General features: G+C 39.0%; 2 protein-coding genes across 4 annotated transcripts in view; one reads left to right on the top strand and one right to left on the bottom strand.

The window, feature by feature from the left end:
- The first annotated feature begins 15,938 nt into the window (after nucleotides 1–15,938).
- On the top strand, nucleotides 15,939–133,676 carry GAP43 (growth associated protein 43). Its single transcript, XM_066347135.1, has 3 exons — nucleotides 15,939–16,076; nucleotides 89,963–90,584; nucleotides 133,450–133,676. The coding sequence occupies exons 1-3, from the start codon at nucleotides 16,047–16,049 to the stop codon at nucleotides 133,536–133,538; spliced, it is 741 nt and encodes a 246-aa protein (XP_066203232.1). The 5' UTR covers nucleotides 15,939–16,046; the 3' UTR covers nucleotides 133,539–133,676.
- A 44,984-nt stretch (nucleotides 133,677–178,660) lies between these two features.
- LSAMP (limbic system associated membrane protein) overlaps nucleotides 178,661–288,358 on the bottom strand; it is an 820,035-nt gene continuing 710,337 nt past the window's right edge. Inside the window, exons 4-9 of one of the 3 annotated variants that reach the window (XM_066346889.1) lie at nucleotides 226,795–226,929; nucleotides 216,513–216,633; nucleotides 215,878–216,026; nucleotides 207,247–207,282; nucleotides 187,668–187,700; nucleotides 178,661–181,666 (exon numbers count right to left, since the gene is read on the bottom strand). In XM_066346889.1, the coding sequence (XP_066202986.1) occupies nucleotides 181,569–181,666; nucleotides 187,668–187,700; nucleotides 207,247–207,282; nucleotides 215,878–216,026; nucleotides 216,513–216,633; nucleotides 226,795–226,929 (572 nt within the window). In that variant the 3' untranslated portion in view covers nucleotides 178,661–181,568. The remainder of the gene's footprint in view (nucleotides 181,667–187,667; nucleotides 187,701–207,246; nucleotides 207,283–215,877; nucleotides 216,027–216,512; nucleotides 216,634–226,794; nucleotides 226,930–288,358) is intronic. The other 2 variants (XM_066346890.1, XM_066346892.1) reach the window with 2 other exon arrangements.

The raw sequence follows: 288,358 nt of genomic DNA on the forward strand, positions 1-288,358 counted from the left end.
ATGAGATCAAAAAAAGAAATAAAAAATTTCCTTGAAACAAATGAAAATGAACATACAACAACTCAAAATTTATGGGACACTGCAAAAGTCATCCTGAGAGGGAACTTCAGAGCATTACAGGCATACCTTAAGAAGCAAAATAAAGCTCAAATAAATAACCTAACCCTACACCTAAAAGAACTAGCAAAATAAAAACAAGTAAAGCACAGAGGAAGTAGAAGGAAGGAAATAATAAAGATCAGAGTGGAAATAATAACATAGAGGCTAAAAAAACAATACAAAAAAATCAATGAAACCAAGAGCTGGTTCTTTGAAAAGGTAAATAAGATTGAGGAATCGTCAACTAGATTCATCAAGAAAAAAAGAGAAAAGCCCCAAATAAATAAAATTAGAAATGAAAGTGGAGAAGAAACAACTGACATCACAGAAATACAAAGAAATGTAAGAAAATACTATAAAGATCCAAAAAATTGAATAAATTTCTAGAAAAATACACTCTTCTAAAATTGAATCTGGAAGAATCAAAAAACATAAGCAGACCAATTACAACAAATGAAATTGAAACAGTATTTAAAATAATCCCAGCAAACAAAAGTCCTAGACTAGTTCACTTCACAGGTGAATTTTACCAAACATTCAAAGAAGAACTAACACCTATCCTGCTCAAGCTATTTCAAAATGTTTAAGAGGAGGGTAGGTTTTCAAGCACATTTTATGAGTAAAACATTATCCTAATTCCAAAACCAGGTAAAGACACTACAAAGAAAGAAAACTATAGGCCAATGTCCCTAATGAACATAGATATTAAAATTCTCAACAAAATATTAGCAAACTGGATCCAGCACATCATTAAAAAGATCATATATCATGATCAGTTGGATTTATTCTCTGGAGGCAAGGCTCATAAAATATTTGCAAATCAATAAACATGATTCATCACATAAATAAAATGAAGAATTAAAATCACATGATCTTGCTCTGGCTGGTGGGCTCAGTGGTAGAAAGTTGGCCCAGCGTGTGGAAGTCCTGGGTTTGATTCCTGGCCAGGGCACACAGGAGAAGCGCCCATCTGCTTCTCTACCCTTCCCCCTCTCCTTCCAGTCTATCTCTTTCCCTTCTGCAGCCAGGGCTCCATTGGAGCAAACTTGGCCTGGGCACTGAGGACGGCTCTGTGTCCTCTGCCTCAGGTGCTAGAATGGCTCTGGCTGCAACGGAGCAAGGCCCCAGATGGGCAGAGCATCGCCCCCTGGTGGGCATGCTGGGTTGTTCCTGGTTGGGCACATGCGGGAGTTTGTCTAACTGCCTCCCCACTTCTAACTTCGGAAAAATACAAAAAAAAAAAAAAAATTACATGATCTTATCAATAGATACAGAAAAAGCATTTGATAAAATCCAGCACATGTTTATGATGAAAACTCTGAGCCAGGTGGGAATACAGGGAACATACCTCAACATGATAAAGGCCATATATGGCAAACCAACAGCCAACATCATACTCAATGGGCAAAAATTGAAAGCAATCCCCTTAACATCAGGAACAAGATGGGATGCCCCCTTTCACCAATCTTATTCAACATAGTTCTGAAAGTCTTAGTCACAGCAATCATACGAGAAGAAGAAATAAGAACATCCAAATTGGAAAAGAAGAAATAAAACTGCATTATTTGCTAATGTCATGATACTATACATATAAAACCCTGAAGTCTCAGTCAAGAAACTACTAGACATGATAAATAAATTTGGCAAGGTGGCAGGCTATAAAATTAATATTCAGAAATCAGTAGCATTTTTATATACCAACAATAAACTGTTAGAAAGAGAAATTAAGGAAACAATCCTCTTCAGTATTACAACAACAAAAATAAAATACCTAGGGAATAAATTTAACCAAGGAGGTCAAAGATTTGTACTTGGAATATTATAAGATATTGATAAAAGAAATTGAGGAAGATACAAACAAGAGAAAGCATATACCATGAAGGATAAGAAGAATTAACATCATTAAAATGTTCATACTACCCATAGCAATCTATAGATTCAATGCAACTCCTATTGAAATGCCAATGGCATACTTCACAGATATAGAACAAATATTTCAAAAATTTATATGCAACCAAAAAAGAACCCGAAAAGCCTCAGCAATCTTAAAAATGAAGAACACAGTGGGAGGTATCACACTTCCTTATATCAAGTTATACTACAAGGCCATTGTACACAAAACGTCTTGGTACTAGCATAAGAACAGTAAAAGAAATCAATAGAACAGAACAGAGAACCCAGAAAATAAACCCATGCCTTTATTGTCAATTGATATTTGTTTGATAAAGAAGGCAAGAGAATACAATAAAGTAAGATAGTCTGTTTAATAAATGGTGTTGGGAAAATTGGACAGGTACATGCAAAAATAAATAAAACTAGACTACCAACTTATACCATTCACAAAAACAAATTCGATATGGATAAAATACTTAAATGGAAGTCACAAAACCATAAAAATCTTGCAAGAAAACATAGGCAGTAAACTCTCCAATATCTCTGTTGGGCAGATAAAATATATTTTTCTCACTTTGTTAAAGATGGTGCTGCCCACGTGGAAGCCCGTCCCCCAGGTGATGATATTAGTTGCCCTTCCTGCTTGGGATGGGCGTGATTATATTAATGTGTGTTGGGGGAGGGCTTTTGCACCAAAAGGTTTTAAAAGGAGAACAGAGAAAGGCCACGTGGAGGAGAGGAGAAGCAGCCAAGATGGCAAAGTGCTGAAGGAGAAGCCAGTTAGTGCAGAGTTTGTGCAGAGAGAAGGAGATGAGAACAGTGGTGAATAAGTCTGGTGAGCTAGAAACCTTTAATTCTAGGAAACTCAGATAAGTCAGTGGCTTTGGGAGCCCTGAATGGAAAGGGAAGTGTTTTCCCACTGTGTGTATTTCTTGCCTGCCAGGTGCAAGCTAGGATTAAAGATGATGGTCCACCAGTTCTTGGCTCTGTTGTTTCTTTACCAACTGTCCGAATTCAATGTAAACCTGCATGAGCCAGGCGGCTCTGATGGTGGCTACTGGCTTTACAATCTCTCATAGCAATATTTGTGCAATATATCTCCACAGGCAAGTGAAATGAAGGACAAAAGAAACAAATGGGACTGTATCAAACTAAAAAGCTTTTGCGCAGCAAAAGACACCATTAACAAAATGAAAAGCCAGCTGTATGGCCAGTAGTAGCCACTGTCGTGGCCATTCACTTGCAGGTTCCCATTAGATTCGGGCAGATGGTAAAGAAACAGTCGAAGCAAAAAATGGTGGGCCATTCCTTTATTAAAGTTTCGCACCAGCTGACAAGCAAACAAACAAACGGGGCTCCCAAAGCCACGGACACACTCTCCGGTTCCACAACCAAGAGAATCTTCTCTGGTTTCTCCTAGAAGAAAAGATCCCACCAGATTCAGCAGAGCTTGCAAAAGCCCCTCACTTCTGGTTCCCCCTCTGCACACCTCCCTTCTCCAGCATGGCTTCTTCTTCAGCACTCTGCATTCTCTCTGTTTTTCCTGCAAAACCTGGCTTCCTCTTCTCTCTCTTCATCTTCTCTCTCTTTTCAAAATGTTCTGATGCAGAAACCTCTCCTCCAGCAAACATTAGCAAAACAATGGCCCTTCCCAAGCAGGAAGGTAATTTGCAATTTCACAGACCACATACTTGGTGATGCCCAGCACCCAATGCAAACTATAAATGAGCAAACATAAAAAATCACAATTTATAAACTTATTTGACCAACACTGGTATTGAGTTTTAGAAGTTCTTTATAAATTTTGGTTATTAATCCCTTGTCAGAGGTATCAGCAAATATTTTCTCTCATTGAGTGGGTTGGTGTTGGTCACAGAAGTTTGTAAAATATATATAACACATAGATACAGATAACAGGACAGCAAGTCCCAGAGGGAAGGGGGAGGGCAATGGGGGGACAAAGGGAGCCTGACCACAACACGTTGTTGGGGGTTGAGGGTGTTATACTGAGTGGGACGCTTGAATTCATGTTAACACAATAAATTTAAAATTTTTTTAAAATAAAAGAACGAAAAAAGAAAAGAAAAGAAAGATGACTGGCTGTGGGTAGAGGATAGATTAAGGAAATGAGAAACTACAGGCAGAAAAATAATTAGAAACATATATCACACACACACACACACACACGTACACACATCAGACAAGAAATGCAAACCTAAAGTATTGACATCCTAAAGGATTTCATAACTTACTGACTGGGTAAGAGAAAAAACGAGATTTCCAGCACATTTTTCACCTAGATAAGTGAATGAATGGCAGAATAGAGATTACAGAAGGAGCTACATATTTGGGTAAGAAGATGCAAGAGGAAGATAAGATGTTCATTTTGGGAGGATGAATCATGCATATAAAGATTTGTATTTGAAACAATTCCAACAAGGTCTAGGCTGTTGATAATACAGAATTGAGAATCATACAGAATAATGTTGTGGTGGTAGAAGCTGTGGGAAGTGTTGAGAATGCCCATGCAAGTGGTGACTGAGAAAGATAAATCTGACAGTAAGAAAGAGAAGGCATCCAGAGATGAAGAAGGAAAATTAGGAGAATGAAGTATCATTGTAACAAAGATAAAAGGATTTCTTTTTTCAGTGAGAGAAGGCAAGGCAGGGAAAGACTCCCACATGCGCCCTGACTGGGATCCACTGGCCAGCCCAGTAGGGGCCAGTGCTCTGCCCATTAGGGGCATTGCTCCATTGTTCTGCAATGGAGCTCTGCTTAGTGTCGACACAGAGGCCATGGAACCATCCTCAGCGCCGGGAGCCAACTTGCTCCAATCAAGCCATGGCTGCAGGAGGGGAAGAGAGAGAGAGAGAAGCAAGATGGGAGGGGTGGAAAAGCAGATAGGCACTTATTCTGTGTGCCATGACCGGGAATCTACCACTGAGCCAACCAACCAGGCTGATAAAAGGAAATTTAAAAAAAGAAGTGGTTAGTCATGAAGCAGCAGAGAAGCTTTGTAAGGTAAAAAATAAAAAGGTATGTGTGTGGTGTGTTTAGAAAGGGGTGGCTTACACTGACAACTATAAGGTTTCTGGTGACCTAATTAAAGCCAATGGATTGATGAACACAAAAGGCAAATTGCCAAGAACTGAGTATTGAAGAGGAGGTGAAGAAGTAAAGATGGTGGGCAGAGGAATACAATGAGATGCAAAGCTAGGTTTGAAGTAGAATATCTTATTTATGAAAAAATGAAAGTTAGAGTCTTTTAAAGTTGAAGCTAAAGATTCAGTTGAGAGGAAGACGGTAATGGTATAAAATAAAGAGTAGGAGGAACAAGGTTTCTGGTGAACCTTAAAAAATATGTTATTCCAAATATGCAGGGGAACTGTCCACCTCCAAGTGCAGATAAGTTTGAAGGTGGCAAAGCAGCAAATAAGTGAAGCCTCTGCCTAAATGCATTTGCTTTCTAAGCGAGAACAGGTCATAATATTGGCCTCTCTGAGAATAAGGAGAAAGACGTAATAGTAAGCCCAAGGAAAGTGGAAAAAAATTCAAATATGCAACATTTCAAATAGGAAGAAAAGCAGAGAGAGAAATAAAGATTTTCGGGCGCTGTTTATATGCAGTTTTATACTAGGTGGGCAGAGGTGGGAGAAGAGGCAGATTGAAAAGTCAAAAGAGAGGAGGCATAACTGAATAATCTTGAAGAAAGTGATCAGCCCCGCAAAGGGAGAAGTATAACCTTTTTTCTGACATGAGAAGGAAGAAAGTGAGTGTTTCTCGACTTCAGTCATGCACTTCATAAATAATCTCTCGAGAGTCTTATGGACAAGGTGGAGAAATTTGACTGGATGTAAAGGCAATTCAGTAGACAAATAAATATCTCTTGAATCAATGCTGATTAATGGTTTGGTGCTTGTGTGCAGGAAGTATTCAATTTGCATGACCAAGGATTCTGTCCTTGGACCTGTCCTGTCAGGCATTTTTTAAAAATTCAATGCCTTGGATAGAGATATATAAGGTTTGCTCATCAAATGTGTGAATGACATGAAGCCAGAAGGGATAAAGATGACAGAAATGTGGGATGACAGAATTAGGATCTAAAGAGTTATTGACAAGGTGAAATGAATGGTTGAATTTAACAAGGGGAAAATAAATAAGAAATCATACACAATATTTTACCTAGATGAATAAAGGAAAGAAAAATTAATCATAGAATTAGATGACTTTAGGAAAGGTGGGTAGGGTACTTAATTTTGCAGGTTCACCTATAAATAAATGTTTCAAATTTTAGTGGGAGTAAATAAATGGATGCTAGACAGTATGAACCTTGGCAAACTAATTGTTAAATTTTCAGGAGTTTCACAAGCTGTTGTTAAACACAGCCATTGTCAAAAATATAAACAATAGAAACTTAAAATTATATAAATTATACTTAAAACAAAGATAAATACTCAAAACATATCACTTTCTACTTTTTTTATTTTTTATTATTATCTATACTCTTGGAAAGAATATCTTAACTGTTGCCAAAAGTTAAAAATGAAAAGCTTTGGAAGTAACATGCTTTCCCTTCAAGCACAGGATATTTTAACATTTGTTAACATCAAATGGGGAGCTGGGCTTGATGACCTGAGAAGCATCATCTAAACTCCTGGAACCTGTGAAGTTCAGGTGTATACAATGCAAATAACTGAAGTCCAATTTTCATGAGACTGATAATTTGAAGACTTATTAAGAGGGAGCTCATATTCTCATTGTCCTTCAGACTATTAAGCACATCCACTCTGCTGATGGCCAAGAAGATGACAATTTGCTTATATGAGAGAAGAAGAATCATAATAGATTAGATATTAGAAATGAAGATGACAAAATTTAATGAGAGATTCCCTCAATTTAAAAAAAGTAACCAAAACTTTGAAGTCATTTGTTAGTGGCAAGGAGATAGACAAAATAGCATTTTTGAGCTCCTGTTTCATAGTCTAAGGTATAGTCCAGGGGTCCCCAAACTTTTTACACAGGGGGCCAGTTCACTGTCCCTCAAACCGTTGGAGAGCCGCCACATACAGTGCTCCTCTCACTGACCGCCAATGAAAGAAGTACCCCTTCCATAAGTGTGGTGGGCCAGATAAATGGCCTCAGGGGGCTGCATGCGACCCCCAGGCCGTAGTTTGGGGACGTCTGGTATAGTCTAAAGTAATGGGTTAAAAATATACAAACTATTATCACCTTCTAGTATTCAACATTTATATGTAGAATTAGAGAGAATATGGTGTAAATTATTACATGCTAGTAGAATTATTACATGCTAATTTTACCTGAGAAATTCAGAGGGTTATTCTAATCAACAAAGACTCTTGAGAAATCTGAATGGTAGGATTGTTTGTTGAATTTTAGAGAACTTTGACATTTTAAGATGAAGAAAGAAATAGAGTTCTTGGAAGCAGAAAATTAAATAACCAGCAGAGGAATTCTCGAGGATCTAAAATTTATTTTATTATCCAACCATAAATTGTATAATATGCAAAACCTCCCAACACTGAGCAGTCTATGGAAAATAATATAAGTGGTGTCATAGGACATGGGAGAAGATAAAATATTATAAACTTAGGGAAATTGTCTTTGGAGAAGAACACCTCCCTAATTCCCCATGTGATGTCAGTTAATATTTAATGGAACTCAGGTGGGAGCTTCATGTTTAGAGCCTAATAGGAAGGCTACGATTTTTCATTTCTCCAACTCACGTGCATTCCAGAAAGAAGTTTAGAATGGGTCAAATTGATGTGAGTGAGGTTGGTGAGAAACACAGCCATGTCTTTGTAGAACAAAATAACAATGACAGACTGACAAATGGGAATCTTGAAAGTCAATGTTTGTAATTTAGTTCAGTCTTTTTCTTCCCTTTTTCCCTTCTCTCTCTTTCTCCCACACTGCTATTGTTCTTCAACATGTATTTGTTCAAGACTTAATGGCCCTAAACTCAATACTAAACCAGAAACAAATTTACCAAGAAGCTAATTCAACTTAAACATCAGGGCTCCTAACTTGCATGGGCCATATGCCGTATGTTTGTATAAAATTTGAAATACTAAGATATTTTGCTAGTAACCCTTTAAGACTCTTATCTCTTTCCAAACATACTTCCTTCTGCAACACTGTCCCTTGTGTCAGTTTGTATTGAATGGCTATAGGAAGTTTAGGGAACCAAGTTAAGATGAGGTTGTACAGGTCTTACATTTAGGGTGGGCTTATGAGATATATTTATGTTGCTTCTTGAAGCTTTTATGTAGAGCTAAGTTATTGGTAGCTATCATAGCTTAAAGGGAATACAATGTGCCAACTCACTGGGCTTGGCAATCTGAAGTGTAGGACCAGCAGTTAAATTACAATATAAACCTTACCTAGCCTATATGATGTGGCATTTGAGTCATGTAGTAAAAATGAGAAACAAGGCTTGAAATGTATGAAGCCAGAAGCTAGTATGAAATTCTTTCAATCATCAGCTGTATAAAATTATAAGTGGGAGATTCAGTTCCCAGTAAAACCTGATCAAAATCAAAGTTCTTTCCTATCAGGAAAACATTTTAAAATACCACATAATTTAATTATAAATATATAATACCTATTTACCTTTCAATAGCAATTGTTTAAAATAGAATTTTCCAGAATTCTGTAGTTTGTATTCCTGGATGCCCTACAGCAAAAATATATCACTATGTAAAGTATCATATTTTAAGCCTCCCAACTATCAATAATAAAAACAAATCCGGTTGCTTGTGTTAGTAGAAAGACTAGATTATCTGTCCATTCTCCTTTAGAATATTATATTACAAAGTTATTGCCATACAAAGAGATGATGAAAAAACATGTAGCAAACAAACAAACAAACAAACAAAAAACGTAGAATTATAGAGACATGTCAGGCAGTTATTTTAAAATATTGCTCTTATTTTTTTGAATGTTGTGATATATATCAAATTTTGTGGTATATATTATTTTTTAAACTAATTAATTAATTATTTTTAAGTGAGAGGAGAGGAGATAGAGAGACAGACTCCACATGTGCCCTGACCGAGATTCATCCGGCAATCCCTGTCTGGGGCCTGTGCTCGATGCTCAATCAACCAAGCTATCTTTAGTGCCTGAAGCTGACACTTGAACCAACCGAGCCACTAGTTGCAAGAGGGAAAGAAAGAGAAAGAGGAGAGGGAGGGAAAGAGAAGCAGACTGTCACTTTCATGTGTGCCCTGACTGGGAATTGAACCTGGGACATCTGCATGCTGGGTCGATTCATTGAGCCAAACTTCCAGGGCGGTATATATATTATTTAAAATATATATACTGACTTCTTTTTCCAAATAAATATTCACATTTGTACTTCACTTGTATTATTTTTATTAGAAGTATCCCCCAAATTATATAAGCTTTAGGTCCCATAAAACCCATACATGACCCTGCTAGAAACACCAGAAACAGAAAAATATAAGACATGGTGCTTGCCATTCAGATATATGGCTCCCGGGGAAGAGACAGGCTGATAAATAAATGGTTACAACTCAAGAAGAATAGAAAAGAGGCGTGTGAAAATTTCTGTGGTTCCTTCAGTGACCAAATCAAATGAAATACTCAAATTTCAGGCCCTGATGTTGTGTGGATGGTAGAGGTTTGTGGGATCTGATGGAATTTTTCACATCAGCAGCTTAATAGTGATGCGAGTTACTGAGACCTGTTCCCTTGGCAATCGTAAACTTTCTTGAGAGCTGATGGCAAGTTGAGTCTTAGTTTGTAGGGTGCCTGCTTTCATCTTCTCTTCCTGTGCCACCAGCACCTGGTCCCCTCCCTGAGACTTTCTTGTTCTGGTATATTGGCTATTCAGCATTTCAGATGGCCTCCAGTATGTGCTGGAAGGAGAAACTCTCAAAGGATCTGAGGCAAGTCTGGAAAGATGAATGGAGATTTAGAAGGTCCTAAAAATCATCAAGGCCCTGGCTTCAGACTCCTGTCTTTCTGCGGGAAGCAGGATGAATTCTGGCAATAAGACCACACTGAAATGCTATCAGCCTAATTAATATGGTGACATCATACCATAGAGGCTTGCCTTTCCCTGGAGCCAGATGCAGCCATGTCTGCCTGGAAGACTTTGGCAGGCTCAGACACTTTCTGAGTCTTCTCTCTTACAGTCTGATCTTGTGTTGTGCTTGAACATTTAAACACATCCATAAAATGAATACTATCCAAATTGACTCATCACTTTGCTCGCAAGATCAAGTCCCTTTCTTGGACCTCCTCACATCTGAATTTTGTAATCTCATTCTCCAAGCATCCCAAGTTAAATCTTCAAAACATTTTTGGTTCTTCCCTTTTTTATTTCCCCCCTGAGTATTCTCCTATGAGATAAATGAGACCAAATATGTATAGGATAAAACATGCCATACCCGCTACATGCTAGGCACTCAACAAGTGACAGTTCACTTTCTCTTCTACCTTCTCTTCCTGATCTAGGCACCCTGTTCCTCTCAGTGGCCCCCATTATATCTTTCTCTCCATTCCATATTATACATCATCTAATAGGCATTTTCTAAAATGTTTAACTTCACAAACCTTTTTCTGATCCCCTATTGTGGGTTGACTTGAGTACCTTAAAAGGCTGGATCCAAGCCTTAACTTCCAGTACCTGTATATGTGATCTTACTTGGGAAAACGAGTCTTTGCAGATACATTTAAATTAAGGATCTGAAGATAATACCCTGGATTTAGAGTGGACCTTAGATTCAATGTCCTTATAAAAAGAGGAGAAGGCCATCTGAGATGTATGCAGATTGAAGTGATGCATCTTCAAACCAAAGAATGGCAAGGACTGTCCATAAGCACTAGAAGCTAGGAGAAAGTATGGAGTGGATTTCCCCTCAAAGCCTCCAGAAGGAACAAACCTTGCCAACAATTAGAATTCAGGTTAGGGAAATATGAAAGAATAAGTTTCTGCTCTTTTAAGCCCTCAAGTTTGTAAAAATTTTTATGGCGGCCCTAGGACATTAATATACTCCTTTATCCTGAGCCTTCAGGTCCTTCTTAACATTGGTGTATAATCCACCTTTCCAAGGTTCTCTCTTACTCCTCTTCTTTACAACTTCTTTCTTCTGTATATCAACAGCCCCTTGGTCATGCAGTGATTATTTGTGCCCTTTGCCTTTCTAATATGATGCCTTTCTCTTCTCCAAAACTCACTGTGCAAATCCTAATCATGAAATAAAAGACCTACCCTGGTCCACAGTGATTTCTTTCCTATTCTGAATTTTTACAACACACATTTGGCATCGAATCTTATTTTGTTAAAACAGCATTTGTTTTGTTTTTCATATATGTGTGTATCTCCTTGAGGGCAGGATGTTTTTGCAACATAGAAAATGTTGAATAAATGAATAGTCAGAAAGTACTGATAGAATATGCAGATTTTCTGGGCTGAATTGTGTCCTCCCTCAAAATTTGTACATTGATGCCTTAACCCTTGCACCTCAGGATGTGACTGTATTTGGTCAAGGCCCCTAAAGAGATAGCTGAGGTTCAGTGAGGTCATATGGATGGGCTTTAATCCAATCGAACTAATGTCCTTCAATAGGAGAAAACTGGGCCACAGAGAGACATCGAGGTGCACATGCACAGAGGGACTCCAATGTGTAGAGGCAGTGGGAAGGCGGCCCTCAGTGAGCCAAGAAGAGAGGTCTGGAATAGCCCTCAGAAGAAACCAACCCTGCCAGCACCTTGATTTTGGTCAGCCTCCAGAACTGTGAGAAAATAAGTTTCTGCCGTTTCAACCCCACAGCCTGTGGTATTTTGTTATGGCAATCCTAGCACACTTATATAGCAAGTAAAAGATTAAGACTCAAAGTTAAAAAGGTAACTACTGGAAGGGAGAGTAAAAAGAGAAATGTGTTTCTACCCAAATTGATGATACTCCTCTCTCCGGTGCCAGTAATAAAACAACAGACTATCTGACAGAGTCCTTAGTAAAGCCCAGAGACTTCTGGGTTTATTGTGAAAACAATATCATTTTAGTATGAAATTCAAAGAGATATGAGAATAGAACTAGGATCTGGTCTATCCCACTCTTCACCTACTTTTAGAATGATGTTATTGCCTAACCTATAGTCAGGAAATTACCTGGTAGTCTCATGAGTTAATCTGATAATCTAAAATTAATAAGGTCCAATTATGGGGTTTAAGCCTAAGCATTTTCTGAGATTGGCTATAAACGTATATAAATTAGTTGACTTGTTGGGGGAGGGGTCAAAACAATACTGGTTCTTTTATTTTTATGTTATATACATATTTTTGCCAAGATCACATCAGTGTGTGCTTTTCTCTTTCTCATTCCTCTGCTACCCCATATTTTCCATTGCATAAAGGTAAAAAACGGTATTGGAATTGATTACATATTACTCAAATTAAATTTGAAATCTTTAGTTCCCTTCTGGGAAGGAATTTTCAGAGGCTCCTTGACAGAATGTAGTATGTCCAGAGGGAGGCATCTGAGATGGGCAGGGCTCTAAACACTGAGGCATTGGAAGGTGGGTGAAGCAGCTGATATTTGGGCAGAAATATATGGAGGTCTTGCTACTGGATGCAGGTATCAGCTTGCTCTCCATGGCCCTTGAGGTAAAGGATAGGTCTAATAGTTGGACTTTTCAGAATGCTAATTTTATTTCAATGTGAAAATTTCACTACATAGTCTAATTTCCTAAGCACCAGAAATAATGAGGTGTAGAGGCCCGTTGAGTGACAATGTATTTTAGTAGCTCACTAAAGTTGTAACTTTACCTGTTATTATCTGTGTGACCTAGTCTAGGTATTAAATTTAGTTAGCTTTAGTATCTCCAGCAAAATGGGATTAATGATTGAAACCACCTCACTTAGAGTATTAGATGAAATAATGCATGTGAACTAGTGAGGAAATTGATACTAAGAGGGATGGCATAACATACTTAGTCACAAAGTTCATGCAGGCCCATGCCAAGTTTTGAGCTCTAAACTGTTTGACTTCATTATGCCACTTAGGTTCCAAATTTTCTTCCAATAAATAAAGAGGAAAAGGAGGTATAAATGGGAGGGCTGACAGGAGTGCATTGGAAGGGAAAGGAGTTGTCCTCTTTCTTCGGCCTACTATGTGGGCTTATGTAAGATGTCTTATGTTGGGTCACATGGCTGACAAGATGATTGTATCTATGAGTCTGTTTAAACATCAGAAAAAACAAGGCTTCTCCCTTGCCCTCAGTTCCCACCCACTCTGCTTCCTTCCTTTATCACTCTCCAGCCTCTAGCAGCTTAGGCCAGGTGACCCTAATCCACAACTAGAATGTCTCTGATGAAACCATTTCTTAACCATCCTTTACCCCAGTGGTAGTCAACCTGGTCCCTACTGCCCACTAGTGGGCGTTCCAACTTTCATGGTGGGTGGTAGTAGAGCAACCAAAGAATAAATAAAAAGATAGATTTAACTATAGTAAGTTGTTTATAAAGATTTATTCTGCCAAACTTAGTGAAAATCCGATATAAAGTACTTGGTAAGTAATTATTATTATATGCTTTAACTTGCTGTAATTTGCTTTATAAATTTTATAAAGTTACTTCCCTACTTTATAAATCACCATTACCATGAAACCAGTGGGCGGTTAGAAAATTTTACTACTGACAGAGATATAAAAGTGAGCAGTAGGTATAAAAAAGTTGACTACCCCTGCTTTATTTTACCCTATTCTATCACTTCAATCTACAAATGGCTGTTTTTGAAAGCTTGGTCCTGAATGTGTGCATTACAACATGAAAAAATATTAAATTCAGAACCTAATTTTGTATTTTAATTCTAAAATATAAAAATTAAGAAGCAAAGTGAGAGGAGTGAAAGACCAAGTAAGGTCAGGCTTGGGAAGGTCTCTAGATATAATTCATAACCACCACTCCTTGGTATCTGTCTCTCCAAGAGAGTCCATTCTGAGATGGGTATACCTCAAATTTTGTTAAAATGTATTAAGCACACATTAAGCTCAGTGATCCTGATAATATACATAATAATAAGCTGTCTTCTTGACACTTATTAACTAGGCTCATGTCTAGAAGAGAACAGAAAAAATATGAGCTGTTTAATTGGGAATTCTTAGCATCACTAGTGAACAAAAGGAAATAGTTCAAAAGTTCTTGGAGATAGTCTCTGGAAAATGTCACCTTAGGCTCTGGCCCATTGGCTCAGTGGTAGAGTGTCAGCCTGGTGTGTGGATGTCATAGGTTCAATTCACAGTCAGGCACGTAGGAGAAACTACTATCTGCTTCTCCACTCCTCCCCCTTCTCTCTCTTCTCCTCCCACAGCCATGGCTCAAATTGGCTCCAGCAAGTTGGCTTTGGGCACTGAGGATGGCTCCATGGCCTCTTCCTCAGGTGCTAAAAATGGCTCTGGTTGCAATGCTGCAAGGGCCCGGATGGGCAGAGCATCATCTCCTCGTGGGTTTGCTAGGTGGATCCTGGTTGGAGAGCATGCGGGAGTCTGTCTCTCTGCCTCCCCTCCTCTCAGTAAAATAAAATACATACATAAATAAATAAATATAAAGAAAATGTCACCATAATTTCAGAAAAGTAGTCTCTGAGTTAAATGTACTATGGATTGAAAATGGCTTTGTTGTGCTTTGCATACACTTTAATATTTGTTCTTCTCCAATAATAGGTTGGCATTATTATCCCTGTTTTGGAGATTAGAAAATTAAGTGCAGAGAGGTTCAGTAACATCCCCAAATCACACAGCACAATATATCAAAAAATTATTTTATTTTAAAAGTCAGATTTTTCTCCACCTGATTTTCAAGACCATAGAAGAAATGAAAAGAGTAGGCTTCATGACACATTTTCCTTTTTCATAACAGATGAGTTTACTTTTATTCTTCTTGACCACACTCTAAAATATCATTTGAGACACCATTAATATTACACAGACTTACTGTTCAAATGTGCTCAGTTTTTTTTTTTCAGTAAAATTAGAAGAAATTCTAATTTTCAAACAGGTGTATGTGCATTAAGAAAAAAACTGCTATGAGATTTCAGAGATGGATGCTAACTCCTAAACATCAGTTATTATTTCTGAACTTAAGTGCTTAGAGTGTTTAAAATGTACATATTCATGTAGATTTTTTGAGGACATTGGAGTGTATATGAGATAAGTTTGTGCATATCTGAGCTTATATATATGTATTTATTTTAGGTTATATAAATACTGAGTACAGTATATATATAATATATAATATTTATGTTATTTCATTTTGGAGGGGGGATAGAACTTAAGCCTCATAGTTATTAACCCTGCTTAAAACCTAAATAGCAGATATATTGTATAGGCCTGACTACTCATTCAGAATAGCTGTCCTTTGCTTTTATGATATTGGAAAAAGAGTTAGAAAAGAAATGCATGCATTCCTCAAGCCCCTCTTCCATAAAAACACATTCCATCCAATCTCCTGAACCGGCTGGAATATCCTGCTCTGTCCCCACCCTACCACCCACTCAATGCAGCAAGGAAAGTCGGTGGGTAATTGGGTCCAGATTGGAGATGTTTAAATATTCATGAGGCTGGCAGTGAACTGGGAGGGGGCGTCTGTCTAGAATGGGGGTGGGGGCTGGGGAAGTGATTAGTCATTGAAATCTAGTGAACAATTCTGAGAAAGAGAGGAGAGCCAGGGAAGAAAAAGAAAGACAGAGAGTAGGAGGGGAGGGAAAGAGAGAAGAGAAGAGAGGAGAGAGAGAAAGAGAGAGAGAGAGAAAGAGAGAGAGAGAGAGGAGGAGGAGGAGGAGGAGAGAGGAGAGAGCATGTGCGATGAGCAATAGCTGTGGACCTTACAGTTGCAGCTAACTGCCCTGGTGTGTGTGAGGGAGAGAGAGAGGGAGGGAGGGAGAGAGAGCGCGCTAGCGCGAGAGAGCGAGTGAGCAAGCGAGCAGAAAAGAGGTGGAGAGGGGGGGAATAAGAAAGAGAGAGGAGGAAAGGAGAGAAAGCAGGAAGAAGGCAAGGGACGACACAACCATGCTGTGCTGTATGAGAAGAACCAAACAGGTAGAGCTAAAAAGATTTTTACTTCTTGCTGTTGTGAAATTACCAGAGTGCAGTATCTCCCTGTAAAGGCAGAAAAATATTTTAACTGCTTCTGCTCTGGCCATGGTGCTCGCCTTTCCTTAGCATATGGTAACTGATGGTTGCATCTCAGCTTTTATTCTATTCTGTCTCTTACGCTCTGGTTTTGCATTTCTACTACCAATTAAGATAAGGTTAGAAAAAAATATGCCTGTTTGGCTAGAAATAAGATTTTTATTTTATTTTGTTTGGCTATTAGTAAATGTTCAGCATTTCGGTCTGCTTTTGCGGGTGTGGATGTAAAACGGGTGTGTGGGGGGAAAATGTGGGGTCTACATCTCCGAGATGGGGAGGCAACCCTTATATTACTTGCAAAAAGCAGGTTGAAAGAATATTCAGTAATAAGTATTGCTTGTTCTGTCGTACAATTTTCTCACATGTGCTGCAGGAGAAACCTTATTTTTTACACACCTAAATCTCAAATGGGCCCAGGTATTAATGGAAGACCATACGAAGGCTTTATTTATTTATTTATTTTTCAATGAATGAAACTATGATTTGGGAGATGCTCTCCCCCACCCCACCCCCAACACCCCCCCCCCAAAAAAAAAGAAAGAAAGAGTGAGAGAGAATCTGAAGGTAACTGGGGCTAGGGGAGACATTGGCCGTGTGGAAGGGGAAAATCCCCGTAGCGATTGTGCACCAGTTGGTCCGAGGAGAGGGTGGACCACGCCCCTAGGATCCTTCAGCTCCGACGGGATGGGAAAGACGAGCCGAGTATTACCTGTTGGAAATCAGGTCTTTCCTCCCCTTCTGTACATCTTTCCTGGGCTTGTCAATGACTAGAGCAAGGCTACATTCTGTATAATAAGCATGGTGACTCATTTTCGTTAGGAAGAGAGACATATACAGGATTAACAAGAATCCGGGTCCCCGCCCTCCCTCCCCCACTGCCCAGGTTTTTCTTCCATTTCAAATTGCTCACTTGTTTCTTGAAAGACATTTTAGAAACTTGATTAGAGTGAGGGTGGGGAGCAATGACGAGTATGGTATTCCGCAGAAACCGACAGTGACCTCGCACTCGCCAAATGAAGCTTTCAAATATTCACTGGAACGTATTTGAGAGATTTTAGCGAAGGTTAAAGAGAAAAATGGGTGTGGGATATGGGTGAGGATGTGCTTGTGCGTCTGTGTGTGCGCGCGTGCCCGTGGGAAGGGATGACAGTCTTGGTCAAAGGAGCCTTTTGCAGATTGATTGCCTCAGGGGTGGGGTGCAAGAGATAAGAATTGGGCACTATTCCTGTGCAGGTATTGGATATCGGGCAATTTGTAATACACTCGCTGAATCCGAAGGGGGTGGAGGGCGGGAGTAGAGAAGAAACAGCCTGCCGATCTGAACATTTAGCCAGCGCCCTGCAAGGAGGGGTGGGGAGTGAGGATGAAGGAGAAGGAAGGGGAAGGGGAAGGGGAAGGGGAAGGGAGACAGAAGCAGAATATCGGAGCAGTAGGTAAAGAGGCATGGCAAAAATAGATGGATGGATGGATGGATGGATGGATGGATGGATGGATAGATAGATAGATAGATAGATAGATAGATAGATAGATAGATAGATAGATAGATGTAGATGGATAAAGTAGCAGGCACCTGGGGTTTTGTGTGTGGTTTGTGCTGGAGTGTTTGGGGAAGAGCATGAGAGTCTGACATGCCATACTTCTCTGAACTGCTCTATGGTTCTAGAGATTGAGGTTTCCCTTGGCTCATTTTTCAAACCAGGACACTTTTTCTCGTCTTCATTCTAATACATAAATGCAGTAGATACAGGTGGCTGGGTTAAGCACACTGTCCAGGAAACGTCCTGAGGTTGCCCCATTGGTGAACTAGGGAAATAAAATTTAAGAAGGCGGAGCCCTGAGGAAGCCAATGCTATTCATTAAAAAAAAAAAAAAAAGCTTTGATTTTTAGAAAGAAAAATATGCCGCTTTACAACTTTTTGCCATTCTCTGTACACACACAAGTGTATGCAACCCCCCTTTCACAAAGGAAACCAAGCATGATTTTTTAGAAAGAGAATTGAGGCTAAAGGAATTCCCTTCCCCAAAAGGGGACTGCTGCCTCCCCACTAGGATTCTATTTCAGTGACAGCCCCAAATGTTCAATAGAATGTGCAGTGATGAGCTGAAATTTGGTGTTTGGAAGCTGTAGAAAATTGTACTAAATGTGTATAGCACCTGCACACTTTATGTACGATAGTCATGCATGCACTCTGTATGACTTCCACATGCCTGCCTATGTTTTAGCATGATTTATACTCGAGAGATAATGAAAGGTATAGAAACTGTCCTATTTTGTCCATGCATTTTATAAATGTATGCTTCTGTGTGAAATGGTCCTGTTCCCTATTTACCACTGTTGTCTATCACTCACATAAGTCAGTATGTAGGATAGTATGAAATCAGATGGAAGGAAATGATGTATTCAGGGTGTGGACTCCATAGTACACTGACTGGCATTTATATAGTGTGAGTACTTAAGTCTCACACAGGTTTCCTGCTTGTGGGTGAAATGATCTTACATCATCTGATTGTGTTTATCTTTCTTCTGACATCCATTCATCATCCCAGTATTTAATAGGGAATAAAACAAGGGCAAAAATCTGCAAAGGTCTAAACTCTGCCACACCCATAAAATCCAGCAGAAATGTGGGAGGGGGCTAAAGAGATTGCACTTCCTTCCTCTTCCACTTGAGCAGCGTAAAGAAGCAATCTTGGATTTCTGAGTTGTAATACATTGCCAGTGGGTGAGAAGAAAACATAAATAATCTTTATTTGCCATTAATTACCTACTACTATAGATTATTACAGCAGGAAGAAGAGAGTGGCACTGGGGTGGGGATGAGAAGATAATAAATGAGTGGGAAAAGGAAGAATAAAATAAAAGAATCCCTGAAATTTTATTGGCTTATGATTTTCAAATATCTTGGGGCTAACTTTAAATAGCTTAATTACCATGCATATTGCAGATGATGAAAAACTTGCAAGACAGGATCTGAATTCACAAAGCAAGATAACTGTGCAGTGTTTCCTTTGTTTAAAATTAGAGACTTTAAGTGTAAAGAATACCAATGCAAGCAGATAGTCCCTCTACCCCTACCCTTCCAACCCCACCAACATCTTCCTTTATCTTCATTCAACAAATAATCCTTATCCAAGAGAATGTGATCTGTGATTTAGAATTCCAACCTCACCTTTCCCTTGCAGTGTTGGAAAGGTGTGGAAGGACGCCTTGTTGCTGCTTGGTGCTGACCATTCCTCCTAGTTACAAATTGGATGCTTCCTAAATCTGGCTGAGCCACACCCAATGTCACCTAGGGACCAAGTGAATTAATTAAATGGAGACATTCTACTTAATATAATTGAAACTCTTCATTTTTTAAATGCTGCTTTCTACCACACATTTCCAAATTTAAACAGAAGAGGAAATATTTTAAAGGGATTTTTTTTTCTGCCAAATTATCTGGACTTGCAGAGAACCTTAGAAAAATCCATGGTGAATCCAGAAATGTGTTCATATCCGGTGACTCTGTAATTCCTTCTAACTCATGTATGATGAGCCCTATTATGTTGTGCTGGCAGTCTGTATCTATTATCACTCCCTTTCCACTCATGCTGAGGCAACTGGGATAAAAACTTAATAGAGTTAATTTTTTTCTCTTGCTGAGCTGGCAAAACTATAGAAAACTTCTTTTATGTTTTATGCTAAAAGGTAGTGGTCCTGTTCACTGAGAGGGAGAGGGACAAGGGATCTCTTTTGCTTCTTTCCTAGTGAAATTCTCAGTGATATATCTCAGATGATAATTCCACATTCTTCAGTTTACCTGGCCCCATAAGAAAGGGGGCGGGATCCTTTATGGGAGTAGTAGAGTACGTGTGTTAACCAAATATTTCCTTGTTCATACCGATACAGTCTAAAATCTTCCTCTAATATTAAAAGAACATTTCAAAGGGTGCACATACTTAGGTCATCTCAAGAGGAGATACAGCATTCACTTTCCTATTAGCTGTCATAGAGACATTTAGGCAACCAAGAATGTCTGTTGTCAATCAGAGAAGTGATTTTGGGCAGGAATTCTCCCTTCTGAATTTCAGAAGAGTGGTCAGGATACCTCTGCACCATTGCACTGAAATCTTCATGACGTCCTCTGAGGTATTGAGAAGAGCACTGTGCTGAGTGTCCTTAGTTTATGACACACACTGATTCTATGGTCTTGAATGAATCACATAATCTTGGGCTTTGGTTTCCTCCTATAAGATGGAGACTAAAAAACCAAAATCAAAACAAACAACAAAAATCTCCCTCTGCTTGACTAAGAAGATTTTAGTAGGAATTGCACAAATTGATATAAATACAAAGATCAATACAAATGTAAAATAAAAAAATCTTAGTTTTGTAATGTGAGGTTTGTTTTGAAACTTCCAGTTTTTCAAGACTGTCCAGTGCCCTCACGACTGCCATTTTCTGTTAGAGAGTAGTTGTTTTTGGTCACAGTTGATCCCTCTGCTTGGGTACTTACTCTTTCCATTTTTCCTACAGAGTTTCATTCCATTATGTCCTACTCTCTCTTGAAATTTTAACTTCTCCTACTGTATTAACTCCTTTCCCCACAGCCTATGAGAGTATGCTCTATCTCTTCTATCTTAAAGGACCATCCTCTGACTCTCCTGTCCCCCTGTCTACAGTGCTCTGTCTCACCCCTCCCTATTAGAACAAAGTCCCTAAAAGTTCTCCCCACGTTCACTTCCTCCTCTTTATGACTTCCCACTCATTATTATATCTACTTTAATAAGGCTTCTGTTTCCATAATTCCATTGAAAGCATATTTTGAAAAAGATCACACTCACCACATCCACTGACTCTTCAGTTTATGTCTTATTTGATATCTTTTTGATATTTTGTATTATTGTCTATCCTTCTTCCTGAAACCCTCTCCCCATTTGACTGCCATAATAACTTTTCTTATTGTCCTGTCTCTATGATAGGTCCATTTCAGTCTTCTTTGCGGGCTTTTTTTCATCCTTTTCTCTCCAAAATATCAATTATCTCCTAGTTCATGATCTTGGTCCATATCTCTTCTTACTTTACACACCAATTCTAGGGGATTTCATTCATGTCAAGAGTTTTGACCACCTGTGTGAATTCCAAATCTGTATGCCGGATATCTCTCCTGAGTTCCTGAACTATCAGGCATCTCTAAGTATTTAAGACATGACTGCATCTATTGTGCACAAAACCAGTCTCCACTTAGTCTTCCCCCAAATTCCCACTGTCTAGTCACCTTCCAAACTCTAGGGACCTGGGAGTAATCCTGAACATAGTCCTTTTTTAAATCCCCACATCCCACTACTAGTAAAAAGATTTTGAATCCATCCTCTGTTTTTTAACTCCACCACAAACAAGTCTGTTCAGACTTTCATTACCTCTTATCTGGACAAAGGCTATAGATTGTTTCATAAACTCCCTACCTCCATCTTGCTCTCCTTCAATTCTTCTTGCAAATAACACTGTACTTACCTTTCCTAACACAAACCTAGTCAAATGATTTTCCTCCTTAAAGTCCTTTAATGTCCCCTCTTAACAGGGAGCAAAAGTACAAACTGCTCAGCATGGGTGACACAACCTACTATTGTTTACCTTTCCAGTGCCATTTTTAACTGCTCTCCTCTTAACTTACAACACAATATAAATTTTTCAGGCCGGGGTGCCTTTGCTCATACTGTACTTTCTGACCACATTACACTCCCTCTCAACCTGGAAAATTCCCATTTTCTCTCTATGAGTAAGCTCTTTGAAGCCATTCTTGGCCTCCCTAAATTAAGTTTCTTTTACCTTGTTTATGACTATGCTATATTTTATAATATCACTATTATATCACTTGTTGCATTACATAACATTTTTAATAGCATTTGTGTTTTTTGTTGTTTTTTTTTACATACTGGTATTCATACTGTGAGCTGTTTAAGGGAAAGATGGAATCTTAATTATTCTTCTATCTCCAGTGCCTACTACAATACTTGCCAAATATAACAACTGGTTTTAATTGTGGATAATCTGTTTGCTATATAGATATGGATCCAGGTTTATAGACTTTGCATAAGTTTTGGCATGTGGGTGGAACCACTAGTATTTTTTCTTAAATTTATTGGCATTAAATTTTGAAGTGGAGCTGATTATCACTGATTTTTGTTACTGACCTGTAGGATGATAAACATCACTTTTTAGTGAAGATAGGCACAAAACAAACCCATTAATACTGTGTTTCTCCAAACTACCATAATTGTTACTACTTGGAAATTTCCCTTTGATATTATCCTCCCTACAAACCAGCACACAGCCCCACCCTCTAAGATGAGTAGAGACCCAAGAAAGACACTTGGTTACTATAGTCTTGGGTCTTCTCAGACCCTTTCTTTTGGTTGGCCCCAAGTGTTTACTCTATTGCTTTGTTCCACAACTTTTCAAATAAAGGGAGGTTGAATGGTAAGTAGTTCTTCAAACGCCATGTAAAATGAAGGAGAATCATATCAATTTGAATAGACTGAATGGATCTGGATTCTGAAGCAGGCCTATTGTAGCCAATATAAAGCAAATTGCAACCACAGCTTTCCATGAAAGTACTTCCTGCCAGACTCCAGGTAGTATATTTTCCTCTGACTAGATTGGCATGGCTTTGAGAAGGGCAGAAAACAAAATGATTTATAGGTGAAATTTGTCTTTAACTGCTAAAGTTGAGTAGTGTTTCCTAATCTCTACACTCTTATTCTATATCTGGTTCATGGCTCTCAATCTCTTTTAATCTCTTTTTTGGAGTTTTTCTATTTTCTTTTTCTTTTCCTCTCAGATCTAAGGGGAGTTTTTCTGATTCATTATTACTATTTTAGGCTGGTGTTAGTGGTGAGGCTATGAAAGAAAAACTTTCAGAATAAGGGTGTCCCTTTCAACCTTCCAAATGGGTATTTTAGACAAAACAGATATTTTAAGCTATGTCTGGCACATATTAACTTCTCAATAAAAAATGTTTGCTAAGTGAATAAAAGTAAGAAAGGAAGAGTCACCATGATGGGCCATTAGGAGAGATGTTTGGGACAGAAGACCATTCTCATGTACCTATTCAGAGCTGACTTTGGGTAAATGCACATTCAACTTTATTGTTTCTCCTCACAGGGTGGTTGTGGTCAAAGTTACACTTTCTCCCATCTGCTTAGATCAGAGTTGCACACTTGCTGTGAATTGTACTATGAAGTCTCTTCTGACCCTCCAGATTTCCTATCCTTAACTATTTACAGATCTTATTTTCATAGATGTTGTTTATTTAATGTCCTGTTTCATGTCTTTGTAGTGCAATAAACCCTTCTCCTGGGTTCTAGACCCGGCTCTGCCAATTGCTTGTCATGTGACCTTAGGTAAGTAACTTAATCTTTCTGGGCCTCAGTTTATTCATCTATGTAGTGGACACATAAAAAGAACACTCTAGATCTTGAGTTGTCTTTTCTGCTAGGTTGGTTTGAAGTGCAAATGAAGTTATAAAAATAAAAGTGTTTTGCCAACAATGTGTTTTGCAAGTGTAAGGTATTATTTATTTATTTATTTATTTTTGTATTTTTCTATAGCTGGAAACAGGAAGAGACAGTCAGACTCCCGCTTGCGCCCGACCGGGATCCACCTGGCACGCCCACCAGGGGGCGACGCTCTGCCCACCAGGGGGTGATGCTCTGCCCCTCCGGGGCGTTGCTCTGCCACGACCAGAGCCACTCTAGCGCCTGGGGCAGAGGCCAAGGAGCCATCCCCAGTGCCCAGGCCATCTTTGCTCCAATGGAGCCTTGGCTGCGGTAGGGGAAGAGAGAGACAGAGAGGAAGGAGGGGGGGGGGTGGAGAAGCAAATGGGCGCTTCTCCTATGTGCCCTAGCCGAGAATCGAACCCGGGTCCCCTGCACGCCAGGCCGACGCTCTACCGCTAAGCCAACCGGCCAGGGCATAAGGTATTATTAATTGAAGAATTCCACATACTGGAACCTAAAGTATTCATGGTTCTAAGCAAAGTAGCACCCTTGCTCTCTGTATAGAAGATGATTGATAGATGATAGATAGATGATAGATAGATAGATAGATAGATAGATAGATAGATAGATAGATAGATAATAGATAAATGATAGATTTTTCATTTTCATCCCTTCTCTCCTATTTTTTACAGGGCAAATATTAACAATGCTAATGAATAGAAGTATAGTATATCTTTGTCATGAGTCCTCAGAGATCAGTTCAAATGCATTAGAAAAAGTCACTATATTTCCTTATATCTTTTACTGCTTTAGTCTTTTCTTCACATCTATATTTTTCTTCTCCATTTGCTAAATTGGCTGCTTCTCTTTCATTGCCTTCCCCACCCCCAACTCAATTCTAAATTGGGTTTTCTGCACTAATATTACCAGGCATGCTGTGCTCACATCCATCACATAAGGGCCCAGTCAGGCAGAAGAGTCGAGAGGTTGTATGGGACTGGTTAGAAGGTGGAAAATGGTTGAGGGAAGTTCAAAGATTATCACTTCAACACAATTTTGATGCAACTTTAGGGTTCCTCCATGCATTAGGAATTAATTATCACATATCAGAAGTGATATAAGATCCTGAACTTTTTACAACTCAACTCTAAATGCCAAAAATAATTTTATAAGTTCTCAGGATCTCTACAAAGCATATTTCAGTTCTCCTGTGTCCTTGGGTGATTGGGATAAGTCAGCAATTTAATAAAACAAAATTTATCAAAGTCTCATATAAGCTACGAAGTTTTGTAAACTAAAGAATCTTATTCCTTGATATATGGATAATATCTGAAAATATTTTTAAGTATAATAATTGAACCAAGTTTGTCTAAGAGATTTTGTTTCTTCTATAAATGAAAAGTCTAAAAAAGAGGAATTAATATTATGCATATTTTAAAAAATACTTTTATATAGGGAGCTTATATAGATTTTAATAGAAATGTAAGTTAACTAGAAATTTGGAAGTAAACTGATATCCAGAAAGGTACAGTTATTTCTTTGATTATGTTTGTAGTTGGTTAATGGTCAGTATCTCATTTAATTCTTCATTCTAGTCACCTGCCTATTTCTGTCTTTACACACACACACCCCTACACTTCTATTATTTATATGTCCTTTGATAGAGTACAAGTAACAGAAACTAACCTTATGAGTCTATAATCTATTGAGTGAAAACTAGGTGTATCAGAAATTAGGAAGTTGAACAGCCAAATTTAGAAGAACCAGAGTACACCTGGGAACCTCAACAACAGGAATTCATAGACTTTCTTTCCAGAGCCCTAAATTAAAAGGACTCAGTTACTAATAACCCCAACTTTTCTGTCTCTCCATTCAAATTCTTCAAAATTCTAAATGACCAAAGAGAGAGAGAGAATGAGAAAAAGAATAAAAAGAGTGAATCTGATTGATCTTTCTTCAGTCAGCTAGTTACCAACAGATCAATTAGCTCTGAATAGAGAAAGGACTAGGTCACATGGTTTTGACAAATTTTCTGAAAGGCTACATCTATGAATCTAGTGCAAGAGTGATTTTGGCTGACAAAGTGTCTCCTGAATATATGCCTATATATCCATAATAGGGTAGCCACCCAGATCAAGAAGGACTTAGCTCAAATGTGATGGCCCACTAATTTTCCCTTTTGGTTCTTTTTATTTGGCCTGTATTGCATATATTATTGGTAGGGCTATCATCACTAATGATTCTGAAAAGAAGTAGTAACCACATTGATAAATGACCTCATGTGCTTTTATACCTAAAAAAAAAAAATAGGTTAGGGCAAATCTACGCATCTGGAATTGACAGGTACAGGTTTTATACTGTCTTTGAGAAACTGAACTCTGGCAGGTACCACCTATCTAAGAGGAACACTAGCTACCATGTATTCTTGCTAACTTGGCATAGTGAGCATTGTTCTTTTTCTAGTGTGTGAGATCTGTTTCTGCAAAAAATATTGAGCAATAATGGGTGTAAAACTTCACCCTTGGATTTATGTCAGAGAAGTGCTACTCTTTGATATTAGTAACCTCATTTTAAATGTAATTTAACTAATTCCATCAATAATCATCATATTTATCTATTTTTTTCAAATTGGCACTTTCTAAAATATGGAGCTATTGTCTCCATATACACCAGCTTGCTCTAAATGTTGAATTTTGATAATTAGTCTTTCATCTTTTATTTGTAATCCTAGTTCAAATAACTACTCAAAATTTTTATTTTTAAATTAAAATTTGAAATATTCTAATATCTTTCTATTAATGACTATATAAAGGAGCTAGATGAGGCAAAGAAAAAAAATAAACAAAATGATCTCCAAAGGTTAAGCAAACTCAAGAACTGGCTGCTTTTCTAATGGCTTCAGAATCTCTTAGCACAACTAGCCTAGAAATTAGCCTAGACTAGGAGCTGTTAGACAGCATATGCCCTTCCCATTCCTACTTTACTTTAGTTTAGAAACCAATTTATCTGCTTAGAGTATAAACTGAGAAGCAAAATTAATTGCCAGATTAGTTCCTAAACAGTTATTCCAAAGGATGCATTCCACAGTTGTACTCAAACTCCAGTAGAGACAACTGTCTCTAGTATTTATCAGAAAACAAACAAACAAAACCAAGGCAGAATTTCTTTAAAGAGAAAATCCTTTGGTTAGTTACTTTCTGACAGGATTCTAATAGGGGATGGGAAGTAGTATTGAGTATATTTGGAGTGGACATTGCATTTCAAAATCCTTTCTCTTTAAATCAATGGGAGAAAAAATATTTTATTTGAGAGATGTAAGGGGATAGTGAGACTTCATAAGTGATACATCATAAACTTCCTTCACTTCATCTTCACTTAGACAGTTGGAGAATTTTTCCCCCTAAATTTTAGTAGATTAACATTTCTTAAGATTTCTGAAATTTTCAAAAGGAAGGAAAAAATGGTATTTTCTCATTTAAAAAGTATTGGTCCTGCCTGACCTGTGGTGGCACAGTGGATAAAGCGTCGACCTGGAAATGCTGAGGTCGCCGGTTCGAAACCCTGGGCTTGCCTGGTCAAGGCACATATGGGAGTTGATGCTTCCAGCTCTTCCCCCCCCTTCTCTCTCTCTGTCTCTCCTCTCTCTGTCTCTCTCTCTCTCTTTCTCTCCCTCTCCTCTCTAAAATGAATAAATAAAAAATTTTAAAATAAATAAATAAAAAGTATTGGTCCTTTCTTTAGTCAAATCTCAGTTGAGGGTTTGGTTTATTCAGAAAAATTTTTTTTCTTTTCTAAAGAGTAAGATCTTCTGAATCTTACCTTTAACCCACATTTGTTTGCTCTAATGAAAGAGAAAGCAATTCTATTGATATTTTCTTTATCATCTGGGAAAGCTACTCTGGAGAAATCAGGTTCGTATTTAGTATTTATTTGAACATCTTCCATGCTAACCTAAATTCAGTGTTCCTATGGCTTTAATTGCCTTCCATTGAAAGACATGGGGTGATTACTTTTGATAACTCAGCCACATTTATACTCCATAATGATGGGCAGTTAAGGCTCTACAGAACATATCAATAATACCTACTTTCTTGCATATTCTTTCTTCCATCTTCAACTTCATACTTTAAATTTTGGGGGTAAAACCAGTATATAGGAGGAAATGAAGCTTGTAATTGAAAAGGAAGAAGGAGTTATAAAATAGAATCACTCAATTTGGAACTGGGCCATAACCCTACAGTGAAAACTGTCATAGGAATATTAATGACCATAAATGGCTCAGACTTCACTTCTAAACATCATCTGGAAGACACAATAAGCCCAAGAACAAGACTATTCAGGGAAGAATCCAAGAAGCTTAGAAAAGTAATGTATTAAAGTATATTTATAAACATACTTAGGACCAGTTTATATCCTCACTTAAGTAGGGAAATGCTAAAAAAAAAAAAGTGCCAATTTTGTTATCACAGATATTATCTTATTTTATGCTAGACTATATTTTAGTGGTTAAAGGTTTTCCTCCAGACCACTACAATTCTCCTATATTATCATTCAAGCATTATGGAAACTGATTGGCTTATGTACAAACTAAAGTTTATTTTAGTCAATGTCTCATAAAAATGGTTAATTTTACTGAATGTGGGTATGTTTTAAAAATCCATCTATAAAGAACCAAATGAGAAGAACCATAGGAAAGCCAATAGACAAAATTAACTCTCATAATTTGAGATTTACAAATATTAAAAATATTATTTTTCCTTCTATTCTTTGTTATCACCATGGAAGATACCATGTTAAAATAATTATTTTCTCCATAGATTAGACACCTGACTGACTCCCTTACTTTTCACAATATCTTTTGCAGATACCAGTATATTCGCAGTTACCGAGATCATTAACTTAGAATAACAGATCACTCTTCTTTCCTACATGAAAGCTGTACATACTATCTTATCAGTTACCAAATTTTCTTTGCAATGTTTTTCACATCTGTCCTTTCCCTCTTCTGCCAGCCTTTCTCAGTTAGCTTTTTAGAAGAGAACCAAGCCCTAACACTGTAAGGCCCTAAAGCCAGTGAAATACCATCTCTCCCATGTATCTAAACTCTACTGGGAGTAGTTACATACCATCCTTGTGAAAGTGGAAAGAAACTGTCACTCAAATCCTCTGTTGTTTTGTGTTTCAGTTGAGAAAGGTGAAAAAGACTAGATATTCACCCAAATTTCCTGCTCTAGATATCACCTTTGCTCACTCCCTACATTTCACTTCTCTTTTCCTCAAAATGTCAATGGCTTTTCTTTTTTATTTTTTTACAGGGTTAATGAATTTATTCATGATTGTTTTTCAAGGCTTCTTGGAATCTGATGCCAATTTCCTATTCTTGCCTTACCTTCTACTGGATCTGCCATTGACTAAGCTTGTGAATTTAAATAAATTTAATTTCTCTGGCTTATCATTTATATGTAAACAAAAGTATTGAACTAAGTTCTCTTTAAGGCTTTTCAGTTTATAAAATAGCATGTTCTAGGGCAAAGCTCCTATATTTGGCATTCTTTCCAAACAAACAATATAAGTTTAAGGATCAGTTTTCTTGTAGTTTTCTTCATTGTCATTTCTACTACTTGCAAAAGCTCCTTTCTGACTTACTCAATCTCATCCAACTCCTAAGGCCTGAATCAAGAGTTACCTCCTTTGTCAAGGCTTTCCTGACTACCACGATTCTCTGGGACTTCTCCTTCTACTTGTTCTTCAGTAGCACCTATCACCTGTTCTGTTTCTTTGGCACTCATTAAACAAAGACTGACTTGATTATTCATTTGTACTTGTATGTACCTAATTTCCCCCAACTAGTTTGCAAACCCTTTGAAGGTAAGGTATTGGGTTCAGTGTTTGGTTCAAGAAAAACCTGTTAATTGATATATTGATATCTAATCTGTGATAGCTCTGTATTAGACTCTGTTGAGGTATACGAGATGATACAAGTTGAAGGCTCTGTAAACTCAGAAAGACAGGTAAAAGCTATGCCATTTCTGAGGCATTTGAAAATATGAAACCTGCCTTCTTTCTTAAATTGCTTTACTTTCTTGACATCCATAAACATCGATTTTTGCTGTTTTTGCTCTCCTCCATCTTTGGCTGAACATGTACTTTTTTCTTGGCTCCTTTTTCTTTACCAGTCTCCTAAAAATTAGTGTTACCTAGACTTTTGTATTTATTCTTGTATGTTCTTACTTAACTGAATCTCCATGGATAATCCAATCCATGCCATAACTCTCGCATGGACTAGTAGATCTCAAATTCTCTAGGCTTTTTAGCTACTGGGTTTTAAGATTTATATTAGTCTACTAGAAATCTTGTTCTGATGACCCTTAGGAGTCCCAGTCTCGGCATATCTTAAAAATAAGTCATCATCTCTTGTCTTCCCTTTTCTCATCTAGTCCTCTAAATGGAAATGCAACCTTAATTCATTCTCCAGGATCTTCCTTTTATCATTAGATTCTACTACTTTTTCTAGTTTCTATAAGTAAAAATAAATAAACAAACCAACCAACCTACCTTCATTTCTCCTTTTCCTTTACTCTTTAGCTCATTTATGTCTTGGCTCTGTTCACTTTTCTTCATTTCCACTGTCATCTTTAACTAATTTGTCTCTCATGGAGACTAATGCAATAGCTGTTTCTCTAACCTCCATTTTTTTACCCTCACCCCTTAAATTATTCTTCCCACAGTAGCCAGAATGAGGCTGTGTGTATGTCTATCAGATCAGGTATCTTCCTCACTTTAAAAATTTAAGTAGCTTCCCACTTCACTTATAACCAAAACCAAACTCATTATAAGATGGCCTGTAAAATCGTACATGACCCAAGCCTTGCCTCTTTGTCAAACTCCTGATAACCCTATCTGTCTTGATCACCAAGTCTGCTGACCTCCTTTCAGTTTTTAAAACACACCACACACTTCCTTTCTTCAAATATTTTGCCTGTGTTGCTCCCTGTTTATCCAGAATGCTCTTTCTCTGACTCCTTGGGAGGTCTGTTGTGACTAATCCATTTGTGTGGTGTCCGGATTGCTACCTAACACACCACCCCATTTCTTTTCTTTTCCTTTCGGATTGCTCTCAATCTGACTTTTTAAAAAAGAATATTTACTTGTTAATTTTCTGGTCCCTGCCTATATTCTTAAAACTTCTGAATCTACCCCTCTTTACAACACACACACCATTGAAATTGTATAATTTCATGGAATAACACATTTTTTAAATATTTTCTCTCTTTCCAAACACTGTTCCTTTTGCCTGGAGTGTTTTCCTTCATCTCCTTTTCTATGGAGAGAACACATTTCCTATTTATTTTTACAATGTGGCTGAAGTTTCCTTTTTGGTAGAGACTCCCTGACTCTCCAGGCATTCTTTCCTTTGTGTCATCCTTTTGTCTAGTACATACCTCTACTACAACATTCAACAGACTGTTACAGAAATTAAGTTACATGCCTGTCTTTTTTGCTATACTGGGAGCACTGTTAAGGAAGAAATCATGTTTCATTTATTGCCAATGTATAGCTCTAGTTCAATGCTTTGTACATAATAGGTTCCTATTAAATAGGAGCTGAGTAAACAGAGCCTAAACAAATGAACAAATTATCAGTGTCTGGTGAGTAGTATGCGATGACAAAATTTGTGTAGGTCTGAGGCAAAGGTTTCTCAGTTTCCACTGGTCAGTCGTGAAACATTCCCACTCTGGCACAGTTTATAGCTCGGCACCCAGTAGATATAGCGTGCATAGCTAAGGCCACACAGTCTTGGATTCTACTGAAGTGGTTCCAGGTGATTGCTCAACAAATAGCAGTCCCCATCTTGTAAAAGGATACATTAACATGAACAAAAACAGAGCCAGACTTAACATAGACCCTTTTTGTGATTTGGGCTAAAGATGAGTAGCAGTTTAAAATATATAGCTATTGTCTTCTTAAACCAGTAATTTGCCGCCCTTACCTGGTGCTAAACATTTAGCTCTTTCCAAACATCTAAAACTGTGTCTTCTGGAACTGATCCCACAGGAATACTGATGAGGCTTTATATCCTTCCTCTTTATTAATTATATGACTTGTAGCTGCATGTACACATTCTTTTCTTTCACTCTCTTTACTGTCTAGTTTAAAAAATTATATCATTATGATGTTTAATTGTTGTTGTTTTTTCCGGTTCCTATATATGTGCTATAAAAGCATCCATCTGTCTGGTGTTGTTATATTTATTTCCAAATAATAAAGAAAAGAAATTATACTAGTGGATTTACCTTCAGGGGGATGAAGAAACAAATGTGCATCTCTCATACACAAAAATATAAATATGATTCCTTCTGAGGAGTGTAGCTGTGAAGGAATAGGGAATTCTGAAGAAAGAGAAACATTCTTCAATGTAGTCTGTTTTCTTTATTTAAGAATATGTATGAGAATCAAGGAAGAAGAATGGTTCATGGTCATTAGGTAGCTAGGTTTTTTTGAAGTTAAGCTAAAAAACACAGAGATTAAGTATACCTTTTTAGTTTGAATGGGAAGCTTAAACACTTCCTTAGATTTATTTCTTTAGGAAATTATATTCTAAGTTTTAAACTGCTAACTTGCAAAGCAAACTTTGGAAACAAATCTCATTTATAGGTGGGGGTCATGTTCACTCCAAAACCAAATTTGGGAAGAACCTAAGGAATATGACTTTCCTGTTTAGGAAATGGATGAGCATAAGGAAGGCAAAATAAAGCAGATTTCAGCTAGAAAAAAATGAGTCACTTTTCTCAGTTGTACATGATTTCATTTCAGTAATTATGTAGGAGGTGGAAAAGATGCATGAGTAGTTTGGGTTGCTGAGAAAATACATGAGAGAAACAAGGACTAAACATTGGAGAGGGCAGTTTGGTGGTCTATAGTGGCCCTTTAAAAGATCCACCAGACATGCTGGTTCTAGAAAAGAATTATTTCTAGAAAATAATTAATTTTCCTTGCCACTGATCTAGCTATACACTCCTTTGCTTCCACTTTCCACAGACTTTTCTCAACAAAGCCAATTAAGAGTGGAAAAACATTTTGACATCAAGGCTCTTAATTGATGTATACCCAGAGACACTTCAGTGTCGGACTACTGTATATTTTAAGTTGCCAGTAATCTTATCATACTCCAGGAATAACCAACAAATATGGGCTGTTTCGATTAAACCAAATTTCAGCAAAATTCTCTGGAACTGAAAAGGGAGTTTTCTTGCCTGATCAGGTGTTGACACAGTGGATAGAGGGTCGACTTGGGAGGCTGAGAACCTAGGTTCGAAGCCTCAAGGTTGCTGGCTTGAGCGGGGGTGGGGAGGTTGCTGGCTTGAGCATGGGATCATAGACATGACTCCATGGTTGCTGCTGTGAGCCCAAAGGTCGCTGGCTTGAGCCCAAAGGTCGCTGGCTTGAGGCCCAAGGTCACTTGCATGAGCCCAAGATTGCTGGCTTGAGTAAGGGACCACTCACTCTTCTGGAGCCCCTTGGTCAAGGCACATATGAGAGAGCAATCAATGAACAACTAAGGTGCTGCAATGAAGAATTGATGCTTCTCTTCTCTCTCCCTTCCTGTCTGTCTGTCCCTCTCTTGCTCACTGCTAAAAAAGGGGGGGCATTTTCTTTGGATTCTAGTAGGGGGACAACAGGTCAGGCGTATGTTGGTACAATATTAGAGAATAGACTAGGCTATGCAAAATCTTCTTAGAACTCTCTATACATACAAAATTGTATTATCTCTTATCATTAAGTGGTGCTGTTATCTCTAACTAATATTATATTTTTCCTTTATTCTGCCAAATCATGTTCTGCCTTCAGAAATTCTGTTGATGTAGCATTATTTACAATAGCCAGGATTTGGAAGCAGCCCAGTGCCCATCAATAGATGAGTGGATAAAAAAGTTATGGTACATTTACACAATGGAATACTATTTGGGTATAAAAGAAAGAAAATCTTATCTTTTGCAACAACATGGATGGACCAGGAGAGTATTATGCTAAATAAAATAAACCAGTCAGAGTAAGGCAAGTACTATATGATTTCACTTATATATGTGGAATCTAATGAACAAAATCAACTAACAGACAAAATGGAAACAGACTCGTAGATATAGAGAACAGACTGACAATTGAGGGGATGGGGCTTGGGGTGCTGGATGAAAACAGTAAAAGAATTAAGGGGAATAAAAAGAAAACATCATAGACACAGACAACGGTGTAGTGACTACTAGAAGGAAGGGGTTGGGAGGTAGAAGAGGGTAAAGAGGAAGGTAAATGGTGATGGAAGGAGACTTGACTTGGGTGTAGTAAACACACAATACAATATACGGATAATGTATTATAGAATTGTACACCTAAAACCTACATAATTTTGCTAACCAATGTCACCCAATAAATTTAATTTTAAAATCTTATGCAATTTGTCTTCCTAAATTCTCCCCAAATAAGAAAACCTATACTTTTAACATTTTAAATATTCTCGACTTAAAATATTTTCTTTTCAAAACTAACACAGAAACATTTTATGGATTTAAGTTCACCTAATTAAGTTCACCTTTGGTAAATAGATCTAGTTAAATGACTTTGGTTTAATGTAAAACAGCTACATCTTTTTTGGATTTATCAGTATTAAGTATAATGCAACCATACATTTTGTTCTATTTTTGTTTGCTTTTTCTAAACTTATACAGGTTTCCTGATCAAATGTACTATCATTAATATTCTATAATACTTAAGATTTTTTAAAAATAGAAATTTGTGTTCAAATAAATTGAATCATTCTGACAAACTTAAAAAAAAGTAATCCTTATAGATACAGACAACTGCATGGTGATTACCAGAGGGAAAAGGGAGTAGGGGGAAGTAGAAAAGTAAAGGGGAATAAATGATAGAGATTAGACTTTGGGTGGTGAACAAACAATACTATATACAGATGATGTATTATAGATTTGTACACTTGAAATGTATATAATTTTATTAACATAACACCAATAAATTCAATAAATTTTTTAATTCTGATGAAAAATCATCTCCTTTATAGGATCACTCTAGACATTTTCTTATTGCCCATCTGAATTCATATTGTGATCACTATAGTAACCTCCTAGTAATTCCTTCTCCCTCATATTTTGTGTGTGTGTGTGTGTGTTGCATATATATGTTTTAAACTTACATACTGTTCATTGTCCTATCCTATTTCCTAGCCACTGCTTAATTTTCATTCCTAAGTTCTCCTCTTTTTAGATTTCACAAAGCACCATACAGTGCTTTCACATAGTCAGTCTATAGTTTAAGCTACCTTTTTATTTAGTATCCCAGAGGAAAGTTGTTCTCGTCTACTATATGCCTGAGGGTGATAATTATCACTGATTAGTAGAGCTAAGTTGATCTTAAAGATCACCTAGTGTTTTTTTGTTATTTTTTAAACTTTCTTTAGCCATGAAAATTTTGTCCCAGATATTTCTCAAAATCCAGATACACAAAACAGACAAAATGTGTTGTTGCGGTCAAAGCAGAGTTTGGTGGCCCAGAGTCTGGTAAGTACTGTCCTTTCTTCCTTGAAGGCCCTCTGATGAAGCCCAGGGAGCAGAGTTTTGGAAACATTTATTGCAGTTCTTCCTGGTGCAGACGTTGGCAAGTTTGGTGCTCAAGATCATTCCCTTCAGAAGGGATGAACTGGATGTCCCTGTATCAGTGCTACATCTTTCGGAGGAGTAAAAGAAGATCGTGTACTTAATTTCTGAATATATGGTACATATTCCTAAATATTCTAACTTTGTGAAACCAGTATTTATATGGTTCATCAGTGGAAAAGGTCCTTTTACAAATAAAGACAAAAAATTATTTTTCTGTTTCACCTCTTGACTCATTTTTCAATTATCTTTTTCATCTGGAGACAATATTTTCCTTAAATGTTATATAAAGGTCATTCATTCATTCAACAAACATTCATTCATTCACTTACTGAGTCAAGAACTATGCCAAATACTGAAAATATTAAAATATATATATAAAAAAAAGAACAGTCTTTACCCTCAACTAGCTCACAGGATAGATAGTGTGGTTGCCCTATGTGTATGTATTTAAAAGTCTATTTTAGTATGTGCTCCTAGATAATTATGTCAGTCTCAGGTATATTTCCTAAATATTCAAGGATGTTTCCCATTATAGGAATATACTTGTGGTGTTCTTTTAAAATTTTTTTAAATTTATTCATTTTAGAGAGGTGGGCAGAGAGAGAGAAGAGAGGGAGGAACAGGAAGCATCAATCCTCATATATGCCTTGACCAGGCAAGTCCGGGGTTTAGAACAGGTGACTTCAGAGTTCCAGGTAGAAGCTTATTCACTGCACCACCACAGGTCAGCTATACTTGTCATTTTTTCTTCTTGTTGATATGACTATTCCACCTGCCTTGGAAGCTTGGAGGGTAAGTTATGTGAATAAGAGAATATTCATAGGTATCAAGATTTAACTACCACAACTCCAAGAAATTTTTAAGGATTAAATGTGTTAGTGCATGGCAAGTATTTAGAACTGTACCTGGATGGTAGTAAGGCACTTAATGTTAGCTGTTGCTTACTTTTGTTGATGCTGACGATGGACAAATTTCTAGACTTTGGGTAGTGTGTGTGTGACCTATTTAAGGCTTAATAACATTAAATGCTCCTTAGGACTAATATCCATTCTTGAAGTCTGGAACTGAGATATAATTTAGCCTGTCTTATAAATGGGGCCAATAAAGTAGAAATAGAAATCTGAGCCTGCCTTGTACTTAGAAGCTGGAGAGGTCCATCACTTCCAGGCAACTGGAATGTGAGCCTCTTAAGGTCTAGACTCGGCTACATTTTTTTAAAATTTTTAAATTTTATTTTATAAATAAATTTTTATTTTAATGGGGTGACATCAATAAATCAGTGTACATATATTCAAAGAAAACATGTCCAGGTTATCTTGTCATTCAATTCTGTTGCATACCCATCACCCAAAGTCAGATTGTCCTCCGTCACCTTCTATCTAGTTCTTTGCACCCCTCCCCCTCCCCCTCTCCCTCCTTCCCTCCCCCCACCCCCCATAACCACCAAACTCTTGTCCATGTCTCTTAGTCTCATTTTTATGTCCCACCAATGTATGGAATCCTGTGGTTTTTGTTTTTTTCTGATTTACTTATTTCACTCCGTATAACGTTATCAAGATCCTACCATTTTGTTGTAAGTGATCCGATGCCATCATTTCTTATGGCTGATTAGTATACCGTGGTGTATATGTGTGACATCTTCTTTATCCAGTCTTCTATTTTTTTTTACAGTGATTAAAGCCTTTAAGCAGACTCTTGGCCAATACAGCAAAAATCCATAAAAGAGTAGTGTCCTTAACATGTTCACCAAGTCCAAGTTGGCCCCAACACCATGCCAAATCCCTGAAAAATGCAACCCCAACCCCAGTTCAGTCTGTTAGGAGCTATCACAAGGAGCAGGAGTCCAGGAAAAGCCCACATCCAGGAAAAGTCAGCATGGCACTGGAATTGTTGTCACAATTCTATACTTTGCAGCTCATGTCCAAGTCCCAATGACTGCTGCTTCTAGCTGGTAATGACTCAGGTAGACTGGAAATGCCATCTGCAGCATGTGTGGATATGGAGCTTCTGTTCTCCTCTGCCTGGAGAAATGAGACCAGGTTGCTTTTCCCTGGAGCTCTGCGACTGTAGCATAGTAAAGAGAACCTTGGGATATACTAAGTTCCCACCACGCAAGTCTCTCCCGGCTGCCGTTCACTCCGGGGAGCTAGGCAGCCCTCTTCGCATTTCCACTTTTCCTACCAGTCTTGGTGTGGCTTCTTCAGTGTTCCTTGGTTGAAGAGTCCTCTTAGTTTAGTCCAAAGTTGGTTTTTCCAGCTGATAGTTCTTAAAATTAGTTTGTAATCCACTTTGGTTCTGGGAGGTGGATGTTGGTATGTCCACCTACTCCAGCGCCATCTTGTCTTCCCTAGACTCGGTTACTTTGAACCTTCAGAGAATGATGCCAAGATATTTTAAATTGTCTGAAGTGGTGGTGGCATCTGGGGTTGGTGGCTGTGGCATCCACAGACTGATGTCCTAATAAGTCAGTGGTCTCATCATGGCTGTGTTTCCTGGGACTAGCTTGCTTTCCTTGGTTCCAGCCTTATTTTCTGAGCCCGATTGTCTGGCCTTCCCATCAATAACGTGAGTTCTGATGTTACCCTAATCCAGTCCAGTTTCAATTGTTTGCACCTAAGAATCCAACTGATACAACCCTATATCCAAGTAATCAGGCCCAAACTACTAAGGTTTCTCACCTGGCTTATTGTAACAGCCTCAGGGCTCTTTGCAATTTACTGTTCCTTCCGCCTGAAATTCTTTATTCACACCTATTCTCATGACTTGCTTTCTTACTTCCTCAGGGCTCTGCTCAAATCTCACTGTTGTAGATGTCATGAGGAGGCTTTCTCTCATCACCTTACATAAAGCAGCACCACACCCCTACATTCCCTTTCTGTCACCTTTTATTCTCTTTCATTTTCCTATCCGGTTGTCATTTATATCCACCCAAGATAATTTATTTATTATTATCTGCTCATACTAGTGGCACACAAACTTCATGAGGACTCCCTGACTCTTAGTTACTGATGTTTTCTGGCACAGTAAAGTGCACATGTTGGATGCTCAATAAGTATTTCTTGAATGAATGAATTTAAATTCTGCTCAGATGCAATAATAGCAGTAAGCTAAAAATGTGCTGTAGCTAATAGATCCGTTCCACCTTCCTATGCATCATTCTTACTTTCTGTCCTAATACATCATTCCACCTTCCTAAACATCAGTCTAGCTTTCCGTCCCTTTATCTTGATCAGTAATATCCCATATATTTCTCTCCACCTCTGTCAGTCTAAGATAGGTGATACGGTGGATTTCCTAAGATTAATAAAAGAGAAATTTGGTCCTGTCTACCACTATAACATGCTTATTTATTTCTCCTTTTACATTTTAATAGTTCAAATATTTGGGGAGGAATGTCCTACTGTGGTAAATTTATGTTCATTAAATTGTCAACTGTGACTGTATTATTTATTTATCTATTGCAGGTACCATGAGGGTAAAGGCTTGCTTTTGCTACTGGCACCATCTGGCTTTGACTGATGGTTTTATTTTACCTGATAGTCTTTGGACAGGACTATCAGGGTGATGAATGAGTGAGAGTGGGAGGGATTCAAACACTGGTTGAGAAAGGATAACAAACCTGTAGCAATAAGTCACACGCCATGCGGAATTTTAAACACTGAATAAAATAGAACATCCATCGCACATCCTATTTGCATTCCAGGTTAATCTTCAGAGAGTCAACATGGCAAAAACATTCCAAGATAAAAATAGCAAGATCTTTTGGAGGAGATTATACTGGCAAGAAAAAAGAAAAACCTTTTATAGTTACTGAGCATGTCATGATCCCACATGGTTGTGGTTGCAGCTGGAATTCTGTGTATATAACTTTTCTCAGCATTAGTGCATTACAAATGGAGGTTTACAAATTTTTTTAATTTATTGATTTTTAGAGAGAAAAAGAAACATCAATTTGTTCTACTTATTAACGCATTCATTGGTTGATTCTTTTATGTGCTCTGACTGGGATCGAACTGGCAACCTTGGAATATCAGGATGACAGTCTAACCAACTGAGCTATCTAACCAGAGCAATATTTTTTTTAATTAACCTTTAAAAGACATTCTGAGACATTATAAAAGAAAAATTGATACATGAGAATTGAAAATTAAAATGTGTAATAGCACAACATTAGAGACACTAGGCTTTGTGACTATAACCTGATCTCAAAACAAAACCTAATCCCCTTGGCCTTCTTAAAACCTAATTTTCATTAGAATCTTTGTTCCAGACAGAAGCAAGATGATAGCTCTACTAACATAGGGCATTTTCAATATGTCTGGATTTATCTGGAAGTCTTGTTGAGGCAGAGAACCTAAAGAAGAAACTATTATTTAGTCTTTCATCTTTCTCCAAAAACATATTTGAGGTATATGTATGGCTGGCCCATGTATTAGAGTCATGTGCCATTTAATGGTGGAGAAACATTTTAAGAAATGTGTTGTTAGGTGATTTTGACCTTGTGAGAACATCATAGAGTGTACTTATACAAACCTTGATGGGATAGCCTACTATATACCTAGGCTACAGGCCTATCTAGCATGTTACTGTACAAAGTAACACAAGATGAAATCAAGCAAAAGGGAAAATGATGCAATCAAAAGACAAGATAAACAGCATAACACAGCATAATGTTTTACAGCACACTTCATTTTTTATATGTAAAAAAATACACTCTAAAACAGGGGTCTCAAACTCAACTCAGCATGTGGGCCGCAGAGCAAGATCACAGCCGATCAGCGGGCCGCACTAGGTCTACAAAAGGCAACTGTTACGCAACACTTTTCTCACTGCAGTTGAAAACAAAAAAAAAATCAGTACAACATTGTTCGGCAGGCCGCATGCAGCCCGCGGGCCGCGAGTTTGAGACCCCTGCTCTAAAATAATGATTAAAAGTATAGTATAGTAACTAAATAAACCAGTAACATAGTTGCTTGCTATCACTATCAAGTATTATGAGCTGTACATAATTGTATGTGCTGTACTTTTTTGTGTGTGTTTGACAGAGACAGATAGACAGACAGGAAAGGAGAGAGATGAGAAGCATCAATTCTTCATTGCAGCAACGTAGTTGTTCATTTATTGCTTTCTCATATGTGTCTTGACCTGGGGGCTACAGCAGACCAAGTGACTCCTTGCTGAAGCCAGTGACCTTGGGCTCAAGCTGGTGAGCCTTGCTCAAACCAGATGAGCCCACACTCAAGCCGGCGACCTCAGGATTTCGAACCTGGGTCCTCCGTGTCCCAGTCCCGTGCTCTATCCACTGCGCTACCGCCCAGTCAGGCATGTTGTACTTTTATATGACTGGTTTGTTCATACCTGCAAATCTACTGCACTGTCAGTGTTACATCCCCACAAACACGTGAGCAATGTGTTGTGCTGTGATGTCATGGCAGCTATGACACTAGCAAGTGATAGAAATTTTTCAGCTTCATTATAATCTTATGGAACCACCATCATATATGTGGTTAGTCTTTGACTAAAACATCGTTATGTGGCACATGACTGTATTTTATTTACTAGTTGATCACCTTTTGCTCTCATAGTATCTCAGAGTTAGAGGAGATTTTAGAACTCACCTTGTCTAAGAGTCGTTCACTTATTCATCACAAAATATTTACTGAATGCCTAATATAACCTAAAGGATATAGACCAATTATGTGACTCAGATCAGGTTGTCTTCATTGTAGGATTTATTCATTCCTCTTGATGATATCCTTTCTAAGGTGGACTTCAGTCTTTGCTGGATTATCTTCAACATGTTGTATGTTGCTGCTATTTATTTACACACTCTTCAAATGAGAAAAAGCAGGTGAGCCTCACCTAAAAGGGAAGAGAAGCCCAACGAAGAGTTTGCTTATCCCTTATCATTCAAAACAGCAGATGCAGGAATCAAAGTAGAATCCTTGAACAGTTAATTTACTGAACTCTTTCACCTTTGTCTTCTTGTCTTGATCTTGTCAAACTTCACTGTACCTAACAATTCTCCACGTTCATCCAGAAATGGGAGCTCAATATTAAATTAGGATATTTGTAACCCAAAGAGTATTAGTCTCTTGTTGCCACAAGATAAAAAAAAAAAAAAATGTACCAAAACCTCTTAACATATTTCAGAACACTTTTCCTTCTTACTGAATGAAGCTTTATTGATTCAGTTTAGTTTTATTTGCACAGAATAATCAAGCTTTGGAATAAATCTAAAGCGTTGAAGTGAAATTCCTACATTTGTAAAATGCTAAAAAATATCCCAAGGAAAACATTTCTTGAGGCTTGTCAGCATTGAACTTGGCCAGAATTAAGGAATCAAAAATTCCCACAAGATAAATAATTTAGCATGCAAATATTTATGTATATATGCACACAAAATCTAAAGTATGGGATTTTAGATTTTTGAGATTTCTAGTTTGAGCCTAAGGTAGTGGTAAATTGTCATTTATTAGAACTTTGGTTTCATAATAATTTATAAAAATTAAACATTGAATTAACTTTTAAAATTAAAAAAAAAAAACCCAAAGCATATTAGATTATGCCTCCTAATAAGATTATTCTTAAATCATGATCTCAGATTCACTGTCAGGGTCCAGAAACTCAGGGCCAAGGGTAAGTCAACCTTAGATAAACAGATTGTCTGGCCTGGGCCACCAATCTGTCCAACATTTGTGACCTATAAAGATTTTTTCCTGCAAGCATCTCTGTTTATGCCAACTGTTTATGTATGCACAGTGGAATCTTCCAAAGCTGTCATTTCCCAGGTTTGCTTTGCTTATACAACCAATTACTAGTATGCTGGGCCTTTCCTTCCTCCCTCCCTTCCTTCCTTCCTTCATTCCTTCCATCTTCTCCCTCCCTCCCTCCCTCCCTCCCTCCCTCCCTCCCTCCCTCCCTCCCTCCCTCTGTCCCTCCCTCCTTCCCTTTCCCTCCCTTCTTTCCTTTTTTCCTCTGTTTCCTATTTTTTTAGAGCCAAGAAAGGCTTAATTAACCCATACCTTTTGGTCAAGGATAGAAGTCAAAGGAGATTTCATGATTATAGTGTTCAAGCTTTTGCACAATGTGCCTTTATGATGTAAGAAGGATGCAGTTAGCTATAGGTGTAGATTCAGAAGGGTATAATGAAAGAGAGAGAGAGACAGAGAGAGAACTTCAAATCATTCTGAAGAAATAGAAAAAAGTAGAAATGATCCAATATAAGGGAGGAGAAGCTCAACAAGTATCCTGAATCAAACATTAAAAGCCTTTGGAAATACCTGTAGTGCCCTAAATGAGTAGGTTGCCATTTCTTATAGAGAATACACAACAAGGTAAGATCCCAACTACAAGACATCTCTCCATTGAAACTCACTTGCAAGTTGATGCCATATTATGTCAGAAACTCCCTTCTCACCCTGTTTTATATATGTATTAAGAATCTCTTGTCTGACCTGTGGTGGCGCAGTGGATAAAGCATCGACCTGGAAATGCTGAGGTCGCCGGTTCAAAACCCTGGGCTTGCTTGGTCAAGGCACATATGGGAGTTGATGCTTCCTGCTCCTCCCCCCTTCTCTCTCTCTCTCTTCTTTCTAAAATGAATAAAAAATTAAAAAAAAAAAAAAAAAAGAATTTCTTTCCAGGAAACTAAACAACCACCTTGTATTTCCTGAACCCATGTATGGACCTGTGTTAGGTACTATAGGACATTTCATGATGGGGCAAGGGAATGCAAACCTCACCATCCAGGAGACAAAAGAAGACTGATGTTTAAGAAATATGAACAACCTGAGTAATGACACTCATGAAAATGACAAAACAAAGTAATCTGTAATTAATGTAGACAGGTGCTGTGAGAGATCAGTGAGGGCTCATTGGAAGAGGCAGGTGAACATGAAGGCTTTAAGGGTGTAAAAAGTAGGAGAGTGTTCAGAATGAGGAGAAGAGATGGTATTCCAGCTAAGTGGATGCTCATGGAGCCCATCCTGAGTGTTCGATGGTAAAAGTTGGTGGGGGTGGGGGGAAGGTGTGTAAATAAAGCCTAGCCAAATACTTTGGCCTGCTTTGTTAAGAAATTTGTGTTATTAGCTTTCAGCGGAAAGTATTATATATATTTAGGGTACATATACATGCAAGATTGCATGGGGGAGACTGGAGACAAGAGGGCAAGTTAAGAGGTTATTATTTTTTGAAAAGAATGAATGAGTAAAAGGAACCTTGGACTAGAGTATTCACAACTGAAATTGGAGTGTAAAGCTAATTTACAAAACTTTTGAGAAAAATTAACCATTTTCAGTGCTTAGGGGACACCCACCAAAAAAATCTCTGCCAATACATGTCATCTGTGTCCCTTCCGATTTGTCTGCCCAAGTGACATGAGGTATAGGCAGTGTGGCAAGGCAAGTCACAGAAGGCATGCCTGTTTTTGATAGTTACTCTGGCCCTTCTGCAGACCTGCTTGCCTTTCATTTTCATTTCCTCAGTTCTTGGATTGCTAGCTCTGCATCCCACCCTTATTTCTGACACCTTCAAATTGGCTCTATCAAGCATTTTTTTCTTGGGCTCTGAGGTCTGGATCCCCTGACCACTGGGCTGTCAGTCCTGCTCTTCTCCACCCTCAAGCACTCTTTATGCCATTGAACTCCATCAACTCATTTCAAATTCACTGAACCTTACAAGGCATGCCAACCCTTCTAAGTTCCCCTGTGATGAGTAGAGAAGTGAAATATAATGATAAGATTTCCAGCTTAGCTAGTGGAGTGGAAATACTATTGGAAGAATTTGATAAACTTCAAATGAAAAGCTGGTTTTGTAAGAAAGGCAATGTTTTGATTTACAGTGTGATCAGCATGAGTGAGGCATCAAGAAACAAATGCCTAACTGAAGATTCAGAAGTTGAGGGAAAGGAGACAGATGCAAGTGACTCAAAGGTCTGGTTGAAGGCTTATTCGTCTTCAAGGTCTTCAGCTGAGAAAGAGTTAGAACGAGAAGAGCTGAGGAATGGACTTACTTTCCCTTTAATGGTGGAAGATATTTCATTAAAGAAACAGAAAGATCAGTGAGCAAAGAACCAGCATATAGATTAGAAGTCTGTAAAGAGAAAGCTCCAAAGGTAGAATGGACGACACTATTGAATCAGAATGCTCAAGAAGGATGCGAATGGAGAATAGACCATTGAATATTGGAGTACCGTTATAGTCTCCAAGTGGGCAACTTAGTAGAGTGGTAAGAACGAAAACTAGATTTTAGAGGCTTAGAAGGGGACCGAGGTGGAAGAAATACAATTGGCAGAGACCACACCTTCAAGAAATTTGGCACCGAACAAAGGAATGGAAATGAGATTCTAGTATAAGGGTGCTACCTTTCAAACTAGAGAGAGAACTTTTTCAAAGCAAAGTGAAGACTACAGAAGGGGAGACTGGCAGGCTAACGGAGGAAATAAATGTGACATCAATGAAGGGGCGGGTTCAAATGCTTAGCTTTCAACAGGGTTCCTTGTGAAGAAATTATATAACTTGAAATAGAAAGGAAAAAGAAGAGGATGAGAGATTTGTCAGATTTAGATGGAGAGTCTGTCAAAATTCTGACCACTCCACCTCTTTTTTTTCCCCCTTCAGTGACACAGTGTGATTAGTTTCTCAGAGTAGAAAGGAGGTAACAAAAATATTCAGGGGAGTTTACCAAACAAGAAGGGTGAGTTAAGAAACATCATCCCAAGTGGTTAGGGGTCACCTGACATCATATTACCTGGAAAAGCTTTGTAAAATGAAGGTTTCTGGAGGCCAGACTTCACTGACAAACTCCTCAGATAATTCTTGTGCGTGAAAAATCAAAGCTTGAGCTTTATTGGAAAGCGAAGCTGTCTTGGAAACACGGATTGCGGGATTTTGGAATCTAACCAAAAGCTACCATGTCTCTCATCCTGTGTTCATTTAAATCTTTACAGCCCTGCCCTGGCCAGATAGCTCCATCGTTTAGCATTGCCTAAAAACACAGAGGTTGCCAGTTCGACCCCTGGTCAGGGCACATACAGGGACAGATTGATGTTCCTCTCTCTTTTTTCTCTCTCTCTCTCCCTTACTCTCTGGCTAAAATCAATAAATAAAAATAAAATAAATTAAAATCTTTACAGCACTCACAGTGTTCCTTTCTCCAGGTATATCCCCATGGGATAGAATGAAACTCACCCAGCCTACTGTGGCACGAGCTTCTGGTTAGGCTCATGATATCCAGGAAAGCATTAAGTTATGAAAACCTCAATACTGGTCATATACACACAGGTAGTTAGAGGATGATATAAACCACTTATTTTTTTCCACTGAATTTCCTTTTACTCCATTAAGAGTTTACTTCAATCAGAGGCATCTAGGAGTCCCCTGCTTTCTCGGGCTCCCTTTATTTTTTCTTTCCCTATATCCCATTTTCTATCCCTTTGTCTTTCCTCCCCCCCTTCCAGTTCCACCCAAGACCTGAGATGGGACATTAGATCTTTACAGTTCTATGCATTGCCCCACGTTTTATCCTAGAGCGTCACCATTAGCAGCTTCAGACATTTGGTCTATAAAGCTTTCAAAGCTGTACATGTAGAAGATAAAAGATATTTACTTGCTAACCTTGACCTCTTCTCTAGCATAACTTTGATATATTTTTGCATGTTAAAAGGTCACTGTTTGTTAATCCAATCTTATTCCTCATAAAGAATAAAAGGGAAAGAAAAAAATGTGTGAAAAAATGTACAGTCCAATTTTTCCATTTTATTATTTGGAACCCATTTTCCAGGAGGCCTACCACAGGGAAGCAGAGGCACTGGTGGGGGAGGTCTTTGAGTCGTAGCATTATGTCTCCACACGCCCACCCCCACCCCACACATGAACACAGACAAGACTCAAGAGCTGTTGTTATATTTTGTTTAAAAATTTGGGGCTGGAGTTTGAAAAATTATCTGTTTTTAGTTTGTTTAATTGGTTGATTAGGGTATTTTGTTTGGAAAAGACAATTCGCTACCTGTTATATAGGGTGAGAAGGAGTCAACACTGAATGCCACAACATTGAATTGGACCCTGTCATCATGAGTAAACATATCCTAAACTCATTTCATATGTAAATTCTATATTTTTCTTTCCTCTCTCTGTACTTCATTTTATTTACCAATGCAGAAATGGAAGGTTTTAGTGTCTCAATTTCTTTCTGCTATTTGCCAATGTAGTCAAAATAGTATGGTGATTTTCTCCATTTTTATCTGGCCTATGCTTTTCTTAAACACATGTAATCTGTCCTCCCCTCCTTCCCCTACTGTTCTAAAACTGATCCTTCCGAGGTCCCTGGTGGCCTCTCCATTTTCATTTCCAAAGGCCTTTTCTCAGTCTTCACTTAACATCTTCACTACATTGGACTCTGCTGGACACCCCTTCTTGGGATTGACTCTCTCTTCTCTTGGCTTCTATTTTGGCCCTTTTCGATTCTCACTCTCCTTGTCTAAGCTAGATTTCACTAGATTAGCTTTCTCTGTTTGGCTTCTAAATACAGACATCCTCTAGAACAAGACCTTTTATCTCTCATTTTCTCCATCAAAAATCTCATTTACCTTTATAGCTTCAGCTGTCACCTTTCCAGAAATGACTCCAGTTTATATTTCCTATACTAACATGCTTCTTACTAGATATCTCATTGGAGTCCCCTTCCAACCATTTATAATTAAAACTGAGCCCATTGGTTTTCTCCAAAAATACATCTTCCCTTCGAATTTCCTCCTTTCTATTGATGTTTGCAGTCTCAGAGACAATTTTCTCATCTGAATTTTTAAGCACAGATGAACTGTACCACCCATTTCATTCCAAATGTATGCTACTTGATGTTATTTCTTTCATTTTATTACTTACCATATCTAAGTAATAAATATTTTGGGTGCAAAAATTGCATTTTCTGCATCTCTACATTCCTGATTCCTATTCTGGTTCACTAAAGGATTTTTATTGTTAAGATATTTCAATTAAGTTGTTAATATTTTGTATACATTGCTTTATTTGTGGTCATTTTTGAAAGAGTTAGCAGTTGTGATGAAAATGAATAGCTATGAAGATTTAATTGAGGTTCAGATTATCATTGTGAGACAAAATAGCAGCTAAAAAATCTAATAGAATTTCTATAGCATTACACTATATTCTGTACAATTTTATAAATGTTTGCACTGAATGTGTCTTGCTACTTAGAACTACTGATGGAGCAAGCTACCACTCAAAAACCTTAGGAGGAAAGTTGAAGGATCTAGAGTTAGCCTACATTAAAGAGACACCCTAATGAGAGGCAAGGCTGAGCTAAAAATTGGAGATTGGACTTCTATACCTTATTTGGGAGAATATCAGGTGATATGCATTTGCTTATCTTTTCCTTGACCAAAATATGACACAGATTTTCCAGAATCAAAAGTAGAAAAAGGTTTAGGAATGGTTTCTGCTTACTTTGTGTTTTATAAAGCAGAGAGAAAGAGAGAGAGAAGGAGGGGGAGCAGGAAGCATCAACTCCCATATGTGTCTTGACCAGGCAAACCCAGGGTTTTGAACTGGAGACCTTGGTGTTCCAAGCTGACACTTGATTCACTGCGCCACCACAGATCAGGTGGTTTATAGATTCTTAAAATTAATGACCTGGAAGTGACTTGGCCATCTAGTTAAAACCCCTGGTTTTGAAATATGAGACCTGCTTCCTCTGGGTCTTATCGCTAAAGCCACAACTTTGTACTGGTTCTAGAGTTTGGGCAATTCTATATAAATGAAAAGATTGCTGTTTTATTAAAAATCACATATTTGTCCTGTTTAATGAATTTTCTCATGAAAAAGTAGATTGCCTTCTTATTTTTTAGATACTTAGTTTTTAAATGTAAGAATTAATCCTAATGAATATTTTTTAAAATATATGGACCAATAATAGGAAGGAAATATTACTCTGCATCTCTCATCTGGCCATACCTTCCTCCATTCACATCAACTGTATATACCATATTTTTTGCTCCATAAGATGCACGGGCATTTTCCCCTCCAATTTTTTTTTGGGGGGAGCATATCTTATGGAGCAAAAAATACAGTATATAAGTATTGATTCATTGCTTCTACAACAAGATAATTTGGTCATTCTTAAGGCTGGAAAATCAGCTTAAGTGATTCTCATTAGTTTGGAGTTTTCTGCTCTGGTGTAAAATAGTCTATATTTCAAAGACTCCATTGTTTTCAGTTTATTAGTTAGTCACTATAAGTGTGAAACAGAATGAATGCTCACAGCAAAGTACAAAGTGATTCAAATATTGACTTTTATATTCATTTTTAGCATGACCGTAAGCCAGTCACATACTTGTCCATCTATCCACCTACAGTGGATGCAAGAGCAAATTAAAAGAGTTTATCTGAAAAGTTCTGCTTTAGAGAAAGGGGCTTAGGAAATACAAACCCTCTTTACTGAAGAACCCAGGTCTTCCTAGGGAGATCTGTGGAAATGGCGAGCAAACCCAATACTACTTCAGCACACCTCTCTCACCGTCTTTTTAAAAAAGCCTTATTTTATCTAACCACTACTTTCCTGAGTCAAAAGAGTGCTTCAGTAAAATCTACCTTCCTAGGGCCAAAAGCAATTTCACACAGTCACAGTCCTAGAGAGGCAGATGCTGAATACTGACTGGACCAAAAATATTTTTTGTTTTTTCCTCCAGTAAAAAATTGTTCAAATTGCTTGAGAAAAAGATTACAATATGCTGTTTATCCCTATTTACAGATGTTTAACCAGTGCCCCTTCAGAGGGTCATGTGCCTACAAACAGCACTGTGGCAATTATATCCGTTGCTGCAAAGAACAGATGTATAAATTGGTGGTTTCTTGGGGGAAAACAATACCAAGTCCACTTTCCAGAAATGCACACAATGCAGTGCAGCTGTAACATTCCGTGCCAAGGTCTCTTTTGTATCTATAATTGAATGCGCTCATATTTAAAGAATATGGAAGTTCAGTAGGGAACCTAGCAGGGAAGTCCAGGGGCCCCTAGAAAATGATTCAGTTTGGTATGTTTAAAAATTCCTAGTGATACAGGACAAACCTTCTTATCTAAAGAAGGTAATAACAAATCTGCAAAGTTTTCCAGGCAAGAGATATATATTGAGTAGAGAACTGAATTAGAGTAGTGCTCCATACAGCTCTGAGGTTTATGCATCTTAGATATAAAGAAGACTTCAGTGAGACCAGACTGTTTCAAGGTAACCATACTTTTGACATGTAAACAGCAGAATATTCCTCAAATGAGCACTGCATGGGTTCAGGTGTTTCTAAGTCCTTTCCTGACAACTAGAATTCAATTGTTTCTTACTTTAAAAGCTTATTTTACCAAGACGTATTAGGTTAAAATCATTTCTACTAATGCATTTATTTTAGTAAAAATACTTGCTTTCCTTCAGGATATATATTTATGTGATTATATAGAAATCAGTATTATCCCTGAAAATTAAAACCAGACAACACTAACCAAACAAGGTAAGCTTATTGACAGGTCTTTTATCACAAATACGTATAGCACTATAAGCTTTACTATCTTCCCTCTGTATGAATTCTCTTTCTCCCTTACTCTATGTCAAATATTGTGTGCAATGTTATAGTGATCCAATGTCCTTCCAGGATGAGATTCTCCAGGGCTGTCTGTACCTTCACATGCACCAAATATTGCAGAAAGCCCATATGTATCCTATAACTTAGTAAATGTAATAAAACACTGGAAGTTAATTTGCATTTATATTGCATACTATAATATGCAATGACATTATGCCTAACTTGGAAATTTTGCTTCAGGAGCTATGATTCTCTACTTTCATGATTCCATACAAACTATACAGCAACACTAAACCAGGTCTCTGCAATTGAAATGTAACAGAGGAACAATCTAGTTTGCTAATCTGCATCTTTCAGGTCCAAAATGGAAGAATAATAAAGAAACCTGCCAATTGCCTTAGGCCAAAACATGCCTTTTGACACTAATGATCTAATTTTGCTATCTAGTTTGTCCCAAATTCAGCCTCTCGTTCTCTGTGGCCAGAGGACTGGAACCAAAACACAGGAGGAGATGAACTCTCGCCCCAGCTGTCCCACTGCCTGCCTCACTCTCTAGGCCTCAGTTTCCATGGCTATAAAACGACGGGACTTGATGATTGCTTCTAAGGCTCATGACTATGTTTAGTGTGCCTGTGTGTTGAAATTTAAAATTTAGGTCATAGGTGTGGGATAGCTCCAATTGTCTCTAAAATCAGGATGCAACGAGATAGAAATAAAAATTTTTTCTTATTTGATATAGGCATTTTCAATAAAATCAAGGAAGACATTTCCAAACAGGAATGTGGCTCGGGCCTCACTGTGGTCTAAGCCAGTGGTCCCCAACCTTTTTTGGGCCACGGACCAGTTTAATGTCAGAAAATATTTTCACGGACTGGCCTTTAGGCACAAAATGCACAAAATAAAATTATGTGACGGGGTAAAGACTGTGGTATTTTTAAATGTAATTGTTGAACTTACGAGACAAGCGTCAAGAGTGAGCCTTAGATGGTTGTAACAGGGAATCTAGTCATTTTTTAAAAATAAAACATCGATCAGACTTAAATATAAATAAAACAGAAATAATGTAAGTTATTTATTCTTTCTCTGTGGACTGGTACCAAATGGCCCATGGACCGGTACCAGTCTGCGGCCGGGGGTTGGGGACCACTGGTCTAAGCCACTAGACTACTTATTAAAATGGATTTCGGGTGCTATTCAGCTCTACACCAAACTCCCTCATCAGCATCTTGGGAGGTAGGGTCATGACTCTGATTTACACAAGCACTCACGGTGGTAAATTTATATTTATATATATGCTGGGGAATAAAATCCCCTAATCTAGATGAAAACGCACTTTTTCTGCTAATCCAAAATTTTATTGGGAAAAAATAATTTAATCTACTCTAAACTTCATTTTTGTAATAATGGAAATATTGTGTCCTTCCTCACTTCCCAGAAAGTAAAAGTTTTAGTGGCACAGCCTTTTAGAAAACAGCTTCTTAGAAAAGCAAGTGATTTCCTAGTTACAAATGAACTGCATTTCAAAAATAAATTATTAAACTTGAAACTTAAAATTCCTTCTCTATAGAAATAGTGTAAAGTAGTTTTTTAAGAATTCTAGAATAAAATTTATCTATAAAATTTAGGTTGATCCAAAATGTAGCTGAAATTCTATACATCTGTAATGGAAACACAGAAGAGAGCAATAATGTTACTGGGTTTTGGAGAGTAACAGAAACAGTTCTTTATATGTAACTTCATTTGAAAAATATACATTCATATGCATGAGCATGCACACACAAGTACATACAACTTTCTCGTTCTGATCAGGTATTATACTAGTCCCCTTCATTAGTAGTGAAGATAAAAATTGCAGAAAAACTTTTGTTTATTAGATACCTTTGGGTCATATGGAATGTATAAGAGGGATGAATAAAAAAGAAATTTCCAATGATGAGTGGGCAAAAGTTAGAATGAAGGGCTGGGAAAGGAGGTTCAAGAGCAGAGCAGAGAGAAAACAGGGAAAGAGAAAAAAAAGAACTGAAGAGGAAATTAGTGGTTTATATGGGCAGGTAATGACCTAAAGTGGAAGTGTAGAGAAAGGAGTTGCGTAGGTCTAAGGAGAAAAATTTACTGGGTGTTTGTTTACCACCAGGCAGAAGAAAGGAACACTGGATAAGCGATTTTGTCAGTTACCCATATTTATCACCAGATGGTAAAATTAACCCAAAGCTTCTTGGGAACTGGTCAGTTGTTTAAAAAGAATGCAAGATCTATGCATCACTTGGTAGTTCAGTCATTGACTCCACAAATATTGAGCCCCCACTGTGTCCCATGCACTACGCTAGGAACTAATGTTGAAATGGCCAACAGGACAAAGTCCCTGCCCTCAGTGAACTTACAGTTGGGTGGAGGACTGACCAGTCACAAGAGTGGCTCTAGAACAGGGGTCCCCAAACTACGGCCCGTGGGCCACTTATCCGGCCCCCGCAGCACTTCCAGAAGGGGCACCTCTTTCATTGGTGGTCAGTGAGAGGAGCATAGTTCCCATTGAAATACTGGTCAGTTTGTTGATTTAAATTTACTTGTTCTTTATTTTAAATATTGTATTTGTTCCCATTTTGTTTTTTTACTTTAAAATAAGATATGTGCAGTGTGCATAGGGATTTGTTCATAGTTGTTTTTTTTATAGTCCGGCCCTCCAACGGTCTGAGGGACAGTGAACTGGCCCCCTGTGTAAAAAGTTTGGGGACCCCTGCTCTAGAATACTATTAAACATTCTTCTCATGTAGTATGGTACAGGTTTGCTCCTTTGGTGACAGCCGGGACAAAACTAAAACCAAAAGAGGCCAAGTAGTTTTTCTCCACTGACCTACCCACAACTCCTTGGTGTTGCCTCCAGTTCCTTTGCACCCCCCCCCCCAACTCTTGGTCTTTCAGGATCCTACCTTCAGTCTCATCTCAAATAAAAATGTACACCTCTTGCCTTGTCTAAATTACTGGTATTAACCTGATTAACCAAAGAGAGGAGGTATTACATCCTCGTTTCTGCTACTATATGCATTTTAGGTGACACACACACACACACACACATACACACACCCACTATCAGAGCATAGTAACATTTAATCCGTTTGGGTAATGGAGACCTCTGACATTCTTAGAAAAGCTATGAACATTCAACAGAAAAAGAATTATATGAACATAATCACATAAAGGCACTACATTGCATACTACTTCAGATTCAGGACTGTGGGAAGCTCATTTTTAGACCACCGCATATTTTTTTAGTTGTATAATTCAAAGTACTGACCCAAATGGTGGGAGTTTGTGGAGCATGATGGGGAGAAGGATGGAGGGTTTAAGCAAACTTTAATTTTTCCTATGCAAGGCTGGTTCTGACTGGTGTCTATGCCACTGTTTCTCTTCGGCGCAGACAACTGTCTGCTTGTTCTCTCTTTCCTAAGTCTGGACTTTCTTCATTCAGCCTTTGTCTCCAGGCCCCCTATCCCTGCACTTGGACTCCGGTTTCTGTCCCACAGCTCCTCAGCGCGGCTCTTTCTATGCCTCGTATTAGGCGTTCCCTTTGGTTTCTCTTCGGGGTGACCTCATCCCTTTGTTTTTCCACCGCTGCCACCAGTCAGCCGCTCCCTGCGCTCTCATCCCCGGACTAGGTCTCAGCTGCAGCCTGTGAGGTGGGGCCTGATCTCTTAGACCTGGGGGCCCGGGGGTGGGTGGGGGGGAACCGCAGGGCGAGGCTGAGACCCTGCGCGGGGCGTGGCCTCTGCCGGCAAGCCGGGAGAGACTTGCAGAGCCCCTCCTCCAATGCCCCAAACCTCGGGGGAGGTGTCTAGCGTCTTCGGAACAGCAGATAAACATTTTGAAGGCAAGGGGCGTACATTTTTACTTGAGATAAGACCTAAGGCTGGATCCTTAAAGACCAAGAAGTGGGGCGAAGAGGTGCGAGAGGCACCCCCAAGGTGATGTGGGCGGGGCAATGAAGAAGAAGAGTTTTAAGGAATCACCCTAGGCGATAATTGCTTCATTCAGTGTCTAGGATAAGAACAGCTTCAGACGGTGCGCCAGGCCTAGCGCTAGTGCAGGAGCTGCGAGGGGCGATGCGGGCTTCTTTCTTCCAAACCGTGGTTAGGCTGTTGGCCTTGACCTCCCGCCTGCAGAAGCAGCATCCTGCACCCTGTGACGGAGCCCTCCCTCCCGTGGAGGTTACACAGCAGGTGGGGAAGGAAGAGGCGGGAAAACTGGGTCAGTTGGAAGTCTCCTGGTTCCTCCCAGTTTTTCCTTGCCTGAATTTGCAAAGTGCACAATAGCATTCCTTGGGCTGTTGGCTCCTGTTTCTCTAGCTGCCGGTAGGAAGGTTTCTTAATGTCTGTAGGAAAAGACTTTTGGAAACCAAACAGGAATGCCTTATTAGAATATAGCAAACATGAGAAAACTAGCAAAAGTCGGAACCCAGAGACAATGATCATTATTTTTTTAAAAAGAAAACTTTTCTGGTCTTCTTCACATGAGCTTTTCATTTCCCATGATACCACGCGGGTTACAGAGACAATTGCAAATGAGTTTTTTTTTTGGGGGGGGTGGGGAGTGGAAGATAAAGGAAGCAGGTGGAAAGAAGTGAGATGACTTATGTAGGTTTGGTTAAATTGAGACTTGGTGTGAGATTTACTCTTAGCCTGGAAATAAATAGTACCAGTACATATTCATTCATTCATTCATTCATTCAATAATATTGTAAAAAAAATAATTGAAAAAGACAGTTCAGTGATAAAAACTTTAACAGTTCATGAAGCTGCACCATCCCTTTCCAAGGGTCCAGGGAAATGCAAATTAGGCTGCTATTAATAGAAAAGTATGAGAAATGTCAAGGTAAGAAACAACCAAACCTGTAGAGCAGGGGTCCCCAAACTTTTTACACAGGGGGCCAGTTCACTGTCCCTCAGACCATTGGAGGGCCAGACTATAAAAAAAACTATGAACAAATCCCTATGCACACTGCACATATCTTATTTTAAAGTAAAAAAACAAAACGGGAACAAATACAATATTTAAAATAAAGAACAAGTAAATTTAAATCAACAAACTGACCAGTATTTCAATGGGAACTATGGGCCTGCTTTTGGCTAATGAGATGGTCAATGTGCTCCTCTCACTGACCATCAATGAAAGAGGTGCTCCTTCCGGAAGTGCGGGGAAGTGCGATGGGGGCCGGATAAATGGCCCCAGGGGGCTGCATGCGGGCCCTAGTTTGGGGACCCCTGCTGTAGAGGTTGTTTATAAGTTTATTTGAAACAGACTGGAAACAGTTGCCAAGAAGCAAAATCTTAATGGATGAGAAAATGCTCTAGAGCAGGGGTCTCAAACTCGTGGCCTGCGGGCCGCATGCGGCCCGCCCACCAATTTTGTACGGCCCACAGACTGGCCCGCAGATTAATCCACGAAGTTTGATTAGTCTGCGGGCTGTACAAAATTGGTGGGTGGGCCGCATGGCCGCGAGTTTGAGACCCCTGCTCTAGAGGATGGCAGATTTGCAGCTTATTTTATACATTAGGATAAAAGGAGATGTAAGGAGGGTTCCATGAAATCCACTGGTAGATTAAAAGCAGGAGAAAGCACAGCAGGGGAAATCTCTGGGACTTAATAAAAGACAAACTGGAGAGACACATACTGCGTTTACGTTGGTGTGTATAGGATAGTTAACATTTACAGCACAAAAAGATAGTATTTGGGAGACAAGATAACAATGAGGGTATAAGGCCAGTAGCCTCGGCCACCATCACAGCTGCCTGGCCAACGCAGATTCAGGTTTGATTCGGACAGACGGTAATGAAACAATGGAGCCAAGACTGGTGGGCCATTACCTTTGATCCTAGCTTGTACCTGACAAGTGAGAAATACACACAGTGGGAAAACACTTCTCTTTCCATTCAGGGCTCCCAAAGCCACTGACTCATCAGAGTATTCCTAGAATCAAAGGCCCCACCAGCCTTAGTCACCTCTGTTCCCCATCTCCTTCTCTCTGCACAAACTCTGCATAAACTGGCTTCTCCTTCAGCACTCCACCATCTTGGCTGCTTCTCTGTAATGCTAATTTCATGAACAGAGAGAGAGAGAGAGAGAGGGAGGGAAAGAGAGCGCCCCTGGTCTCCCTTATTTTATAGTGTAGAAATTCAAGCCTTTAAGCCAGTATATAAGGAAGTCTCTGATACAAAGCCATTTATCTGAGGCATAAATGGGATTCCTCATTGGAGTGCACCATCCCACGTCATGCAACAGTCAAAGGTGTGAGGAAAAGCTTAGTGTTGACAAGATCTTAGTATTAAAAGGGTGGGAAAGGGTTAGTCTTAAAACTAAGCCTTAGGCTATAAGGACCTATCCTGCTTACAGCTTATCCCCCCACCCAATGCAAACTATAAGTGAGCAAATATACATCATATTTGCAAACTTATTTGACCCACATTCCACCCCTTTTGCTCGCTTACAATCTAAAGCACAGGTATTCCTGCATAAGGAAATTAGGCATATTACACAAATTACAATAACATGACAAATTATACAATTTCAACAATTACAAAGATACATTTCACCAGTCTCTGAGCACTTTGCCAAAAGCAGAAAATGTCCTCGGACTTCCTTCTAGCCGTGTGAAAAGCTTCCGGGGCAGGGGGAGGGCCTCCAGCAAAGCCACCCCCTACCCTCATCATGGTATTTCACATTGTCCAAAATCCTTAAGTCCATCCATCAAAGGAGCCAGTGCCCACTTCAGTCATAGTCCAGGAATCAGTCCACGCACATTGGGCCTCAACCCCCTCCATCCCTGCTGTCCTGGCAGGTCTTACACTGTCCCAAGGAGGAGCACATGGCAATGGCAGTCAGCATTCTCAACTCTGCTCCAAAGAGCATGATGGCATTCACCCCTATGTCCCCAAATTGCAGACCTACCAGGGGCATAGTAGGTACTGGGATCTCACCTTCTGGAGACTGCGGACGGCACCTTTAGCCTTCTCATCCTCAGAAGAGGAGCTGGGAATGCTAGCTTCCGCCTCTAGGCTCGAGCCCCCGGCCGCTGCCGCCTAACACCCTACAGGCCTTGCAGCCCCAGCTTGGCCTCAGTCCTGGCCTCCTGCTGCAACAGGCTCTCCACAACGTCCAGGGCAATCTGCAACTCATGAACTTGTGATTCCTTCTCCAGAAGCTGCTCCATTTCCAAGCGAATCTTGCAAACCTGGTCAGCCTCCCCCAGTGCTTGCTCCAGCTCCAAGGTTGGCATCTCTTTCTCCCACGTTTGCTGCAGCTCCTTCCACTGCTCGGTTTGCAGGTCCCGGGCAGCCTCTTCCACAGAGCGCTCGGTTTCTTCATGCATGACTGTAAAAGTCAGCCAGCCTACAGTCCCCAAAAGGACAGCCATGGGGAACCATAACAGCAGCAAGTCCTCTACTCCACTGCACAAAGGTGGTGGTGCCTCCATTCCGAACTGATCCAAATCCTGCCACAGACTATGCCAAATGTAAAGCCAGTAGACGCGGTCACCATCACAGCCGCCTGGCCCATGCAGGTTGGCATTTGATTCAGACAGACGGTAAGGAAACAACAAAGCCAAGATCTGGTGGGCCATTACCTTTAATCCTAGCTCACACCCAGCAGGCAAGAAATACACACAGTGGGAAAACACGTCCCTTTCCATTCAGGGCTCCCAAAGCCACTGACTCATCTGAGTATTCCTAGAATGAAAGGCCCCACCAGCCTTAGTCACCTCTGTTCCCCATCTCCTTCTCTCTGCACAAACTCTGCATAAACTGGCTTCTCCTTCAGCACTTCACCATCTTGGCTGCCTCTCCTCTGCAATGCTAATTTCAGGAACAGAAAGAGAGAGAGAGAAAGAGAGAGAGAGAGAGAGAGAGAGAGCCCTTGGTCTCCCTTACTTTATAGTGTAGAAATTAAAGCCTTTAAGCCAGTATACAAATAAGGAAGTCTCTGATACAAAGCCACTTATCTGAGGCATAAATGGGATTTCTCATTGGAGTGCACCATCCCACATCATGCAACAGTCAAGGGTGTGGGGAAAAGCTTAGTGTTGAGAAGATCTTAATATTAAAAGGGTGGGAAAAGGTTAGTCTTAAAACTAAGCCTTAGGCTATAAGGACCTATCCTGCTTACAGTTTGTCCCGCACACCCAATGCAAACTATAAGTGAGCAAACATATACCTCATATTTGCAAACTTATTTGACCCACAGAGGGGTTCTGTGGTCTGCTCCTCTGGTCCCAGCAATTGTGCCCTGAGGAGTCTGGAAAAGATTACTCTGATATTCTGTTGGAAGCGAGCAAACAGCTCTGGTAGGGTCAGACCGGACCTTAGTTCAACAACCTTGATACTGGAGTGAGAATTCAGAGTCAAGACTCAAACTGTTTTCAAACATTTATTTAGAAAGTCACCAAGGTAGAAGCAAGCTGTAGAAAAAGGGCTCAGGAAGCAAGTTACAGAAGCAAAAGAAAGGCTGTAAAGCCAGTAGCCGGGGCCGTAGTCACAGCAGCCCGGCCCATGCAGGTTCGCATTGGATTCGGACAGTCGGTAAAGAAACAATGGAGCCAAAAACTGACGGGCTGTCATTTTTAATTCTAGCTTGCACCCGGCGGGCAAGTAAAAACACACACTGGGCTCCAAAACCCACTCACATTCAGTGCTCACAAAGCTACTGACTTATCCGAGTTTTCTAGAATCAAAGGTTTCTAGCTCACCAGATTTATTCCCCTCTGTTCCCCATCTCCTTCCTTCTCCCTGCACAAACTCTGCACAAACTGGCCTCTCACTCAGCACTCCGCCATCTTGGCTGCTTCTCCTGGCCTCCTCCACGTGGCCTTTCTCTGCTCTCTGCTCTGCTCTCTCCTCTAATGATAATCTCAGGAACCAACAGCGCAAACTCCTGTTCTGCCCCCACTTTATAGTGTAGCTTCACAACCTTTAATCCAATATACAAAATAGGGAAGTCTCTAATACAAAGTCACTTCTGTGAGGCATGATTGGATTGTACCACCCCACATCAAAAAGGGTGGGAAAGGCTTAATTCCAAAACTAAGCCCCAGATTACAATGATCCTGCCTGCCCACAGCCCGCCCCCAACACACATTAATATCACCTGGGTGACGGCCTCCACGTGGGCAGCGCCATCTTTAACAAAGTGAGCATAATATATTTTATCTGCCCAACAAAGACCCTTGGAATTTAGGAGAAAGGGAAACAAGGAAAAATGCATCTGGGGTGAAGAAGAGGAGGAGAGGAGATACGCAAGTGTACTCCCCCCATCAGGAGAAAATGCTGAGTTCACCATCCTGAAAGCTTTAAGGGTGGGGATTTTAAGAAGGGGCGAGGGTCTCGGGGTGGATCTCAACAGAATACTCAGCAGCCTTCCAGATGTGTCCTTGCAAGGTCATGGTCTTCACTGATTAGTCAGCATCTGGGCAGTGGCTCATTAGTCAGTGGTCCTGAGGTCAGCAGTGGCATCACTTGTCTGGTTTTGCTACTTCTCTGAGCCTGGAGCTGAAACACAACTGAGGTTTAGATGTTATCACTAGGGATTAATGCTTTAGAGCAGGGGTCCCCAAACTTTTTACACAGGGGGCCAGTTCACTGTCCCTCAGACCATTGGAGGGCCGAACTATAAAAAAAAAACAACAACTATGAACAAATCCCTATGCACACTGCACATATCTTATTTTAAAGTAAAAAAACAAAACAAAATGGGAACAAATACAATATTTAAAATAAAGAACAAGTAAATTTAAATGATCAAACTGACCAGTATTTCAATGGGAACTATGGGCCTGCTTTTGGCTAATGAGATGGTCAATGTCCAGTTCCATATTTGTCACTGCTAGCCGTAACAAGTGATATGACACGCTTCTGGAGCCGTGACGCATGTGTCCCGCGTCACCAGAAGTAGTACTGTACTCCGTGCTTTGTGGCGCCGCCACATACAGTGCTCCTCTCACTGACCACCAATGAAAGCGGTGCCCCTTCCGGAAGTTCAGCGGGGACCGGATAAATGGCCTCAGGGGACCGCATGCGGCCCGCGGGCCGTAGTTTGGGGACGCCTGCTTTAGAGAGTGGTCATATAAGGACCACATGAAAGTTGCACGATGCTACTCTTTGGCCCCTTATTCCTCCTTGAAGAAGTTCTGCCACATGACTAGTGACATGCCAGAGGAGGGAAAGGTCCGAGGAGGGTCCAAACCATGCAGCCAATGATTTAAAAGGTCACAGGGTCTAAATAGCATGGGCAGCAATATACTAGGGGAGGAAAAGTTACCCTGGAGGTGAGGTCCTTGGTTTCTGAGTGTTGCCCATTGCTAGGCACCTGGAGCTTTTGGTACCTGGCTCATTGTTCTTGCTCTGCTCATGTCGGTCTATCTGTTTAACTGCCTACAATTCTAAGGGTATGTTATCTTAAATGCAGAAAGATAATAGATAGGCTAACTTAAGGTAAAGATTGACCTTTGTCAAGGAAGCTATGGGCCTAGGAGGTGACTGCTGCCATGATCTGCTTCTAGTTGGGAAGTTTTCATTTCAGAGCATCCTATGTGGTTACTTCTGGTCTCTGAGTTTGTAAGGCCCACCATACAGGCCTCTCTTGAGCTTGTCAGGTTTAGTATGTGGGCCAAAACAAGAAAGTGAGTATAGAGCCCAAAGTTAGCTTGGCATTTGGGGATTGGCTAAGTGAATATACTGCATTTCTGTTCACGCGGAGCATTTACAGGAACATAAAAAATAATTTAAGGTTTGGTTTGCTGACATGACACCCCTGGGGAAGAGCAGCCTGGAAATTTATTTCAACAGTATGTATTGAACACTTACACTGTGATGGACTTTGTTTCTGGCTATAAAATGGCCTCAGGTCCACGTGAATGGAAAGCTGAAAGGAGGAGGAGAGAGCCCACATATCAGGCATTGAACTACTTAGGGCTTAGGCGGGCCCGGCCCTGGAATGGGATGTCTGTATAAAGACCTGGGAGAGTGGAACCGCTTCAGAGGGGGACCAACCACACTTGCAAGTGCTGAGGATAGGGAGCTGATGGGAGGCGGAGCTTCCTCTCCCTGTGTTCTGACCTCTTTTTTTCTTGCTTAAATAGGTTGAAGCCAACTGTAGCAGAAGATGAGTGATCTGCATATCTTATTTACTTATTTTTAGCAGTCTTGGTTTTTTTCCTCCAACTAGGACAGTAGATTTCATTCAGCTGTTTCACACAGACTGACAATTTAGCTTTAAAAATTGTCAAGCAACACATTTCTTTAGAATGCTTCGCTTTCTCGTGTAAAGGCTTTGGGGAAGTGGCAGCGTTTTGCTGACTGATGAATGATGTGTTCCCACCTTCTGAGAGGGTTGGAATTAGGTGCCTAAAGGAAGGTGGTGTCTCCTTTCCTGAGGAGGTGGGTCATTTACTGGTTCACAGAAGCATATGAGTGAAGTCATCCCCAACTGTGCAGAGTCAAGAGTCTGAGCACATGGGAGACTGGCCAATGGACAAATTCTGTGCGAGAGCAGTTTGGTGATCTTCTCTGGGGATTAGTACATTTTAAAAAGATCTTAATCTCATGATATATTCAATGTACATAATTAATTTTAGGCCCTGGCTGGTTGGCTCAGCGGTAGAGCGTCGGCCTGGCGTGCGGGGGACCCGGGTTTGATTCCCGGCCAGGGCACACAGGAGAAGCGCCCATTTGCTTCTCCACCCCCCCCTCCTTCCTCTCTGTCTCTCTCTCCCCCTCCCGCAGCCAAGGCTCCATTGGAGCAAAGATAGCCCGGGCGCTGGGGATGGCTCCTTGGCCTCTGCCCCAGGCGCTAGAGTGGCTCTGGTTGCAGCAGAGCTACGCCCGGGAGGGGCAGAACATCGCCCCTGGTGGGCAGAGCGTCGCCCCTGGTGGGCGTGCCGGGTGGATCCCGGTCGGGCGCATGCGGGAGTCTGTCTGACTGTCTCTCCCTGTTTCCAGCTTCAGAAAAATACAAAAAAAAAAGAAGAATATAATTAATTTTAGAAGGTATAATGACAGTAGAGGCCAAAGTATACAGGGGGGTCCTGTCCATGCCAGAGTAGAATTAGATCACAGTCCACTTTTCTGATGCTTTCTTTTTCAGGGAAATGGGGAAACAGAACATATGTAACCAGAATTTGCACATAATTAGGTTTTCAATACTTTGAATATTTACATCTTCAATCTCCTAATGAACTCCCTCAATGAACCCACACAGTAACCGAGGCCTAGAGAAGTGGCGATTTCCATGAGGTTGTAGTCAGGTGGAAACATGTCCGATTTACAATCTTGGTCTCCGGGTTGCTACTCCGGGGCTTTTGCTGCTGCCTCACCTGCTGCCTCCTATTTCTCCGAATTTCATAAAGGCACCTGGGAAAATGTACTTTTGTTTAAACAGACATTAAGAGGACCTGTGGATTTAGCAGGACAGGTGTGTTCTTTCTGAGCGTCACAGGCTAGTATATTTCACATTACGTTATACAGAAGATTTATTGAAATGCAGATCCTGCCCGGGAGCCCTGGGGCGAAGTTAGAATGCACCCCCCCCCCCCCCCAGCTCTCCGCTGTCCAGGCGCTGCTGCGCCTGTATGCTGAGCAGCAAGACCATCGATTTCATCTTCCCCCTTGGCTTGCCTTTCCCACTGAGAGAACAGCTCTGGGGACTGAGAGCACCCTGCCCCCCGTCATTATCTCCTGTTACCAGGTCATTGTGCTCCTGCAGCTATTCTGGACGCCTTTCCCTGTGTTGTCCTCACCCCGACCCGAGACTGTTAGAGGTACTCCCTAGGCACCCGTGTCTTGAGCTGGAGGGCATGATCTTTTTGTCTAGAGAGGTAGCACCATCTAACTTGATTCCACAAAACCTTTCACACATGGCAACTTGCTCATATCTGAGAGTAAAACACCGTCTTTTTTCTTTCGCACACAAGTGGCCTGGCAGCTGCAGCTTCTCTCCTGGGACTGCAGCTGGCATGCTGCTAGCTCTGAGATGTAGCCTTTCAGCTGGGGCTCAGCAAGTCTCTTCGAGTGTCTTCCACCACTCACTTCCGCCCTGTGCTTCTCAAGCTTCACATCACACCTAGATTCAGGTCTGAGTACCTTTGTGCACCTCTGAGTTAGCAACTGGATAAGTGATAACGGGGCAGACGCCCTTCTATGGCAGGGGAGCTCCAGTGGTGACCATTTCTTAGTTCCCTGAAGCTTGTCTGCCCCAGAGGTACCTCTTTCTTATTATAAGCTATTCTCAGGAAAGAAACAGAATTTAATCCAAACTATAATACACATTCAACAGGCATTTATGGAGGTACTATGTATATGGAACAGTAATTGAGCGGCCAAATAATAAAGGGATGGGGAGTGTGAACACTACAGTCAGACTGTGTAAATTGTCAAGTCCTAGCTCTACACTTATTAAATATGGAACCTCCCCAAGTATTGTTTCCTCACCTGTAAAAATAATACCTACCTCATTCATTTGTTATGAGATTTTCTATTGTGGGGGAGGAACACATTTTCTCCTACCCTCAAGGTTCCTCCGGCTTTTCTAATAATCAGATGATTATCAGAAATAATCAGAGATGAGATAGATTAGCATGAAAAATTAACCAGATTTAATACATACATATGTATGGGAACCACACATACATGAGAATGTCAGAGCCCCCACATTCAGGAGAGATTCAAAGACAGAAAGGGAACATAGGCGTCTAAGACATCCTGAGTTAAGGATGTTTAGTAAATAAGAGTTTGCTATTCTCATAAAGTTGTCAAAAAGATTATCACTGAGAATCTCTTATTAGGGGCAAGAGCCCTAATTCAAGTTCTTTTAGGTAGTTAAAGGGAGGAGCAGAAGTTTCTCTTGAGCCTGAAGCTAAAATTGCCTTCATCGCCTAACAATCCATATACCACAGAAGCACATCTTAGAGCGGCTTGCTCTGAACCCCCCCATACCATGCAAAACACTTAGCTCAGTGCCTGGCATACAGTAATTAATCAACTTTATTCCCCAAAAGGATCTTGAACTCAATTACAGTGTCAAGGACAGGATTTCCCACACTAACTATTCTCCAGACACCAACTGGGTATCCTACCTACCACTCAACTTAATGCTGACACTATCTACAAGATGACAGCATCAGATTCCACAGGTAAGGGGCTCAGTCCCATAAAACCACCCACCAATTAAGATGCCAGTTGCAAGCCCCGGTTGTTAACCTTTGCATCAGCTGACCAGCCCCAAATTGGAGGTTCCAGTTACCCCCCCCCTCAACTGAGGATGCCAATTGGAGGTTCAGGTTGTCATTTATACTTCTGACTGACTAGCTGTAGATCAGAAGTTTCCTCAATCTCCGTCTTGGGTTCAGTTTATTTGCTAGAGCAGCTCATAGAACTCAGGAAACATGTTTATTCACCAGATTACTGGCTTATTATCATATAAACATAAATATATAACTCTGTAAGAGCCAGATGGAAGAGATGCATAGGGCAAGGCATGGGGAGTGGGAGGAGCGTCTATGCCCTCTCTAAGCCTGCCACTCTGCCTGTATCCCTGCATATTCACCATGCCAGAAGCTTTTCACACCCTGTCCTTTTGGGATTTTATGAAGGCTTTATTACACAGGAATGAGCGATGAAACCATTTGCTAGTGATATTTGATTCAACATCCAGTCCCTCTCTCCTTTCCAGAGGTCAAAAGTGAAAGTTAAGTTCCAACCCAATATGCTCGGGTTTGGGATTTGTTTTGGCAAAGGGCCCCTGTCCTTAGGTGAGGTCCAAAAGTTATCTCATTCACATAACCAAAGATACCTTTATAGCTCTCATCACAATAAATTTCAAAGGTATTAGGATCTCTGTGTCAGAAATGGAGACAAAGACCAAATGTGGTTTTCTTAAAATAAGTCACAATATCCAGACTATTATTAAGACAATATTCCTGTCCTCAAAGGGTCTACAGAGTAATGAAGAGTTTAGGAAATAAGTACACTAATAACCACAATGCAAACAAAACAAAAACAAAAAGCCCCAAGGATGCAGTGCACATACAGGTAGCCCCTGCCCCAGAAATTGGCAAACTATAGCCTGCGGGCTGAGTTTTTACATTATCAAATAGTTGACATAAAATCAAGAGTGATAGTTTGCGATGCTTTAAAACTATATGAAATTCAAATTTAGTATACCTAAATAAAGTTTTATGGAACACAACCATGATCATTTATTTCTGTGGTATCCATAGTTTATTTTACCCTCGTGACAGAGTTGAGTCATTGCAATACAGATAGATCATGTAAAGAGTTGGCAAAAGTTGGTTTCTAGTTGTGAGTACACAAAAGTTTATTCTTATATTTATTAATTTATTATTGTCTTATTTTTATTATTAATCTACTTTTGCCCACACTGTATATGTCTCAGAAGACCTAAATATTTACTTTCTAGACCTTTGCACAAAAAGTTTGCTGACCCTTAGACTGTCCATTTAGGGCAATGTAAGAAAACTCTCCCACCAAGGTGCGAATTGGGATGCGTTGTGAAGGGTATGAAAAAGAAAAGTTAGCGGGGGCCCACACTGTGTAAGTGAAGTCAGAGAACTCGGCGGGGGGGAGTGAGGAGCATGTTCAATGTCTAGCATGTGGATTTATTTGGCTAAAAAGTGTGTTCCTAAGAGAAGTGGGAAGGGCAGACTGGGTGCATTCCATGAATTTTTCAAATGCTAAAATAATGCATAACTTCTTGGCTTGATAAGCAATAGGAATATTTGGGGGAGCAGGGTTGGGGTGATTCACAATAAGCATACTATAAAACCATACTTCTGTTCTAGCTCAATCTGATAAAATGTGTAGCGTAAAGTGGAAGGCAGACCAATTAAGAGAGCATCTATACTGTTATCTTTCAGTGTCTATTTTAAACCTTAAAGTAAGGGACTGATGCTCTAACGTGGAAATTTCAGGCTTTTGGTAAAAGGAAAATCTTTGTCTAGGTGCTTCCTGCACAGCCTGTCCCACCACTGCCAGCCACCCCCATTATTACCTTGATTCTCCACTGAGATTTAAACCTTCTGCTATGTATCTCTGGCTGCTTCTCCACCATGGCACAGCTGGACTGATATATACCCTCAGAGGCTGTACAGGTACAAGGCAGTTTTATTTTGTTAAGCTCACTTGGTTTTGATGTGACTTTTAAAGCTAGGGAATTATTCTAGCCTGGAGTTGCCCCAACCACAGGGAAAGATGATTGTTGGATTGTCTATTGTCCTGGGAATATTTATTCTGAGTCTTAGAACTAGTCTTGAGCTGATGCAGGAATGTAGGGAATCATGGACTTCTGGTAAGTAAATCAGAATTGTGGGAAGAGTGGTTGTGTCATCCTATCTTCCTGGAAGTCTTGAGCTCAAGGCTTTGTGTTATGACACATCTGTATGGAGCCTCACAGTGCTGGGCACAGACCTGATGCTCTGTGTCTCTGAGTCATGCAACACCACTTTTGAGAGGGTTGTGGGAAATCTCATAGTTGTCTGTACATTAAGAAGAAATAAATTTTCATTTGGTCTCAACACCTCAAAATCAGACTTTACATTTTTAAATTTTTTAATTCAATTCAGTTTAATTATTCTGGCTCAACAATCAGGTTATAATAAATTACTAGATGACATATTCATATGGACTAATCCAGCAGCTGTAGAATTTGCCTGCCTAGTTTTAAAAACATATGGGACCTAATTTTCTCTCTTTGAGCGCACCAGAGGGTGCTGTGTTTCTCCCCGTAGAACCACAAAGCGGGAGGTATGCTGGTTCTTTGCGCCATGATGAATACTGTTACTAAATCCCTCCAATGAGCTATGTGGCATAAAAATTATGATTTTTTTAAAGAATAAACCAAAGCAAGAAGTATGATGTCTATGGAAGAGTTCTAAGTGGATTTCTCTACCTGCCTCACTACAACTGTCAGAAAAATAACAAGAATACAGTGGTCCCTCGTCTATCGTGGGGGCTAGGTTCCAGAACCCCCCACCCCCCGCAGTAGGTGAAAATCTGCGAGGTAGGAACTTTATTTTGTTATATACATATATTTTAAGGCTTTATAAATCCTCCCCACACTCTTATAAACCTTTCCCACACTTATTTTGCCTATTTTACCACAAAAATAATTAAAATAATAAATATATAAAAATACCCATATACCACAAAATCTTGCAATATAGTGAAAAATCCACGATACAAAATTAGATACATACAATTTAAAATCTGCGATACCGTGAGACTGTGAAAAGTGAACTGCGGTATGGCGAGGGACAACTGCAGTTGGTTCAAGGAAAGGGCAATGTTTAATTCAGGAACTCTGGCTGTACTTAATTTCTCAGACTTGGGAAGAAATCACAGAAGCTGCTTTTTACCACAAGCCCAATCCCTTCCTTCTGATCAGAATGCAGAAGAGTGACTCTAGTTTATTTATCTGCTTTTCTCATTTAATTAAACAGCCATAATAACTGACCTGTTCCACTTCCCCTGCTTTCTCTGCTCTCTGGTATTTTCTCTCTCCTACTCTCAGAATTAATAAGAAACTGGTCTCCAGACCGTTCTTAGCATCTCCAGTGTGACTCTTCCCTGTCAAAATCTTCACAAGGAAAATGAGGCTTAGCACCACCTGGGTGTGAGGTCATGACACCACAGCCCTTACTCTGAAGTTTTATTTGTACTTCTCCACTGTAAAGAGATTTTGAAAGGGGAAATAGAATTGCAGTGACAGGTCTGAAGCCTGGTCCTTCAGACACTCAGAACTAGCCCAGCATTGGCAGGCACTGCCCATGGCAAAGTCTGGCTCTGGCTTCTCTCACCCTCCGTTCCACTTCCTAGGGTGATTTTACCTCATGTGCAACTTATACAAGTATTTTGAGCTCAAATCTGGCTGTGCCACTTACTAGCTCTGTGATTTTGAGCAAGTTACTTAATGTCCCTGTGTTTCAGTACCTTCATCTGTAACTAATAGTTCCCACTGCACAGCCTTGTTAATATAAGCAATATATTTAATAAATGTATATCTAAAACATAATCATGTGCTTACAAGAGTACTTGCACATAGTACTATACAATAATTTTTATATTTAATATTAGTATTATTTTCTCCAAGGATCTGACATATTTTATAGTCTTTACCTTTAAAGGATTATTATTTTTTATTTAGAGGAGGACATTTATTATTTTTATGAAGGGTGTATAGTTCTGAAAAAAATTCTTCCATGAGCTATCAAAGAGAGAAAAACCATAAAATACTTATCAGATAATGTACTTAATGCCTAGTCTCCAGGAAATAGCAGTTTTTACTTCACTTATATTGTCTTCTTCCAAGCAATTATTTAATTGAGTTCCTACATATGAAGCACTTTACCAATACTATTTTTAATTGTCAAGAAAATTCTGCACAGTAAGTATTAAGTATGGCTATTAGTAGGGATGAAGAAGTTGAATTCTAAAGAAATTAAGAAGTTTACCTCAGGCCATGTATTTAGTCAGCAGCCAAGTCAGGATTTGATCTCAAATCATTTGACCCCAAAACCAGGCTAGGAAACATGGACTCGTGTCAGTGTCAGTGACTGATGACCAAGAGAAAACTGGTGTCAAAAACAAAGGCAGAGGCAAGAAAAGAATAAAGACAAGGACAATAACATCATGAGCAAATTGAGACACTGCTATGATTTACAGAGTTTCTTGTGTCTTTTGTATTTGCCTTTAAAGTGTCTAGCAGCTCGGGGATAAGCCTTCAGTTAAAATGGAAGTCTGTTTATCTTTCAACTGTATACCTTTTTCCCACCTTCCCCACAACAAAAAATAAAATGCCATTGTTTTTCCACATGTGGAATAATACAATGTATCATCTAGAATCAGAGTGGAAACATACTTGCACATTTTTTTTTTTAGATTTCTCCAGTACTGTTGTAAATATTGTATCTGGTGATTGATATCGGATATTAAGGCATGTGCAACTTAATGTTGATAAATAGCAGTGTCCTGCAAAATCATCCCACCAGTTACCTCATATAAACAAGCACACTGTAGAAAGCACACTGCATGGAGTATGTTTGCTGTGTAAGTGCAGTTTCAAGGAATATCACCTACCTCTCCTTTCAAACGTGTTCCTGTCCCAGGTCCCTCCTACGTAGAGATTCTGGAACTGCCTGTGTTATAAGATCTGAAACATAGACCAATTCTGTTAATTCAAATAGTCATAGTGCTATTAGGATTGTTGCTTATTCAATAACACTTACTGAGTGTTAAGTGTTGAATTATAAGGTTGAATTCTCTGTTTCATTTCTTAAAATGTAGGAGATTGGAGACCTAGGTTTAAGATCCTCTCTACCATTTGAGGAGCTTTCTAAAAAATCTGGTTTGTTTATTTTTAATTTTAGAATGAGGATAGCACATCTGCTTAGCCTATCTCATTGCAATTCCTCAAGGAACAATTTTGTGAATTTGAAAATACTTTATATCCTTTAATATAAATAAATATTTAAGCTACTGTCTTTTTTTTTTTTTTTTTTTTTTGCAAATGAAGTTCCAAGTTTTTTTTTCTATTCAACTAGGCTTAATAATGACATGCACTGTGGTGAAACCCTCACTAGATATTAGGTACAATGACATTCAGAAGAGCTTTAGTAACTATCCAATTGGATGGAATTGAAAATTCCAAATCATGATGGTTCTCTATCCTCAGAACCAGATGCTCTGAGGCTAATCCCCCACGAAATGTCTGGCAGCTGCATCCACAGCTTTTATCAGACATGAGTAAATAGAGTAGATCTCAAAACCTGTACAGGAAATTGTTTTACTGGATGTGTAAGAGATACAGCTAGGTCAGTGAGATAGATGTATAAAATAGTAGCTGAATGAGATTTTTTTCTATGGGAGGAGGGTTGTCAGGTGAAGGGCATATATTTTGAGAATGAATAGACTTCTAATTTAAGTGGATTTCCATGAACAAGATGCTGGACCATATGGAGGCTGAGGGATGAATAAGAAATAGAATTAGTGTGTGTTAAGTGGTAGAGGAGCAGGATTATGAATTATCATTCACAATGTAAACAGATCTGCCCCTTTACCAAAGATAGGAAAGAACTGGATTGGGTATTGTGGCACATTTTGGACTGTTTTTCTGCTTATTTCTTTGAGGGTAGTTAGCTCAGTAGTACTGTGATTTAAAGGACTGGATTCTATCCTCCCTGGGTGGGGATACCAGCAACCCTGAGATGAATACAGTCTTGTGACCCAACCTCCTTCAGTATTTATCTTACTAACATGTCTTGACTTAATCTAATGATAATGTAGAAATTACTCTGAGATGATATTGATGATGTCAATGATTATGATAAGAAAAATAATAGGAGCTACTTTTTTCTGGAAGATGTACAATATGTCAGGGACCATAATAAGAACTTTATTTACATGAACTCATTTAACCCTTATAACAATCCAATGAGATAGCCTGATAGTTCCCCATCTTACACATAAGAAAACTGAGGCTGACTTGTCCAATGTCTAGAGCTGATAATTAAGTGGCAGAGCCGAGATTCAAACCTACACACCTCTAACTCTATATAGCCCATGCTCTTATACACCAGGGAATATTGGCTTTCCGCATTCAATCTTAAAAAAACACTGGATAAGGCATAAGATTGAGTGTGGGCTCTGTCATTTAGAAGCAGGATAGAATGACCCTCTTTATGTTTCTTCAGTTGTCTCAATTGTGTTGTGTTCCACATGTGGCTATGATGAGGATTGAACTGACATGCTAACTGTGTATGCTACACACTCATCAATGTGGACAATAGAGGAACAGGATTGTTGAAGAGTGACTTGATAAAAACCCTGAGCATCAGTCCCAGAGCAAAGCAAGGCTATGCAGCCAGTTAGCTGGGTGCCGCCCATTTCCATGTTCACTGATCATGAACATAGTGTGACACATAGTCACTGAACCACAAGTAAATATTTGTGGAGCATCATCCATGTACCAACACTACTTCAGCGACCAAGACTGAGGATTGTACAAAACTGACAAGATCCTGCTCTCAGAAAATGTATAGTCCAAGGGAAGATTCAGTTAATAATGAAATAAAAATAGATGTCAGGTGATTCTAAGCACAAAGAAGGAAAAGCAAAGCAAGTAGACCAAGAGTGACAATATTTGGATAAGGGCGCATATTAAAAGGGGATAAGGAAGGTCTTTCTCATTCATTTATTCATTAAACCAAACTAATCAAGTACGACTGATTTAGAATGTAATTTATGAAAGAAGTTTCATTTTAAAAATAAGTTAGTAATCGCCACTCTGTATAGTAGAAAGAATATAGTGAGTTTAAAATAAACACTTGTTATGTCTTATATTCCCGAGTGTCCAACAAGAGTCGTTTCGCAATGTCTTACTGGAAGAAAGACAGTTTTCTGCCCGGTTCCCTGGGCTCAGGCTCTTCTTTCTACTGGTTGGCTCTGTACACCTTCTCCAGCAGCTCAGGCTGTGGTTTGCTCTTGGGAACTTTCCACTGAGAGAAATTCACCTGGGATAGTGATACAAGAGGCTTTCTGTTGGTGGGCTGCTTTACTGTCTCTTCCTAGCTGTACTGGCTGCCTGCTGTTCTTCCTTTTTCTCCAGTTGTTAGCAGAAGAAGTCGCATGGTCCCTGTTATGTCCTGGTGTGTGATTTCAGCCTTTTCAGTGGCTTTGTGGGGAGTTCCTTTTTTTGTTTGTTTCTAGCTCAGAGGTCGCTATAGGCACAGAGACCTCTGCGAGAACAGGGTTCAGTGTCTCTCTCGCCTTGCCTGCCTTTCCCTTCTTTGAGCATGCCACTTACAAATGGCAGTGAACAAGAAGCAGTGAACACTGGTACAGGTAATAAACTCTTAGAGAAGTAGTGAACACTTGCAGAGGTAGTAAACATGAGTAGAAATAGTGAACAGGCAATGTTTATTAAAAGATTACTGCTGCTGCCTGACCTGTGCTGGCACAGTGGATAAAGCGTCTACCTGGAGGGCTGGGGTCGCAGGTTTGGGGCCCTGGGCTTGCCTGGTCAAGGCACATATGGGAGTTGATGCTTCCTTCCCTTGTGTCTTTTCTCTCTCTCTCTCTCTCTCTCTCTCTCTCTCTCTAACACACACACTCTCTCTCTCCCCTCTCTCAAATGAATAAATAAAATATTTTAAAAAAATGATTACTGCTGCTCAAGAGTGAAGCCCCTTCCTCCCAGAGCTGACACTCAGAAAGTATTTTCTTGGGCATCAGTATAAATCTGTTTGCCATACCCACAGGTTTTCTGGGTGAGTTCAGTCACATTATTCTGCTCAGCATATGCCCTTATCAACCAGCATAAATATGTGCCTCATCTCAAACCTGGGCTTCTCCCAGCTCCAGTTTAAGAAAGAGGAGCTTCTTTCCTTAAATACTAAGGTACTAGTCATCCCACCTTCCAACTTTAGGCCCTGGGGCTCATTACACAGATAATTTTAGAGGAAAGGGGAGAGTATCCGATAATCTCTCATGAATATTTTTGCTTGTTTTGCTAATGGAGAAGAAGAAATATATATTAAAAAATAAATTGATTGATATGACTGCAGCCAATCCATAGATAAGATGAATATATCAATAGTTTTTTATCTTACATTTATTGACATTTCTAGGAGCTTTTTAAATTACCATTATTACAATACGATTTTCATAGTTTCATGACTTCTGCCTACCACGTGGATGTCATGGGTTTGATTCCCTGCCAGGACACACAGGAGAAGCCACCATCTGCTTCTCCAACCCTCACCCTTCTCTCTCTGCCTCTCTCTTTCTCTCCCGCAGCCGTGCCTTGAATGGCTCAAGTGCATTGGACCAGAAGCTGAGGATGGCTCCACAGAGCCTCTGCCTCAGGCACTAAAAATAGCTGGGTTGCAAACATGGCCCCAAATGGGCAGAGCATTGGCACCAAATGGGGGTTGCTGGGTGAGTCCTGGTCAGGGCTCATGTGGAAGTTTCTCTTTATCTCCTGTCCTCTCACTTGGAGATAAAAAAAATCCCCAACTTCTTTGCCTATCATCATCTTTCTGAAATGGCACTAATTATGAAGTTTAAATTTGTATTTATTCAACAAGTATCAGTGAGCATCTACCATGCATCAGATGCTATTCTAGAAACTGGAGATAAAGCTTTGAACAAAACAGAGAAAGTTTTTAGTATGTTGACTCTTGTCTGTTAGAAGGTACCAATTATAATACACTCTTTGACTCTTCTTGATCTGTCTTTGTGGGACAAATGGAATTACAAATATACAAAATAAAATAAAAGATAATTCTTTTGAGTGGACACTGAGTTCTCCAATAGTACTTTGTGCTGTGTTGAATATGCCTCATCATATTCTTTTGGAAGCAGGTGGGCTGTACATGTTAAATAAATAATATATGAAATTGGGCTAAGACCTATATCTTGATCACCAGCTATTATTTGAAAATCTAATATTGCTATTCCAATGTACAATATAGGATATTTGGTTTTCTTATATAATAACTCAATCAGTGAGCATTTATTGCCCACTTATTATAACCCTCAAGCTGCAGTTACATGCTGCACCCTTAAATTGAAGGAGAAAATCAAGTTCCCTTACTGCCACTCTGCCAGGATTTGCTAGATCACTCTTGATGTCTTACATTCACCTGGAGACTTGCTTAGTCATCATAAATTTGTGCTCTCACCTGCTCAAGAACTAAAAAAAGGACTTTTCACCAGACTGAAAACCAGAGTTTTAAAAAAGTGATGACATTTCTTGGCAAAATCACAAGTTTCATTGCTTCTACTTGTGTCCTGCTCTTCAACCCCTCACACTAAAGTTAGATCTTTAAACCAGATTGAATGTTGAGGGAACACTGTGTATCCCAGTCCTGCCTAGTCATCTTTTTTTTTTTTTTTTTTTAGTGAGAGACAGAGAAACAGAGAAGGGAACAGAAAGGGACAGACAGACAGAAAGGGAGAGAGATGAGAAGCATCAGTTCTTCATTGTGTCCCCTTGGTTGTTCATTGATTGCTTTCTCATATGTGCCTTGACCTAGGAGTTATAGCTGAGCCAGTGACCCCTTGTTCAAGCCAGCGATGTTAGGCTCAAGCCAGCGGCCTTTGAGTTCAAACCAGTGGCCTTTGAGCTCAAGCCAGCCACCTCACACTCAAGCTTGTGAGCCCGTACTCAAGCTGGATGAGCCCATGCTCAAGCGAGCAACCTCAAGGTTTCAAACCTGGGTCCTCTGCATCCCAGGCCAATGCTCTATCCACTGCAGCACTGCCTGGTCAGGATAGTCATCTTTATTTTTATTGATTGATTTTAAAGAGAGAGAGAAAGAAAGAGAAAAACATCTATTTGTTGTTTTACTTTAGGTATGCATTCATTGATTGATTCTTGTATGTGCTCTGACTAGGGATTGAACCCACAAACTAGGTTTATTGGGACAATGCACTAACTAACTGAGCCACCCAGGCAAGGAGATTCATCTTTTAAATAACACCTTCTTCCCTATAACTGCGTAGAAACTTGAAGGCAATTCATCTACATAACAGGAGGAAGTTGGCCCATCCTCCTTTCTCTCCTCCATAAGGAGTATTTCACTGGATTTCTGATCTTTGACTAGATTCAAAGAAAGTAAAGACTCTCTCCACTGTGAATTTCTAAAGTATGTGCTATCAACTATACTTAAAATCAACTAACCTTAAAAATTGAGGGAAATATTCTTATGTATATTTCACCTCAATAAATTATTAATTTAAAATATTTATACAAGATGAGTTATAAGTAGGTAGCTGTCAGATTTCATATATTCCCATCAACATGTGATTCTGGGTTTTTTTATGGGCTGCATAAGATTCTGATAAGTACAAAAACTATAGTGTGTTAAAGGAAATTTTTCTTAGAATATTCCTGTTCTATCAATTTAGCTTCTCAGAAATATAATATCTCTTGCTAAATCAAATTGAAAATATTTTGGCTTACTAAAGATATTCTTAGAAGAATTGGTATACATCACTGATTTTTTTAAAAACTACTTAAAATTCAATCTAGCTTAAGAGAAAATTTGAAGTATTATAATAGTAGTATTTATTTATAGCTGAAAAAAGTAAATACAGGACCAAGCTTCTCCATGCTCTGAAGGTTGAGGCATTCCAATGATAATTGGAAAACATTAAATGAATTGAAATGTCCCAGTTGAATGGATGAGGTTATTTGAGTTCAAAAAGTCCCCAGCTGAATGGATGATGCTATTTTAGTTCAAAAAGTCAAGCACTCATGGATTCTTGCCTAAAGTTCTGTAACATAAAGAATGTAAATATTTGGACATCTTGGAATGAATCCTAAGTTATCTACTTCCCCTTCCCCCAGAGGAAAAGTAAGCTATTAACCAGAGTAACAATGTTGGGTATTAAATAATGACTTATTAGTTTTGGCGTTCTTATCTGTGATTCTTAAATATTAATGAAAAGTATTGCCCTTTTATATACTGGATTTAAAATTTTGACTATGTCCCACCAAGTTAGGGTAATGGTACCCTTCACCTTCTTCATACTAACATTCATCCAAGATTTTAGCCTTGGTTGAAAAGTAAAGATTTCATATACCTTGCTTTCCTGTAAGTTTGCATAAATTTTATAGCTCCCAAATATGTTGGTCAATGAAAATACTAAACTATAGTGGGATTCCAAAATGGCAACAGAATAGGCAGACGTTCCAACTGCCGCCTCCCACAACCAAATTGGATTACAACCTAATTTGAGAACAATCATCTTGAAAGACCAATTTGGACTAAATGAAGAGGAGTCTATAATCAAGGATCACAGAAGAAGCCCAGGAATGAGCAGGGCGGAGGGTATAGAGGGACTCTCTCTGTGGGGAGGTTTGCCCTGAGCAGGGAGGGTCTTCAGCCCCAGGCCCAGCACCCCAGCTTAGAGCCCCAGAGCCTAGAAGAGGCACTCACACAGCATTTGGCAGTGAAAAAAAGTGAGGTTTCTGTATGCGAGAAAACGACGGAGCTCCTGGAGACTTGGGCTCTGTCTTAATGGGCCTATGCAGAACATCTTATTCACAGCCACTTACCTGGGCCTCTGACAGGGGAGGGTTGAGAGGAACAGAGTTGTGTGAGAAGAGTGTGAACTCAGTGGCCCAGGGGGAGACACTGTGGGGGATGGCCACCAGAACCCCTGGGCTGAGTCATTCTTCAGTACTACACTCACCATCTTTCTTGGGTGAAACAGTCCTTTCTGAGTGACATCAGCCTAGGGCAGTGGTTCTCAAAATGTGCACTAGGGCACACTGGTGAGCCCTAGAAGATTTCCAGGTGCACCCTATGGTATTCCAAAGAAATATGTGCCTGTTGGGGACCAAAAAACCAACAGGGTTTTTGGAGTTTAGATTTTGGGGGGACAGAGGTATGAGGAATTGGCTGCAAGCTGACAGTCTACAAAACCCCCCACCTCACTTGCCTGATTAGGTTGCAAAAGGCTGTTAAGCTGTGGCGCTGGATTGTTTACACTACCCCTCATATTCCCCAGGACTGGAGGCAAGTTTCTTTTATCCCTTGTTTGGTGTAAAGTTAAGATGATATGTATGGTGCGGGTTTTCTGCACTCAACACGATTAAGAGTAAAAAGAGAGGAATTCTTCAATGTATTGACAAGGAAATGAGAGTTTGCCTTTCAAATATATGCCCAAACATTGAAGAAATCACTAGAACACATCAGGCTCATGTTTCTCATAAACACAAGAATGAAAAAACTTAACACATGTGTGCCGGGGCCTGCCAAATTTACTAAGTCTTACTAAGAATGTATCTATCTAGATATATCTATATTTATACATATATATATATATATATATATTTATACATACATATATATATATATAGAGAGAGAGAGAGAGAGATAAAGATAACTTTTCTGTCATTTTTTTATTATTGAACCCCTCTTTTTTACAAATTCTAAAAAGCAAAACTCAAAAAAATGTAACATAAAATTTTTTTGTGTGTATATTTTTCTGAAGCTGAAAACGGGGAGGCAGTCAGACAGACTCCTGCATGGGCCCGACTAGGATCCACCTGGCATGCCCACCAGGGGGTGATGCTCCACCCATCTGGGTCGCCGCTCTGTTGCAACCAGAGCCATTCTAGTGCCTGAGGCAGAGGCCATAGAGCCATCCTCAGCGCCCAGGCCAACTTTGCTCCAATGGAGCCTTGGCTAAGGGAGGGGAAGAGAGAGACAGAAAGGAAGGAAAGGGGGAGGGGTGGAGAAGCAGATGGGCACTTCTCCTGTGTGCCCTAGCCAGGAATCAAACCCGGGACTCCTGCACGCCAGGCCGACCACTGAGCCAACTGGCCAGGGCCTAAAAATGTTTTTTAATGTCAGAATAAATTTAATTTTGTCATATTTATTTTTTTTAATTTTTTTAATTACCATAAAAGCACTCTTGGACTTTATATTTTTTCTTTAATATTTGACTTAATTATTATAACATAGTTCTCAGAAATTTGTATATAGTGCACCTACAATTATTTGTAAGGTTTTAAATATGCTCTGACTTCAAAAGTTTGAGAACCACTGGCCTAAGAGAAAGCAACTTCCCTGCCCTTGGGAATCTCTCCTGCCCCACCTTATGAAGACTGGGTCATTCCGAGAAGTAAACCAGGAAGCAGGGAGTGTGACAGTGATTCAGTTTTCTGGCATTGAGGCTGGAGCTTTCCCCTGCAAGCTACTGAGTCTATGACTGGTGCTCCACCTCATAAGAGATTCAGTAAAAACTGTCCAGATTGCAGGAAGACCACATCTCTGGGTCTCAGGGGCCACACCTACTGGACTCCTGTGGACCACAACCCACTGAGGTCTGTGAAAAACTCAGGTCAGACTGACACCTGGGACTAAGGGGCAAAGCCACACCCACCACCCTTCCTAATTCCTGAGTTGCCCCAGGCTCTAGACCAGGGGTCCCCAAGCTTTTTACACAGGGGGCCAGTTCACTGTCCCTCAGACCATTGGAGGGCCAGACTATAAAAAAAAAAACTATGAACAAATCCCTATGCACACTGCACAGATCTTATTTTAAAGTAAAAAAAGAAAACAAAACGGGAACAAATACAATATTTAAAATAAAGAACAAGTAAATTTAAATCAACCAACTGACCAGTATTTCAATGGGAACTATGCTCCTCTCACTGACCACCAATGATAGAGGTGCCCCTTCTGGAAATGCGGCGGGGGCCGGATAAATGGCCTCAGGGGGCCGCATGTGGCCCGCGGGCCGTAGTTTGGGGACCCCTGCTCTAGACTCTACCAGAGGTTTTATTTCTGTGGGTGAGCCCAACAAACAACCAGCAGACAGAGGCTGTAAGAGGCAGCTCTCAGGAACCTTGGCCTTTTGCTGACCTCCCCCCACTCCCAGAGTGGGTAAAAGCCAGCCTAGGTGTACACCTTGGTATTTCCAGGTGCACCTGGTCCCAGCAGAGGCAGCCACAAACTCTGAATTGTTTGTAGATCCAAGGAAGTTGCTGAGGGCCAATCACAGGCAGTGTCCCCCACTGGTCTGCACTGAGTTTCCTCCAGAGAGGCCCAGGGTTGGCACATCCAGAGGTCAGCATTGGATTAGGACCAAATGACCCTTGCTGGTGGCATGTCCTGAGGGTGCGCTCATTGGAGACTGAGCCCACCAGAGGTGACTTCTACTTTCTGTGATCAACATCAGCACAGCAGCTCATGTGCATTGGACAGAGAGGAGCTTCATAGTTAGACAGCCTGGGTCCTGGATATCCTGCCCTGCTGGGCTAGGTTCTACAGGGGGAAGGAAGAGAAGCTTGGAGCACGGACATTCAAAGTTTGGGTCCTTGCGAGCCTATTGTTGGGTCTAGTCAAGGGTCTTAGCCACTTTCTGGATGGGGCACAGTCAGCCCCAGGGGATGATTCTTTGTCTTCCTCCCTGAGACCAGTGGCTCACCAGCTGGAAGAACATCTGCAGAGGAGACTGTCAGCCCCACCCAATCTGAACCTGCTGCTCACCTTGATGAGAAGAAATAGAATTGGTGTATCCAGCAGTGTCTGAAGGATTAGGCTCTAAAATAGGGGCCACTTTCCCCATACTGAGCTCCTGACCAAGAGGACCCTGAGAACCAAGGGTTTCCACGAATGTTGCATTCTCAACCTCAGCTGCCCAAAACCACTAAGCTTGCACCTGTAGAGAAATTGATGTGATGAGGCCAGTCAGAGCACACACTACAGTCTTTCTACAGAAGACTCTGTTGGAAGACCATGCAGCTGCAAGAGGAGGTGGAGCAGCTGAAAAGTGGATGCAAATCTTACATAGCTTGGGGCTTTTATGGAACTGCTATCATCTCTAAACAAGGGGAAGCTGATCCTTATACACAGGCTGGTCCCTCCCACACTACCCAGGCACAGGAAATGCAGACACAAACTGCAAACAAAGAAGTAGTTTCATACAAGTAGCTCATGGCAGATTATAAACAATGGCTGAAGCTATCCCAAGAGGACCCAGAATTAACATAACTGATAGTGGGAAGCAGACAGCACCAACACTGGACTCAGCTAGCTACACAAGCAACACACCTAACAGGGGAGTCAATCAGACACCAGACACTGTGGAGGATAATTACACCCAATGGGACAGACACTGCATAGTATCTAACACATAAGATCAAGGTTACCTTTAGAGCCAGCCTGCCTGAAGGGATAACTGCACCCACGAAAGGACCACCTGCTTTCACTGCTCACATAAAACAGGAAAATAAATGTCACCCTCAAGAAATATTTTGAGAACAAGAAATTCAGGAGGCCTAGAGGTCATTAACTCTGAGCCCATTTCATTATAAAGACACCACAACAAATTTCAAACTCAGAGGAGAGCAATATACGACAAAATGGGCAGACAAAGAACTAAGACCCAAATCAATCAACAAGAGAAATCCCCAGAAAAAGTACTAAATGAAATGAAAGTAACCAAACTACCAGACACAGAGTTAAAAATAATGGTTATTAAGATTCTCAAAAATGTTAGAGCAACAATGGATGATCACAATGAGAACTTAAACAAAGAGAAAGCAAGTATTAAAAAGGACATTGAAATAATAAAAAAGAACCAGTCAGAAATAACAAATATAATATCAGAAATGAAGCCTTCACTAGAAAAATCAGTGGGCTGGACGAAGTGGAGGATTGAATCAGTAATTTAAAGAACAAGATAAATGTAAGCCAGAAGCAGAGCAGCAAAACTAAAATAGGCTCAAAAAGACTGAGGAAACTTTAAAAGACCTCTAAGACAGCATAAAGAAAAACAACATTCACATTATAAGGGTTCCTAAAGGAGAAGAGAACAAACAAAGGATAGAAAACTTGTTTGAAAAAATCATAGCTGAAAATTTCAATAAATTAATAAAGAAAAAAAATCACACAATTTAAGAAGCACAGAGAGTCCCATTAAAGATGAATCTAAGGAGGTCTACACCAAGACACAGCATAATTAAAATGCTGAAGTTAAGAGATAAAGAAAGAATGCTATCAATAAAAGCTACAAGAGAAAAACAATTAATTATGTACTGAATATCCTCCATAGGATGACATCTGACTTTTCAATAGAAACACTCAGGCCAGAAAGTATTGACAAGACATATTCAAACAAGAACCTACAAGCCAGACTGCTCTATCAAGCAAGCTATCATTCAAAATTGAAGAGGAAATAAAAAGCTTCCTGGACAAAAAAATGACTCAAGGAATTTATTACAATGAAACCAGTACTGCAAGAAATGTTAAGGGACCTGCTCTCAAAAGAGCAAAGGAAAAAAGAAATCAAGAGAACGAGAATTGTAGGTTTAAAGAATAAATGGCAATAAATAAGTACATATCAATAATAACTTTAAATATAAATAGATTAAATGCTCCAATGATAAGACATAAGGTAGCTGCATGGATAAGAAAACAGGACCCATATGCTGTCTACAAGTGAACCACCTCAGAACAAAAGATACACATAGACTAAAACTTAGGGGATGAAAATTAAAAAAAAACTGGGGTAGCAATACTTATATATAACAAAATAGCCTTTAAAACAAAGGCTATATTACGAGACAAAGAAGGTCATTACATAATGATATAGGAAGCCATCCAACAGGAAGATATAACCATTGTAAATATTTATGCACCAAATATAAGAGCACATAAATATATAAAGCAGATTTTGATGAACATAAAGGGCAAGATCGAAAGCAACACTATTATAATAAGGGATTTTAATACTCACTAATATCAATGGATAGATCCTCCAGACAGAAAATTAACAAAGAAACAGTGGCCTTAAATAACACAGTAGATCAACTGGATTTAATTGATATCTTCAGAACATTTCACCCCACAGCATCAGAATATACATACTTTTTAAGTGCTCACGGTACATTTTTTAGTATAGACCACATGTTAGGACACAAATCAAGTCTCAATAAATTTAAGAAGACTAAAATCATATCAAGCACCTTCTCTGATCATAATGGCATGAAACTAGACATCAACTACAATAGAAAAACTGAGAAACATTCAAACACTTGGAGACTAAATAGCATGTTATTAAATAACAAATGGATTAACAATAAGATCAAGAAAGAAAACAAAAATTTTCTTGAAACAAATGAAAATAAACATACAACAGCCCAAAATCAATAGGGCACAGCAAAAGCAGTCCTAAGAGAGAAATTCATAGCATTCCAGGAATACCTTATGAAGCAAAAGAAAGCTCAAATAAACATCCTAACCCTGCACCTGAAAGGACTAGAAAAATAACAACAAATAAAGCCCAGAGGAAGCAGAAGGAAGGAAACAATAAAGAGCAGAGCAGAAATAATAACATAGAGGCTAGAAAAAAATACAAAAAAAATCAGTGAAACCAAGAGCTGCTTCTTTGAAAAGGTAATCAAGATTGATGAACCTTTAACCAAACTCAACAAAAAAAGGAGAGAAGACCCAGATAAATACATTTAGAAATGAAAGTGGAGAAGTAACTGATACCACAGAAATACAAAGGATTGTAAGAAAATACTATGAAGATCTATATGCCAAAAATTGCACAACCTACGCAAAATACATAAATTCCTAGAAACATACAATCTTCCAAACTCAATCTGAAAGAATCAGAAAACCTAAACAGACTGATTCCAACAAATGAAACAGTTATAAAAAAAAAAATTAAAAAAAAACACCTCCCAGCAAACACAAGTCCTGGACCAGATGTCTTCACAGGTGAATTTTACCACACATTCAACAAAGAACTAATACATATCCTTCTCAAGTTATTCCAAAAAAAAAACTCAAGAGGAGGGAAGACGTCCAAGCTCCTTTTATGAGGAAAGCACTGTCCTCATTACAAAACCAGGTAAAGACACTACAAAGAAAGAAAAATATAGGCCAATATTCCTAATGAACAAAGATGCTAAAATTCTCAACAAAATATTAGCAAAGTGGATCTAGCAATACATTAAAAAGATCGTACATCATGATCAAGTGGGACCTGTTCTGGAAAGGCAAGGCTGGTACAATATTCACAAATCAATAAATGTGATTCATCACATAAACAAAATGAAGGATGAAAATTACATGATTATATCAATGGATGCAAAAAGTATTTGATAAAATGCAGCTCCCATTTATGATAAAATTTTTGAGCAAAGTAAGAATACAGGGAACATACCTCAACAAACCAAAGGCCATTTATGACAAACCTATAGCCAACATTATACTCAATGGGCAAAAATGAAAAACAATGCCCTTAAGGTCAGGAACAAGAAAGGGGTGCCCCCTTTCACCACTCTTATTCAACATAGTTCTGGTGTCTTTTGCTATCCTAGTCACAGCTGTGAGACAAAGAGAGCAAATAAAAGGCATCCACATTGGAAAAGAAAAAGTAAAACTGTTGTTATTTGCTGATGACATGATAACTGTACATAGAAAACCCTAAAGTCTCAGTCAAAAAACTACTTGACCTGATAAATGAATTCAGCAAGGTGGCAGGATATAAAATTACTGCTCAGAAATCAGTGACATTTTATACACCAAAACAATAAATTGTCAGAAAGTGAAATTAAGGAAACAACCCTCTTCACTATTGCAACAAAATAAAAGTACCTAGGAATAAAAATTTAACCAAGGAGGTAAAAGGCTTGTAAATTGTAAGACATTGAAAAAAGAAATCAAGGAAGATACAAACAAGTGGAAGCATTTACTGTGTTCATGGATAGAAAGAACTAACATCATTAAAATGTCTTTACTACCCAAATAAATCTATAGCAATGAAATTTCTATTAAAATGCCAATGGCATACCTCACAGATCTAGAACAAATATTCCAAAAATTTATATGAAACCAAAAAAGAACCCGAATAGCCTCAGCAATCTTGAAAATAAAGAACAAAGTGCAAAGTATTACACTTCCAGATATCAAGTTATACTACAAGGCCATTGTAATAAAAACAGGTTAAGTACTGGCATAAGAACAAGCATACAGATCAGTGGAACAAAACAGAGAAGCCAAAAATCAATCTATTCCTTTCTGGTCAATTGATTTTTGACAAAGGAGGCCAAGAGTATACAATGGAGTAAAGGCAGTCTATTTAATAAATGATGTTGGAAAAATGGTATGTACAAAAAAATGAAACTAGATCACCAACTCACACCATTCCCCAAACACCTCAAAATGGATAAAAAACTTAAATGTAAGTTGCAAAACCATGAAAATCTTGGAAGAAAAAATAGGCAGTAAACTCTCTGATGTCTCTCATAGTAATATTTTTGCCGATATATCTCCATGAGCAAGTGAAATAAAGGACAAAATAAACAAATTGGACTATATCAAACTAAAAAGCTTTTGCACAGTAAAAGATACCATTAACAAAATAAAAAGAGAACCCACACTATGGAGAACATATTTACCCATACCTCTAATAAGAGGTTAATAACCAAAATCTATAAAAAACTTCTAAAACTCAACCACAGGAAGGTTCACAACCCAATTAAAAATGGGCAAAGGAACTGACTAGACACTTCTCCAAAGAGGACATACAGAGGGCCAATAGGCCTATGAAAAAATGTTAAATGTTACTAATCATCAGAAAACTGCAAATTAAAATCACAATGAGATACTACTTCATACCTGTCAGAATGACTCTCATTAACAAATCAACACAATCAGTGCTGATGAGAGTATAGAGAAAAGAGAACCCTCCTGCATTTCTGATGGAAATGCAGACTTGTGCAGACACTGTGGAAAACAGTATGATGTTTTGTCAAAAAATTAAAAATAGAACTGCCTTTTGACCCAGCTATTCCACTTTTAGAAATATATCCTCAGAATTCCAAAACATTAATTTAAAAGAAGATATGCAACTCATGTTTATTGCAACATTGTTTACAATAGCCAAGATCTGGAAACAGCTCAAGTGTCCATCAGTGAATGAGTAGGAAAAAAAAGCCATGATACATATACAAAATGGAATACTACACAGCCATGAAAAAAATGAATTATTACCTTTTGCGATAGCATAGATAAACCTGGAGATTATTATGCGAAGAGAATTTAGCCAGGCAGAGAAAGATAAATATCATATGATCTCATTTATATGTGGAATCTAATGAATGTGTTGAATTGAGGAATGGAATAGAGGCAGAGACAGGGTCACAGGGAACAGAGTGACAGCTGTCAGAGGGAAGGGGAATGAGGGAACAGGATCAGAGAAGGTGAGGGGATTAGTGAATTATATATACATAACACATAGATACAGATGACAGGTCAACAAATCCCAGAGGAAAGAGGGGGAGGGACTTAGAGGGGGAAAAAGGACATGTAGTATGGGGCATGTTGTTGGAGGGTGAGGGTGTTTTATTGAGTGGAACACTTGAATCCATGTTAACACAATAAATTTTAAAATTTAATAAAAAATAAACTAAGCTACAGCATTGAAAATTCCTGGAAAAGGCCCTGACCGGTTGGCTTAGTGGTAGAGAATTGGCCTGGTGTGCAGGAGCCCCGGGTTCGATTCCTGGCCAGGGCACACAGGAGAAGCGCCCATCTGCTTCTCCACCCCTCCCCCTCTCCTTCCTCTCTGTCTCTCTCTTCCCCTCCCACAGCTGAGGCTCCATTGGAGCAAAGTTGGCCTGGGCACTGAGGATGGCTCCATGGCCTCTGCCTCAGGCGCTAGAATGGCTCTGGTTGCAGCAGAGCAACGCCCCAGATGGGCAGAGCATCATCCCCTGGTGGGATGCCGGGTGGATCCCGGTCGGGCGCATGCGGGAGTCTGTCTGACTGCTTCCCCGTTTTCAGCTTCAGAAAAATACACACACACACAAAAAGAAAATTCCTGGAAAAGTCATTGCAACTCATAATGATGATCTTTCTATGTATAATGCACTGCACTTCAAATCCCCCTCACTTAATTCACAGACAGCAACAATCCCATGTAAAAATGGGAGAATTTTCAAGTTTCCTCGAAGACATCAGATCTCAGCACAAAGCTTATTTGTGGCAAGGCTGATCATAAAAAATAAATCTGTTTTAATGAGACTTATGAACTAACTCTTTTAGTCACTGTTATATCAGAATAGCGAGAAAAGACATCTTGCCACACAATCAGTCAATTAACCAAATTAAGAAACTACGGAGTCTTTATATTAACCGGCTGTATGGACTACATGGAGACCTAAAGTCTTTCAAAGCAACGCAGTGGGGAACACAGTTTGGGTGGCTTTTAAAAGGAAAAATTACATACTGACTAAGGAAAGGGGAGGAGAGGAAGCATAGCAGTAAAACAAAGCAGTGAAACAAGCTTTCTTACAATGTTTATCTATAGGGTTAATTCAGGGAGAAACATTCTGAGAGTACCTGCAACTTTGCAAAGCTAGCCCTAGGCCACTGCCTGGGAAACCAGCCTCAAGGCCAATAGGGAGTCTTTTTAGAAAAGGTAAGTTCTGCTAAAAGTCTCTTTGTTTTAGAGAAAGAAAGTTTTGTCAAAAATTTTTCATGTTAAGAGCCTTTCTTTTCTACACTTCGGTCACTAAATACCAGGATCCTCTTTTTATGAACCTCCTCCATCTATAACTCACATTTTGACTCTATATGCCTTGCTCTGCTACATGAATACAAGATCAGGTGTCTACTGTGAATTCCTGGTAAATGATTGATGGTTAAAGTGCCACGAAGTTATTTTAACAAAAGCATATTTTAAAAAGAAATTTGTGTATTCTGTGTGGGTAGATACAGTATCCTTCTGCTCACGAGTGTGTCTATAGCGCCTAACATAGGCACTCAGTATTGTTAAATGAATACATAAATGAGAATATTAAAAAGATGTTTTATGACTTATCTGCTATAAGAAAGACCAAGCTATTCTAGGTCTTTAAAGCAGTAAAATTGGATGTGGGGTTGGGTGGGAGAGGAGAGGACCTGAGTTCAAATACAAGTTGAGCCACTGACTGACTCGCTCTATGAATTTAGGCGGGTAACTTTTCAGAGCCACCGTGGCTTTTCTTTTAGAAACTGAAAGGTTTGTGCTAGATGTACTGAGTGATCTCTGGTTTCCATGAGCTCAAAAGTCCTTTGTCTTAGGTTAGTTTTCTATTTCCAGTTGAGAAAAGGTCTATTTGGCCTGACATCTTAGCGTTTCTCCTACAGCTAGTCTTAGGAAAAGTCTCTTCCTTGTCATCTCTACAAAATACACTCCTAGTCCAATTACTTCTAGTACAGTAGAAGGAATTATACCAGAAAATAACCTCTATGTTAAGCAATATAAATACAATCAGTTACAAGTATGAGAGAGGGAGAGAGAGAGAGAGAGAGAAAGAGAGAAAGAGAAGACACACACACAATCTGGCACTCTCTAGTTTATAACCCAGTTTTTACTTAAAATATTTTTGCTTCTAGATGCCTCTGTTCAACCACTTAAATTTGAGTTCCTCTTAAGCTGATTGTTTCCTTCCAGTTCCTTCCTTCTTCCCTTCTCATCTTCTCTTCCCTCTCCTCTCCTCACATCCTCTCTCCCCTCTCCTCTCTACCTTTCCCTTGTCTCTCTATCTCTGTCTCCCTCTAGCTGAAAAATTAATACTAACTGTCTTTTCCTAGCCAATCTCTGAAAACCAGTTTCCCTAAATCTCTAATGATGTCAAATGGTCCAGCCTGTTCCTCCAGGATAAGCTCCATGCCCATGAAGGACTTTGAGTGTCTCTGAGTGTATCAACCCATTGGGCACCTAGCTGTTACAGAATAAGTGTAACACGTCTCACTCCTAACTCTAGTTTTTCATAATTCTCTTCCTTCCTGTCTACCCCATCCTTTCATGTTTCTTACACTTCTGGATTGTTCAGGTGAGCTTGGTTCCACAATCTTGGTACCCCAATCTAGTCTGAGCCTTTCCAAATAGTCATTTTAACACAGGCTGTGTGCAGCAGTTGAAGTCCTAATCACTTGGAAACAAAGTTGCAGATGACCTGAGACACTGAGGCGGGACAGGAGAGTTGAGAGGAGCTCTTTTTTTTCTATCTATGTAGTTTCTTTGTATCATGCAGATTCCCACCCTCCTTATTTTTATGTTTCCCAGCTTTTTAAGACTTTCAGCTCCTTTGTTTTATTTTCTTTTTTTTTTTTTAAAGGAGAAGTGGACTCTAAAATTGTAGCTTACTTGAGTCCCCAGGAGGTTTGTTTTTTCTGCATACCTGCCCACTCTGAGATCACTGGTTTGTCTACTTCCAGAGGAGCAGTATTTGTCCAGGTGCAGGTGTCCTGTCCTATAAGATGGTGCCTCTTTCAGAAAACTCAAGAGAGAGTAAAATAAATTAACAACATCTTGGCTCCATGCTCCATTCACAACTGTTAATTTAACAGGGTTATGCTTCCATCTTTGAGCAGAGAGCTCCTGGCAGGGACAGCTGCTCCCACGCCGCAGACTGTGCTCAGTGTCCCAGCAGGAGTCCCCACGAGCAGCAGGACAGTGGGAAGGGGGTAGCGCCTCGGAGATCGGAGCAGTGCAGCATCACGCTGCTGAGAAGAGGGAGCAGGCCAGGCTTCTGCAAAATGCTTTTCATCCCTCTTTCCTTCTTTTATGGATACATATGCAGTTACCAGAGGAAGGAAAAAAAGTTGTCTTTAATTTTACTGGGAAATTGTCAGTTCTGTTTTACTCTCACATGTAGCTTATTTTCAAAATTACCTTTGTGTATCCATTGCCTATTGATGAACCTACATAACAACCGGCTCATCTGCTTGTCCAAATTTTGTCAAACAGGCCTACGTCATGATTAGCTGGATCTAGGTCACTGGGGCACAGCTGGTATGACAGGTGGAAAACATACCGTGGTGCTGGCCTGCTGTGGCTTACCTTCTAAGCTAGAGCAAAGGCCACAGTCAGGCCAAGGTCAAGATCGGGGCCAATCACAGGATTTGAAACATGAAAGCACTCTTTTGAAGTCAAGTTGCTGCATTGTTGTATTTCTCAGTGCTTAGAGCAATGTTCACAAAAGTTATGTGATCCAAAGTTGAAGGAAGGGATGCAGGGAGACTATACGTAACCACACTGGAGCACCATGGTAAGCACTGGAGTGATATAGAATTTGAGTACTTGCCTATATGTTTCTTTCCATGATGCGCCTTCTATTTCAAACCTCTGATTTAATTTCCTTGTGGAAAAAAGTTATTTGCAACATGTTATGCTGTAAATGTTGCATTAAATGATAAAAAAATTTGTATTCTAATGTCTTGCTTTCAGTACCAGAATGACTCTATAGGTAATAATATAAAATTAATTTTAGGTTTAAATTGTTTTGGAAAAAAGAAATTGTAATTTGGTGAATATATGCCGCTTTTTCAAAAGTGGAAAGTGTTTTCTGTTCTTTTTTTAAAATTCAAGAATAATGGCTGTTTTCTGTCTTTACATTGTGAAGATTTAGTGTGTTGATTGCTGATGTTGGTCCACCCACAGGGGAAAGGAGACATCATTTTCTGACCAGCATTCTGAGTTGTCACATTCTGAAAAAAATACCCTCAAAGCTTTGAGACTCCTTTGCAGTTTGTACAAAACCGTGATAGAATTTGTTATATAAACCTTTAACATACTCTCTGCCCCCAAAGCTATTATTGATTTCTTGACTAGACTTAAAATGTTGGTGAAAAATAAAATAGCAAAAAGATGAGATTCCATAATATTTGTTTTGTTTTGGTTTGTCTTGATTTTGAGAAAGAGGCGGGGGGGAGGGGGAGAGGAGAGAGACAGACAGACAGACAGGAACATCGAGCTGCTCCTTACGTGCCTTGACAGGGGAATTGAACTGGAAGCCTCTGCACTCCGAGGAGATGCTCCAACCAACCGAGTTATCCGGCCAGGGCTTCTTATTTAAAAAAAATTTTTAATTGATTTTTAGAAAGACAGAGAGAAAAAGGGAGAGACAGGGGAGGAAGAAAGGAAGCATTCATTTGTTGTTCCACTCAGTCATTCATTCTTTGCTTGCTCCCCGTTTGTGTCCTGACCGGGGATCGAACCTATAACTTTGTTGTTTTGGGATGACACTCTTAACCGACTGAGCTAACTGGCCAGGACTCATAATAAACTTTAAATGTGAAGTTGTACACAGAGTCCCTCTCAGAAACTCTGCAAAACCAATATCTTCCAGAGCTCTTTGATTCAAGTCTCAGGTGGATGTGATTTGAATTGCCAAGGTACATCTACCAAAAGGCTGGTTGAAGTCTGGCAATGCATGGACATTGAGCTGGGGAAAGAAATGTGGATAAAATATGCCAGTGATTCTGCAAGACCAGAAAGATGTAAATTTTCCTATAATACGTTGTGTTCTTTACTCAATTCTCTACCATGGAGGGAAAGAGGCTTAATTTGAATTTCCTTAGTATTGTTGATGTCTTCACTTGGCATAGTAGAAATCATTCAATAAATATTTATTAAATACTGTGATCTGAAGGGAAAAAAAACACATCACTCCATTGTCCTTTCCCCTCTCCTTTTTCTTCACAAAGGTTGAAAAAAATGATGAGGACCAAAAAATTGAACAAGATGGCATCAAACCAGAAGATAAAGCTCATAAAGCCGCAACCAAAATTCAGGCTAGCTTCCGTGGACACATAACAAGGAAAAAGCTCAAAGGAGAGAAGAAGGGTGATGCCCAAGACGCCGGGGCGGAAGTGAGCGAGAAGAAAGATGACGCCCCCACTGCTGAGGGTGCAGAGAAGAAGGAAGGAGAAGGAACCACTACCACCGACGCAGCGCCCACCTCCGGCCCCAAGCCTGAGGAGACCGGCAAAGCAGGAGAAACCCCTTCTGAGGAGAAGAAGGGGGAGGGCGCCTCTGCTGAGGCCACAGAGCAGGCAGCCGCCCAGGCTCCTGCCCCCTCTGAGGAGAAGGCTGGCTCTGCTGAGACAGAAAGTGCCACTAAAGCTTCCACTGACAACTCGCCGTCCTCCAAGGCGGAAGACGCCCCAGCCAAGGAGGAGCCTAAACAAGCCGATGTGCCTGCTGCTGTCACTGCTGCTGCTGCTGCTGCTGCCGCCACCACCCCTGCTGCAGAGGATGCTGCCACCAAGGCAACAACCCAGCCTCCAACAGAGACTTCGGAGGGCAGCCAAGCTGAGGAGAAGATAGGTGAGCAGCTGTGAGGGTCAGCAGCTATGGGAGGGTAGCCCATGGGAGCCTTTTGGGAGGCCAAGCCACCTGGTCCATCCAGAGAAAAGGGGGAAGTCCAGAAGGGCTTTTCAGGAAATTAAGGAAAGCTGTGCTTAATTTCTCAAAGTAGCAGGACTGAGAACTAACTCCAGCCACTTATATTCCCAAATGTCTCCAAGCCTGAGAGAGACCTCTGGCAGGTAACAGCCAGGACTAGAAAGATCTGGCAATTATCTTATTTATTGCATTGGCATAAACAATAAAACTAGGTAATCCTAGTTTTTTTAAAAAAATATATATTCTGCATGTAGGATAGACTTAGTTTAATAAGTAATTACTGAAGCCACATATATTTTTTGGACAGGAATTGGCTAATGTGATTATTTGGCTCTAAAAAGTGCCTGCTCTGAGTGCAGCCAACTCCTTATTGATTCAGATGATCTAGTTTGTGAATTGCCAGCAGCAAAAAACAGTCCTAGACCACCTTTCCCTTACCCCACAATATGTTACTGGGCATCCTCCCCACCATCAATTGGTGAGTAGTGTGCGTATGTGTGTGTATACTCAGGGAATGCTAACTGTGACGTTAATCAGGGTCAGACTAATTAGGAAAATAAGTCTGTTGATGTTGCCAAAAACAAAAGAAAAACCCTAAATATAGAACATGTTGTGAAGTTAACCATAAATTATCATTTTATTATAGAAGATGCTACTGTCTCCCATATGCATAAATAATTGAGGGCTAACTGTGATTACAAAAACATTCTGCATTTCTCTGATTCGGAGCTCTTACTTGAAAATTGAAGTGCTTTCAGTATTATTGCTAAAGAGCCTGTGCAAAATTGAAATAGAGCATTTCCAAAGCAAAATAAATTTAACAGACTTTCATCCCTGGAGACTAGACCCGTCCCTCATCCCACCCACCCACAGTGCTGGAGGAGGCCAGCAGTTTCCATGGTCTTTCTCCTGTCTAGGATGACTCATGAACACTTTTCATCCCCAAAACACCTTAAAGATAAAGTTGCTTCTGTGCCAGTTTAAACAATTAGGTTTATTCCTTTAGAACTTCTTGGACTTAACCCATGATGTGTCCAAGGGCCCAAATTTGGACTGGGCCACACTGTGCCCTTCGGAAAGGACCTACTCCATGAGAATGCTCTGGGGAGCATTTTGGCATCTGACCATTAGATTGAGAATTATTGGAAATTTGACTTTATTTTTCTTTCTCCAAATGAGCTACTTGAGGATGGCAGATGATTATTCTAAATATTTTTACTTCTACCTCTTTAATCTTTCCCCCAAATTGTTAAGAATCTAGATTATATTATTGTCACTAGCATTCTCTAGCTTCAAATATATCACATGCCTTGCCTCTTTCTATCAGTGACTGATTTTGAAATCTTTATTCTAACTACATTCTTGACCCAGAAGCCAGACTCTGGAGTTAAGAAGATGAATTTTTTTTTCTTGGGCAAAATAAGGCATATGGCAAAAAGTGGGGTTTTGGTTTTAATTTACTCATCAAAACAAACCTTGTTAACTACTTTTTTTTTAGGTTGAAGATTTTAGCCTTAGATATGATTGCTGGAAATCACTTTGTATACGATAGACTAGCTATTGTGAATTTTCCAAAATCTTATAAATTAATCATGTTTTTAAAATATAGAAAATATTTGGCATTGCATAGACAATATTTTTAAACAAGGATTTCTAAAATTGTGAGTGTAGACAGAAAAATATGTTGTAAATTTAGGTATATAATCATGAGGTGGATTAATAGAAAGAAGGACTACTTGAATCAATGAAAAGTCTAAAATATAATGAATTTTAAGAACATTTACTTTCATTATTTTTCACGTTATGATAATCCAAATGAATTAATAAAATAGTTTATATAGTTCATCTTCAATAAATGTCAATTATGGAATGAATTAAAATTGACAAGGTTTAATTTATAAAAAATTTGTTTACTTATTTATATAATCCTACAGCCTTGCTTATTCTGCTCATTTATTTGATTAAAAATGTGTCTGGTCAATAAAAACAAAGAGAGATTGTGCTGTGTCCTAAATTTTACAAGGTTTGGTTGAAATATATCGCAGTTAGTCTGATGTCATTATGTGCACTGAAAGGTAACTGCAGGTGCAGGTAAAGTTTGATTTGAAGGTAAACGCAAAGGCCAGTTTCTTTTACATTGCTTCTGAGCTTTGGTTGAGTAGTGTCCTCTGGATTAGATTCTGAAATTCTGCCTGTAGTTTCTCTCTGGACTGATGTATTTATTAGCCTTGCCTGCTATGTGTGACAAGCACAAATTACCCAGATATGGTGAGTTTCACAGAAACTAGAGGTGACAAGATCTATCACAGTATCTCTGGAGCAAATTCCCAGGAGCCCTGTATAGCATTTTCCTCTATTTCCCATTGGACTTTTTTTCAATCTGGGTTAAAATAACAATATTTCCATTTGGACTCTACTCTTTGGAAATAAATGCTTACCTTGGGTTGCCTAGAGGGGTATAAAGAGATAATCTGAGAAGATAGACTGGGGTTGGGGCAAAACAAGTCAAAGAGAGAATTCAAGACAACAATTTGGTCAAAAGTTTTAGACTAAATGTGATCACTACTTTAATATATATGAAAATGCTTTGTAAATTATAAGTATGTTTTTACTTTTCTTTTTTTTCCTGTTTTTGAGTTTGTTACAAGTGGATGCTATTTGCATATTTGCATTAGGACCTTTGGAGTTGAGTGGTTTGGGTTTTTTTTTCTTCTTTTTTTAATTCTTCAACAAGATCTTTTTTTGCTTTGGCACTCTACCTGCCCCCTTGTCAACATGCCTATGACCAAAAAGTTTCAGTGTATTTCTGATCATGATTCCTTTATCAGAAGAGGAGTGTTTAAGGCATTCCAGGACATTGCTCTCCTTCAGCCATGTGGAAAGAACTAGCAAACCTCCTTATTGGTTAAGTCATTGGTGGCTCCTGTATAGTGTCATGGTGCCCATTGGTCTCCCAGTGAAGGAATTCTCTGTTTCTTCTTAATCCTGATATCATACTGACTTTTCCCAGAAGAAAACTGAAAAAAATTTCTGCTGTGGCCGTATTCAGTGCTGCAATATTATCAAGGGTCACACATGCAGCTGGCTAGAAATCAGAGATATTTACTGGGTGGCTGCCACAGGGTACTTGACTAATACTAGTAGGAAATGTAACAAGTGCTACTTTTGAGTTACCTTAGATTTTCTGTGTTGATTTTAGCTGTATTTTATTTTCATAGTCTTCTTATCTCTTTCTAATTGGTGTCCTTAATAATAATCTGAGAAAGAGGATAGTTTTATTTGTCATTCTCTGAATAGAAAAATTATCTTAGCATCTTCCTACTTTTCTTTCTCTTCATTTGCTTCCTTCGTCCTTCACCTCCTTTCTCATCTCTTCTTCCTTTCTTCCTTCCTTCCTTTTTCCCCCATTTTTACTAACTTTCTACTGTGCTAGGTCTTGGGGTCACAAAGATGAGTAGTATATGGTTGCTGATCTTAAAAGTTTCTCATTTGGTAGTGGAGGTGAGATAAAATTCAGGGAGTGGTATTAAAAACATTCATAGAAATAATTTCAGCTCAATTAAATTCTGTTTATAGGTATGGAGTGCTTCTCTATGCCAAGGGACTATGGGACGTGATATGAATGAGATGGTGCTTTTTGCAGTTTGATACATGCTGTAAGAAAAGCTTTTATATAATGTGTATTTCTATAGCTAAAACACTAGCCAAAGCAATAGATGTAAAATTTAGTTTCTGGAATGATAATTATTTGTTAAGAGAGTGAAATATTCAGCCTATATTTCTATATTTGAAGAAATTCTTTATGTTCCCCAGAACAATGTTTGGCTAAGCCCCAAGATAACCATCTATAATATTTTTCTTTCATAAGCCAAATCTTTTTCTACCAAGCTTTGTGTTAGATGTGAGATTTCCCAAAGATATTTATACTTATTTGGCAGGGTGCCTCAAAGGTGGTTTTGATTTGAAATGTGGTTTCAACCACTTCCCAAATTTATACACCACTCATAAAGAGCAAAAATTTGGATTGTGAAAGTCCATAAATGCTGTCTATAAAACACGGGCACTGTGTCAGATACTCAGTGGCATGCTGCTTAAATACTGTTAATTATTAAGGTTTTATGGCACACTTTTATATTGCTAAAGTAATCATTTTTATTGGCTTTTCTTGACAACAAGCCAATGGCATTTTATAATATTTTTCTTTCTACTTTTACGTTCTGAAAATAGGGGCAGATGAAATGGTACTGTGCCCACAGCACAGGCGAACCAAACAGAGGTCAAATTGGCAGACCTTTAACTCTTCTTCTTAACTTCTGCCCTGCACGTCTTTACCTCTTTTAAGATGCTATGTTTTAATCTCAATTCCTGCATTTTCTCTTTATCTAATCAGTTGTGGCATTTTTTTATTATTGTTGGGCAATACCAATCAGGACTTGACTCGTGCATTCTCTGTTCTGTATGCCCAGTAATAATGCAGGGGGAAGAACTAGAATAAGGAGACCAGGTTCTTGTCCTTAATATTTTTACCACCCAGCTGTGGGATTTTAGGCAAGTCACTGCTACATTCTGATCCTCAGCTTTCTCATTTTCAAGAAGAGTTGATTTTTAAAGTTTTTTTTTCAAGGTTTAGAATACAAAGTTTCTATACTTCATGGCACTTAATGAGCATTTATTAAGTGGTGGCCGTGTTGCTAAGTGCTCTGTGGGTATTATCCCATCTAACCATAACACCTCTCTATGATATAAGTACTATAATTTTCTCTTCCCCTTTGACAGGAGGATCATTGTCAATAGCTAGCAAGTAGCTGAACCAGTAGCTGAACCCTGACACTAGAAGTTCTATTCTGGAAGAAACAAAGAAAAAAGAGATGTCTAAGAACTCCAATATTGTGGTTTAATCTAAAAACATCCCCCTTATTTGTATAATTGGGTATTAAAGACTTACACTTATAGCTGAGTATCCAATACCTAAGCATAATTTCTAGTCATAATGCCCTCAAAGCCCCATCACCCAACAATGATTGGGAATATTCAACACGTTCTGAGTCATGTGTTCTTAGTTTGAAAATCATTTAAGTACTGTTTTATTAGGCCTAAGAGAGCTGTAAAGATCAATTGGAATTCATGGTTCTTAACAGGAGTACCACTGACTCCATTAAATATTCTGAGACAACTAAGAATTAGAAATTGAACTTTTTATATCTCAATCAGATGCAAGTAATTTGGTTTATAACCAGAAAAAAATAAATTTGGCTTATAAGAATTAATACATTTTAAAATTCTTGTTCATATCCTTCTTTCCCCCTTTTGGCAAGTGCATTTCCAAAGGACCCTGATATATTTATATTTATAACTAAAATTATATAAAGAATTTAATAGGACAGATTAGAGATCAATCACTAGTTCTTCAATTGAAAAATTGTAAGCAGAGGCCCTGGTCTGTTGGCTCAGTGGTGGAGCATTGGCCTGGTGTGTGGATGTCCTAGGTTCGATTCCTGGCCAGGGCACACAGGAGAAGTGACCATCTGCTTCTTCACCCTTCCCCCTCTCTTTTCTTTTTCTCTCTCTCCCCCTCCCACAGCCAAGGCTCCATTGGAGCAAAGTTGGCTCGGGTGCTGAGGATGGCTCATGGCCTCTGCCTCAGGCACTAGAATGGCTCTGGTTGCAACAGAGCATCACCCCTTGGTGGGCATGCTGGCTGGATCCTGGTTGGGTGCATGCAGGAGTCTGTCTCTCTGCCCCCCTGCTTCTCATTGCAGAAAAATACAAAAAGTAAAATAAAAAAATTTGTAAGCAGAAAAAAATAGATATTTTAGGGTCAAGAAACTCATATTGGCCTGATCATGTGGTGATGCTGTGGATAGAGCATCGACCCTGGACACTGAGGACCCAGCTTCAAAACCCTGAGCTCAGCAGTTTGAGTGCATGCTCACCGGCTTGAGCACAGGGTTGCCAGCTTGAGTGTGGGATCATAGACATGATCCCATGGTCGCTGGCTCGAAGCCCAAGGTCCCTGACTTGAGCAAGGGGATACTGGCTTGGCTAGAGTCCCCCACCCTGTCAAGGCACATATGAGAAGCAATCAATGAAAAACTAAAATACTGCAACTACAAGTTGATGCTTCTCATCTCTTTCCCTTTCTGTCTATCTGTTCCTGTCTGTCTGTCTCTCTCTCTCTTTTTCTCTCTCTCATTAAAAAAAAAAAGAAGAGAAAAGAAACTCATATTGTGGGGACTTGAATCCATTTCTTTCATAGCTTATAGTAAATACTACTATCACCTTATAAAGAAGAAAATAGAATAACATGTAAGTAATTCCCTCAATTTTAAAGTGGTAAAACTATATTTGGAACTGAAAATAAAACAATATTTCTTAAAATATAGACTATGTTTCAGATGCTAATGAATATTCACCAAATATGTCTTCTCTCTTTTTATTTTCACACACATGTGCACACATACTATTCCAGAAAGAGTAAAGGGAAGGGAAAAGGAACCCAGAGCAGCAAGTGTTACACAGTCAGTCAATTTGACTAAACATGGAGAGTGGAGCACTCAATCTAATAGACTAAAAGCATTGAATGGTCATCACATTTATTTTGTCTCATAATGATTGCTTCATTAAATAAAGAATGAAAAGCTTTCTATAACCATACATAAAAGGAAGGAAAGAGGAAGCCACAGTGCTGTTTAAAGCTACAAGATCTGAGCCCATGAAGATCTCCCAAGCTTGCAGAGGTCCCCAAACTTTTTACACAGGGGGCCAGTTCACTGTCCCTCAGACTGTTGGAGGGCCGCCACATACAGTGCTCCTCTCACTGACCACCAATGAAAGAGGTGCGCCTTCCGGGAGTGCGGGGGGGGGGGGGTGGGGGGGGGGGGGGGGGGGGGGGGGGGGGAAGGCGGATAAATGGCCTCAGGGGCCCGCATGCGGCCTGCGGGCGGGCCGTAGTTTGGGGACGACGCCTGGAAGCATAAAGAGGAAGGGAAAGTTCGGAAGGTTGTGTAAATTTTGCAGCTCTCTTAGTTATGTTCATATTTTTGGATCGTAAGAAAATGACTGAATTAGATGCTGAACCTCAGACCCATTCATATAATCAAGAAAATTTGAATCACTTCCTTCTTTAAAAAAGCTTTAGCCAATTATTGATCTCATAGCAATAGAAGTTCACTCTCCAAGTAAATAATTTATTTCTGGTCTTCTTAAAAAGAATTGCCCATAAATTGTTTTCATAAAGATAATGAATAGTATCATGTTTTAAGATCTCCAATAACTTATAGGATGTATGTAATGCAAATGCCCTTTGTTTTCAGCATAAAAGTCTAAACACCACCTAAAACCAAGAGACACAGGTTCTTTTTTCTTTTATTTATTTATTTATTTATTTATTTATTTATTATTTATTTTTGCATTTTTCTGAAGCTGGAAACGGGGAAAGACAGTCAGACAGACTCCCGCATGCGCCGGACCGGGATCCACCCAGCACGCCCACCAGGGGCGAAGCTCTGCCCACCAGGGGGCGATGCTCTGCCCCTCCGGGGCATCGCTCTGTCAAGACTAGAGCCACTCTAGCGCCTGGGGCAGAGGCCAAGGAGCCATCCCCAGCGCCCGGGCCATCTTTGCTCCAATGGAGCTTCGGCTGGCTGCGGGAGGGGAAGAGAGGGACAGAGAGGAAGGAAAGGGGGAGGGGTGGAGAAGCAGATGGGCGCTTCTCCTGTGTGCCCTGGCCGGGAATCGAACCCGGGACTTCTGCACGCGAGACCCAGGTTCTTATTCAGATTCTTCTAAAGGATTTGAGGCCAGGTCTGTTTGTAACTCTTCAGTGAGATGGGGAGAGTTAGAAGTTTAGACTAAGGCTATCGATAATGAAATTTATAGTGTCTGAAAATTCAAATCCTCTTTAAGCTAATTAGTGAAAAAATGGTCCAGGAAGACGTCTTGGTTAGAGTTTACTTTGAATATTGAGGAATAAGATGTGTCTAATGAAACGGGTTACCTTTTACTAAAAAACAAAACAAACAAGTAAAAAACCCACCTCATTTAAATTAACACAAAAATACAAATGATTTAATTTATCACAATTTAGCAGCAGCTATTGAAGATTAACCCTCAGTCAAAAAAGTAACTGTGCTATATTTTGTTTATTGTTGAATCCCTTACACCTATAACAATGATTGGTAAATAGAAGATAGTAAATATTTGATGAATGAGTTAAGAATGAACAATGTTATTACAACAGAAAAAGTCCAAAAGACTAGATTCTACCTTTAAACTTTGGGAAGGCAAATTCCTTGAGTTCTTTAGGTATGAGTTTTTCCTTTCATAATACAGAAATCCTGGACAGAGAATCTCAAAATCACCAGCATTTCAACAATGTCCATGTTATGACACAGTAATTTTATATGCAGATTTTAAGTGACAAGGGGAGACAGATACCTGCTCCAGTAGAAAGCTTCGCTGCTCTCAACATTTCTGCTATTTCAGAAGCTGAATACAGAAGCTCACGGGAAAGTTTTGTTGCTACTTAAGGGTATTTTTCATGCTTGAGGTAGCCAGATTTCAAAACCACTCAGCGCTTCATAGACCAATGTGAGCATTTTGCATTATGTTTAGAAACATATTGAGAGCTAGAGGAAACCAGGGCTACTCCCTTCTGAAAGCAGATGATTAATTTCATTCCAGCTCCGTGAATGACCTGTGTGTGTGGCTCTTGCCAGTGTGTGACAGGTACACCCAGGGAAGAAATGATCTGCCAGTATGCTTGGCTCCTTTTCCTCATCTGACATATTTAAGTAATCTTTACAAGGTGTTAAGAGTCTCCGGAACCTGCTGTGCCCCACTATAGGATGAATTGTTAATATGTTTCCAAACCAAAGGTATTGGGACAGAGACCAGAAAACAGGCTTTTCCATTCCTGTTGCCTATTCTCCTTTCCCACAGTAGTATAAACATCATTTGTGTATAGCTAGTGAGCTGTTTAGACTACGGATGACGGGAGACATTGGAATGGGAGGTTGAACAGATTTTTCCCCACATTAAACTGTAACTTGAAGCAACTTATCATGTATTTGATAAAAAGACAGACAGGTCCCCACTTTGTGCAACTGTCTCCAGGCCAATTTAAGGGCTAAGAAAGCCAGAGTTCAGTCAGTATGGTTGCAACATTCTCCCCATTGGTATAATCAGACCCTTTTAGAAATAATAGCAGCAGTGGAAGATTTCTGTTTCTCTTTTTCTTCTTTAATCTGGATGACTTAACTGTAGAAGGTTGTAACTATAGAAGGTTGATAGAAGAATGTGGTCTTCATTGGAAAGTACAAGTCACTGTCCTTTTCTTGCCACTTTTTAGAAATTGAATCTATTGGGGTGGCATTGAATAATTATCAAATTATATAGGTTTCAAGTGTACAATTCTATAATACGTCATCTGTATATTGCATTGTGTTTGCACCACCCTAAGTCAAGTCTGCGTCTATCATCATCAGTCCTTCCTTTACTCTCTTCTACTCCTCCTATTCCCATTCCCCTCTTGTAATCACCATACTGTTGTCTGTGTCTATGAGGGTTGTTTTTTCTTTGCTTAATCTCTTTACCTTTCCCAATCCTCCTCCCCTCTGACAACTGTCAGTCTGTTTTCTGTATCCATGAGTTTGTTTCTATTTTGTTTGTTATTTTATTTCATTCATTAGATTCCGCATATAAGTGAGTTCATATGGTACTTGTCTTTCTCTGACTTGTTTAGTTCACTTAGCATAATACTCTCCAAGCCAATCATTTCACAGAATGATTCTTACCATTTTTTTAAAAAAGGAAATACAGACCTGACTGGTGGTGGCATAGTGAATAGAGTGTTGACCCAAGATGCTGAGGTCCTTGGTTCGAAACCTCAAGGTCGACAGCTTGAGCGCAGGCTTGTAGGCTTGTGCATGAGAGCAGGATCACTGACATGGTCCCAAAGTCACTGGCTTGAGCCCAAAGATCATTGACTTGAAGCCCAAGGTTGTTGGTTTGAGCCTAAGGTAGGTGGCTTGAAACATTACCCTCCCCAGCCCCAGTCAAGGCACGTATGAGAAGTCATCAATGAACAACTGAAGTGAAGCAACTATAAATTGATGCTTCTCATATCTCTCCTCCTTCTCTCTTCTTCCTCTCTCCTCACTTCGTGTCTATCTCTCTCATCAATAAAAATAAATAAAAAGATAAATAATAAGGAAAAATAGAGGGTAAAAAATTAAGTAAAACCCTGCCATTTTCTAAAATACTATTTATTTATGTTTTTCACTCCAGCAGAAAAGCAGACATTTAAGATGTACCACTGTATTTGAAGGACATTAGTAGTGGTCTGAATACAAGGTTGGTGCAGTTGACAAATTACATGTTGCTTTTGAACTTGTACTCGGAGAAACATTTCTCTATTTTTCTAATATGCTAATAAAGCAGGTTTTTTCAAGAGTACCAATCAGCAAATGAAGAAATTGTTTTTTATGTTCAAGATTAAGCTGTGACTCTGGGAGTCTCTAACACAGGGTTAACTTGAAATATGAATTTGAATGAGCTTTATCACATTTTTAGGTAGTATAGAATACTACTTCTCTTCCTTAAACTCTCCCTATATTCATTTTAGTTATTGTCTTGCCATTTGGTCTGAGGTACATAATGATTGTACATGGATTTATGTTACATTATTAAAAAAAACATAAATCATTATGATCAATGGTTTTATTAGATATCTGCAGTGGTATGTGGTAAACTAGCCCTCAAAAAAAAAGGAAAAGAAAGAAAGAAAAAAGGAGAAAGAAAGAAAGAGAGAGAAAGAGAGAGAGAGAGAGAGAGAAAGAAAGAAAGAAAAAGAAAGAAAGAAAAAAAGAAAGAAAGAAAATAAGAAAAATACACCCCAAACTCAAAAGCCTTGATTTATATTATAGTATTTGCCAGTCTCTGTGGTGTAAATATTCCCATGGCTCTTGTCACTGAACACACAGTTGGGAAGTGATGCTAACTACTTGCTCTCAGTAGCCAATGAGAACCAGCTCCATCATACCCCAAATCAATTGTAGTGATTTGACAAACTACTTTGGATAACTCTAAAATACTTGAACAGTAATTATTAGCTCCCAAGCAATGTATCAGTATAGAAGCATATAAACATCTATTTATAACACTCACCTACTCATTTGCATATGTACATGAAGATTTGGGAACTAGTTTTAACATTTGCAGTGATTTCTGTTATACATTGGACACTTATTAAAAGTTAAATAAAAGGGTAAAATTTAGAATTGTATCTGCTAATCAATTAGAAAAATAATTGCTACTGAAAGGGTAAATATATTGTACTTTAAGATTGAGATCCGAACTGCACCTTTTCAATGCAGCTTTTTTATCTTTTTGGAGATGAATTTAAGGTTGGATTGAATTGTGAGCATTGCTGACTTTTTAAACCTATATTGTAGAGAATGGGTTGACCCTATCATCCTAATAATATTTAATGAGAATGATGCTATTAATTATAGGTGGAGCATTGTGACACAATGAATTCACAGAGGATAAGATAAAAAGTTTTTATAATTCTCAGCCTGGGTAAAGGAAACACTAATAATGCAATAATATTGTTTTGTTCAACTCCAATTTATATCATAATTGTATAAATAGAACACTCTCTTTGCTGAGACACTACTTAAGGAATTCTGTATATGTAATTTTGAAATATCCACAAAAATAAGATTTATAGAAAGTTAAAGCCCCAAATCTGTCTTAAGAATCTCCCCCCCCCAAAAAAAAATTTGTGCCTGTCTAAAAGGATGCCTAGCCTGACCTGTGGTGGTGCAGTGGATAAAGCATCAGCCTGGAATGCTGAGGTCGCTGGTTCAAAACCCTGGGCTTGCCTGGTAAAGGCAAATATGGGAGTTGATGCTTCCTGTTCCTCCTCCTGTTCTCTCTCTCTCTCTCTCTCTCTCTCTCTCTCTCTCCTCTCTAAAAGTAAATAAATAAAATCTAATAAAATAAATCTCTTTAAAAGAATGCCTAAAAGGAAAACACCCATGGGTAATCAGCCAGTTCTTATTTAACTCCACATGTTAACATCCTAAATGCTACTTGAATGATTAACATCACATGAAACAACCCAATGGGATAAAAGAAGTAGATCCAATAATGTCAGGGTAATCTTAGGCTTAGGGTTTGAGAGGCCACCATTAATTCTTTTAGTTTCTAGTAGACTACTCTGAAGACCACTCATGCAAAGCTGCATACTTATATCCCTCCATATCAATACCCTCCCTAAAACCTTCCAATGTTTACTTAATACAACCTAAATGAAATCTAAATTATTACCATGGCCAAAAGGCTGCATATGATCTGACTTCTGCTTACCTCTCTGACCTTATGTTCTTCTGTTCTGACCTTCTTTACTGTTCTCTAGTCTAACACTATCTTTCTTAAAGTCTCTTGAGCTCACTCAGCTTGTTCCTGCCTTAGGTCCTTTGCATTTGCTTTCTCCTTTGATTTTCCCGTAGCTACCTCTTAGCTCTCTGAATGTCCATCCAAATGGGGACGTTTGGATGTTGTTTGCTAAGATTTCCCTGACCATTTACCAGTACAACACTATCCCTGAACTCTATCAGTTCTACATGGGTTTTTGTTGTTTTTTCTTTCATATCTGAATGACTCATTTATTTCTCACTAGACTTTCCATTTCTTAAAGAAAGGGGTTTGGCATCCTTTAATACAGTATCTGCAGTGCTCAGAATGGAGCTCGTCACACAGGTAGACCTCAATGGATGTCCATTAATTGACCAATAACATGAATTTCACCTATGGAAAGATTTATCTTCATAAGCAGTTTGAGACAGGGAAAGAATTATTTCATTTTCCCATTTTAAAGCCCACACAAAAAACTAAGAATTTCTCAGGCAACTGTTCGTTTTTTATTGTTTGCAGCCCAACTCTTTTAGACTTCATAAGTTTGCAACCTCTTTTTCGGGACCTACTTCTGAACATTACCCAGGCACCCAGACACTCTGATGAAGATGTGGGCTCAAAAAGAGAGTTGGACAGAATGTGAGAAGAAGTGTGGGCCTCTAGGAAGAACCAGGTGAGGGGTGGGTAGGGACTCTTCAATGAAGGAAGAGGAAAGGGGGAGTAGAAAGAAAGGACAGGGAAGAAAATGGAGAACAAAAGTAGAAGAGGATCAGAAATGGAAGTATCAGAGGTAGCAAAAAGAATAAGGAAAGAGCCCTGGCCGGTTGGCTCAGTGGTAGAGCGTCTGCCTGGTGTGCAGAAGTCCCGGGTTCGATTCCCAGCCAGGGCACACAGGAGAAGCGCCCATCTGCTTCTCCACCCCTCCCCGTCTCCTTCCTCTCTGTCTCTCTCTTCCCCTCCTGCAGCAAGGCTCCATCGGAGCAAAGATGGCCCTGGCACTGGGGATGGCTCCTTGGCCTCTTCCCCAGGCGCTAGAGTGGCTCTGGTCGCAACAGAGCGACGCCCGGGAGGAGCAGAGCATCACCCCCTGGTGGGCAGAGCGTCGCCCTCTGGTGGGCATGCCGGGTGGATCCTGGTCGGGTGCATGCGGGAGTCTCTCTGACTGTCTATCCCTGTTTCCAGCTTCAGAAAAATACAAAAAATAAAAATAAAATAAAATAAGGAAAGAAGTAGAGAAGAGACAGTAGAAAGGAGACGGGGGTGTTAGAGGAGAAAGCGGGGGAGAAGCAAACGGCGAGGGGCAGTGCAGAGCAGGGACAGGCACTGAGCTGGGTACCAGGTGGGTTCCCTGTAGCTCTGCTGCTAACACACTGTCTGGTGTGAGCCGGACAAATTGACTTCCACTCTGGTAAAAGGATGTGATGTTTTAGGTGTGTTCCATCTCTAGTGCTCTCTGTTCTCGACTACACAAATAGCAAGAGGCCCTAACGGGCTCCCTAGCAAATGGCTTTTCTGTCTCTGAGCAGGTCCAAGTGGCAGATGGGGCCTGGCTCCCCAAGGAGAGACACCACAGCACACACACCAGGCTCTCTGGTGTTAGAGCCCTTCTGCAGCATGGTCCCCGTAGGTGCTGCCTCAACAGACCACGGGAGGAGACTGCCTCTGCCCGCTTCAAGGCAGAGAAATTGAGCTTCATTATCCCACAAGTTTAAATGTAGTTCTGTTCATACAAATAGGTTGTGAATTCCAAGACACCAGAAACTTTTCTTTTCTTTTTTTCTTTTCTTTTTTTTTTTTTTTTACTTAGACCACCTCATATGGAAGCAGTTTTGGAATTGGACAGTCTTGGGAAACTTTTTTTTCCCTTGGCAAGGCACTTCTGCTTTTATATAAAAAAAAATTAATGTGCATATAAGACGTGTTTTATGACCAGCAAGAAAGGCACAATGATTTTCAGTCTTTTCTGGGAGTCAGAAACTACTCTATTTGGCATATCTTGTAGTTCAGCAAGATTACCCAGTTCTTACATTATCAGTAATGATTGAGTCTGGAAGTCAGCCAAGGCCACCAGGTAGTAGTGTTAAGATTAATTTAGGCTCCATGTAATTGGTCCCTCAGAAACTGCGATCTAGGGATTCAGTAGTAAATGTTGGAGTCATTTCCCTAAGGGAAATAGCTAATACACTCTTTCTAGGTAGATAACAGATATCAACTGTCATATTTTGCAGTCTCAAACCTAAAAGACAACTTAAAAATCACCCAGACTTGGGAACTGGGTGAGTTTCAGGAGAAGCTATTGACACCTGAACTCATTTGCCACATGGTATATACTATGTATGTGTGTGTGAATGATATTCTCACGTCCTTGTATTTCATCAGATACTCAACTGGGACCATGACACACATTCAAAAAATAAGCTCCATGGTACTCAGACAGCCTCTAGGAGAGGTTGTCTGTGTTTTAATGAAAGGCAAAACATACTCAGGGATTCAGGTCGCACAGTCCGTCCATGGTCACACAATGACATAGTATCAGAGTACAGGAGATAAACCTAGATGTTCCAACAACTGCATTTCCCTGCTTTCAATTTTTCTATTTTCTGAGTATATATAATTTCCATGCTGCAGTAAGTACTATGAAGGATATAGATGTATCCTTCACATACAGATGTATAAAAGTGACTATTTGTTGTCATGAAAGTTATAATCTGGTTGAGGAAAAGAAATGAGTCTTAAAAAAAATCCAGGACCAGTAAGGAACAGGGTTAAGTGCATGCCTGCTTGCAAGTTGCAGTCTGTAATTGCAGAGACGAAATTCAGACATCAGGATAGAGGGTAAGGTCCAAAGGAAAGAAGGAAACATAGCTATGGAGTATTGGTGAGGATATTGGCCCCTAGCAACTGGTGTTAGTGTGGGAAATGTGGGATATCCCAGATCCACTTATTAAAAGCCTCAAAGCGGTCAGAGGACTTCACTCTTAGCGCAGTAGTGAATAGAGAGGGTGGTTGATGTTCTTACTTTGTTCACTTATACTGCTGTTGCTCCAAAAACGACTCTGATAGTCTCTACAAGAAGTACACACCGCACAATCCACACTTACTCATTCAATCAAAGAGTAGTAATAATTTTAGTTTATTTGATAAGGCAGCTTCAATCAACAGTACTGAGGCTCAGTTCTTAGTCATTTTGGAAGAACTAAAAAATAAAAATTAATTTCAGGGCATTTTAAAAGTAGGACTCAGTCACAATGAGTTGTTTTCTTTCCTATCACATCGCTCTTTACTTGTCTGGAGTAATTGCTTCCCGCCTGCCTTTCACCCCGGCTCCACAGCTGGGAACGGAATTACGCTGGTGCCCTCTGCTGGAAGAAGATGGGAAGTTTTGCAGGAAACAATGGTGTCCTGGTGTTTGAGTGTAGGGGCTGAGTAGGTGTTTCTAGGCCCACGGCAGACTCCAGGCTGGATTCATTTAGTGCTATTTACGGGCCTCCCAGTCAGTTATGCCCTGGCATTATGCCTGGCTTTATTAACCAGATGGAGTAATCGGGTTTTTATTGTAAGAAGGTTGTCGCTTAATTTTTTTAAGTAGTCCAAGAAAACTGCCCCCTTTTATTCTGCCAATTTGAGAGATGGACGGTGCTTTCATTGAACACAATACCATGACTCATCGTGGGTGGTGGCCATCTTGCTATAGAACTATACCTCTTGAGAAGCCAGTAGGAGACTCTGAGGCCATTTTTTAATCCTGTTCAGTTATTGTTATTTTAATGATGGGGAGAACACCCTGATATTCACTACTAATTTCTTGGCTCAAATAATCAGAATTAATGTCATGATGTTAAATTAGATTTAGAGTATCTACTATGGAGTTCCTGTAATAGACTGCTCAACTGATTTTTTTTTTTTTTTTTGCTAGAGCTGAAAAAACATTCAGTTGTAATTAAGAAAGGCGTAGGGGAGTGCTGAAAGGGAAATCCAAAAGAGAAGAGCTGTGAATTCTCACGTGTGCGAATTGGAGGTGAACTTATAACATAGGATGGGAGAAGTAGAGGGAAGGGATTGAAACGATCCTTTCCAACACCCCACTTATATTTTATTTTTTCCAAGATCAATACTAAGAACATGGAGGTCTGCCTCTGGTTTCCATAACAACTTGGCTTATTGAAAGACTGCAGGCTCCACAAATCCCCAATTATCAGTTTTGCAGGGCTTATTAATGGAGCCGAAGATCCCAGTGAGACAGGCAGCTCATTGCCGGCGCGTGCCTGCTGGCTGGTGGGAGGGTGGAGGACCGGGAAGGGAAGAGGTGTGGTGAGCAGCCATTTGTCCCCCTGTCACTTTGGGAGGGCGCAGTCGTTCCCACAGCTGTGTGAGCATTTCTCCTCTCTAGAAACCTAAAGTGGCTGTCATTTCCATTGCAAGCAGCCCAGAAATTGAAGTGAGGGTTGTTGTTTTTTCAGCCCCACCCCAAAAGCCATTCATCTGGAATAAATCCACATCAATATATCACATACCATGTATGTTTATTGAGCTCCTACAATTAATTGAGACTTCCTCACAAAGACAATAGTGACTCTAAAGTTCTAATATTAACTCAAGCCTTAATTAACACGTGAAGCCAATCTAATGTATGTTTGCTAGCTCTGAATTACTCAGTCTTTGGTTGTTGTTCTCTTTTTAGCTCCTCACCATAGAATAAGTGCAATAGCAACAATAACACCAATAATAGTAACAATGTGCATAACATTTACTTGTCTTCTGCTAGGCCATCTGCTAAATTTTCTGCATGGAGTTTCTTGTGTAAACCTCACAATGACCCTAATCTATGATGAAGGTATCATTGTCCCTTTTTTTACAGATGAGGAAACAGAAGCCAAAAAACTTAAACTACTTATCTCAGGCCACATGGCTAGTGAGTGTGACTACATCAACATCTAATCTCTGCTTCCTCTATATAATTACTTTTATTGTTCTCTTATTATTTAACTTGAATGTCCTCAAGATAAAAAAGGAACAACACATTTACGGTAAAGTCTGTGTTCTCCAATGTGATTGGGAAATGAGATATTCTAGTTAATGTTTTAATGAAATGTTTTGATAAGTCAGTGCCATCTATGTTGTTATTGAATTTTCAATTGGGATATAATACAATGTACACAACTTTAAAAATATAGTAATCATAATCATAAAATGCTTCAATACCATTACATAATGAAGAAGTAATTTTTTATTGTAAGGCAGATGTGCTAGCTGATCAAGATGCCTACTGGACAGAATGCCAGATAAACCGTTTGTAGCACAGAAATGTCAGTGTCTTGACACTTTGAATTTTATATATTTCAGAGTACTCTATGTGAACTACCACTGAAGTTCAATGTGATCAGAAAAAGAAATACATGGGGGTTGGTCTTTCAGAGTTAAAGAATATTAGTACTTGGAAAACCTGAGATTCATTCAGTGCTCTGGATCACTAGACTGTGTTTTTATTGAACCAGAACTTACACTATGTGGAAAATGAAACATGACACTCCTTCAAGGAGGTTCAACCCAAATTGTCCATGAGGAGAGTAGATCAAGATTGGCAGCATTCTCAACATAGTTGCTCAAACGACAGTTTTTATTATTTTAGTCTCCAGAACTGAGGATAGAATTTGTTCACAAGGGCTCTTATCTTTTTAAAGATTAAGAGAAGTGATAATAAAGACCATTTTAATTCCTACTTACTGAGCATATAATTTAAGCATTTTATATGTATCATACTTTACAGCAACCCTGTGAGGGACGTACTATGTTGCCATTTTTATGGTGGAGAAATCAAGGCACAAGGAGGTTATGTAACTTGCTCAAGGGATCACATTTGGGAAGTGGTGGGTTCCAGATTCAGACTCAAGCAGTATAGACTGAGTCTATATTCTTAACCAGAGTTGTCTATACTACTGTCTCCAACCTTTTTCCTATTATCTCTTGAATTCACAACAATCACACCAACCTTGCCACCCTACTCTGAAATAATTTTTGCCAAAGTTATAAGTGACCCCCATGTTGATCATTTCCTTGATCGACCAACAGCATTGGATTGTTGATCACTCACTACTCTTTGAAATACTTTCATTACTGCCCATCCAGTGTATTATCTATTCCTGATTTTTCTTCTAACACCATGGCTCTTCCCTTTCAGTTTTCTTTACTCTTCTTCATCTCCTGGTTTCTAATGGTTGGAGTACCCCCAAGGCTTTGTCTCTTACTTCCTCTTCTCTCATCTCCATTCACATTACTGCCTGGGTGATCTCTTCAGGTTCATGGCTTCAAACAGTGTCTGCAACCTGGTAAATCCCAATTTTCCATCTGTAGCCCAGCCCTCCCCCCCCCATTTCAAACAGCTGCATACTCTACACCTCATCTTGTATATGCAATAAACATCTCAAACTAAACCTTTGAAAACCAAACTCTTGTCTTTGCTCCCTAAACCTGCTTCTTCTCAAGTCTTTCTCATCTCAGAAAATGGCAAGCCTACCTTTTCCTGAGGCTCAGACTATGTATCTTGGAAATTATCCATGACTCTTTTGTCTTTAACAACATTATATCTGTCAGCAGATCTTGTTGCCTCCACTTCAAAACAGATCTAGAACCTGAGCCCATCTCACTTTGTCTCTAGCACTCATCTCACTTGGATAAAAGCCAAGTCCTTAAAATAGCCTCAGATTGTTTTGTGGTTAACATCCTCCCCACTAAATCACCACTCGGACACGATCTTCCCTTCCTAGTTCCGTGACAGCAAGATTGATTTCCTTGCTACAACTCCAGCAACCACATGTGCTCACATCTAGTGTATTTGCACTTACTGTTTCCTTCCCCTAAAATCCTCCCTCCTGCACATGCTCAGAGTTCAGTCTCTGACCTTACTCAGCTCTCTGTCCACATGTCCTCTCTCATGGAGACTGTCTCTGTTTAGTGCTGTCACTACACCCTCATCTTAGCACTCACCGCTCTCCTTTTCAATGTTGTTTTCTTTGATCTTACCACCACTTAATATGCTATACATTTAAATTTTTTATTACAATATAATATAAGCTCCATGAGTACCGGGTGTTTTCAGTCTTATTATTGTATGGTATACTGCTATATTCCCTGCAACTAGATAGATGTATTTGATTCAGTGAGTTGATTCAATGAGTGAGGAAGAAGATAGCTATCTAGTCAGAGTAGCTGAGTCAATCCTATGGTCAATGCATAGGTGACAAATGTGACCCCCACATCGCCCTCACATTCAACTGATTTACTCCTTATCCCCTCTGCAACCTGGGCAGATGTTCCCCTCTCTTCCTTTGGTCTTGCAAGGTCTTTGGTGATTCATATAGTTCTCACATGTTATGCTGTTCTTCTAATGACTAGACAATGTTGGAAACCTGACTGACTATAAATGGGCTGTGTCAGTGACACTTGAGGATCAGATCCTTGTCCTACTCTCAGTGCTTCTCAGTTGCTCTTTACAAAGGGGCACAGTCATTGGGAGGAAATTGGTTCCATCTCCCCATTCAAAAACTACATGTCTAAAAGCAAAGAACCATTTCAGCAATTCAAAACCACTGGGAGTTTTGCACTGACTGAAAATAGATGGCAAAAACACACCTTTGCTTAGGAACAAACTTTTTTCTCATGTTCAATTATCAAATCAAAGTCATGCAAGCTTTAATGTCTAATAAAGCTCCCTGGTAGGTTAAAATGTTCTACTTATTATTAGTATGTTGAATTTGCTTACATGTAGTTCAATATATTTGGGACTTTTTTTTTACATAAGAGCATTTTTTGGTTGTTTTTGAACCATTGCATAAAAATTATCAGTGTGTAGGTGTGTGTGTGTGTGTGTGTGTGTGTGTGTGTGTGTGTGGTCTACTGGAAAGTTCTGTCCATTTTGGAATAAAACAAAGTACAAATTTTTCTTGCCGTCAATAAACTTTATTAAATAATATAATTGCCATTATTATTAATGATTTCTTGCCAGCGTGAGGGCAATTTGTATATCCCATTTTTGAAAAATGTTTTATCTTTTGATGCGAAAAATTGAACCAGTGCTTGTTTGATATCTTCCTCATTTTTGAATTTTTTGCCCTTCAAAAAATTTTATAAGGACAAAAACAAGTGATAGTCGGAGGGTGCTAAGTCCAAGGAATATGGTGGATGTGACAGACATGCTTCTGTAGCATTTCTTCCTTATTGAAATTTGCAAAAATTACAGTGGCGTAAATGAACTTTATCAGTAGCCATGGGTACACTATGGCTTCACACATAAGACTAACATGAATCAACTTTGTTTTAGTTAATTTGCTACGTCAGTATGTATACATTAAGTGATAAAAATAGAGAGGCACACATGTGCCAAATAAACATGTGCTTATGTGTCGAAACTTGTGATAGAAATAGACAGAACTTTCTGGTAGACCTTATATATATGTATATTCAGGCATCTTTGTTAGTTTTTTATCAGAGCCCAAGGAGCGATGCTTATATCATTTGTTAGCTCTGCACAATAGGAAAACAGTTCTGTGACTCAGTTAACTCCAATAAAACCAGCAGGTCTTCTATTGGATCTAACTGTGGTGGCTAAGGTTGCCTGAGTCAAGGTAAAGCACTGTGAGACAGACACTAAATCTCGTCAGTATAGCTGTGGATAAACGTGGGTGAGAAAAGCTCTGCACTACCAAAGGGCCTGGATGTCCGAGAGAGTCTGTGTGTGTGTGATGGGACTTAGTCAAGGAAATGGGGTGGAGAAATGTGGGCAGGGGGTGGCAAAAGACACCAGAGGGGTTGGGCAGGGGTGCCAGTGCTACCTAAAAATCACAATAAAAAAGAATGTGGGATGGGGAGGGAACAGCATGACAGTAAGAAACTGTAAAGCTTCAAAATCTATGGATTGGAAGCCTCTGATGATAGAAATCTATATTTGAATAAGAGAACAAGATATGTTCGTATGATCGATGAATTGGCCCTGAGCTGCTGACTCTTCCTTTCTTCCACATCCCCTCGACATTCCTACCACCATCCTCCTTTATTTAACAGCAGCCCAACCCTTGCCTGACAAGGGGAAATAGGAGCAGCTGAAAGGGAGGACACTGTAGGTATAAAGAGCTGTGATTAATCTTCATTGCGGAGTGCTTGTAAAAGTGGCAGCCATTCTTAGGGACTGGAATTTTCTACACCAGAGACTTTAGACAATTGTTGATTGTGTCTGTTTACTGTGAAAAGCTTTGGCTGACTGAGGAAGTTGTTTGGTACTGGCAGGAGGTTGATGGGAATATAATCATTCCAGCTCAGCTATTCGTCTTTAGCAACCTGGGTCCTGACACCTGCAGAGTATGCAGGTTTGTATCTTGTCACCACGTGTGTAATGTGCATGAAAAAAAAAATGGTAACAAGGCTAATGCCACCTTTCACAAGAAGAGATTTGTTTTCTCTTGCTCTCTCTCTTCCATATTGCTCTTTCTCCCAACCTTCTGTCCTCTGCCCCCACTGCCATGCTCCCACCCAGATCTCCTGAGAGTCATTACTTCTCAGCCCATCAGCCAAAGTTAGTGGGTTCCTATGGTTACAAGGCAGCTGGTGTCTAGACACTGAGAGATGCCTTGCAATTGAGCTGCAAATCTAGCTTCTATCACACACTCCCCTCTCTTCCCTCCTCCTCTCTCCTCCATTTCCTCTTTATTTACAGCAGGCATTAATGCCAACACCGGATGGAATTTACTTTGACAGGCCATTAAAGGGAAGAGGGGAAGAGAGAGGCAGAAAAACCCAAACTTGCTGTCTTGTCATATCAGTGAAATGAGAGAACAACTGAGATGACAGACCCCAGTCTGGCTCGCTCTTTCTTTCTCACAAAGGATTTTATTTAATTAAAATATTTGAAATTAGAAAACAGTGCCACTAGTCCATTGGGATCTATAAGCGTCTTTAAGAGCCAGTAAAAGCATTTCAGGACGGGGCAGCTGATAGCACTGGGTTGATGTAGAATCTTTCCACCGTCTCTGTGCAATCAATGTCATTTTTCTTTTAAGAAGCTCAAGGGAATCAAATGTCCATGGGTATTACTAGATAGAAAACGTCAGAGTGGAACATAGGCAACTACAGTATCAGGCCTTAATAATGACACCTCAGATACGGAAACTCAAGTTTAATCTTTCGTATTTCTCTTGAGAAAGAAAAAAGCAGCCCTTGACAGCCAGGAGCTGGCCTGGCACTCACAGACAGGTCTCAGTTTTCCTCTTAATGTAAACAATTTCATAGAATGCCAACATCAGACTTTGTCTGATGGGTCAAGGCAAAACCAGAATAATCATGTCTGAACACAGACTAAGTATGGACATCGTCTAAACCATCAAATATCCAAGTATTTTCCTAATCTGACTAATATGAATGACACATGCCTTCTAGATAATATTTATTGAGATTCCCAATCATAAAATGGTCCCAACTTCATGACAGCATCTAATCCAGAGCAAAGCTCTGCTTCCTTGAATTCAAATCCCCTAGCAAAAGCCCCAAGTCTTTCTAATCCTCTGACACTGCAATGCCTTACGGCTCCCCATGGTGAATGTTCTCTCTAGCTACAACATGTCAACAGACCCCGTTTTGTTTAACTATAAGTGTGTTCCTATTAGTCTGTGGCTAGAATATGTTGACGTTTCATAGAATTTCATTCTATATTATAATTTATATTCGTTAACTTCAGTAAAATATCATTTTCTTATTTAACCCTACAACTTCTGAATATTTTCAATACTATCTTTATCCCCAAAATGATTACTATATTTCCTGTTATTCACTAATTCTCCTTATAAGATCTTGTAAAAATCTAACTTAGGAAACAGAATTAACTCTATATTCTTTTCCCTATATTTAGCATTTTCTTATTTTTGCTCGCAACAATTGGAGAAGATGGCCAGGCCCTGAGAAGAGTTTGAAAAGCTCTATATTTCTCTCTGGGACTCCTGTGACCTGAGTCAGTAGTGATTGCAAAGACATGCGGATCAAACAGATGGATGACATCAAACATTTCCAAGCAAAATGATAGTGACACTATGACAAAATAAAAGTGATTTAGTATACTTTCATTCAAATGACAATGAAAGCCATGTCCCTTGCTTCTGATTCAATGGTGTCAGAGAATTTGTTGAGGAAGCAACTATCTCCTCTCCCTTTCACATTATCATATTTTGGCTTTCAATAACTATTTTAGCTATTATCCACTACAAAAAAGTGTTTTTTTGTGGTTTTTTTTTTGTATTTTCCCAAAGTGAAAAGTGGGGGAGGGGGGTAGAGGGCAGACAGACAAACTCCTACATGTGCCCCACCGTGATCCACCCAGCATGCCCACCAGGGGGTGATGCTCTGCCCATCTGGGGTTATTCCTCCATTGCAGCTGGATCTATTCTAGCACCTGAGGCAGAGGCCATGAAGCCATCCTCAGTGCCCAGGACAACTTTGCTCCAATGGAACCTTGGCTGTGGGAGGAGAAAAGAGAGCTAGAGAGAAAGGAGAGGGAGAAAGGTGGAGAAGCAGATGAGTGCTTTTCCTGTGTGCCCTGGCCAGGAATTGAACTCAAGACTTGCACATGCTGGCTGACACTCTACCACTAAGCCAACAGGCCAGGGCCACAAAAAGTTTTTAAGAAGGCTACCTCGGAAGCAGAAAATGTATTATGCTTAGACTGCATTGGTTCAGACTTTAGTGTCTCCGCCACCCCCTTAAATGCCAGCCTGTTGTAGTGCCATCTATCCCTGTAGACCCCACCAATGGAGTCATTCACTCTCCCACTTTCAGGTTGAGTTTTATACATGGTTCTGGAGTTGACATCATTTTCATTCCCAGGCTGGGAAAATTTAAAGGGCCCTACACACAATTGGCTCACCATGAAGTCACCTTGAACCTAAACACCAGTAATTGGTCTCTTGTTTGAAACAGTTCCGCCGACTAGACTTCTGCTTGGTTTGCTTTGTCTAAGTCCCAGTCTCATTCATCTCATTCGTACTCTGGTCTCTCTGAGACTAAGGCCCTGCCTTATTCTCATCACCCTCCTAGAGATAAGAATCTTGTTCTCAGACACATAATTAGAGGACCTTGTTGCTGGCTGACAGATATCCCCACAGGTCCATAGTCTATCTATAGCGGCCTCTTTCTAGTTATTATGTTCCCTAGCCTCTAAAGCACATTGACTTCCCCTATTGGTGACCTCCTATTTGACTATTTTCCTTAAACATGTACTTCAGATATTGTGTTATCCTTACTCACTTGCACTTCCTTCCATTGCTTCCTGCGGGTTTCGTGCCCAAGTAATAGTAATCGTATGGTTAGTCTCAATTCTCTTTGAGTTTGGCAAAATTTTTATCAGGTGTATCAGTACAGTTTTTATTTTTATTTTGTCTTTCTGTTTCATGGCCTCAAGTAAAAAAAAAATGTTGTTAAGAAGGAAGAATCAACAGATACAGATAAGTGCTTATGGAGGGAGAGAATTTTAAACTTGGATCACTGAGAGAATTAGAAGGCCAATCTAGTTATATTTGTAGTAATAGTGATTATTGTGTGATGTCCAATATAGACAGAGATATAAGATTAAAGTGAGGAGTAGAGTCAAAGAGGTAGAAAAATATGGGAATTTCATGTATGTAAAGTGGGTAATCATTAAAGTTTTGTGATAAAGGAAATAATATACTTATAGTATTAACAATATGACAATGGTAATATAACTTAGCTGGTTACTTGATTATGGGGTCAAGATTGAAATCATTAAAGAGAATGAGTTTTCTGACACAGAATAGAACAGCTAGAAAACAGAAGAAATAAATCCAGAAATAGTCTTCACTGAAGTTAAGAAAAAACAAATATTTTAAGAAGATGTCAAAAACAAAATGTACCAGTGATTAAGGAGATGATCTTGTGCAGGTTGTTGTAATAAGGACGCCAGCTCCCAAATGTCTTGGTGGGGTCATTTTCCTTTAGACTTTTATAGGGAGGAGTAGACAAGTTACAAGTGGGGTGATTTACATCTGGGATTGTTCTGCATTCAGGAGAAGTCTAGATAGTTAGCTGATCAGGATTTACTTATGTCTGTGTCTGACTTGTTTCAAAGGAACAAAAATTTCTAATCTCAGTTACTCACTCATGAATCAAAGGATGGATTTTGAAGGATCCTTGTCTGGCTTTGTCAGAAGGTTCAGGCAAAGAGGGAAAAATATGTGTTTGGCCTTGTTACAGGTAAACAAGGGAGTCACCCTGACTCTTCTGGGAGTCATGTGAAAAAGTGTACAGCAAATCATATGGATAAGGATATTTTGCAGTAAGACATTTTCTAAACTCTAGAAAGTGATGAGACTTCAGAAAAAAATACTTGGGGGAATTTCTGTCACTTTTCTGAGGCATAGAGCCATCAGTAAAGATCAACGCTGTCAAAAGGAGTAGTAAAAAAAAAAAAGATCAAGAACAATGGTAAATAAGAAAGGGCCTTACAGTTTGAAATATAATGATTTGTGTGTGTGTGTGTAAGTTTGTGGAGAACACTGTTAGAAAAATGATAGTCAACTGACAAAGAAACCAAAAATGGTAAGATGAAGAAAAGATGGCATAATTTCAATTTATTCTTTCATGAAGTGTGTTGACTGAAAAGGAAAAGTACAGGCTTGTAAACTTTTTAAAGAAAGAGGCAGTCTGGCCCTGGATGAATAGTTCAGTTAGTTGGAGCATTGTCCTGATACTTCAAGATTGTGCAGTTTTGATCCCTTGTCAGGGCACATGCAAGGAGCAACCAATGAATGCATAAGTTCTGTAAGTAGAATAACAAATCAATGTTTTTCTTCCTCTCTCTCTCTCTCTCTCTCTCTCTCTCAAATCAATTAAAAAGAAAGAAAGAGAGAGAGGAAGGAAGGAAGGAAGGAAGGGAGGAAGGAAGGAAGGGAGGGAGGGAGGGAGGAAAAAGAAAAGAAAAGAAAAAAGAAAGGAAAAGAAAAGTTGTCTTTTCCTTTTTGAACTGTCTTTACAAAAGAAAATACATTGAGGACATATTTTGTTTTGTGTTATTCCAGAAGAAAGAATTCTATACCAGCTTATGGGAAGTAGATTTTGGCTGAATATCGGGAGAATTTTATAGTGAAGAGTTGGAATAACTTGTTGAGACAGAGGCTGTGCATCAGCTAGGGGTATTCTCGGGGACAGCGGTACTAGGTGAGGCACTGCTGGGGGGCCTTCCAAGGGCCTTTCTACTCCAGATTTTCTGTATGTAATCTGATGGCTTTTAAAAATAGGTTTTGAAAAAGGAAGATAGTAGGAGGCAGATTCTAAGCATAGAGTGTAACTTAGAAAATGGCTTTGTTGGTGAAAAAACATTGGGTGGAGAAAGGAGAGAAAGACTTCAGTGTAATGTTTTTTCAAATGTCAGTATTGTATGATGGGCAAATAGATTAGATTCTTGAGTTCTATTTCAGATAAGCTATGGACTCACCATGAGGCTTTATTCTTTAAATGCTTATTGTCCCAATGTCCCCAAATAGCCAAAGCTATTACATTCATTTCCACTAAATATAGTAAAGAGCTTTGACTAAAAAGAGAAAAATCAGTACAAATAAAAATATTACCTTTTGATGTAGTTCTGGTTGTTTTCCAGTAAGTGCTATTGATTTTTAAAGCAAATTTTCACTCCCAGGCAATGCCATAATTTGACAGGCCCCAGGAACTCAAAATTTACAATGATTGCAAAATGAATTGTCGCAGTAAGAATTGGAGATTGCATTTATTTACCTACGTGCAAGCATGTAGCACAGACACCTTTTATATGGCTTGCTTCTTACACTAGTTTAGTTTTAATTATTTTCAAAATTGAGTTAAACCTTCTCAGATGTTTTTTTAACACTCTGCTTTCATTGGGAAGTGGAGGAAGTGGAGGAAGTGGTAGATGGGGAAATGACATGCACTTTTATTTCCTCTTCATCACGACACAGTCCTGATCTCATGGATTCCTAAATATGACAGCGTTTGTAGTAATTTTCATTACTTCTGAACCTTCATAAGTAATGACTCTTCAGTCATTTAGTTTATAAAACCTATCATAGCCCTGACCAGATAGTTCGGTTGGTTAGTTAGAGCATCGTCCCAAAGCTCAGAGGTTGCCGGTTTGATCCCTGGTCAGGGCATGTACAGGAACAGATCTATGTTCCCCCTCCCTCTCTCACTCTCTCCCTCTTCCTCTCTCACTAAAATCAATGAATAAAAATTTTAGACAATTTAAAAAATAAAACCTACCATAACTGATAATGACTGCTGGGTCTAAGTTACAGTTTTAGAGGTCTCCATTTCTTTTCCTCTCTGCATATAAAATCCCCTTTACCTCTTACAATCTGTACTTAGTATGTTGAAGTCTGATACAACAGTAATCTCCAGACCTGGTTCTCCAAGCCTCCAGAGGGTCTAAAATTACTGCTGGTAGTCCTTAAAACAAAACTATATTGAGCTTACCCTCTTTTTCACAAAGAAGAAAATAAACGGAGGTAGAGAGAAAGAGGGGAGGAAGGGAGGTAAAGGAGAGATAAAAAAGGGGAGGGAGGGAGGACAGTAAAGAGGTAAGGAAAGAAGGGAGAGGGAAAAAGAGGAAGGGAGAGAAGCATAGATTTATGGTACATTTAGGACTACTGGAAAGAAAGGTGAATTAAAATGGAGCAGTAGAATCCATTTATAAAAAAAATCCACTTACTGTACCAGTATCCCCCAAAGTTGTGAAAGGTATTATAGTATTTTGGGAAGATTCACTGAATTCTAATTAGCTGTGTGGCTTTGGGCAAAACTCTCCATCTGCATATTCTCAGAAAGAATAAGGGGCTGAGATCAGGTGATCACTAAGATCTCCTTCAGCTTCCACTACTGTGTAATTTTACACACAATTACAAGCTGACTCTATGACAATACCTCCAGATTTTTTATTTTTGTCCTGAATTATGTGGCTTATCTATTTGCAATGATAAAATTAGCAAGACAACTGCCAAATCTTGTGTGTTTTTTGTGTGTTTTTTTTGTTTGTTTTGTTTTTGTGGTGTGTAGATACAGCCATAACAGAAAATTAAACAATGAAGATAAAAAATTGTCTAGCTTATTGTAAATACTACCCAAACACATCACGGCAAGTCACAGCAAGACTTGAGCTGAATATGACTCACAAATATAGTAATTTTATTTTAAAATTCAAATGTTATCCCAACAACCAATATTCATAGGGAAGAAAAAACTTTAGGCAGGGGATTGCTATTGGACCCTTACAGAATTAGAACTATGTCCAGTTTTGGTTTCTGTATTTTAACCTGGGAGTCGGAGAAATCATTTAACCACATATCAGAATGTAAGATCTGAAAAGCTAGATCTGCTTTTGCTTTTAAAGACAAATATTGAAAATAAAAACCTTGTAAGAAGGTCTATTAACTCAATATCTGTTTAAAAATTATAAATAATTAGTTGAATTTTTAAATAAAAACCACTATAACCTAGATTGTTCATTAGCTTTCTCAAGGTGTAACAGATACAAACTACTATACTTTTGTAATGAATTACTAGATGTAAGATCTAGGGTGACTCATTGTTAAAAACAATGAGAATAATAGAAATAACTAAGGAAAACAAACTTGAAATGGCTAGTAAAATAGCTAAGCAGCCTGTTTCAATAAATGAAAAAATGCTAGAAATAAAAGCTTATAGACTAGGTTCAATGAAAAATGACAAACATGATTAACCTGTTTGATTTTTCTTTATTTTCTAAGTACGGACCTAAACAATTAACATCAAATAGCAGAAGTCTGACTTTTTGAAAATTATTAATTTCCTCCCAAACACAGCAGGAAGAATTAGAGATAATCCTTAAGTGGGGGTGAGGAATTCTGTTTTAACATGATTCCCCAAAATGTATATTTCTATGCCTGAAATTCTTTTAAGAAAATAGTCTTTTCTACTCTACCTTTTCTCTCTTTATTCTTCAAAATCTTCTGGAATTCCTTGCTTCTGAAACCCAGAAGAGAGAATTGTTCATAGGTAGAAAGAATAATCCCATCAGAACAGTTGGCTACACAGCCTCCCAACATACGCCCTGTCCCCAGATGACTGCAAGGTTTCTTGGAAATGAAAAGGTCTTTCTCATCATGAAGTTGAAAATCGTTCCTGTAGCTGATTATTTTCCTGAAAGTTAATGGACAAAATGTTTCGTATCTTTTTCAAGTTTTGAATTTGATAATGATTATAGAATAAGAATTTTTTTCTTAAAATTGGTTATGCTATCTTAAGCCTAGAGATTTGCCATTCCCCTCTGTAACTTCCCTACTGGATACAAGATTTACTACACATCTAGCGGCAGGGGGTGACTTGGTTCTTGTTTGTTCAGGATATAAACTTTAGCTACACAATTTAGAGATTCATATGGAGATAAGGCTGAGGATAGGTTGTTTCCATTTGAAATCAACTGGCTGCTTTTCTTTAGGTAGGAAATAGCAGAGACGTTCCTGCCTTTTGAGACATTACTGTTGAGCAGCCTTGATTCCCACATCCCAGAATCATGCCCCTCAAGTCTGATCAATAGTCATTTCTTCCCTTGAGATAATTTCTGGGCCTTGGCCCCTGATATCAAAGCCTTTTTTCAAAAAGAATTTTTTTCATACTACAAGGCAAAACTTCATAAGTCACAGACTTTTCTTTCTCTTTCTTTGGATATGTGAAGACAGTTTTTCTTTGACTATGAGCTAAGTTTGGATAAGTGTGAATGTGGAGAGAGGAGAAGATAACTCTCATTCATTAGGCATGTAGGAGAGCAAGGTAGTGACATTGCACTAGGTTCTTTAGTCTCTCTTTTAATGCTCATCACAAATCTCTAAGGTAGAAATTATTCCCACTTTACTTATGAAGAAATAGGGAAATGGGGAAGATATATATTGAATACTTTTATGTGATGCTCCTTAGCACAATGATTGGCACATAATAAACATTAAACCAATGTTAGTTCCTTTCAGTCATTTAATAATGATAGTCAGCACTTACTGAGCATTTACTGAAACACACCATTCATTATTAAGTACTTTAAATAATTAACACATTTAAATCTCATAACAAGCCCAGGAGGCAAGGGACCAATATTATCACCAATTATAGATAAGGAAAATCAGACAGTAAGAGGTTAAATAACTTAATCAAAATCATGGTAAATGTGAGAGATAGAACTTAAGTATAAATAGTCTGGCTCTAGAACCAGCTCTCTCTCTCTCTCTCTCTCTCTCTCTCTCTTTCTTTTTCCATTTTGACAGAAATAGAGAGGGACAGATAGGGACAAATAGATAGGAAGGGAGAGAGATGAGAAGTATCAATTCTTTGTTGAAACACCTTAGTTGTTCATTGTAAAGCCAGTAGTCACGGCCACCATCATAGCTGCCTGGCCCGTGCAAGTTCAGTTTTGATTTGGACCGATGGTAATGAAGCAATGGAACCAAAAACTGGTGATCCATTTTCCTTTATTCTAGACTCACACTCGGCAAGTGAGTAAAAACAAACACACTGGGCTCCAACACCCACTCATTCAGTGCTCACAAAGCTACTGACTCATCCAAGTTTTCCCAGAATCAAAGACTTCCACCTCACTAGTCTTAATCACCTCTGTTCCTCATCTCCTTCTCCTCCATTAACTTGCTTCTCCTTACCCCATTCCACCATTTTGGCTGCCTCTTCAACGTGGTTTCCTGCCCTGCTCCAGCCTGGGCTCCTCCTCCCTACAAGAACATGGCCACTCTCCCCAAAATGGCCTCCTAGCTCCTCCTTTTAAAACCTTTTGGCGTGAAAGCCCCTCCCCCAGCATGAAAGGCAATCAGCTGCCCCACGTGGGCAGCAGCCATCTTTAACAAAGTGAGCATAATATATCTTATCTGCCCAACATTCATCAATTGCTTTCTCATATGAACCTTGATTGGGGGACTACAGCAGAGTGAGTGACCCCTTGCTTAAGCCAGTGACCTTGGGCTCAAGCCAGTGACCTTGGGCTTTAAGACAGAGACCTTTGGGCTCAAGCCAGTGACTATGGGTTCATGTCTATGATCCTTCACTCAAGCCAGCAACCCCACGCTCAAGCCGGGGACCTCAGGGCTTTGAACCTGGGTCCTCTGTGTTCCAGTCCAATGCTCTATCCACTGCACCCCTGTGTGGTCAGGCTAGAACTATCTGTCTTAACTATGACTCGTGTCATGTAAAAGTTGTTATTCTTATAGTAGTTATCTATTTTTTTACATTTGGATTTTACATCTATGAATAATTTGTTATAAAATTAGAAGATATAAAGTTAAAATTAGCAAAAAATGGAAGATAATGTTTTCCATGACAAATAAGAATAATATTAGGGTGTTATTTTTTATAATTCAATATTTTGAAATTCCAAAAAAACCTCTGCAATTTAATCATGGTAACATTAAAGGGCCACACTTTTTCTGCCTGAGGTAATTGAGGTTTTAGCTACATGTCACAAAGCATTCTTAGGATTTTATCTTTTTGCATTTATTTCTACAAATATTGAATTTTTATCATGTGATAAGTATGACACTAGGAGTTGGGGGTAATATAAATTCATTGATTCATTAAAAAATATATGTAGACCCTAGCCAGTTAGCTCAGTTGCTTAGAGTGTTGTACCAAATGCCAAGGTTGCAGGTTTGATCCCCAGTCAGGGCACATATGGAAAGCAACCAATGAACACAACTAGGTGAAACAACAAATGAATGCTTCTCTCTATCTCTCTCTCTCTTGCACTCTCTCTCTCCCTCCCTTCATCTCTTTAAAAAAAATAAATTTAAAAATATATATTTGTATATATTTGCTAGGCACTTCTCTAGGCATTTGGGACTTAATAAACAAAACTAAAAATGCCATTTTAGTTGGAATTTAAATGCCAACAAATATTTTTTCCTTTGAGAAGTTAATTCTCAGTCAAGAAGACTAGAAGCAATACCACAAGCTAATGTATAATGTAAGGATGTAATTTCCATATAACTAACGAGCAAGAAGTGATTGATTCTGCCTTGGATAGGTTTCGAGGTGTGGAAAGAACATTTAAGGGATGATGAAGCAGCACTTGCTAGATGCATTGACTAGGGTCAGTTGACTAGCCTGCCTTCTAACCCCAGTCCTTAATTTTTGATTAAAAGAATAACTTTGGTCCCATTCTCTGGAATCAGACTCTGAGAACGGAATCTTTTGCTAATACTTTATTGGTGGAAATTCATTAGTGAGCGAGGAAAGAGGAGAGGTCAGTAAAGTAGATTGGTAAGAAGTGGCTTCAGGAAAAGTGAGTCTCAGCCTGATCCCACAGAGAGCTCTTAAGCACAAATTGTACCACAGAGATTGTTTTGCCCAAAAGCAAGGGCTCTGGGGTCCAGGGTGAAAAAAGGGTCATGATCTCAGATTGAGGTGGTTCACACATCCCCTATCCAAGGGGCAGGTGTGGGCATTGGCAGCCAACACCTCCAGCTGCTAGGAATGGTGATGCATGGGCTTTGGTAGCCCATTTATAAAATCTGAAATAGTCATTTTTTTTTTTTTACTTCATTTACTAAAAAAAAAAAATCTTAAAATGTGAGTAATTTAAATATAGCAAAGTAGAAAAGGGGACACTGTTATTCAGGGGTCCTGACTGAAATTAGTTCTTGAACACAGACATGACTATCTTTTCATTCTGATTAAAGGGAACCTCTTCCATTTTGAGTTAGAGTCCACATTGTATCATCCTGGCACAATTTCATACACCTGCTCCCTTTTATTTGTCCAATGAGAATGTTTTGCAGTTTTTAAATGACATTAGGTGATGACTACACTTTTCAGTTCTCCTTAGACTCCACCACTGGTTTTACGCATGGCCAGGTTATCACATTAATGTTATTGTCTGCCTGGCTCCTTTGATAATTGAGTTTGTAAAAGATAGAGAGATGCAACTAAAATTTTCTCCTGGGTAGGATACTCCTCACCTGGGATACTATAAAGTGAAAAGTGGAAATAGAGTTTTACTCCTGTCAGATAGAATTTTAGACTTTTAAATATATACATACAATTTTACAGAAAAAAGCAAAACAAACTTAATTGCTAAGCTGAAATGTTTCTGATCATTGGTATTGGCAACATTCAATATTGCAGCATTATTTCTCTATCCCCAACATCACCCTCCCATATGTGCCCGACCGGGATCCACCCAGCATGTCCATCAGGGGGCGATTCTCTGCCCATCTGGGGTGTTGCTCTGTTGTGGCTGGATCCATTCTAGCACCTGAGGCAGAGGCCATGGTGCCAGCCTCAGCGCCTGGGCCAACTTTGCTCCAATGGAGCCTTGGCTGTGGAAGGGAAAGAGAGAGATAAAGAGAAAGAAGACGGGGAAGGGTGGAGAAGCAGATGAGCGCTTCTCCTGTGTGCCCTGACTAGGAATTGAACCCGGGACTTCCACATGCAAGGCCGATGCTTTACTATTGAGCCAATTGGCCAGAGCCCAAATTATAATTTTTTATCTTTCTTTAGATTTCTCGTGGATAAACAATGTTGAACACTAATTTTGATGACTTGCAAACATTTTGTATAGAGAATGTTAAAGAAGTTTTTAAGGCCAATTAAACTGTACCTTCTTTGAGTTTTGTTTTATTTGTTTATTTATTTATTTATTTTGATAACTCTTGGTCTTTTCCTCTTTCAGAAAAAACACAAACTTTTGTTCTATAGGTTAGAAATCCTAGATTATTTTCCAACATCTGTAACAGATTAACTCTGATTAATAAATCACTTGTATTCTTATTTTTTTATCAGAGTTAGAGAATTTACAGGGACATTCTAGAGTAGAAGTTGTCTTAATCATTTATTGAGAAAGAAGATACTTTTCCCTTTGGGAAATAGGTTTTTTTCTTCCTGGAATAAAAATTTAAAATTTGATGTGTTATTGTTTTTTAACCCAAATCCCACAAGTTGGATTAAAATCTCAACATACAGCAGTCTTACTTTAAATTTTATACAATTCTTTCAAATACCTTTCTTCCACTTCCAAGCAACCTTCAGTAAGGTGAGACAAGCATTATAATCCACTTTTTTTTTTTTTTGTAGATTAGGAGTCCAAGTCAAGGAAAGGAAAGAACCTTCTCTGAGGTCATCTGACTAATTGGCTGCACAGTCAAGGCTAAATCATATCAGCTTGATCCTAGGCCATAACTTTTGAGAGAAGTAGTAGTATGTCTCAGATATCGCTGGGACCCTGCCATGCTGCCTCTGTGTTTTCTTCCTGGTTAAATTCTTGCTTAGTACTTTTTGAAATCCTAAAGTGAATAATGTTATAAGCAATAGGATTATACTCTCTTTCAAAGGCTCAAGAAGTAGGGTGGGTGGGACAGTAGGTGATGTGTGCAGCGTTCAATTAACATCATGTGCTATATATACACGCTCAGTGCTTTGAAAGGAACTTGGAATGTAAAATATGATCATGAAAAACATAAAATGTGGATCGCACTGACTACCAAAAGCCCTGATCAGACTCCAGAGCAGCATCTGGTACACAGCTCCAGGGGAGACCATGTAAGTACCATGTGTGAGTTAGCTGCAGAATGTATCTTTTTTTTATTACTTTCCTTCAAGCCTTTGAGATGATGATAGTTAATATTCAAGAAAGATGAAAATTAAAAAAAGAAAGGGAGAAAACACCCCAGCCCAGTAGTGACTGTAGAGTAACTGTGGGCATGGCCCCAGGATGATAGCAGCTTTTATTTAACCAATGTTGACAAGGCTGGGGAGAGCTGGGAAGGTCCCAAGAGGTAATGTTTTACTCGGAAAGCCACTCAACCTAATTTCAGTAATGTAGGGCTGTGGAGGGGCCTGGACCAGAGCCAGCAAACAGGGCCATTAGAGCTCAGTGTAGGCGATGGCAGCTGGGAACACCGCCATCACTCCAGCAGCATTGCAGCCGGCTGCCTGGCTGACGCACAAGCAGCCACTACTGCATATGCTCCTGGTATTCACTCACCAACAGAATGTGCGGACGTGCTATTCTCACCCTTTCGAGGAAATGAATGGAATGCATGAAGGCAAGAACTGCTCCAAGACTCTATTTCAGCAAGAATCAGAGAGCAGTGTGGTGTACATTTTCAAAGACAACTATGAAAGCATCTATGGGTCTCCGTATCCTTTTAAGGCTACCACCACACTGTTTCAAAGGGGCATAGAAATGGCTTCCATTTTTATTGCTGCTTAATGTGGTCTTGATCTTTCTTTTCCTTTTTCTTTCTTTCTTTCTTTTTTTTTTAGGAATAGTAGTTGTAGATCCAGAATGTGAAAACTACTAAAATTTCTCCTATTTCAGAAATTAGGAGATTCATTCAAGGTACTCAATTTTGCATATCCAGATGTGGCCTGGGAGATATTATACTCCTTTAGTCTGAGTTCTTACATAGCTACTATATTTTTTCCTTTACCACTCCTTTTCCAACAAGCAATACACAGGACAGTAATTACTATCATATAAATTCCAAGAAGGTAGAGATCTTTGCTTGGTGTTTTCATTCCTGTATCCCTGCTGCTATGTTTTCAGTATGTAGAACTGGCACATAGTAACTATTGCCCAGAACAGTTCACTGAAGGAATTTACAGTTTTCTTCTCTTTTGAAGCATCATTCAGCCCTGGCCGAGTAGCTCAGTTAGAGTAGGGGTCGGGAACCTATGGCTCGTGAGCCAGATGTGGCCTTTTTGATGGCTGCATCTGGCTCGCAGACAAATCTTTAATAAAAAAATAATAACATAAAAAATATAAAACATTCTCATGTATTACAATCCATTCATTTCCTACCACTCATATTCATGGTTGCGGGTGGCTAGAGCCAATCACATCTGTCCTCCGGGACAACACCAAATTTTTATTGGATAATGCATAACGTACATGAGTCGTTGTATGGCTCTCACGGAATTACATTTTAAAATATGTGGTGTTCATGGCTCTCTCAGCCAAAGAGTTTCCTGACCCCTGGGTTAGAGCGTCCTCCCAACATGCCAAGATTGTGGGTTCCATCCCCTGTCAGGGCCTGTACAAGAATCAGCCAATGAGGGCACGAGTTTAGTGAAACAACAAATCAATGTTCCTCTCTCTCTCTGCCTGTCTGCCTTCCTTTCTCTCTAAAAAATCAATACAAAAATTTTAAAAAGAATATATGATTTAAACTATTTATGAGGTTTACTCTCTCTTTTTAAGTTAACATAGAAAATTATCAAAAACATGGAGACTACTAGAGAACATGGCAATTTCTAAGAGGTCTTTGGACCTTGAAAAGGTGATGTTTTTATTAAGGTTAAAATGTAAAGACCAGAGAAAGCTCTTTACTAGAGCTATAACATCATCTGCAAAAATGGACAGAATGTAATTTCTGAGAATTTAAGTATTAATATAAATAATTACAAAATTTGCCCAATTTTATTTTTTTAAAAAAACAAAAATTTTTTCTCTTTTAGATCAAACCGCTAAAATGCATCATCATTTTTTTTTCTTGGACATATTTTGTCTCATAATAAAACTAGATCTGAGGGTCGATTTCTCTTGGTAAAGACTGATTTGGAGAGAGAAACCATCACTAGATAGAATATTAATGACTCTTAGTGAGATCTATTCACTTAAAATGATAGATAAATTTATAGATAGGTAAGTAGGTAGGTAGGTAGGTAGGTAGGTAGGTAGATAGATAGATAGATAGATAGATAGATAGATAGATAGATAGAAAGATATCCTGTGGTTAACTTAATCTTACTCTTTTCCTGTAATGTTTCAACCAAAATTACAGTAGTATTATTAGATGAACATCTAATTGAACTTCATTAGCATTAGGTTTTTATGTTTAATATAAATAAAAGTATACTCAGAGCTGTCATATTAGCAACTCCAGGCTTTACTCATTTGTCCACTCACTTGTTCTATGCCACTTGGTATTGAAAATGTCATGTAATCTTTAACTCTACAGCCTCTTCTTAAGCAATAACTATCTCAGAGGGAGGTTGATCCTTTAGATGGGGAATGTGGTTAATTACTCTAATTGGATCATGATAACTGGAGTGACCAGCTGGCCTCAACCATTCATTTATCTTTGCCACTCATCACGATGATCAAAGTTTTTGCACAAAATATTGATACTAAAGACTTCATATTAACTCATCTTGAACAAATACAAAGTATGTAATTAGTGCCAAAAAGTACCAAGACAAGATTTCACATTATTCATGACTAAACACACCCTGGGCAGATAGCTGGATTGATTAGAGCATCATCCCAATATGCAAAGGTTACTGGTTCAATCCCTGGTCAGAGCACATACAGAAACAGATTAATGCTTCTGTCACTCTCTCTCTCTCTCCTTTCCTCTCTCTCTAAAAAACAGAAACAAACAAACAAACAAAAAAACCGAATCAGAGTTCTTTCTTCCATTCTAAACTGCTTTTACCAAGACTCGTTTTTAGACTTTGACGGCCCCCAGTTTACATACCAGTGGACTCTGCTCTAGCTCCTGCTCTGGGAACACCCACTTTTCTTGAGCAAAGTTAAGGGCAGGGAAAGCAATGCAAACTATAAGCGAGCAAACATATACATCATATTTACAAACTTATTTGACCAATACTGCGCCTGGACTTTCATTTCCTCATCTGTGAAATGAAGCTATCTATTCATTCTTGCATTCGACAAATATCCACTGAGAGCCTTCCCTGCACTAGGTTCTGGGCTGGATATGGTGGGGATGGGGGAGCTAGTTGAGTAAATTAGATATTGTTTTACCCTTGAAGAATTATGGTTTAATGACTAGTTGATCTTAAAGGTCTCTCTCACTGTTGACATTCTATGGTTATAGATGTCACTGTTTATTAAAAGTATATTTTGAAAGGCTTAAATAAGAGAAAGATATTTGTTGTGTTTTTTACACTGCTTCTCAATATCCAGAAGAATGTCTGGCACATTGCAGATGCTCAATAACAATTTATGGAACAAATAAATAAGCAAATATATTTCAAATACATTGAAGCATTTGAGGAGAGAATAGGTAAATATTGAAGCTCTTATATTAGAAAATAACAGATTTCTGTCCTGTCACAATTAACAGATGCATATCAAGTTTCACCTTTTCTCCTAGGCCCAGACCAAGGATGACAATAGAAAGTGAGGAAACTAGGGAGCATTTAACCTGATTTCATAACAAAAGAGGAGAGAAAGTATGGCTGTTGTTTCTCAAAGTTACCTGGATCTTTGTTCTTTTGTCTTCCTCTCTTGAATTCTGTTCCCTTTATTCCACAAATATAAAATTCTTTCACCTTATTCAACCTACTTCCACGTTTTCTTTTGAATGTTTTAATCTCCCTCAAGTCACACATAATAGTTCCAAAATTTTTATTTTAGGAAGTGTTATCTTGCTCCTGCAGTTAATCCTATTTGTGTCTAAAGAGCTTAAATCAACATTCTGTTCTTTTATAGTTTGAAGCGGGCACTAAATACATCAGGTCTTTTTAGAGCTGCTAAGGATTGTAAACCACCCTGGGCATACCTGTAGTATTCAAAGATTTAGGCAAGGCTGGGGAACTGCATAAATTCTCTAAAAAGATTTCAAATTGCTATAGAAGAACCTAACTAAAATAAACATGGAAGCCTTCTGAAAGAGAATTAAATGATACATTAGCATACTAAATTTCTGTAATCCATGAGGAACACTGCTGGTACATAAAGTATTATGCTGATCAGAAATTAGTTTCATCCAAAACTGTTTGCTGGGAAATATGATTGGTATGCTGGTTCTTTAAGAGTTAATAATGGTTATTTTGGAAGGCTATGGCCTTACAGAAATCTTTATGAGTAATAAGGTAGCCTTACTAAAATGACTACACTTTGGGAATAACATACAATCAGTTACAAAACCTCCCAAATAAATAAGACTTAAAAACTTTGGTCAAAACTAAGTCATAAAATAAAATTTTTCATAATAGCTGCTACCTCATTTACAAAACTGGCTTCACTTGATTCTAAAAAGAATTTTATCTATTTCTGCTATATACAGTCTCTGCTAATGAAGAGAATTTTTAAAAATGTAGCTGGATACCATTGCAAAGAAAAAATTCCAAAAATATATAATATTTAACAACATGGTCTTATTTGGCTATAAAAGTTCAGCTTTATATGAATGTAAATATATAGCTGACTGACATGAAGAGACATATATTTTTATAAGCTCTTCTAATAGTCTTCTAAAAGGACCTTATTTCTGGCACTACATCACACTAAAAATAAAATTGCACAGCAAAGGAAACCATCAACAAAGTGAAAAGACAACATACTGAATGGAAGAAATTGTTTGCCAATAATACATCCAATAAGTGGTTAGTATCCAAAATTTATAAAGAACTCACTCAACTTAACACCAAACATACAAACAAACAATTCAATTGAAAAGTGGGAAGAGAACTTGAAGACACTTCTCCAAAGAGGATATACAGATAGCAAATAGACATATGAAAAGATGCTTAACTAATTATCATAAAAATACAAATTGAAACCACAATGAATGAAATCATATAATTCTTAGCTTTTCCTGACTGACTTATTTTGCTTAGCATAGTAACGTACTCAAGATCCATCCCTATTGTCACAAATGGCAGTATTCCATCTTTTCTTATGGCTGAATAGTATTCCATTGTATACATGATTTTATTTATATGTGAGATATGAAAGTGAGACTCACTGACATAGACAATAGTATGGTGGTTACCAGAGGGAGGAGGGTAAAGAGGGTGCAGAAGTAAAGGGGGCCAAATATGCGGTGATGGAAGATGGTCTGACTTTGGGTGGTGGGCACACAATGTAATGTACAGACCAGATACCATAAGAACGTACACCTGAAACTTATGTGATCCTATCAACCAATGTCACCCCATTAAATTTAATTAAAAAACAAAATGAGCTATCACCTCACACCTATCAGAGTGACTATCATTAATAAATTAACAGACAACAGACAATGCAACACTACTAATCATAAAAGAGAATAAAATGAAAGATACATGCCACATGATTTTACTCATATGTGGAACCTAAAGAACAAAATAAACAAATAAACAAAATTGAAACAGAGGCATAGATACAGAGATCAGATTAATGGTTGCCAGAGGCCAGGGAGATTAAAAGGCTGAGAGGAAAAGGTGAAAGCATCAAAAAGTATGGATTGGTAGTTACAATATAAATATGAGGATATGAAGAGAGTATACTCAGTAATATTGTAATGACTATGTGTGGTGCCAGGTGGGCACTAGAAATACTGGGGGAAACACTTGTAAAGTAGATGATACTCTAACCACTATGCTGGACATCTGAAACAATACAAATACTCTGGAATGTGAACTGTAACTGAAAAATAAAATTAAAAAATAAACACAAGAAGACTAAAATAAATAACTCCCATTACTCTAGTCTCAACATCTTTCAATTCATAGGCATTCTTGCTTAAAAAGTTGACCCTTGGCTGGCATCTAGGAAGTGGGATTTTTGAGGAGGTTCTCACCATTCCCTAACTAAGGGAACTTGTGCTAAACTGTCTAAACCAGTGGTCAACCTGGTCCCTACTGCCTACTAGTGGGCATTCCAGCTTTCATGGTGGGCAGTAGTGGAGCAACCAAAGTATAAATAAAAAGATAGATTTAACTATAGTAAGTTATTTTTTCTGCCAAACTTAGCGAAAATCCAACATAAAGTACTTGGAAAGTAATTATTATTATATACTTTAACTTGCTGTAACTCTGCTTTATAAATTTTATAAAGTAAAGTTACTTCCCTACTTTATATTGATAAATCACCATGACTGTGGAACCGGTGGGCGGTTAGAAAATTTTACTACTAACAGAGATACAAAAGTGGGCAGTAGGTATAAAAAGGTTGACTACCCCTGGTCTAAACGATGCAACAATGTGGTTTACGCTGGACGTCTGGGAGTCTGGATTTGGTAACTGCTAGGTAGTAGATGCCCACCTGACCAGCCCTTAAAAACTCTAGATTTGTAAATTCAGGTGAGTTGCCTTAGAAACTGACATCTCACACACAAGTCACTGTTCACTGCTAGAGGAATTACGCACATTCTATCCTCTGACTATGTATGCTTGTGCCTGGTTTCCTCAGAACTTCACCCAGCTCATCTCTCCCTTTGCTGATTTTGCTTTGTGTCCTTTCACTGTAATAAATCACACCTATGAATAGGACTGTACATTGAACCTTGCGAGTCCTCCTAGCAAATCCTTGAACTGGGGGTGGTCTTGGGGATTCCCAAAACAAGAAGTTTAGGTTAGTAATACAGGTAATTTCAGAGAAAATGAATTCTCTTTCCGCTAGCTGGCATATTAGTAAACAGTCTTGTAGCATGAAATCAATTGAGTTCTACATGGAAACCAGAAGGAAGACATATATGTAAAGTCTCCTGCTTCCTGAGGAAAAAAGAAAAGTGATATTTTAAAGACAGAAAGAACACTTGCCTTATGAATATTCATTTGGGGTGTTTTTGGCTGAAAGAAACTATAAACTAGTATTGTGATTTAAAGAGATCAGTTATTTGTCTCACATACTAAAAACATGTCTGAGGAGAAAGTGTCCAGCTGTGGTAAGGTTACCCAGTGAGAGGTTTTTTTCTTATCTTTCTGCTCCACCATCCTTAGTATATACTTTTGGTCTTCACCATCACAAAATAGATGCTACATTGCCGGGTACTGTTTCATGCCTCAGTTATCAAGAATGGGGAGAGAATAAAAGACAAACACCTGGAGTCCTCCCCACAGAATTCTACGACTATCTAATTGGTCATCACTGTGTTACTTGGAAAACCCTTATTTTTAAGGGAGCTGGAAATTCAAGTAGTTTATCTTCCAGCATTTATAATACTAGAAATAAGGGGTGAGAGAGTTAGGATGGCTATTTAATGATTCACATAAAGTATCTGTCACAATTAGTCTCACACTAATGGAAAAAGAGATATGATTATTGTTGATTCCTAATGTTAAGAGCCTACATATGGATGATAAGGAGATTAAAGACCATGGTAATTCCTGTGTGGACTCCTTGATCCCAATACCATAGTTTTGTTCCTGAGCACTCCATATGTTTCTTTGGACAACCTTATGAAAATAAACTTTATTGAACTTGGAAATTATATTACTAAGATAGCGATCTCTTTTTATCTTAAAGCTCTTGTAAAATGGAATGAAAAAAAAAAGAAAAGAAATGCATTGCACTGTCATGAGAACAGATAAGACAAAATACTAATTCTTCTCCTGCTCCCCACCCCCATCTTGTTTTCTTTCTCAGAAGCTGTAGATGAAACCAAACCTAAGGAAAGTGCTCGGCATGATGAGGGTCAAGGAGAAGAACGCAAGGTGGACCAAGAACATGCCTGAACTCTAGGAAATGGCTTTCCACGTCCCCACCTTGCCCTCTCCTGGACCCTGTCTCTCCCCATCCTCTTCTCAGCTCCACTCTGAGGTTTCCCTTCCTGTCCTGCTCACGTCTGTGAGTCTGTCCTCTCCCACCCGCTACCCCTCTTTCTCTCTATGTGGCAAACATTAAAAAAAAAAAAAAAAAAAAGCAGGAAAGATCCCAAGTCAAACAGTGTGGCTTAAACATTTTTTGTTTCTTGGTGTTGTTATGGCGAGTTTTTGGTAATGATGATCCAATCATTTTGGGAAATTCTTGCACTGTATCCAAGTTTTTTGATCTGGTGCGTGTGACCCTGTGGGAGTCCACTTTCCTCTTTATCTATCTCTGTTCCAAGTGTGTGTGCAATGTTCCGTTCATCTGAGGAGTCCACAATATTGAGTGAATTCAAAATCATTTTTCTTTTCCTCCTTTCCAATTTGATGGAATGAACAAAAAAGAAAAAAATTCAAAAACCCGGTTTGTTTTGAAAATAAATAAAGCAAATGTGCCAATTAGCGTAACTTGCGGCTCTGAGGCTCCTTTTTCAATCTGAATATTAATAAATCATGAGAGTAATTGAACACCAATGGCTCTGTGTTTCTGTTGCACCTTCTCACTAGTTGTTTTCAGATCCCTCTGGGCTCTTACATTTTATCTTCTTTCTGGCATCCTAGTCTGACACCAACAACCCCCATAAAGAAAATACAGATGAAGCCTAAGGCTGTAGCCAGGACCAATGGCTTTGGTCTTTAATGGTTAATGGGATGATTGGGGGGCTGCATTAGTTTGCCAGGCTGCTGTAACAAAGTACCACAGACCGAGTGCTTTAAACAACAGAAATGAATTCCCTCACAGTTCTGGAGGCTTGCAGTCTGAAATCAAGGTGTTGGTAATGTTAGCTCCTTCTTCTGAACCCCTCTCTTTGGCATATAAATGTCCGTCTTCTCTACTTCTCTTCATTGTGTATGGCATTATTTCCGTCTAAACTTACCCTTTTTGTAAGGAAACCAGTCATATTTGATTAGAGTCTACCAAAATGACCTCACCTTAAATTTATTACCTCTGTCAAGACCCTGTCTCCAAATAAGATCATACTCAGAGGTACTGAGGGTTAGGATTTTAATATGTGAATTTGGGGAGGAGAGGCACAACTGAATTCATAACAGGCACTAAGACTTACTTTTACTAACATCATCTCAGAGTATTTTCATACCTCAGGATAAGTATCCAATGGAAGATTATTCTAAGTTTTGCTAAGTAAAATATTATAGAGATATGCATAACTCTTAGAAACCACCAGGCTTTTGTTTAGATGCTTAATTGTAATTAAAATATCGACACAGCCCATTCTGTATTTCTGCTTATTATTATCTTCTGTTGCACTTATCTTCACATGAGGCAGCTGCCAGATTCTTGATTAGTTATCATCATTGTTTCTTCTCATAGTGATAGTATATAAAGAAATGCTGTTCATTTAGCATATCCATACTTTTAAAATTTGCTTCCAGTTCTTGTTTTCTAAGTATCCTTCATTAGCAGATAAACAGTTCCCTTAAGAAACAAACATCTCCCTAAATCTTGAAGTATTTGATATTTTTTCCCCTCTAAACTTCCTAAATCAGTTTTGATGCCTATTCCTAACAACTCATATACTACCTGACATGAGTTCTCTCTCATACACAAGCATGGACAAATGAACCCCTATCAGCTATCTACACTCATCTGCATATAGAATTTCGTAGCAAGAAAATTGTTTCAAAATCTTCAAGTAATAAAGAGTATGGAACTAAGTGATCTTAAGAGGTACAACCTACACCTTGGTAATTACTCAGCTCTGTGTGGAGTTGGTGCCTTGCTTTGAAGAAAGCTAATGATGCATGAAGGATCAGTCCTCACTAGATCAAGGGATCATTTCTTGTCACTGACATTAAGTGGAGTTTTCAATGAAAGAAGGAACCATAAAGAAAAAGGGTCAGAAATCATCAATAATTTATTAAAATAATGTAAGAGTTTATAATTTATTCTGACTTGGTATGATTTCCAAGGAAGACTTTGGAGCAAGTATCTGGGACTCAATCTTCACCTGATTGAGGTCTCATCAAATGTGAGACAAGGTTTTAGAAAAGGTCATTCATGGAATTGAGCCATATGGGGGGTATATTGTTTTTGGAATTCTATTTTACCTCAAAGATTTTTTTGTAGAATAAATGATTTAATTTCCCCCCCAAAATTTATATATACTTGAAATCAACATTTCTATGACTTGGAATAGTTCAACTCCTTCAAGATATAATTGTAAACTTCTCCCACTGAATTCATAATCACACTGAAAACAATAGCATATGATTAGGTCTATATTATTATACATTATTTAGTGACCTTACTAGTTTTTTTGGAGTTGGGATTTAGTTTTTTACTTATGAATATCCACTTTTATTTTTTAGTAGAATTTTAAAGGTGGAGAAATACATGTCAGGGAGGCTAGTAATTATTCTAAAAGATGTACCAAGAATAATTGCATTCTTCACAATGATACAAAGCCATATGCATCAAACTTATACATGACATGCACATGTACATAACATTTCAAAAAATACTGGAAAATACATAACATTTCAAAAATACTGGAAAATACAGATCATTCAAGATAAAAAAAAACAGATTCCAAATCTGTGCAGAAAGCAACATGATTTCTTTTTTTTTTTTTTTCATTTTTCTGAAGCTGGAAACAGGGAGAGACAGTCAGACAGACTCCCGCATGAGCCCGACCGGGATCCACCCGGCACGCCCACCATGGGGCGATGCTCTGCCCACCAGGGGGCGATGCTCTGCCCATCCTGGGTGTCGCCATGTTGCGACCAGAGCCACTCTAGCGCCTGAGGCAGAGGCCACAGAGCCATCCCCAGCACCCGGGCCATCTTTGCTCCAATGGAGCCTTGGCTGCGGGAGGGGAAGAGAGAGACAGAGAGGAAAGCGCGGCAGAGGGGTGGAGAAGCAAATGGGCGCTTCTCCTGTGTGCCCTGGCCGGGAATCGAACCCGGGTCCTCCGCACGCTAGGCCGACGCACTACCGCTGAGCCAACCGGCCAGGGCGCAACATGATTTCTTGATTCTAAAACATCTTCATCTAGTTTACTTTTAAAAAATTAAAACTAGGTTGAGAACAAGTTTAAAAAGGCCTCAATATTGGCAATGTTGATGCTTTTGGTTGGTAATAAGATTATATTCTAGGCACTAGACCCAATATCCCATTGACAGAAAACCATAGCCATATCTACATGAAGTAGTCTCTTGACTGAGCTGTATTATTTGGGTCTAAAATGTTAAGTCATGATACAAGACAATTTGATTCTCTTTGAAGATAAAGGTATTTATAAAATGAAAGCTTTGATTTTCATATCTTTACTTTGCTCATCCTTTAGTCTCTTCCACTATCAGCTAGAGGCTTTGTTCAGAAATCCAGGAAGCAAGCTGACTCTTCTTTTTTTCATGTAACATTGAATTCATGAGCAAATTTGTTGATGTGGATTCCAAAAGAAATAAAAATACACTTGTGCCTGCTGCTCAGACCAAACTCACTTTTCTTGGTCAATTGAGGTGATCAGAGGATCTTACAGTCATCCCTTCCCATATACAGCTCATAAAGGAGAATGAGGAGAAATTTTCAAATCTCTGTTTCAATTCCCCAGAAATAAGACTTTAGAGCTCTCAAAAATGCATTAATCCCAACATCAGTCCCAGGAAAGCCAGTTCTGCAGTTGATATGGAAGCCTGAGCAATAGCAGTATCAAATTAATGAATGATTTCCATAAAACATTATTAAGATCACCATAAATTCTATTAACAGTTCTACAACCTTCCTATGTATTATCTATTGTCATGGGTACAGCTTCCGCTAAACTAGTTATAAAATAATTTAATCATCAGTGAACTTTCTAGCTAAATGCTAACAAATGAGCATAGAGGATTTTTTTTCATTTCCAAAAATAAAAACAAAACTCAACTTTTCCCCCAAAGAGATTAAAACTCAGGCCTGCCTACTATGTAGGCAAGGCCTGCATCCATACCCATCACCTCTTTTAGTCACTTATTTACCCCTATATAATTGCAATTTTGTTTTTTATCCCTGGAAAAAAATTTAGAATCATTGGCACTGAAGACAAGATTATAGCTTTGAGAATGATGAGTCATTAAATGCTCTTGGAGAATTCTATTAAAATGGCATGGACATTCTGAATGTATATTTTCCAGCTGTTTGGTTACCTGATTTTTTTTTTTTTCATTTTTCTGAAGCTGGAAACAGGGAGAGACAGTCAGACAGACTTCCGCATGCGCCCGACCAGGATCCACCCGGCACGCCCACCATGGGGCCACGCTCTGCCCACCAGGGGGCAATGCTCTGCCCATCCTGGGTGTCGCCATGTTGCGACCAGAGCCACTCTAGCGCCTGAGGCAGCGGCCACAGAGCCATCCCCAGCACCCGGGCCATCTTTGCTCCAATGGAGCCTTGGCTGCGGGAGGGGAAGAGAGAGACAGAGAGGAAGGCATGGCGGAGGGGTGGAGAAGCAAATGGGCGCTTCTCCTGTGTGCCCTGGCTGGGAATCGAACCCGGGTCCTCCACACGCTAGGCCGACACTCTACCGCTGAGCCAACCGGCCAGGGCTGGTTACCTGATTTTTAACAGGTACATGTCACTGTTGGTAATTACAGCATATTCAATGTAACAGATGGTACCATATTAAGGAAATTTTTGATGAAGTGAGATGCCTCCATAAAAAAATGTTAACGTTGTATCCATGTGATCAGATTATGAGAGCACATGGGATTATCATAGAATCTTAATTTTATTGTTTAACCACTCAACTAATGCTGTTTGAAAGGTAGAAAATATAGGTAAGAAGGTAAAGTCATCCATAGTTTTTAAAGTTTAAAAGAGATACAGGTGCCTGACCAGGCAGTGGCGCAGTGGATAGAGCATCGGACTAGGATATGGAGGGCCCAGGTTTAAGACCCCAAGGTCACCAGCTTGAGCACGGGCTCATCTGGTTTGAGCAAGGCTCATCAGCTTGAGTCCAAGGTCGCTGCCTCGAGCAAGGGGTCACTCGGTCTGCTGTAGTCCCCAGGTCAAAGCATATATGAGAAATCAATCAATGAACAACTAAGGAGCTGCAACGAAGAGTTGATGCTTCTCATCTTTCTCCCTTCCTGTCTGTCTGTCTCTATCTGTCCCTCTCTCTGACTCTGTCTCTGCCACAAAAATAAATAAATAAAATTCTAAAAAAAAGAAAAAAAGAAATGTAATACTTAAAAAAAAAAAGAGATACAAGGTAGAAACAAAAGAAGGAACGTTGTCCTTTATCATTCTTTGTTTCTCTAACCTCCATATTCTTTGCCCCATTTTTTGTTACTAAATGGAGTAACAGAAGAGTCAAGAGAACCTGGAATGTTCATTAAGACAAGGGTGAATGCAAAGGGCAACACCTGTGCCCACGGCTCTACAGCTACAAGAGCAAATGAATGCTTTACTCATCCTTTCCACCTGGGTCAGCCATAGGACGTTACCAATAGTACTGCAAAGTACTTTATCACCTGCCAAATGAAACCTATGAATCCTGCCTTTCTGTCCTAGGTATAGCCTACCCAGTCTGTGCAGACAATTCCTGTTAGTAAAATGTTTAGGCATAGGATTTTTGTCCTGCTTAGTCTTATAGTGTGGTTTCCTGAGTATCTGAAAATAACAGGCAGATAGTAAACAAATGCTTCTTGAATGGATGAATGAAAAAATGAATGCATGGACTTAGTGTAATTTCTTCACTGTCATTTTCTACTTTTTTTCCTTCTCCTTTGGTTTTGCATATATCTCACAGGAGCTTCAATGTAACTCAGGCCCCTCATCCAAGAAGAAAAAGAAAGAAGAAAGAAGAAAAAGGAAAGAAGAAAGAAGAAATGTGAAAGGAGAAGGAGGAGGAGGAGGAGGAGGAGGAGGAGAAGAAGAAGAAGGAGGAGGAGGAGGAGGAGGAGGAGGAGGAGGAGGAGGAGAAGAAGAAGAAGAAGAAGAAGAAGAAGAAGAAGAAGAAGAAGAAGAAGAAGAAGAAGAAGAAGAAGAAGAAGAAGAAGAAGAAGAAGGAGAAGGAGAAGAAGAAGGGAGGAGAAGGAGGAGGAGGAAGAAGTATAATGAACTTGGGGCATCAATAACCACAAGAATCTAACAAATTTTGATTCAGTCACTTGCTTGTCCAGTTCTGCCATTGCAGGATTGAGTGTCCTTGACTTTACTGCCATCTTTAGTTTTGTGGTTCCCTCTGCTCAGAATTCTCTTCCTCCAGACATGCACATGGTTCTTCCGGGTCTTTTATCAATATCACCTTCTCATCAAAATCTTCCCATGAGTAGCTCACTTAATATTTTCTATCATCTATTCCTGTAAAAGTAATTCAAGTAGAGATTAGTAATGTTTTTGTTTAAAATACTCAATTATTTTATTTACCAGTTTTCCATATCTAGAATATAAGCTTCAAAAAGGCAAGAACTTTCCATATTTTGTTTCTGTCTCTAGCTCTTAAGATACTGCTTAGCATTGAGAAGGATCTCAAAATGGCAAATTAATCTCTTTAAAAATTGCAACCTCAAAAAGTACTTTAATGCCTTTTAATTGCTCTTTGAATCTGGCACTTTAGTTGGCTATCTCACTTTTCAAACTTGTTCCTTCTAACTATAGTATTTATCCACGAGTCACTGTCCTATAATATTACCTAGCAGTGGACGTTTGTTATTCTTGCCCACCCAGTATATTTTTACATTTCTCTAGTAATAGGCAATTTCTTTCCCCTAACATATTTCACTAAGTTTGAATGGACCTGACTCTGAAACTTTTCCCATCATGCTCAACATAAAATAGGTTCAAGAACCAGGCCTGGCAAATCACATCTCCTGTCTGCAGTGATTGTCTTAAGCAGTGGAATGCAACTTAAGCCAGGTCCTTCCTTGGGGTTTTCTCCCAAAACTAGGCGAGAAAATTTTTCTTCCTGGTAGGATTTCTACACAAGTGGATGCAAGTCTTTCACAGCTAGTGGCTGTGTTCTCACCACTGGAGAGAGCCTGCCCAGGCACTGGAAAGAGACAGAATCCTGGTAACACTGTTTACTTTTCTAGGTCAACAATTCCTGAAGCAAGTACTGTTTTTGGACTCTTCAGTTATGTGTATTAATACCCTTTTTTGTTTTTTGCATAAGTGTATTTAAATTGCACTTTTGCCATATACGACTTAAAAGATTCCTGATATAGCAGCCCCTCCATGCTGCCCCAGCCCTAGCATGTAAGTAATTCCCTGGGTGAAAGTCTCACCCAACTAGTCTTACTTTCCTGGCCCTGGACACATGTGTCAATTCACAGTGTCACTGGAATTAACATGGTGATTTGTTGTCTGATGTACAAAAGACATCATTTTTTTTTCTTATGTATTGAACAAATATTTTCAAGATTTTATGTACAAACTGAAAATACCTAGAGTACAAAAAAAAACCCCACAATATATACATATATGTTTAATTTATGTATATGTATATATACATGTATATAATCTTTTGAAAAGATGTAGAAAATGAGATAAATGAAAAACGAAGATAAAATAAAAAAACAGCACCGGAGCCCCACCTAAACTGCTATAACATCCACAGGATCGATTGTCACTTGTGTTTATCCTGAATATTTTCCAAAAGAATTAGAAGAGAGAATTCATTTTGCCAGGGTATCATGTAAAATAGAGAACATTAGTCAGCACAGCACCCCAGGTCTGCCCTAGATATATTTTATAAAAATATAATTTTTTTTTTTATATTTCTAAACAGCCAATTGTGTTGGTTCTTTTCTTGCATATTATTACGTTCAAGTCCTCACCTGCTACTTTACGCCATTGATAGCACAACTTCTCCTGTTTTTGCAGGCTCAATCTCTGTTTTCTGGCTATTCCACAGGACATGTTCAAGATATCATCAACTGGTTTCACAGAAATTTATTAAACGCTTGTACTGTCCTAGGCACAGCAGACAGCACAAGAAATGCATCAAGGTCTATCTCATTAAGGGGCGCTGACACGCAGCAAGGGCAGTGTAAAGTTGTGACGACTGCTGCAGAAGAACAAAGACTGCTGTGGAAACAAGGAAAGACACACCTACATTGTGCAGAGAATAAGGAGGGATTTCTGGAGGAGGAGGAGAAGTTATAAAGTTTAGTCTGAAGTGATATGGAAGTTTGTCAGGCAAAGAAGAAAGAGAAAGCTACTTTAGCCACAAAAGATTACCATTATTGAAAATCCAAGAGGATATGTGATTTCATACACAGAAAGGGCTAGAAAATGAGTTGAAGATATTTGTAAAGAGCTTAGAAAACTAAGAACTTTGGATTTTATTGTATAAATAGTAGGATATAGGGACTCAACTATTAAACCCTATCTGGGATAGAATTCAAAGGTGGTTATAAACTTAGATGGAAAATAAAAAATATTTATTCTTACTGATTATTATGTGAAACGTAGTGCTTTTTTCTGCTTTACTCTGCTTGGACTGCTTGTATAACAAAATACTATAGACTGGTTGGCTTAAACAACACATTCACTACTCACAGATTTTAAGTCTGCAAGTCCAAGATCAAGGTGACTGCAAATTTGGTTCTTGATGAGGGCCCACTTCCGGGCTTATAGGAGGCCACCTTCTCACATGGCAGAGAGAGAGGTCTGGAGTCTCTATCTGTTCTAATGCCATCATTGGGCTCCACCCTCAGAACTTCATCTAAACCTATTTGACTCCCAAACACCCTACCATTCATCTTCAATTGTAATTTGTAGCTAAACAACCACAGTGGCATAAGCAGTACCTATGATCTGTCACCAAAAGAAATCAGATATTTTCATTACACATTGCAGTTGTTGCAGACACCTTGAGACAACTTTTATGCTAATCACTTCAAAATTTTAGTGATGAGGTTTGCTACATCTTGTTATTAACAAAGAAATGCATTGATAACAAATTTTGGGGGGGAAAATTGGTACCTATTTCACAATTATCTGTGTTATAACATATGCATATTGTTTTATGATTTTCAGACAATATTCTAGAAAGGGGGATAATGAATGCATATATTTACCTACCAAAGGATCTATGTAGCAAAAAATGGTTTAAGAACTTGGTATTTGAGATATTTTAAAGTCTGGATTTGTGGTTAAATTGAAAACTCGCAACACTGTGGAGTATAAAGAAATGAAGATGAAGTAAGGAAGCTAAAGTTATCACTTAGATAAGCGATGATAGGGAATGAACAGAAGCACTGGACATAGAGTTGAGAACAAGAAAGCTGTGGAAGAACTGAGAAGGAGATAATGAGGCAGTGGAAACAGCAAGTACAAAACCCTGTGGGCAAGAGCAGGCTGTGACCTCGGACCAGAGCCGAGCTGTGCAGCTAGAAGGTGGTAACTGAAGAGAGTGTGGGACAAGGTGAGACTGTCAGGATAGAATAGACCAGGTCATTAGGGCCTTTTAGCCTTGATAAGGAGAAGGTTGTACCTTACCCTAAGTGGAATGGAGAGTTCTTTATGAACTCTAATAAGCAAGAAAGTCAACAACATTTGCTTTTATCTCTGATTTGTAGGTAAGGTCTGGATTGAGGGCAAAAAAAGAGGGAAAGGAGGAAAGAAGATAAATATTTGTCAAAGTGGGTGGATTGCATTGTTCTCATAATTGATAAAACATTATTGTAAGATTTCTGTGAGGGTGCTTGAGGGGAAAATGGACGTGTTAGGCTTGCTCACGGGTTTACCGGCTGCAAGTACTTTGCGTGATTGGTGCATGGGTGCGTGCAGCGCCAGGTGTGTGTGGTCTGTGTGAGGCTGCCGGTGCTTTCCCTGGGCGGAGACTCTCCCACTCCCTCTCCCACCACTGTGTGGGGCGGTTTTCCCTGCTCCCTTGCCCTTACTGCGAACAGCAGATTTTCTTTGTTTATTAGCTCTTTTCCATTTGTTGCTTCCGTTTGTTGTTTATTTGCTCACCTGTCTTTGCAAGCCTCCAATAAATGAGTATGGCTCAGTGCTTTCCGGCTCTGCAGTTCCTCTACTGTCTGCCCGAATCCAATGAGGACCTGCCTGTCCTCCACCACCAGCATTACAGTGCTTTTGGCTGAGATCAACATTTAAATGGAATGACTTCAAGTAAAACAGACAACCTTAATAATGTGGTTAGATCTCATCCAATTAGTTCAATGCATGAATTGAATAAAACAGTTGACCTTTCCCGGAGCAATTGAGACTTCTCCAGTAGTTAGACTGGACTTCGACCGGAGCTTTCGCTTTCCTGGTTTTCCAGTCTGAAGGCCTTCAGACTCAGTCCTGAACATTGGGGCTCTGCGTCTTCAACCTGCCAACCACCTCCCTCCACACTCCATAGTTTGGATGTGCCAGCCTCCGTAATTATGTGAGTCAATTTTTATAAAAATTTTATTATTTATCCATATTTTATTTGTTATATTTCTCTGGAGAACACTGACTAATACAGATGGTGTGATTAAGGCCTGTTGACTCAACAAAGCTTGCTGATAAGCTGTACTTGGAGAGTGTGGGAAAGAGAGCTATAAAAGAAATTTCTCAAACTTTTCTCATGAACAGCTGTGTGTGCCATGGTGTTATTTTACTGGGGAAGCAAAGAAGAAGGGAGGAGCAGGTTTGATAGATTGTGTTCACCTTGGGTATGTTAATTTTCAGATGTCTATGATACATTTAATTGGAGATCTCCAGCAGAAAGGTAAATGTATCGTTCTCTAACATGAAAGAAATAGCTAAGCTGGAGCTATAGAAGTTAAATACAAAGATGGTAGTTCAGTGTACCCAGAGAAAACAGAGAAAAGGGTTCAGGATGAAGCCATGGGCACTCAGACCTGGGAACTAATAAAGGAAACTAAGAAGTAGCAACCAGAAAGATAAGAGGAAGATAATAAAATAGGATAAAATAGGGGTCAGTCATATTAAATATATTTTATTGATGTATAATAATTGTGTGTATTTAAACTGTACTATTCAATGATCTTTGAAAAATGCATATACCTGTATAACTCTCATCACAAGAAAGACATTGACAAACTGCTTTCCAAAGATGTTATACATTTTCTCACTTTAATCAGTAATATAGCTGAGTTCCACTTGTTCAAAATCTTCCATCACCAATATCTGACAACGTCAGTCTTTGTAATTTAACCATTTCCGTGGGTATGTCTAGTCATCTTGTGCTTTTAATTTGCCTTTCATTAACTACCAAATTCCCAGGCAACTATTTTAGGAAAATTGACAAGCTGAATTAAAAATTAATTCAGAAATGTGGAGGACCAAAAGGCAATATGTTCTTATTACCTGATTTTAATGTTTATTAAAAAGCTACAGGAATCTAGAAAATATGGTATTGCCATATGTAAAAGGAACAGGATAGAGAGTTTGGAAATATACCCACAATTATATGTTCGTTTGACTGTTCATTTGATTTTTGATAAAGAGCCAAGGTAATCAACAGGAAAAGATAGTAGTAGTTTCAATAAAAAGCACCAGAATAATGGACAGCTGTATGGAAAAAAGAAATCTTAACTCCTACAGTAAGCCATATAGAAAATCAACTCAAAACTGATCATAGATAAAATCAATGTCATCAAAATCTAAAATTTATGATCTTTTAAGGACAGTATAAATAAAACAAACGGACAAGGTACAGATTGAGAGAAAACATTTTACATATTCCATATTCATCTACTCTCAGTATTGAGTTGTAAGACAAATGGAAATGTGTGCTTGTAGGGACACTTGACATTAAACTGCTAGGCTGTTTGCCCCTATAAACCTCATTTATTAATACTTAGACTGAATTGATTTCTGCATGGCAAATATTGACTCATCTTTCAAAAGTCACAGCTAAAAATGTCACCTCTGTGGAGAAGATTTTTAGATACTCCCCAGGCATTTAATGGCCTCTCTAAGGCCCACAGAGCACACTGTACATACACTGTTTGTGTTATAATATTTCCCTTGCTGTCATTTGTGGCTTATTCACTTTCTCTCTATGACCAATGAGTCAGCACAATATGGTAAAAAGAATAGACAAGCTTGGAATGGACCTGAAATAGCTTTTGGAACAGACAGATTTGGTTTCAATTTCAGCTCTGTCATGATAACGTAGAGACTTTAAAGATGACTAGTTTACATGCAGCATGAAAACTTTAGTAATTTTATAGGATTGTGGTAAGGTTTAAATCAGAAATATAAGTGGTCCTCGAGTTATGACACAATTTTATTCATAGGACAGTGACGTAATCTGAATTTTGGTGTAAGTTGAAACATACTCTTGCCTAAGTCACTTATCTATTCTAACATGGTTGAAAAATCATAATCTACAACAAAAAGGCACTAAGCCATAGAAAAAGGAAAAAGACATAAATATACTGTACTGTACACTATATTGTAGTATCAGAAAAAAAAGACAAAAAATGAGTGTAAAAAATATCTTATCTTTATTCCTGTGGTTGGCGTGCACACTATAAGGGGCATTACAAGGTGGGAGAGAGTGACCTATTGGGAGGAGGAAGCTGGAGAGGCAGGAGAACCTGCAGAAGGTGCTGGAGATACGGGGTCAGGTGAATCAGGGTTGTCTAAGGAACATGCAGGAGATGCTGGAGATGATTCTACCTGTATTACAGGTGTTTTATCTTGAGAAGAGGCTGATGTAGAGGGTGCAGGATATTTTGCAGGCTTCTCTACCTTCTTAAAAAATTATTCCAGGCTAGTCTGGAAGGTTGATGACTTCTTCTCTTCCAAAATCTTCCTATAGCATTGCAAGGCATCCATAACAGCTCTGTAGACCTTACTGACTCTGTTACTGCTGGGCTCCTCAGCCTGAAATTTTACCAACCTATCCTCTACCAAAAAAACCCACCTTTTTCCAAATCCTTGTAATATTTTGGGTTCTGGGGTTTCTATCTCTTCCTCTTCAATCAACTGCTTCTCCAGCTGAACGAGTTCCTCAACAGACAGTTCCTCTCCTTGTGATGTCAGTAGCTTTATGACCTCCCTTAGCCTCCACCTCCAAATTAAGCTGTTTATCCATGGCATCAATCTTATATGTTATAGCCTCCACTGACTCCTCAAAGCCATCGAAGTCATACACAAACTGGGGACACAGGTTTTTCTACATACCATTTAAGTTTGTTCACCATCTCATTTCTTTTTAAGTTTTTATGGGATTGAGTGTCATAAACTTGAAATGTTTTATGTCGAGACTGCCATAACCCACAGAGCTCCTGAGCTTGGCACAGAGGTGGCACTTCATTCTTGCTCTTCCAGTCTTATTTTATCTTGTTAAAATCATGTGCTCCTTGAACGCAGGGATTTGTCTTAGGATCCTTTGTTCCTAGCATAGTAGAGGCACCCAATAAATGTTTCTTGAATAAATAAACTGGTCAGTATCTGTGTCACTTAGTTATATGATCACTGTTATAGTTACCATGCATTACACTGGGGAACAAAATTTTGTTGCATCCACAAAAACACTTGTTCTTACCTAATTCAAGTATGCTGATCTCAAATCTGACATTAGTTTTTCTCTATAAGCTACAGTTTATTTTTTGCAATTCAAGATTTTTGTTTTCATCTTATTGTAAAATTTTCAACATTTAGTTTAACATAATGAAGTAGAATGTCCTCTTGGGCATCATTTTTGTGAAAATATCATAATTTATATAATGCAGTAAATACTCTAATACACTAAAAGATATGACTGCATCAGAATTTGTCTATAATTTTGAAATAGAACATATTAAAACACTTATTTTAATCATAAAATTTGGGCAAAATTTATTTAAATTCTATTCAGGCAAAAATTTGTGTTTGTAGCTCTTGCATCTGTGTACTTGTTGAGGACAATCTCATTTGATGCTCCAGCAGTAGTTTGCTCATCACTAACAGCTCCAAGATTTTCGAGAAACTTATCAAGGTGATTGTTCAGGAAGTGAATCTTAACGCTCATGTTACAGCCAATGTCATGGAAAGTCAACAGCATCCTTTGAACCAGAAGTTCATAGTTTTCTGCCTTTTTGTTGCCAAGGAAGTTCTTTGTAACTGCCACAAAACACTGCCATGCTGCTTTCTCCTCTTTATTCATCTTCCTGGCAAATTCTTCGTCACGTATGAGGGTTCGAATTTGAGGTCCATTGAATACACCTGCTTTTATCTTCTCGAAAGACAAGGCAGGAAAAGCAGAAATAATATGTTGAAAGCATTCACTTTCTCTATTCAAAGTCTAAATAAACTGCTTCATTAAGCCAAGTTTGATGTGAAGTGGTGGAAACATGATTCTATCTCAATTAACTACAGGTTCATTCACAATATTTTGCATCCCTACTTCCTAGCTTCACATTTCAGCCACTCCTGTGTCCAGTGTTTCTCCTGAGCTCAGCTGTCCCACAAACACAGAAAGCAAGGATACTTCGTGAAACCTCTCTGTTGTCCTAGCAGGAAATTTACCATTTTAAGACCCACACAAATGATCCAGTTATGCTCCTCATACTTCAGAAAGTCAAGGACAATTTTTATGTCATTCCTACTAAGTCATTCAATTCAGGTTGGCTAAACTGCTGAGGGGTTAATGACTGCCTGGTATCAGAAGAAGACCCTTCAGATTCTACAACCATTTCCTCATGCATCTTATCAAAATACACTTGATCACCATGTTCATTTTCTTCATCCTTAGAATAAATAAAACCATTGAGAACTGGAACCAGGAGTGTCTCAGAGTGTGGGATAGGTTGTATTGCTGAAGGAATATTAGGATATGCGATCCTATGCCATTTTTTGTTGCCGATGCCCTTTGTATGGATCAGACAGAAATAACAGTCACAGCTGTGGTCCTTAGGTTCACGCCAAACCATGGGAATACCAAAAGGCATTCCTTTTCATTTTCCTTTTGTCCAGTCATGAAGCATTTCCTCACAATATGACACACAATATGAGGAGCCCAATTCTTGTCTTGATCACCAAGAGGAACTTGAAAATAGGTAATATATGCACGTGTCACAAGTGATGAAATATTGTGGCTTTGACTTTGAAGTGTGTAACAGTAACATATATAACAGAAGGTGTCAGGACTATTCTTATATTTCCACCTACTCAAAGAAGCCATGATTCAATCTTAAAAGAAAATAAGAGGGTGTTTTTATCATATAAATTTTTATATTTAAAACAACTACAATTATGTAAAAGTGATGTTTGTAAAACATTAATTGCCTTGTGGTTATGTTTGATCCAAGAGTCATTGCCCTTTAACTCCAATTTAAAAACCAATGCATACCATTAACTGTAACAAAAAGAAATTAAAATTGCATAAAAACTAGAGCATGCACCAAAAACAGATTTCAGATTTGAAATCAGTGATGCAGAAATATATAGAAACAGTTCTAAAACCTCATGCAACAGAAAATGAAAAAAATAAATTGTTTCCCAGTGTTATTTATTTGTCCATCTTCCTTATGCTGTGAGCTACCCAAAGATAGTGGACTGCTGGTCACCTACTCTTTATGACTCTTTGTCTTCTGGCCACATCTAAGGTTGTATTCTTGCTCTCCCGTTGATTGTGTAGAGGTCATATGACTTTTTCTAGCCACTGGTTGCAGGTAATAGTGACTCCCTGGCATAAGTATTACGTGCCCATGTAAGACTGTCAAATTCTTTCCCTTTGTCTTTGGAATTGATAGTACTCCGGGATGGTAACAGGCCAATTACTGCTGTCCCTGAGTGACTACAAAAACAGAACTTCCAATCGCCACCTTCAGTCTAGGAGCAACAATTTAAATTATCAAGAATATGCCTAAGTTGATGTAAGTCCCTGAGGTTTGGGTCATGTTTATTATAGAACTTAATCTCACTTCTGATTGGTACGGGAGCAATGAGTACAATGTCTAGCATTATATTCAATAAAAAGCAATTATAAGGTGGTTTGTTTGAGAAACCAATTTCACAGTATTTTACTATTTAAGAATATTTGGAAGAATTCTACCATTAACATTACACATTCCCATGTGGTGGGGTTATTTTCATTAAGACTTTCTTCAATCTATTCATTTAACAATGGATGAACTTTCATATTGTATAAATTACATGTAAATAAACAAAACAGAAAGTAGCAGAGCCAAAAAGGATAAAAAAGAAGTTGTAAATAGTACACCAGATCTTTTGTTACATGAATCACTTGGTGTAAATACTAGAGTTAGTGAGTTAAGGGGTCATGAAGTTAGGACAAGTTCACAGTCTGATACAATATTGTGACTATTCATTCAGTGCTAAAATACATTTTTATCATGGTAAAAACTATTCTTACATTTACATTGGATAAAACTAATATAATGAGTCCACTTCACAGTATCACAGCTTGCATAGTATTTATATTTATATTCTCAAATATATTGATGGGACAACTAAAATCAGCAATTCCTATCAATGAGAACTTCAGCAAATTATGCAAACACTTTCAGAGTTAGGAGTAGAACCTGTGGTTTCTGCACCCCAGATAAGCAACTTTTGACCACACCGTACAGCAAATATTAGAAATATAAAATACACTTTGATAAAACCCCTACTCTTGAGAAGCTAATATTTTACTAGAAGTGAAAAGACTTGAAGTTGTTGTGAAACAACACTGAAAGGTTTGGTTCTATATAAGTTCTAATTTATAAGTGAATCAGCTATAGAATATCAAACAGAAGAGATTAATTTGAAATGTAAGAGTTAAGTAGGGATCTTTATAAAACGATGAGATTTGAGATCAAGTACATCACATTTTAGTCGAAAGAATTTGTTCTGATGAAACTAGAAACAATGGGCTCACTTTACCTCATATTCCAGCACTCAGTCTTGAAGCTGCCACCTCTGAAAGCTCTTCCCTGACTGCCCCCATCAACGTTAGGACTCCTCCCACAGGTGTGGTGCCTGCTATGGCCCTTATTTCTGTGCTAGCGCTCGATTATATCGTATTATCAATATAATCACACATTCAGTAGTCTACTCAGTTAGTTGTCAATTAGATGTTAAATTTGGTTGTCTGTTAGCCTCTAAGATATTGGCAGTAATATTTGTGTTGTAGACCTAAAATCTGTGTCTCCCCACCCTATTCATGTGTTGAAAACCTACCTCCCATTGTGGTGGTATTAAGAGGTACTTCCCTTGGGAGGTGCTTAGGTCATAAAGTTTGAGCCCTACCGAATGGAATCAGTGCTATAATAAAAGAGGCCTCACAGAGCTCCCTAGCTTCTTCCACAAGGTGGGGATAAAGTGAGGTCAGCAGTCTGCAACCCAGAAGAGGGACCTCACTAGAACCTGATGACGTTTGCGCCTTGATCTTAGATTTATAGCTTTCAGAACGACGAGAAATAAATTTCCATTGTGTGTAAGCCATCCAGTCTATGGTATTCTGTTATAGCACACTGAACCAATGAAGACAATGTTTGAGAAAATTGTAGTATTTTTTAATGGCTCAGAGAATAGTCTGTAATAGGAGGATGCTCTACAGATTCACTGATTATAAAACATCGTAGTGCCTACACCACCTCTGCCCCGAAGGAGCTCACTTAGAGTTCATCAGCTACAAAATTGTTATTTCTTCTGCTCCAGCAATGCCAGAATTCAAAAGCAAGATACCCATTTGGCCTCTTGGATCTATAAGTAATCTCAATTAATAAATACTTCAAAATAAAAGCACAAATCAAATAAAAACGTTAACAATTGGTCACAAAGGAACTCAGAGATGTGATAACGGGTAAGATAAGAAAACAATGTCTAGAAAAAAAAATGGATTATTTACTAATACTCTTTCTTTGGGTCATAAAAATTATCCTTCCTTCCCTTAGGAATTCTTCTATTTAACATAACCTATAGTTAGATTATATAATATTAATAAAACATCTCTTTCTATTCACTGATCATGTATTTATGGAGTTACGATAACTAATTTATTATTATGTTCTAGGCATTATTTTTATTCTCATTTATAGATGAACACAAAAAGACCCAGGGAAATCATGTAACTTGCTCAAGGTCACTCAGCACATGACACAAACAGAAACCAAATTCAAAAAGTTCATTTCCGCACTACAAAAGACATCTCTCATTTACCCACATTCTCAGATGTATATTGTGTATGAAGTCTGTTCAAGATCTTAATATCTGAGGCCCTGGCAGGTTGGCTCAGCGGTAGAGCGTCGGCCTGGCGTGCAGGAGTCCGGGGTTCGATTCCCGGCCAGGGCACACAGGAGAGGCGCCCTTTGCTTCTCCACTCCTCCCCCTCTCCTTCCTCTCTGTCTCTCTCTTCCCCTCCCGCAGCCAAGGCTCCATTGGAGCAAGGATGGCCCGGGCGCTGGGGATGGCTCTGTGGCCTCTGCCTCAGGTGCTGGAATGGCTCTGGACAAGGCAGAGCGATGCCCCAGGGGGGCAAGGCATCGCCCCCTGGTGGGCATGCCGGGTGGATCCCAGTCGGGCGCATGAGGGAGTCTGTCTGCCTCTCCGTTTCCAGCTTCTGAAAAATGAAAAAAAAAAAAAAAAAAAAAAAAAAAAAAGATCTTAATATCTGACCCACAATCCTAACTCATTCTTACTGTCAGGCACTGACTGACTATGCCACAAGATGAAGAGGGTACATGCTGTACTCATCTACGGATCTCACAATCTCATAGAAAATAAAGCTTGCGGTCAAGCCTACCTCCTATGATCTCTGACCTAAACTCCCAAATATCCGGTGCTCTGTTAATATCTCAGCAAAGACAGGCCCCCAGAAACCCAAAAACAAAATTAATTCACTCCCCGATAAGAAACTAACGTGGAATAGCCATAGAATTAATTGTGATGCCAAATATATACAAAAGAGCATTAAAATATTTTACACGATCTCCTATAACACACCTCCTAAGGTAGAAAAGCAGAAACTGGCATTAGGTCTACAATGAGCTCTGATTTTATCTGAGAAACTATTTGCATCACTTGTCTTCATATCTGAAAAAGCAACATAAAAAGAGATCCTTTTCCCCTCAGTGCTGTTAGGAGAGGATAGGACTCCAGATTTAACTACAGAGATGAGATTTAAAGCAGAGATGAGAATAACAGCAAGTTAAATGGGGCTGGTGTAGGGCCAGAAGCACAGTTAGTTCCTGACCCACATTGCTACGAATTTTTTTCCCTTTACAAAAGTTAACTTTTCTTGCAGGAGGCTTTAAAACACAAAATGATATTACATAATCATTCCAGCTAGAATAAAAGTTTGATAGTCTTTCTTGCCATCTCAATTAACTAGATCACAAGACAATTTCCTTCCAAAGGTCAAATGAGTGTAATCTTTCAGGTTTCCACCTCCAAGTCCTGATAGGAACAGAGCATTGGGCATCAGCTTCAAATGTCCCACTGTGTCAGCATCTGATAAAATAAATCAGGATTGGGGTTGAAGGGTAGACTTTGAGACCCAAATGAAGAAGTATCTTGAATGCCTTGTTTTCTTTCATAAAACACCTCTGTCATACAAAATCAGCACATTTCCAGTTTAATACACTCTCACTGCCAAACTGGTGATGACTGTGTCTTCTGCTGCTCACTTCTGTACTTCAGGTTGACGCTCTACCACTCAGCAAACCGGCCAGGGTCTTTTTAAATTTCTTAAGTCTTAAATTTTTATCCATAGAAACCTAAGTTCAGGAAATGTTTTTATGTTCCAACACATTTTCAAAATGGTTAATTCAGTGTCCGGTACACAGTGGGTACTAAAAAAAATATTAGTACCTTCCTTGGCATTTCAAGGAGATGCTGTCTTCATTAATTATTTAGAAGAATAAAAATTATCCTTGATCTCTATCCAGTACATCCCTGGAAACCCTCTTTCTTCTTGTCTCCTGATTACTTTCTACCTCTGAAAAGATCACTTCTTCAAAGCTTCTTTTCCTTCACCTATTCCTTTTTTTTTTTTTTTTTTCAATTGTCTGAAGCTGGAAACAGGGAGAGACAGTCAGACAGACTCCCGCATGCGCCCGACCGGGATCCACCCGGCACGCCCACCAGGGGCGGTGCTCTGCCCCCCAGGGGGCGATGCTCTGCCCTTCCTGGGCATCGCCATATTGCGACCAGAGCCACTCTAGCGCCTGAGGCAGAGGCCACAGAGCCATCCCCAGCGCCCGGGCCATCTTTGCTCCAATGGAGCCTCGGCTGCAGGAGGGGAAGAGAGAGACAGAGAGGAAAGCGCGGCGGAGGGGTGGAGAAGCAAATGGGCGCTTCTCCTATGTGCCCTGGCCGGGAATCGAACCCGGGTCCTCCGCACGCTAGGCCGACACTCTACCGCTGAGCCAACCGGCCAGGGCCACCTATTCCTTAATACTAATGTTTCTGGATTTTATCCTCAACTCTCATCTGTACCTATATGCACACATATACATTTATATGCATACATATATATCATGTATACAGATTTCCCCCTCCCTTTCTCATCATATGATTGAGAGACATGGAGTAGGAGCTGAGCCACAACACTGACATATTTATTTGTAGCATGAAAGTGTTCGTCTATCTGCCTACACACTATCCAAGAGTAAAATGTTTACTAAAGTGTTTGTCCCATGCTGTCACAAAAACATAATAATGTGTCTACAATTCTCTCAATGACCTGGTATTCACGTGCCTCCCACAGATTTTTCTACAGGGGCATGGTACTGAGTGAGGCGTCTTGTTTCTGTCTGCCTGCCTGCCATAGACACAGAGCCAGTCAACAACCACATCACTGGAGCCGTTACCCGGAGGAAGAAAAAGCAGGCAGAAGGATGCACTGTCCTGATAAAGATGGGAGTAAGCTCTCTCTGCTGCTGCAGAGCGGGGACCCAGGGAGAAAAAAGTGCCCACTTGCAGGTGGCACTTAACACACAGACTTTGTTGTGTTTTATGAGTCTTATTTTGACTCAGGTTTTCATTTTCAATCTGTGGCATAAAACATACAATATATGTTTTATATGGAAAAACATATAGAAGGAGGAAGACAATTTTAATTTTTACCTCTCACCTCAATTTATTAACCAACATTTCACCCCCCAAAATAGAATAGTTTTGCCTGACCAGGCAATGGTGCAGTAGCCTGGGATGCTGAGAAACCAAATTCCGAGCCCTGAGGTCACCAGCTTGCACACAGGGTCACCAGCTTGAGTGTGGAATCATAGACAAGACCCCATGGCCACTGGCTTGAGCCTAAGGTTGCTGGCTTGAGCAAGGGGTCACTGGCTCAGCTGAAGTCCCCCAATCAAGGCACATATGCGAAAGCAATCAATGAACAACTAAGGAGCCACAATGATGAGTTGATGCTTCTCATCTTTCTCTTCCTATCTTCTGTCCTTGCCTGTATCTCTCTTTCTTGCCAAAGAAGAGATAGAAGAGTTTTAATATTAGTATTATTTCTAATGACCCCTTAGCATAGATTATTACCTATACAATTGAGTGTTTAATTGTTGCTATTATTTTATAAAATTCAGAAATCTACATGTACTTATTCATTAATTAAAGATCTCCATGAATGAGCATTTGTTATAAGTGTATATAGTTTAAACTTAATCACCGAATCAGGTTATCCATTTTTTTTTAATTCAGTGAGAAGAGGGGAGGCAGAGACAGACTCCCACATGTGCCCTAACTGGGATCCACCTGTCAACCCCACTAGGGGGCGATGCTCCGTGCTCAGCAGCAACCGAGCTCTTCTTAATGCCTGAGGCAGAGGCCATGGAGCCATCCTCGGCACCTGGGATGAACTTGCTCCAGTCGAGCCATGGCTGCAGGAGTGAAAGAGAGAGAGAGAGAGAGAGAGAGAGAGAAGTGAGAGAGGGAGAGTTAAAGAAGCAGATGGTACTTCTCCTGTGTGCCCTGACTGGGAATTGAACCCGGGACTTCCACACACCAGGCCAACTCTCTACCACTGAGCCAACCGGACAGGGTCAGGTTATCAATTTTTACACATAAAATGTTATGTTAATTTTAAAAGCTCGAAATCATTATAGCATAGTAAAAAGGGGTGAGTCACAACATTTGAATTTTAAACTTTTTTTACATTTAGTAACTCTGTGACCTTAGCCAAGTTACTTTCTTTTTAGCTTTAGTTTTCTTACCAGTGAATTGGTAAAAAAAACAAACAACAACAACAAACAAAACCAAACAATGTTTACATCTCAAGTTGTTTCTGGGATTAAATTAATCACCTTGTAGAGGTCAGTTCAGAGTCTCTCATCTCCTCTAAGACTAGGAGAAAAGGTAAAATGAATCCTCACCCTTTTTAGCGTGGCTGGAATGGATGGAGGATGGAGGTTTTGTTGCAAAGGCATTTTGTTAATGTGGACAAATAGAAAGCAAACTGGTTCTTGGCAAAAAAAAAGGAAAAACAGGTTCAGCCTGAGTTGTAAATTAATAACTACCCAAAAGCTGTCTTGCAGGGAAGGAGGCATCCAGACCCAGCTCTCAGGTTTTGCTCTTGAAACAGAATTGCTGGGGGTGGAGGACGGAAGTTGGGGGGTTAACGCTGCAGTTAAGAGAAAAGTATTCACAGCTCAGCAGTGGCTCAACCCGTCTTCCCTCCGTTCCCATAGGCCACAAAACCATTTGATTTTTCAAGTAGGAGGACCAGAGAAGGAAAATCTGCAGGAAGATTCCAAAAAGAAATACTTTATAGGACTTGCACTACAAAACTGAATGTTGTCTGACCAGGCGGTGGCACAGTGGATAGAGTGTCAGACTGGGATGCGGAGGACCCAGATTCGAGACCCCGAGGTCACCAGCTTGAGCGCAGGCTCATCTGATTTGAGCAAAAAGCTCACCAGCTTGGACCCAAGGTCGCTGGTTCGAGCAAGGGGTTACTCTGTCTGCTGAAGGCCTGCGGTCAAGGCACATATGAGAAAGCAATCAATGAACAATTAAGGTGTCACAACGAAAAACTAATCACTGATGCTTCTCATCTCTCTCCGTTCCTGTCTGTCTGTCCTTATCTATCCCTCTCTCTGACTCTCTCTCTGTCCCTGCAAAAAACAAACAAACAAACAAACAAACAAAAAAACCTGAATGTTGCTGGATTAAAATGTCCCTATAGCACAATGCTTTCTGTTCTGGAGAAAGTGGGCTATAGAAAAGGTAACAGATGACTCACCTACCCTCACAAATGGAAGTTGATGACTCCACGTCTTAAAGTAAACCAGAAAACATGAAAAGATGGGGTGGGGGAGGTAAGGCCACCATAATGCACTGCAGGGGCTTAGGAGGAGGATGGAAGAGACCAGATCTCAGGGGTTCTTTTTCTCATGGTCGCCACTTGTACTAGGAATGAGCTCTGAGACCAAGGACCAGACAGATCAGAACAGTGATTTCTCTTCTCACTCTATTCAGCATCGACAGCATAAAATTCCATTAGTGCACTCTACAGGTTCATTTTAAAACAGACAATGGCCTCTGAATCAGCCTGCCATGCATAATCATCAGGCAATAGGGAAATGACACAATCAAAAATTTAGCAAAGGACCATGAAAAGCGGCTATGCAAGGTCATTCCTTCTATTGTGTGGAGGAGAGGACTCACTTCAAGGCAAGCAAGATAGATTTTTACTGAATTATGTTCGGACTAGGAAAGCTATCCTATACTCATTTGGATAAGAGTAAGAGGAATGAGTCTTTTTATAAATAGGTGAAAAAATTTTACACTCCTGTGTTCTCTATCAGCCTTTTTATAGGAAACCCTTCCCCTTTCCCGTTCTAATGATCAAGTCCAGGGGGGTTGTTCTTTGTCTTTATCTTCAGCCTATATATACTCTTCCTTCAATTCTAGACGTGCTTTTTCGATAGTTTGTCCATATTTTATCACATGGATTTCCTTCAAATGTATGTCTGGTATCAAAATACCATTATCACGCTGCTCATCCTTAATTTTTGGACACATTTATAGGTACATTTATACAGTTCTTTTCTGTTGTTAACATAGATCCATTTACATTATCTTGATTCCTACAGAGCAGGGAGCAACAAATTAGGTTTCTCTCAAATTCTTCTTTCTGTTTTTATTCTCATTGCTGTCATCCAGCTTAAATCTTTATTAGGCCAAACAAAGGTCATTGCCATCTTTATTCTGGGCTTTGTGTCTTCGGCTGTTCCCTTATTCAATTGCTTCTGCTGCTAGAGTAATCCTTTGCTTGGCTCTTTTTTGTGTAAACTGCTTAAATTATTGACTGAAATAAATCATTTAAATTTTTTACAATATAAAACTAAAAGCTCTTCTGCCTAACATCAAGGCCTTCAAATAAAAATAACCAAAGTTATCTTTTTTTAACCATTCTTTTATCCAGTATTTCTTACTTGCTTCTATACTTCCTTTTTATTTACTTAGAAATTAAATTTAATGGGGTGACAGTGATCTATAAGAGTACATAGGTTTCAAGAAAATATTTCTATAACATTTGAACTGTTGATTGTGTGTGTGCCCATCACTCAAAATCAAATCATTTTTTGTTGCAATATATTTGTCCGTCTTTACTCCTTTCTCCCTACCTACTCTCCCCCTAGTAACCACTTCACTTTTATCTATGTCCATGAGGCTCAGTTTTATATCCCACCTATGTGTGAAATCATACAGTTCTTAGCTTTTTCTGATTTACTTACTTCACTAGTATAATGTTCTCAGGGTCCATCCATGTTGTCATAAATGTCACTATGTCATCGTTTCTTTTGGCTAAGTAGTATTTCATTGTACCATACCTTTTTTATCCAATCCTATATTGAGAGACACTTAGATTCTTTTCATGTCTTGGCCACTATGAATAATACTGTGATGAACATGGGAGTGCGTGTGTCTTTGTGTACCAATGTTTTTGAAGATTTTTGGGTAGATACGCAGTAGAAGAATTGCTGGATCATATACTACTTCTTAATATTTTGAGGAACCACCATACTTCCATAATGTTGGCACCAATTTACATTCCCAACAGCAGTGAATGAGGGTTCTTTTTTTTCCATAGCCTCTCCAACACTTGTTTTTACCTGTCTTGTTGATAACAAGCAATCTAACAGGTATGCAGTGGTATCTCATTTTAGTTTTTATTTGTATTTCTCTAATAGCTAGCAGAATTGAGCATCTTTTCATATGTATATTTGTTGTTTGTATGCCTTTGCTGCGTAAGTCTTTGTTCATGTCCTCTCTTCATTTTTAAATGGATTGTTTGCTTCTTTGTTGCTATACTTTCTTCTCTAAAAGGTCTTTAAAGAATACACTTTGCCAGATCTTCCTTGGCAGTCACATGGTTGTACTTATCTACTCACACATGACTAGACAAGGGGTAGACAAGTGACCCCTTGGAACTCAACAACTCAGTTGGTTAATATTGCTGGTAATGTTGATGCAAGAGTGTGTGGCCATCATTTCACCACAGCTGTGTGGCACCTATAGATGCTGACAGATGCATAAAAGAAGCACTCTGAAGAGAGAAGCGAATCATGCTAAAACCCCCAAAATGTAAAACTAGAGGCCCAGAAAGAGAGAAATGGCAAGTAAATGCCTTGATTTTTTTAAAAATTATTATTATTAATTTTATTTTTTCAAATTCGTGGTACAGTTTCAAGTGTGAAACTCAAGAAAACATCTGCACATTACATCGTGTGTCCATTACCCCAAGTAATCTCTTTTCATTCTCATTTCCCTCCTCTTTGCTCCTCCCACTGATCCAGCACCCCCCTTTCATCTGGTGGTTATCAACACACTGTAGTCTGTGTCTACGTGTTTATATATATTTTGCTTAATCTTTTCACCTATCATCTAGTCCTTCAATCCATCTTTCCTTGACTCTTGAAGGCATACCTATCCCTAGTTGTACTCAAATATGAGGCCGAGGTGGTCAGTCTTCCCTTGGGTTCCATGTCATACTCTAGTTCTTAGAAAAAAATCTGCTTTAACTTAAATTTGAGTGAATTTCTGTTCTTGTAATTGAACAGCCTCTGACTAATAAATATTTTTTAGGGACAGCCAGATCAGCCTTCTGGCCAGGCCTGAAATACATCTTGCCATCTCTCACACCATCTGTCAGAAAGGCCTTCAACGTTCATTTCTAAGCATTCTTTAGTGTTCACCCCAATGCCATATCTTTCACTTGCACTTTAGTAATTGTTCTGCTCTGAGAGACAGGACAGCTTCTAGCAGTCCTTCAATCTGCCAAGTTAACTTCAGGATTGACTTCTGATCTATTGGATCTTTACATAAATTGTTCAGGAGAGAAAAACAAAGACAATCATCTATTTTGTTTCAGAAGAAGAAAAAACAATCCTCTGTCACTCATATTTAAGGACAAACCAATTTAATAAATTAAGAAATGTGTGGGGACATTGAACTGAATCTTCTGTCTTCAGTCCCTACTTGGCCAATGCCTTGCCACTAACTCTGCCTCTCTACCAAAATCCAATTTTCAGTTATTTTTTTTATTTTTTTATTTTTTTTTCTTTTCTGAAGCTGGAAACGGGGAGAGACTGTCAGACAGACTCCCGCATGCGCCCGACCGGGATCCACCTGGCACGCCCACCAGGGGTGATGCTCTGCCCACCAGGGGGCGATGCTCTGTCCCTCCGGGGCTTCGCTCTGCCACGACCAGAGCCACTCCAGCACCTGGGGCAGAGGCCAAGGAGTCATCCCCAGCGCCCGGGCCATCTTTGCTCCAATGGAGCCTTGGCTGCAGGAGGGGAAGAGAGAGACAGAGAGGAAGGAGGGGAGGGGGTGGAGAAGCAAATGGGTGCTTCTCCTATGTGCCCTGGCCAGGAATCGAACCCGGGTCCCCCACACGCCAGGCCAACGCTCTACCACTGAGCAAACCGGCCAGGGCCAATTTTCAGTTATTTTAATGATGCAATCCCATGACCCCAAGTGGTGCTATGGTTCTGGAGTAGAGCACACTCTCTCAGGTATGATGCTTCTGCTCATTCAATATATGATGCCTTGAACACTTTCCCCAAATGATTTAATTAGCATTGATTCAAGCTGAAACTTCATCTTCTATTTTTACAAATCCTGTTTTGTTTAGAAGAACAATTTTTTTTCTTTCCCTTATGTGTTAGAGAAACCCACTGAATCATGTACTTCAAGTGTTTGGTCCTAGATTTTACCTGACAGCTTTGCAGTATAAACTGGACCAGTTTGAATCTGGTTGTTGTTGTAAGTTCTTCTTCATCAAAAGCCTTAATTGAAGAAGTTTCATATGATTGCAAACATTAGGTTCAATATATATGCAACTTTTAAAAGTGACATACATTTTTAACACAAGTTATACTTTTATTTTTCTCTTCCAAATAAGCCTTTAGTTCTGTAATAACTATGTTAAAAAATTTCTGATATGATTTTACCCCTTGTTCCGCGGTGGCTGTTCCTGACTTGCTGATTGGTCTAGACTTGATATGTCATTTCATTTTTTTTTTTTTGTATTTTTTGTATTTTTCTGAAGTTGGAAACAGGAAGGCAGTCAGACAGACTCCTGCATGCGCCTACTGGGATCCACCCAGCATGCCCACCAGGGGGTGATGCTCTGCCCATCTGGGGCATCGCTTTGTTGCATCCAGAGCCATTCTAGCACCTGAGGCAGAAGCCACAGAGCCATCCTCAGTGCCCGGGACAACTTTGCTCCAGTGGAACCTTGGCTGCGGGAGGGGAAGAGAGAGACAGAGAGGAAGGAGAGGGGGAGGGGTGGAGAAGCAGATGGGTGCTTCTCCCATGTGCCCTGGCCAGGAATTGAACCTGGGACTCCTGCACACCAGGCTGATGCTCGACCACTGATCCAACCGGCCAGGGCCAAAATGTCATTTCTAAATGCCTTTCCTTGACTTCCTGGACTTGGAAACCTGTCTCTAGTCTTGTGGCATTTTTCAGACCCTCCTTTTTATCAACACTTCCTTTTCTGCCTTCTCTTAATCATCCTGCTTCTGAAACTTCCCATATTCTGTTCTTTCTGAAAAATAGTCATGAAATACACATGTTAGTGACATCTAAACAACATTTTCTCCAGTGTTCTGGAAGCCAGAGTTCTATCATGTGACCTTACTCCCTTTGCTGTAGCGGAAAAACCAATCCAAGTTAAACCATTTATCATTTTTCTTTCAGGAACTTGAACTGAGAGATACTAGGATAGGGGTATTCTGTTTATATACCTGTGGGAACAATTGAATGAAGAACAAATATTTAAGAAATTAGGAGAGAGAAGGACTCATTGGATCAATGTCCTTAAGGAAGAATGAATAAAATCTAGTCTACAAATAGATAAATGAAATGAGCTTTGGATAAGAGTATGGAAATGCCATGTGTTGCAACAGGAAGTGAAGTAGTATATATATATATATATATATATATATATATATATATATATATATATATATATATACAAAGGTTGGTAGATGAGTACATGAGATAATGTAGAATACATTTCTGAGGCTAACTCTTCACCTATGAACATAGTATATTCTCAATTCACATTTCTCTTGACTCTGGCTGTTGGGATACAAGGCTTAGTCAAAGTTTGATTGCAGACCTACTGTTTTCTCTTGTTGGAGATGATCTTTCTGTGAGTGTACATGGCCAATCATGAACTTTGTTGATGGACTGAAGGAGTTCAGTGGAAGCTGGCTAAGACCAAGAGCATAAGTCCTTTTTTTTCCTTTAAGAAAGAGAGAATTTTATTCATTAGATGTTTCTTATAAAAATATTATCCAGGAAAACAAAATGTTGCCTTTCTCCTCAAGAAGCAAGGAAAGATGGGTGCATGGAGTGATCATCCAGATCTCCTAAACTAGCTTGGTAAAGATAGAAACAGACTTCCTACAGGGAAACAGGGCAGCAAATGCAGGTGACAGAAGATGAAAGGAACAGAATGGGGAGATACAGCTGAATTAGGGTAAGAGAAAGTGATATTTAGAGAAAGCTGGATTTTGAGAATTTGGGAAAAAGAAAAAGATGACTAAACAAACTATTTGGGAAGGGGTCTCTGTTTTGGATGGCATAAAACTAGGATGACCATATATCTAGGTATGCTTGATTAATCTTGGTTTCTGCTTGTTGATCTAGCACAATTTTTAAAAAGAAATTTGTCTTTGTCAAAAGCATCCCAATTTGGACCATAGTTTATATATTCAATTTATTATATAAAACCCCTCCTCCACTGGGACTTACAATAAAATCCACAGTAAGAATCTTCATTTTTTAAGGTATATAGAGTTAGATTTATGGTTCCTTTGAATACCACTCTATGTAAGACTGGATTACTTGGAGCCCTGACTTATATGTGGGTCATAAAATCATGGTGATATTTTAAAATTTCAATTTGTAAATATTTGATTTTTATAGAAATAGCTTATGATCTTCCTGAAATCAAGTTAAGGTAAAACATATATAGAAATAAATAAATGCATTCTTATACTAAACTGAAAGTTGGGTATATAGGGATAACTTTTACTTGCTTTTATTGTAGTCTGTGATATGTTAGGATTAAAGCTTACTCAAAAGAATTTAAGCAAAATAGGAAATTATATTGATTTCATTTATTTTCCCATAGCCTATCAAGGGCAGAGTGTGTAACTAGGCCTTACAATGAAGAAGAAGGAACAGCTAACTACCAATTCATCAGGGACCAAAAAACTATAGTGACTCTCTGTCCCTGCATTTGCTTCGGTCTCTCTCTATCTTTCCTTTTTCTCTTTCTTTTTGGGGACTCGGTCTCTCACCCTACAGCAGTTGTCCATTCCCTGCTGGCTTTTCTCTCTTCCATTTATGACTCACACTCACTGTTCTAAGAAGGTGTTCTCAGTCTGAGTAACAGTATACTTCAGATTCAGCTTCTGGATATACTTGATCCACTATCTCTCTTTCCATATTGTCAGTTTGTGGAAAAGCTCCTCTGATCAGCCTATATTCAGCACATTTCAGTGGTATATGTGGGCCACTGTCCTTAAAAAAGAGCATGAATACAATTGTTAGTATGCCTATTCATTTTTAAAAGTACTAATTTAACATTTACTATAAGCATAGTGTTTGCTAATCAGAGCGTGTGTGTGTGTGCACATGTGCGTTAATCATATGATGTGTGTATGGTATACTTCTGTGAATGTGTACTGAACATGAAGGTTTTAGGGTGAGGGAACTTAACAAGATGAATAAGCTGTATCTATAGTTTACTGGAAAGAGAGAAATAGAAACATAGCTAACGTATTGAATGCTTTCCATGAGTCCTTGGGTTTATCTAAACACTTTATATACATTATATCTCTTAATCTCACAAAGCCATATGGACCTTATATTACTATCCATTTTTATATGTTACTTGCCTAAACTCATGTCAAAACACAAACATAAATTCAAGTAAACTTGTCTCCAAAACCTGTGAATAGTCTGCAATATAAAATTGGTTATGTGTTTAATGATCTGTTAAAGAGGGAAAGTATTATGAAAACATAGAGGAAGGCAAAAATAATATAGAAAAAACAATAAAACTAATGAATGCTTATTGACCTAATGCCATGTCAGGTCTGTCCTAAGGCATGTATATGTTGTAACTCATTTAATCCTCATATCTATTCAATGAGGTAAATACTATTATTATGTGTTTTAAAGATGAGAAAATTGAGACATAGAAATATAACTTGTTCAAGGTCATAAAACTAACAAATGATAGACCAGGATATGAATTCAGGCAGACTGTCTATAGCGGATGTACTTATTTTATTTTTAAAAATATTCTTTTAATATCTTTTCACTTATAAATAATTTTAGACTTCTAAAAAATGTAAAAATAGTACAAAGTTCCCACATTCCTTTCATTTGGCTTATTCTAATGTTAACATCTTGCATAACCATAATGCACTTTATTCCTTCCCTGGTTATTGATCTTGACAGTTCTGAAGATTACAGGTCGACTGTTTTTGCAAAATGTCCTGCAACTTGGGCTTACATATGTTTCTTCGTGATGACACATGCTATGCTCCCAGCACTGCACCGTCAGGTGGCCCGTGGTTTTGATTTGCCTCATTACTGATGAAGTTCACTTTGATTCTTTGATCTTAGTATCTTCCAGACTTCTCCACTGCATAGTCCTCTTTTCCTTTTGCAATTAATGAGTATTCTCCCCACCCCCCTCTCTTTGTGTTTGTGTGGTTAGGGTGAAGTGAAGGTTATCCTGAAACTATGTAAACAACTAAGCTTTTTTGTTTAATAATTTGTAATCTGTTGCCATCATGACTTCTTTTAATGTTCAAATTATCCCAGATTCGGTCAACAAAAGCTCTTTCAATCTAGCTTCTGTATTCTTTTCATACATCTCTTTCATTCTTTGAGCCTTTTTAAAAAAAAAAATTACATCTGCATTTATATATCATTTATCTATCTGTCATCTTTCAGCTCTGTATGTATCTGTCTATAGTGAAAAATATAAGTTTATACCAATTCCCTCTGATTCCATCTTAACACTATGAAATTCATTCTATTTTCAATATTTCTACATCCCTTCTCTATCAATGAGAAGCTTAGCTCCCATTTTTCTAGCATAGTTAGTTGCTCTGTGTCACTACCTCTCCAATACTGTTGCCACACCATGACAGGCTTCAGGGCCTCTTACTTTCATGGGCCCTTATGAGTGTTGCAAATATCTGGGGTCTCCTGCATGTTCCTGATGGGAAGGAAAACCAAGTCAGGACAATTTTGCATGTAAGCAGTTTTGGTGAATTGCTCTAAGAAATTTCAGAAGAAAATGACCTAAACCTCCAAGTCTCCTATTTTATGTTGACATCTTTTTCTCATTCTAAACAAACATTTCTTTTCATCATATTGCTCTTTAATAAAAATTTTATATTCTTTAACTTAAATACTATCCTCTAAACTGAATAATGTTTAGAAACCCTAAATTCTAGATTAACCAGTTTTGCTGTATATTTTATATGCGTTGTCTGACCTAATGCTCATTGTTAACCTAACTAGAGGTTGAAGAGCTACTTCTTTACACAGTTTTTAAATGCTTGTTGAAATGTGAGTGGCAAAATGTCTATTTTTTTTTCTACTGCGACTGACTGGTGTGGTCTAGTGGCAGAAAGTACCTACAAAGTGCGGAGATTATCATAGACACTGGAGCAGAAACTGACAAACAGCAGCTCACAAACCAAATCTGGTCTACAACCTATTTTTTTTTTACCCTGCCTGTTTTTTGTACAGCTTGCAAGTTAAGCTAGGAATGGCTTTTATAATATGTAATTGTTAAAAAAAATTTAAAAGAATAACATTTGGTAACAAAAATTACAAGGAATTTATATTTCAATGTTCATAAATAAAGTTTTATCAGAACATAGATATGCTCATTTATTTATATACTGTTTCATGTAATATTGCAGAGTTTGGTAGTTGCAACAGACCTCATAGGCCACACAGAGCCTAAAACATACTTATTATGTGGCCCTTTCCAAAAAAAGTTTGCTGACCTCTGAGCTAGAGTTCCCCACATACTTGCATTTGAGCCTTGGCTTCCCAATTTCCGAGTTGTATAATTGTGAGCATTTTATCTAAGTCTCTAAGTTTTATTTTCCTCAGATATTAAGGGAGGATAACAAGGATATCCACTTCAATGGATTACTAGAAGAATTTAGCATAAGAAGCCCTCTGTAAATGTTAGTATTACAAATATTTGGATGCTGAAAAACTAACATTTCTTTATTTGTACAAGACAAATGATGGCTCAGCTCTGACATATCAGGATTGGAAAGGGAAATTTCCCTCAACCATTTTGGGAGTGTCTCTTCCACTTCTTTTGGGATCATACAAGAATCCCAAGAGCATCCCTAAAGCGGTTTCTTGGAGAAGATCCCTGTGTCTCCTTGATCAAACCTTCATGGACTGTCCAATACAGGGAACTTTCATCCTGAATTCTTCACCACAGCTCTTATACCTGCGATCCCAGGTATCACAGCCCTATTATCTACCAAGATTTGGTCAAGCCTGGGACACTGTGCAAGTGACATCCTTTATTATACTATTCTTCCCAGGCTCCTCTATTTAACTTCTTCCTCTGCTCAGCCAGTCCCGACCTCTCTGACCCATGGGGCCTCCTTCTCTGAGAGTTCTAGTACACTAGCAATCCCATGTTCAGATGCCTCCTTAGTCCATACGGGTGAAAAAGCTGAGTGTGAGACAATCTGTGGAGGTGGGGGCTGTGGCAAACTTGCCCCTTCTAATAATAGTCACAGCTGCTCAGCTCCCAGAGATGACTACTCTTGAGGTCCAGTATCTCCAAATGTTTTATTTGTTCAAGGGAAGCTATAAATCTGGACAGTGCCATAAAAATTCCTATTAAAAATAATACATTGTTAGACCCTGTCCAGTTGGCTCAGTGGTAGAGCGTCGGCCTGGAGTGCAGGAGTCCCGGGTTCGATTCCCGGCCAGGGCACACAGGAGAGGCGCCCATCTGCTTCTCCACCCCTCCACCTCTCCTTCCTCTCTGTCTCTCTCTTCCCCTCCGGCAGCCAAGGCTCCATTGCAGCAAAGTTAGCCCGGGCACTGAGGATGGCTCCATGGCCTCTGTCTTGGGCGCTAAAATGGCTCTGGTTGCAACAGAGCGACGCCCCAGATGGGCAGAGCATCGCCCCTGGTGGGCATGCCGAGTGGATCCCGGTCGGGCGCATGCGGGAATCTGTCTGACTGCCTTCCGTTCCAACTTAAGAAAAATACAAAAAAAAAAAAAAAAGACATTGTTGAAAATAGTCTGGAAGCTGAGTCCTGCCCAAAGGTAGCCTAGTTTACTATCCATTATGTATAAACAGTGTATACCTTGCAAATAGCGCTTTATAAAATATACGTTATTACTATTGTTGCTCTTATCTCTCCACTGTATTTTGAAATATGTTAAATGGAGAGAAATCTCAAGGGACACCAGGACCGTGTGTGTGTGTGTGTGTGTGTGTGTGTGTGTGTGTGTGTGTGTATGTGTGTGTGTGTGTGTTGTGTGTGTGTGTGTGTGTGTGTAGACGGAGCAAACACAGTGGCAGAGCTCGGATTCCAGCCGCGAGGAGGCTGCAGGTTGACAGCGTTACTGCCACCTGCCGCCGGGTTCACCAAACTGTCAGGACTCACAGCCGCACCCACAGTGCAAGGCGGCTCGCCTGGCGGCCTCTCCAGTGCTGCAAATCAGTCTTCCCGCCACACACACACACACACACACACACACACACACACACACACACAGTCCATCACTGCCTGTCCCCTTGGGGTCAAACATCGCTGCCTTTTTTATTCTTCCTGACCCTGCGACAGGGGTGACCGGTCCAGCTGCCAGGGGAGGAGGGCTTGCGTGGCTGCACTGACCACGCCGACTGAGGGCACCCAGCCGGAACCTCTGGGAGAGACGTGGCTGCGCGGGCTGAGCAGGACTGCTCAGTTTTGCCCTCTCCCTTCCCTAATCAGAGGCAGCATGACTCTTTGTTTCTGAACTAGCCCAAGACGGATATCACCCCTCCCTCTCTTATCAGAAATCGCTTGCTTATTCGCTGCGTCCCACGGTGCAGCCTGGCACGCGGGCAGAATCCTTACGCGGGCTGTCAGCCGCTGTGATGGGTGACACGGAATTAGCAACCTTGCAGCCCCCTGCCAAGAACTCCAGGGTGTGCATCACAGTGATTCTCGCCCGTTGATGCGCGTCTTTGCCCCCTCCTGGCGGCTGCGAGCAGCGCAGCCGCGCCAACACCAACCCCAGCTTCCCTTCTCGGTGTTTTTCAAGGGAGCATTTTTACAGCTCCATTCAATTGTTGGCAATAAAAAGATGTGCTTTCCAGGTTAATTACTAATACATGAGAAAGTGTGTGTGTATGAGAGAGAGTGCGCGAGCATGTTTGTGACAGGATAATGAAGTGGAGAGAAAGGAATAGGAAAATGAGAGAAATTAAGAAGCAAAAGCGGCAAAGTGACAGTGATGAGGGGCTCCAGTGACAGCAAAGGATGCAGAAAGGAAGCAGGGAGCAACAGTTTGATGGGAAATAGGAGGGGCTTAAGCATGGGGGGGAGAATTTGACATCAGTAGGAGGTGCAGTTTCATTTGGTAAAGTGAACTTTGTGAACATGTTAATATAGCTCTCTCCTATTTTGTTTGGCAGACGCTAGAAATGAGTTTCCGTCTTTCTGTCGTGTTTTAGTATGTTCATGTCTCCCACATCACTAGGTCATTAGAGGCAGGAACAGTGATGCCATTCACTGTGACTGACTAAGCCCAGGTGCCAGTGGGCTTCTTAGCTCCCGCCGCCTTGCCCAGCCTCCATCCCCACATCTGCTTTTGCAATCTGGTCCAGGTGTGAAACGGGCGCTCTTTCCCCACTGACCTCTACCGGTGAGCTTGTCCTTTGGGAAATAAACCAATAGCTGCTCAGAATTCAAATATATGTGACAAACACTTCCTCAAAGACTTCTGCCACTGACTCATCAACAAACAAAGCCCCGCAGCAAAAACAAACAAACAAACAAACAAACAAAAAAACAACAACAAAAAACTGCCTCAAAAATTGGTTCTTTTGAGTCACATCTGCAAATTTTGATCTAATCCCTTTCTGCTCAGTCCCCACACCTGTGTGTCTACCAGAGCTTCCGGTCACTGCCCTCAGTTGTCCTGGTCCGCGCATCCCTTTCTCTGGTAAAACCAAAGGAGGAGGGTGATTTTGCAAGGTCTATGCCAGCTACGACTGGGTACAAACGGTGAAATGGTTGAAGGACATTTTTCATTTTTCAGTTTGGGTTATTACTTTGCCATCATTACTCAGTCTTGTTCCAGATTTGGGGGAGGGGTCACATTGAGAAAGCCTGGGCAGGATGGTACTAACTTTTGGCAGAAGATACATCAGTGCATATGGGCGTGGGCAGTAATGTCTAAGCTCATTTGCCACAGTTTCATAAAAATGTTTTGGCTTATTTTGCCACGTGGGGAGTGTTGCTCTCTGAAGAATTGAATGGAGGGGATGGGCTTATCACGGGTAATTCGGAGGGAGGGCCCTGGGCAGTGGCCATCCTTGGGGTGTGACATTTATTCTGGAACATGCCGGGTATATTCCAGGGATGCGGTTTGGAGATAAATATATCGAGTCCTCAAAATACAAAAGCTTTCTGTTACATGGTTATTGTCAAATGCAAAAAGTTATGTTATTATTATCTCAATAAGTTATTATGAAATTCAAAAATGACAATATATGTGGACATGCTTTGCAAAGTCGGAAGTTGGTCCGACTTTGGTAGGACAGCGCTGCGGGGAAGAGCATGTTTGTCACGGGGTCCTCAGAACCGGTCAATGCTATATCTTTAAATCATTAATTAATTGTTTAATTATACCTCTAACATTCAGACATTTACATTTTATTTCCTTAGTTTTCCTTTTATTCCTTTTACGTGTCTTTCCGTTCGATACGTTCAATGAATTTTCTTGTGATCTTCCATCAGGGTCTCAGCCAAGGAACCAGGCTTTAACAGGGTTTCACCGAAGCAGTGGCGAAGTTAGGCTACGCAGTGGTCATGGGGCGCTGCTCAGCTCCACGATCAGCTGTGTGCTTTAATTTTTTTTTTTTTTTTTTGCATTTTTCTGAAGCTGGAAACAGGGAGAGACAGTCAGACAGACTCCCGCATGCGCCCGACCGGGATCCACCCGGCACGCCCACCAGGGGCAACGCTCTGCCCACCATGGGGCGACGCTCTGCCCACCAGGGGGCGATGCTCTGCCCATCCTGGGCGTCGCTATGTTGCGACCAGAGCCACTCTAGCGCCTGAGGCAGAGGCCACAGAGCCATCCCCAGCGTCCGGGCCATCTTTGCTCCAATGGAGCCTTGGCTGCGGGAGGGGAAGAGAGACAGAGAGGAAGGCGCGGCGGAGGGGTGGAGAAGCAAATGGGCGCTTCTCCTGTGTGCCCTGGCAGGGAATCGAACTCGGGTCCTCCGCACGCTAGGCCGACGCTCTACCACTGAGCCAACCGGCCAGGGCTAGCTGTGTGCTTTAGAGGAGCTCATCACGAAGAATTCAGATGAATCAGGGAATCTGACCATTTATGGAGTGGCGGTAGGAATCACTGTAACTGTATTTTCTTCTGATAGAAATTGATTAAAATGCAGTGCAATGCATATATATTTGTATATGTGTCTGTGTGTGAAATCTCATAGTACATACATTTACTCCCTCTCTCACACATGCACACATGTAATTTTTTACACAAACACACACTTCCCTCTATTAATGTCTTTTACCACTACACATAAGATTTACTACTTTATGAGATTCAGTGGTTTGCCTTCAGATTTGGAGTGAGAAGAAAATTGCATATCACCCTGGGGTTGAAAGCAAGAACATTTAGCAAAACATCTCATGGTCCAATGACTTTGCTCATTGTATTAGGTTGCTCATTGTATTCCGTTGCTCATAGTATTAGGAGACTGCTGTAACAAAATACCACAGACTGGGTGACTTAATCAACAGAAATTTATTTTCTCAAAGTTTTGGAGCCTAGAAGTTAAATTTCAACATGCCCGGAAGGTTGGTTTCTCCTGAGGCCTCTCTCCCTGCCTTGTCGATGGCTGCCTTCTTGTTCTGTCCTCACATGGCCTCTTCTCTGTTTACATGCATCTCTGGTGTCTCCTCTTCTTATAAGGACACCAGTCACATTGGAGTAAAGTCCCTACCTCATGACCTTATTTAACCTTAATTACTTCTTTAAAGTCTTGAAACAAAGTTACATTCTATGGTGTACTGGAGAATTCAACCTTCACATATGAATTTTTGGGGTACACAATTTAACCCATAATTCTCTCAAAGCATACTCATGTGGGCTACTGAAACTGGCAACTGTGAGTCTTCTACCGGCCTCCACAAAGAGAGTGGACTGTAGTAGAAACCACACTAATATTGGACCCAGAAGGCCTCGAGGCCCGGTGTTGGGGTCCCACTAACCAGCAGGCTGTGTGGTCCTGAGCCGAGCAATTTTCTGAGGCTCAGTTCCCATATCTATGAAACACAGACTACTATCACTAATTATTACTGCATTTATTATTACTCTTTAGTACCATAGGGTAACTATGCAAAGCAGTCCTATGAAATGATGTGTTGCTTCAATATGTAGTATTTCCACAGTGATTCTTCTAACGTGTAAGTAAGAGACAATGTAGTCGTTAAGAAGAGTGCCTGTGGAGTCCCAGGGGTCTGAAGTTGGACTCAACTATTTTTTTGTTTTATGTCATTCTTTAACTTTGAAAGACTCAGATTTTTCCTATGGAAAATGGAACTAATAACATAAACAACATCATAAATGTCATATGAAGATTTTAAAAAAATAATACATATTCCATATAAGGGCTAAAAAACAGTTTATCATCATCACCAATAATTTATTTCTGTAAAATCTTTCCTTTACACTTTTCTACACTTTTTGTAACTTCCAAATGAAGTTCAACCTTATACCTGATATGAGTTCCCTGAATGATTGTTGTAATACTCTTCTGCTGCCTATGATAGCAATTTATTCTTTATTAATTTCTCTCTCCTCTTTCTCCTTTATCTAGACCAGCTTTCAAGAGCTCTTATAGAGCTTTTATAGAGCTCTGCACATTTGTGAAGATAGAAAAGGTATTTGTATTTTCCCTTCAAACCTGTCACCTCCTCTCCTGTGACATCACACACAGGAGTGTCATAGGCACTTTCTTTTAGGTCTTTGAAATTTCCCAAGTACAGCCATTCCCCCACTTGCAATAGTTCAACTTACAATTTTGTGAAAGCAATATGCATTCCGTAGAAATCATACTTTAAATTTGGATCCTTTCCCAAGCTAGAAATATGCAGGACAATACTGTCTTGTAAAACTGCACAGTAGCAGGGAGCCCCAGCTCCCAGTCAGCCCTGCGATCACGAGGATAAACAGCTGAGATTACAGTGTACTGTGTTGCCAGAATTTTTTGGATATTGTGTTTTGTGTTCTTGTAAGCCATCATGTCTATAAAATGCCCGCCTGTGTCCTGACTCCACAGGGAGGAGACAGTGGAAAGTTCACATCTGGGACTCTCAGACATTGCCCTATGTGTCTCTCTCTTTGACTGGTTCTGATTTCCATCCTTTTGCTATAATAAAACTGTAACAATATGTGTAACACCTTCCTGAGTTCTGCAAGTAATTCTAGAAAGTATTTAATTGGAGAGAATAGTTTTGCCAGCTGAGGGTGACTTGAGGACCCCGACCCTGCGGCTGGTGTCTGATGTGAGGGCTGTCTGGTTTGAGTACTGGTTCTTTAACCTTGAGTTGAGCAAAGTCATTGAGGAAAAGCATTTCAGAATTTTATATAAAATTTACATTTGGAAAGACTGTGTTCTTAATACTGTCCCTTTGAATCAGAAGAAACCAAGGGTTTTGCTTCTGAGACTGTTTTTGATTATTGAGGCTGATCATGAAGGCTCACTTTCCCATCCTCTACCCCAGCCACCCCCTGGGATTTGGAATCAGTTCTCTTGTTTATTCTTCTGAACCAATCTGGCTCTGGAGAGTCAGTCAAACTTCAGACCCTCCCCGTCACTTTTGACGTATAGTTTGTCAACCTCACCTCTTTGGATTTTGGATTGCTTATGTCTCATCTTCTCTCGCCACTTCCTGTCTGTTCTGTACAATACAAAGATTCTAGGAAGATTCTGAGAACATTTTTTGAAAGTAATAAATCTCAGCAAGAATAAAAAACAAAATTTTTTTTATAAGTAGAAAAAATAGGTGGCTTTAGAATGTAACTTAGTTCCTTTTAGTTCTATCAGGTAGGATCCTCTAAAAATGAACCCTTAAAGATAACCCCTAATGGAGACTTAAAGATAAAGTATTCCCCTTAATGTTTTTTGAGCATGTCTTAAGGTCTCTCTCTAGTCTAACAATCAAAAAAATAATGCTTTGTCTGCAGCTTTTTAATGGTAATTGGTACTTATTTTTTTTATAATCCTTTAAGGGAGAAAAGCTTTCAGATAATCTTTTTGCTTAAACAAAAACAATGATTGTAAATAGCACATTTTTTTCTGTGAGAGAAAAGAGACACTGATAGAGAGCTTTTCAGTCATTCTTCAGGATTTGCCCACTTTTTGCTCACATGATTTTTATTATTATTGGCTTCATTCCCTATCCTATGCATGAAAATGTCCAAGAAATGGTGCAGTCTACCACAAGATCACTGACTAAGGTCAATGAAGACACATCTCCTTTTCACGTTTATTTCATTTTGTTTTAAGATCACAGAAGAGCAGAGCATTCATACATGTAAAGGAACAGAAGAGAGAAACAGAATTTAAATACATTGAAAGAAAAAAGGAAAACAGCGCTTTTTTTTTTTGTAATTTAAAAAATTTTTACACACACTGCGATTTTTCACAGAGCTAGTATCCAGGAGAAAAAGAATCCACCCAATAAGCAAGAATTAAAAATCTCAAACAATCAAAAAATACCAAAAAATGGCCATGTGTTTATATCAAGGAAAGTTCTGTTTATGTCTACAGGGCTGGAAAAAAAAAGAAAGAATATATTTATATATATATTTATATGTATATAACACTGTTAATAAGGAGAAGTCTAACCAAGAGCAGGATTTACACACCATTCAGTACAGCAGTGAGAAGGAAGGGTGAAGCACTGGGGGGCGGTGGGAGGGAGTTGGAGGTTTTCTCCCATGCTTCTCTCCCCCTGCAATTTCTTCCGTTTAACCTTTCCCCACTCCCAGTAAATACTTAGGTTGCGGAACATGGCCATAACTCACCAGAATGAGCCACATACCTTCTCTGGTGAGGAGCAAGTGGGCTCAAAAAGGCTCCAGGTAGCTTGGAATTACTGCCATGTGCCATGAAGCTAGCAGTTCCAAGTGTTTTCCGTTTACAAGAAGCAGATTCTACCTCTGTGCCTGGCTTTCCACAGAGAGGGATTGTGCAGAGAAGAATGCAGCTGTAGGAGTAGATAGATCCAGGATCACCACTCCAAAAGAGGCACCTCTGAAATATCCGTGGAAATGAGGAGTTGTCCTGTGGGCAGGTCAGTCTCCCACTGAAGGAGAACTTTGTGAATACACTGAGTTCATAGTGTTTCTTTATCTACGTAAGGTGATAGTGATGCTGGGAAGTTATGTATAGAATCCCTGCTCTTCAGTGTACAGGAGACCTGGAGTCTCTCTGTTCTCTTAGGCAATGCGTGGAAAGCGACCACTGGCCAAATGCTAAATTACGCTACTAGGATAGTGCGGGGCTCTATGTTGATGAGTTGAGGAAAATGCGTTTATGCCCATGCAATGCAGACCATGGTACATAAAAGTAATTCCTCATTAACCAACCAAGAAACCATCCTTTCTGCTGATCCTCTTCTCAGAGGGTTTTGGGCTTTACCACAACTCTTTCTATATTTCAGCTCTGTAACCTCCAAAAATGTGTTTATTTTGTCCTATTTTCAACTTGTCTTTTTTAGATGGAATCAACTTGTTCTTTTTGAAAGTCTCTTCATTCATTTACTTGACTTCCTAGCCCATAAGTCAACTTTAGGGAAACATATGCCATGAGAAATACCTTCTGAAACAAAATATATTCTCTTGCCTATTTCTCACAGAACTGCCTTTTGAACCTGCCTGGGACCAGATACTTACTGTCATCAGCACAAAGTGTTTTCAAGGAAATACATCTACTAAAGTGAGGCACTAGGCCCAGGATGAGAGAAAACGGATGTTTCCTTTCATAAGTACAACCTTCTTATTTGTTACATCCAGTATTTTCCTCGGATGAAAGATCATTAGAAATAAGGAAATGACTCTACCTATTTCAGTGCCATCAGTTTAGTCTGAATGTGCCCCTTATCAACATTGCTAGAAAGTTTTGATCAGAAGAGGATTATAGAACTTGTCCTCGGATCCTATATTCCAGGCTTTTGAAATGGAGATGATGGAATGATGGCTCTGAGGAGTGAAGATAGTCCAGAGACCGAACGACAGATGACAAGCAGCCTCTCGGAATGATTAGCTGGGCACAGCACTATAAGAGCATTAAATATTCAGAATCAGTTTAGAGTTGACAGAGGTTTTTGAGATGTCACAACAGTTCCTCACTTTCAGGATGAGAAAATCAAGAATCAGGAAAGTTAAATAACTTGCTTAAAGTCACATAGCTTATTTGTGGCCAGATCAGGGCTAGAACCCAATTCTCCTGACTCCCAATCTAGTCCACTTTCCACCTAACTTTCAAGTTGTCATTTATCTTGGGTAGAGAAGTTTATTTAAAGCATATTGTTAATTTTACCTAAATGTCTTTCTATAACAGCCCTTTCAGAAAATTCATGTGCTCCTCGGTCATCTCTTTGATGACTCTTTATGTATCAGTTGTTTAGATTTTAGAAAATGTATATATTCTGTTAGACACATCAGATATTTCAAAAAAGACTTCAAGGGAATGTGGCTGAGAGAAATACCCCCAATTAAAATAACTTCATCCTCATTTGCAATATTCAGGACAGATATGTAAAAATACAGGTCTACTAGATTAAGTAAAAGTAATTATTTCCTAGGGTGACTTAGCAAAGTATTTCTCAAAGATAACATATTTCTTATATTCCACAATTTTTTATGATGAAGATGACAAGGAAGTTTTCTTAATGGCTTTGATGGATGGACAATAAAAGCAGAATAATATTTGATTTGTCAAGGTGTAAGTGATTTCCTTTGGAGCTATTTCTATAAGATGTCTTGTATGTTAAGTAAGAAGTAACAAGAAGACATTTGGGAGTTAATTCACCAGACACATGATCCTTGAAACTCCTTCCTCTCTCATTGGGTGAAACAACTGTGGGAACATTTGGGAGAAACTCCACGTAAGTCCTGAATGAACAAAGAATGGACTTCTTTGACTTGAGCAGGATATGAACTTTTAACAGTTTCTGTGAGTCTGATACCTTTTGTGGGGAAACTTCGAGTTTGGCTCCTTAGTCATACTTCTTCCCATCTGACCTGTGAAATGTTTTGATTTTTATTTATTTTTATCTATTTTTTTTTCTTTTAGATTTATAGGTTTAGCTGAACTTGGGTCCTGCCTAAAAACTGAAGTTTACATAGTTTATATTATGTATGTACATAAACTAGTGATTTACCTTGATTTACACATGATTGGTGCCTAATTTATTAATCAGCACACAGTATGTAAATATGCTGAAAGGAAATCAAGATTTTAAAATAAAATTTCCGTAATATCTATAAACATTGGCACTGATGTAATAGTCAATCTAAATCTAATGTTAACGCCAGCTTCTTGGCCTGGAGTAAAGTACATAGCTGGGTGAAGAATTCAGTCTTGAATTTCCATTGGCCACATTGACAACATAGCTACATGCAAGTGAGAATAGTTTACTTCTCTTCCACTAGCACGCACATAAAGGTAAACTCCATTTTGCATTTAGGAATATGTTTACAAACATGCCAACCATGGTGGAAATTTTACATCACTGGGGCAAATTCAGTGTTTGGAAAAAAAAATTTAAATACTTAAGGAGGAAGGATACTTTCTAAACTTATTTGCATTTCTTAATGAGGGGTCTTATCTCACTATTTTGCATATATTTAACATTTGTTTCAAAACAATAATAGTTTTTATAAGTCAGATTACATTTATATTTTATAGATCAGACTGCATTACACTTACGTGTCTATACAAATGATAGTTATTGAGAACAAAGCCTAAATCTAAGTTAAAAGTTAAGAAGATGAAGAAAAAATAAGGCAATGGTTAATCCCATGGCACATGATCTATGAGTAAATTCCTTTTAAACAAATAATAACAAAATGGAAAATATAGGGCTCCATGTATTGCAAAATGAGCATAGCTCTTTTTTAAACCAAGTTCAATACTTTTTTCTTTTATGTTTAAACCATTATTATAGATCTGTCCTCTAATCCATATAATATTGTAAATATAGCATCTTTAAAGATTAAAAATAATACATAACACATATATTATTTTTTCACAAATAATTCAAGGTCTTCAAAAAATAACCAAACAAACAAACAAAATAAATTCTGGGAGACAGGCCAATAGTCAAACCACAGCTAACCTAAGGATGGAAACTGTGACTCTGGAGTAGTTAAGAAGCTAACAAGTTGGAAAGTGATAACTCAGATACAATTTCATGCTGAGGGGTTTAGTTTTTGAGTGCAAAGGAGGTAAGTCCATTTTTGGAGGAGAAACAGACTTGTTTCTGTCCTCCAAGAACATGAAAATCACGAGTACTTTTACAAGGTCTCTATGAATAGCCCCAGTTATCTGAATATGTAGTTTAAAAATGCCCATAACAAGGGAGAATTCTGTCTGACTTGGAAGAGAAGGCAAAAGTCGATCACAAAATTCGTTCCAACAGATAACTCAGTGATTTTCCCATAAGCCTCAGTTCTTTTAAGGAAGAGGGATATTGTAGCTCAAAACAAGTAAGACAAAAAATTTTTTGATGAACAATTTGTTCAGAAGGTATAATTCTGCAGTTGTGAAACCTTGGATTAGTTATCATTCTTCAGGAAGTACCTTGGTTCAGGATTATTTCTTTTTTAACTTGAAAATGGGACTAAGAACTTTGTTTTGTGAATAGTGACATTTTATTTTGCATACAGAGAACATTAAACCTATTAACCATTCAGATACATTGATGCACTTCACTCGTCTCAGTGTATTGTTTCTAACCAGTATGTTATTTTCCGTTCAGGGTTTAAGCTTTGATTCCCAATGGAAAAGAGCCATGAGGGGAATCTATAGCAAAGTGATGAACTGATGAACTAAATTCCAAGGAGTCCCGTGTTCAAACTTAATGTCTTGATGACAATCCTCTGGCTTTTACCTTTTTTCCTGATCTTTATCCAAACTGTGTTTCTCCAGTTTTTACAGTGCTTAGAGACATTCTCAAACCTATGAGCTTTCTGGGATCAATATTTGCTTTGAAACAGGAGCCAAGACAATTTTTTAAAATTCCAAGATCCTGTCAGAGATATGTGCAAACACCACAATATTCAATATATGTTTAATTATGTTTAATATATGGTCTATTATATTAAAACTCAGGGAACAAATGGTGCTGACATGGCAAAGACATTTTCGATGGAGAATCTTCTATAAAACAAACCTTGTCCTTATGGTAGGTTGGGGACAATAAAAAAATCTGGGTGTATGATGAAAATCTTTGACACGCCACTGGGTCTGTTCCTGAAACTGATACTAAACTGAATTAACTTGTTACTTTTCTCTTCTTATGCATCTTTAGATTAGCATGTATTCCTCTGAAGCTTCCACTTATGGAGGTGGCTGGCTCTTCACATATATGGGGGACTCTATCACCAATGATGATAAGCTTTTAATTCTGTACTAAGAAGACCAAACTGTTAGAGAAATCTCTGATTGTCAGTAATTTGATGCTGTATAGAATATGAGCAACGTTCCCTATATTTTAGTAGTTACCTGTCCCATAGCAGGATCTGCCATAAACACTCTTACCAATCCCCAAGCCCAATTTGTTCTTCTGTTTATGTCTAAACTGAAAAATCATCAAAAGAAGCTGGTGATAAACTTCTAAAACAAACAACAGAATTTCTTAGAAGAGAATAAATATGCTGCTCATCATAGGCTCATTGCAGACCTTCAATAAAATCTTTTAAAGAAAATCTCCTTCCTTCCTTCCTTCTTTCCTTCCTTCCTTCCTTCCTTCCTTCCTTCCTTCCTTCCTTCCTTCCTTCCTTCCTTCCTTTCCTCCCTCCCTCCCTCTCTTCTGTCCTCCTTTTTTCCTTTCTTCTTTTTTGAATTTGCAATTATGAATTTTTCTGTTTTATATCACATGACAGCTATTTTTCAGGTTTCAAAACTTGGTGAGGTTTCATAATTGGCTCTGTTAAATTACTTTCAATTATAAGCTCAATAATAATCCTCTGTCCTTTCATAAACTGAGTCATTTCCAATGTCTCATGTAGGGTAGGTTTCCTGACAAAGATCTATGCACATACAGCCACCTCTCTCTGCGAGGCCTTTTCTAAGAAAACCCTTCTGGGATTGCGATGACGCCAAGCTTTGTGGTAAGCATACAACTTCTGTGCAGGTATTACAAGTTTCCCAGCTGTTTTGGTTAAGATGCTAACTTGCATTTCAGTGTTAATGCCAAGATGATGCTTGGAAATATAGACTTAAACAGCATATCCCCCACTGTATCTTTTTCAGAAGACTAGAGAAACTAAAAGTAAGCAGGGAAGTTGGAATACAGCCCCATTCCTAGTGGTCTGGCTGGATAAAGATAAGACTACTATGAACAATGGTGCTGCCAATACCATGCATAGAACAGAAGGGAGATAATGTTGACAATCAAATAAAGTCTTAGCCTAGAACACCAAGACAAAAATCTGCAAAGGAGCACAGGAGTGGATTCCTTTTCGTTATGGTCAATCCTTTGTATAAGAGCTCTGTCAGTATCTTTACAATGTAAGAATCTGAGCGCCTGTCCACTTTTCCTGCTTAGTTCACTCTCACTGTATTTTCTCTGAAATAGGAAATAATCTCTGCTCAGGGGACTCCATGGGGCAAATGCAGTGTTATTTAAAGATTAGGGAGGGGGGCAAACCAGGGCTGCTTAGGGTCTTCATGTGGTTCCTCATCCTTTCATTTGGAGTTAACACTTGGAGACCTTCCTGCATCTGGAATTTACTCAGTACATGCTGCTTACCCCTGCAGCAGAGCAGGACCCAGCCTGCAACAAACCAGCAAATCGGAGAATCCTTCAGACTCATGGAACAAGAGTGAAATCAGAAAACTTCTCTCCTAGGTCACCTCGTCACTGATTCTCTCTACTGTTCGCTCACCTTCGTCAATAGTAGGCACTTTCATGTACAGTGATATTCTGAGTGACTCTCGACTTGTTTCTGATGATTGGACTAGGAGAAATATGAGGTTCTGTCCTTAAAAGGGGCACAGCTTGGTTTGAATACACACTGATGCCATGTGACAGCCATGGATGGGGAAGGGTGTCTGTTTCTTGCCTCATTCCCCACCATGGCCCCCAGCAATGTGTCATAGCCGCGTCTCACAATTACAATGCGGGACAGTATCTACAGCACAAAGTCTATGTACACATGGACCATTCCCTTGGCATGCTTTAGAGACACACACACGCTCACACACATGTACACCCACGTGAGAGCGAGAGACATGAGCACGCACGCACAGTGGAGAAAATTAAAATGGCACTTCCTAGCATTTGCGGCTTGACTAGCGCTCGCGGGTGGTGGGAGTGAAGTGCTGGTGGTGGGGGGTGCAGAGAAAAAGGGACTATCGGGGTGAATGTGGGAAGATAAAACACACTGGATGGGGGAGGAGATGATCTTAAAAGGTGGGGATCGTGGAGGCAGAAAGCCAGATCAAGGCTCAACACAGGACTCCAGCTTGGATTCCACTGATAGTCTGAAGTGGTCATGAATCAGCTCGAATTTAAAATAGAATCAAGATGATGGAAATAGAGACACCAAAGGCAAGACCTTATTTTCTTTTTCCTCATGGATGAAAAAAGATAAAGGAAGGATCAAGTGTGTGTGTGGAGGGTGTTAATATCCATCTGGTACTTTGTCGCTTGTCTTATTTTTATAACATCTGGATGTCCTTAGCATGATGTCGTCTTCACACAGCATACATTTGCTTAGATTTACACATATCCTGGTAGAATTTTTTCCCACCCTGAATTATACTCAAATGTGTATTGATGGACTCTGAAATTGTTTTAAATGTATTTTCTTCTTCATTTTCTTATTTCCCCCTTTATTTATTAACACACCAAGTTGTGAAATAAACAGTCTCCTCCCATCTCTCTCTCTCTCTCTTTCTCTCTGTATCCTGTGTGACACAATTTTGTGTGTGTTTTTTTTTTTAAATTATTCTAAAATTTTTATTCTATTAACATTTGCTGAGAAGGCAGAGCAGAGATGCCGCCAGCAGCCACAGTGGTACGGCCAGACTGATGGATCCGTTGATTCCTCTCACCGACCCAGGTCCTGCAGTGCAAATGAGAGAGAAAAGACAGCGGTTACATTCGGCCACTCTCTGTCACAGCTGCCCGCCGGCCTGATCAGGTCAAGACCAGGCCAGGCACCAGCACCACAAAGTCGGGGCGCTTATGGGCAGCCCAACAAGGCTTCACAATCTTTTCTTAATCCTTGAGCTGTAAGTATCATTGGGTGAAACACTTCTCAGATGCTCTCATCAGAGAAGGCCCTGAACCGGCTATCGCTGATGCGTCTGACGGCGCGCAGGCGCCTCCTCTCCCGGCCTCCTCCTGCGGACTGCACCCGCTCCGCAGCCACCCAAGGCGATGCCCGCGCTCATTAAGATTCCGAGCATTGGCGAGGGTCCTTCAGCACGCCAGACACGGGCTCCTCCAGCCGATTCAGCACAGCATTTCCATCAATAAAACATGGAACCAATCTGTGACTCTCTTGTTTCTCAGAGGGGAAGCAGTAATTATTTATCGGTTGTAGGGAGGGGACCTGTTTCATAGTAATATTTATGACTTGGTGACACTAGCTGCAAGGTGGAAAAGTAAGTCAACTCATTATAAAATTTTAAGCGGCAACAGGGGTTCATCTGGTCCAAATTCTTTACTTGACACTTTAAAAAATCAAAAGCAAAGGCAACAACAATAACAGCAGGACACCACAAACAAACAGACCTAGAGATGTTAAGGGACAGGTCTGAACCAGAAGCAGAAGTGAGACACGTCCTTGCCCAGAATTCAGTCTGGGGTGGCAGTCTGTGTGCTGCCTGCTGACACCCTCGTTTACCCCAGGTGAACCCTTGATTTGGGGGGTGTGGCTAGAGATACAAGAGGGAGATTGGATCAGAGAGGAAAGTGGAGAATTGATCATGTGTTGACAGAAAGAGAATTGGGGCAGAAAGTGTAGGTCTGAAGAGCTCATCGCCTCTGCTTTGCTTGTCCACTCTCTCCTTTTGTATAGTTCTGTTCACACATATCCATTAGGATTTAAGGCTTATGCTTAGATTATGACATTCAAAAGAGAGGTCAGCGTGACTGTATTTATGGATCACTTTGAAGTTTTGAGGTCACATATGCAGATTAATATGTGTATGTGTGCATGTGTCTTTAAATTTATGATAGTTTGCAAGTCCAATGAAAGCATCCTCTGGCATGTGAATGTTGCCAAAATCGCCAACGAACATACCAAATCAGAGGTAACAAAGTGTTGAGTTCAACACTTTGCCTGACCTGTGGTGGTACAGTGGATAAAGCATGGATCTGGAATTCTGTGGTCACCAGTTCAAAACCCCAGGCTTGCCTGGTCAAGGCACATGCAAGAAGCAATTACAATGAGTTGATACTTTCTATTCCTCCCCCCTTTCTCTCCTCTAAAATCAATAAATAAAATCTTAAAAAAAAAAGTGTTCTACTATTGTATGTGTTTTGTAAATGATAATAGCAACAGCAACCAAACAAAACCAGTAAGCAATTATGTAGCTCTAACTACAAGGTAATGTTATAAACACTTTACAAGTATAAGCCCGCACCACGCTGGGAGGCAGGCAGTGTCATGAGCCCTATTTTGCAGCAAGATGACAAAGGCAGAGAGAGGTTGGATCCATTGCACAAGTTCACACAGCTGGGAAGCTGGGGTTTCACCCAAGCAGCTGGCTCAAGTCTTTGCCTGTCACTGCTACACAGTGAAGTTACCCAGTGAAAGGGTGTGAATGAGTCTCTCATCAAACATTTGGCAAATGAAATTTATGTTTAAAAACAATAGCCAGCACAAACAAAACAATATGAAGGCATCTATTATCTTTAAAAAAAAAAATGATTTCAATAGAATATTTGGCCCAGAATGCCTTCTTGAAAATATGAAAAATACTACTTACTATAAAAAATAGGAATATATTCAAACTTCAAACAGATTGGTTAGAATGTAAAATTAGCTGTATTATATGTAAAGATATGGAAATACAGATTAAAATTGTCCATATTCAGTCAATCAATATTTTAATTTTCTAAATGGCTGTAGGGTCATATTAACAAAAAGGCACTTCACTCCCCTCAGGTTCACACCTTTCAAGGGGAATTAAGGTTCAAGAAGATCATATATCCTGCATAAAGCACCTGCTGAGTAATTATGGACCAGGCACTAGAACCCAGGTGTTCTGAGGCTGAGCTCAGTGCCCTCCCTCACCCACCCCATCCCTGCCCCCCTACCACACCTGTTTTGGCCTTTTGGTATCTTAAGTCTCTTCCTGGCAGCTCACCATTGCCTGGTGGCAATGTGTCTCCCCATCATTTTCATTCCTCTCTATGCTTTCGGTGGCATGAGCTCTGTGGCAACTTGTTTGAATTAGTGTGTCAGTGAAGCTTCTAAACAGAGAAAGACTGCACGCAAATTGAGGCCACACATGGTTGAACAAAAATGATTTTTGTTTTTCTCTAGGGATAGTGTGAAACAGTTTTCAGGAAGAGTCTAATTCTGCTTATTCCTTAATCTTATTTTTAGTGATGGGACAGGCCAGATTATTTTTCAGACATCTTGGAGTTGAGTGGTATCTGGGGAAGAAGTCTGAAAAGCCTAGTTTTACTATGTTATTTGAAGGGTAGTAAATATTTGAGAAAGTAAAAATTCCATCATTGAAATAGGGACATAAATGAGCCTAGATAAACATATTCAATATAACATTTTGCTAATGAATGTATACACACATATATATGTAGATACAAAGAGAAGAATATATGTTGTATGCATATTCATATATACAAATACAATATACACAGACATCACTGGTCTTCTCATACACGCATTTGAAAATTAACTATTACTTTAACATGATTTTCTATGTTTTATATATATAGGGAATCCCAGTATATGACTGTGTTAATGATCTTTAATTTTGTCCTTAACAAAACTATTACATATTCAAAGTGAATTTTGTGGATTTGTTAAAGATATCTTCATCTCATTCAATTATTATTTATTAAGTGCTCTCATATAGCTACTTGATGTACTTGTTTGACTTGCTCTTTTCACAATTGGTTTTGAGGGTAAATAAATAAGCTCAAAAATGCAAAGGTAAATAAGTGACAGTTAGGGAGTCATCATAAGTGTGTGTGTAATTATAATATGTATATAAGATTATGTAGGAGAGTACTTTAGTTAATGGCCATTTCAGGGAAAAATATTCAGTGAAATCATTAATTATCTTTTAGCTCATATTTATAAAATTTCTGCTTATTTGTGGAAATGCAAATGATAAATCTTATTTCCCACACCAGATGGTCAGGCTTAGCGAATGATTTTATATACAGACAGATACAATAAAAGCAAAAGTCTGCAAACATAATTTAGCTTTAAGAATAGATAGATGAATAGAACCACAATTTAAAAATTGCTAAAACTTTTTTATGTAACTGACAAATATCATCTCTTGGCCTTTAGCCACATTCTGTGTGTGTGTGTGTGTGTGTGTGTGTGTGCGTGCGCGCGTGTGCGCACACTTACATATGTGGTATCCAGTAAACATTTAACAAATGGTAGCAGAATTATTATATTATTAATTATAAATGTTTGGATTACGGAAAGGCACAAAATACTCCTGAATCAAAAGGTTGGTTTGAGAACTGGGTCAAGGCTTTTAATGTCTGATTCAAAGGGGCAAAATTCCGCTACAACAATATTGGAAACCTTGAATTATTGTACCAGGTCAAGGTTCTCAACCCCAGGACAGGATGATAAGTGGGACAGTATCAAGGTGAATGCTAGGTTGCACTTTGCCATGAAAATGCTTAAAACTGGAATTTGTGACTAAGGGCAACATTGATAAATCAGCTTAAAATTGAGGAATATGAGTATTTTGGGCAAAGTCTACACATGACAGACCTGATGCAGGATGCTGAGTCAATTGATTTTTCTTTCAGTGCAATCTCAAAGGAGAGGAGATTTTTAAACACCTGCTTTAGAGAGAATGCTCTTAGAGGCACTTTTTTGATTCAGATCTGGCCAACACAAACATTTCTGTTGCTTTTCTTAGGTATTTAGGGTTCATTTCCTGGATTGGGGACTAGATTTATTCAAAATAATCATTAGTCATACGCTCCATGATTGCTGGGCAAGCCCTTCATCCATGAATCAATTGAGGCCAATCATAATTTTATTTTTTGTACATATTCAGCTATACAAGAAGAGAAGAAAGGCCGGGCAGGTTTAAGTTTGAATTATCCTTAGAATTACTAAGAGCTGACTGGGGGAGTGAAAATAATACAAAAACATAAAAAAATATGCAGAATAATTACTAAGATAAAGGAAAAATAATCTTCTAAATCTCTCTAAGATATTATCCAGTTGTGCACACTAAGGCACCTCCAGTTCTGGGGAAGCCATGTTTAAGGGAAGCCTGAAAACAATGGCTTTGGTGCCACCTGCTGTCCATGTTCAGCCAGTACAGCTTCCTTTTGGTGAAAGATTTGGAGATTCAAGTCTATACTGTCGTCTTGGCTGGAACAGATTAGAAGAGGAGTTATACTGATATTATCTTTGAGCACTGTGTGCTAGCATTATATTTGGGCTCCTCCTACATAATTCTTTATGAGTTACCTCCCTTCTCTATAAAATGAGTCTTGGGTAAGGCTGAAATAGTCTCACAGTAAAATTGAAAATAGCACATCATTTCTACCAAAACTTCATCAAATATTTTGATATGAAAAATTCTGAACTTTAGGCTGATACTTAGAATTCACTTTGATGACACTAGGAATTTATGTCAATGGTCTCTGAAATTTAAAAAAAGGGATAATATCCAAAACCAAAACGCACGCTATGCCTTATTTCTTTATCCACACTGAAACCCTGAGGTAGCCTATGTTCTACTTAACATTCACTGTAATTGATAATCACAGCAGTGGGGAAGGAATGGCTTAGAGGGCAGGAGCTTATGTCTTTGTGCCGCAAATGTCATTGGTTCTATGTATACACTTCTGGTGGCCTCTTCCTTGCCGTCTTCTGTGAAGACTAGCCAGCGCTGGCCATAAGCAAAGTGCTGGCCCTCTCCAGACAGTAAACAACAAAGTGTCCATACCTCTGTAGTTCCTGGTCCCTGGTGGGGCCTAAGCCCCATAAGAATAGGTTTTGATTATTGATAATGATCTTAGTTGTCTCATCTCCTTTGAGGTTCAGAGAAGAAGCCATCTCCCTATGAGACAATGACCTATTCCAGCGAGTGGCCATGAGGACTTAGGAGGGTATTGCCTGGACACAGAGGTTCCTCTGTGACTCTGGTCTGGAGATTTCTTGTGGCTCTTGTCTGGAGACTTATAGAGAGGGCACTTCAGAATTGGTAATTATTTGTATTGCAGGGTCCTCTTATTGAAGCTTTACTCTGATTGCACTGTTTTTGTATGGGAAAGTATGTGAATGACGTGCCACATGGCTGGTGGAAGTACAAGTGCAGCAGGAGGGCAGCAAAAGGAAGTTCCTGGGAGGTCCCAGCAGCCCACGCGTGCTGTGGTCAGGTGACGTTAGATGAAAACCTGGGAGAATGCTGAGGCAGGAGGGAGTATTAGATCCTCAAGTGTTTCATTTTAGGAGACCCTGCTCTTTTTCATTTAGAAACATATCTACTTGAATAGCCAAAAAGGAACGGCAAAGCAGGCTCTATGTCTCTTCTGAGGGTCCTGCAACTGGGTAGTGAACATTTCCAAAAGTACAGCTTTGCAAGAGTTAACCATGGACACTTAAGATAAGAAAAGTGGGAGGGAAATAATTTGCTCAGTTTCAGAGATTTAAAAATGAACAAGTATTTAACACAATAGAAAAGAAATGGGTTGGACCAGGGGCTTTTTGTGAAGGAGAAAGTTTGCAATTTGAGAAAAAAAATAGTGGCAGATATGTTATGAAAATTATTATCACAAATTGTTGAGATAAAATACACTCCACTGTATAAGATTCCCAACACACTGTTGTGAAATTCTAATTTTAACACGTAGAAGGTAATCAGAAATAAGAACCATACCTTTTTGCTTGAAGTGCACGGTGGTGCCAATTTCTAAAAAAGAAACATTTAGCAAAACAAAAACAGATAAAAAACTTCCATCAATTGAGAATAAGCACAAAAGTAGTTGGGACTCTGCTGAAAGGAGAATGAGAGAAAAGGCGGAAGACATTCTAGTAGAAGCACATATTTTAGATTGAGGAAAGGCGCATGGAAAGAGATTGGTTGGTTGAAACAAATGACCAGTTGGAGGTGGCAAAATCAATTTGTAACTACAAGCACTTGATGTTATATGTTATATGTATAGACAAGTGCAAAAACTCCGAGTATGGCATGTAGGTGAACTCTTGACTGCAATTTAGTGAAATAATAGCATGTGGTCTGGCTCCCGACACCAACCTACCATTTTGCCTCTGGTGTGTTCCACTCTTTCTTTTCTTCTAACATGCTCAGTGCATTTCAGCTTTTGTACCTGCTGTTACATCTGCTTGGAATTCTCTTCCCCCAGTTCTCTGCATGGCTCACTAAGTCACTGCATTCAGATTTCTGCTGACATCTGAGTGTAGTAGTTGGTTTTAGTTACTAACTCAGGAAGGACTTCTCCCATCATCTTCTCAAAAATGATACCTTCTGCTTTACTTTCTGTTCCTTCACTCTGATTTGCTAATATTAATAGTACTTATCACTACTTGCCATCATGTTATACATTTACTTAGTTGCTTGTCTAGAGTTTATTTCTTCCATAACATGCTTCAGAAAGCAGACCAATGTGTGTCCTGTCCGCTATTGTCTCTCTAGAGCCTAGATTAGAGCCTGGCATACAGTAGGTATACGATATATATTTGTTGAGTAGATAAATAAATCTTAGATTTGGAAAAGCTCTAATAGGTCAAATACTTGCATTCCCTTTTAAGTGTCCTTATCAACTAAACCACAATACTTTGAGATCTTTAGAACTAAATATGGGAAATTTCTGTAGTATACCACTTTGAATCTGAGAAACAACTGAATGTTTGGTCAAATATAGGAGCCCAAACCATGGCTGTGAGGTACAATTTTCTTCTTGAAGGTCAGGACATAGCCTTGCATCCCTGAATAATATGCTTTCACTGAAAAAGTAAATTTGCTGAAGCCAAAGAGAGCCTTTTGAATTGGACATCTACTCACCTCACTGTACTGCTGGAAACTTGTTCATGCTTTCTTGTGGCTTCCAGGACAAACACCAAAATTTTTAGCATGGTATTCATGGCTCTGACCCAACACCTCTCCAGCCTTCTTAATGTTTATCATCTCTGCATTCCAGACCTCAAGTCTTGCTTTATTCTCCGTGGTACCATGCACTTTTCATCATCGAACCAATGGCTCAATAATATCTCTCCTAGAAATTCACTCATCCTTCAGAATTCAGTTATCACTTCCACAGGGAAGTTAGTCTTGGTAAAATGAGATCCCTTTATCGCAAGCTCTGCTCTACTGCATAATACTCTTCTTATTTAAATTTCATCTATATTTGAAGTTTTGATTAGTGCTTGTCCCCATGCCTGGAGTGTGAGTGCCATGCAAGCGTGGGCTGTATCTGTGACTGATCCACGTGGGAGCCCAGCCAACGCGTGGAAGTGCTCTGAATGCTCAATGGGCTACCGCGGAAGGTCTAGACCCACTGAAATATGAGGAAAATAATATGTGCCAAGCATCCCCCTAACAGAGGATCTGAGACTCTGTTAAAACAACAAAGAATCTGAGTAGCTAAATTCTTTATTCTCTGACTTAGCCCACAGGGGTCAGATCTGCAGAATCAGGTCTCCAGACTTTCTGAGGTTCAGTGCAATCTATCAGTCCCATCCCTTGCAGATGGGACTTTGTCACCTCCAAAGAATGTGACAAGAAGAAGCACTTAGACAGCATGCTGTTTTCTGGAATTCTTAAGGTGGCAGTAAGAAAGGCACAGTTATCCTGTGTCTGAGGTCTCGAAAATGTTTGGCTGCAAATTCAGCATTAGCAAAACTAAAGTCAGCCAGGCTATTCATAAGAGAGCAATCTGACTACACATGAGGATGGTTTCGCTAAACTAGTCAGATGCGTGGACTTCTGTTTGTATCATGACTTCTGGTGCAGCTCCAGGTGCATTTCTGAAGATGCTCAGTCATCGCAGCCAACCTCCTGTCCTTGAAAAAGCTAGTCCATCACTTGAAGAAGCAATGGAAGTCTTCGGTATGAAAGTCCATACAGAAGGGTGGAGAGAGAATTCTGTTCCTCTTTTCACAGAAACTGGCAACTGATGTCACACACTCACTGTAGATGTGAAGTCAGTTTCTATCCAGACACTGGTCTCTACCTACTGACCACACTGATCATCTGCACACTGATGTTTCAATTGTATGTTATACACACCGCCACTTGTTTCTTTCATAACACCTCCTCTGACAACACTTTAGTTTTTGAAATCAACATATTGCCTTCAAAATTGTTGAAAAACTACTATAGAAAATATGCCCATCACAATATGATGAAACTGAGGCCCAGAGAGACTAATCAGTTACCAATGGTCACACAGCCTGAGGCAGAGCTGAGATTTTATATAATTCAAGGTTCCCAGTTGTCCAGCCGGAACCGTGTCCATCATTCCCCAATACCCCTCTGGTATTTTCATAAAATCAAGGCTATATAACTATAGTCTGTGTAACTCTAGGGTTATAACTGGGACGTTGAAATGACTTAGTATTGACTAGGGAGAGTTTGGCTCTGCTCTTGTGCAAAATGCAATTTACTGTCTTTCTTTGGTCAAACTTTTGGTGTATTGTTCTTTAGAATTTTTAAGGACCTCTCAAGGTCATAGAGTGGTGTTCTTCACCCAAAGGAATCCAGATTCCTGATGAGAACATCTTTATGCAAAAAACACTTGATTTCCCCTGATTGATCCCTGGTCCACAAGCCTCATAGGAACAATTGCAAGGAATTGTTCAGGAACCTGGGAAGATAGGAGGACCAATGGTTTTGCTTAAACTAGAAAAATAATCACTTAACCTCTGTTTGCCTCAGTTTTATCATTTGTAAAATAAGTTAAATTAATATGCTTATAAATTTGTGTTCTCAAGTAGATAAATTGATTATCATACTAAGAATGCTGCCAGACTCATAGTAAGTGCTTAATAAATAGCTTGTCAGGTTTGTGGGGAAATGGCTTCTACAGGGGACTATCAGGGAAAGTTTGGAGGAAAAAAGAAAAACATATTTTAATAAGTAAGCCATGGCAGTATAGGTCTAAAAAATAAAAAAAAATTTTTTTAAATCTACTGCAATGATTCAGATGTAAAAAACATAGTACCATAAAGTGATGGGGAAGCAGACTGATTAGGCAGCATTTTAGTCAGAAGTAAACTACTAATGTGCCTGGGTTAACCAGTCACTGGCACAGGCTTGGGTAAGAGTCTATGCTCTAAAGAGATCTCTTAATTGATTGCTAATCAATCTGAAGAGGTTCATTAAAGAAAGACTTAAAGTATTACCAAAATAGCCTGGCCTGTGGTGCCACAGTGGATCCACATCGACCTGGAATGCTGAGGTCGCCGGTTCGAAACCTTGGACCTGCCCAGTCAAAGCACATATGAGAGAGGCAACTACAAGTTGATGCTTTCCGCTCGCTCCTCCCTCCCTTGCTCCTTCTTTCTCTCTCTCCTCTTTCTAAAATCAATAGATAAAAATCTTTTTAAAGTATTGCCAAGGCCCTGGCTGGTTGGTTCAGTGAATAGAGTGTTGGCCCACTGTGCAGATGTCCAGGGTTTGATCCCTGGTCAGGGCACACATGAGAAATGACCATCTGCTTCTCTTTCCCTCCCTCTCCCCTTGTCTCTCTCTTCCCCTCTCACAGCCAGTGGCTTGATTGCTTTGAGCATTGGCCCCAGGTGCTGAGGATAGCTCAGTTGATTCAAGCATTGGCCCCAGATAGGGGTTGCCAGGTGGATCTGGTCAGGGCTCATGTGGGAGTTTGTTTCTCTACCTCCCCTCCTTTCACATAAAAAAATAAAAATATTGTCAAAATATTACACTATATGAAAAAATTTCACAAAAATTATACAGTCTGACTGGTAGTAGCATAGTGGATAAAGTTTCAACCTGGGATGCTGAGGTCCTGGGTTCAAGCCCTGAAGTCTCCGGCTTGAAGCCCAAGGTCACTGATTTGAGGCCAAGGCCGCTGGCTTGAGCAGAAGGTCGCTGGCTCTGCTTGAGGCCCTGGTCAAGGCACATATGAGAAACAATCAATGAACTAAAGTGACACAACTATGAGTTGATGCTTCTCATCTCTATCACTTCCTGTCTCTCTCTTTCTCTCTCTCTGTCTTGCTCTGTCTCTTTCTCTCACTAAATATATATATTTGTTTGAAATATCTTTATAAAAGCCAACTAGCTTACCATTTCAATTTTAGGAAGTTTTACCTATTGCAATAAATGAACTGGTTTGTAAAATACTAATGATCTTAAGACTTGGAATTCCATTTACTTTTAGGAAAAGACGGAAGTGTTCATTTGGTACTATGTCATCATCTCTTGAAATAGAACATTATTGTCTTGAGGAGCAAAATCCTGATCTTTTTGTGCTTGGTTCCTTGAAAACCTGGTTGTGTGCTGCCATCTTGTGGTAAAATTAAGACATGGTCCTATGTACTGTCTAAAGAAAACACCTTTGTCCACCAGGTGGCACCAGTTGGAAAAATAAAAGCATCATGACTTTTTTCAGTCAGAGTAGGACTGAAATGTTACACTCAAAAAAAGGAGTCCTTCCTATTCTTTTTTTTTCTTTTTTTTTTTGTATTTTTCTGAAGCTGGAAACAGGGAGGCAGTCAGACAGACTCCCGCATGCGCCCGACTGGGATCCACCCTGCATGCCCACCAGGGGGGATGCTCTGCCCATCCGAGGTGTTGCTCTGTTGCTACCAGAGCCACTCTAGCGCCTGAGGCAGAGGCCACAGAGCCATCCCCAGAGCCCAGGTCATCTTTTTGCTCCAATGGAGCCTCGGCTGCGGGAGGGGAAGAGAGAGACAGAGAGGAAGGAGAGGGGGAGGGGTGGAGAAGCAGATGGGCGCCTCTCCTATGTGCCCTGGCCGGGAATCAAACCCAGGACCTCCGTATGCCAGGCTGACGCTCTACCACTGAGCCAACCGGCCAGGGCCAGTCCTTCCTATTCTTATACACAATATATAAATTATTGTTCTTTTTCTAGTGCAAAGTTGATCTCAAGTGTTTGAGAAAAATGGCCTAGCATTAATATAGGCATTCCCTGGGTGTACTCATTTGAAAATACCTAAACCATATGATATTCATGCCCTTCAGAAAAACTTCTCTGCACACATCTGTTTTGCTTTAGCAAACACACTTAATAAGTGTGGCAGTGCAGGTCCAAAGAATAAAACAAAAAGATAAATCTATTGCAGCTATGCAATAGATAAAACTTTGGGGAAGCCTAGTACAGAGAATGTTCTAGAATTCTCTGGAAGCATTATTATCGTATGCCTTATATTGCCTCCTGGTGAGGGCATACAAGGAGGTAATGCGAAAAGAATTAATACTAGAAAAGGAAAGTGCTTTGACAAATTTATTTATGTTAATCTGTCCTTGACTTTTGGTTTTCTGATTTATTAAACCCAGCCATGTTAGACAAACCTACAGCATAAAAAAGGGTTGATTCATCCCTCTCTTTGGCACATATAAGGTATTGCTGTTCACTACTGTAGCCTCAGCTTAGTATCATATTTCTCTAGCACATGGTAAGTGTCTAAGATATGTTTTGAATAAGTGTCTGGGTGCATAAATGAATAAGTGAGTGAGTGAGTGAAGTGAATGAATCAAGGCCTCAAGAGCTGTCCTCGCAAGATTCTAGGCAGGGGAACATTCTGTTTTACTTTTAGAAACACCATGCCTTAATCCCAAAGCAAAACTGTTTGTTGTTAGAAATTCAGCCACTGGAGGAGCTATGGGAGGCCAGGAGGCCCTTTCATTAGTCCACAAGTCCTAGAATATAGAAGTTTTTCTGGAGATCTGAGCTTTCTTTAAGAATATCTTCATGACTATTGAAACTTGAAGTCTTAGAAAATAAAAAGTCAAGCTTCTTTTTTGTTCAGAGGCCAGAAGATTTACTTTTCTCGCCTTTCATCTCCTATTATGTGACATGATTAGTTTTCTCTCTCAATTAAAGTGAGTATTGTGAAGGTGAGAGATGTTTAATTAGAAACTCTGATGAACTCAGTTTGGTAACTCCCTTATTACTAGAGAAAATATTCATTCTTATCTTTTTTTTTTTTTTTTTTGTATTTTTCTGAAGCTGGAAACGGGGAGGCAGTCAGACAGACTCCCGCATGCGCCTGACCGGGATCCACCCGCATGCCCACCAGGGGGCGATGCTCTGCCCATCCGGGGCGTCGCTCTGTCACGACCAGAGCCACTCTAGCGCCTGGGGCAGAGGCCACAGAGCCATCCCCAGCGCCCGGGCCATCCTTTGCTCCAACGGAGCCTCAGCTGCGGGAGGGGAAGAAAGAGACAGAGAGGAAGGAGAGGGGGAGAGGTGGAGAAACAGGTGGGCGCTTCTCCTGTGTGCCTTGGCCGGGAATCGAACCGGGACTTCCGCATGCCAGGCCGACGCTCTACCACTGAGCCAACTGGCCAGGGCAACATAAGTGGCTCATTTTTAAACCTCCCACAGCCATTTAAACAAGGGAACATTCTCTCTTCTGTGTTATGGCACGATTCTTTCTAGAAGGCCAGTCTTCTAATGTGCCACAGGTTTTGAAAATGACATATTAGAGAACGAAAATAATTAATGGAACTTGCTTCTTTTCTGGGCCAGAATGAAGACCCAGGGGAGAGGGAGAGGCCACATTCATTAGGGATTTTATACTCCTGGTGTCTGGAGAAAGTGAGGTAGGGACGGAGTTAAAGTCATGAAGAAATTTAACAAAAGAAAAAAAGACGAAGACTCCATGTGTCGCTTCTTTCTTCCTCTCTGATGCTGAGGACCTGCAGCATGACCCTTGTAAGATTTCTCCAAGGGACTGTATGGCTTTTGTGCCCTGACTTTTCTTTTTTTGTCAAAGTTTTAAAAAATAAAACCTTTATTATTATAGCGGCTTAAAATGGGGACATTTTTTTATTCATTCAGTTTTCAAAGCCACATTTTGAAAGTTATTAATTGCTTTCTCAAAAGTTTCTCCACTGTACTCAGAGGCTTTAGGAACTAGTGGTTTCTACTTACAAGTATTATTATAAATTTTTCTTTTGACATAGAAAATGATATGTCTGTGATTTCTGTTTGGATTGCTGAAGTTTTTTATTTTCTGCCATGTACTGTATTCCTGTTGTATAAACGTCAATGCTTAATGTGTTCTGAGTAATGTTCTTTGAGAATCACAGTAGTTAATTCTGAATCTAGTTCAGGAACAAAAAGCTAAAATAGAGAAATAAGTCTAAACCTCAATGTTCAGGTTATTCCTGCTTAATTAGTTAGTTCATAGATGGACCATTCTTGTAACTACCAAGAGAATTTATCATATTTGTTTGGAAACTGAAGAAGTCTTACCATGTCACCAATATTTGAGAAAGGAAGTTGATCTCCCTTAGCTAGATTTGGGTCAAAAAGGAATCCTACAGTTTACTTTCAAATACTTATAAGGGCATCTTCTCTTACAGTTGACTTCAGATGTTTGATGCTATTTCAAGGTATGTTAGGGACATGATTATCAGTTACCTTGGACATACAGTGATAATACCTTGTGTAATGAATTAATAAATACAAATCAAAACTAACACTGACATAATTTCTCCATATATAATGTGAATTAAATATTTGAGACTCATTCCTTTTTCTCATTATTAGTGGACTGTCTACAAACCAAATGTCCTATCCTGAATCAAATCAGAATTAAAAGAAAAACAAAACCTTTCTTAAGTAAAAGGTCATTTCACTAAAAAAAAAAAAGACCAATTAATAAGAGGAAAAATATTATTACACCAATTTAGAGAGAGAATGTATGAGCTCTCACATCTGAAAAGGAGATTCTTACTGGAATTCCTGGAGGTAACACAAGGAAAACCTCTTTGAAGTCAAAGGAATCCTCTTGTAGAATGAGTCAGGTTTGATGTAGGGCCTGGAAGAACTGTGAGTGAGCCTGTCACTGTGAAGAGAGCCCCGGCCCAGAGCAGGAGCCTCTGCTATGACCTTGACAAGGTCACAAAAACATGCCCAGAGAGGGCAGAAAACAAAGAACAATTTAGATGTTTTAACTTAAATATTTTATAGTACACTGACAGCTCAAACTTTCAGACAAAACACTTGTTTCTATCATATCAATGGTGTTATCTCTGAAGAAAGAGCTTGTATATGATCTTTAGAGTTTCATAAATTTTCAAGTTCTTTCATAATGAAAATGAATTAACATTTATTATCAGAATAGAAAATTATCTCTAAAAACAAATCAATGCATTAAAAATACCCTGTCAGTCCACGGGGAAGTTAATAATCAGTTTTTGATTATTTGGCTTCGGATTGACATTATTACAAGAATGAATCCTCCCCCACCCCCCTCAGGTTTTAGCTGGCTGGTATCACATAGTAAAAGCAAGGAGAAGCTAAAATAGATGAGGTCTAATTTTTTTAAGGAACATAGTCCTAACAGTATGAAATTATGGTGCAATAAAAAATGTATTATATGGTTTATGAGGTCCTTCCTACTGTAGGCTTAATGTAATTGCCCTATAGGGTAAGTAGAGGTGAATGATTTGACTTTAACAGCCATGGGCTATGTTCAGTGGTGAAAGGCGTTGTTCCGGAAAACACAGCCTCGCCAAGCACTCCCGACCTAAAAAGAGGGCTTCCTCAAGTCTCTCACAGCAAGTCAGCTTTCTCAAGTCCTGCAGTGTTAGCCTGAGATGTTTAATTTTTAATAATCAAAGAATTAAAATGCTAGAGAATGCTCAAGAGGCTAAGTTTAATAAAAGGGTTTCCCTGGGCCATTCCACCTAAAATTCTGTAAAAGTTTGGAAAAACTCAAGAAGCAAACTCATTTGACTCAACTCTCAGTCAGGTATTAGGGCCAGACAGGAAGCTGCTGTCTTAAAGAAACAAGTGCTTCTGCCCTTGTGCCCTAGAATGTGCCCATTACACCTGTGAGTATTATCCTGGCCTTCTAACCCTTGTTGCAATTAATGACCAGTCATCTAATAACCAAATGAGATTAAAAACCCTCTCCAAGAAGTGACCATATGCTTTTCCACCCTATCTCCACCCTTTCTCTCTTCCCCTCCTGCAGCCATGGCTCAAAGGGTTTTAGCAAAGTTGGCCCCAGAAACTAAGGATGGCTCCATGTCCTCAGCCTCAGGATGTCAGATAGCTTAGCTTGGTTGCCAAGCAATGGAGCAGCAGCCCCAGATGGGCAGAGCATCACCTGATAGGGGGCTTGCCAGGTGGATCCCGGTCCAGCGCATGCAGGAGTCTGCTTCTGCCTCCCCTCCTCTCACTTAATAAAAGAAAAGAAAAGAAACCCCTCCAAGGCCCAAATCTACTTAGTTGTTGGTGAACATATATTATGTTTTCCATGTTTAAAAACATACATTTTAAAGCTTCTCCTGCTTTCATTTATTTGAATTGCTAACAAGGATTAAAAGCATAGGTTTGGACAGGTCTCTATAGATCTCCATCCTTTCTGGCTTTCTTCTTCTCTTTCTATTTCTTAGCCCCAAATTGTTTTTGAAATACATTTTAGATTTACATTCTAAGTGATTCAGGGCTGTCTTTAATCTATGGAGTGTGTATTTTTATTTTGTGTATTTCAAAATCAAATACATTAAAAAGCAAGGTAACTGGCATATGGGATTCGAATGCAGAGATAACAAGTGAATTTATGGGATTTCCTGGGGTTTTAAGGCTCTTGGAAATAAGAAGATAAGGGATTAAAAGGGGTAGTTGCTCTTGGGCCTACACACATGGCACTAATAACCACAGTGCAGAACTTGGTAAAGGCAGGTGTGCTTTGGGCCCCTCCCAGAGATTTTATTACTCAGAGTGGCAGAATGCCTCAGTGACTTATTTACAACTCCAAATATAACATCATAGCCAGGTTGTGGGGCAGCTCCTGGAAAATACTGATGTCTTCTTACAACTTGATCATTCATATAAATAAAATAAAATCCTACCAGTTAGCTTCCCTGTAGAGAGGTTCTGCAAAATAGTAAGCTCTCAGTATCCAGAAAACCAACTCTGAATATCGCCTCCTACCATACAAAATAGTAAGCTCTCAGTATCCAGAAAACCAACTCTGAATATTGCCTCCTACCATACAAAATAGTAAGCTCTCAGTATCCAGAAAACCAACTCTGAATATCACCTCCTACCATACAAAATAGTAAGCTCTCAGTATCCAGAAAACCAACTCTGAATATTGCCTCCTACCATACAGTATGCAGTTTCACCTTACGTCCATATAGTTAAGCCAACAGGTAGTCTTTCTTGTCCTAAAAGTCTAACAAAGGTGGAAGGAAATGCTAATCTCCTTTCCTTTAACTCAACTGGCTTATCAGGTTGTTTTTTTTTTTGGGGGGGGGGGGGTGTTGTTTGGTTGGTTTTTGTTCTAAACCGGCCAGACACAAAGGAGAAGAAATAAGAAAATTTTATGGCAAAAATTGTTGTTGTTTTTTGTTTTAGATTTCTAAAATTAGACTTAATAGTGCTCAGCTCTCTTTGGATTCTAGACCTTTGTATGTACTGGAATATTCTGCCCCTCTTTCCCTTCTCTCCTTTTTACCTTTCAAATTTCGCTGTCCCCTGGAAGCCTTCTCTGACCAGCGCAAGCTAGCTACGGTGCCCTGCTCTGCGCTTCCCAATACCACACCGGTATTGTAAGGTTAGCAAAGCTTGCTGCGATTGCTGAACTCATCGTGCTGCCTGCCCCACCTGTCTGTAAGCTCCATCAACCGAGAGGCTGTGTCTGGCTCTTTTCCCACAGTCTTTCCCAAGACCCAGCTCTGAGAGTGGCACATAGAAAGTGCTAGAATAGTGTTTCTTTTTCTCTCTCTCTTTTTTTTTGAGTGAATTAATGGTGTAATCAAAATATTGTGCATTAACAGATAAACAACGTGGCTAGAAACTAGTTTTTCACTGCCTGTCAAGAATGAGGGCTTTTACTCGGACGCCTAATGATTAGCAGTCATAAGGTAAAGAGAACATGAACTCTAAAAGAAACTCTACAAAGCAAAAGCAAGTGAAAGAGTACATCTACATGCAGAATAAGAAGCCACGCTGCTAGCTGACTGACTCAAAGAGGAAGGGTGGATCCACTCAGGGAAGCCCAACCTCTAGGTTCAGTCCTCCAGTTTCAGCGCTTGCAACACTAGCGGTGTTCCATAGTGAACTTACCTGTGCTCCGGAACTCCAGGGACGAAAATAGAACAAAACTCCCAAGTTACTCTCTAACTTGCTATTCAAACAGAGAAGTACAAGCTACTGCTTGGTTTCTATTATTTAAGCTCTTTCTGCTCTCCGAACATCCCCTGCTTCCAAGTCATACAAAATCCACATGTATAATTGAGAAAGCATTTTAGAATGGCCAAGCAACTAGCCAACATAGCACGTGGCTGCGAGTGCCTGGTGCTGTGTGGGCTGAAGAGGAGAGGACGGCACCCAGGACACACTCAGCCAAGGCACAGTTACCTCCTATGGCTTTTCCTTGTTAAACCACAAGGTGCTTGCTGTTTTTGCCCCACACAATGCCCTCTTCGGTAAAAAAAGTCATATTGAAACTGCAAGGTGTAGAAGGTGAGTGTTAAGTTAGAATCTTTGTTATGAGTATAGGGAAGATAAAGTAGAAAGGACCTATAGTCATAGTTTTCAGCAGGGGTCTCAAACTCAACTCAGCATGTGGGCCGCAGAGCAAGATCACAGCCATTCGGCGGGCCGCACTAGGTCTACAAAAGGCAACTGTTACGCAACACTTTTCTCACTGCAGTTGAAAACAAAAAAAAAATCAGTACAACAAGCACAATCGTACATGCAGTTTACTCAGTGTCACAAAACGACCAGAAACTGTAGTTCGCATCACAACTGCTGTTAACTAAGCTAATATCTAGCTAGGATGCTAGAGAAATGAAAAATACAAGTAGGCCCCTAGGCTTACTTAATTTTATCCAAAATATTTTGAACTTTGTGGATTAGTCTGCGGGCCGCACAAAATTGTTCGGCGGGCCGCGAGTTTGAGACCCCTGGTGTAGAAGGTGAGTGTTAAGTTAGAATCTTTGTTATGAGTATAGGGTAGATAAAATAGAAAGGACCAATAGTTATAGTTTACAGTAAAGATACTCTGTTAGTGGTACTGTCTAGGTGTTAAAACATACACACATGTTATATAGATGTGGCAAGTGTCCTTCTTTCACAATCACCGTGATAAGCAAAACAGTGCAGTAAACTATGACAGCGATGGCTCTCCAGGGTCCAACTAGGAAGCATGATAAATGACTTGTACAGACTCTCCCTGCACCCACTGATTTGTGGTAAATACAAGCTGACAATTTTTAGCAGAGTCTCAGTGAGTGGTTTGCCTTCTCCCATCATACATCTGGGTACATAGGAACACCTCAAAATGGAATTCCAAATTCATTATGTCATGCTGTGTTCTTACTTGGCAGGCTTGCTTCTTCACAGCAGTACACAAGGGGAGATGTAAGGTGGGAACAGTGAAACTGGTTTTTCCCACCATGGAAGGGCTCTTTTAATTTAATACCTATACATGATTTGTGATGATGAAAACTATTGTGAGGACAGTGATTTCATAAGGCAAGTTCTTGCTGAAGTTAATTTGTGTCTTGCCTCTTTAGAAATAGATGTTTCCTCCAGAAGGAGGGAATAATGGCTTTGTGATGCTTGTATGACTGATAACTAGCGTTTAGAAGTGAATGCTAATACTACTAAAGCTTTTTCTTTGGTTTTATTTGAAGGATGTCAAAGAAAAATCATATATGTCATGCAAAGTGAATATGGTGGATTATGCGGAGAAAAAATATTTTAAAAAAAATACAAACCAAGAATAAGAATTTCAAATAAAAAAGAAAGAGGAAGTCAACAGACAAACTAAAATTCAAATTTCTACTTGGCGGGGGCTAAGATAGGATATTTGTTAGGAACTAAGATCGTACTGATAATGGAAACCTTGGAAGACTACGTATTATTATTTTTCTTTTTGACTCTAAGTCGTCCCACTTCCTCTCAGGATTCTTGCCCCACCTAATGTCTCTGATCTTAGAGCTAAGCTCCCACAGAAAGGACCACCTTCTTGGCCACACCCACCAATGCTCCTCACAGTAGACTGTTATCCCCTTGGTAAAAGACATACTGATGTAGACACCAAGGTCAGCTCTGCTGGGGGTGCACTATAACAACTAGAGGAGCCTGCATCAGCTTCTTCTGTCCATTCAAGATTCTGGTCTTCTCACACTTAGGGGCAGCATGCCAACATTTTCTGCTGCAAATCTCATTGAGCTCTTTTTAGGCAGTGTTATTTCTTTTAATTAAAAAGACAAGACTGCCAATTACTTAAACTTAATCCCCAAATGTAATTGTTACTTTGAAAGATTTTTTTTTCCCCTTTAAAGCTCACAGACGAGAAATATTTCTCTCAAATTAAAATGTAGTGTGAGCTTGGATTTAAAAAAAAAAAAAAAAGAAAAGGTTCATCTTCAAATCCCTGCTGGCTGGCTGCAGAAATCTAAATAGCACAGCCACCCATAGCACAGGGAGAGCACCAGGAAAGGCTGACTGGGGGTAGGCAGGTCCAGATTAGAAAATAGGAAGAGGCATTAGAAAAAAGTCCCAATCACTAAACATTCTCCTACTTTTAAATTGATGCCGTAGGATTTTTAGCCATTCAGCCTGAAGCTAATGTAAATTCTGAGAGAAGTAACACTTCCAAGCTATTGTTATACATTGAAACAACAGTGTCAATAAATTTCAGATTCATTCTTGCTACAAATTTTAACAGAGAGCAAACAAGAACTGTTTAGGAAACAGAGCAGAAGGAATGATAGAGGTAAGAAGAGGAAAACACAAAAATGGATTCAAGAAAGACAAGTGCCTATTACAGTTGGGTCTAAACACTGGATTGGCAGGTGAGTTATTGATTCCAAGTGGAGTATTGGCACAACTCTTCCACTTGGTTCCCAACCAATAACGAAAATCAGGAGAAAGTCAGACTGCCACTCCCAGTAAAAGAGTCTAGAGCAGTGGTAGTCAACCTGGTTCCTACTGCCCACTAGTGGGCGTTCCAGCTTTCATAATGGGCGGTAGCGGAACAACCAAAGTATACATGAAAAGAAAGATTTAACTATAGTAAGTTGTTTTATAAAGATTTATTCTGCCAAACTTAGCGAAAATCTGACATAAAGTACTTGGTAAGTAATTATTATTATATGCTTTAACTTGCTGTAACTCTGCTTTATAAATTTTATAAAGTAAAGTTACTTCCCTACTTTATAAATCACCATGACTGTGGAACCGGTGAGTGGTTAGAAAATTTTACTACTAACAGAGATACAAAAGTAGGCGGTAGATATAAAAAGGTCGACTACCCCTGGTCTAGAGTAATAATGTTAAGTCTTAATTATGTGTATTAATCAGGGCCTGTGATTTTTCTGTACATTTGTGTTGACATAACCGCCAACATTCTATCATTAAAAACAAGGCCCTGTTTTTAGCACTCCATCTAGTGCGCAAGGAGTGATGGATGTAAAAACTGAAATCTTTCCTAGAACATGTTTTCTACCTTTGACCAGAAAGAAGGGCAGGTTCTTTCAATTGATGACTTTGAATTAGTCTGACAGTTGGTAATGTGCATGACAGACATTCACTGGCGGCGGGAGTGTTAGGTGCAGATGCCGTGCAACAGGAAAATGTGCACCTTGCAGCTCCTCTTATGTGTGATATTGTGATATTGATGAAAAATAATAATTTTTTTTTTACTTGGCCTTAGGATACTTCTATATTTAAACTTGTTAGCACTGTGGGCATTTCAGATATCCCCAGAACCTATAATACATCCAACTATAATGAAAGTTGAATTTATATTCTGGTTAATATCCAGACAATGTAAAACAAGTCCATCTTTAAATATTGGTAATTCTATAAATCATGAGAAATATGTGTATCTGAATATGTGATTATTTTAAATCCAATATGCTTTCTTTTTAGGAACTCAAAAGCTCTCTTTAATTTATTATTTAAAACACCACTTTGAGCTTGTAAGCATGAAAAACATAATTTTTTTCCCCATTTCACAGTTGGAAAAACTGAATTAAAGAGAACAATGCTAGTAATTATCCATGATTAACAGAGGTGTGTATGTAAATCAGTCTGAATAAGTGTGTGAAATTAGATGTGCTGATGCCAGAGAGCTCTGCTCATGTTTTTTAAAGATGAGCGCTTTCATATAAATCTCTGTGTGAGTTGGGCATACATTCTGTGTGTTGGGTATATTTGGAAATGGACTTAACAAAAGTGTATGGATATTAAGGTAACTGAGTATTGTGTATTATAAGCATTATAATACATAAAGTATTAGATAAATTTTTAAAATTCATTAGACAGATATATATCTAATGAGCAGAAATGCATACATAATATAGATATTTATTTGAAATGTACTATAGTTTTATATAATATATGTGCCCAGGAGCTGTGATGGGTAGACTGGAATTTGGGCATACTATGATGATTAAAAAGTGAGTGAGGAGGTGCATGTTAGTTTCTTAGGGGTGTGGGGATTGAGTTAATACATGCTAGAAGCCTTAGAACTCTATTGCTACATGAGAAGCCCACTATCGATGTTAGCCATTATTATTGTTATTACCCTGATTTAACAAATCGAAAGGGCTGTCATAATAAGCAGCAAAAAAGAGGCATTTTTTCATTGACATCTAGGATAACTTTCTACAAAAAAATAAACAAAGTTGTTGGATTATCCAGGCATATTCAGAGCATGGGATATTTTTAGGCTTTTTCTTTCTGTCCCAGAGAGTCTGATTTTGAGAACCCATTCCTGGGAGCGCCACCAGGGGGAAACATGCCAGGCAGACTTCAGATTTCCGCAAGCCTGGTTTGTTTGTGGATTGGATTTTAACTTTTTTAAAACTTTAATTTTTGGGGGGGGTTGTTTTGTTTTCAGAGTAAGCTTTCGACAGCTGTATTAATCATGCAAACTCAGCCATGTGCAATGTGTTTTATCAATGGAAAAACAGGCACTGAATGGCAAGTAGCTGCGAACAAACCCAGTGCGATGCCTGAATCTGGAAGATAATCTCAGTATTTCCCAAACCCACTCGCCACACGGGGTTAGTGAATGGAAAGGCTGTTCACCTGGGAGAAATAATCAGATGGGAGGCAAACAAGTGAGACATTCCAGGGTTATTAATTTTTTTTTTAAGTTGCAGTGATAGGGAAGGATGGGCTGACTGAGTCCAGAGAGCTCCGACACAAGGGGAATCTTCACTTGAGCGTGAATAAAAATAAGACAATGGTGTTTGTCCTTGGGCTTTTGTCTTCTTTCATGTCACTTTAATTTTTTGAGGCTGGTTTGGTCATTCCGTTTGGATCCTGCAGTCTTCCTCAAGGTGAGGGCATCTCTAGGTGCGCTTTCATAATGATGGACAATACACCAGGAAACTCAAGTGTTCAGATGTTTCAGGAAACAACTTGAGCCTTATAAAGTGAGGCAAGTTCCCTTAGAGGTTTAGAGTAGACTTCTTCCTCATTTCACAATTCAGTGGGCTTTCTGCAGTAATATATTCTGGGATAGTTATGCAAATATATACTATTCAGGACTCATTTCAGAATAAATAAATCTAAATTAAAATTAGCAAGAAAAAATACCTATCAGGAACAGATCAACGATGGAACACTCTTATTTATTGATATATAGCTTTTAAATTAGGAGCAGGAAAGTATGCTGATTTTTCTTTTGTTCTATTTTGTTTTTGGCAGAATAAAAAAGGACATTTGAAACATTTCTGATTGGCCACAGACAATACAAATTATTCTCTGGTATAATTCCAGTATTATCATTATCGCTGCAGAAAATCAAGCAATATGATGAAGGAAACCCAGGGGAAATACGTTTGATTTATTGAGCCTTGTTTTTGTTTAATCACAGCTTGAAGAGGTTTAGGATTACGTTCCTGCTGTGACTCTGCTGTTTACCCCCAGTCAGCTTGATGAGCCATGCAGACTAGGGGAAGGAGTGGAGACCCTCCAGTGAGAGGGACTAACATTGAAGCAGCTGAAAATGTAGATATTTTTGTTACTGGAAAGCGGGAGGAAAAGTTTTCTTCTTTATGATAGAAAGACAGAAAAGGATCTTTAGGATTTTCTCCCTAATTTCCAAACACCTTAAGGAAATTAGTTGGCTCAAACTCCTTCAGGCCATTTCTTCAACCAACTACTTATAGACGTTTTAACACTTAGGCTGAAATGTAGAATTCCACATGGATGATGACAGTATACCATTTTTAATTAAATGAAGGTGTCTACTGCCATAGTTAGGATCACAGTGGGGCTGGCATGTTTTGAATAGATATTTCAGGACTGAAGTGGCTTATAAAAAAGTTAAAGATCCAATAAGTTAGTTCCCCCCCCCCCCACACACACCCACAGGAAACTCCATTTCACATGGGTTGCCATCTTGATTGGAAAGACAAGAAGAAAGAGACTTGATCTCTAGAAATATAAAGACCTTGTAAGGAATAGGGGGCTTAAGAGGGCACCATCTTTCCTTGTCAACTTCTCACACCAGCTATCCCAAGTCTCCATGAACAGCTTTTCAATTTCTACGAGCAGAAGCCCAAAGTATTAGTAAGATAAACTATATTCTCTAAAACTATAGGATCTACAGAAGCTATCTACAGTCTATCTACAATGTAAAAACAAACTAGGGTCATTCTCCAATCAACGATTCTGTTTGTGGGAAAATATTAAGTTCAACAAAATCCCACATTCTCTAATCCTGATCCAGGCCGTTTAGCTGATCTTTGTGAATAGTGTCTGGCTATTCATTCTGTTCAATGTTATGTATATCATAAAGCATGATCCAATTGAATATTTGAGTTTGTAGCTACAAAACTGCTCTCACAAAGGACATCGAGAGCCATAGTGACACAGTGCAAAGTCCATCTTGAATGAAGCATGATCTCTTTAAAATGTTATCTATTGGGACAAATGTGTATGTATGTGTTCATCCCATCAAGATACTTGCAAGGTGGCAACATGATAAAACAGTGTCAATCTCTGCAACACTAGAAGGTGAGTGTCTTAAAATAATGTGGTATGTCAGGAATTCAAAATGGGACACTTTCCATGACCACTAAGTTTGATGTCAAGTCTAAAAAATAGGAACATTTTAACAGTCTTATTTTTAGTGTTTGGTATAAGAAACAAATTTCATGAGTGTTTTAGGGAAGGATTTTATTCAACAGAGTTCTAAAAATAGTTTGAACCCTTCATTTAATTTGAGAATAACTTCTATTAAGCTGTTTAATTGATCCTTAAAACTTTGCAATCCTTATTTCAAATATAATTAAGTTCACATATCTATGAATAGAGATGGAAAACACGGCATTATTGACACTGAAAATCTACACCCGATTCTGGCCTAATTTTTAGTTTGGACAAGTGTTAATGAAACATGATCTGTCTTCAAACTAATAAAAAGCAACTTTCTACCTTTAATTCTGAGCACATTTCTTTTAGAGTGTACATCATAATCTTGTTTAATTGGATTCATTTTTTTCTACATTAGCCCCCACATGGCCTACTTTTCATTTTTTTTCAGGTCTTTGAGTATTATTTGCAAATCACTTTTCTGGAATTTAATTTAAATGGTAGGTTGGTTTCATTTCAGGGTTTTTTTTGTATTGTTTTAATTTTATTTGCCAATTTGCCTTTAAACAGCCTTAAGCTAGAAGGTTGGGGCTGCAACTTGCATCTAAATGTAATGTAGGAGGCAGAATTTAATTTGAGTGTGTAGAAACTTTTATGGAAAGGAATACAAAATGACTATCTTGTTTTTTTCATTTGTGTTTTCTAAAAGAGTTATGTTTAAAAGAAAAAGCCCCTGACTTGGCCAAGATTTAAAGAAAAAACAATGTCCTTGTTATCTGCTTGAGTTCAACCTTAGGCAGTAAACTCCTTTTTACAAGTAATAATTCAGATTCGAATTCTATAAGCCTTCAAATATAAGGGTGGTCAGTTAGAGAATTCATATATTTACAAGTTACAGAATTTAACTGGCTGTGTTCCAAGTATGTGGTTCATAGTTTCTGTAACTGAAGAAAAAATTGCTTTCTGAATTTAGTACCATCTTTCCAGCTACTGACCAACCTGAAGCTTAGTTAGGTGACCAGTCTGTTACATGCCTATCAACTAGGGTGGGCACAACTGATTGACTTTCTTTTGTAGGTTTAAAAAAGTGATTTCAATTGTATGTTACTTTAGTGAATGTCTTTCCCCCTTTGTGTGTTTGGACATTACAGATGATGGAGAATGACCCAGCAACAGAGCTACAGTGATAAAAATCATACTGACCTTGAATGGGGTGGGGAATTGTGGGTAAAACACGCTCTGAAGGGGAAAAAATAGTAAGCATCATGGAGAGTTTGTATTTATATATCTATATATATTAGTCATGTTTAGCTACTCAGACGATAATAAAAACAGATGAATTTCCATACCTACAGCATTGTATCTCCCATAAAGTATTTGTCTGTTTTTCCTGGCAACACTAAAGTATCAGAGAGTTATTAGTATATAAAATCTGAAGCCTTTAGAAAAAAATCTACTAAGAGTAAGGGACAACATCTTATTGTGATAACCTTGCAAACAGGACTCTATCCTCTACTGGAAAAACCTGCTACCAAAATTACAGATTTTTTGAAGGATTAGGCATGCGTGTGGTTAAATTAGTAGTGATCAAATTCAGGGTTATGCATTTTGATCTTGGTTCTGGTCTCTTTAACTCATAATGTGATAGGCAGTCAGACAGGCATGAGCAGAGTAGGACAACAGGACGGGTACAGAGAACACCAGGGTGGAAAGCCCTGGGTACTTAGCGACAAGCAAAACTGGGAAAACAAAGACCTCACCTCCAGGCTGCCCTTTCTTCTCCTGGCACAGCACTAGTCATGTGGGTTAGAAGCCCTTGGAGGGGGAACTAATAAGGGATCCAGACAATAGCCCTTAAGCATTAAGTCCCCAAGACAATGAGGTTCTGACCTGCACCAAAAACATCTAGGCCTCAGTTGTGTTTCAGCTCCAGGCTCAGAAAAGCAACATAACCAGACAAGTGAAGCCATGGCTGACCTCAGGACCAGCTGCACTGACTAATTATCCCTTGCCTGGGCACTGACCAATCTGTGGAAGCCATGACTCTGAAAGGACACACAGGAAATGCTGAGGAATATTCTATCAAGATCATCCCCTGGGACCGCACCTAAAATTCCTACCCTTAAAAGCCCTAGGGCCTTAGCAAAGAGGATGCAGTGTGCTGTCCTTCTTGGAAGCATGCCTGCACATCCTCCCCTTTCACCCAGGTATTAACTTTACCTCTTTCTCTTTAACTCCAAGGGCCCCTTCTTTTGCCTCTGTAACTTGTTTCCTGAGCCCATTTCTTCTAATATTCACTTCTTCTAACTCTGTGACTTTCTGAATAAACTATTTCTAATAGTTTGAATCTTGGTTCTAAATTCTTTCTTAGTCAGAACTCAAGCACCAAGGTTGCTGAACCGAGGTCTGGTCTGATCCCACCCGTCTAACACCCGGTGCTGATTTCACCGCTGCCAACAGTAGCAGATGGACCCATGGCGGCTGAGGATTCCTTTCCTCTCCCGAAGTGCTGTAGTTCATATCAGCGTTAGCCAAGCATCTGGAAAATTTATTTTGGGAAATAGTAATTCAACTTTTCCCTTAGGTTTTTACTTCCGTATTACTAATATCAGTGCAAGAGTAATATCAAGGTAATAAGTTTCTTGGCATGATATAATTTTATTTTCAGTCTTTTCCTTAATCTCACCCGCTTTTAGTAGTATAATCCCACCTGAAATTTGATCAACCAATCAAATTTGCTTGATGATATACCCTGATGAGTAATAAGAAGTGTTTTTTTTTGTTGCCCCTCACAGTTCCATACTTAATCCACTGAGCATAAATTGTATATGCGGACAGAGTTCAGGCTGGACAATATCCTCTACTTATCTCATGGGGTGAACTCCAAACCCTCCTCTGAGGCTCTGTCAGGAAGGCAGAACGGTGCATTAGAGATAGGATGCATTACTTGCTGCTCACAAACCCTGTAGTGTAACAGAACTAGCACACACTTTCCTCCATGTCTTTTTAGCAGCTTTATTAAATAAAGACCAGTGATAAATAAAAATCAACAAAAATAAACATCATAAAGAGAAAAGCATATGTACATATGCAAATGTGATCTTCCTGCCATTTTGTACCATCAGCTTAGAAAGAATAGATTTTGCCTGGAATTCGGACATGCAATACATCTGGACACAGAAATCCCAGTCTCCTTGCAAAGTGGGTTTTGTGGGTTGTTGTTTTTTTTCTAGCTTGGCTGAAAGTTGCAGCTTAAATGTCAAAGTTTCCTAAGTGCATTAAGATGGAACAGGTCAATAACAGCACAGTGAACAATTGTATCTTAGTTACACAAGTGTCGAGTAGAAAAATGGTTTAAACCTCCACTGGTTATTTGGTGTTAAGTTTCCAGCTTTGAAAATAAATAGCTAAACCGCTTTCAGCAGTTATGTAGCAGTTGGAGACCACTGTCCCATATTATATTCTCTCTACCATATTTTATTTTTATTATTACTATTATTATTCATACTGTTTAAATAACTCAGCTTAACATTTTCTCATCATACTGTTCACAGCTGGGTAAATGCACTCTGCCCTCATTTCTACGAGGCCATTTGTATTGCTAACCCATCTCATCCACCCTCCTTTCATAGCCTTTTCAACTGTTTTCCAGCTTGTTATTATCATCCTAGCTGTGCCCTGTGAATCCTCATCTGAGCCCTATGATGCTCCATTAGCTATTCTCATTCTCGTAATTCCATCCTATGGACTTGTCATTCCTTAGAAATGCCCCATCTCAGCTTTTTATCCTTACTCTTCCACCATCATTCTGTTGTATTTTGTAGTTTCTACCAGGTTTTGTGTGTTCCTGTGAAGTAATTGCCACTTATAAAATGAAAATGAAATTCTCTAATTTCTGATATTCAAAAGTAGGGGAGGGCAGGAACCTGAGTTCTGTGTGCTTTTTCTTTTGGCTGCTAATAAAGGCGTACCTCGTGTTATTGTAACTCACTTTATTGTGCTTCACAGATGTGCTTTTTACAAAGTGAAGGCAAGATCATTCACCAGTCAAAAGATTACCATATTCCCCATGTATAAGATGTTCCCATATATAAGACACACTTTAATTTTGGAGCCTGAAATATGAAAAAAAAATATATTATATAAAATTATTGAACTCAAGTTTTATTCATCATAAAATTTGTAGAACTCCTCATCGCTGTCAAAACTCCCATCCATTAGCTTGTCCTCATCTGTGTCTGATGATGAATCACTGTCTTCATATATGGTCTCGTCCTCAGTTCCATCTATGGCATTTGAAATGCACAACCACTGTGTAAGACACACCCAGTTTTAAGACTCCAAATTTTTTGAAAAAGGGTGCATATCTTATACATGGGGAAATATAGTACATCTTGCTTTATTGTGGTGGTCTAGAAGCAAACAGGCAAAATCTCTAAGGTATGCCTGTACTTGAGGTCAACCTAGCTTAGCAACTGTTTGAGAGGTTTTAGGAACAGAAATCTTAAGGTTGACCCCAGTACTGTATCGTGTGGTTCTTAGTAACTCCCTTACCTCTGATCTTCAGTTTCTTGTCTGCTAAGTGGTGGTATGGGGTATTATTGGCTGATTCTGCTAGAACACTATGAGAAACAATGACATGGGTATTTTCACTTCACAAGAAAACCTTCTGAATTAAAAGCACCTAAATACAAAAGCTGGATTTGAGGGTTGGGTATATACAGAGAGGTAATTTATTAGCGCCGATATAATTTTCCTTTAATTCTAACAGGTATTGCAGATGTTCAATGGTCTTTCTGAAAGCCAGTAGATTCGATGCCTATTCTTGAAATTAAAACTAGTTTTCCATCTATTTTTTTACTGTATCCACAAAGAGATTTAATAAGTAGCCAATCTTTCAAACTACTTGTGGGTGGTGCTCAAAGAGCTGTTCAAAATGTTTTATTATGTGGCATCCAGAAGTCACTGGTTAAGAGGCTTTGCCACATGAAATAGTATATATTTAAACACTGGGCCCCTTGGATAATAACTTCAAAATAGTTTCTAAAGAAGTGGGGGAGGCCCTTATTTTGAGGGTTCTCTCCAGGGTTGAGTTGTTTAGGTAGTGCTTAAGCTTTAAGCAAGTATAGGTTTACAAGTGAATAATCTTTTAAAATTAAAAAGAAAATTTAAAAACCACCTACACACTGATGTGGTATGGCCTAGCATAGATATCTTTATATTTTTATTCTTTTGTACTCAACAGCCTCAAGCATTGTGGTAAAATACCTCATTAATCCATGTGTTGATCAGTGGTACTGCTCTTCTTTAACATGAGGGATTATCTTCCTTAAGGGTCAAACACTGACCAGTAGGCTTATGTATCAGTTAATATTCTCAATGTGCAAAAACACCAAAAAGCCAGTGGTCTACCCTGTGGATCCAGTCTGGTGGGAGTTAATGGGAATGGAATTGGGATGCGGCAGGAGTAGTATTCCTGGGTAGGAAGGTACATAATAGCAATGGAACAATCTCATTAAGTGAAAAATGGAGAAAGGAATTAGATGTCTCCTTATGTCCAAACAACAAAAGATACGTCTCCTAACATTTCCCCGCAGACACAAATCTAGGTAACACATTGGTCTAGAGCAGTGGTAGTCAACCTGGTCCCTACCGCCCACTAGTGGGCATTCCAGCTTTCATAGTGGGCGGTAGTGGAGCAACCAAAGTATAAATAAAAAGATAGATTTAACTATAGTAAATTGTTTTATAAAGATTTATTCTGCCAAACTTAGCAAAAATCTGACATAAAGTACTTGGTAAGTAATTATTATTATATGTTTTAACTTGCTGTAACTCTGCTTTATAAATTTTATAAAGTAAAGTTACTTTTCTACTTAATAAATCACCATGACTATGGAACCGGTGGGCAGTTAGAAAATTTTACTACTAACAGAGATACAAAAGTGGGCAGTAGATATAAAAAAGTTGACTATCCCTGGTCTAGAGCCAGGATTCTGGAAACAGATTTTATGAATTTAAGTCACAGCAGCCTTACTTAGTTGTACTCAGTTACTTAACATCTTTGTATAATGGAGAAATATGAGTACCTAATAAGGGCTGTATTGATGATTAAACGAAATCAAGTATGTTAAGTGTGTAGTACATGTGCAGATTACCTTGTAAACATTCACTTGATAAAAAATAACATTAAAACAATTATTCTTCCTTCCTATCTGTTTCTTTTAAAGTAACTCAATGTAACCACTGAAACTAGAGTTCCTCTGTGAGTGCATGGCTGTCATCGTTGTGGAAACATGAAACCTATTATGTTACATAGGCTGACAATGGAACTGCCCACAGCATTGTGAAAAGTCCAAGTCTTCACCTAGGTTAAGCATATTTCCACATCTGACAAAGACTAAGGGCTGAATCCTTGCCCATACACATTCTACCAATGGACTAACGTGTTCAGAAAATTATATAATGGAATGCTTTGCCCAGGATGAAGAAAAAGATATAAAAGGCATTACTTGGATAGACAGACTGAGGTATGGATTCTTGACAAACTGAATGCTAGAAAGTGTGGAGAACAAGATACATGAGAAAGAAAAGCTTCCAGGGATTTAGGAAAAATTTCCTATGGATACAATGTATTCTTGCACTCTCATCCATTGTTTTGACCTTTTTGGAGAACAACCTTTGAATAGAGTGGAGAAGTGCATATGTGTACACGGAGAAGGGCAATATGTACTGATGACCCCAAGTTGACACTGTGGAAAAAGTCAGCACAAGTCACTGCAGTGGACACAGAAAATGTGCTGATGCATCAGTGAAGATGGATAATCGTGAACACTGCAGGGGCTCTGGCTCTGGTTCCAACCTGCTGCTGCCTCTGGCTGGCAGCAGCTCACCAGCTGCCTCCTCTGCTCTGGACCGGCTGGGTCAGCAGAGCACCCTGCTGCCCACACCGTGCTCTCTGTCAGGCTCAGGGCGCTGCTGCCCCCTCAGGCGTCGCTCCCCTCCTGACCTTATTCTGTGGAAAAGTGCCACCTCAATATCTTCCTTCGTCCCGTTGAACCCCTCAGTCCACTTGGGATCTAAGTGATGGGCAGTCTGTTCACAGATATACTTTTTTCCTTTTCTTCTCTTCTCTTCCTCCCTCCCTACCTCCCTCCATCCCTCCTTCCCTCCCGCCTTTCCTCCCCTTCCCTCCCTTCCTCTGTTTTACCCTCCTCTCCCCTCCTTTCTCTCTCTCTGAAACCTGAATGGCAGTGATAGGGTGGTCTTGGTGGAAGTATTATTCCTATTATATAAAAAAACAGAGCTTCCCCATGAAAATGTTTATACTGAAGCTTTGGGTCTAAGAACTAGAGTAGTAGAATCACCAGTTTTTGGTAGTTTTAACAGCCTTTTATTCACCTCAAAGCTTCTATTCTTCTGTATTACACCTCCTAACTTTCCCGCAGGTGGGGAATCAATGCCAAACCCAATGCTGTTGCCCGTGCCGCCCCTGCGTGCTGCTAAATTCAGAGCTAGTGACCATGTGGGCTGTTGTGCAAAGGACAGGGGCTTGCCAGGAAGTAGTGCACCATTCACCACATCACTGTGCACGTCTCCAAGGTCACCGAGGGTGACTTCTGTGAAATAGTCAAGGGCAATATGGCTATGAAACACTCGCCCAATTCCTTGATTCTCAGTTTAGAAACTGCCATTCTGCATTTTACTGGACATTTCTAATTTTGCATAATCTTAAAATTCTTTAAATGGAATTTTTGCCAAAAGGGCGATAGTGTGGGGCTTGAGAAGACTTTTCAGCTCCACCAGCAGACCTGCAGTATCTCCACCGTCTCTGCCCCAGCCTATGCTGTCTCTGTCCTCCTGCCCAAGAATGCCAGCCTTCCTTCCTTCTCCTCCTCTCTCTGTCTATACCTGTCATTTTACTTATTACTTGAAATATGTCATCAGTACACTTCCGGGTGGGATCAGAAGAAAATATATTTTAATACAAATTTATAGTTGCTCACTTTCTCTAACTCAATTGTCCAATTTTCTCTTTTCCAATCTCTAGAAAACCTCTTGTTAAGTATATGTTGTTTTATTTAACCAGATCATCTTAGATTTGTCAGAATCTCAAGTTCATCATTTAGGCTTTTTCCTCCCCCTTATTTATGAAACTCCTAAAGTCAAAAAGGAAACAGGTACCTATATTTCTAAACAAATGTCTCCTCAAGTGTCATGAGATATTAGTGTCTATATCTGAAGTAAAGAACATTGATGTTTGATCTTTGGAGACAAGTAAACAGATTTGAATTCTAAACTTTATACTGACACAGCTTCTGTGGAGCTGTATCATATCACACCCTTACAGACTGAAGTCAATGGAAGTTATGAATGAGAATAGTTTGTGGTGGTGGTTTCTTATAAGTAAAGTTGGATTTTGAGCCATTTTAAAATGACTTTAACACTACCTTTTAAGAGAAATCTCACATGAATTGATTTTGCTCCTAAAAATCTTTTCTTTTTTTCTTGAAGACCTCTAATCTGTATAAAATAAGATGGAGGGAAACCGCTCTCATAGCCATAGGTATCTCTAGCTTCCCCAGTTGAACCTGTATAGAAAAAAAACCCTCCTAGTGCCTGGTTATTCCAAAATAATAAGAGTAAAGTCTTCGGACTTTCACTTTTAGTCCAAATGAACTTTCTCACTCAGCAAATGATAACATTTTTGTTTTACTTATTCTAATAAACATGTCCTTATTCCCAATGTTGTCATCTCCTCTGATCTCACCATCGCACTTCAGTTTCTCAGGGAGCGCCGGCTGCTGTGCTCAGTGGCGCCAGCCCACCAGGCATGGGTCAGATGCCTCCCGGCAGCATATTGCTACAGCGCAAGGCTCCAAGGGGGGCTCCCCTTCTAACCAGTCACTTACCACGACCGACCCCTCCTTCGTCTGCCTTTAGGCTCATCTTTGGTCTTCAGAAATGCCCCTCTCTCCTACCATTCCATCTGTCTTCTAAAAATACATCAGACAAGCAATGTTTCCTGCTGTCATATGGAAACCTGTCTGCAACCATTTTTCCTCCTTTAAATTTTATATTGTTTCATTCATTCCATTTTTCCTCTTGTGTTGTTAACAGCACATTTTCTTTTTTCAGTCTCTCTCTTCTCCCAGCACCTTATCCATCCTCACTGCATATTAATCACTTAATCACTCCTATCACTGCCATTTTTTTTAACTGTCATCCATATTCCAGGATGTTACGTCACCTCCACTGCTTAAAGAAACCATCACTGAAGAGATATGTGTTCTTTGAATAAATAAACAAAAACAAGGCAGCTATCAAAAGTAAGCCAGGGAGCTTGACCAGGCAGTGGCATAGTGGATAGAGCATTGGCCTGGGATGCATAGGACCCAGGTTTAAAAACCTGAGGCCGCTGGCTTGAGCCCAAGGTTGCTGGAGCCCCCCCCCTCCCCCCCGTCAAGGCACACACTAGAAAGCAATAAATGAACAACTAAGGTGCTACAATGAAGAATTGGCTTCTCATCTCTCCCCCTTCCTGTCTGTCTCTGTCTGTCTCCCAGACTATCTCTCTCTCTCTCTCTCTCTCTCTCTCTCTCTCTCTCTTTCACTTAAAAAAAAAAAAAGTAAGCCAGGGAACACAGAAAGAAGTTAGTCCATTTGTAAACTTGTCTTATGCATAAGGATTGAGAACCTGCATTTTTATTTCAGTGGCTATAACCTGATTTTTGTATAAAATGACCTTTAATGAATAAGAAAATGATTTTTAAGTTTTTCATGGGAGAATTCAACTGGATGCTCTCAAATTGGGCCTGCTGTGGGCATACTTACTGAAAAGGACTAGGCTGGCATTGGTGACCCCCAGCTTGTTGGCAGCCACGCAGGTATAGTTGCCATAGTGCTCCTCAGTGACGTTGGTCACTGTCAGGGAGGACTGGCCCTCCGTGCTCTTAATCTCAAGGCCATTGGCACTGTTTATCCTAAGAGTTCAAAAACAGAAGAGTAAAAAGAAACACTGGTGAAGATTTGGCATAGTAATTCCTTTTTTGTCATTATACTGGAGAAAAAGAGGAGAAAGGATGTGGTTAGAGTTTGAGTTCCCTGCTCACTCCCTCATTTTAATTGTGCAATTCCATATTATCTGAATCAACTTCCAGCCACAGAGAAGACTCAGGAAGGGTGAGCTTTATTGGGCTTTGGTTTCTGCTATAAGCAAGGAAGATGTGTAGGTGGAAATGACCCACAGAACCACCTGCCTCAGTCTCTGCCCGTAACCTCAGTGCCTGAATTTTCAGCTGAAGAATTACAGCCCTGACAGCCCTTGATAAAGAGATTTGGAAAAGGAAGCATCTAAGAATATAGACCTATGCAATATAGCCGGGCTTCTTTTTATCATCAGGGCTTCTGGTGCCCCTGGGACCACCTCTCAGAGCAGTGGGGACCCAGCAGGTTTGGCACATACATACCTGGTGTCATCCCGGTACCACTCAAAGTCAGGTGCAGGCACTGCCGAGGCTTCGCATTTGAGTGAAGCTTGTCTCCCTGTGGTCGCTTCATTGCTCTTGGATTCCGTGATAGTGGGAGGGTCTGTGGGAAGGACGGGGACACAGTGTACATGTCAGAGGGCACTCCAGAATTTCCATGCAAGAAGGAACTGGAGAGGAGAACCTGATTGGAGAGGTGCAGGAAAGAAACAGTTCCGTTTACATGGATTATGTGATCAACTGAATGGGACTGATCATTAGAAAACTAAATAAAAATAAGAGATGATTAATGAAGCTATAGTCTAGGTTTACGTAAATGGGATACTAACAGGGTTTATGGAAATGAAATCTAGGACTTCTTCTGCCTTCCTCCAATGTACCATCAATTATTTCAACCACAGATCCTAATATTTGCGTAGATTTTTTTTTCATAAATTAAGCAGTGATATAAAATGACTTGAGATGTTAATGTATCCTTTGAGCATTATTTTTTCTTTTTTCTTATCCTCGCCATTATCATCATTGAGATTGTTATGGTTAGAGATGATGGTAAGAAGCCTGATGAAGATAATACAGGGCTGAAGCTCTCCGAACCCAAGCTTTAGTCTAATATGTTTTCAAAAATTTGGAAAAACAAACACACTAAGCATTAGATGATTACTTAACCCTTTCTTCTCTCCTGTGTTCCCTTATTGTTATGACCCAGGTGAATTTTGCTTTTCTATGGGAAGGAAGTTTGAAGTCTATCCTGGTGCATGGGCCTTCTCCTCTCTCCAAGGGTGCACCTGACACTGTCTTCTAGGACCTGGCCTACAGGACTGTAACAAAACACAGCTGACATTCTCATTTGCCATGATTCTTTCTTTAAAATATAAATATATATTCATTCAATTTTTTTCTAGTACCACTTCTTTTTACATTTAATATTATTTTATGTTAATTTCAGTATATAGCAGGGTGGTTAGACAGTCACATACTTTACAAAAGGGTCCCCCCATATTACCAGTACCCACCCGGCACCATACATAGTTATTACATTGTTATTGACTATATTCCCTATGCTGTCCTTTACATCCCCATGACTATTCTGTAACTACAGATTTGTAGTTTCAACCCCTTCACCTTTTTCACCCAGTCCTCCAACCACCACGCCGTCTGGCAAACCAGCAGTCTGTTCCCTGTTTCTATGAGTGATTCTTTCAAATAATCCTATGGAGGGTAGAACAAGTGTTTGCAGGTCTACATGACAGAGTTAGAATGAAAGATGTGAGCTCCTGGTTTGATGATGCTGTGTTTGAAGTTATGAACCTTTAAGGAAAAAAACCTTTTTTTTCGTCCAAAAGCTATTTTCCAAAAAATGGCAGCTTGGCAGCTTGGCTGCGTGTGCATGGAACAAAGAGATCCCCACAATCAGTTTAGACTTTGCAAAGAAAAAGGCTTATTTAAGGAAAATGGTAAAGTAATCTCTAATATATAAAATTAATTTCAATCTCTTCAGTGCCTGGTTCAGTGCACTTATTTCTGAGTTTTTTCTTCACATTCAAAAATTCCTCTTCAGGTTTTCTGCCTAGAGAGGATTCTGATCCTAGAAAGAATGTGCAATAGCATCCAGTCGGCTGCAGTTTTCTCTCCCATTTCATTGTCGCATGAGCTTGGGTATCTTTAGGGTTTTTTTTAAATTATTTATTCATTTTAGAGAGGAGAGGGAAGAGAGAGAGAGAGAGAGAGAGGAGAGACAGAGAGAGAGAAGGGGGGAGGAGCTGGAAGCATCAACTCCCATATGTGCCTTGACCAGGCAAGCCCAGGGTTTCGAACCGGCGACCTCAGCATTTCCAGTTTGACGCTTTATCCACTGCGCCACCACAGGTCAGGCCGCGCTTGGATATCTTTAAACCACTGTCCGAGAAGAGGAGTTCCGGCGCATTGGGCTGTGCACCAACCAGCCTGTGCGTAGACAGGGGTGCCAGAGTGGGTGATGGTTGTTGTTGTTTTCATTGCTTTAGAATTATTTGTTCATTTTTCTATCAGCATAAAAAGGCAACATGAGTGGAAAGAACCCTGGGTTGGAAACCAGGAGCCTTGAAATTTAACTTCAATTTGCTTGTGTAGCCCTCCCTTCACACTTTATCTTTCTGAGCCTTGGTTTTATTACCAATGCAGTGAAGGAACCATAGTATCCCTCCAGGCTATTAAAAAAAAAATCCAATTCTAGACAAAATGGCCCATTCTTTACAAATGGGCAGTGTATATCAATATGATGCTCAAATGTATTTTCATACCCATAACTCATTTAACTGTTAAATTGCTAACTTTCAAAATTATAGCTTGTTTATCTGTTCCATGGGTTAGGAGTCAGGATTAGCGGTCAGACATAGGAAATCTGAGGTCTGATTTTGATTCTTCTCTTAACCGCAATTGTAGCCTATGCAAGCATCTGCACCAGTCTGAGCCTTTTCTTTCTTATCTTTCAAAACAAGGGCTTCATATAAAATGAGCACCAAGGGGATCCATTAAAAATTATTTTATCTTATGATTGGTTACATAAGTCATTGGACATATTCATTCAGAGAATACTGCAATAACTGGAAGCAGTGGTGGTGGTAGAGGAGGTATTTGGAGGGATAGGACATCCTATAAAGGTTAAAAAGCTTGGATTTAAAGTTTGACAAACCTGAGCTCACGTCTAGGTCCTATTTCTCATTTTTCTTTCTCATTAGAGAGCTCTAGAGTTACACTGCTTTAATTTTCTCATTTATGAAATGTGGGAAGGAGAGGCGAATGAGTCCATCTGGAGATTGCTGAAGGATTCCAGAGGAAGCTGGCACTTGGTTTGTGATAAAGGGCTGGAAGGGAATGGACAGATTGGAGATGGGAAATATGAAGCTTCAGATCTGACAAGATTAGATGTGAAGGGTGAGGGAAAGAAGGAGACGTGTCAGAGGTAACACAGATACCAGGCAGGTTGCTGGCTTAAACACCTAGGTAATGCCATCCACTGAGGTAAGGTACCTAAGAAGAGAAATAGATGATCAGCAGAAATACACTGAATGAATATTAGTTTCCTGTCCTCACCTCTTCACTGTATAGCTAGTTGACCCTTGAGCAACACAGGTTTCAACTGTGTGGTTCCACTTATACATGTTTATTTGTTTTTAATAAATGCCATAAATGTATTAAAATCTTTTCTCTAGCTGACTTTATTGTAAGAATGCATTATATAACTTCATGTAACACACAAAATAGGTGTTAATGGACTATTTATAATATCAGTACGACTTCTGGTCAATAGTAGGTTATGAGTAGTTAAGTTTTGGGGGAGTCAAAAGTTCTAAGAGGGCCCTGACCGATTGGCTCAGTGGTAGAACATTGGTCCGGTGTGTGGAAGTCCCAGGTTTGATTCCTAATCAGGGCATACAGGAGAAACAACCATCTGCTTCTCCTCCCCTTCTCATCCTCCTTCTCTCTCTCTCTCTCTCTCTCTGTCTCTCCCTCTTTCTCTTCACCTCTTCCTACACCATGGCTTGATTGGCTCAAACAAGTTGGCTCTGGGTGCTGAAGTGACTCCATGGCCTTGCCTCAGGCACTAAAATAGCTTAGTAACAGGGCAGTAGCTCCAGATGGGCAGAGCCTCAGTCTCAGATGAGGGTTGCCAGGTGGATCCCTGTCAGGGCACATGTGGATTCTGTTTCTCTGCCTCTCTACCTCTCACTTAAATACACACACACACACACACACACACACACACACACACACACACACACACACAAGGATTTGTAACTATACAGGGGCTGGTGCCACTAACACTTGCATTGTTCAATGGTCAACTGTAGTAGGTTTTTAAGCTACCAATAACTCCACAATCTATAGCATGTTAACTGGAGGAATAAAGTTGCTCATGATTCTATTACTTTGTTCAAGTACTCAGATTGTGAAATGAGTTTTAAGCAGTTTGTGAATTTCTGGAGCCATGTGGTTATAACTGACAAATCCTTAATGATGAACTTTGTTCAACCAGCCCTAAACCTGGGCCAGACTCTACACATGCTGCTGCCTCCACCTCTGGCACTCACAGCTGTAGCACATCAACATAATAATGCCACGGTGGATGCCTCCCAGTCCCCTCACCAGGAGACCAGGAATACAGGTCTTCATTCTACGGTTTCATGGGAGAGCTCTTCCTTGCTCTGGATGTTTCCTTCTATGTGGCAGGGGCTTGTTTAGTATATCTCCTTGCACTGGGACCCAGGGGGAAGAAATGGTTTTTCTGAATGGAAATTTTGGAAAGAACCTCCAAAATTTTGTTTGGCTAACCCCTTCCTCTCCTCCCTTTTGGGACAAGTTTCTGGTGGGTATCAGAGGTTCCTTTGTGCCTCTCCACCCTGACATCTTACTCGGGCTCTCTCCTCCCCACTCTCATGTGGCCTTGCCTGCCCTAGTCCAGGGCTGCCATAGTCGGTGCAGTAAGTCAGCCCACAAGCTACCACATCTAACCACCTTGATCCCTAACAATGGGGGCAAACAAGCCTCCCATATTACTTCTCTACTTATCTCTCAATGTATTTATAACCTGTATAGCTGAGTAGTAAGCTATTTATTAACTCCTCAGAGATGCTAGCATGGAAAAGGTGGCAGTAGACTAGGGTTGAGTACTATTAACTGTACTCATCTTGGGACAGGATGACACTAGTCAATGACAAAGGCCAAATACTTGCTTTTCTCACTGAAAATCTAGGAAGTTTCTCATGCTAAGATAAATTTACAGGTAATAATAAATTTCTGAAGAGCTTTGTTGTTTCCAATATTTCTCAAATGACACAATGGTGCAGGTCTATTTGTTCATGGCTTATTGGAATGAACATTTCAAAATTCGTTTGTGATGAATTCTGTATAGGTAAAGCTAAGAAAAATTATTACAAATCATATTGTGACATGCCTATTGCAGTTAAAATAAAAGATGTCCTTGCTCAAAATATGGTTATAATAAAAATGTGACTTGATAAAAATGCTGCATGGAGGCCTATTGTTATTCTTTATGTGACGTTGGAATAATTTACAATTGTCAAAGGACTCTTCCAGTTTTTATTACTTCAAAATCTGGGTTCTGAAAATATTAATAAGGGATTTCTACTTATATCACCAATAATAAGACTCTTTCAATTAGAATGGATAGGATAACAATGACAGTGGCCTATAAACAGAATGTTATCCATTTATACTTTCTAGTATTAGGAATTATAGTTTAAGTAACCAAATACTAAATAAAGAATTCAATTTATAAGCATTTACCATATGTTAGCATTCTACTAGGCTTTAGATATATTTTTGTTCAGATAATAGCCATTAGGAGGTAAAAATTATTAACTCATTTGATAAATGAGAAGACAGACCTACAGAGGGGTTTTGTGTACATACTCAGAACTTTGCTTTTGTCCTCTCTATATGGTTACAACTCAATTGTCTCTCAGGGTGAGTGTGCAGTGGTGGAACAATGAGGTGGGGATGAAGAACGTAGGCAATAAAAAAGACACTGTTGGCCCTGACTGGGTAGCTCAGTTGGTTAGAACATTGTCCCAATATGCCAAGGTTGTAGTTTTGATCCCTGCTCAGGGTACATACAAAAATCTACCAATGAATGCACAAATAAGTAGAACAACAAATCGATGCTTCTTTCCCTCTCTCTCTTAAAAAAATCAATAAAAAATTAAATATTGCTTATAGAGAATTTAGAAATAATAATGGAACTGATAAAAAGTTGTAATTTTAAAAAAATCACCATCTATCAGCAACATTAAATAATGGCAGTGCTAAAGTAAATATTCCTCTTCACAGGGGCAGGCTTTATAGCTCAATATGCCTCCCCATTTTGCTGGCACTGTCACTATGATGTTTATAATAAATCATGCAAAGTCTTTAGCATAGTCTTGGTGCTCTGAAGATATTCATAAAATTATGGTTCTTGTTCACAGTGCAAAATTATGGATGAAAATTACAGTAACTCTGGATTCTTTTTTTTTTCTTTTTTCCTTTTTTTTTTTACAGGGACAGAGAGAGGGATAGATAGGGACAGACAGACAAGAACGGAGAGAGATGAGAAGCATCAATTATCAGTTTTTCGTTGTGACACCTTAGTTGTTCATTGATTGCTTTCTCATATGTGCCTTGACCATGGGCCTTCAGCAAACCGAGTAACCTCTTGCTCGAGCCAGTGACCTTGGGTCCAAGCTGGTGAGCTTTTTGCTCAAGCCAGATGAGCCTGTGCTCAAGCTGGTGACCTCAGGGTCTCGAACCTGGGTCCTCCACATCCCAGTCTGATGCTCTATCCACTGCGCCACCGCCTGGTCAGGTAGTAACTCTGGATTCTTACTGAATATTTCCTCTGAAGATCCCATAATAGATCATAAACCTTAACATGTTTTTACTGATACTATCCCAGATATAAGAAGAGGCTAAATGTTGGCAGGGAGGATGGATAGATGATGCTATGAATAGCTAGAGAAGGTAGCCAGTTGCTTTCACATTGGGTATTATTTTCCTAAGATTTCTTCATCAGGTAATTTTTTAATTTGTGCACTGAAGAGTTCAGTTAAAATGCATATATATTATCTGGAGACAATGGATGTCTTCAATCCCAACTGTGTATTCTGTAGTAGTAACCTTTGCTTTCTCTAAAATAATGGCTCTTGAACATAAGGGAGAACTTTAGAAATGCCAGTGTCTCATGCCTCCCAGCAACTAAGTTAGATTGGTTATCTATAGACATCAGGGTGGTAGCAGAGCTGAGTTCAAGGGAATACAAGCAGAGCAAAAGAAGTTATATGACAATGTGAACCTAGTTGGAGAGATAGCTGTGGGAAGGCAGAAGGTCAGATATTAGCTGATCACTGGGTTAGGAAAAGGCTTGAGAACTACTTTTGAGAATTTCTCCAGGAATAGGAAGAGTCCAGTGCAGGAAGAGTAAAAAAAAATTAATAGGCTGTATTTATCAACATTTACTACGCACTAGATATTATCCTCAGTATAGTGGCTCTAGGGAGAGATGAACCCATAAGTAGATTCACTTTTAATGCACTGTGTGAGAACTAAAATTGAAGTATTACACATAGAACCTGTAATGAAAGGACAGCTGTCTATAGAGCTGGAATCTGGAAGAAATTAGCAGCTATACTATAAGCAGGATACAAGAAACCTGAAGTTCTGCCCATGGGACAACATTTTACTAACCTTATTTAAGTGGAAAGATTTCGGGTCAATAATTTAGCTTCTGTAAACTCCAGGAACTCCGACCATATAAGAAATAGATTTTGCATATCAGATGGCTATGTTCAATGCCACAGACCAACTGAGGAGAAAGATTATCAAGAGAAGTAAAAAAAGGAGAAAAAAAGAGCTGAACAGGAGGAATTGTTATGTCTCTCTTGTTTACTGCTCCTGCTTCTCAGTGCCCTGCAATACCTCTTGGCCACTGAGTAAAGAAATCAATGAAATGATGGTAGGAGATAATTACCAGCACTGAGATTTTTTTTTTTTATTGTTAGTGGTCTGTTTCTTTACAATAACCTATTCAGCTATTAATTATCTAGCTATCCTTATCCCACGACCTAATTTCAAACAGTGTGTTTTGTTTTGAAAAAAAGAAAGAAGTCAGTTTAAATAATAGAACATTTTCATAGTAGGCAGGCTTAGAGAATGTGACAAAGGTGAAACTAGCTATTTCTCAGTGTTTATGAGTTTTGTTAGCCAGACCTCGTTCTGTAATTTAATCTTAGAGACTCGATCTCCTTAATATGATGACATTTAAGTAGAAGAAATTGTTCGAACAAGGCAAAAGAAGCAATGGCTAGTTGTTTTGATATATCATAAACACAGCTTATAAAGTGTTGGTAAAAAGGTGATCCAAAGGAAACTGATATTAACTATACTTTCTCATTTGTAACCAACATAATTTGCTAAGTGTGGAGAAATGTTAAGAGGGTAGAGTTTACCTGTGAGTTTTTCACCTACTCATTAAGTAAACATTTACTGGATGTCTGACTAAGCTCATTATTATTACTGGATGTCTGACTAGATTTTCACGTAATTTGTTACAAGGTATTTTTTAAAATCTCAACGTTCTGTCCATAATCTTGTGTGTCTCACTCATCACCAGCAAAAGCTCACAGTTTCATAAAAGCCTTTTCTTGAAAATTATCAGTATTTTTTTTCTTTTCAAAGTTACACTTTGGGGACAGTCAAAAGGAGCAATATCAGACTAATTGCACTAATAATCAAAGGGCCCAGGCGGCTGGCTTTGATCTTGGGAACCATCTGCAATGCAGACCTCTTTGATGTTTCACACAATGGAAGCATAAATATTTTCTGTGTACTTCATGATTGGACTTTCAGAAATCTAATTAAGATGAAGGTCAATTAAAGGAAAATAAAATCTTAACTCCCAAAGTCAGTGAAAAGGTGAGATGATGGAATGACTGTGTGTACACAAAAGAAGCTAACTAACCTAATTATAACTTGTATAAACACCCCGAGAAAGTGTCTTTCATGTGAAAAAAAGGTCCTAAGGCATTTTATAATATTGAGATCATTAAGGTGTCTTTGAAACACACCCAGTGCCGGAAAAGAATAGTAATACTGGCATTTCCAACCTCCATTACTAAAAAAATTGCAGACAGCTAGAGGATAAAAGCACTCCAGAGCTCATCAAATGCAGCCCCTTGCTTTGTGGAAATGAGAGCCATAAATGTCTCTGGCAGAGCTGTAGCTGCCAGCTTCTTCCAGGTATGCTGTGTAGAAGAATTGGGTGGCTGTCTCAGCAGGCTGCAGGGCAGGGGGAAGACTCCTGGATATAGTGCAGCCCAACATAGCTAGGTCACCTTAGGCAAGTTTCCTCAGCCATCTGTGTCTCAGTTCCTACATTTTAAAAGTCAGACCAATAATATTTACCTCACGAGTTTACTGTGAATATTAAATGACATATGTAAAGCCCTTAATCCAGTGCTGCACACTGTAGTTAATAAGAATTGAAAACTCCTCCTTCTCCTCCTCTTTTTTTCCCTGAGAGCACGAGCTTTAGAATCACGCTTCGTCTGAGTCCCTTTTTTCCACCAGCTTCCCGTGTCACTTTGGAAAGCCTGTTCTACCTCTTTGGGCTTCAGTGTCTCAAACTCTAAAATGCAGTCAATTATATCGACCTTTCCAGAGAATTTATGTAGAATCACTGGCATAAGACTCTGCATGGAGGACATAAGATAACAAAAATAACTCACCACAGTCTCAAGTATATTTTCCAATAGGGATTGTGCATGTGTGTGTGTGTGTGTGTATGTGTGTGCGTGTGTGTGTGTGAGAGAGAGAAATGTGCATATGTGTATATATCTATGTATGTAGGATATATATATATATATATATATATATATTTGTGTATGTATGTGTGTGTGTGTGTGTTAAATACATAGGAGGAAAGAACTGTCAGGACATTCCTTCATCTCTGTCATTAGCCACATTGTGTGATTTGAAAAACTTAAATTTGAATGACATGACTAGTCATTCCTAAATAAAAAGAGTAAACACATTCTCTTTATTCCTTTGTTGAGTGACACATATAGGGATCCATCCCCATCACCTGTCTTTTGAACTACATCTAAGGATTCTTTCATCTGAAAAGTTCAAAATATGCCCACTTACCTATGCATCTTAGAGAAATCTTGCTTTCTAACACCCATACGTTGGGACAAATAGATAACAAAAATTAACTTATCAGGTATCCCTGTTAGCCCTCGGGTAAACATGGTATCTGAGCACAGTGACCTGAATTCGTTCCCAAGGCCAATTAGTTAAATAGCAGAAGAGAAAATATGATCTTGAGTTATTTCCTATGACACACAATGCATTAATACAAAAATTTCATTTAAAGCTGATATAAATTTGTTGCTTTTTTCTAAAGTGGTCTGACCTTGGTCGCCACAAAGACCCAAATTGTGGTTGCCATAAATGCTATTGCTGTCTGATCATACTTTCTTAATTCTATAGTCTGAGTGTATTGTTAAATGTATTATGCGTTATATTTAGAGTTGGTAGAGCTGATTTATGAAATCCAAAGGCTAAGTCCTGCCCTTTGGTGTATCAAATATATAAATGTGCATTCCTGTCTAGAGAGACATCTGCTTGAAATGCAGTGTTCTTTTGCTAATGGGATCTTTAGAGCTCACTGGAGGTGGTGGTGGAGGTGGGTCCTGGGCACACAGCACCTGCTGGCTGCTGCCATACTCACAGTTCACAGTGACCTTGACTTGTTTGACATCCGCCGAGGAGACCTCATTGGCAGCCTTGCACTCGTATTTGCCTGACTGCTCCCTGGTGATGCCGAGGATCTCCAGGTATTCTTCTTCTCCTTCAAATTCTCTTCCTGAAAAACAGGTTTGCATGATTGTTTTTTAAAGTTTAACACGCAGCAGATCACCTCTTTATTTTAGGAGCAATAAATCCACATGGCTTTTCAATAATTTGCAATGTGTTTTATCTGAGGTCAATTCCACAGAAGCAGACCCCCACGACTGGAAAAGTCATGTGAAAGTGGTTAAAGAGGAAGTGTTCTCAGGAAAACTGCTAGGCAAGTGGGACTCAGCCAGAAAGAAGCCAAGCTAGGGTGCAATGCCAAGTTTCAAAGAAGGCAAGCCAGCTCAATTTCTTAGGGAGCTCTGTGGGGAGTACATTCCCACTTCAAAGCTGTCCTGACCAATAGGCAAGAAGCTGGAGTGTTTATATGTCCACATTCCTCAGTCATTGGTTTAAGGGCTTAGGACAAAGTGGGAACTGAGGGAGGTAGGTGCATACAAGTTGTAAACGGCACAGAGGGGCTACAGGTGGAGCACTGATATCATCAATCACACCATGCTGCAAAGCACTCTTTCAGCCAAGGTTATTATTAGAAGGAAACGTGCCTTTCTTCTGAGAAACTCAGTTCTCCTCCAGTTTATGTGGAATTCTGTTCACAACAGTCTTGTTTAAAATTCTGTCTTACAGTTATGGCTTCCTTGTACAGTATGAAACTATATCAACACTGAGACTTTCAGGCCATGGACCAGGTCCATGAGAAAGTGCTGCTGATGGTGCATTTTGTGACACACTGTATCAACTGGGGTGACAGCAGGGAGCTAAGTACCATTGGCTTGAACAGTTGGTATTAGAGGTCAGGAGGCCCTTTTTAGAAAGTTCTATAAAGTTGGAGGTTTCCATTGTAGTAAAAAAATCACAAGGTTGGCAGGCTTGTTTAATCCTCTCATGTGGAGTAAAAATGATTAAATTACCTTCTTCACAAAAGGAGTGAGGAGATAAATAATGAAGGGGAAATGGAGGGGGAGGAGAAGGACAAGGGGACAGAGAAGGTCAAGAAGAAAAAAGATTGAGCCGGAAGACTTTGGCCAGAAAGGCTTATAGACTTCAACTCTAGCTAAATTGAACCCCCTCACCCCCACATTGCAAAGCCCTACTGCTGCTTGGGTTAGGATATAGCAGTGGGAAGAGTGCTAATGGACACAGTGCTGCCATCTTGAAGAAATCTTGCTCCTGCTCATCCTACACTAAATGGTACCAATTAATAGCTCTGCTTGAACACCACAAGCTGTTTTCCTTTCTGGAAATTCCCCGATGGCCAAATCAACATAACAGACAGCCAACACAGAAACAAATTCACTATCTAAATATGTTAGCTAAGCCTGTTAACTAGACTCCCAATAGAACATACAGCTGCTTTGATAACAGTCAGGAACACTCCAAATTTTAAGTCTTCTGTGAATGTCTTTATCACTAATCTTGGGGAAACTCTGCAATCCCAATAACAAAAAAGCAATGGTTATATAAAATTATTTGGTTCTGAAATCCTAAACATTATCTAGCACACACTTCTACTAAAAATATTTTAGAGCAAGTTTATAAGTATATAGCTACATATTACTTATAAAAGGCTAATTTCCTCCCCTTTTTTCTTCTCCATATTCAAGTAAGAAGCCAGACCTGACTTCATAGATCACAGAAGTGAAATGTGGTAGGAAAGAACAGAAATCTCAGAAAGAGTAATTGTCTACATTATTGGAATAAATGGGCAGAATTTAGACTTAGAGAGAAAAAAAAAAAAGATCCTGCATACTTGTATCTATGGACTGAGAGTCATACCAGCAACTGATGCTAAGAATCTTCCAGGTACACATAATCACCCTATAGATGAATGGCAGCTCTGACCACTGCAGGCCAAAGAGAACTCATTAAAAATCTGTGGTGCAGAGGGGAAATTGACAGTAAGAAATAATTATTGATTTTGAAAATAATGGTAGCTTGAATAAGAAAAAAGTTAAAGATGATTTCAGAATATTTCAGGATTTCTGTCCCACATCCATCAACCTTATTCCCAGTGGGTACAGTTGTGAGTAAAAAGGAAACAAGTGTGACCTTCTTAAGGATGGCTAACAATACTGAGGTCTCTTCAACTCTTATAAAATACCTAGATGTAGCGAATCTTGCATTTTGAATTTCTGTAAGATTTAAACAAGTTTCAGGAGAGAAAAAGATAATTTTAGCAGCAACACCACCATGCCATACTAGTTTGGGATGATGGCACCATAAGAGTTACATTAAAATACACTAGGAAAAATAAAATAATATATATTGGGTTTTGGACCTGGAATTATTCTATGCCAATGTAAATATTAATAATCTTATTTCTTCATGATAAGCAGATAATAAAATAGATCCTAATGGGATGAGTATTCAGTCTAGAAGAATTTCCCCCATATTTGTCTGAGTATAAAGGGGGAATTTTTCCTTAAACGGCACACCCATAAGGTAGAAAGATCATTTTTGCTTCTCCCATAATAACTCTTTCCACTCTATGGATGCCTCTAATCGAAGCATATCATGTACATAGCTGTTTCAGAGGAGTGAGAGAGTATCAAAGTACAAATCAAATGCATGCAAAAGAATCTAACAAGGTAAGAACTTAAAATATTAAACAACATCTCTGAGCCCTCCTTCTTGTCGCTTTGCTTTCGATCCTCTAGTCCAGGGGTCTCCAAACTTTTTACCCAGGGGGCCAGTTCACTGTCCCTCAGACCATTGGAGGGCTGCCAAATACAGTGGTCCTCTCACTGACCACCAATGAAAGAGGTGCCCCTTCCAGAAGTGCAGTGGGGGGCTGGATAAATGGCCTCAGGGGGCTGCATTGCGGCCCGCGGGCCGTAGTTTGGACTCTTGCACTTCCGGCACTTCCTGCTAGACTTTAAGTTGTATCCACGAGAGACTTTGCCCACAACACATTATCTCTCCTTTTTCACTTGAGGATTTCTCATTAATTCCCAGTGATTTGAGAGGAAATGGGAGCTTTTCTGTTGCTGAAAAGCCAAAGAACCACATTGTAAATTCCTCAAGAACCATGCTTTACTTGCAATATTCCCATGAACCAGTTTAGGGTTTAGCAAGATTAGTTATTCCATAAATGTCTGTTGAGTTAGCAGAATCGAAATACAAACAACACTAGAGTCAGGTTCAAGACATCATACAGCTTAAGAAAACGAAGCTAAGTATCGAAGGTGGCTAAGTATTTCTGTAAGAGAAGCTGGTGTATAAACCCATTCCCTTTTAATAATCCTAAGAGTACCCTTTTCCCGGGGAAGGTTGGATACGCTTACTCCTCTGCTGTGCAAGGCTGGTTGGGGCATCTCGGGTAATGACCTGAGGATGTACCTGCAGCGTGAAGTTATTATTTCATAAAAAAAGGTGTAGGGACGAGAGCCCCTGCTGGAAACAGGAACAATGCTGTTTCTTCCACCTGAGCAACTGCAGTCTCTTGTTTCAAGGAATAGGGTGCACTGGACAAGTCTACAATCATAAAATTCTAAAATGCACTGAGATTCTCTTGTTCCTCACCCTTTGCCCCAATGCGTCTGTCGCCATAAGGGCACCTTTTTCACATTCTTCCAGTTCATTCACTAGCTTCTCTCAACCCAAGGGTCCTTTCATCACTTTGTTTTACTCTCTCAACCTGAACAGGGTGACTGGCCTGAATGTGACACTTAACCTGTTGTTAAATTCTCTGTGTAACAAAAAGAGCCCTGTGGCTACAACTTGGGCCTTTCTTTTGTCTCTATCTATTAGTTTCTGCCCTTGTATAAATGTTTACTTGAAATGCAAATTTCAGTATTTTGCCATTTTAAACATCTGAACCTATTTCTGCAAGCTTGCTCATGTCGCCGAGTGTCACATTCATTCTGGGATCTGATGTTTAGTTTAAATCTTGCTTTGTTTAATGTGCTTTTGAGTCTCCTGGCAACATGCAGTTACCAAGCTAAATGACTTCTCATCCTCCTCAGTGTATGCACCTTTTACACCCTTGCACATCATTAGCATATCTCCTCTCAGTCACTGTTTACTCAAGTTGTACATATTAGTTCTTTCAATATCTCTTCATAAGTCAGAAAGAAGGGCCTAGAGCTAATGGCATGAGGAAAGGGTTCACTTCTGTGCTTCTTAACACAGTGGCAAATCAGCCAGCATACTCCAATTACAGTGTGCCAGGTACTGCCTTCTAAGGACAGAACCTTCAGGGTACTGACCTTGCTTCGATGAAACTTGTGGAGATCACATCTAAAATGTTCATTTAGATTTCCAAGGTCAACCAGGCATTTGTAAGCAAGCAGCCATTTAAAATTAAATACATTTCCATGGCATTTTTCTTTTTCACTTCTTTCTTTTCTCTCCCTCATTGCTCTCCCTCCTCTCCCAATCCCATCCCCCTTCTCTGTCTCTCTCTCTCTTTTTCTCCCTCCTCTCTCTCTCTCTCTCTCTCTCTCACACACACACACACACACACACACACACACACACACACACACAGAGTTATTTACATATAATCTTCCATTCTAACTTTTAGGAAACAGCATACCAATTCACTAACACCCAAATATTTGCTCATTAAACAGAGCAGACCTATTCTTTTTTTTTTAAGATTTTTATTTATTCATTTTTAGAGAAAAGGAACTGAGAGAGGGAAGGGGAGAGGAGCAGGAAGCATCAACTCCCATATGTGCCTTGACCAGGCAAGCCCAGGGTTTTGAACCGGCAACCTCAGCATTCCAGATCAACACTTTATCCACTGTGCCACCACAGGTCAGGCACAAGCAGACCTATTCTTGAAAAGTCCCTTGAACATTACAAGTAGTCCCTTACTTGATATATTTTATAAAAGCTTACTACCCCTAATAATCATTACATTATTTGCCTTTCTTTTCTTTTATTTCAGGCACAACTGAAATTTATCAAACTTGTTTCAAATGACTGTTTTATGACTTTGAAAAGGTAAAATCCCAAGAATTGTTATATGTTAGAAAAATGTGTGAATCATTTTTTTCACTATTAGGAGAAGAGTCTTATAAGTATAATATCATCATAGATCAATTTTTCACAGAAGGGAAGATGTGTTTGAAATGGGGTTGACATTCTCTTCACTCACCTAAATTTGAATATTTGCAAGCAGTGGCTCAGTGGCTACAAACACAATAGTTACAAACACATACATATATTAACAGAAAGCAAACAAGTAGAACTTGTCTTGCAGGGTATGTGTGTGTGCATGTGTGTGTTTGTGTGGGTCTGTGGTTGAAAGGAGAGTGAAAAGGGTGAGCAAAAGCAAGCTATAACCTTCTGCCTCTAAAAATAAAATAAAAAAAGATTGTAAATCAATGATGCCATTTGAAGTTTCCTGTGCTAACTTCAAATGTTATAACAAGTTTTTATTCTTACAGTACATTTCACATTTTTCCCCTAAGGACATACTCACCTGTTCCTCTTTTTAACTCTTTCCCTACTATTTTTATACATCATGTTTTATACCAGTGGTAGTCAACCTGGTCCCTACTGCCCACTAGTGGGCATTCCAGTTTTTATGGTGGGCGGTAGCAGAGCAACCAAAGTATAAATAAAAAGATAGCTTTAACTATAGTAAGTTGTTTTATAAAGATTTATTCTGCCAAACTTAGCGAAAATCCGACATAAAGTACTTGGTAAGTAATTATTATTATATGCTTTAACTTGCTGTAACTCTGCTTTATAAATTTTATAAAGTAAAGTTACTGCCCTACTTTATAAATCACCATGACTGTGGAACTGGTGGGTGGTTAGAAAATTTTACTACTAACAGAGATACAAAAGTAGGCAGTCGGTATAAAAAGGTTGACTACCCCTATTTTATACAAACATGCTAAAAAAAAGAAAGAAAATAAATAAAGAAAGGAAGTTAGAAACACAAGAAATCGAGAAAAAAATGCCTACGATGGTGGATGGTGTTTTTCTATTTCATGTCATGTCTCTTTCCAGATCCTTTGAAGGTTTTTGTTTCTCAGCTTCACACCCACCTGAGAGAGCCTTTGGTGTTTGACAATGTTTCTGTCAGGAAGGCTGAATCCACTTCTCTTACTACCTCTCATCACCCATCAAGGAAAGAGTGAAGAGTGGCAAATGAGCCATGATTGAAAGAAGGCAGGTGTGGGGGGCAGGCACGGCTGTCAAAAGCAATCATAGGAAGTAAGGAGATACAGGGAAGAGCAAAGTATTGAAGAGAAGTGGGGAGGGGACAAAGATGTGACATAATCAAGATAAATTTAAGAATGAGTTAGAAGAATGGAAACGAAAGAAGAGAGAGTTCTTTAGAGAAAGAGGCATTTGACTATGAAGATATGTGAGCTACACAAAAGAGAAGAGGTTGGTTACTCTACTGTAGAATTGTTCCCTGTTTGAACTGTAAGACATAATAGGGTGCGGAAACTGGCCCCATACCTTCTGCAGCCATAAAGGGTTTAATTAGTACCCAGAAAATAGAGGTAAGCCACAGTGCCGGGAAAGATTCACAACTGTCGTTAGCTCTGTCAATGAGCATGTGCCAAATGAAGGACTCCCTGGCATTATTTTCCTGGTTTCCAGAGAGACCCAATTAATTATGGTTTGCATTTTTCCTTTCACATACAAAAATCAGCTAGCTGACATAGTTTGAGCTCCGCAACCCCCTGGAGGCTGCCATCCATTCATCCCGTTCAGTCCTGGTCCATGACCTTCTGTTATTTTACTAACACTTAACCATTACCTCAGTTTTTAGAAACCACTCCGCCTTTCTAAATGCTAGGCTCAAAATTAGGATCCCTTATGTCTGGTTCTCTGGGAGGTATTATATTGATAATAGCTATTGTTCCACTGTCAGGACCTCATCTGGTTTTGCTCATCAGTGTACCCCATTATGCAGCACAATGCTGGATGCTGGCATGTTCAATAAATATTGCAGAGTGACTGTTGAATGAGCTACCACTTAAATACACATTCTAGGCACTGTGCTAGGTGACTTGAATATTTTCTTATTTAAATCACAATACTGTTAAGATTGCTTAACGATGAGGAAACACAGGAATCCAAGTTTAAAGAGGGCTTTTAGGTCCCTGGCCGGTTTGCTCAGTGGTAGAATCTCAGCTCGACATGTGGATATCCTAGGTTCAATTCCCAGGCAGGGCACACAGGAGAAGTAACCATCTGCTTCCCTACCTCACCCCACCTCCTCCCCTTCTCTCTCTCTCTCTCTCTCTCTGTATCTCTCTCTTCCCCTCCTTCAGCCATGGCTGGATTGGTACAAGTGCATTGGCCCAGGCACTGAAAATAGCTCTGTGCAGCCTCTGCTCATGTGCTAAAAATAACTTTGGTTGGGCGCATAGTCCCAGATTGGCAGAGCATTGGCTCAGACAGGAGTTGCTGGGTAGATCCATGGTTGGGGCACATGTAGGAGTCTGTCTCTCTAGCTACCCTTCTCTCACTTACAAAAGAAGAAAAATAAAAAAAAAAGAAAATCCTTAAGAACATGCCCAAATTTATGATGTTATTAAGGGAGAACCAGGGTGTGAACCAGGTCTATGATCATTTGGAGCCCACATTCCCAACTAGGCTTGACTACTTTCATAATTAGAATACCAGGAGAGCCTGACCAGGTGGTGGCGCAGTGGATAGAGCCTGATCATCTGGTTTGAGCAAAAGCTCACCAGCTTGAGCCCAAGGTCTCTGGCTCAAGCAAGGGGTTACTAAGTCCGCTGAAGGACCACGGTCAAGGCACATATGAGAAAGCAATCAGTGAACAATTAAGGTGTTGCAAGCGCAAAGAAAAACTAATGATTGATTCTTTTCATCTCTCTGTTTCCTGTCTGTCTGTCCCTGTCTATCCCTCTCTCTGACTCTCTCTCTGTCTCTGTAAAAAAAAAAAAAAAAAAAACAATACTAGGAGATACTAGAGTAGACTGAATTCTTAGCTCTCAGAATCTGTTCTATTTCTGATTCTGAGTATAAAATGGTAAGTTGGGAACAAGTCACTTGGGGAATTTCCAAAGTAAAGATGCTCAGTTGTAGATTAAAAAAAAAAAAAAAAAGAAAGGAAAATACAGCTGTTAGCTTTATAAGGATTGTACTCTTCATTTCTTTATTGAAAGAATCAAATAAATAGTAAGTGATAAAAAAGTTGGTGCTTAAGTGTTTAACCTCACTCATTTATTTATAGAGCCCCCCCAAAAAACAATATAAAGCGCTGGCACACAAAAATGCCAACAGCCAGTTAAGGAGCTACATAGAAACAGTATAGAATAGACTTACATTAGGAAAGACTTACTGGGAGAAGTGAGTTTTCAGGAAGTTAATAATCACAAGGGGAGAGACTCAGAGCTGGCAAATTGTAAAAGGCAGTGGTTACCTGGTCGCCTGCCTGACATAGAGTTCTCTGCACAGGAAAAGTGAGCAGTGACATGTGACAGTGGGACATAGTCCAGGGTGTGTGAGATGGTGTGAAGACTCTGGATTTGCGACGTTCAGTACCTCTGCACCTCAATAAAGACACAGTGGAACCTTTGGGCACCCACAAAGGACCAAGTAAAATTGTCATTTAAGTTTCTTTCCTCCCTCATTCTCCTCCCTTTCTTTTCTGTAGACAACATGGTGTGTAAGCATGGAATCCTATGGAAATTCAATTTGTGTAAAGTCTTTTCTATAGCAACACCACTTACATTTGGTGCAAATTTCTTGGCACTGAGTCCTAACATGTATTGTGATACAACACCTCATGAATTGCTATAAAAGCAAAGACGGTTCTTCAAAGATGTCTAATAATATCATTGATCTTGACTAACTGGCAGTGCTGCCTGGAGCATGATGTGGAGAAGGATTCTAAGGAAGAGCCTGGGCTCAATGGGAACAAGAGGTGATGTCCATTAGGGCAGAGGGAATGTGTGCCACGTACTTGGACGTTCACCTACCCTGGAGTTTCTTGTGGTCCATTTGAGTTTTCTTGGATATGAAGAAATATATTTTATATGCAGTATGTAGGTTGAAAGCTAGTGACTTCCTGTGTTTAAATGCAGTTGGAACCACTAAGAATATTAGAAAGGGGTGCTTATTTTGGAGTGGAGATTATGAATTTGACTCTTGACATAGTTGGTCTCAGTTTTTTTTTTTTAGAACATCCTGGGGACCCTATTCCATAGACACTCAGAAATATGGAGTTGCTAAGAGACTAGGGCTAAATGTGGACTAAATGAGTAAAATATACATTGGTGGTAATTCAAACTATGGTAGTAGGGATGGGAGGACATTTGTATGATGTAGCATGATGTCATAAAGCAAGGACTCACTGTCTCATTTCATTTTTTATTATCTTAGGAGTGTGGGGAAGAGGCCATGAGGCAAAACTGTAAAAAGAAATACCTAGCAGAGTCCTTTGCAATAAAATAGAAGTGAAAACTCCTGCAGGTGTTGATTATTTTCTAGACTATTGCCTAAGAATGAAGTGAGGCAGAACAAAGAATCGCTGGTCTAAGGGAGTAACAACCACGATCTTTCACCATTGTCATCAGAACCATAGGGGTATTCCGCGACCTGTCATTAGCGATTCTGTCATTGCTGAGGATTAAATATCAAAAGATATGAGACCAGTGGTTACTGTTTTCAAAAGTCACATAAATCAATGGGCATTTTATAAGTGAATGTGTTAAACTCAGCAGGGCAATCGCACCATGGAAAGATTGCTAAACTAGTTTTGTGGCTGCCACAGAAGCCTTTCAAAGGTAATGAAAACAAAGCAGGCAAAACCCATCTGCCCTTCTGCCCTTTCCTTACAGGCCCCGATGCGGCAGTGACCTCATTTGGGCTCACCCCCAAACCCCAGCCTCACTTCTTCAGCTAGTCTCACTGTGGAAGGAGCTGTTCGACCCAATTAAGAAAACTCTTCTCACTTAAAATCAATAAGTAAGTAATGAAAAGTCAGAGTAAGGGGGGAGGAGGACTGGTCAAAAAAGAAAATGCTTTAAGCATGAACTAAAGTGATATTCTTAGAATGTTCCCATTTAACATAAGGTGAGCAAGCCTTTGGCTGCTTGGGGGTCAACACAAATAAAAATAAGAAGTCCAGCAATATGTTTCTTGCTCTTAGACCAAAATGTGTGAACTGGGAAACAACATTCCGTCTGGATGGCAGCTCTGTGCATACCAGCACCCCTCAATTCTGGATTAGGTTTTCTGGACTTTCTATAAAGCAGACAGATCTCAGGGGGAGTGACAGTTTCAGCTGCAATGTTGGGAATACATATCGAGGCGAAGTGGGAGAGACCAGGAGCAAGCTCATGCCTCTCCCAGGCTAGGCTCACACACTCTCGGAAGCTGCTAGGCCATTGGGCCAAAGCTTAATAGGAAAACATCAGCGATTTGTCTCCACTGCTATTTATGTTTCAAGCGCATGACAGGCTGTCAGTGCAAGTGAGGGTCGCTAAATTTACTACCTTTCAGATTACTGCCACAGTCTCTGACTTGACAAGTCACTTCATTTAAAAAGTACTGCACGGAGATGTTTCCTCTACTTCTTTTTAAATAAAGGCAAAGGGAGAGAAAAAGGGCCATGACAGAGGTTTAGTTTAAATGATTGAAATGAAGGAAGCCCACAAAACTGTCTTTAGTTTGATGGGAGAGCCCTGCTTTCACAACCTCCCTTCTAATGAAAGTGGTAAGTGAGGGAAAGGGTTAACCGAAGTTCCTGGTGTGAACGATTTGTAGGCAGTAAGGTATTTTCATGGGGGGGGGATGTTATAATAAAATGAGTTGTTATATCTATTGAATTTGAATGCTTAAAGGATTCAAGGGATTTCAAGATACTGACTGAGTAGGTGGACATTCCAACTGCCACCTCCCAGGACCAAACTGGATTACAAATAAATTTAAGAACAATCATCTTGAAAAAACAACTTTGGACTAAATGAAGAGTGATCTTTATTCAAGGATCACAGAAGAAGCCACATTGAGACTGGTAGGAAGGGCAGAGACACAGAAAGTGCTGCTCCACTACCAGGAGCGAGTGGCAGCAGAGGGTCCAGAAGAACCTCTGTGGGGAGGGTCACCCAGAGAGGTGAGGGTCCTATTCCCCAGGCCTGGGAACCCAACCTAGAGCCCCAGAGCCTAGAAGAAGCACCCACACAGCATTTGGCAGTGAAAAGAGGGAAGGTTTCTGTCTGCAAAAAAAGATGGGCACTCTCAAAGATGTGGGCTCCATCTTAAAGGGCCCACACAGAAAATCTCATTCTCAGCCACTTACATGGGATCCGTCAGAGGGAGAACTAAGAGGACTAGAGTTGTGTGAGGAGAATGTAAAGTTGGTGGCCCAGGGAGAGACACTGTAGGGGACAGACACTGGAACCCCTGTGCTGAGTCTTTCTTTAGTAGTGCAGTTACCATCTTTCTTAGGTGGAGCAACCCCCTCTGTGGGTCAGCAGCCTGGGGGAAAGCAACTGGCCCAATCTTGAGACTCTCTCTTGCTCTACCAAGTGAGATGGGGCTGTTCTGAGAAGTAAGTCAAGAAGCAGGGGGAGCATCAGAGACAGTTTTCTGGTATTGAGGCTGGAGTTTTTCCTTGCACTCCCCTGAGAATATGACTGGTGCTTTCACCTCAGGAGAGATTTAATAAAAACTGTCCAGACTGTGGGAAGACCAAATCTCTGGGTTTCAGAGGCCACACCCACTGGACTCCTAGTGGCCACACCCTACTGAGGTCTGTGAAAAAAATCTGGACAGACTAACACCTTGGGCTGTAGGGTAGAAACCACACCAATCACCCTTTTTAATTCCTGATTTGCCCCCAGGTTCTAGAATCCATCAGAATTTTTTTTCAGTGGCCAACACCAGCAAGCAGCCAGCAGACACAAGCTGCTGAGGCAGTTTTCAGGGAAACTTGGGCCTTTTGCTGACCTTCTCTCAGGCCCCAGTGTGGGTAAAAGCCAGCCTAGATGTGCAGCTTGATATTTCCATGTGCACGTGGGCCCAGCAGAGGCAGCCACAAACTCTAGCTTGCTTGTAGCTTTAAGCAGGTTGCTGAAAGCCAGTCATGGGCAGTGTCCTTCACTGTTCTGTGCTGGCTTCCCTTCAGGGAGGCTAGGGCCATCACATCCAGTGGACAGTGGTGGAGAGCATTGGTTCAGGACTAAATGACCCTTGCTGGCAGCATGTCCTAAGGGAGGGCTCATAGGACATTGGGCCTAGCTGAGGCAAGTTATACTTTCTGTGGTCAGCAATGGCATAGTGGCTTGTGTGCATTGGATAGGGTGGAGCTTCAAAGTTGGCCAGCACAAGTCCTGGATATCATGCCTTGCTGGGACTAGGTTCCACAGGGGAAAGGGAGAGAGGCTTAGAACATAGACATTCAAGATATAGATCCCCTGGAGCCTATTGTTGGGTCTGGTCAAGGGGCTTAGCCACTCTCTGGGGGGACACAGTCAGCCCCAGGGGAGGACTCTCTCAGTCTTCTTCCCTGAGACCAGGGGATCCCCAGGTGGAAGAACTTCTGCAGGGGACTGTCAGCCCCTCTCAATCTGAGTCAGATGGTCACCTCGCTAAGAAAAAATAGAATTTGAGTATCCAGCAGTGTCTGAGAGATCAGGCTCTGAAGTAGGAACCGCTTTCTTTATACCAAGCTCCTGACCAAGAGACCCCTGAAGTAGAGGATCTCACTAACATTGTATTTCCAACCTCAGCTGCCTTAACCCACCAAACTTGCAACCTGTAGAGGTGTTGGTGTGGTGAGGCCGGTCTGAGCCCACACTATAGTCTTTCTACAGAAGACTCTGTGAGAAGACCAGGCACTTACAAGAGAAAATGGGACAGCTAAAAAGTGGAAGCAAATCTTATGGAGTTTAGGGCTTTTATGGAGCTGTTATCATCTCTAAAAATGAGAAAGCTGATTCTTATGCACAGGTTGGCTTCTCCCATACTAACCAGGCACTGAAAATGCAGAAGCAACAGAGCAGTAGCTCCAGACAGGTAGCCCCTGGTGGGTTACAAACAACTGCTAACACCAAATGAAGAAGTCCCAGAACAAAAACAAACAGTTCTCGTTGGCAGACCACACCACTGCTAGACTCAGCTAGCTACATAAGCAGCATGCCTAAAGGAGGAATCCAACAGGCACCAGACACCATGAAGAATAAATACACCTAACAGGACAAACACTGCACAGTGTCTAATATACATAATCAAGATTTACCCTTAGAGCCAGCCAGCCTTAAGGAATAATCCCATCCATGAAAGGGCTAACTGTATCCAATGCTCACATACAAAGCACTGAAAGAGAGTAATTACCAGCCAAGAATACTCTATCAAAATTATCCTTCAAATATGAAGAAATATAAACTTTTGCTGACATACAGAATCTGAGGGAATATAGCACCAGAAAACACCTACTGTATGAAATACTCAAGGGAATTATTTGACAAGACACAAGGAACAAAACATCAAAACTACAAGTGAAAGCTCCAACAAGGTTACATAAAAACAAGGATAATCTGTGACAACAATAACATAAAAGAGGGGAGGATATATAACAGCAGTAGCAAAGGAAGGTGGAGAACAGAAGAACTCATAGACAAAGGACTCTTCTACATATAAACATTTTTCTCTTAATAACCTAAAGGTAAACACTCACAAAAAATCCAGAACTGAAACACATGCTTAAAAGAAGAATAAACAAGGGAAAGAAGTATGGAATGTCACCAAACAAAATCAACCGACAGAAACACAAAAGAGAAGAACCATATAAGACATAGAGCTACCAGAAAACAAAACATAAAATAGCTTTAGGAAATCCCCTAGTGTCAATAATTACCCTAAATGTAAATGAACTGAACTCACCAATAAAGAGTCACAAAGTAGCAGACAGGATCAAAAAGCCAAACCCAACCTTATGCTGCTTTCAAGAGATCTAAGCTGCAAGGACAACAGTAGACTCAAAGTGAAAGGCTAGATACAATTCTCCAAGCAAATAATTTCCAAAGAAAAGCAGGTATAGCCATATTCCTATCTGGCAATGCTGACTTCAAGACAACAAAGATAACCAGAGACTAAGATGGACATTTCAAAATAATGAAGGGGACATTGTATCAAGAAGACATAACACTTCTTAATATATATGCACCAAACTAGGGAGCATCAAAATATATAAGACATGTACTAATGGATCTAAAAATAGAAGCAGACAAAAACACAACCATACTTGGAGATTTCAACACACCATTGATGGTTTAGCTAGATCATCCAAACAGAAAATCAATAAAGAAATGTCAACCTTAAATGACACACTGAACCAAATGGACATAATAGACATTTATAGGACACTTCACCCCAAAACATCAGATTATACATTCTTCTCCAGTGTTCACAGAACATTTTCAAGAATAGAGCATATATTAGGCCACAAAACTATAATAAAAAAAATTAGGAAGACTAAAATTATATCAAGCATATTTTCTGACCCTAATGCTTTGAAATTAGAATTCAACTGCAAAAAAGGAAGTAAAGAAACCCACAAAAATGTGGAAATTAAACAACATACTTCTAAAAAATGACTGGGTTACAAAAGAAATAAAAGCAGATATCAAAAAATATATACTGACAAATGAAAATGATAAAACTACATATCAAAAAGTCTGGGATGCAGTAAAAGCAATAATAAGAGAAAAGTTTATATCCTTACAGGCTTATATCAAGAAACAAGAGAAATCCCAAATAAATAACCTAACATCTCATCTTAAGAAACTAGAAAAAGAAGAACAAAGGCAACCCAAAGTCAGCAGAAGAAAGGAAATAGTAAAAATAAGAGTAGAACTAAATGAAATAGAGAACAAAAATCTACAGGAAAAATTAATATAACAAAAAGCTGGTTCTTTGAAAAGATAAATAAAATCAATAAACCACTGGCTAGACTAACTAAAAAATAAGGAAGGACTCATATAAACAAAATTCAAAATGAAAGAGCAGAAATTACCACAGATATCATAGATATTCAAAGGATCATAGTAGAATAATATGAAAGATTATATGCCACCAAATTCAACAACATAGAGGAAATTTATAAATTCCTAGACCTATTCAATCTTCTTAGACTGAGTCATGAAGTGGAAAACCTAAATAGACCTATAAGCAGGGAGGAAATAAAAACATCTATCAATAACCTTCAAAAAAACAAAAGTACAGAACCACAAGGCTACACTAATGAATTCTACCAAACATTCAAAGAAGATTTGGTACCTATCCTTCCCAAAGTCTTCCAAAAAATAGAAACAATACCCCTAGCACATTTTATGAGGCCAACATAACCTTCATACCAAAACCTGGCAAGGACAACACAAATACAGAAAACTACAAGCCAATATCTCTAATGAATACAGATGCAAAAATCCTAAAAACAAACAAACAAAAGATGTATTTCCTTTTATACTACTTCAACACAATCAAAATTCAGCTTATCCTTCCCTGGCCAGGTGGCTCAGTTGGTTAGAGCATTGTCCCCACACTCCAAGGCTGTGGGTTCGACCCCTGGTCAGAGCAGTTACAAGAATTAACCAGTGAATGCGTGAATGGATGCAACAATTAACTGATGTTTCTCTATATATATATAAAATCAATAAATAATTTTTTTTTTAAATCCTCAGCTTGTCTTTCTTTCTTACAGGGAACTTCTAAGTTTGTTAGTGGTTTATGTCCCTCACTGCCTAACAGACAAGAACCACAAAATGTCTTTTTAAAATTATACAATTAATAGGTTATATGTATATGAAGAACTTTAATGGATGTAGAGAGCAAGTTATAATTAATACCTGTCATACAAAAATATCAGGCTCAGTATTTTTTTCCACATTATATAGCATAGAATTTTGTATCTCAACGAAAGCACTTACATATACTCAATGATTTGTTTATATCTGACAACTTTCTAGCCCTATGTTGAAGCTGTTTTATCTTGCTCTAAGCAGCTGATCAGCCTATTTCAGCTTATTTAGAAAGTCTGCCCTCATTACTTTCCATACTTACCATATAAAGGATGTCACAGCAATACAAAGACTAACTGTCCAAAGATTCAATTACTAATGGATTTCAACCTAAGATTGTCAAGTGCTTGTTTAAGACATTTGATAATTAAAAGCATATTGTTATGAAGTGACTATGTCTCACCAAAACTCACATGTTGAAATCCTACCCGTAATGTGATAATATTAGTAGGTGAGGCCTTCCAGAAATGAAAAGTTGTGAGAGTAGAGCCCTCATGAATGGGGGTAGTGCTCTTATAAAAGAGACCCCAGAGAGCTCTCTCACTGCTTTGCCTTGTGAGAACATAGAATAAAGATGGCCATCTATGAACCAGGAGGCAGGCTATCACCAGACACTGAATCTGTTGGTGCCTTCATCTTGCAATTAGCCTCCGGACTGAAACATAAATGTTTGTTGTTTAAGTCACCATTCCTTGGTACATTGTTATAGCAGTCCAAACTGACAAAGACAGAATATCTATTCAGCATGCTACTATCTATTTATTCAAAAGTCTTTGGAGTTAATCCAAGGATCATGTATTTAGAGCAAGCCACTTGGGCCAGAATTATTTATGCACATCCTAGAAATGATTTCACTAAAATGAGATGATGGGGTTTTTTTTATAAAAACTATTAAATAATTACCCTTTTGGATACATTTCCTGTGTATTTTATAAATCTCAGTCAAATATATTATCTAATATATCACTCAATATCTCTTATAAATAAATTTTATGCCTCAGATACTTGCAGAAAATAATGTCTCCTCAGATGGATGTTTCAATTCTTACTGTTTTTAAAATAAATGAGTAACTGTGAATCAATGTATTTTCCCCTTTGCTCTCACTTTAGAAAAATTATGGAAATATTGTGGCCAGTCCTAGAGATCAGCTTATCTCAGGTTCCTGTCAGCATCTAAGTCAGTGCTTCTCTAAGTGTGAAACATGGACCACCTGTAAGGATGACTTTGGGAACTTATTATATATGCAGACCACTAAGCCCTTTCATAAAATCACTGAATCAGAACCTCTGGGAGTGAGATCTAGAAATTCCATGTGTTTATAAAGCTTCCTAGATGATGCTTGGGTATACCTACATTTGGGGACCATCCATCTGATCTTAGTAGTCTGACATCTAGAGGCAGGTCCCTTTTCTTCTCTTAGGGGACTTGAATTAACCCCAGCTGATAGATTTAACATTGACTTGGGATAGTGGATCAATCCATTTTTTAGGTCAGGGGAGATTGGGGAGAAAAGTTAAATTATCATAATAGGAACCAATATTCTGCATTGAACTTGACACTCAATTTCTATTCCTAAGCTAATAATTCAGTGTCCATCTGTTGGTATCATTTCATGTCACACACTGTTTACATAAGCTAGTTTATTCACCTATACAGGCATAAAATTTTCTTTACAAATGAAGCTACTTAAATTTAGCAAAGTTAAAGAACTTTTCAACATCACACAGATAAATGGAAGAGCCAAGATGTATGCCTGACTTTAGTGTTTTTAACCATTACACCACATTTTCAAAATCTTAGCTCTGTTCCTGGGCTTGATTTCCATCTTGCCTATCCATTCTAGACAGTTGGTTCTTGACAAAAGTTAATGATGACTGCCTGCTTGCTGGTCTGCCTGGACCTCTACACAAAGCCTGGGTCCCAATTCCCAATTACCTGCTGTCTTTTACTTTCCTCTCTTTCCTGCAGTTCACTGTATTTTACCTGGCATGGTCATTAGATTTCCACATTGTATAAATCACCAAGAATAGATTACCTACATGCAAAGTTGGGCAAGAAAACACAAAACGCCTTTCCTATCCCCATTATGCATGAATTTTGTTATAGACGCACCTTTGATCAGTGGATAAACAATCCATAAACTTGGAGAAGGGAAGATAAATGGCTGCTGACCTTCCTAAGCATCAAAAGATCTTTTAAGAGTAAATTAATTTATTTTTAGAATCATATTATGTAGGATTCCAAGCATTCTACCCTATACTTCAGTAGTCTGGTTGCAGAGCTACACTGAAATTACATGCGGCCAGCATGAGGTGTAGGAAGATAAGGTGAAACGAAGCAGGAGCTCCTTTGTGCTGATATTTGACAGTTTGCAAGGCAGGATAAATTGCTTCAAAGATATCAAACTTTAAAGCTTAATTATTTTCCCATTAAGACTTCTTTTGCAATGCAAATATTAATGCAAGTGGTTTTACCTTTTATCAGAGAATGTCTTAATTCTCAATTAACACCTAAGGGACTTGTCAGCCTGCAGGCAATCTGGATAGCTACCTGTGGGAATAGGTTCTGAGGAATTGAAGGCACTAGAATGAAAGAAAAGGGGGTCACAGGTGTAGAAAGTACATTTTACAAGACTGTGGCTTAGTGTTTCTAAATGTTTGAGGTCACTAAGAAGTAGTAAACACTGAGATAGAAAATCATTCTCAATAATATCTAAATCTTGATGTAATATTAGTTGCAGTTATAAATAGAAGGGTCATGACTTGTGACATATAAATATGTCTGCCTTGGAAAAAGTATGAAACACACCAGAAGTCTTTGAGTCCATTTGAGATTGTGCTAGATGGTCTTTTAAACTTGCTGATCCATATCTTGGTAAGAACAATACTATCCAGTTTTTCAGAAGATACTTGGGTAGGTTTTGAGTTGGAGGTCTTGGAATGTCTTCAATAATTTATTAAGCTTTTAAATCTCCTCAACCTTTCCTTCCTTGTGTACTATTCTAAAATACTGTTTATTTCCAGAAAGCTAAACTGATTATATCAATATTTCAACATAACATAGACTGATTGCAATTTCAGGTTCCTGGTCTAAAAAAAACCTTGCAATTTCCAAATGAAACAGTTACACTCCTTGGATTACACCCCTTTGTACAGATGGCTTTACCTGAAGGCAAATTCAGCAGTGGTTCTCATGCAACATTGCCACACTGCCTGACCTGCTGTGTACAGGGGCAGAGGAGACCACAGGAAAGATGTGAAGGCAGAAGAAGTGTGTGAGAGGGAAGTCCTGCAACAAGCAAGAAGGTAATACAATACAATGGGGCACAGAGAGATCATGGGAAGAAATCAAGTCAATCTGAACATGGGGAAAAATAAGAGCAGGAAGAAAATGCTACCAGAATTATAGCAGCTTAGAGTAGACACATAAATACCCCCAGAAAAGAAATCAACTTTGTTGGCAGTCAAGGCAGATAGATGTTTGTTTTGGTTGGTTGAGCCTAAACCTATTCACAAAAAGACTTCATTTGGATATAATGTAAAATAACTATGCTAAGAAGTGGTCACCTGTCATTCTACATATCTGAGAGTGAATGAGTAGATAAGCCTATAATTGCAAAGGTGGTTGGGTATAAAAAAGCTTGAGTCACAAAATTTGGAGTGATCATTCCTGACATTAAAATAATAACCTTAAACCTCTTCAAAGGACTGGAAGGTCCAAACATTTTTTTAAACCAATACCCCAGTCTTGATAGAGTTTCAGGTCTAAGGGTTTAAGCTTGAGGCATGTTATCTCTGCTCAGGAATAATTACAGTGCTCCTATGTTTAACTCTTACCTAATCAAGTGTCTACCTAGAGAACTGTCGAGTCCTATCATGGACGAGAGTTATCGGCTGCTGCCACAGGAAATGAGGATGCTAGCTGCATAAAAATTGCAAGGCTGTCATGGGGCTAATTAAACCTAGATTAGAACATGGTTTGGTTGGATGACAGTAATCAACAAAGGATGCAGTTCTAAGGCAGTTAAATGCTTGACATCCCCCTTTGCAATCCAAGCACTGGCCATTGAGAAATCTATCCCTCTATCAAGTAAGACTATCTTAAAGTAACTGAAAGATAAGAGGTATTTGGAAGAAAATGTGTGTGTTTGTGTATGTGTGAAAAGGTAAGTGGTTGAATTTGGGTTAGAAGAAATGTACGGTTATTCCTTAAAATAGCAAAAATATATTTTTCACTAAAGAGTCAACATATGAAACTTGAAACATATTTAAAATGTAGTTTGGGTAAAGGAAAGTTTAAAAGTAATTTCATTAAGTTTAATCAAATTCATATAGGCTTAAACTCTATTTTCTGGAAAAAAAAACACTATTAACTTTTTCAAATTATAACTCAAGACACAGGTTCTCAAAATTGTTCAAGTAGCCGAGCACCTGAAAATGATAATGCTCTTTGTCTAACAATAAATCCAAATACAAGAGGCAAAATATTTTATTACAAGAACTTGTGATTATCCTGTATTGGATTGTTAGATTTTAAATCAGGGAAAAATGGTTCAGACACTAAAAAATTTAAGAACTTTTTATGAGATAACTTTCAATCAATAAAATTCTACTTAGTAATATTTCTCTTCTAACAAATCATGAAAAGAATGCCAATATTTTATTTGAACAGCAGAACCTCTAAGGTCAGTTTCTGGAACACCAATGTTCCTTGGCAGATAGTTTGAAAACCACTGAAATAGTTTCCAAAGCAAAAAAAAAAAAAAAAAATCAATGCAATTATATTCAAGAGAAAAACTAAAAACAAGTAAGTTCAAGGGGTGATAAAGACTGCGGCTGCTGCATAGATCAACTGCTGCCAGCTGTCCAAACTTTGATAACCATATGTGAAAAGCCAGATACATCCATCAGGAAATTGTCTAATTTGCTTGGGTCCTTCAGAAACTGGACGCTTTTACTTTGAAGAGAAAGAGCAAGAGAAAAAGAGAGAGACAGAGAGACAGGATAAAAAGACTGCAGATATAAGCAGGGTGGCTCTCCCTTCATTAATCCCTACTTGATGAGCACCAGAATAGAAAGCAGAGTAAGGAATTTAATTTGACAACCGTCACATGTCCAGCACTGTGCTGGGAAGATACAACAAAGCATAATAAGAAAATACTGAAAAGTAAAGGGGATGCAACTATTTAGAAACCATTATATTGATAATAATTTATTAGTAATAACCTACAATTGCTTTTACTGTTAATACTCATTACTTGTGGATGTTCTGCTTGAATATGATGAACAGTGCCCTGATTTAATGAGTAGATACTCATTAAATCTGAATTTCATTTTAGCTTCTTTCTCTTTCTGCCACAACTGTCACCAAGAATTTTTTTACTTCTTAGACTCTGAATAACCTGCTCTATTTCTGGTGAACCACTTGTAAAGATTGGAGATTTAACACAGATCTCTTTCTTGAACAAAAATCTATTCTTGTTTTGGGCATATCACATATATACTCTCTTATTGTTTTATTGACAATGAAAGTTGTTATTTAAAAATATAAAAATTAATTCCTAGGACTGTGGTTTCTTCTTTGCCAAATTTGTTTTAAGTTGGAAGCAATAGAAGTATAAAGAGAGCTGGCAAACTATGGCCCATAGGCCAAATTTGACCAGCTGCCAAGGTTTCTTTCTTTTTTATTTTTTCCCCATTTTTAAATAATTAAAATGATTAAAACAAGAGTAATATTTTGTACACATGAGAACTACAAGAAATTCAAATTTCAGTATTCATTAATGAAGTCTTATTGGGACACAGCCATACCCTATGTATTGACTTAATGTCGAGACTGCTATTAGCTACAACTGCAGAATTTAGTTACAACTAAACTACAGTGTGTCCATAAAGTCATGGTGCACATTTGACCGGTCACAGGAAAGCAACAAAAGATGATAGAAATGTGAAATCTGCACCAAATAAAAGGAAAACTCTCCCAGTTTCATACCTATTCAGTGCAGTTCGATGTGGCTCACGCACAGATTTTTTAGGGCTCCTTAGGTAGCTGTCCCGTATAGCCTCTACAGACTCGTCACTGACTGACGGCCTACCAGACCAGGGTTTCTCCACCAAACTGCCAGTTTTCTTCAACTGCTTATCCCACCGAGTAATGTTATTCCTATGTGGTGGCACTTCGTTATAAACGTGCCGATATTCACGTTGCACTTTGGTCACGGATTCGAATTTAGCGAGCCACAGAACACACTGAACTTTCCTCTGTACCATCCACATCTCAACCGGCATGGCCGTGGGCTGCTCTGCTGTATACACGGTGTTACAACATCATCTGTGCATGCGCACATGCTGCCACATCATCCTACAGAAACTGGGAGAGTTTTTCTTTTATTTGGTGCAGATTTCACATTTCTATCATCTTTTGTTGCTTTCCTGTGACTGGTCAAAAGTATACCATGACTTTATGGACACACTGTATTTATCGCCTACTCTTTTATGGAAAATAAATTGGCAATCCCTAGTATAAAGAAACAAACTAACAAGCAAGAACTGCGTTTTTCCATTGGGCTGTTGTGAATATAATTCCTTAATTTGGGGAATATACACTGCTCACAAAAATTAGGGGATCTTTTACAGCTTCATATTCATTTTGAAATATCCCCTAATTTTTGTGATCAAGTATAGTAGATGACACCAAAATTACATTTTCAGAAATATCATTCTATGATATAGGCTTGAAGCAATTCTTTTTAATTAATTAAGATAGCAATACTGACCAGTCCACTTGCTTTTTTATGTTATCCTAAATACTGTTCTAAAGCAGCAGTTCTCAAACTAGAAAAAGTCTCTTTGGGAACTCCTTAAAAAGAAATATTCTTAGGTGCAGCTCCAAAATTCTAGACCAGTAGGTCTGCGGTGAGTTGCAGTAATCTGCATTTTAACACTCTGGTGGTGATTCAGATGGACATTTCCACTGCAAAACTTCACGGAGCTTTCACAAAAAGCCCAGATTCACTGGTTCTTTTGCCCTGGCCTGAACAAAATAGGCGTGGTGTAAGGAAATCTTTAGGAGCTCTGGCAGTGGGCATAAATAGAACCATTTGAGCTTGCGTCCTGAGACTTCCTAGGGAAGAGATTGCTTTGGAGTTGCTCCCAGGAGAAATACAGTAAAAGTTAAAGTCAGACTAACAGTCTTCTACTGATTTCTTCCTGAAAAAGCTGTCAAGGCTCCCAGCATTGCTTTTGCCTGCTAGAGAGATGGTGAACACAAACCTGTAAGGTGCACAGCATCTTGGTTTCCATAGCAGAGCAAAGCTATGGCATGAAATCACACACAAACACCCCAAAACACAAGATGTGAGAGAAATGTGAACAAAGTACTCATGGAGATTTCAACTGATGAAACTAGAAGTTATATTTCCAAGAGTTGAAAAGTTTTTTTTGCCTCTGAGAGTAGTATTATTCTAAATTCACAAGAAACCTCTTTCTCATTTTATGTTGCTTGGGAATTCTTTAAATTGATGGACCATAGAAGAAATGGCATGACATTCTCATAGGGATTGACAGCCTGAAATGACCACATTGTTTAGATCCTGAAACAGAGATATTCATCCTTTCCCCCTCTCCAATTGCCCTATTTACCCAGAGTCATGGCTCAAGACTAAGATTAAGTCTATTCAGCAGGGACACTTAAAAAAAATGGCTATAGGGAATCAGAAGACAATAATCCTTAGAAAGGTGCAGCCCTGGGAAATCAACCTTACCATCAAAGATCCCAAAGGCTCTAGCAGGTCTCCGGAATTGCAGAGACTTAAAGGAGGAGATGTTAGCAGTGTAGTGCTGAAATTAAAAGGGGTAAAAAGACAGGACACCCCTATTGAAATCATTCCAACGAACAAAGAACAACTCCATCCAAAGAAAACCAATGTGAAAGTACTGTGTGTGTGTGTATGTGTGTGTTTGTGTGTGTGTATGTTTAAAGAGAGAGAGAGAGGGAGAGGGAATGTCTCTAACTTCCTACTACCTTAATTTTTTCTCTATATTTCTCACCTGAAGGTTCCCTATTAGACTTTTCTGGGGTACTGTTGAAACTTTGTAAGATTCTAGAAAGAATTAAACATTTATGTGAATTAACAGAGCAGGAATAGCATCTGCATATGCATTATATAAGCTAGAAAGAGTATAATACACACCATCATCCTTTTGCCTCAGGATATACAGTGATCACAGCTGGACTCGGAAACATCCCTGTACCATGTAGCAGAGGGCTTAGTGGGAAAGAGGAGAGTGTTGCAAGCTGCTTAGAACACTCACACAGCCTAGCTGGTAGGTATAGTTAAAAGAATGCTGGTTCTAAAAGTAGTGAAATGTTTAAATCTTGTTGTCATTTACATCTCAACAGCTTCCATTTTATGCTCCCCCCTTTTTTTTCGCTTTCTTCTTAGATTTCTATTGATTCACATACTGTTATTTCTGGAGTAATAAAAATGAGTGAAGAGGAATTAAATATAAATACAAACATAAAAGTTCTCACAAGAATAAGTGAGGAAGTGAGAGCATACATAATTTTTAGGTAGGTTTGTGTGTGTGCGCGCATGCAAGCATGCACATGTGTGCGTGTGTATACAAATGGAGAATGCAAAGAATCAAGAGGATCTCTACTCTTCAATACATTTGTTGTCTCCATTCTTTCAAATCAAAGTTATCTATGTCATTATCCTTCAGTGCTTGGAACAACCTGAAGAATCCTCGGGACAGGTGGGATTTCTTCATCTGCTACTGCTAGATATCACCTGGTTTCTATTCTAGGTCTCTAAATTGGCAAGGGTGAGAGGAAAAGCATCAGGGATTAAGGAGAAACTGTAGAGAGAAGTACAGGAGAAAACAGGAAGTAGAGTCTATAAAGGAGCAGGGGTGAGTGCCAGAAGGACAGTGATAGGAGGTAGAAAGGAAACAGAACTGAGATTTTTGAGGATGGGAGAATGGAAAGAACAGTTTAAATAATGTACAGAATGAAAGTAAAAAAAGAAAGAGGATGAGTCAGTATTTATTGAGTGAGAACTGTATGCTAAGAATTATCACATGAATTATATTTTTAACCTTATTGAAAACTCTGTAATACAAGTTTCATCCCTACAGATGAGGAACTTGAAGTTCACAGTTGTTAAATATCTGGCCTAATATCACAGAGTGGGGAAGGAGTTGGGAACTAATCGGTTCACTGAATAAATATTTATTGAGAGTGTACTGTGAACACATGCTAAACAATTCCACACATACCTCCTTGTTTAATTCATAAAAATGTAACATTATGAAATATGTATATATCTCATATATATTTCATATATATTCCATTACAGTTAATAAATGTGGACAAGGCATAGAAATTGGAATTAGTTTTTCAAGATTATAAAGCTAATAAGTGACAATCAGAATTTGAATTCAGCTCTGACTAGCTCTGAAATACATGCTTTTAAAATTAGAGCAGAAAAGGCACTAGACTGAAAGAACAACTATGGCTCCAGATCAAAGAGATGGAGAAGATACAGCGCCTGACCTGTGGTGGAGCTGTGGATAAAGGGTTGACCAAGAATGCTGAGGTTGCCAGTTGGAAACCCCAGACATACTTGCGCAAGGCACATATGAGATGACATGACTACGAGTAGATGCTTCCCACTCCTCCACCGCCCACTCTTTCTCTCTCTTTAAAATCAATAAATAAAAATCTTAAAAAAAATTTTTAAAAATAAAAAAGTACGTATTAAAAAACGAGATAGCTGATAATTATGTTAAAAGCCAATTAGATTAGATTTTAAAACTGTCCTAACAAGGGAGTCAGAAAACTTATTTTAACATTTACATTTAATTTTTCTGGTCATTCCACCTTATTTTATTGTTTTATTCTATAAAATAAAAAAGATTGTATAGTATAACAGAACCTTGAAACTGAATTTAGGAAACCTGAGTTTATAGTTTTGCCATTAATTTTGAGCAAATATTTAAATAAAAATATCCAAAATCCACCTCTTTCATCTATAAAATAGATATTACAACACTTTTCTTGATGGCCTTATAAGATGACTAAGAAGCTCAAGAGGTAATAAATCCAAGTACTATATATTTGGAAATAAATGCATACAAGATAAATTTCATAGCACACAGTCTTAGGCTACGGGGAGCCTCCAGTTTATTCCTCTTTTGCGCCCTTATACAGATCATCCCAGGATTCAGTCTTCCACATAAGAATCTGCCCATGAAGGTGCAGCCCCAAAGAGATGAGTACTAGTTATTTGCAGGATACCAGAGTCCCCCTACACTTATTTTATACTCTGAGCTTCTGCCATCTTAAAGGTTTCTTTTTCCCTCTTTGAAGCCTTTCTCACAATCTTATTGTGTATTTAAATCAAATCAAGCATGGAGTATTGTCTTTGAATATTGCAAAACATCAGTTTGTTTTGTTTGACATATGGAATTGAGCTTTTAGATTTCGGTGTTCAGATAGATGCAAATAATGCATGCTGTGCCTCTTCCTCTCCAGGAAGACATTTCCTGTGCTGTCTGGGCTTTCTCTACTCAGCTTTCATGAATCAGTCCAAGTGACGTCTCCTTGATGAAGTCTTTCTCAGACTCTTCCCTTATCCTGCCTCCTTCTCTTTTTAACCCTTGCTTGAAATACCCCTAGTCCCAGCCCGCATTTCTTTTTGCTTTCCCTATACTTTCAAAGAATTTTGTCCATACAGTCATGGGCCCTAGATCAGATTGCGCGGACACCACATGGACTATCCTGCCTCCTCAAATAGAATATGAGATTCATGAAGTTAGGGCTCCAGGATTATTTTTGTTATGTACTCCCATTCATTCATTGATTTGTACATTTATTGATACGTTCAGCTATGTATATTATTGGGTGTTTACCACATACGAGAACACTGCTAGGTGCTGAAGGCACAGCAGTGAATAAAATCAGCTCACTTTCACTTTCATGAAGCTTGCCGTCCTGTGTGTGTGTTCATTTGGTTAAGTCTCAGTTACAACCCTGTTTGGTGCGAAGAAGGCAAAGTATCGGGTATAAAAGAAAACCTATGCAAGAGAGATTTCACCTGGTTAGGGAAGTTGGGGAAAATCACCTGAGGAAAAAAAACACTAAACTTGAGATCACAAGGATAAGTATTTTACTACCAAGTAAGGCGCTCAGAGAACATAGTAAGTGCTTAAAAATAAATAAGTAAAACAAACCAAAAAAATAAAGAACCTCTTCAAATAAAACATAAAAGTGTAATAAAAATAACTTATTCATTTAAGGCTTTTTATACACATCTATGTTATTTCACGTAATTCTCACAACAACCACTGAGAGAATATTATTTCTTTCCCTTTTTATCACAACTTCAAAAGATAATTAGAAATCAGACAGTGAGTGAAATGTAACACAAACTACTTTCAGTTCACATCACAAATTATTCTAGAGATCCTCTTCAAAAATTTTTTTAGAAGAGATGCGATCTTTTTCTTTTTTGTAAGAAGCAAGCCAAGTAACCTTAATCTATCATTTCAATTTATTTGTTCCAACTGTGTTCTTTATCTTCACTTTCCAAATAAGATTTTCTTCACACCCTCGCTCATTTCTGTACTGAAATGCTTGATTGAATGAGAGATGAGAGTAGGGGTTTTACAAGTGGTTGCTGTATTTCATTTTAACAAATGTGGTAGGTTATCAATATCTAAACTGCTGTACTCTTGCCATATCTCTATAAAAAGAAACCCATTACTAGAGGGTACAGAATAATTATAATATTATCCCAAATATCACTCTGCACTAGGCCTGTCACATAGTAGACACTCAATAAATGATGACTTCTTAATGATGAATTTGAAATAATTTTTCTTTGACAAGGCATTGCTGTTGTGACTGAATATTCATTTGAGGAGTCACTGCCAGGATTGAAAACCGTGGTCAAACAAAAAAGCAAAGCTCCCTCGATTATGGAGACTGTCCTTATTGTTCTGACCTCATTAGCATCATTCCCAGGGTTCTGGAACTCTATACCAAATATAGGCCTTATGACTGCATTAAGGAAATTCACAATTCCTCTCTACAGGAGCACAAATATTGAAAGAGTGCAAATATGCATATAGTTTGAAGTAACTTTACAAAATATGACCTTGGATGAGCTTTACATAGCAGAGTTTTTTTTCTCTGAAGTTTAGGAACAATATGCCTAATTTTGTAAGTAGCATAATAGCAGGCTGATGGTATATTCACGTAAGGTGAAATTCTCCCTTAACTTTCACAAACTGGGAATTGGTTTTGTTTTTTCTTTTCTTTTCATTTTAGTTCTTAGAGCACTGGCAAATTACTTTCTGCTCCAAACTATAATAAGGGGTCTGTTCAAGAGATTTGTCTCTGTGGCTCATTTTTAATGCTAATCAGTCATATGGATATCTCCATCTTAACATCCCTACTGATTCAGATCTTTTGCATAAATTATCTGTGTTAGCCCTGTAGAGGATTTCAAATTTACTCAGTAATGACTTCAGTTCCTCATTTACTTTTGCTAAAAAAAAAGTGGGGCTGAAAAAGAAAGCAAAATGTTTTTTGAAGCAACAAATGATATCCATAGTTTGTATAGTGCTTATTAACTACACCTTGATAAAGGTTTAATTTCAGACAGATATTACGCATACTGACCAATAATGCATCCAGACTCAGTAGTCAGTACTGCTAAAAAAATGAGCCTGTGTTCAATTGCAAAGAGGACCGAGAAGCCAAGTGCTTTCTGCTACAGAATCTAAAGTTACTATTGATTTCTCTCTTACAGCTTTGCTCCATTGATTTGATTTCTGCTGCAATCCTGCCACAGGTTCGTTCTCTGGACCAATAGTCCTGTGTCACAACTGTGTACAGAGTGACTTCACCCACACTTCTGTCATCATGGTCTTACTCTTAAGCTCTCACCTAAGACTTCCTGTTTCTCATTTCAACCCCTCCCTAGTAGCTTTACCTGTCTTTGTTCCAATCTAGTTTTCTTCCTTTATTCATTTTTCCTCCACTGTGATTATAAACATGGGAGGAACAACATGGTGGGATTCCATAACACCATATAACTCCCTGAGTTATAATTCTGAGAAGACATGGATGGTTCCCCATATCAGGAGAGCAGTTTTGTTTTTTGTTTTTTTTGTATTTTTCTGAAGCTGGAAACGGGGAGAGACAGTCAGACAGACTCCCGCATGCGCCCAACCAGGATCCACCAGCACGCCCACCAGGGGGCGATGCTCTGCCCATCCGGGGCGTTGCTATGTTGCGACCAGAGCCACTCTAGCGCCTGAGGCAGAGGCCACAGAGCCATCCCCAGCGCCCGGGCCATCTTTGCTCCAATGGAGCCTTGGCTGCGGGAGGGGAAGAGAGAGACAGAGAGGAAGGAGAGGGGGAGGGGTGGAGAAGCAAATGGGTGCTTCTCCTGTGTGCCCTGGCCGGGAATAGAACCCGGGACTTCTGTATGCCAGGCCGATGCTCTACCACTGAGCCAACCGGCCAGGGCCAGGAGAGCAGTTTTAATTAGCTTTTTATTCTTACAGTTCTTCCTCATTCTGTCCACACTCTCTCCCCTCTCTAACTCACCCTTTCCTTTTTGGAAGAATTCCAGCAATAAAGCAGAAGGAGGCAGTCTGAGAAAGGTTAGGCAAACACAACAATATTACCGAAATAAGTAACATATTGCTCATTAAACATTTAAAATCAACAGTTGCTTGCTCGATCTGCCAATATTTTGAGAAATGCCAGTTTTATTGCTAGGTGCCACTTGGCTTGAGCTGCTTATTCATGATTTGAGAACTGACGTCCAGGATGACAAAAGCATATTCCAGTTAGAATTTTGCCGTCAAGAGAAAAACTGAAATTTTACAACACAAAACTCCCTGTTTCTGTCTCCTTCCCACCGCCCCTATCCTCCCTCCTTCCCTCCCTCCCTCCCACCCTCATGCTTCTGCCTTCATTCCAGAAACAAATGGATGTGTTAAAACAGTGAAATGTGTTTGTGGAAGATAAATAGTTTATCTTAAATATACTGTTGTAGTGTCAAACACAGTCTCAAATATATGTACATATTTTATTCACAGACATAACATTTCAAAATGAGTAGGTTTTTTTCTTTCTCAAACATTTATACATGAATGCAATGTCTACAAAAAATAAAAAAAAGAATGACAACGTAGCTAAGATCTTATCAGTATTATGTGCAGATCTCATCAAGAACACAAGCTCAGAGAAAAGTGTTTTTCTTTTGTTTGTTTGTTTGTGTGTTTGTTTCGTAAAAGGCATCACTTTCCAACTGGCAGCAGAGGGAAGATTAGAATTTTTAACACATCCTTCTCCTTTCTCCCATTTTGCTTTATTTTCATTTTGCTGTCACAAATGTGTGACTTCATGGCCAAGGCTTCCAATTGCATGGTCATGCTCTGCATGTACCTCAGCAAGAGAATCTTTTGGTCACTTGTGTCATCAGTAACTATTGCCGGGCATCGTGCTATTTGGGAGAGAGGGTTGCAAAAATAAATAAAATTTGGCTCCCACTCTTAGGCAGGTCACAGTCTATTACTGCAGAGATAGCCAAGCAAACATATGATGATGACATGAAGAAATAAGTGCTGAAACAGAGGTGTTTGGATCTATAATACTTTAGCTCAGGCTTTCCATCGGAATGGCATAGGATGAGTGCCGTCAGCTCAGTGAGCTCCACCTCCCTGAGCCACACCCAGAGGCACAGCTGTTATAGCACACATATGAGGTGTGTCGCTGCCAATGCAAATGTACTAAAATGATGATCCTCAACATCCACGTAGTCATGGAGAGATAATTGTATTAGAAGGAAGACTCTCACAAGGAAGTAAAACTCAAGAGTGTCCACTCAGATGCGTCTCAGCACGAGACGATCTACATGGAAGGGAAGCAAGGGGAGGAGGATGGGGAACACTTTGCACCCAGCCTATTACCATTGGTCACGGGATACAATTTTGTATTGAAAACACACAATGATGAAGCATTTTTGTTCTGATTACAAAGAGTGACAAACAAGGGAGAGGCGAAGGAATGCACATGCATCAGACATTATTCATCAATAAAACATCTGCTTGGTACTCTGAGGACATGCGATTCTTTAATAGCAGTGCAATAACAGTAACAGTGATGGTACATGCCATCAGCTCTAGAAGTAATTGACAATTACTTAAAAGTAGATGTAAATGTGTGACAGTTAAAAAAGGATTTGGTGAATCCAATTAGTTTTGGTGAGTTATGGGGTCAAATTGAGTAGTGGAGACGAATGCTTCTGCAGCCTTGGTATATGCACCATCTGCAAATTAAATACATTACTCCAAATTTGCCATACCTATATCTCAAAATTTGAATGAAAATGACTTGACAGTGAATTTACGATAGGCTCTAAATAACCACTCTCATGACTTTGGAGCTGCAAGTACAGTCAAGTTTGCATCATTATTTTTATTCCTTGAGCTTACAGAGGGCAAATTTTATGATCCAAGTAGTACAAATCCAGCCAAGCAGGTAAATGGGTTAAGATTTATTGTAAAGATACAAGCTTCTACACTTTCTGCTGCCTGTGGTGTAGGTCCATAAAGTGTACATTTAACAAAATTAGTGGAAATTGTCAATTTCAAATACTCAAGCCATTAGATGCTTAGAGTATCATAAATAAATAAATGAAACCCAAAGATAAAGCTCAAACTTTATATTGCTTAAAAAATTTCAAATTCCACCTCCATCATTGAAGCATTTATTAGTTACTAGTAGGTAGACAAACTAACCAACCTGGGTTTTATGTCTCTTAAAAACTTTCAGCCTGACCAGGGGGTGGTGCAGTGGATAGAGAGTCAGACTGGGATGCGGGGCCCCAGGTTCGATACCCAGAGGTTGCCAGCTTGAGAATGGGCTCATCTGGTTTGAGCAAAGCTCACCAGCTTGGATCCAAGGTCATTGGCTCAAGCAAGGGGTCACTCGGTCTGCTGTAGCCCCAAAGTCAAGGCACATATGAGAAAGCAATCAATGAACAACTAAGGTGTCGCAACGAAAAACGAATGATTGATGCTTCTCATTTCTCTCTGTTCCTGTCTGTCCCTATCTATCCTCTCTCTGAGATAGACTCTCTGTATCTGTAACCCCCCCCCCAAAAAAAAAAACTTTCATACACTAGTTTATATTGTTAATAATAATTTAAAAAGCTGACATTAAAAGGTAGAAAGAGGAGATGTAGTCATTCCTTCACCCACCCATTCACCAAATACATAATGGTGCCTATAATATGTCCCACTCAGCATGGGGTTCTACACATGGAAGGTAGGGGTTCCTGCCCTTAATAGGCTGACATCTAAGTAAAAATTTTAAGACTAGACAGCAAGGCCTGAAAAACTGAGAATTGGCTCATCAGCTAAAACAAGGTGCAGATGAGAAATAACAACATCTCATTAAGAAAGAGGCTACATTTTTAAAAACAAAGCTTAAATAAAACTAAGAGCTAAGGCATATAAAGCACAAATAGAGTTTTTCTTTTCTGATCTTTCATTAAAAATTTTTTTATGGCAATGTCTGTATCACAGATCAAAATGCTTAATTTGACTTTAAAATGTGAGTAAAAAACATAAGCTTGTTTTGTGAATTTAAATTCATTTAATTCCACATTTTTAAAAACAGTTCTAACTAGGTATAAAATTAAGACCCATTAAAGAAACACATACATACAAATCAATTTAAAAGCTCATATGAGCCTGACCAGGCGGTGGCATAGTGGATAGAGCATCGGACTGGGATGCAGAAGACCCAGGTTCGAGACCCCAAGGTCGCCAGCTTGAGCGCGGGCTTATCTGGCTTGAGCAAAAAGCCCACCAGCTTGAGCCCAAGGTCGCTGGCTCCAGCAAAGGGTCACTTGGTCTGCTGAAGGCCTGCGGTCAAGGCACATATGAGAAAGCAATCAATGAACAACTAAGGTGTTGCAACGCGCAGTGAAAAACTGATTGATACTTCTCATCTCTCTCCATTCCTGTCTGTCTGTCCCTGTCTGTTCCTCTCTCTGACTCACTCTCTGTCTCTGTAAAAAAAAATAAAGTAAAATAATTAAAAAAAAAAAAAGCTCATGTGGATTTGAACACACTGATGACCACAGACATCCCAGGGACAAACTAATATATAAGTCAGCATAAACTATGATGGCTTCCTGGATACCAGTGATTTCTCTAGTGACCATTTCTATGATAATAGTCTTTGGACAAAGGTGATTGATCTAAGAAGACATATGACTTAAAGCTAGACTAATAAAACTTCCTCCTAGAAATGTGAAACTTAAATGGAGAGTCTCAGAGTAAAATAATATTCTTAAACATTGTGCTACAGAGAAAGCCCCAAACACTTCCTGCTCAAGAGTTGCCTTATTTTTGCCTTACCAAGAAGCTATTGGTCAACTTTTGTTTCAAGCATATAATTTATTTCTCCAAATTTCTAGTAAATTCTCTGTTTTATCCTATGCTATGTTGACTAGCTTCTGTTGCTTACCACCAAAGGACATTTAACAGAGGTAACTACTTGACAACCAACTTTTTCTTCAGATACTTAGAATCTCTATAAAATCAAGAGCCTACTGAAATTCTGTTTATTTATCAAAACTTTCAAATCATTGAGAAAATCTAAGAATTATGAGTAAAATTTATATAACGACTTAGTAGCAAATGGAGAATATTTTTACTGAGTTAGAAAATCACATTTAGGCCCTGGCCAGTTTGCTCAGCAGGTAGAGCATCAATCTGGCAGCAGATGTCCTGGGTTTGATCCCTGGTCAGGGCACACATGAGAAACGACCATCTGCTTCTCTTGCCCCCCTCCCCCCTTTCTCTCCATCTTCCCCTCTTGTAGTCAGTGGCTTGCTTGGTTCTAGTGTTGGCCCCAGGTACTGAGGATAGCTCATTTGGTACAAGCATTGGCCTCAGGCACTGAGGATAGTCAGCTGATTTGCGCATTGGCGCCAGACAGATGTTGCCAGGTAGATCTTGGTCAGGGTGTATACTGGAGTCTGTCTTTCTATCTCCCTTCCTCTCACTTAAAAAAGAAAAAGAGAAAATGATATTTAATAATTATGGTTAGATTAAAGCCTAAATATTAGAAATACGTTGTTAAAATAATGCACCTAGGGCTTTATGTACCATTTCCAGTGATACTGTATCATTCTTGCACCCAGAGTTATTAATGTCGTACCTGAACAAGTAGCATTTTAATAGTTTTAGCATTTGCATTCACAGATGTTGCTGCTAAAGGTGGCCATAAACCTGTGTTCATGTAAAGAATTAGTGTATAGCCATTGTTATTTGTTGGTTTGAGCATCTTTAAAACTTCTCCAGGATCAGAAAGTTAAGTTGTCACCCCTGTGCTTTCGACCATTTGAATGCCTAAAATAGGCTTATTTTGAATGAGTGATCCATATTTGAGTATCACTTGCCTACCCTGTATTTTAAATTATTTTTTTTGCCATATTTTTAAAAAATTGAGAGGCAGGGAGGCAGAGAGACAGACTCCCATATGTGCCTCGACTGGGATCCACCCAGCAACCCCCTTCTGGGGCTCATGCTCTACCCATCTGTAGCTGCTGCTTTGTTGCTCGGCAACCAAGCTATTTTAGTGCCTGAGGTGAGGCCATGGAGCCGTTCTCAGTGCCTGGGGCCACTTGTTCATTCAAGCCATGGTTGCAGGAGGAGAAGAGAGAGAGAGAAATGGGTGGGAAGAGGGGTGGAGAAGTGGATGGGCACTTCTTCTGTGTGCCCTGACCAGAAATCAAACCCAGGACATCCACACACCAGGCTGATGCTCTACCACTGAGCCTACTAGCCAGGCCTCTTTTTGCCAGATTTGTAGAACCATTCTGCATTGTCCAGGGCCTTGCCTTAATGTGTTTTGCTAGTATGTCTTCTGCAAATATTTTTATACTGCTTCTTGATTGCTTGTGTTCATGGACTTGGTAGTTGTTTATAATCCCTGGCTACTTAAATGTGAGTTCTAAAATAATAGCGATTAAGCAGATGGAACATGTATAGTATGCTGAATAAGATTCATAGCCATAAAGAACAACTGGAAAATATCCAATTATTATAAAATGTGAAGTTGGTTGAGACTCAGATTGGGCCATACTCATCTTTTTACTCACCTAATAAATATGTATTGATTACTGCAGGTGATGCTTGAGTATCCAGTCTAGATCCCCTTTCTAAAGTGTATACCTCTCTCCCAGTTGCTGGGAGAGCTATGGTTTGCAGCTTATACCTGTGGATTCCTCTGGAGAATTCCTGGTAGATGGGAGCCGAGATGCCCAAGAAATTCCAGGGTTACAACTTAGTTTCTCCCAAGTAATGAATGATGGACTGATTAAGGATTTAGAAAGCCCAACCCTTCTGTCTCAAGGTGGGACAATGCTGCAATGCAATTTACAATCTAGAGCCTCACCATAAACAGGACAACGCAAGAGTTTTCTTGAGGCATTATGATTTTTGGCCATTTTCTCTTCCTTATCCCGTTTCTCTCTTTCTTACAGGTTTTTTTCCTGAGGAGCACTACTCAATGAATCATATACTAAAACGCTGTCTCAGGTCCTGTATCCAAGGAACTTGACCTAAGATAATCACCTACTTTGTTTTAAGTACAAGGACTAAAAATCTAAATGAGACATTATTCCTTCCCCCCAAGTGCTTGAGGCTTATTTCTTCTCTGGATTTCTCTAGACATATTCTGGTTTAATAATTGCTGGCTCAGTAAATTCTTTTCTTTTCTTTTCTTTTTTTTTTTAATTAAGTGAGAGGCGGGGATGCAGAGACAGACTCCTGCATGCACTCTGACCAGGATCCACCTGGCAAGCCCCCTACCAGGCAATGCTCTGCCTATTTGAGGCTGCTGCTCCGTTTTTTGGCAACCTGGGAGTTGCACAAGCTGGGCCTACACTCTACCACTGAGTCAACTGACCAGGGCCTCAGTAAATAATTTTCTTGATTACAATTTCTTGTTTCTCTGAATCTACACATCCTTATTTGTTTTCCTGTATTCAAGAGCCGTGCTTCTAAAAAGTTATGTAATAGAGTTTCTGTAAATCAAATGATATTTGAAATGACATAAGGTACTATGCTATTAAAACCATTATTGTTAATTCTTTCTTAAAACAAATAATGACAAAATATTCTACTTTGAAACTTAAATTCCCACATATCACATTAATACAAAGAAGGTAATGCTTTACTGGGTAATATATTAATATCAAAGAAATTTATTGCTGGCTTCTCCTTCCTACACTCCCCCACTCCCCATTCTTATTTTTGGACTACCATTCCTATTTTTATGGCTATGTAATTATGGCACCAGTGCTGAGTTTACCTTATGCTGATCAAATTCAGCTCTTTTCACCTTCTTCCCCTATGCTGGGCATGTGGTTATATGACTATAAGCAAGAATTTGTGCACAACATAGGGAGTATAAAGCAGACAGACTAAATGTGAACTAAAACTAAAGGTTAACTTCTATTACACTAAATATATAAAAGATTATTCATATGTGTTCAGTTACTAAAACCACCTTTTTTCCATCAATTGCCACTGAAACAAGTAGACCACTTGCTAAGCCTTGCAACTATCTTGATTAAACAGAGGATTTTGTTACACTGTAGTTTATCAGGACACGTTTGGGTAAGAGAACAAAAAAGTGATTTTAAAGAGACAGAGTGTGAAGGTCAGGAGAAGAGCAGGTAAGGAGAAGGGTAAAAGAAAGATAAAGTGGCTGGAGAACTCCTGTGTGACTCTATGGGGCCAGGCTTGGAAATAACAACAAGACTGGGTGGCTACTCCACTGGCTTGAGGGTGTACGATTGGTACTACAGTACAGATGGCAAGGGCAGTGTGTACATATAGTGCAGGCATAGAAATCAAGTCCAAATGTAGCTGATTAGATCCCTGAGCAAGCAGAGTCTACACTGGAGACTGCAGGGTTCCTAGGTGTGTCTGAATCTAACATGGGGTAGTTATTCTGGTGGCTATTCTCTATTTATTCACTAGGAAGCCAGCATTTTACATAAAGCAATGGTATTAGAAGTCAGAAGTGAAAATAAAAAAAAAAGAATTCTACAAAACAAATGAGTCAGGATTGACACAAATGATTGAAGTTATAAAAAAAAAAGTATTTATAAAAGCCCATGAGAGTATATGAAGAAGGAGAAACAATGAATGGAGTAAAAATGATAAATAAATAAATAAATGAGGGGCATGACATTAATGATATATCCAGATGGCTGAGAGACTTAACTAATTTTTTAAATTTTATTTTAATAAGAAAACAATTACTGTGTAGGATTAGAATATAATTAATTTTCTGCAGAAACAGTTCCTAAAAGCAGAAAATGGAGTAATTGGAAAATTTGGACATTAACAAATTAGTGACTCTGGGTATATGTTGCCTACAATTGACTTATTAATTGGGTGTCACAGTGATTGAGTTAGATTTTTGCAAAGGTATGAGGAAAAAAAGAGAGCTCTCTAGATATCCAAAAGATATAATAATGGGTGAATGGAACTGATCTTCATAATAGATAAAGAGAATGATTTTGGAGGCTGACTTAAGCAGTTTTCAAAAGGAACAGATGTTCATAGAGAACAGTCTTAAACATCAAGATGACAGGTAAGCAATATGATCTCAAGAAGAACAAATGGTGGACATCATTTTTGATAGCTTTATGGTAGATAGAATGGAAGCAAGTAATAAAACTCAACACAGGACAACTCATAAAGTTAAGTTTCTCTTTTTATTTAGTTGAGTTTCAATAAACATGAAATAGATATTAAAGATTCTAATTTGGTTCAAATTTAATCTGAAATTAATGTTATTGGTTTTTTCAGCAAGTGAAGATTATTGTGACTGACTAGAGATCTAGTTCTGGTGATCTCTTTAGTGAGGGTCCTATAAGGTTCATTACCGCACACATATGATTATGGAGAAGTTGCAGGCCCTGGTTGGTTGGCTCAGTGGATAAAGCATCGGTTGGCCTACGGACATCCTGGATTCAATTCCCAGTCAGAGCACAGAAGAGAAGTAACTATCTGCTTCTCTTCTCCGCCCTCTCTCCCTTCTCTCTCTCTTTCCCTTCTGCAGCCAGTGGCTTGATTGGTTTGAGCATTGGCCCCAGATGGGGGTTGCTGGGTGGATCCCTGTTGGGGCACATTCAGGAGTCTGTGTCACTATCTCCCCTCATTTCACATATAAAATGTAAAAGAAAAAAAGAGAAGTTGCAGATGGTACTAGATTTAAAGATATTGCAAATGTCAGAGAACAGAAAACAATGCTAGGGTTGCCAACACATTTACCAAAAAGAACAGAAAGCATAAGCTTGAACTTAGGAAAAATAAATGCTTTAGCAGAAGAGAAATCAACCTAACAGAAACATATATTCAATAAGAAGTTGAACCTGGAAATCAGCAACACTGAGAAAAGAACAAGCATGAATGATTATAAGAAACACAAGTGTATTCTGAGTACAGAAAATGTAAACAAAAGAGTTGTTCCTTTAGATGCCGAGTGTAACAAAGTACTCTTCAAAGGTTAGAGAGGTGCCTGTAGATACAACACAGGCAAATTGAATTCTAAAGAAATGTCATTTAACATTAGCATGTGCAAAATACTAAGCAACAGTATCACAAAAGAAAGTATATTAAACATGCAAAATTAAATTGAAAATCTTTATCACCTAAATACAAAAACTGAGGTTATTTACAGAAGAGAAAGGCAAAAACTAATGAGATGGAGAAACTGTAAGAATGATGCAAACTCAATTCAAGAAATACTCAAATTTAACACCTGAAACGTGCAATGCTATGTGCTCATTGTTCTGAAAAACAAAATAAAGCAGAATTTGGATGTGTCTATTCCTGGCCTCGAGTGTTTTTATTCTTCTTTGGGAGAGAGAGTTATATACAATGGAACCTGTCTTACATTCAAGAATTTTAAGAGTTGTAAAAGTGACATTGTGGGAAAGACAGTGAAAGGAGCCAAGGTGTAAGATCCGTTATAAATATGAGATAAAGTGGTTGGGCAGAATGATCTCAATTTCCTTCTGTATGTTACACTTCCATGGTTTTCAGTTCTGAGAAAAGGACTAGAAAACTAGAGGGGAAACAAAGCTATATCAATCAAGGAAAGAATAAGGATGGATTGAAGGAGGGAGATTTAGTACCAGCTATAGCAGTGATTTTCAATTGGGATGTCATGGTGCATCAAAAAATCTTAAAACTCACAATACCTGACTACTTATTCAGGGGCACTGACCTCTTTTCCTTTAGACTGTCAAACAAAAAAATGTATACCTATTTTATGTCTGATCCACAAAAAATATTTTTTTTTTGTTGTGCCACAGTATTTTAATAATTGGTTTATGTGTGCCATGAGATAAAAAGGTTAAAAATTGCTGAGCAATTGGCATGAGCAGCTGGTCAAAATCAATGCTGGACTCATCAAGGAATTATGCTGTGACCAGCAGAGCTCAAGTTTAGGAGGTAAAATATTGGTGTGGGAGGGTAACTATTTGCTATGTAATGCAAGATATTTCTTTATCTTGTTTAGATACTTTTTTTTTTATCAAACAGAATATTGGAAACAGTTTAGAGAAGCAAGGCTGAAGTTAGAACCAAAAATCAATCATGCAAGTGGATGTTGCCAGGTTACGTAGAAGGATGCCAGAGGGTCTGAAGACAAGTTTGCCCTGTCATCCCATATTGTTCCCCAGACAATAAAAAGTGAGCAGTTGAGTTTTTAAAGCACCCAATCAAAGGTAACTTTGCAGTACTGCATCTGTAACAGGGCATCATCTGACCAAATATACTTTAAATGAAGGATTGGTTTCTTTCAGTCTTTGGCAGAGATTTTTTTCATTAAAGAGCATAGATTCTCAGGTCTCCTTTGATGTAGTTTTTCAGTAGAAGAACTATTTAAAGAATGGGAAGAAGTTACTGTTGAACATGAATAGGACGGTGAATGCCTCTTCCTTTCTTAATTTTAACTGACATTTTATAATTTATCTATGTCCATGTATTAAAGTATTAAAACAAAAACTATAAGGTAGCTTGTTAATGTCTACCCTATAACACTAAATAAAAGTTAAGGGGAAGTCTTATTTTAACAAACTCTGAGCAAAATGTTGATAATTCACATCTTCTCTGTTTATAAGATGAAGATTTGTGATTCTCAGAGGTTAATAAGGATACACAAATGAAGAAAGTTAACGTGAAATATTACAAAAGTATATTCAAAAGTCAAAAATATATTCAATAGAGTCACAGAATCTTAATTATGGAAGAGATCTTAGGGATTCAATTTAAGTCCTTGTATCACATTTGAGGTAACTAAGACCAGGAAGGTGAAGTGAGCAATGGACAGTGGCTCCAACTAAAATTTAAATCTTCTGACACCTATAGCTATGCAGAGTTTTTCTTAAATTACATGCTAATCATCACTACTATTCAAAATGTGGGCTGTAAACTTTTCTCCTGGTTCACCAGGTAAGTGTGACTATTTAAACATTCATTCTTGAGTTCTATATTTATCTTATTGTAAATTGATAACATTTTACCCACTGGTACTCGTCCATGGACGACACTTTGAGAAACATTGATGTAAATGACAACATGCACCATTTGAAATTAGAACAGCCAAAGATGGTTTAAAGATGCTATATGCAAGTACATGGAGGTCCAAAATTCAACTCTTAAATTCTGCATTTGCTTTGCCCTGACTTGAAATACTAGTAGCATTCTGTCCCTAGTTCTTCCCTGACCAAATTATTATGCTACTTTCAGTTCTGACCTTTCGTGTCTCTAGCTAATCTAGCCCTAATCCTCTTTTGAGTGGTTGTCAGAAACACAGTGGGTAAATAGGGCTGGCTGAATAGGCTAAAGCTTCATCTCCACAAACCCACTTCACTTGTGACTCATGATTAAAGGGAGGATGGGATATCATTTGCAGATGAACAATGCACTATCTTTTCTTGTGTATTTTGGAAATTGGAAACCACCTTTGGATAGTAAGTTAACTTTTTTGTTCAAATTGTTGAGTGTTTCATCACTGCCTATGTAAGCAGAGCTCAGCAATAATGTTCCCTTAGATAAATATGCTCAACATTAATCATTTTTTAAAAACCATTCGCCCATGACAGAGGCCTAATACAAATGCCATGTCTATATCAGCAATAATTAACATACACAGAATTTTATATGTTCTTGATATTAAAACAACAGGTTTTCTTTGAACCATCTCAACCTTAAAAATGGGGCAAAGTAATAACCTACATAAATAGAAATGCTTTCATAGGAACCCAAATAGCTGTCATATCAAACTTTCAGAAAATTCAATTAGTTTTTAAGTGGCTGTTAATACTTTCTAATATTAAATACTCCATGGTAGAGCTTATTATGATTAGAGGGGTGACTATGAGAGCTCCCTTTCTCTTTTTCATTATATATATATATTATTTGAAAATTTTATTATGTCCATGCATTTATGCAAGTATCAGAAACTATAAGAACAGCTTGCTGATTTTTTTATCTTGGCCTATAAATCAAAGTAAAGATAGACTCTATTTTATTAAATAGCAAAAAGCCAAGTTCGGCATATATAAAGACCATTTCACTGCTCTTGATAAAATGAATGTTTTAACAAGTATCTACCATTTAATAATTTCATTTGACTCAAATATTGCTCCTTTGCTTTTTCCCATTAAGTAGGACAATTATATATTGATTCATGTATGAAGATAAATATTTTAAATATGTTTAACCCATTTCTCCAAATTGCAGTTGATCTAGGGGGCAGGGATAGGATCTGTTGTGTTTTTCCATGCCATGGGTAAAAGCTGAGACTATCCTGTCTGTTATTTAATGAGTTATCAATTCAGCCACCATTTGGTATCTATTCATGCCAACAATATTTTCAGTGACAAAGAAGAGACTGGGGAGAAAACAGGTAGAAATTTAGAGTAATTGACTTTAGGGAGAATAGTAAATTATATATATATATTTTGCTAGGGATCTGCTTCACCTGGCTTCAGTGAGCATAATCATGTTCAGAAACCACAGAGTGAAATATGATTGATATTCTCAGATAACAAGTGCCTGATATGCCCTCTTTCTACTGAATCTTACATCTTGACTTATTCCATGGCAGCAAGGGAAGCCACATCTCCCAAGTCTCAAGGGTCTTCACTTTGCAAGGGGGAAATACCTGAGGTCCCTAGGCCCCAGTGGTCAGAATCTTTCAGGTATCCTTTTTGCTTACAGCTGCAGCCATCTGATGCCAAAGGGACTGTGGTGAAATAAAAGACACTGACTGCTCTTCATTATGGTTAAAAATTTTATCAGAGATGAAGGACCATATGTCCTCTTGGTTTGTAAGCTAACTGTACCAAACCCAGAGAAAATTATAATCGCAGAATGGAAGTCAGATAGTGATTTTTTTTTTTTTTGGTCAGGTCAAAGAAATTTTATACTCCTATATTTAGATCGAAAAGTATAAATATGAAAAATATATAGTCAATCCTATTAAGAATTTAATAGTAAGTACCAAGCAGTTATTACTGATACTAATAAGGAATATACTGATGAAGAGTCCTTGCTCTGCATCATTGATACAACAGTACTCTAAGAACCTTTACTCATGTGTCCTTATATATTTCAGCTCACTCTCCCAGGCTTCTTCCACTTGCCATGAGAATAACATGTCTTGCCCTTAGAGCCTGGGCATCAGCATAAAACCCACTTGAACCCATACCACAGCCTGAAGGCCGATCCTACCTGACTTGTAGCCTGATGCATAGATGCACAGCTGAGCCTAGCCTAAGATCGGTGAAGACACAGGAACTGAGAAATCTGGCAATAAGAGAGTGAATGCCTCTCCCTGAAAGTACAGTTTGAAGGTGGTTTGTCACACAGCATTGTTGTGGCAAGGACAGAATGATGTAAGTATTCAGTCTGAATCGCCTATGGAGATCATTGGCTAAATAGTAAATATTTTTCTAGAACAGCACAGTGACATTTATCATGTCATTCGATTGGATTTAGATCAGGCATTAATGAGTATGAAGAAAAAATTTGTCCTTTCATATTCTCTCTAAAAATACATAATTTGTAGAGATGTGCACATGGCTATTTATACACATAATTCTGTTGGTTTAGAAAGCAGCATAACAATCATTATTCCACTTTTTTTCTCACAAACCATGAAATACCATAGCAAGACTTAAGTAAAAGCTCTTAAGTGCCAATTATCTCGTCATTGACTTAGCTGTACTAAGAGCTACTTCTCGATTTTCCTAATACATGCATTTTTATCTTCCTATTCCCACCCCAGGCCTTTTCTGTAGCTTCTAGCCCTACTTGTTACAAAACTCGCCCTACTTGTTACAAAACCTTTTTATTTAGTTTTTATTTAGATTATAGTTGTTAATTGCCTCTTTAACATCTCTCTGCTACTCTACACAGCATCTGACCCCCGCAACATAATCATGCTTTTGATAGAAATCCTCCCTTCTGTTTTCAGAGTTCTGCGGCTCTTCATTTTTCTCTCTCATCAAGTATCTTGCTAATACATTTAAAGAGAAGCAGAAAATATACTCAGACTGACCCTGGTCAACCCCATTCCATGGTCCACCATTCCGTTGAAACCCTGCTCACTTTGCGAACAGACTTCTGTGCTTACTGCCTGCTCTCTTGAAGCTCACAACTTTTCCTTTCAATGTTTTAAAAAATTCAGAAAAAAAATCGCATAGATTGAACAAATTTCCAGTTCTTCAAACTCCCTTTGCCCTTTACCACCCTTATCTCGGACTGTTTTGGAAGTTGATAAATTCAGAAAAGGGGCAAGTCGACTATATGGCTAAAAGGTGTCGAGATTACTTAGAATGAAAGCCTTGTCTATTCTAAGTCTATGACTGGAAAAACTGAATTCTTAAGAAAGAAAAAATAGTGACCCCATCTCAGCCTTCTGAGCATCAAGATTTCAGTCTGTCTCAGGGCCCGGTAAGCCCAACCACACACAGAGCAAACACAGAGAAAAAAGATGTGTAACAAAATAGGAACATGCCTCGTTTACATCCTCTGTTGAGACCCTGTGAATGTTGTCACCCTAAAATGCTCTTAACAAGTGCATGTGTTTCAGCTGGGTTTTCTCAGCATCCTCCATTCCACTCCAGGTGGAGCAAACTTGAATTAAAGGGTATGTAGCCTGAAGTTTAGCAAGGCTCCTTGTGTTGAAAATGGAAATGTGGTTGGCTGTCCTTCTGCTCAATGAAATATTCCTCATTTAAAGTTAAGTGTAAAAGCTGAGGTTGGAAAAACTGAATAATCTAAACACACTTAATGCCAGATGTTGTATTGTTAAAATTTTATAGTTCTATGTACTTCTACAATAGGGGTGCGTGTGTGTGTGTGTGTGTGTGTGTGTGTGTGTGTGTGTGTAAAGGTTACTAAGGAATGAAACTTGGATTCTGATGTTAAAACTGGGGTTATGGTTAGGTGAGGTCTAGAAACTTTAGAGGGAGTCAAACTATAGTCTGGGCATAGATCCAAGTACAAGAATATCTGATATTTCTAACAAAAACATGTCATTAAATTAAATCTCAGAGGGCCTGGTTTCTACCTCTGGTTTATTCCCCAATTCGGTGTAACTTATAAATAAAGGAGGTGGTATTAGGGTATCATTGAAAAGGCTCCTGAGGGTAAAAAAAAAGTAAAAACTGGCACTGACCTTAGAGATTAATATTCTGTAACTCTATATGCTAACTCTGTAACAATAATTCACATCTTTATTATATCTGAACTCTCTACAAACAATATAATACTAATAATTTGTTTTAAGGATCTCTTCCTGATTATTGCCTAAGACATAATTCTAAATATTAAACACTAGAAAGAAGCCCTGTCCATGCCTCCGTCACTACTAGAACAATGTGAGAAACATGCAAATAGAATTAAGAGCATCTTATATTGCATTTAAATACAGTTACAGTGTAAGAGAGAATTTTAGGTACTTCTTCAGATCTGGGAAGAACATCCCCTTTTGCATCTCTCCCATCTGTTATTGTTTGCAGACACAGTGCATACCTAGCACTTGTTTTATGTAAACAAATAAAAAACTCAATAAACAGTACATCCCCTCATACTTTGTAGCAGTAAATTTCCATTTTAATGAGATTTGGATTCAATGCAGCAATTTTGAGTTTCTTCAAGTTTCTTAAAATAATATTCTACCTGAATTTCTAAATCTCAAAAGCATCCGTAGCTCTATAGATGGGCTCAATACAGAAAAATGTTAATATGTGCTCTCTCTGGGACATTTTGAAAACAGTTTTTTGAACTTGTAGAGGGGGTACTAAGTCATCAACCTGCTAAAATTAGTTATGAATTTACAGATGAATAGTCATATAACTCTATATATGATAATCCAAAAAGAATGATTTACTTCGCCACTATATCTAAACTCTATGAAATAATATGGCACTACTAATATAGGTTTCTCTTCCAGGGTACATTAGCAATGTGCCACAAGGAAGCTCCTCACTCCTCCCATCAACGCTAAGATGTCACAGGTAGAGGAGGAAGAGGAAACTGAACACAAATTATGAAGGCAGTCTACTTTCTAAGCCCTCTCTCTTCCTCTTCCCTGTTTCTTTTCAATATTTCCAAAGCACATCTCCTGCTCTTTATTGTGTAAAGCCTTTCACATATCTATTGTTTATTTTTCCTAGCAAACAAAACAAATAACAATAAGATCTCAGTAAAACATGTAGTGATTAAGACTTCATGGACTCGTGTAAAATGACTGATGAAGTTTATTGTGTTGCGTTCTCCCAGAGGTGCTTCCACATGGACAGAGTCTCACACCAAAGTGATAAGTTTAGTAGTGAAAGTCTGAGCAGCCTCCCCCCTCTAATGAAGACCTTCCCAACTAGTGGGCTGGATTGCACTGATACGACAGGAATTGGTTCTGGGTGCGTAGAGATATTGAACCCCTTAGCCCTCAGAGGATCCACTCAATTTGTCCCCCTCATCATAAGCAGCCCCGGCAGCTATGTGCTAAAGATGTCATCATTTTCCATGCAAGCCTTGCTGTGAAAAGAGTTTGTGGGTAACTCAGCTAAATGAAAACAGACTTTCTGGATAAGAAAGGGTATTTCCATTGTGACATAAATTATACCACAAGTGTGCCCTCTGCATAATTTTTTTCACTCAACAAAGATTACTCCCTAAGATACTTTCAGTTATGTGTGGAGGGAAGGCCAGGAACCAGAGCAGACTTACTGGATACCTAATTTTCATGGAATGGTGGTAAGAGTAGCCCTCATCTTTCTCCTAAAATTTGTCCATACTCATTGCTATGGAGTTTTGTAGACCTCTTCCGCTTCTGACTCTGACCTTAGCCCTATGACTTGCTTTGCGCATTGAGGTGTTGACAAACATGACACAAATTGAAGCTTAAAGTGAGCACACACCAGGGCTTATTCTACTCTATGCTCTCTGCTACTGCCATGAGAAAAGTAAAAAGCCCTGGGCTGACCTGATGGAAGATGAGTGACATGAGAAGAGCTGAATCATCACAAGTCATCCCAGTGAAAGAGAAAGCCTTCTTAGATAAACTGATGCCCATAATGTATGAGTCATCCCAGCCAATATCAGCAGAGGCCTGTAGTTAGCTACCCCTGACACTAGAGCAAAATATGCTTATTGTTGAATGCTACTGAGTTTTGTGCTTGTTTGTTATCAAGCAACGGATAATGAATAGTTTAATGAAGTTTAATCTTCAGGATTCTTCACTTGCCAAGGCCCCTTTCTTATCCCATGGGAGAGTCTTAGATGCCTACTCAATTTGGTCTGGTGTTTTGTAAAATTCGCAAAAATATGATATTTTAATCAGAATGGGTTACAACTATTGCCTCCTTTAAACCCTCTTCTCTGTCACAGTTCTCCTAGTTTTAAGTATATTATAGTGGCACTAGTTATATATATATATATATATATTTTTTACTTAATTTATGTATGTATGTATTATGTATGTATGTATTAGTGAGAGAGAGAGAAAGAGAGAGAGAGGCAGACAGGGAGGGAGAGAGATGAGAAGCATCAACTCATAGTTACAGAACCTTAGTTGTTCATTGATTGCTTTCTCATATGTTCCTTAACTGGGGGGGGGACTCCAGTCAAGCCAGTGACCACTTGCTCAAGCCAGTGACCTTGGTCTCAAGCCAGCGGTCTTGGATTTAAGCCAGTGACCTTTGGGCTCACGCCAGTGATCATGGGGTCATATCTATGATCCTACATTCAAACTAGCGACCCCGTGCTCAAGCTGGTGAGCTTGTGCTTAAGCCAGTGACCTCAGGGTTTTGAAACTGGATTGTCAGCATCCCAGATAGATATTCTATCCACTGCACCACTGCCTGGTCAAACATGGCTCCGGTTATCTTGAGGATCTTGCTAAGTAGAAATTGATTTGGTAGTGAATATAGTTAAGTTGAATGGAATATGTTTATGAGGTTCACATTTGATTCCTTAAAGAGGTAGGTTATTATTAGCACCCTAGTATAGAAATGTACCTAAATCCCACTGCTTTTTCTCGCTCAGTATTGCAAGAACAAAGGTTGTGACATGATATAAACATATCTTAATCACCCAGTACCAGAATTATATGAATAGTTAAGGACAAAGTTTGAATATAGTTAAACTAGTCAATAGAAAATTTTTTCAAACATCAGACATGTAAAGTTTCTGAGTGATTCAGCCACTTGTGAAAACTTTGGCAGAATATACTAAAGTAGAATATTTGCTTACACTAGGATCTGGTAACTTCACTTCTAAAGACAGAACCAACAGAAATGAATTCATATGTTTATGAAATGACATTCTATGAGAATATTCTCAGCAGTACTATTAGTATATATTTCCAGTCCCAAACTGGAACTGTCCAATGTCCATCAATAGTAGAACAACTTTCTTAAATTGTGCTCTATTTGTGATTGGAAAACTCTACAACATAAAAATAAACTATCTAAGCCAAGAGTACGTCAAAAACCTATTTAGGGAAAGAGGCTAAACTCACACAAAAAGAGTAATATAGTTATTCTATTTATGTAAAGTACAAAAGCAAGCAAAAGTGTCTACTCTTGTAGGGGGCTGTGACTGGAAAAAGGAAAATGGGGGATTTCTGGGGTCCTCATAGTATTCTATTTCTTGATATGAATACCTATGTAATGAAAGTATATTCATGAGAATTCAATGAGCCATACAATATGATATGGGCACTTTTCAATATTTATGTACTTGAATAAAATATTAGAAAAGTTATAAACAGTGGATTCTGCCATCAAGATGAAAATCTTTCCTTTCAGGAATATATTTGATGATGCAGTATACAAAATTATGAATATTATGTATATAAATTATATATTATATATTATTTTTATGTAAACTGTATGAAATGACATTTATCAGCATTTCTGTTTTCTAGAGAGGTAAAGTCATCTGTCACATTTCTATAAATATTGGGCATGGAAGTATAGGAAACAGAATGTAAAATCACTGAATTGAGAAATATAAATTTCTTGTTGACTTTACACAAAACACTAAAATCAACAATAATACCCATAAAACTCTTATTTTGCCACTGGAATGAGAATTCTGGCAACACACTGGTTAAAGATTAATATCAACTCAAAGACTATTTAGGATGACATCGGAGTAATGGCAGCGTAAGAGATACCCCTAATCTCTCTCCTTGAAATATCAACAAATTGAGCAGCTCTATATAACACAGCAAAGCAACCCAGGTGGGCTGGCAGGCACACCTAAAACATCCACTCATTGAATGAACTTAAAGTGAGAATGGTTGAGAAGGGGGAGCAGAAGACAAGAGGCACTTGCCATTGGCTCCAGAGAGAAGAGAGGCCCAGACTGTCCAGGTTTTCATCTGCTGGGGCTCTGGAGAGGAGAGAAGCCTGGAGTGACTGAATTTTTTTTTTTTTGTTTTTGTTTTTGCCAGGACCACAGAGAGGGGAGAAGCCCAGAGTGACTGGATCTCCTTCTGTTGTGAGGAGTGGTGAGTTTGAGGATCAGAGGGGAAGAGGACCTGAACAGACACTTCTCCCAAGAGGACATACAAATGGCCATCAGATATGTAAAAGATGCTCATCTTCACTAGTGACTAGAGAAATGCAAATCAAAACTACAATGAGATACCACCTCACACCTGTGAAATTGGCTGTTACCAACATGACAGGTAATAAGAAGTGTTGGAAAGGTTGTGGAGAAAAAGGAACCCTCATTCACTGCTTTATATATATATAATTTTTTTTTTACAGAGACAGAGAGTCAGAGAGAGGGATAGACAGGGACAGACAGACAGGAACGGAGAGAGATGAGAAGCATCGATCATCAATTTTTTTTTTAATTTTATTTTTTTAATGGGGCGACATCAATAAATCAGGATACATATATTCAAAGATAACAAGTCCAGGTTATCCTGTCTTTCAATTTGTTGGATCATCAGTTTTTCATTGTGTGTTGCAACACCTTAGTTTTTCATTGATTGCTTTCTCATATATGCCTTGACCTCGGGCCTTAAGCAGACTGAGTAACCCCTTATTGGACCCAGCGATCTTGGGTTCAAGCTGGTAGGCTTTTGCTCAAACCAGTTGAGCCCGCGCTCAAGCTGGTGACCTCGGGGTCTCGAAGCTGGGTCCTCTGCATCCCAGTCTGATGCTCTATCCACTGCGCCACCAGCTGGTCAGGCCATTCGCTGCTTTTTAGAATGTAAATTTGTGCAACCATTATGGAAGAAAGTATGGTGGTTCCTCAAAAAATTAAGAATTGAACTCCTATATTACCCAGTAATCCCTCTACTAGGTATCTACCCAAAAAACTTGAAAACATCGGTACATAAAAACACATGCACCCTCATGTTTATTGCAGCATTATTCACAGTGACTATGACATGAAAACAATCAAGGTATCCTTTGCTACATGATTGGATAAAGAAGATGTGGTACATATATACAATGGAATACTACTCAGCCATAAGAAATGATGACATATTGCCATTTATGACAACATAGATGGACCTTGAGAACATTATATTGAGTGAAATAAGTAAATCAGAAAAAGCTAAGAACTATATGATTTCACACATAGGTGAGATATAAAACTGAGACTCATGAACATAATAATTACTCAGAAGAGGAGTTTGTGGGAGAGGTGGTGAGGGGAAGGGAGTAAAGAGGGACAAATATACAATGATGGAAAATGATTTGACTTCGAGTGATGAATACACAACATAATCAACAGTTCAGAATGCTATAGAAATATTTACATGAAACCTATGTACTCTTATTGATCAATGTGACCCCATTAAATTTTATTTTCTAAATAAAATTTTAAAAAAAGAATATTTAAGGGAAGTCACTGAACAAGAAAACTTGAATTGTCCCTATCTCTTAAAGCTCATGGATAAAAGAATCCCAATAGAATTTTCCTTTTCCCCAAATTGACAACTTCCCTAAACATTTGGATGACATTGCCAATAACTGTTGTGAAACTCAAAGGAACTTTTTAAATGACCAATACTGTAATACAAACTTTGGTCATTCACAGTAGAGAAGTTAAATTATCCTTCTACATAACCTGTAGACATTATTACAAAACTGTAGTCTTATAAAATAGCAATCAAAATATATACAACCAAAAAATGTAGGAATAAAACGGTTAGATGTATATCTGACAGTTAATTCATAAAAGGATATTCTCTTGGTATTATGTTTATGGTATGTACCAGCTTGTTTTTTTTTTCTGAGTTTATAACTTATTGCAACTTCTATTTTTACTTTAAATGAAAATTGATTTTTATACTCAAATTGTATTCTTTTTTACAAGAGGACTTAAAAATTATGGCAGTTTCAGGCCCCAGAGAATTCAGATGCCCATGCATATTCTACAGCTGTGTGCTCTAGTTGCAAGACTCCCCTGCCAGGCAGGTCGTCATCCCTTCAGACTGCCTTCCACCTTATGAGTCCTCCGACGCTATAGGTCAAGCCTTTTTTCTCCACCTTTCTACTTTCACTTTGCCTTCTTTTTCTTTCTTACTGTTAATTTAGACAGTCCCATTTTGCAACATAAACTGAATTAAAGAAGTATATATGAATACCTCTCTATATACCAGCCTTATCCCAAGAACTTAGACATTTCTCTTCTCATGTAATTGGACAAAAGTCTATGATGGACCTACCTCATCTAGGGCAATCTTGCCCAGATTTCTGATTCATCTAGCAAAGTCCTAACATTTTCTTCACAGCCTATAATTTCTTGCCTCTGGCCACTGTCTATACCCTAATGCACCCTTCTGTACTCCCATTCTGTCCCTAGTTGCATGCAGCACCTAACGGCAAAGGTGAGAAGCTGAGAAATGAAGTATATGCTAACCATACATGAGCTTGTCCAAGACCCTCAGTGCTCTATGGATAAAAGAATATCCTCACACTGCAATTCTATGAAATATGGCAAGAAACTGAGCTCATTTTGAGCTTTCTACCTTGATGGTGGAATCTGGGGAAACAGAAAGAACACTGTAATGTAAAAATAAGGAGTTTCTTTATCAGACTATCTTATTTACAACTACCATCTTCTGAGTTAGAAACATTACCAGCATTCAGATTTAACTCACTGTTTATAAAAAAAAAAAATGAAAACTACTCATATATTTATTTTTCCACAAGAAGCTTGAGGAAAAGTCTCAAGCCACTGAAAGAAGGATTAATTTGCCTGTAATGAAACTGACACAGAAAAAATTTAAAATCAATCTCGTGCTTAAAAGCAGAACAACACTGATGATGCTTCCATATTTTCTCCCTCTTTCCACTGCTACTTTGTTACCAGTGAACACATATTATGCATGTTACCCACAAATCTCTCCTCTACTTAAATTTTAAAAACAAATGCCGTGTTTTTAATCAATCCATTTGCAATTGGCTGTCAACACTCACAAAGGCATTTTTATTTTTCATTATTCTCAAGAGAACAAAATGCAGATGAATTAAAAAAATGAAAAGAAGGGCTAATCAAGGGTTAATACACCTTGTTAAATTCAGACAAATGTAAAACATAGAGAAATGTGTTTGTTTATAGCCTTTAAAAAATTTTGTGCTCTACATCCTTTCCAATGACAGTTACCAGAATCATCAGGCATATATAGTGGTTTTGTTCTTTAACCATCTGATTGTTCTCCTATGTTTTTTTTTTTTCTATTTCACAAGTCACAGGTTTTGACATCAGAACTGTCTAGTCTCTTACTGTGATTTACAAGGTCTTAGAGTCTGGATAGGACCATCCCTATGAATGTCAGAGGTATATTATCGTAATGCTGTTGGTCAAAACTTCTACCAACATTTGAGAGACCAAATACCCACCAAAGAACTAGGCAAATGGAGTCAGATGGCTTCTAGCAAGTTCCAGGTACCGAGAGCAAGTTGTCTCTGCAGAAGCAGCAGAAACTCCATTGGTTTTACAGACTGGCTGGTCATCAGTATTTTCTGAGTGCAGTTTCCAGATTTAGCCAAGAAAAATACAGGGCACTTGGCTACAGCTACATTTAAATTTCAGATAAGCAACAAATCATTTTTTTAATATAAAGCCCCTTTTATGGGAGTGCATCAGGAGGAGGGATATATCTCTTTGAATGGATCTGTAGAATGTGGGAGGGGCAGGTGCAGGGAAGTAGTATGAGGAGGGCTGCATATGTTTAATACATAAGGACATGTGACAAATTTGTAATTCCCTTTTACTATATTTATTCTTGGCAGAAAAAAAAATATATATCTGTAAGACTGTATTTATCTAACAGTCTGGAAATGATTCATTTTGGAAAGCCAAGTTTTTTGTTTGTTTGTTTCTCAGTAGCTGAGGGGTTCTATCTTTAAGCAGTAAGACATTTTGCATTTTAAATTCTTTGGATAGAAATCTTTGTTAAGTGTGTCACACATATATCTCTGCCATTTTAAACAGAAAACACTGCTATTAATTTGACTTCTTTCCCCAAAGAGCCAAGATTATAATTATGAACATCTATTATTGCAATAGATTTTTATATCTTTAAAATTCATTAAAGAATCTTTTGGGTTTTTGCTTTTTAACTAACTATTCCTATTCTGCTCTGAATTTTAAATTTTCATATCTGCCTTTTTTCTTTTTCTTTTTTCTTTTTGCTTGTTTGTTTTTCGTCTTGTCCTGGTCATGCTATTAACTGTTATTCTTAATGGTTTCTAATTTTTCTTAATTCTTTATTAAATTTGTTTCTCCTTATTTCCTAAGGTTTAAACATAATATAGTAAGGCATTACATTTAGTTTTCAGGACACTGTGAAATTTAAGAGCCCCACATTAAGGTCCTAATGGGGTATCCAATGAAGAAAGTGCATTAGTAGCTAAAAAATAAAATAAATAAATAAGGCCATAAACTGTCAAAGATAACAGCCACTTAGATATTTTACTCAAATTAACTGCTAACTAGTCCCAGTAGGTGTGGTTGTAGCATAGGCACTTATCTATCCCAGGTAGATAAATGAAATGTCATATACTCCCTTTGGATATACACAGTGGTGTCTGAGAAAAACTAGCATGAGAAAAAGATGGGATCACTGGTTGTAATGCAGGTAGTTCAGAGTTTAAGAAACAGCGGACAATGGGGCCATCCTGCTCTGTCAGATACAGAGTATAGATTGATCGTATGGTCAGCCATTCACTAGCTTATATGACCTTGTATTATTCATCTAACCACTTTGAGCCTTGGTTTTGATAATTAATACCACCTCTGGGAAATGACGGGTATTTCTGCTGCTCCCCTCATTTTCCTAAACTGGTTATGTAAGATGCAACGTCCACTATTTTTCCAGGTGAGCCACACCTCATTAGCCTCAATGGAAAGATTTTTTAATTTGATGGAATGGAACCTCTGTTCTTTATGGTCATGATTTACAAGTGCAGAGCTTTTATGACTTGGAGATGAGTTTCAAAGTTCCACCTGGCACTTTTGTGTTCATGCATGGGGGACCTCTTGTATTCCCTGGATTCACGTCCTAAGCAATGGTTGGGGTTGGACTTCCTTGCCTGCTTCTATTCCTATTCCTTGCTTCTGCCACTGGTTGGGTAAATGCAGACTTAAGCTTTTAGGTAAAGAGAGTAGGATGGAGAAAGAATAAGAAGCCTCACTTATCATGACTAGCCTAAGCTTCCACTGGTGCCTCTTACCAGAGAAACCTTAAACTGGGTAGGGTTGGACTATGAGGGGATGGGAGGTTGGGAGGGAGGCTGTGTATAGAATATTACTCACATGCTTGTCCAGCTATTAATAAAGCCAACAATTTGTCCCCTCGTTTGGCCAATGTTATTGTTGAAAATAATTTTTTCTACAGCAAGCTTAGAGGAAGGAGGGCAGAGCAGGATCAATTTACTAAATCCCATCCAGAAATCATATTACCCTTAGAGGATTATGGTGATTATAAAGTAAAAAGCTTGACACACAGTAGGCTCTCAGTTATTTACCTCTCTGTTACCTTCATGAAGAAAAGAGGGGAAGGATTGAGTAGTGAAGAATGAAATGTTGAAAGTGATAAACCATAGTGTTCAATCTAATAGGGAGGCTGTGAGGAATAACTAATGAATAATTATACAGCCTTTTGAAGAGATAAAGTCTATAGAAATGCAAAATAATAATATCAGGGAAGTAGAGATGTCAGTTGAATATAAAAAAGACAGCTTTTATTCCCATACAAATATCTCAGTCACCATCAGCAGCAGTGGAGAAAACAGAAAGATATTCAACAGTTTAATAGTGTTTTGTTAAAAATAGAACACATTTTAAGAGTGTCTGGACTTTCTTTAAATGGAAAAAGGAGCACTGACTCACTGCCTGCTAGAATAGTTTCAGAAGTGCCTCTGGCAAAAATCACCTTCTTTCCCACCTCCAATTTCTTATGTTAATTAAATTGGAAGGGCAAATTCGGCTTATGAGAGGAACAATGTCAGGAAGCTATGCTGGTAGGCAAAGTATCACTTCATGTGAGAGAAGTTTGTGAATGTCCAGCTATGAGCAGCAGCTCAGCCTTCCAGTTTAGATTCAAATCTCACTCCATCAAATAAATGCATCAAATCTCTAGTCCCTCATACTCCTCCTGAGAGTGTCCTAGGGTTTTAGATAAGCTCAATAAATACCACCAGTTTAAGGACTTAACTTTCAGGAACCTGGGACAAGAAAGCTCTCTTGGTTCTTTTTGTGAGTACTTAGGGTTGCTCTGGGTAATGATCAATGCTATGCCAAAAAGTAGTGCTATGGCAAAACACGTCTGGGAAACACTGGGTTAAGAAAAAAAAAATTAATAAATTATTTTTAACTGTAGGAGTTCTTAAAACATTTAATATGCTAATATATGTTGTGAATTTTAAGGCAGTGTGTTCCTTAAATTTATATGACCATGAACTGTTTTTCAATGTGTTTAGCAGGTCAAATCATGAAGTACACTTTGGGAAATACTGTACTGGGACCACCTACAGATTTTTCTTTTTAACTTGGGCTTTCTAAAGATTTTTCTAGAGAGAACTGAATTCCCGGAAGAGCAAAGAAAGTGAATTTAATTGAAGTCTGAACAAGCTACCTAGGAATCTAGCATCTCAGACCTCTTTACTATCAATACATAAATCTCTAAATGTGTCTTACAGTCTGCAGGTTGATGTATATTTTCAGGCACTCAGAAGAGAGTTCCTTGAGTTTAACAGGATGCAAGGAGATTGAGTCTCACCTAATGAACCAGCCAATAGTCCACTTTCCCTTGCTGGGCTTGAAGAAGGCAGAGCTCACTTAGCAGAAAGCTCAATACATGGAGGACACAATGTTTCTTTGAAGGTTATGGGAAATCTGCAGTGTTGACCACCTCACTAAACAGACATAAAGGAAGCTTGAGCAAAGCAAGAGAGAACTCGTATATGTTAAGTCCTTTTTGGCCACCAAATGTACTTTAAGTGTGGACTGCAAAGGCCAAAGTACTGCTAGGTAATGGTCATTTGAACCCACGCATCAATGAATACAGCCATGACTGGCCCTGGCTGGCTGGCTTAGTGGATAGAGCATTGGCCCATCATATGGATGTCCCAGGTTCAATTCCCAGTCAGGGCACACAGGAGAAGCAACCACCTACTTCTCTCCCCCTCTCTCTGCTCTCTTTTCCCCTCTGGCAGCCAGTGGCTCCATTGGCTCCAGCATCAGTCAGGACACTGAGGATAACTCTGTTGATTAGAGCATCAGCCCCAGATGGGTGGGTGGGTGGTGGTGGGGGGTTGCCAGGTGGATCCCAGTTAGGGTGCATGCAGGAGTCTGCCTCTCTACCTCCCCTGCTCTCACTTAAAAAATAAATAAATACCGCCATGAGCACCCCAGATGCTACCACAGTATAAATATAGACAAATTAGTTCAGTATTTAGAACCAAAGGGAGAGAATTGTGCTGAAATCCTGGAAAAGAAGAAAAGAAGCCTCGTTTTAATATGTTTAACACCCACATATAACTAAGGCAGCCAATCTGAGGCAGAGGCAGATGTATTCAGGGTACAAAGAATAACATTTTTAGCTAGCTCGGCTTCCTTTCAGACAGTTTTTCTCAACAGTGAGAGTTTTCTGAGAAATGCATTTATATAGGTACAAAGCAGGTGTCTCTGTGACAGCAGGAGCCCTAATTTGCATAAGATTTACGTTAACACCTGTTTGTTTCAAAGGGTCCTGCCCTCCTAGGAAACACTTCAGAGAGAGATTTACATGAAGGAAGGATGCCTCATTCTGGAAAGAAGAGGCAAAGCAGAACACTCACAGTTCTTATAAAACACTGAGTTTACTTTCCTTGGTGAATAAGAGGAAGGTACTTTTAAAAATTGTTATTAGGAGAGTTGTGACTTCCTTTGCATGTATGACTTCCTGATGCCTATTTTTAAACTATGTCCTTGAAACACAAGGAGTATTCAATAAAAGGTGTAGACTGAGCTATTTCATAACAACTTTGTGTGTTCACTAAATCTTATTTGCCAAATTGCCATAAAATCTAAATGTGATGCTCTTTTATTTTGTTGATTAGAATGATTTGGTATCTATCTCTATACATAGCCCAAACGTCAGCTTTGTATAGTCAGCAACAACCTAAACATACTGAGAAAGGGGACATGGCATCTGGCTTCACTTTCACTAACTATCCACAACAGAATTCTCTAAAAATGGCAGTGCAGTCTATATTTATTACATCTAATTTAGTTCAGAGGCATAGACCCAGTTTCCAAATTGAAATGTGGTCCTTCTGATGACCATTAGGAATGTCCTGCTTTCTTAAAATGTAAAAGGCAGAAAACAGATGGACTTCTTTATTTTAGAATCCTTTATTCCCTCACAGTGGTGCTCTAAGCATGATAAATAATTGTGATGTAAAATTACACTAAATTATTTACTCTTAGGAGATCTGTGTCACTATCGGTCATCCCTAAACTCAATGGATTAGAGAATTTCATTGTGGGTTGTGACCTTGGAGATGTTACTTTCTAAGTCCAAATTCTATAGATGAGAAGCAGGACAAGAATAAGAACTTTATATAAGCTCAAATTGCTATGTGATATCAGAGCAGCATTTCTCACAAACTCTGACCCTAAAGCTCAAAGACCAGGCATTTGAGGATATTCTACATTTGCTAATTTTCTGCATGGTGGTAGAATGGAAGGGTAAATGTACTGGTACAGAACCCACTGATTTGATTCTTGCCCTTGTCTTCAGAATCAAGGACAAAGATGAAAGTGAAATAACAGAGATGACTGAAGAAAATGTTATTCCTTTGTTAGGTGCCTTCCTGGGCCCGCTTATGCAGTGGATTCTGCATCAAGATAAAAATAACTGATTTTGGCTTACGGCTATAGAACCTGGAGGCAAAAAGGTTCATTTTATTATAAGCTACTTTTTTTTTTGGATAAATTCTTTCTTTTTTGAGGTCTTTATTTATTTAGTTAGTTTGTCTTTTTTTTTACTCAGTCTCCCACCCGCCTCCCAGCCCCTCACCCTCCAACAGCTGTCAACCTGCTCTCTATGTGCGAGTCTGTCTTTATTTGCTTGTTAATTCATTTTATTTGATAGATTCCACAAATAAGTGCAATCATATGGTACTTATCTTTCTCTGATTGGCTTATATCACTTAGTACAATGCTCTCCAACTCCATTCATGATGTTGTAAAAGGTAAGATTTTCTTCTTTTTTACGGTCGCATAGTATTTCATTGTGTAAATGTACAACAATTATTTTTATCCGCTCATCTACTTAAGGGCACTTGAGCTGTTGCCAGATCTTTTTTACTGTATATAATTCTTCAATAAACATATGGATCCATATATTCTTTTGAATTAGTGTTTGAGGTTCTTAGGATGTATTCCCAGAAGTGGGATCACTGGGTCAAAAGGCAGTTCCATTTTTAATTTTTTAATGTAAAGCCATACTGTTTTCCACATGAGACTGTACCAATTTACAGTCTCACCAACAGTGGAGGAGGGTTCTCTTTTGTCCACACCCTCGTCAACATTTGTTGTTTGTTGATTTATTGATGACAGCCATTCTGACAGGCGTGAGGCTATATAGCACATTGTGGTTTTAATTTGCACTTCTCTGATGATTAGTGACATTGAGCACCTTTTTATATGTATGTTGGCCATGAAAGATACAAATAAGTAGAAACATATTCTATGTTCATGAATAGAAAGAATTAACATCTTTAAAATGTCCATAATACCCAAAGCAATCTACAGATTCAATGTAATTCCTATCAAGTTACCAAAGTTGTATTTCACAGAACTAGAACAGAATTCCGAAAGTTTATATGGAACCTCAAAAGAACCTGAATAGCCACAGCAATTTTAAGAAAGAAGAAAAATGTTGGAGGAATCATGCTACCTGATATCAAACTATACTACAAGACCACAGTAATCAAAAGGGCATGATACTGGCATAAAAACATATAAATCAATAAAACAGAACAGAGAGCCCAGAAATCCACCCATACCTATATAGTCATTTAATATTTGATAAAGGTCAATTAATATTTGACATTTGACAGTCTATTCAATAAATGGTATTGGGTAAATTAGACAGATACATGTAAAAACATGAAACTAGACCACCTTCTTATACCATACACAATAATAAAGTCAAAACATATTAAAGTCTTAAATATTAGACTCAAACCATAACAATCTTAGAAGAAAACATAGGATGTAAAATCTTGGGCATTTCTCATACCAATGTTTTTTTTTCTGATATATCTTCTTAGGTAAAAAAAAATAAATAAACAAATAAATATGTGGGACCACATCATACTGAAAAGTTTTTGTACAGCAAAGGAAACCAACAAAATGAAGACAACCCACTGAATGGAAAAATATATTCACTGACACATCTGATTAGGAATTAATATCCAATTTATTTATTGCAAAGGAGAGAGTGTGAGAGAGAGAGACAGGGACAGATAGGAAGGGAGAAAGATGAGAAGCATCAGCCTGTAGTTGCAGCAGCACTTTAGTTATTTGTTGATTGCTTTCTCATACATGCCTTGACTGAAAAGGGTAGGCTTCAGCCAAGCCAGTGACCCCTTGCTCAAGCCAGCGACCTTGGGTTTAAGCCAGCAACATTTGGGCTCAATCCAGGGACCAGAGGGTCATGTCTATGAAATCCATGCTAAAGCTGGCAACCCTGCACTCAAGCTGGTGAGCCCACACTCAAGCTGGATGAGCCCATGCTCAAGTTGGTGACCTTGGGGTTTCAAACCTGGGTCCTCAGTGTCTCAGGTTGACACCCTATCCATTGTGCTACCAACTGGTAAGACCAATATCCAAAATTATAAAGAACTTAAACTCAACACCAAAAAAATAAAAACCAAACAAACAATCCAATTAAAAAATGGGCAAGGGACCTGAATAGATACTTTTCTCCCATCTAAGTACTAACCAGGCCCGACCCTGCTTAACTTCCAAGAGAGACGAGATCGGGCACGTTCAGGGTGGAATGGCCATAGATTGAATAGAAACTTTTCTAAAGAGGACACACAGATTGATGAGTTCTTCTTTGCTGAGATTTTTACCTTCTCCCTTTCCAATTTACCAAAAATTTTCTATTTCTCCAACCCACACATATTCTTTCTACTCTGTGTGTTCAACTTTGCTCTAGTTGTGAGTGGCAGGCTCCTCTAGCCAAGCTTAGTAAAAGAAACTAACGCAGAGAAGCATGTTTATGGATGCATTCAGTGATGTTAGCTGCTTGGAGAGACTTTAGAGGCTTCACCACTAAAAACATTTTGGGTCTGAGAGCCTGGATTTAAACTGTCAGTAATGGTAGCCAAGAGCAACTTATATAATCACTGCCTCTGGCTAATTTATCAGCAAAATATTAGCTAGAAAGACATGTGAGGAAGGCATATGTATAATAGTTCATGTTTCTAGATTTCAAAACATGTCCTTGGCTGCCTTCTCTTTTCATTCTATTACTTTACCTGGGCTACAATCAATCCATTGATATGGATGCCTCTCAAAACAGTATTTCAAATGCAGGTCTTTCTGATGAACTACAGAGTCCTATTTCCAACCATCTTCTACATATTATTATATCCTGGAGGTCACACCAGCATTTCAAAAGCAACATCCAAAACTCTACTTTTTATTCCATTTTTACAAACTAGTTATTATGCCCCTATATTTCTGATCTCAATGTACAGCATGTGAACCCATTCAATAACCTAAGTCACAATATTGTTAAATCATCTTAGATTTTCAACATCCATAATGTTAGCATCCAATTAATTACCAGTTAAAATCTTGTAACTACAGTATATTTCTAATATGTCCTCTTCCATTCTCCATTTCATGACCTTAATTCAACACATTATCTTATCTGATAAAGGCAACTAAAATTAATTCTTGGGCATAGATAGAATCATACCTAACAAGTGGAGAATAAGAATTCTTCTAAATATATATGAATTATTTACAACAAGTGACCACATTTAGAAAGAAAAAAAAAACAAATCTCAATAAAAAGCACTGCTATCTACAGATCATAATCTCTGGTCATAATTCAAGTAAATTAAAAATCAGTAACAAAATTTAGTTTTTAAAAAATCTCTTTAGAAATATCAGATAATTCAAGACAACATTGTAAGTTATAATAAAATAGAATGAACAATAATAGAAATATTACAAACCAACTCCTGTGGCTTTCAGTTACAGCAGTCTTTAGAGAATGACCTATAACATTAAGTGTTTACGTTCTACAGAAATAAACGTTAAAGATTAATGAGCTCAGTATGTATTTTAGAATTTACAAAAAGCATAACATAAACTCATAGAAAGTAAGAAGAAAATGATAATACAGATTAGAATCTAAAGTATTAGAATGGGACTCAAGCAATAGAAAAAATAACAAAACTAAAAGCTTATCCTTTAAAAAGATAAAAATTATCAAGTCTGTCAAGAGACAAAACAAGTAGATATTAGGCATGAAAAAGTGAATATAAATACAGATGCTAATCAAAA

The sequence above is a fragment of the Saccopteryx leptura genome, chromosome 8 (genome assembly GCF_036850995.1).
Source record: "Saccopteryx leptura isolate mSacLep1 chromosome 8, mSacLep1_pri_phased_curated, whole genome shotgun sequence".
NCBI lineage: Eukaryota > Metazoa > Chordata > Mammalia > Chiroptera > Emballonuridae > Saccopteryx > Saccopteryx leptura.

What these genes read in the sequence shown, in the direction of transcription:
- GAP43 (XM_066347135.1), top strand. Translation starts at nt 16,047, where the DNA reads ATGCTGTGCTGTATGAGAAGAACCAAACAG. An exon ending in GTATGAGAAGAACCAAACAG is followed by an intron (nt 16,077 to 89,962) that starts GTAGAGCTAAAA and finishes TTCTTCACAAAG; the next exon opens with GTTGAAAAAAATGATGAGGA. An exon ending in CCAAGCTGAGGAGAAGATAG is followed by an intron (nt 90,585 to 133,449) that starts GTGAGCAGCTGT and finishes TTTCTTTCTCAG; the next exon opens with AAGCTGTAGATGAAACCAAA.